Source organism: Puma concolor, chromosome C1 (assembly GCF_028749965.1).
Source record: "Puma concolor isolate L17-30 chromosome C1, mPumCon1.1.hap2, whole genome shotgun sequence".
NCBI classification, from domain to species: Eukaryota; Metazoa; Chordata; class Mammalia; order Carnivora; family Felidae; genus Puma; species Puma concolor.
The window spans coordinates 20,987,175-21,275,532 of NC_141674.1; the positions used below are offsets into that span (position 1 = coordinate 20,987,175).

At 43.6% G+C, this 288,358-nt stretch overlaps 7 protein-coding genes and 1 pseudogene across 12 annotated transcripts in view; 4 read left to right on the forward strand and 4 right to left on the reverse strand.

Moving 5' to 3' along the window:
• The first annotated feature begins 8,413 nt into the window (after positions 1-8,413).
• Positions 8,414-31,993, forward strand: SMPDL3B (sphingomyelin phosphodiesterase acid like 3B). Its single transcript, XM_025925949.2, has 8 exons — positions 8,414-8,828; positions 17,072-17,285; positions 22,230-22,327; positions 26,499-26,642; positions 27,608-27,780; positions 28,611-28,791; positions 28,877-29,010; positions 31,438-31,993. The coding sequence occupies exons 1-8, from the start codon at positions 8,768-8,770 to the stop codon at positions 31,801-31,803; spliced, it is 1,371 nt and encodes a 456-aa protein (XP_025781734.2). The 5' UTR covers positions 8,414-8,767; the 3' UTR covers positions 31,804-31,993.
• A 286-nt stretch (positions 31,994-32,279) lies between these two features.
• Positions 32,280-38,549, forward strand: XKR8 (XK related 8). Its single transcript, XM_086716178.1, has 3 exons — positions 32,280-32,969; positions 35,184-35,380; positions 36,966-38,549. The coding sequence occupies exons 1-3, from the start codon at positions 32,677-32,679 to the stop codon at positions 37,673-37,675; spliced, it is 1,200 nt and encodes a 399-aa protein (XP_086572304.1). The 5' UTR covers positions 32,280-32,676; the 3' UTR covers positions 37,676-38,549.
• A 2,582-nt stretch (positions 38,550-41,131) lies between these two features.
• On the reverse strand, positions 41,132-147,392 carry EYA3 (EYA transcriptional coactivator and phosphatase 3). Of its 3 annotated transcripts, none has more exons than XM_086716177.1 (18): positions 147,323-147,392; positions 113,446-113,547; positions 107,070-107,113; positions 102,893-102,972; positions 96,591-96,657; positions 93,735-93,871; positions 86,174-86,311; positions 78,521-78,606; positions 75,042-75,225; positions 72,963-73,102; positions 67,396-67,479; positions 65,651-65,740; positions 63,319-63,377; positions 60,794-60,954; positions 57,881-57,995; positions 56,731-56,852; positions 48,441-48,541; positions 41,132-44,803 (listed from the first exon to the last, which is right to left on the reverse strand). In XM_086716177.1, the coding sequence occupies exons 2-18, from the start codon at positions 113,476-113,478 to the stop codon at positions 44,723-44,725; spliced, it is 1,722 nt and encodes a 573-aa protein (XP_086572303.1). In that variant the 5' UTR covers positions 113,479-113,547; positions 147,323-147,392; the 3' UTR covers positions 41,132-44,722. The 3 variants fall into 3 exon arrangements, with proteins under 3 accessions (XP_086572303.1, XP_025787695.2, XP_025787701.2); XM_025931910.2 differs by lacking the exon at positions 147,323-147,392 and adding an exon at positions 139,666-139,823; XM_025931916.2 differs by lacking the exons at positions 86,174-86,311; positions 147,323-147,392 and adding an exon at positions 139,666-139,823.
• Positions 147,393-196,040: 48,648 nt separating this feature from the next.
• Positions 196,041-221,537, reverse strand: PTAFR (platelet activating factor receptor). 2 transcript variants are annotated; one of them, XM_086716180.1, is made up of 2 exons: positions 221,213-221,537; positions 196,041-199,294 (listed from the first exon to the last, which is right to left on the reverse strand). In XM_086716180.1, exon 2 carries the CDS (start codon positions 199,247-199,249, stop codon positions 198,221-198,223), a length of 1,029 nt encoding a protein of 342 aa, XP_086572306.1. In that variant the 5' UTR covers positions 199,250-199,294; positions 221,213-221,537; the 3' UTR covers positions 196,041-198,220. The 2 variants fall into 2 exon arrangements, with proteins under 2 accessions (XP_086572306.1, XP_086572305.1); XM_086716179.1 differs by lacking the exon at positions 221,213-221,537 and adding an exon at positions 213,487-214,102.
• Positions 221,538-226,797: 5,260 nt separating this feature from the next.
• DNAJC8 (DnaJ heat shock protein family (Hsp40) member C8) lies at positions 226,798-254,799 on the reverse strand. The gene is made up of 9 exons (XM_086716181.1): positions 254,673-254,799; positions 252,311-252,412; positions 240,669-240,725; positions 236,955-237,021; positions 236,338-236,432; positions 234,688-234,759; positions 229,634-229,725; positions 228,693-228,768; positions 226,798-227,625 (listed from the first exon to the last, which is right to left on the reverse strand). Exons 1-9 carry the CDS (start codon positions 254,748-254,750, stop codon positions 227,503-227,505), a joined length of 762 nt encoding a protein of 253 aa, XP_086572307.1. The 5' UTR covers positions 254,751-254,799; the 3' UTR covers positions 226,798-227,502.
• Positions 254,800-256,830: 2,031 nt separating this feature from the next.
• Positions 256,831-259,323, forward strand: ATP5IF1 (ATP synthase inhibitory factor subunit 1). Of its 2 annotated transcripts, XM_025934997.2 has the most exons (3): positions 256,836-256,994; positions 257,084-257,169; positions 259,051-259,323. In XM_025934997.2, the coding sequence occupies exons 1-3, from the start codon at positions 256,908-256,910 to the stop codon at positions 259,202-259,204; spliced, it is 327 nt and encodes a 108-aa protein (XP_025790782.1). In that variant the 5' UTR covers positions 256,836-256,907; the 3' UTR covers positions 259,205-259,323. The 2 variants fall into 2 exon arrangements, with proteins under 2 accessions (XP_086572308.1, XP_025790782.1); XM_086716182.1 differs by lacking the exon at positions 259,051-259,323 and having other exon boundaries at positions 256,831-256,994; positions 257,084-257,173.
• A 3,042-nt stretch (positions 259,324-262,365) lies between these two features.
• LOC112848534 (homeobox protein OTX2 pseudogene) lies at positions 262,366-265,794 on the reverse strand (annotated as a pseudogene). The gene is made up of 2 exons (XR_015254569.1): positions 265,711-265,794; positions 262,366-263,302 (listed from the first exon to the last, which is right to left on the reverse strand). The product of XR_015254569.1 is annotated as a homeobox protein OTX2 pseudogene (transcript).
• A 13,494-nt stretch (positions 265,795-279,288) lies between these two features.
• Positions 279,289-288,358, forward strand: part of SESN2 (sestrin 2) — a 16,400-nt gene continuing 7,330 nt past the window's right edge. The window contains exons 1-3 of the mRNA XM_025934977.2: positions 279,289-279,780; positions 286,009-286,074; positions 287,675-287,872. Coding sequence (XP_025790762.1) covers positions 279,685-279,780; positions 286,009-286,074; positions 287,675-287,872 — 360 coding nt within the window. The 5' untranslated portion in view covers positions 279,289-279,684. The remainder of the gene's footprint in view (positions 279,781-286,008; positions 286,075-287,674; positions 287,873-288,358) is intronic.

A 288,358-nucleotide genomic window follows, 5' to 3' on the forward strand; every position in this document is an offset into this window, starting at 1 on the left:
TGCACTCGCTCTCTCTCTCTCAACAATAAATAAACACTAAAAAAAAAAAAAAAAAATTTAAATTCTGTAAGCCTCCAAATCAACACCAAGGAATAAACAAGATACAGCCAAGGACAAAAACTTGAGGCATACCATGAGGACATTGTTATATTAAGCCCAAGGTGATTGAAATTTACATAATCTGGCAAATAAGAGTATATTTGATATATAGGGCAACATGTTTGGAATTAAGAGTATTCTGGGAAATTTTAAGATGTGGGTTCACTTGAGGTAATTGTCCTCATGTGGGTTCTACTAGTTATAAATTCAGCTGAGAAGATCATACGTTTAAAAATAAATGAAATGAAAGTGTCTTAATTAAAATACTGCACAAGGCAAAACATCAAAATAAGATTTTCTTCACACCTTTTCAAGAGCTTGACGACCTAATGAATTGAACAGAGGGCTCAGTTCTCAATCAGCACTAAAATAATTCTGTGACTTAATGTGTGTGTGTATTTGTGTGCATGTTCGTGATTTCATCTCTCAAGGTTTGCTCTTGTCAAGTTGAAGTCTTCCTTTTCCCTCTCCAGGTATGGTAGTTCCTCAAAAATGAAAAGTAAAATTACCATATGATCCAGCAGCTCTATTTCCGGGTATATACCCCAGAAATTGTAAGAGACCCCCAAAGAACCAAAAGAGACTCAGATACTTGTACACCCACATTCATAGTAGCATATTTCACGGCAACCCAAGTATCCACTGACAGATGAATGGAAAATGAAATGTGGTATGGGCATAGAATCGAATATTTTTCATCCTTAAAAAGGAAGGAAATTCTGCTAAATTACCAGATGCTATTTTGGTAGCATGCACTAATTTACCACATGCTAAAATACCAGTGAACATAGTGCGAATGCCACCGAACTGTACATTTTAAATGGTTAGGGGTGCCTGGATGGCTCAGTGGGTTAAACCTCAGATCATGATCTCATGGCTCTTTATTCAAGCCCCACATTGGGCTCTGCACTGACAGCTCAGAGCCTGGAGCCTGCTTCAGATTCTGTGTCCCTCTCTCGCTGCCCTCTCTTCCTCTCTCTCTGTCTTCCTCTCTCTCTCTCTCTGCAAAATAAATAAGCATTACAAAAAAAATTTTTTTTTTAATGGTTAAAATGGGGCACCTGGATGGCTCCGTTGGTTAAGCATCCGACTTTGGCTCAGGTCATGATCTCACAGTTCACGAGTTCGAGCTCCACATCGGGCTCTGTGCTGACAGCTGGGAGCCTGGAGCCTGCTTCAGATTCTGGGTCTCCCTCTCTCTCTGCCCCTCCCCTGCTCACGTCTGTCTCTCTCTCTCTCTCTCAAAAATTAAAATAATACAAACATTTAATAAGTAAAATGGTTAAAATGATGAATATTATTTTATGTATATTTGGCCACAATTAAAAAAAAAAGCCATTTCAACTTCTCATGTCATTTTGCCTCTACTTTATAAATGCACATATTTTAATCAGAACTGTCCCTACATTGATGAATTTTCATTAGACTTAATTTCCTGCTCAATTTTCTCTACAGTGAGATTTTTTCATTTCTAATTTTTTCCATTTTTAATTTTACTAAAATAATTTTTATGTGAATCAGTTCTTTCCTGGACAAATTTTATACTGAGTGCTTAATTCATCATTCAAGTTTGATCCAAACCAAATTTTACTAATTTTTCACATCTGCCACTGTAGTTTTATGGGTGCTTATTATTTCTATCAAGTACAATTTGATTCAGGGGACTTTTTGAAGTTGTCAATGTTATACACAACATGTGATTCTCCAACTTTTACTGGGTAACAATTTTCAGTTTTATATTGTACTGATTCTTTCTACCAGTAATAATAGATATGAATTGGATAATACTGATAGCAATTCTTTTTTTCATGAGATTTTATTTTTTTAAGTTTTTTTTCCTGTTTTTTTTTTTTTTTTTTTTTTTTTAATTTGCTTTTAATAGAGAGAGAGACAGAGTGTGAGCAGGGGAGGAGCAGAGAGATGGAAACACAGAATCTGAAGCAGGCTCCAGGCTCTGAGCTGTCAGCACAGAGCCTGATGCGGGGCTCGAACTTGTGAACGGCGAGATCATGACCTGAGCCAAAGTCAGGACACTTAACCGACTGAGCCACCCAGGCACCCCTATGAGATTTTATTTTTAAGTAATCTGTACACCCAATGTGGGGCTCAAACCCACAACCCTGAGGTCAAGATTCATATGGTCTACCGACTGAGCCAGCCAGGCGCTCCCTACAGAATTATCTCAGTACCAGAGAGGCTTTTATATGTGGCAGAACCCCCACAACTACTTAATGCTCACTCTATTCAAGTCTTACAGCTAATAAAACTTGAAATCACTCTTTTGAGTATTTAAACATTGTTGACCAACTTAAGTAAATATCTTTAAATTTTTAAACTGAAATTAAAGTTTTGGTATGGCTCTTTTTCTTTTTTTAACGTTTATTTATTTTTGAGACAGAGACACAGCATGAACGGGAGAGGGGCAGAGAGAGAGGGAGACACAGAATCTGAAGCAGGCTCCAGGCTCTGAGCTCTGAGCCATCAGCCCAGAGCCCGACGCGGGGCTCGAACTCACAGACTGCGAGATCGTGACCTGAGCTGAAGTCGGACGCTTAACTGACTGAGCCACCCAGGTGCCCCCGGTATGGCTCTTTCTTAAAAGTACTTCAAATATCTTAGGGAACAGACAAAACACACAAAAATGATGTTTTCTTTTTGTTGTGTCTGTAAGACTTTTTAAGTCATGCCTTCTATATAGGTGTTAGTTTTTTGCAAGCTGATGTCTTCCCTCAAACGATAGGCTTTCAGTCTCACATGGGCCACATTACATAACTTGTCCGTTTGTTAACACCGATGGGCACTTTTGCATTTTTGAAAATTCATGTATTCCTATTAAGATGTTATTTTGTTATGTTCATAGGGCCACCTGAAGGCTTCATTTCCTAGAAGAGGGATTGAATCTGTCGAGTTAGCAGGACTCGAGGCTGATTGGTTCTTAGAGTACTCTGTTGTCCTCACCAATTTCGTCTTTGTGTGTGAGCAACCCAGCCCAACCACCTGTGTTCCGCCCACAGTTCCCTTTGTGTAGAACTCGTTGAGTCCTTCCTTTTTTTTTTTATTTTTTTTATTTTTTAGAATGTTTATTTATTTTTGGGAGAGAGAGAGAAGCAGAGAATGAACAGGGGAGGGGTGGAGAGAGAGGGGGACACAGAATCTGAAGCAGGCTCCAGGCTCTGAGCTGTCAGCACAGAGCCCGGCCCAAGGCTTGAACCCACAAACTCTGGGATCATGACCTCAGCTGAAGTCAGCCGCTTAACCAACAGAGCCACCCAAGCACCCTGGAACTCTTGACTTCTCACAGACCTGTGAGCTGCTTTCCTTATCCTGGTGGGAACAGTACATATGTATACTTTATAAACAGACATCTCATTAATAAAATAAGCAACTAAGTAATCTTTTTTTTTCTAAATTTTTTTAATGTTTATTTATTTTTGAGACAGAGAGAGACAGAGCATGAACGAGGGAGAGTCAGAGAGAGTGGGAGACACAGAATCTGAAGCAGGCTCCAGGCTCTGAGCTATCAGCACAGAGCCCGATGCGGGGCTCGAACTCACGGACTGTGAGATCATGACCTGAGCCAAAATCGGTCGCTTAACCGACTGAGCCACCCAGGCACCCCAGTCTTTTTAAGATTAAAAAGTTATGGGACCTGGCTGGCTTAGTTGGTAGAGCATGTGACTCTTGATCTCGGGGTTGTGAGTTCAAGTTCCATGTTGGACACAGAGCTTCCTTGAAAAAGAAAAAAAAAAAAAAACGTTAAACATATCATATGACAGTCCCCATTCTTACGCGTTTCAACCAGTTTTTGTGTCCTTTCTCTATTTGGAACTTTCCTATTTCGGTTGTCATCATGGACTCATGGCCTTTCACAGATTCAACTTTTCCAATAACTTTGACAGCAACAATAATACAATAACCATCAGGTTGATATAGATGCCACAGTGGTCACATCGTGGCCCGTGAGAGGTTGGTTCCTTTGTCCTATCAGTGCCGCTAATGTTATTTACAGCCTGCTGGCTTTCTGGCAACAGGAGGATGTTCCAGTTTTCTCTTTCCCCAAGCCATGGACTCATTGCCCCTCCTCTGGAGGAGAACAGCACACATGAGCCTTCTGAGAGTTGTCTCTGGGCAGGGGGCTGCTGCCCTTGGATCCCTCTTAGTAATCAGCAATGACAATAGTTATTAGTAATCGGCACTGACAATAATTATTTTTTTAAGGTGAGGAGTTTGCATTTATTTTTCCAATTTAACGTAGTGTGCTACTGTACCTCACATTTGTAACACTGGCAGATAAACTGTGGATAGTTTTGTTGTTTTTTTTTTTAAATCTTGGAGCAAGGGGCCCTTGGTTGGCAAAGACATAGAATCTGGCTGTGCCTCTGGGTCAAAAGCGCAGGATCAAAAGGTCCTGCTTTATTCACTTAATCTTCACGACAACCAAATGAGGTAAGCACTCTTAGCACCCCCACTTTACAGATGAAGAAACTGAGCTTCCCAACCTTTTCCAATCCCCACTTTACAGAATTCCCAACCTTTTCCATATCGTAGACACGTGTACAAAATAACATACGCCAGATTAAACACACGAGGTTGGCAGGGGCCCGGGTATAGGGTGACCACTCATCCCAGTCTGCCCAGGACTTTCCCAGTTTTACAACTGAAAGTACCTGGTCCTGGGAACGCCTCCAGTCCCCATCTGACCAAGATGGCTAATCCACCTTGCAGAGGTGTCCGGCCAGGGGTCCCTAGCTGCCTGCCTGGCTGACCTACGGATGAATAACATCTCCTTGCTCCTGTGACCTTTTAATGGTACACCGGGGTGCCTGACCATTGTGGGTGAGACTGAGCAATCGACCTGAGGTCACAGAGCTATTAAAGAGAAGAGCCAGCGTCGAGCCTAGCGCTCTGTGCTCCTGACCCTCTTAACCACGATGCTCGGTCCCTCCGTGTCTCCTTTACGCCCATCCCCTCAGCCTCATCAGCATGGCTTCATCCTCAGACACTCAGCCCTTGGATGCTGTTGTCTTATCAAACCAACACAAGTAAAAGGGGCTTTTCTCAAAACTGTGTGCAACTTTGAAGAGTGCCTCCAGAAGAGGAAGTGTGCCCAAGAGGACAGATGGTAAGAGGGGGACCTCCAAAGGGGTGACAGTGCTCAATCCGGACGTCATGCTAAGAACCTAACTTTTCCCCCCGAAGCCGCTGAAGGTTTTGGAGCGGAGGAGTTACATGATGACTTCCGGGTTGTGAGATGATCTCCCTGGCAGAGTGAGGGAGCAAGGACAGGCCAGGGAAGGCCCAAGACTACAGGCGGGGTGATCTGTTAGGAAGCTGGGGAAAAAAAAAAAACAAGGTAGCAATGCTGTGGGCCTGCCCCAGGCCAGAGGGAGTGAGAGAGGCAGTGATAAAGCAAAAGCCACAGGAAAGGAAAGAATTTAAGAGGTCTGCAACTTATTTTTTTTTTCTTGTGGAAGTAATCATATAACCTTTTTTTAAAATGTATTTATTGTTGGGGCACCTGGGTGGCTCAGTCGGTTAAGTGTCCGACTTCAGCTCAGGTCATGATCTCACAGTCTGTGAGTTCGAGCCCCGCGTCCGGCTCTGTGCTGACAGCTCAGGGCCTGGAACCTGCTTCGGATTCTGTGTCTCCCTCTCTCTCTCTGCCCCTCCCCTGCTCATGCTCTGTCTCTCTCTGTCTCAAAAATGAATTAAAAAATTAAAAAAAATTTATTTATTGTTTAATTTACATCAAGAGGTCTGCAACTTATTAATTTGTTCTTCATTCAGTCTTAATTTCTCCATCATCCACTTATTCACCAAATACTTATTTAGTGCCTGTGAAGTGCCAAGAGCTATGCTAACCCTGAATGGAGTCTAGTTGTGAATCTGGGTAACAAGGAGAAACAGATCAGGAATTCAAGAACAGAAGCAAGCCTCTTCAGTGAAGATTTGGCCATGCTGAGTTTGTTAAGTATGGTCAGCTTCAGAATTTCTCTCTGGGATCTTTTTTTCCCCTGAATGTTCATTTATTTATTTTGAGAGAGAGAGAGAGAGAGAGAGAGAGAGAGTGTGTGTGTGTGTGTGTGTGTGTGTGTGTGTGTGTTCAAGCAGTGGAGGGACAGAGAGAGAGAGAGAGAGAGAGAGAGAGAGAGAGTATTCCAAGCAGCTTCCTTGCTGTCAGCACGGAACCTGACACAGGGCTCGATCCCATGAACCATGAGATCATAACGTGAGCTGAAATCTAGAGTCGGATGCTTAACCAACTGAGCCACCCAGGCGCCCCTCTCTCTGGGATCTTTAAGAATCAACCATCACAAAAAGCCCAGCTTAGAGCAGACACAAATTATAAAGTATACTTTGAGGCATGCCACGTTTTGTTATTAGATACTCATTCTTTTGAGTCAGTCACTGCTGCTGCAAAGGGAAAATTCACAAGGAATTCTTCTACGATCCTTTCACGTACCTGCTCCAAGACCTTCCGTGATCGCCCATGACCCGTAGGAAAAAGCTTGAGGTCTTTCGGATGGCATCCAAACTGGGCACCATCAGAGTTATAATTTGACATTAATCTATATGAATTTTACTAAAGCCTATTTCAGTAAACTGTAAACTATTTTTGTCCATCACTATATCACCAGCATCTGGCACACAGAGGGTATTTAATGAATACATGTTAAATACAAGAGTAAATGAAGGAATACACGAGAGCAATGTATGTTTGCTCTAGAAAAACTGGACTAGATGTCAACATTCATGGATTCTATCATGGCCTCATTCTTGACCTTCCTGGACTCTGTGGACTTGAACCCCAAGACAACCATAGATACAGCCTGGCTTCCCAGAGGCTCTGAGGCCCGGACAAAGGTCAGTAGTCACCTGAGGGCTGCCTCCACACCCCGAGGGCTCTGCTACCAGGGTTTTTTTGTTTGTTTTTGTTTGTTTTTTAAGTTTATTTATTTTTGAGAGAGACAGAGACAGAGAGAGTGAGCAGGGGAGGGGCAGAGAGAGGAAGAGAAAGAATCCCAAGCAGGTGTCACAGTGCCAGAGTGGAGAACGATGTTGGGGCTCAATCTCACGAACTGTGAGATCATGACCTGAGCTGAAATCCAGGCGTCCCTGGAATGACATCACTTGTTCACCTGACACTCGCCTAGGATTGGACTTTACCCTGGATTCCTGGAGGAATGCATACCTTAGATCCTTTTCTAATATAAACCCCGAGCCCCAAGCAACAAGACTTATTCTATTTTCCTTTCTCAGTCTCCAAGACACCCCATCTGTTATTCTCTACCCATCACTTACACTATTCAATAAACTCCGTTTTTACTTTCTCTGGCTTGCATTTGATTTCTATGCTGCATGAAGTCAAGGACCCTCTTGGCTGGTCTGGTGGGACCCTCCTCTGGGTTCTCAGACTCAGCCTGCCCGCATCAGACCTGGTTTGGATCCTGATTTGTATGAACCAACTGTAAGAAAATATTATGAGACAGTCGGGAATTTAAACATTGACCAAGTATTTTATTTTTTATTTTATCATTTTGTTAGAAAAAAAAAAAAGAAGCCTTATCTTTTAGAGTATTTATGGGCAAAACAATATGATCTCTGGAATCTGCTATAGAATAATCCAGTAGGTTAGGGTGGGGGTACAAATGAAGTAAGATTGGCCATAAATTCCTAATTGTTGTAACTGGAGGATGGATGCTGAGGGTTCATGATGCTGTTCTCTCTACCTGTTTCTGTTTGGTAATTTCCATAATAAAAGAAGATATGAGCCCCATCACCTCCCTTTCCTCAAGGGTTTGATTCCTCCTCTGGGTTTGTCGAGCCACCTAACGGGCTAAACTGCATCTCGGGGCACCTGGGTGGCTCAGTTGGTTAAGTGTCTGACTTCAGCTCAGGTCACGATCTCACCGTCTGTGAGTTCGAGCCCCACGTCGGGCTCTGTGCTGACAGCTCGGAGCCTGGAGCCTGCTTCGGATCCTGTGTCTCCCTCTCTCTCTGCCCCTCCCTTTGCTCACACTCTGTGTGTGTCTGTCTCTCTCAAAATTAAACATTAAAAAAATATTTTTAATAAATAAATAAACTACAGTCCACTGGTTTCCCTCTCCCTGTTGAAGGCAGGGGCTGTCCTGGGTCCCTTCTGTCTCCTAGGGACATGGGTTCCTGGTATAAATGAACGGATGACTCAGTCTTGGTTCTCTTGTGCTAGGGCATCTGGAGCTCCAGCTAGCAGTAAGTTTCTTTGATGGCAAAGGCCAGCCGTTTCATCCAGCTTTGTTTGTTCTGCTGAGGGTGGGGCAACGTAAAACCTCTGAAAGTAGGTGATATTTGCTGCTCAGTGGCTGGTGCCGAGTGAGTTTCCCGGAGAATCCAGTTACTGGCTGGACTGACAGGCAGGACAGGTGTGGCTTTCTACCCCTCAGAGTTCAAAGGCCTGGCTGGTGCATCTTCCTGGGCAAGCCCTGCTCACGCCCTTCGAGGCAAAGGCAGAAAAGCCAGAGGAGGCAGGGCCTCGGATGACTAGGCACACAGGGAAACAGGACGGGAACTGCTGCTCAGGCCCATGGCCAACAACATCTAGTTAGGAAGCCTGCAGTTTCAGTCACAGATTCGGGGGAGTCCTGTGGCTCCCGTGAAGTGAGCCCTAAAGACGAGGCGAGTCCCAAAGATGAGGCTGTTCAAGCTGCTGATTTTCTTGGCCCACTGGGGAGTCACCAGGGCTGAACCAGGTAGGTGCTGCAAATGCCTTTGATGCCTTTGTTTTGTACTATGAACTCGATCCTGGCTGCTGGGGACTGCTCACAGAAAGCTGAAAATGTTGCTAAAAATAGCAAGGCAGGAAGCTAGGGCAGGGAGGCCTGGGAGAGAGTCAGTGGGGGTGGGAAGGGGCTGCTCTTTGGGCCTGAAGATTTGAAGTGGAGGCCAGGGCTGGCCAGGGGAGGGACACTGGCTTCACTAAGAGATGTGGGCACATAAGAGCCAGCCATCTGGTAGAGGCAGAAGGTGGCGGGCAGATTCATGAATTCATTCGGCAAACGTTGGTTAAGGGCCATTTGCATATCATGCACTATTCTAGGAACCAGGAATGGGACAGAAAGGAAAAGGAACAAAGCGGAGCCCTAGTGAAGCAGCCCTTCACCTGGGGAGAAACAGACCAAAAGACACACGAACAAGTAAATGCATGGTCTTCTAGGAGATAATAAGTGTTATGGTGAATAATAAAGCAGAATAAAGGGGTGGGAGTGGGGGATGGGGGTACTTACGAGTGGCCAGGAAGTGACATTTGGGTAGAGACCTGAAGCAGTGAGGGAGAGAGCCATATGGACATCCAGGAGAACATTCCAGTAAGGGAGCTCACAAAGCACACAGGCCCTGAGCCTGATGCTCAGGTGATGCATATGAGGACGAGCATGGGGCCAGAGTGGCTGGGGCAGAGTAGGCAAGGTGAGTGGGAGAGATGAAGTTGGGGGCATGATGGGGGGAGGGAGGGCGCTGGGGGCTGGCGTCAGCTCACATATAAGCATGTAGACAATGTGAGGACTCAGGGTAGAATGGGACATCATTAGAGGGTTTGGGGAGAGCTGTGGGGTGACCTGACTTGTGTAGGTTTAAAAGAAAATTTTTTAATGTTTATATTTATTTTTGAGACAGAGAGAGACAGAGCATGAGTGGGGGAGGGGCAGAGAGAGAGGGAGACACAGAATCCAAAGCAGCCTCCAGGCTCTGAGCCGTCAGCACAGAGCCTGACATGGGGCTCGAACCCATGAACCATGAGATCATGAGCTGAGCTGAAGTCGGATGCTCAACCGACTGAGCCACCCAGGTGTCCCTGTCTTGTGTAAGTTTAAAAGGCTCCCTGGGCTGCATGTTGAGAGGAGACAGCAGTGGGGTGAAGGCAGGGTCTCAGTGTGCCCGAGACTTGCCTAGTTTTAGCACCGGAAGTTCAGTGACCTGGACGCTCCCTCAGTCCTGGGCTCCCTGGTAAAAGAGAAGCAGCCAAACCCATGGGGGGCTGTTGCCATCGTCCCGTGAGAGGAGGTGGAGGCTCCCCGGGGGGTAGGAGCAGGGGTGGTTGGAGACGGTGTGATTCTGAACAAAACTTGCTGGCAGATGGTGGGGGTGACAGAAGGACTCTGGGGTGACTCCAAGATTTTTGTCTCAGCAGCTGTGAGGACCGAGTTGTCATTGGCTGAGGTGCAGCAGGAGGGGGTGGCAGGTTGATTAGGGATGTGTCCAGTTGGGGATGCCCGTTAAGGATTTCCAAGCGGTGGAAGAGGAGTCAGTGGGCCGGCTGGACTTGGAATTTTCCTTAGGATCCTAGATTGCCCTTTCCGGGAGTCCTCGGATGGGACCTTAGAGGTGACCCTCCACCCTTTCTGTAGCTGCAGAAGCTGAGGCTGAAAGGGGTCAGGCTCTGCTGGTGGCTTGCTCGGCGGAGCTCAGTTCTCCCAGGCTGGAGCTGCTAGGTGCTCCCCTGGTCGGTGCATGTCCCCAGACACTACCCAGGAGCAGCTGGGAGCCCTGGCAAAGCACTCTGCCGGTGTGGCCGCATCCCAGAGGCCAGCGAGGAGGAGCACGGGGCCTGGGGCCGGAGACCAGAGCGAAACGCCTGAGAGGGACTTGGCTCTAAAAGCTCTGACCTCGGGGCGCCTGGGTGGCGCAGTCGGTTAAGCGTCCGACTTCAGCCAGGTCACGATCTCGCGGTACGTGAGTTCGAGCCCCGCGTCGGGCTCTGGGCTGATGGCTCGGAGCCTGGAGCCTGTTTCCGAGTCTGTGTCTCCCTCTCTCTCTGCCCCTCCCCCGTTCATGCTCTGTCTCTCTCTGTCCCAAAAATAAATAAATAAAAAAAAAAAGTTGAAAAAAAAATTAAAAAAATAAATAAATAAAAATAAAAGCTCTGACCTCAAGGAGGAAGTGTCGCTGGGATGAGGGCTGACAGTGTGTCATTCCCTGTGAGGGCAACGTGTCCAGGAGACGCTGAGTGGCAGTCCTCCTTCGACCCTGCTGGGGGACTCCGGGCCCTGCCAGTCTGACTGGAGGGCGGGAATGGTTGCAAGGATCTCTCACTCTCTCGCTCTTTCACTTTTCTTTTCTTTTCTTTTTGAAAGTGTTTTAATGTTTATTTTTGAGAGAGAGAGAGAGAGAGAGGGAGAAGGAGAGGGAAAGAGAGAGAGAGAACGAATGGGGGAGCGGCTGAGAGAGAAGGAGACACGGAACTGGAAGCAGGCTCCAGGCTCTGAGCTGTCAGCACAGAGCCCAACACCGGGCTCGAACCCATGAATGGTGAGATCGTGACCTGAGCTGAAGTCAGACGCTCAAGCACCTGACTGAGCCACCCAGGCGCCCCTCTTTCGCTTTTAAATATGCTTTCTTGGGAATCCAAATGCCAGTGGGCACCCCACAGCCCAGCGTCCTAGTGGCTAAAATGGATCTCCCCGCCCCACAAAGGCACTAAGATGTTCATTGCAGCGTTGTTTATGGTAATGGAAAATGCTGACAGCAGTAATGGAATAGCTGAAGAGATTGTGGAAAAAACCACCCGGTGGAAGAGTTTTAAGGCGTCACAGCAAAACTGAGAACAATAGGGATATTTATCAAGTACTTGTATGCCGGGCACTGCTGAAATTTTTACATAATATCCTCACAGCAGCCTTGTCAGGTAGGGATTATCAAGGTCACGGAGCCTCAGAGAAGTTAAATGACCAACCCAAGGTTACACGTGTAGTAAGTGTCCGAGTCGGGACATGAACCCAAGCAGTACAACGTCACTCTGTTTATAAAATAATGCTATGTCAAAACAAAGAGACACTAAAGCAAAGAGCCAAGAAGAGCTAACATTTATTTTCTGAGACTTAGGAGGGGCCAGGCTGATGTTAGTGGCTTATCAGCTGTCCTTTCAAAACCCACTTGAAAAATGAGAGAAGAAAAACCTCATTTGGTTTTTATAGACCCTATAAAGCAGGTACTATTACCATTATGCCCATTTTGTGGATGAGGAAAATGAGACTCAGAGGAGGCTCCACACTTGCCCAAGGTCCCACAGCTAGGAAGTAGCAAGACCAAGTCCGTACTCAGCTGCCTTCCACAGTATGCCCTTGGAAGGGTCCTCTTGGGATGGTGGGTTTTATAGGTACTATTCTTTTCTCTTTTCTCCAAACTTTCTGGAATGTATACATCTATACTTTAAAAACAAAATTACATTTTATTTTATTTTTTAAGCGTATTTATTTATTTTGAGAGACAGAGACAGCACAAATGGGGGAGGGGCAGAGGGGGGGGTGGGGACAGAGAATCCCAAGCAGACTCCACACTGCCAGAGCGGGGCCGGAAGCAGGTCTTGAACCCACGAAACTGTGAGATCATGACGTGAGCTGATACAAAGAGTCAGACGCTTAAGTGACTGAGCCACCCAGGTGTCCCCAAAATGAAATTTTAAAAGAATTCCACAGTACCGCTAGGTTTTTTCAGAGTCCAAATCTTTCCTCAAGTGCAGAGAAGTTTGAGACACCCAATCGGAGAGCAATCATACCTGCTCTGTCTTGAACTGTGGGGTTCCTGCTTGCAACTTCCTTAGCGAAGAGCTTGGGAGGGGTGCCTGCTCCCTGGCTCTGTCTCCTCCCGTGTAGCCCCTGTGCAGCACAGCCTTGTCTTTCAGCTTCATTTTTAAAAAAATAAATGGTAGAGACACACTCTTTTATTTTTATTTTAGAGAGTGAGAGAGTGCATGAGCCGGGGAGAGGGGCAGAGGCAGAGACGGGGAGAGAATCCTAAACAGGTTCCATGCTCAGCACAGAGCCCCATGCGGGACTTGATCCCATGACCCTGGGATCATGACCTGAGCTGAAATCAAGAGTCGGATGCTCAACCCACTGAGCCACCCAGGCGCCCCTATCCTTTAGTTTCTAATTGCAGAGAAACAGTCTCTTTCAGTGTGGGTTAGCAAGGTAGGAAAACATTTCCTTCAAGAGTAGGCCTAGGGGGCTGTCATGAAGAGAGAGCAATTTATGTACTTACCACAAGGGGTCCTAAATGTTGGATTTAACAAGGGAACCCTCTGTGTTTTGGAGGGCCTCGGTTTCCAGAGGAGGAATTATAATGGAAATGTTTGGGGTCGATGCTTAGGGTCAAAAACAAAGGACTAAAATAGGGACCACGATCATCTTGTGGTGTGGGTTATACACAATAATAATAGCATTAGAACTGGCAGGGCCTTCGGATAACCTTTGTGCAATATTCTCATCTTATGTATGAGGAAACAGAGGTTCCAGAAGAGAAGAAAAACTGAGGCCTGAGGGGCAGAGTGGCCCAGGGAATGAGCACAGGCTGGCTTGTCCACCACATGGCCAGGTGCCATCCGAGCATCAAGAGTTGGATGCTTAACCGCCTGAGACACCCAGGCGCCCCTCCATGACGTTTTAATTAGAGCTTAATTTCTCACAGTCTGTGGCTAATTCCATAGAAGCCTGTGGTTTCCACCCTTTTGTGGCAACATACATGTTTTATAAAAGCCATCTGTTGGAGGCTCCGAGTCAACATTGTGCCTCAGCTTTGGAGTCAGAGAGGGCTGGGTTTGAGCCTCAGCTTCCTCATCTGTGAAACGGGCATAAGAATCCCACCTCACAGAATGGCGGCAAGGATGAAACGAGATGAGCATGTAAAGGGCACCTGGCTAACATTCTTTGAGTCTCACTAGTCCCGTCATCTTCCTCGCAGCCTTGCTCACTGATTGAACATCTATTCAGGCATCTTCCACATCCCAGGCACTGCTCGAGGTGCTGAGGACGCAGAGATGAACAAGACAGGCTGCATCTCTCACGGAACTGACAGAGTAGACGGGGAAGGTGGGTGATACACAAGTCGATAAGCTCATTTCATTATGTGAGAATGTTCTGAAGAAAATAAAACTGAGGGAGGCGATAACTAGTGACCAGACGGGTGGTGGGGGATGGAACTTGAGAAAAGGTAGTCAAGGAAGGCTTCTTTGAGGTGGTGACCCTTGGGCTGAGGCCTGAATGAGGAGGACAAAGCAGCCATGCGGGCAATGACCTGGGGAAGACTGGGGAAGGCCGCAGAGAAGCCAGAAAGAGGCCCTACGAGGAGAAGGAGTGGGGTGAGTTCTTTTGAGGTGGAGCCCCCTGCCCTCTACGTGATTCCTTCCACCATCCTGGCCTCTCCTGGAGTCAGGCCTCCGGGGCATGTGCATGTACACACACACACACACACACACACACACCACGAGGAATGCCAGGGAGGCTGGAAGGAGTTTCAGTTCTACACTCTGACTAGACCAGAGCTCATGGGAAGGGAGCTTGTGGGAAGAGAGAAACCAACAGCTGACCCGTGAGCCTGTCAGCAGAATGGAGTTTCTGAAGTGAAGCAACTTTCACGGAGTTCTTTGAGGGATGACGTCAAAAGGGCAGATCTGCTCCCTGTTGATGGTTAGCGGAAAAGAGCCGGCTTGAGGCAGGGGAATGGTCTCTGCATGGTCTTGGGCGGGGCGGGGCGGGGCGGGGGTGGGTGGGTGTGGGGGGGGGATCACGCTCCAGAGAGAAGGGCAAAGGGCCTCTCACTGCATCCGACCCGGTCAGCCCCGTCTCCGGCTTGGAAGCGGATGCGACCCCCCCTTTCAGTCTCTGTGCAGGGGCTCAGGAAAGCCTACCAACTCTGCCCATTTACTAGTTGAAACGGGGCAGTTTCTTTCCTCTGGCTTGGGATTTTGTCTCTGTAGGAGTAATTTCACATGCAGTCATGGCCTGTGTAACAAGTTTAAATTGCCCCCATTAGAAACAAAGACTCTCAGTTTGGGTAAAGAATAAACATGCAGGCATAGACTGCAAAAGACTACAAGAAGACATATCTAAAATAAAAAGGCATCGGTTTTACCCTGTTAGCGATCACATCTTCCTGGGAGAGAATCAAGAGACGCAGGACCTCCACCACTTAACTGTGTGATCTCAGGCAGGTTGACCTCTGAGCCTTAGTTTCCTTATCTGCAAAATGGGGGTGGTGATCAATATAGGTGACCCTTGAAGAACACAAGTGCGAACTGTAGGTCCACTTACATACAGATTTTTTGATACAGTATTTCCTCTTCCTTATGATTTTCTTAATAACACTTTTTCTCTAGCTTACTTTATTGTACCAATACAGTATATCATATATATATGTAACATACAAAATAAGTGTTTATAAACTGTTTATGTTATCAGTAAGGCTTCTGGGGTCAACAGTAGGCTATTAGTAGTTAAGTTTTGAGGGAGTCATAGTTATGCACAGATTTGTGACTGAGGGAGGGTCGGTGCCCCTAACCTGCACTGTCCAAGGGTCAACTGTACCTGCAGGGCTCTGGTGACTATGTAATGACCTTGGGAGGGATCAAGATTTAATCAGTCATTTGCACCTTAGTATAAGTAAGCTTCTGATCCTTTCCTGGGACCAGGTTTAGATAAGGAGAGGTGAGAAGTCATTGAGAGAGAGGATCAGGGGCTGGACTTGACCTTCGGACCTCTCCTAGAGCCACACTGAATGCCCTGTGGCTTGGGTGGTGCCCCGGCCATCCAACCATGAAAGCTGCAGAAGCTGGGGCTCCCAGGCTGACCCAATTTCCTGGGCTGGGGGCAGGGCGGGGGTGGGGGGTGGGTACGACTATTGGCATTAAATGACACAGGAAATGGAGGAGGAAGCGACAGCAATGGTGGAGAGTGAGGAAATTCCAGGCTTTAGGGCAGAGGCCAAACCTGTTCCATAAGCCTCCTCGAAACTACTTATCCATTGTGCTGTGCTGGGTACAGATGACAAATCCGCCCCGTGTAGCTCGTTTTCTTTGTTGGGACTCCTTTCTCTCGATCGCACCGAGAGATTTTTTTTTTTTTTTTTTTTTTGAGGCTTTATTTTTAAGGAATCTGTGTACCCAACATGGGACTCATTTAGAACCTCAAGATCAAGAGTATCTCTACCACCTGAGCCAGCCAGGCTCCCCTCACACCAAGAGGTTTTCTGGCATCTCAGCTGCCCTTAGTTGGCTGAGACCAGGTTTCAGTTGACCACTTCAGGGCCACTCCCAGCTGCATCCAGAGCCACTAAGTACACACACCAGAAACTCTGCCCAATCTGAAGGAACATTCCTTCTTTTCTCGCCCGGCACTGCTGAGCTGCATCTCCACACATGTCCCCCAGGCTTTCGCTAATTAGCAAGATCTTACAAGGCAATTGGTGTGTAGACTTTCTCCCAGCTCAGATTTTCGTCTGTATTTCTCTGGAGCATGAGAAGATCTGCCTCTGGTTCTGGGCTCAGAAAGGTGAAGCAACTCACCCAAGGTCACACAGCTTTTATGTGGCTCCAGAGCCTGAGTGCTTATCCATGACACTCCCCAAAGTTTGCTCTTTTTTTTTTTTAAATATTTTTATTTATTTTTGAAGGAGAGAGAGAGAGAGAGAGAGAGAGAGACAGCGCATGAGTGGGGGAGGGGCAGAGAGAGAGGGAGACACAGGATCCGAAGCAGGCTCCAAGGCTCTGAGCTGGCAGCACAGAGCCCGATGCGGGGCTCGAACTCACAAACCGCGAGATCATGACCTGAGCTGACACTGGACGCTCAACCGACTGAGCCACCCAGGTGCCCCTCCCCAAACTTTGCTTTAAAACAGGCACTCTGCTTAGAACTAACTCCCAAAGGATTCTTTGAGGGTCACGAAGCCCAATCCTTCATGCTGCTGCTGGGTCCCCTGAGGTGGGGAGATGGGGAAGGTCAAAGGTCACAGGGCAGGGACAGAGCCAGTCTTTTTCTCTCCTACTCTCAGTGCCTCCCTGGGCAAAGTCAGACCTGTGGCTCTTTTTCTCTGAACGCTGGCTTCAGAGGAAACTTCATTTCACATTTACAGCTTGCTCTCTCCCAGCCCAGGGTACCCCTGGGCGTCTTCGCCATCCAGGCTCAGGGAGGGACCAGCATTGAAGAGGGTCTCCTTTCCTCTGCAGGGAAGTTCTGGCACATCTCGGACCTGCACCTTGACCCTGACTACAAGGTATCTGAAGACCCCCTCCAGGTGTGCCCATCAGCTGGCTCCCAGCCGGTGCCCAATGCAGGCCCCTGGGGTGACTACCTCTGCGACTCTCCCTGGGTCCTCATCAACTCCTCCATCTATGCCATGAAGGAGATCGAGCCCAAGCCAGACTTCATCCTCTGGACCGGGTGAGAGCAGTCACAAGAGCTAGCCTTCACCTGCCGGCCTGGCACCCTCCCCACACTGTCTCCATTTGTCCTCTCACCAGCCCTGATTCAGAGTCTACGAACCTAAAGCTCAAAGTTACGCAACTTGCTCAAAGGACTGTTGGCCTGGCTGATCCCAAAATTTGTGCCCTTGACTCTGTGTCTCCCAGACTTAGCAGAACGTAGAACGCAGCTCACTTTGAGGCTGGGGACAGTCATGGCCCATCTGGGTATGTGGACAGCTATTGGATTTTTTTTTTTTTTAATTTTTTATTTGAGAGAGAGGGAGAGAGAGAGAGAGAATCCCTGTACTCATGTGAGTGGGGGAGAGGGACAGACAAGGAGAGAGAGAGAGAGAATCCCAATCAGGCTCCACACTCCGTGCAGAGTGCTGGGGCTTGATCCCACAACTCTGGGATCATGACCTGAGCCAATATCAAGAGTTGGATGCTCAACGGACTGAGCCACCCAGGCACCCCAAGAGTTCCTGGATTTTAAGTCAGGTGGACAAACACCGGGGCCACTCCCGCCGGTGTTTAGGGACTCCAAGCCCTAGAGATCCAAATGCAGGGAGGGAAGAAGGTAGAGGTGAGGAGGGAGCAAAAGGCAAGCTGAGGACAAAGCGCAAGGTAACACCCCAGAACCCTATTCCTGCCCCCAGGTGGGATATGTGTGACATTCTCAGGCTCCTGGCTGTCCAAGAATGAAGGAAAGGGAAAGGAAAAAACAAGTGGTTAACTGATAGAGATCACAGTCATGCGGGACATGGGTCTCCATCGGTTTGCAACTGTTTTAATGATTTATTGTGTTTTTTAATTTTTTAAAAATCTTTAATGTTTATTTATTTTTGAGAGAGACAGAGAGAGACAGAGTGCGAGCAGGGGAGGGGCAGAGAGAGAGAGGGAGACACAGAATCCGAAGCAGGCTCCGAGCTCCAAGCTATCGGCACAGAGCCCAATGCGGCGCTCGAACTCACGAACCGTGAGACTGTGATCTGAGCCGAAGTCGGACACTTAACCGACTGAGTCAGCCAGGAGCCCCTGGCTTTATGTTTTGTAAGAAAAAAGCAATCTTATCAATAATCAGACCCCACTTCCCCCCAGAAACCTATAACTCAATTTCCTGGAGCCCTAACATCACCCTCTCCTCCATAGGATAGAAAATCTTATATAACCAGTCGCTCCTCACAACCCCAGTGCAGCTGTTTTTGCCCACAGGTCCCGTCCCTGTACCCTAATAAAACCACCCTCTTTGCACCGAAGATGTCTCAAGAATTCTTTCTTGGCCATGGGCTCCGAACCCTGCTCCTTCCAACCACATCAGAGAGCCTGAGAGTGGTCTGGCATTGGGACCAAGTGTCCTGGCCGCCCTGGCCCTGGAGGGTTCTCACTGGTCAGACTGTTCCGCCCGAAGATAGCGCGTGGGGTGATTTCTGCTCAGCCAGACTCCATTTCTGCTTCTTATCCAAGGACGCTGCTGTGAGTCCTCCAACTTCCCTTAGCACTGGCGGTCCTTGTCACTCGAGGTCCACCCTTCGCTCACCGGCTCTTTCTCCCTCCCTTGGTAGGTCAGCCTGACTTGTGTTCAGCCCCCGGGGTAGACACTTGGGGAGCTGAGATGATAAGACCTGGACTGGCCTTCAAGGAGCTCACGGTCTTGGGGCGATGCAGACGAGTCCACTGAACCACTGTATCCCAGCAAGGAGAGAGGGTCACTGGGGGATGTGGGAGCTTCGCAGGGCACCTGATTCCATCTGGCAGGATCGGGGAGGACTTCTCACAGGAAGTGGTATCCAGGGAGCTGGTGAAGAAGGCTGGCAGGAGCTCTGACCTCTTGCTCCCTCTTTCAGCCTCAATGGACACTTCTACAGGGCAGGATCAAACCCATGATGCCTCAGCTGTCCTTTAGTGTGGCATGGGAGTGACCAGGAATGACCCTCAGATGGACCCTGTGGTTGGTGGGGGGGGGGGGCGGCAAAGCTAGACACTTAAGAAATGTGACAGGGTCGTGGCGTCTGGGTGGCTCAGTCGGGTAAGCGTCCAACTCTTCGTATCGGTTCAGGTGGTGATCTTGTGGTCGTGAGATCAAGCCCCATGTCAGGCTCCACACTGAGCATGGAGCCTACTTGGGATTCTCTCTCTCCCTTTCTCTCTGCCCCTCCCCTGCTTGCACACTCTCTCTCAACATAAATAAATAAATAAACTTAAAAAACAACAAAAAAGAAACGTGGCAGTGTCTCAGGGCAGTCCTGGGCAGCTCAGGAATCAGTCTAAGAAGAGAGTGAGCTTTAAGCCATGACCTTGAACTCTTGTTCCCAAGAGGCATCTGGCTCCGGGAGCCTCTGCTCTGAATTCTCTGAAGAGGAGCTGTGGGAGGGACGTGCAACATTCTGAAAGACGTGAGCCCTCTGGGAAAGGTGACTACTTTGGGAAATTCTGACCCTTTAACAGAAACAGGATGTTTCCGGGAAACCTCTGGGACCTTTTACAATTCAATTTCTAAAAAGTTTGACTTCCCTGGGCAAGTTGCCATCCCTTAGGGGTAATCTGTAGAAACTGGAAGTGTTTTCTTTCTTTCTTTTTTTTTTTTTTTTTTTAATTTTTTTTTTTCAACGTTTATTTATTTTTTTGGGACAGAGAGAGACAGAGCATGAATGGGGGAGGGGCAGAGAGAGAGGGAGACACAGAATCGGAAACAGGCTCCAGGCTCTGAGCCATCAGCCCAGAGCCTGACGCGGGGCTCGAACTCACGGACCGTGAGATCATGACCTGGCTGAAGTCGGACGCTTAACCGACTGCGCCACCCAGGCGCCCCTCTTTTTTTTTTTTAATGTTTATTTAGTTTTGTTTTCTTTTTAATTGTTTTTTTAATGTTTATTTATTTTTGAGAGAGAGAGACAGAGTGTGAGTGGGGGAGTAGCAGAGAGGGAGACACAGAATCCAAAGCAGGCTCCAGGCTCTGAGTGGTCAGCAGAGATCCCGATGCGGGGCTCGAACCCAGGAACCGTGAGATCATGACCTGAGCCGAAGTCAAACGCTCAACCGACTGAGCCACCCAGGCGCCCCTGTTTATTTAGTTTTGAGAGGGAGAAAGGCAGAACATGAGTGGAGGAGGGGCAGAGAGAGAAGGAGACGCAGAAATCCGAAGCAGGCTTCAGGCTCTGAGCTGCCAGCACAGAGCCCTACTCGGGGCTCGAACCCCTGAGCCGTGAGTGAGATCATGACCTGAGCCGGAAGTCGGACGCTTAACGGCCTGAGCCACCCAGGCGCCCCAAGAAACTGCAAGTGTTTTCTAAAAGAAAGAATTAGATCCTCCAAACTAGGGACAAATAAAAAAGGAACTTTGTTCTGATGACTCTGGACCCCTGGCCTGTCCCTGGGGAAGACAGGGCCGAGAGGTTCCTCTTGCAGCCCTGAGGAGGGTGTCAGGAATGCAGCAGGGTGTGATGAGTGTAAGCGTGGACCCTGGAGCCAGTCTGACTAAACTCAGACCCTGGGTCCACCACTTTCTCGCTCTACACACTTGGGCAGGATTCTCCACCTCTCTGTGCCTGGATTCTTTATCTGTCAAACAGGACTAACAACAGAACTCACATTGTAGGATTATCGATGGGAAGCCCACGGGGATGTGGGTGTCACACACAGAAAGCCCCTGGCACAAAGTAAGCCACGGTGAGCTGTTAGCAATGGTAGCAGTACTATTCATTAAGCTACTTAACTTCTCCGGGGATGGGGCGAGGTGGGGAGGGGGCGGAGGGCACCTGGGCAGCGGCTGCCTCACCCTGTCAGGTCCAGCAGGGTCCTCAGGCTTTAGATTGTGGGGGCTCCGACCCATCCCCTAACCCGCCTTTCCCCATTCTCCTCCCTGCTCCCTGGCCTTGCTGTGTATTTCTAACTTGGATCCAGGAATTTAGGTCAGCCGAACGAGGGGCAGAACGGTCCTGGGGCAGGTCCTGGATCTGCCCTAGAGTAGATTTGAACTCTGAAGCCAGCTCCAAACTCCTGAGAACCCTTTAGGGAACAGGGCAGGACTCAGAGATGATTTTTCCACCCCGAGCTTCCTGGGGGCCTGCAAGATGGGACTGGAACTCTCAAGCTTCCCTCTTTAAATAATAATTACAACTGAGCAGCTACTATTCTACATTTTATTTTGTATTTATTATTATTTTTTTTTTTTTTAAGAGAAAGGAAAACAAGGGCGCCTGGGTGGCTCAGTAGGTTGAGTGACCGACTCTTTGATTTCAGCTCAGGTCATGATTCCAGGGTCGTGGGATGGAGCCCTGTGTTGGGCTCTGCACTGAGCATGAAACCTGCTTGGGATTCTCATTCTCTCTCTCTCTCTCTTTCTCTCTGTTCCTTCCTTGCTTATGCACGCACGCACATTCTCTCTCTCTCTAAAAATAAATAAGCTTAAAAAAAAAACCCCAAAAAGCAGAAGTTTAAAAAAAAAAGAAGATAAAGGAAAAGACTTTCCAAGTTAGGAGAGCTGCCCAGGAAATATGCCCTTTATAAGGTAGAAAGTGGTCCCACCAGTCTACATTTTATATATATATATATATATATATATATATATATATATATATACACACACACACACACACACACACACACACACAATTTTTCCCCCTTTAATAAAGTCTCATGAAAATCTAGGAGTAGGTACCATTATCTTCCCTATTTTACAGACGACATAATGGAGGCTCAGAGAGGTTAAGCAACCAGCCCAGGGACCCACAGCAGGTCAACGGCAGAGCCCAGGTTTGAGCTCCGTCTTGCGTGACCCCCAGCTCCAGCCTGGCCCTTCCCTCTCAGGGGATGCCTGAGGGCCAGTTCCACAGCCTCTTTTCTCACGGCTGGGCTGTCCCTTCCTTTTCTCGTGCCCCTTCCTGAGCTGCCCACACCAAACCGGCTCGATGGTGTTTTCCAGTGACGACACGCCTCATGTGCCCAATGAGAGGCTGGGAGAGGCAGCCGTGCTGGCAATTGTGGACCGCCTGACCAGGCTCATCAGAGAGGTCTTTCCAGGTAAGACTCTGTCATTGGTTCCCCTGAAGCAGTTCCGGAACCCCAGGCGGTGTCCGGCACGGTGGGAGAGCAACAGCAGCAAGATGTGGAGGAGCGACCTTCAACCACGGGCAGCACTGGCTGCTGGCCAAGTCCCCGGCGGGGCACTTCACGGCGATTGATTGTTTCTTCCCTTCCAGCAACGCTGCAAAGAATGTGAGACATCACCGGCCTGTGTTTACATGCAGCATCCCATTAACAGAAATGCCTGACATTTCGCTGCCTTCTGCCCTTGCCTGTTTAACACAGACTCACGGCCCCTTCTCAGGGCATCTACGGTTACATACAGGCACGGTTCCCAGGAAGTCTCACGGGGACTCGCAGAGAGCCCCATGTCCTGCGGTGGCCCCAGGGCTGCCATCCACTGCCCTGAAACCATCCTGGCTACAGGGGCCTCCGGGAGATGCTGGGCTCCAGCTAAGGTGCTGTCCTTGCGCTTCTAGGGCTTTCAGAGCCTAGGAGGGCAGGCAGAGCTGTGAGTGATGATGGCAGCAGTCCCATGGAACATGACAAGGAGAATGATATCCGCATCCCTCACCTAACGGACCCTGAAAATGTTTTTAAGCAGCCTGTGCCAAACACGAGGCCCTGGGGGCTGAATCGGGCTCCTGGGCTGCCAGCTGGGGACCCGTGAGAGCAGCCCACTAGCCCCCCACTCCCTTCCTTCGGGTTCTGGTACAGCTGCATCCTCTAAAGGCCTTAGTCATGGGTCCCCAGGACCCAGATATGGGCTAATGATGATACAAATAAATATGGCAGCAGCAGTGACTACACGCATCTATGCATCCAGTGCTACATGTCAGGCACTGTTCTTTTTTTTTTTTTTTTTTTTTTTAAATTTTTTTTTTTTCAACGTTTATTTATTTCTGGGACAGAGAGAGACAGAGCATGAACGGGGGAGGGGCAGAGAGAGAGGGAGACACAGAATCGGAAACAGGCTCCAGGCTCCGAGCCATCAGCCCAGAGCCCGACGCGGGGCTCGAACTCACGGACCGCGAGATCGTGACCTGGCTGAAGTCGGACGCTCAACCGACTGCGCCACCCAGGCGCCCCAGTCAGGCACTGTTCTAAGAACATTACATGCTTTAGCTCCTTGCGATAATCCTGGAGGGACGTGCTATTACTGTTTCAACTTTCCCGGTGAGAAATGTGAGCCTCCGAGTCAAGTAAACTGGTCAAGGTCACGTGGCAAGGGGGAGGACACAAATCCAGCTCTGAGCGCCACTCTTATCCACCACTGCCACTGCCACTCCAGGAGGGGCCCTGTGCTGTCACCACCCCACATCTGTCCTCCAGGCAACCTTTCTGCCACCTTCTTCCCTCGATGGGAATCATTTTATGCAGCATGGTCTAGTTGTCTGGACACATAGATGAGGAACCTATGGCTCAGAGCCAGTCAGTTCCCAGGGAGGGACTCAAACTCATCCAACCCTGAGCCCTCTTTCCTTGGCTCCCCACGCACTTCGGGAATAAAAGCGGAACGATGGCTGAGAAAATGCTTTCTAAGTATTAGTTAACACACAAACATAAGTTAGAAGATCCTCTAGCTTATAACACACTTGCACAGTTACTGAATTTCCTAATATTCCAGACGCTATCAACTGTAAGTCGCATCATATTTTATGTATTGCTAAGGACAAAAACGCTGTTAATTCAAGTACGACAGTGCTTCCTCATGGCCTCAGTAAGTTACACTCCGCCTGTAGAGATGTTAAAATAGAACATACTAGAAGAGTTCAAATCGAATGGGTCCCGCGACCCCTGGGATCGGGACCTGAGTCAAAATCAAGAGTCAGATGCTTAACCGACTGAGCCACCCAGGCACCCCGAGGCATTATCTGAGAATTACAGCAACACAGGTCAAGCAAGCACTCTCCGTTTTATTGATAAATAAAGCCGGAGCATTGAGAAGTCAAGCAAATTGCTGCAGGGGAGGAAGGGACCGCAACTCCGGATTTCGGATCCACATCGTGTGTCATGCGTTCTTCCGGCCACGTGCCACCTGTGTTCCCCATCAGAGTCACTGTGAACCCCGACCCCTCTCCTCCAGCATGGCTGAGTGGTGAATGCAGGTGTGCTGGGCAAACAGATCTCAGTCCCGATTCAGTCTCTGCCAGTTCCCACAGGGCAATGCCCTGGAGACTCAGTTTCCTCTCTGTGCAAAAAGAGGAGAAGAACGGTACCTGCCCAGAAGGTGGTTGTCAGGATTAAGCAATCCACTCACTCATTTAGTGAGTCAACAAATATTTATTGAGCGTCTTATTCTTACTGTGAGTGAGATACCATTCTAGGGGGGAGGGAACTTGGCCAGGTTGTGCCCTCATGGAGCTTGTGCTTGTCAGAAGCTTCTAACCGTGCCTGGTACAAAGAAGCAGCGAAGGAAGGAGAGAGTTCCTCCCTTCTCATCTGTTCTTAGAATTCCAGGGATTGTGGGGTTTGGGGCATTTTTTTTTTAAACGGCTTCTTTTTCTTTTTCTTCTTCTTTTCTGAGAGAGCACGAGAGAGTGTGCATGAGGGAGGGGCAGAGAGAGGGGTGGGGGGGAAAGAGAGAAACTTAAGCAGGCTCCGTGCCCAGTGCAGGGCCCGACTTGGGGCTTGATCTCATGACCGTTAGACCACGATCTGAAGCCTAAACCAAGAGTCGGATGCTCAACTGACCGAGCCACCCAGGTGCCCCTGAAATGGATTCTTAAAGGCTGGTGGCATTTGTGTTAAAGAGGCGAGGGTTTTCCAGGCAGGTACAGTGAGGGCTTCTGCCTTTGCAAACAATTCTTGATGGGAATTTTACAACCTCCTCCTTCAGCAGACCTTTTAGCACTTTCAGATCTTGTAGGCTCTACAGCGCAAAAAGTCTCTGTGAAAATATCTCTCCAAGTGGGAACTGGAGGCTCCATCCTCCCTCATTGGTTCAAGGTCAGTCCCTGGGGAACGCCAGGCTAAGGGCAAAACCCTGCCCTGAGCTCAGAGGGGTTTTTATTCATTGTCAAACTTTTTTTTGTAATGTTTATTTATTCTAGAGAGAGACAGAGACAGAGCATGAGCGAGAGAGGGGCACAGAATCTGAAGCAGGCTCCAGGCTCCGAGCTGGGGCTCAAACTCAACAGCCATGAGATCATGACCTGAGCTGAAGACAGGTGCCCCGTGTTTATTGTGAAACTTTTTTTTTTTTAAAGTTTTATTTTTATTTTTGAGACAGAGAGAGACAGAGCATGAACAGGGGAGGGGCAGAGAGAGAGGGAGACACAGAATCTGAAACAGGCTCCAGGCTCTGAGCTGTCAGCACAGAGCCCGACGCGGGGCTCGAACTCACGGACCGCGAGATCGTGACCTGAGCCGAAGTCGGATGCTTAACCGACCGAGCCACCCAGGCGCCCCTATTGTGAAACTTTTATTGAGAAACTACTACTTGCCAGACACAGAAGTAAAATACAAGCAAGAATGAGGCTACTTCTGGGGAGGAAATGAGTCTGATGGGCTCCCTCCCCACAGGAGTCATTCACAAGCCACTTCCTTTCCTTCCTTTCCTTCCATCCCCCACCCTGTTGTAGGCTTCTATTGCAAGTGGCTCTTCCCTTTTTTGTGACACCCTCACACCTCTAATTACTCAATACCTGTCAACCCCACTGCACTGCAAGACCCCTGGGACGGGGACTGGGTGCCTGGTTCCCAGATCTACATGAGGTGCTTGATAAACACCCCTTGACTCACGAATGAGTGAAACTCCTAAGGCTCCCCGAGTGAACCAAACCCTTTCTCTAAAAGTCAGTGGACCTGGAATCGACAAGAAACAAGGAGCACTAAATTGCCAAGGGGCTGATAATGGATGTGAAGATTATTTAGGTCTTCTAGCCTTCTTCTTCTCAACCTCTGACGCTTCCTTCCGACCAGGGAACTTTATGCTGGGAATGGGGTTCGGAACTGGGATCAGAGAACTCACGGCTCTTCCTTCCCAGGTCTGAGCAACGTTCAGCCAGATTCTACTGAATGTGGTTTTCTGCTTATCTCTGTATTTTCCTCATTTGTGCTACGGCGTTTCTCCATTAGCGCGGACGGCTCCTAGCGGGCCGAAAATGACTAACTCCACCAAGCGCTTTCACATAAATATGTTTACATTTCTCTTTTTCCCGCCCAGGTACTAAAGTCTACGCTGCTTTGGGGAATCATGACTTTCACCCCAAGAACCAGCTCCCAGCAGGGAGCAACAGCATCTATGATCAGGTAGCAGAACTGTGGAGGCCCTGGCTCAGTAACGAATCCATCGCTCTCTTCAAAGAAGGTACTAGCACCATCTGCAGCTATAAGCACTTACTTGTATGCCAAGGTCTGATTGAATTTTGTCTTCAACACGACCCCGTGAAACAGGTACTGATTTTATCCCCATTTTACGGATAAGGAGCCAGAGGTTTGAAGATGTCGAGTCACTTGGCCAAGATCAGCCAGCTTAGAGATGGCCGACTCCAGTGCCCATACACTCCACCCCATGGCACTAGCGAGGATCATAAATGAATGTTTATTGAGCATATACTGTGTGCCAGGCACTTACTCTCAGCACATGCCGAGACCCCTCCCAAAAACCCTAGGAAGGCGCAGTGACCTCCGGTTGAGGCCGGGTTTCCCATCCTTGGCACTGTTCACACCTCAGGCCGGATAATTCACCGTGGGGGCCGTCCTGTGTGTTGTAGGGTGCATAGCAGCATCCAAGCCCTCTAACCACCGGATACCAGTAACACCCTCCACTGTGATAACCAAACATGTCTCCAGCCCCTGCCACATGGTTCCTGGGGGACAAAATCAGTGGCTGAGAGCCACCGATCCAGAGACACAGCCAGCACAAGGTGACCCTGGCTTACTCTCTTCCCTGTCCTCAGTTCCAAATGGTGAAAACCCAACCAGAAGCCCGCGGGTTTAGTCCACAGAGATCAGCTTCTGGGACAGAGTGTTGAGTGAATGGGGCTGACAGCGGATCTGGAGGGACAAATGCTTCTTGCTGTTATGCACATTAGAGAGAGGAGGAAACCGAAGCACGGGGAGGTGAAGTAAACACTTTCTCACGCTGCACAGCTACTAACTGCTAGAGCCAGGACTTGAACCTAGGCTGGGTGCCTCCAGAGCCTCTAGTTTTACTCACCGTGCCCCTCCTATGGGAAAGATGGGAAGGGAGGACACAAGGGCAGCAGACGGTGGGCATGGAGTGGAGGGCACAGAGGTCCCTTCAGATCCTCTCTGGCTGTGACGTCTTAGGTGCCTTCTATGCCGAGAAGCTGCCTGGACTGAGTGGGGCTGGGCGAGTCGTGGTCCTCAACACCAACCTGTACTACGGCAACAATGAGCAAACAGCGGGCATGGCCGACCCCGCTCGGCAGTTCCAGTGGTTGGAAGACGTGCTGACCAATGCATCCCGAGCTAAGGAAATGGTAACGGCTCCTGCCTCCACCTCCCACCTCTCTGGGGTCACTTCCTGAAGGAGTCTCCTGCCTCCACACAAACTCACCCAACCACTCAAGATGCCCCCATCACAGAGGGGTCCTTCATCAGCCTGGTACCAGGAGGCAGCTTTTTCCATCCACACAACAGCCTGTGAAAAAGAGAAGAGTATTCTAGGGGCCACCTGGGTGGCTCGGTTGGTTAGCGTCTGACTTTTTTGTTTTTTTGGTGTTTATTTTTGAGAGAGAGGGAGAAAAAGACAGAGCATGGGCAGGGGAGGGGCAGAGAGAGAGGGAGACACAGAATCTGAGGCAGGCTCCAGGCTCTGAGCTGTCAGCACAGAGCCCGACGCGGGGCTGGAACCCATGGACTGTGAGATCATGACCTGAGCAGAAGTTGGACGCTCAACCGACTGAGTCACCCAGGCTCCCCAAGCGTCTGAGTCTTGATTTTGGCTCGGGTCATGATCTCATGATTTGTGGGATCGAGCCCGTCATCGGGCTCCACGCTGACAGGGTAGAGCCTGCTTGGGATTCTCTCTCTCTCTACTTCTCGCTCTGCCCCTCCCTGGCTTACACTCTGTCTCTCTCTCTCTCTCTCAAAATACATAAATAGAAAAATAGAAAAGTGTACCCCAGGTGGCAGGCTTAGCACAAGCAAAGGCACACAGTGGAAAACACCAGGTGAAATCTTTGCTGGGGACCCAGAGTACCGGAATCTGCTTTGCAAAAGTCTGCCTGCCTTTTGGGAAGTGGGCGGGCAGGCGTGAGGGGTCGGGGAGGGAATCCTTGAGCCCCTCCTGGGTACCCCTTCCGTGCAGGTGTACATTATTGGCCACGTGCCCCCAGGGTTCTTTGAGAAGACTCGGAACAAAGCTTGGTTCCGGGAGGGCTTCAATGAGGAGTACTTGAAGGTGGTCCGGAAGCACCATCATGTCATCGCGGGGCAGTTCTTCGGTCACCACCACACTGACAGCTTCCGGATGTTTTATGATGATACAGGTACTCGGCGAGGAGGGCAACTGCCAGCCCAGCCCCCTCCTCCTCTTGCCAGCCTCTCTCAGTCCCACTGTCTCTCTCCTGAAAGGTGCCCCCATCAGCGTCATGTTCCTTACACCGGGGGTCACCCCATGGAAAACCACCTTACCTGGAGTGGTCAACGGGGCCAACAATCCAGGCATCCGGGTATTTGAATATGACCGAACCACACTGAGCCTGCAGGTCAGGAGCCCTGCCTGGGTCTGTTGGGGCCAGAGGAGGAGGGTGGGGAGGGACCTGAATGTATCACTGCCTTGCCTAAGTCCTTCCAGGGAATCCACCTTCTTCTAGAGCTCAGGTTCAGAACCCCTGAGCCACCTCCAAATCCTGCAACCAAATCAGGTCAGTTTTTTGTCCCCAAATCTCCCTTCACCCTAGATCACATTCTCCAACTTGGCCTCCCTGCCTTTAGCCCTGCCCTGCTGTAGCTCGTCTGCTATATACTACAGAAGGAACTAATTTTTTTTTAAGTCCTTCTTGTCTCTCTCCTGCTCAAAAACCTTCAGTGGCTCCCCAGTGCCCAGAAGATAATAAGCTGGATCTCCCTGGCTTGGTATTCAAGGCTTCCGACAGTCGTGACCTCGTGCCCATTGCCCACCTCGTGCCTATACCAACTAGGTCCCAGCCAAAGCAGGCCCCTAACTCATCAAGCAACCCCTCATCTCCTGGGATGTGCTTGCGATTGTTGAAACAGCAAAGAAATATTATTCCTTAATCTATTCAACAAAATATACCAAGCATCGACCGTGTTCCCTGGTTCCCAGGCCCTGAGTTCAGGAGATACATAAGTGAACAATAATAAAGTCACCACTCTCCTGGAGCTGACGTTCTTACAGGAGACACACAATAAATAAATCAGGAAAGTTAAGCGAGGCATGGAGAGAAGCGCTAAGGAGAAAACAGAGTGAGGAGGCCAGTGTGCCGGCGGTAGGGTATGTATGTATGCTGTGAGATGGGTGAGGCAGGGAAGTGTCACTGATAGGGTGACATTTGAATTCTGAGTAAATCGAGGGAGGGAACCACGTGAGCATGGGTGGGGGGGGGGGGGAAGGCGAGGAAAGAGCAAGTTCAGGGGCCCTGGGGTGGGAGTGTGCTCGGTGTGTTAGGGAAGAGCAAGGAGGTCTGTGGCTGCAGAGGAAGGCACAAAGGGAGAGTGGGAAGAATGAGGTCAGATCATGTCAGCCATGAGTGGGACTCTGGATGTGAAGGGTTTGGAGCGGAAGAACTAAATACTCTGACTTGTAATTTTACAAAACCGCCACGTCTGCTATTCAGAGAACAGGCTTAAAGGGCAAGCAAGGGCAGAAATGGCGGTGGGGAGGGGGGGGATCAGTTAGGAGGTGGCAACAATAATCACTGAGAGGTGACGGTGCCGCGGGCCAGGGTGTGGCAGTGGGGCGGTGAGATGCCCCAGATCCTGGATGTGTGCCGAAGCCAGAGAAGACAGGATTTGCCGGTGGACTGGATAACAGTGTGAGAGACAGGAGTCCCGGCTCTGGCCTCAGCGCCCGGAAGGGTGAAGCTGTCCTTCACTGAAATGGGATCACTGCACGAGGAACAGGTTTCAGAGGGAAGATCAGAAGTCTGGTTGGGGACCTGTTAACTTTGGGAGGTCTAGATGCTATCCAGGCAAAAGTGCCCAGGGAAGAGGCAGCAGGGTATTCAAGGAGCAGGCCCAGGAAGAGGTGGATATAGAGATTTAATCTGGGTGTTGAGAGAGGACATTTATAGCCAGGGGCTGGATGAGATAACGTAGGTCCTTGATTCCAGAGCAAATGTGTATGGAAAAGAGGTCTGAGGGCTTTTTTTTTTTTTTTTTTTTTTTTTTTTTGAGGACTTTCAAGAGTATGGCCTGTTGTCCACATGGGCACTCAGAGGGCCTTAGCAGAGGAATCACAGCCTGGTTCTTTGTCCCCCCTGCCCCCAACATACTCTACATCCTTCTCAGGGAGGGAGTCAGAGAGGCCTGGGTTTTCCACCACTCATGAAATTTTTTTTTACCTCTTTGGCCTCCGTTTATGGGAGTAACGGTACCTCACAGGGTTTGGAGAGGACCAAACGAAAGAATGTAATGTGCCCAGGGGGAAGTTACCATCTATTCATAGCAGCTCCTCTTACCCCACTTCTAGTGACTTGAGGCAGGCCCACAAAGTTAAGTGGAAAGCACTGGACAGATAAACCTTTCCAGATTCTAGTTCTGAAGATGCACTGGAGACCTAGGGGTCTTGAGTGTATCCCAAGCCCTCGGCAGCCACAATCCCATAACCTCGTTCAGCCAGGCACCCCATCCTACTTTTTAAAGTTGCTTTTTATCCATTAATTCTATAAACATTTCCCGTGTATCTGGGACAGAAAACGCGTAGGCCGCAGGGTTAACAACCTGGATTCCAAACCTGCTACTGCTACTAAATACCCGTAGGACCCTGCCCAAATTAATTAAACTCTTTAGGACTCAGTTTCCTCATTTGTGAAATCGGGTATTAAGTGCAGGTACCTCGTCAGCAACAGCAGTCATAGTTACAAAGAGTCTGGGGGCAAATGCAAGGTGCAGGATCGGGGGGTGGAAGCTGACGGCTGCTCATGGCCTACCCTCCTCCCTCCCTCCACCAGGACATGGTGACCTACTTCGTGAACCTGAGCCAGGCGAACGAAAAGGGGATCCCGCTCTGGGAGCTTGAGTACCGGTTGACCGAGGCCTACGGGGTGCCCGATGCAGGCTCCCGCTCCATGCACGCGGCGCTGGGCCGCATCGCCAGCGACCCCGGCACGTTGCAGCGCTACTACGTCTACAACTCGGTCAGCTACGACAGGGAAGCCTGCGACCCGGCCTGCAGCGCCGAGCATGTGTGCGCGATGCGCGAGGTGGCATTCGACGCTTACGCCGCCTGCCTGCGCGCCCCCGGCGCCGCGCCCGCGCCCCGGCTCGCGCTCCTGCTCGCGGCGCTGCTGGGCCTGCGCGCGCTGCTAGCGCCGTGACCTCGGGCGCCCGGCCGCCTGGCTCGCCCGTCCCCGGGGAGCACGCGGCCACACCTGCCCGGCGTCGGCAGAGTGAACTGGGATGGGGCAGCCGGATTGGGAAATGAACCTCCAAAGACTCCCGCGCAACCAGCCCCGCCCCCCTCCAGGACATTTTTCATCCAAAAAACAATGCTCATCGAGCATCTTACTCTGTGCGTTTCTCTTAATATGTAAATAAGGTTTAATACAACTCCCTTGCACAGTTACCGCACGTCCTCCCCCCGCCCCTTGTATTTGGATAATCAGAGCAAAACCGAGCCTCCTGGAAGCCGAGTATTGACCCCGTGCCCTCGTTCTCTCCCGCGCTCGTCCGAAGTCGAGGCCTCCTCAGTTCGCGAAGTCCCGCAATCGGGGATCGGAACAGGCGTTTATGTTTTGCAACTATGCGGAAGCGAGGGATCCCAGTTGTTGCTCGGGCGCTACTCTCCCGGCCATTTTTGTCATCTCGGGCCTCCTTTCGCCTGTTGCAACTGCAAAACGAGGCAATCAGAAGTTTGCTGAGCTAAGTTAAGGGCAGTGTGCCTGGGCCGGTCCTAGCGGTCCTCGGGGCCCAGCGGGGCTGGGTGCGGGTACCCCTACGCCGGTTGGGGGAACGCAGCCGCGGGCGTCCGTCTGGGGCGCAGACGGAAACAGGTGGGGTCGGAGGACGCCCCACCGCGGGGTCCCGGGGCCTTGCTCCTCCCCGGACAGGGCGGGACGGGGAAGTCCCGCCCAGAAGGCCCGGGCCCTGGAGCTGGGCGGCCCCTGGAGCTGCGCCCGCCTCCTTCCTGCCGCGGCGACCCCGGGCTCAGAGGGCGGGTCTGAGCCCAGAGGGGGAGAGGCTGGCGGGTCATGCCCTGGTTGCCCCGCGCCGCGCTCCTTTGGGACCTGGTCCTGGGCTTTTTGGGCACCGCCGCCTTCCTGGTCGACCTGGGCGCCGACCTCTGGGCCGCCGTCCAGTATGTGCTCAGCGGCCGCTACCTGTGGGCCGCGCTGGTGCTGGCGCTGCTGGGCCTCGCGTCTGTGGCGCTGCAGCTCTTCAGCTGGGTCTGGTTGCGCGCCGACCCCGTCGGCTTGCACGCGTCCCAGCCCCCAGGCCGCTGCCTGGCACTGCTGCATCTCTTGCAGCTGGGCTACCTGTACAGGTGAGCGCCCCGCCCTCGGGGGGAGGGAAGAGGGACGGAGCCCAGCGGCACCTGCAGCTGGGCTGGTAGCACAGGGGAGAGCACGGACACCGGGGAGGGGCTGGGAAGGAGAGGATGGGGACCCGGGGGGGAAGCCAAGCCCTTGTGGGCACCTCTGCCTACAGGTGAGCTCCCCGCCCCTAAAGAAAGAGAACACCCGTTGACAGCCGTCAGAGCCCAGCTAGTCCTACCCTCTGGCACGGGGGAAGAAACTGAAGCCCAGAGAAGAAAAGGAGGCACATGATTTGGAGCCCGACCTCTCTGGGATCCAGTCCTAGCTAATCTACCATCTGTGGCGTCATTCCTGCCGTTCTCTGAGCCTCGGTTTCCTCCTGTGTTAAAAGGCGGCAGTAATCGAGAGACATCTCTGGCAGGGGCGGGGGCGGGGGGGCTATTGTGAGGAGCGAAGGCAAGAGTGGGAACGTGACTAGCATGGTGCCGGGGGTCTTGGCAGAATCTAGGGTAATGGCAGACCCAGGTGTTCCTTTTGGCTGTGGATGGGGCCTTGGGCGACTCACTTGAGCCCTCTGGGTCCCAGTTTACTCTTTGTTCCAGTGGGGATGGTTATAGTGCCTGCCTCAGTTTGGGAGGGATTAAACGAACTAAGACCTGTAAGTTGCTTTGATGCAGGGTAAGCATTCGACAAATGTCAGCCAGCTTGATTACTTGGGTCCCTGGGGAGCTTCAGCAGCCGGGACCCCCCAGAGCAGAGCCCCGTTCTCTCAGCCCTTCTTTCCCACTTTTGTTCTCCCTGCCCCACCCCCGCACCCCCAGCGCCGGCAAGAGGGCAGAGATGGGGTCTGACTCATCCATGCCCCTTGAGCCAGCCAGGGCCGGGCACAGGCTGGGGCCCAGCAAATCTGTGTGGACTGTACTCCTTTTCAGCACTGGCAGGGCCCCCTCCAGTTGAGGAAACTGAAACCAAGGGATCAGAGCCGTGTGATGAAGTCAGGACGTGATGTGATCTGGGTAGGGATGAGGTGGCTGGAGGCGGGATCTGCTCTCGAATCCATTTCACAGATGCTCTCCACATCTTGCTCTGACGAAGCTGCGTTGAGTCTCCGGGGGTGGACAAGAGGAGCTTGGAATCTTGGAGTTTTGCCTGAGGGACTGCACAGGCATCAGTTACGTGCCAGCCGGGCATGAAGGGGTGCAGCTACCCCGTCCCAGTGGGCCTCAGTGAGCCCTGAATCCATAACTGTATCATGTGTCTTCCCTTCTGTTTCTGCTGAGCACGAGGCAGACGGACTATACTGAACTTTGGTTTTGAAAATGGGGTCTCTACCTGTCTGTGACTAGACTGAGGCGGGGCCCTTGGGGACCAGAGGCAGAGGCTCCTGCTGAGGGAGAGCCCCAACCTGGGCCTGCCCCCCTGCTCCCTTAGTGTATTGTCAAGTCTGTCCAGGAAAAGTGACAGTAAATGTCTGATGAATGAATTCACAGTGAGTGAATGGGCTCACCTCCCAGTGGACAACCGAGGTCAGTTCTGGGTGGGGGAGATCTTGGGGCACCTTCCACTACCTCCCTCATGCCAATGGGTCGGTCACCCATGCCTATCTCTCCAGCCTCTGGGCTCGCTTTTAACTCTGCCTTGGACTCCATGCCCATCACTCTGGGCAGTCCTCTTAAATGGATCTGTGCTTCCATTCTAACCCCTCCATCCCTCCCACATCTCCACAGCCAGGGTGATCTTTCCATAGCACAGTCTGACCTATCTTGCCCGGGCTCAGAAGCTCTCAGTGGCCCCCCCTTCCCCACAGGATCCTAAGAAATTCTTATGCTTGCTAACATTTGAGAACTATCACCTGAGGCAATTTCATAGTATGCCTTTGAAATTCAGACAGCTTTGGGTTCAAATCCTGTTTCCACCATTTATTAGCGCTTTCGTCCTGTTTCCCTATCTGTCAAATGGGGATGTTGTAAGGAGTACATGGGACAAGGTTTGTGATGACCTTGGGACGTGCTGGCCAGCTGGAGCGGCGGTAGTTGTATTGATCCCCACTTTACGATGGGAAACAAGTTCAGTGAGGTTAAGTCACTGGTGCCCAAGGCCCCACGGCATGTAAGTGACAGACTAGGATCAGAGCCCGTCCGCATCTACCCAGCGGGGGAGGGAAGGTGGAACATCGCAGGACACTAACCTGGCCCCTTGGGGCATCCGTATGTGCTGCCTAGGTGCGTGCAGGGGCTGCAGCAGGGGCTGCTGGTGTGGCAGCAGGAGGCGCCCTCTGACTTTGACCTGGCTTATGCCGACTTCCTGACTCTGGACATCAGCATGCTGCGGCTCTTTGAGACCTTCTTGGAGACGACTCCACAGCTCACGCTGGTGCTGGCCATTGTGTTGCAGAGCGGCCGGGCCGAGTCCTACCAGTGTGAGTGATGGGGCCAGTGGCCAGCCCCCCTTTTCATGGCTTGGGAAAGCTTCCGACAAATGTCAGGAGTGTTTTCACTCTTTTATAAAAGCTGCTTAGAAAACAGGAGAATACCCTTTAGCCCGGCAGGTCTGCGTTCAACCCTTTAGCCTTCTGAGTCAGGATGAATGACAGTAACAGCGGCCATGACGATCGAGGGCCAGCTATCAGCCGGGCCCCCTGTAAAGTGCTGTATGGTCGGCATTACTCCCACGCACAGCAGCCCTACAGGTTGTGCTACGTTTCTCTCCATTTTACCTGAGAGGGAAGAGGTGCAGAAAGGTGAAGTAATCTGCCCGGGGCACATAGCATCCACTGGGCACGTATTTTTGTCCGTTTGAGGGATGTGGGTGTCTAGGATCAGGGCTACATGGAGCCAGTCTACACTCTATGTGCATGGGAGGCAGGGAGTGAGGGAAGACACAGCTTTCCCTAACTTTATTTAGTGAACATTTATGTAGCTGCTATTATGTGCCAGGTACTGGGCTCCAGGGGTCCCAGCGGAGCAGAATGTTTCGTCCCCTCAAGGAGCTCGGAGACAAGGAGATTGATAATTACCGTGTGCTAAGACTCCAGACAGAAGTGGCTGAGATGTTACAGGTCACCGGTAACCTGTAAGAGCGGGGTGGGGTGGAGTAGGGTCAGGATAAGTGTCCTCAGGGGCCATTCAGGCTGGAACTCGCAGGGCACGTGCTCCTGGTCTACCTAACATTGTGGGCTAAGCTTGTCCAGGTCAGAGAATGCGGTGTGCTGGGCAAACTGGAAGGATATCAGCCAGGTAGTTTGAAAGGGACGTGGGCCACAGATCTGCTTCCAGGGTGGGGGCGGGCTTCCTAGTCCATAACAGTTTCCCAGTAAACACCTGTTGACTGACCACCGTGGGAAAGGGCAGGGGAGGAAGCATTCTAGAGACATTCCAGCGCTGCCTCTATCCCTCCCTGGAGGTCCAGTGCTTCTAGTCCAGGGTGGGCGACCAGGAGGTGGGATAGAATCTCCACCGTAACCTTGGAGTGTCGAGAAATCAAGCAAGACGAAGGCCCAGCCTGAGCTGAGACATCCTATCTGTGTGGCAGAGACATCCCTCCTGGCCCGGAGTGCGGCTTCACGCAGGAAACCCTGGGATTTCCTGCTTCCATTTCTGGGACCACAGAAGGGGAACTGGGATTGCTGATTTTCAGTCCCAAGAAAGCCTTGGGCTCTTCCGGGAAAGGAAGGGGTTACAGGGCCCCAGAAGATGCTCAGGGTGTGGCCAGGGCCCGGGGTCCTGGATGCTGGGTGACAGGGTGCAGATGAGGGTAAGTCACACCCCCTTCATCCGTGAAGAATATCACCATGGTAGTACCTGAAAAGTAAAGCTTTGTGGTGCAGGGCAGACTCCATATTTGAACCCCAGCTCGGTGTTTGGTTGCCTGAATGGATGTTTTCCAGGTGTAGTTTCCCTTCAGCTATCAGGGGCTGCCACACCCACCTCTGGGGGGCTGTGACCTCTAGGGAGCGCCAGGAAGGCTGCCCACAGGGCTCACCTGTTTCCACTTGCTCTCTGTAGGGGTCGGCATCTGCACATCCTTCGTGGGTATCTCGTGGGCTCTGCTTGACTACCACCGGGCCTTGCGCACCTGCCTCCCCTCCAAGCCGCCCCTGGGGCCAGGCTCCTCTGTGGTCTACTTCCTGTGGAACCTGCTGCTGCTGTGGCCCCGAGTCTTCGTCGTGGCCCTCTTCTCAGCTCTCTTCCCCCACTATGTGGCTCTGCACTTCTTGGGCCTGTGGCTGGTGCTGCTCTTCTGGGTCTGGCTTCAGGGCACGGACTTCATGCCAGATTCCTGCTCCGAGTGGCTGTACCGGGCAACCGTGGCCACCATTCTTTATTTCTCCTGGTTCAACGTGGCCGAGGGCCGTACCCGAGGCCGCGCCGCCATCCACCTGGTGTTCCTCCTGAGTGACAGTGTTCTCATGGCGGTCACTTGGCTGACTCACATCGCCTGGCTGCCCAGTGGGATCCCACTGCAGACGTTGCTGCCTGTGGGCGGCGTCTGCGTCCTCCTGGGCCTGGCTCTGCGGCTTGTCTACTACCGCTGGCTGCACCCTAGCTGCCGCTGGGAGCCTGACCGCGTGGATGGGACCCGAGGCCTCGGCTCCCTCGAGTGGCGTCGGCTGCCTCAGAACAGGCGCATGGCCCAGTTGGCTCAGACCTTTTTCCCCAGGGTTAGGGATGAGGCTGCTTTGCCACAGAAGGGAGAGGTGAACGGGGTCCTTTGAGGCAGGGTCAGACCCAGCAGGGGACAGAACAGATGGCATCAGTTGGTGGAACCGATTCACTCTTGATTCACTCAAGAAGCACTTAATGCCTGATGTGCCGGGCACCGGAGACCAGAGCTGAATAAGGCAGAGGCCTGATTTCAAGGACAAGAACGAGATGAGAAAGGCTGGGCCCTGGAGGATCAAGGGCCCTAGTTATGTACAAGGCACTTTGGGAGGAAAGAAGAGACCCCCCCCCTTCCCCTGCCAACCAGTATAGCTGGTGCCCCAAAGTTCCTAGTGCTGGCATTTTCACCTCCCTGGCCACCTCTAAAATTGGTAGAGGTGCTGTCCTACCCCTTGGTTTCCGTGTCCTGGGCTAGAAGGTCCAGGACCTGCAGGATGTGTTCTCCAGAATTCTTCCTCCCTGCCCCACCCGTCATTCAGTTCATTCAACAAATGTTTACTGGGAGCAATTTCTGTGCCAGGAACATTCTATCCTTGGGACCTGAGCAGGATCAGCTGCCACCCGAGCTTCATCTCTTACCCTCTCCAGCTACTCCTGAGTAAGCTGTCACGGTGGAAGCCGGGGATGTCCAACTAGTGGCCCCTGTCAACCTTCCCAAGAGCTCTGTGCCGCTGGCCCCGACTCTGGTCCTGCTCTCTAGGGGCCACCTTTCAACCAAGTGCTTCTGAATCTGTGGTCTGGGCCAGGGCTCAGCCCAGAATGTTTCTTATACTTTAGGCAGTACACTTTCTACCTCAGAGTTGATGTGGAGAGGAAGAGGTGTGTGCGCATATGTGTCTCTGCAAGTGGACACGTGTGTGTTGTTTTTGTTCAGTATTATTAAACAGTATTATTACAGTATTATTAAAACCTCATGGAACCCTCCAACCTGGTCGTGTCACTGAACTAAATCTAGAGTTCAAAGCCACCTGGAAAGAAGGGCCAGGGACATGAAGTTCACCCCTTAAAATCGATAAAGGTCCTGGGACCAGAGAAGACAGCTGGCACAGGCTGGACTTCTCAAGCTTGTTCTCCAAGTTTCGGAGATGGTAAGCCACTGCGGGTTGATGGTCGCCAGGTGGGCATCAGAACCCAGATCTGGAGCGACGCTAGCGTGTGCTGTTAACCTGCTGTGCTGCTAGGCTGGCAGGAGTAGCCACAAACGCCTTTAGTATCAGGAAGTGAGTACCTGAGCCTGGGTGAAGAAAGGTCTTTTTGCTGGGGGCTCAGGGAGCAGGTCAGTGAAGAGGCAGCTTAGGGGATGTGGGTGGTCAGTGATGCCAGGGAAGTGCAACTTTAGTTGCTCTGGAAGGTTTGGGGTTTGGGGAAACAAAGGAAAAGGGCACTGGCGAGAAGAAAAGGTGCAGTCATCCCCTTGAGGGGACCCAGGATCGTCTCAGTTCTATTATTCATTTTAGTGCAGACACAATAAACAGGATAAATAAAACTGTATGAGAGAGTGTAAAAGAAGGAAAGGGCACAGGGAGAGGTGAATGCATGCTGTGGGTGGGAGTTAGAATTTTATATAATGGCCAGGGGATGCGTCCCTGAGAAATGGATTCAGCCCTGAAGGAGATGAGGGTCAGAACCACACAGGTGCACTGTATCCCAGAGACCAAATCAGCAGCGACTGGTGGGGGAGGCTTGTGCGGCTACACTGGCCTAGAGCCAAGGATGCCGGAGATAATGGTTGGGGCGGGGGGAGGGCGCGGGGAGGCCCTGCTTCCTGACATACATAGAAAGGTAAGGCTGAAAGGATCTCTAGGATCAATCCGCCCAGCGATTCCCAGATTTGAATTTCACGGATCCGTAAAATGGCCCACATGGCTACCAACTTAATTTTAACAGAAGGCAGTAAAAACTACCAACCAATATTTTCATCATCTCAGGATAGGATATTAACAGCCTCAGAAAAATGACCATTCTTTTGACTACATTTAAATACACAGAAACACATCCATAAGTAAAATCACTGTGATTTTTTTCAACTCACTGGGAATATCAAGGGTTGAGACCGCAGTGGGTGGGCTTAACGCCCAAACTAGTCTCCGACATTTCCTAATGGTTTCACTAACACAAATATTGTGCTATTTACTTTTCCATGCTTCTTCCTGTCATACATGGAGATTGGGTTCAGGGGAGAGGCCATATATACTCAAAGAGAAGACAGTGTTTTAGGCAATTCCCCACTTTCCCCTGAGAAAAATCCAAAAAATGTGTTTTTACCGTTTTGGCTAAATCTATAATCACTGAATGAAATTATCAAATGATGGTAATATGTAATTAAATTGAAACAACATAGTGTACTACCTAAAACCTGTGGAACGAAGCAGTCACTTCTTCATTTGTATATAGTTTACAGTTTTTTGTTTTTTTTTTAACATTTATTTATTTTTGAGACAGAGAGAGAGCATGAACAGGGGAGGGTCAGAGGAAGAGGGAGACATAGAATCTGAAACAGGCTCCAGGCTCTGAGCTGTCAGCACAGAGCCCGATATGCGGGGCTCGAACCCACAGACCGTGAGATCATGACCTGAGCCGAAGTCGGACACTTAACCAACTGAGCCAGCCAGGCGCCCCTATAGTTTACAGTTTTAAAAAGATGACAGTGACATTATTTACAATTAGAAATTTCAAGATTCCTATTAAGATTTTTTTTTTTTTTTTTTGGTAGAGACAGAGAGCCCATGTGAGGGGCAGAGAGAGAGAATCCCAAGTAGGCTCCACGCCCAGTGCAGAGCTCAACCCGGGGCCTGATCTCATGACTGTGAGATCATGACTTAAGCTGAAATCCAGTTGGGACGCTTAACTGACTGAGCCACCCAGGGCCCCAAGGCAATGCCCTTTTCTAAGGGGGAATTGATCTGGGAAAAAATACATCTTACAGTCTGACATGTGTGGTACTTGGAAGCTATACCCAAATTCTGGCCTCCTTCACTGGAATAAAAGGCAAATAGATTCTCAACTGTTTTCCAAACCAGTGAGGGACAGTCAGACTCGAATCTGAAGAAATGAAATGAGAAAAAATAGTTGATGTGACATGAAATCAGGCCAAATCAAGCAAGGTTTGGTACCAGTTTGTCAGTTTTATTGCTTTTGCATTTTCAGCTCATCACAGCAAGGTATTGATTTCTCTTTAAGTTTTAGCACATTTGACAGCAAATGAAAGCTCTGATCATTCCAGTCCTAAACTTTAAAAAGCAATAGATTTTAGAAACAATTAAGAAATAAACTTTCCATTGCAAGTTATTTTAAAATATTTCTGTTATTTCCCCCATGTACATTTATTTATACCAAAATTTTTTTGTTTTTTTGTTTTACTTTTTTGATGAAATTAATGACTGAATTATTGAAAGGGTGCCATCATTCTAACGAGCTCTTCAGATTTTCTTCTAATGAAGGCCTATTTAGAGCCTACTTTGCTGGGCAACTGGGCTGATCCTACTCAGAAAAGACACAGGAGCAAACTGTATAGAAAATAAAAACTTTATTCTTTCAAGTTTATAAGATAGTTCCCATTACATATAACATTATGGTCAAGGACTCTACACAGCCACGAATGCCCGCAGTCACATAAATATATCCAATCCACTCAATGCCTTCTTCTGCTAAGTGAGGCATCAGAAGTCCAGAGGGTCATGTTTTGAATAGAAGTTATCCTTAATGAGATGGCTCCTGTCAGTGCATCAGGAACTAGCCAAGGAGCCTTGCTTGTTGGAGCTGACTCAGAGAGGAAGGGACAGAGGGCCTGCTAATCAGGGATGGGACAGAACTAGATTTTCCCTCATAGTTTAAGATATTTTAGAATCCCAGAATTCAGATTTGGCTTCTTTGTAAGTGTGAACATCTGGAGAGTTCCAACTTTTGGATGAAAACGGAAACCAATTTAGTGGTAAGAAGTAGAAGCCTCCTCAAGAAGGCCCCTAACTGCCCCCCTTCTACAGGAGTTAGGAGAGGAAGACCCAAACTCACCACCGTTGGCTTAGACCAGGAAGGGGAAGAATGTGGCTCTGCCTCTATACTCCTCTCCCCCATGGTTCAGTGGCACTGACACCCATTCAAAGCAGTGAACATCTTGGTGCTCCACATGCTGCAGCTAGAGTTTGCCAATCAGGTTCTACCTGGAGCTTTAAAGGTGAGTTTGTGTAAACTGCGAACAAGCTGTGGCACAAGTCTCCTGGGACACTAGCTTTGCCCCCCACCCCCAACTTGCAGAAGACAGGAACACCCCAAACCGAATAAAAGCCCAAATAGGCATCTAAATCTGGAACAGGCATCTATTCTCCTGGACACCAGCAGCCGCCCCAGGGGCATTGGGACAGAGTGATGCTAAGGCACAGTCAGTTTTACATTCGAAAGTCAAGCCACCTCTTAAACCCAGGACACATCTGACAACTTCAGATCCCGTACTAGAGACAGTCCTCACCGTGAAATGTGCAGACCCATCTTATAGAACCCACAGTGCCCAGCTGGGGGACAGACTCATCACGTGGCTAATTTCCTGGGGACACTTTCACATAAAGAGGCTTCCCTCTTGAAGAAATGACCCACTGTATCCTTTGGCCCTCAGCTTCCAAGAGCTCTTGGTGCTACCCACTTACTCTCCTTTCCAGATCTTTGTGCTGGGGAGGAAGAAAACACAGGGTAAAAGAAGAACACTGCATTCTCTGGACAACTCACTTTGGCAAAGAGGAATCAGGAAGCTCCCACCTTCTGTCTGCCTTATAAGGAGGGCAGCAATAACCAGAAAAATGCAGAGGTTGTTCTGCTCAACAGAGCTTCCTCACCTCTTTTAGCCAATTTCAAGTTCCTTTTGCAAAGACTGAAGCTGGGCAGTCACGGCGGGGAGGAGGAAATGCCATTGAAAGAGGGGTCCAAGTCATATTACAGGGATAAAGAGCTTCTCCCAAGGGGCAGGGAGAGGGAAGTGTTTGCGTGTGGACCTATGTGCACGATGGGGGTACCCACATCCACAGCCTCACGAGCCTGAAGTATAGTGCCAACCAGATGGCCTATGTCCAGTGCAAGAAACCAACAGTTATACTGCCAGTATGGGGAGAGCTTGGGCCCTGGAAGAAAGACCCATCATGGAGATTTCTAGGATCAATTATCAAGCAAGGCAGAGCAGCATCTGGACAGCTATGCTGAACATAGACCATGGCAAGTTGGCCTCAGAGTACATGCCCCGTCTCTTCCCCCACCTGCCAATGGAGACAAGGCCAAAGAGGCAGCTGAGTCATGAGCACTGACTTCAACTCCTCCCCCAAAACTGTTCCCCTAAAATTGTAATGAAGCACTTTCTCAATCAGTTCTGAAGGAATGTGTATATCAGCCTTTCTCTGCTGCTATTTGGGTGGCCTGGCATTGGAAGGAGTCTGGCCTCTTTATGCTGCAACATCTCTGGAAATGGATATGCAGTATCTTGGAGGGCAGGCAATTATAGCTGGGGTTGGTCAAGGGATGCCTCCTACTGAGGACCCAGACTGCATACCTGAGGTGCTTAGATGATTACCTTTCTCCATGCAGCCTGGGAGACGCTGAACTTCCTCAGCTCTAGGGAGTTGATCGTGCCTGAGCAGATGCCCTGGTTGGTCTTGGAGGGATGAAGCACCCACAAACACAGCTGGGCTGTAAGGCTGGGATTAGTTGTCCGGCACCCACCGATCTTCCCAGAGGTCAGGGTGAGAGATGTTCCTCCATTTGGCCCAGGAGTAAATGTTCAGGCATAGAATGCCTGAGGGTGCTCCAGCACCCTCATTTAAATCAGGAAAGTCTTTCTGGCCTTCTGTTTTCCCATTTTATAATGGGATTTGAGAAGCAGGGAGAGATCTGGGTAAATATATGCCCAGAATACCTTTCTTGGCTTAAGGGCTTCAAAGGAAGTCAAATGTAGTTAGGAGTCTATTCTTAGACTTGATTTAACTTCTTGGGTCCAAAGCCGAAGGATTGGCCAGAGCTGCATGGAGGTGGATGTGAGGTACAGAAGGCAGGAAAGGGGCAAGAATCTAGTACTGATGACTAAGAAGGAAGAGAAGGCTGTAGGGGTGAGCATCTGTTGGGGAAGGGTGCTTCTCTGCAGGAGGAAAAGATGGAATCTTCTTGTTCCAAGAGCCAAAGCAGCAGAAATTCATACGAAGCCTTAGTCCTTTTCCTCCAGTTTGGAGGTAAGCCCACTGGGACACAGCCTTTGGATAGAGGCAAGCTGAAGGCTTAGAATTTACTGTCTTAAGAGGGGGAACTTCTAGGGTTGTGCCATTTGGTTAAAGGGGGACAGGGATTGGAAAAGCGACTAAGGCTTCTAGGATGGGAAACACCAAAGTCTAAAGTTAATCAGTGTCCAGTGCCCCACAGTTCAGCAAACTAGGAGATGGAAGAACAGGAAGGAAACCACCCTAGAGAGCAGACCACTGGAGCAGCTAAAGAGGTGCTACTGTCACAGAGAGGTATTTTAGATATTTCAATCGCTATTTTCCAAGGAAACTTTACACACCCCTTTCTTGCTAGAAAAAGAAAGGAGGGAAAACCTGCTTCAGAGACCAGACCCTTAACTATAAAAATAACATGTACATTCCCTGGGAATATGTTCTACAGCTAAGGAGATTACAAAGACTGCGAGAGATGGTGTCACAAAAGTCTGCCACATTTATCCTGTTAACTGCAAGTTCAGAGCAGTTCTCAAACTGGTCATGAACTAAGAGCGCAACTCTGCCCCAAGAATTTCCTTTTCTTTTCTTCATTTTTTGAAACAAAATCAAACAAAACAAAAACCAGAAGAATTAAAAGCACTGTAGCTGCGGTGAGTCTATTGTTCTCTCAATCCAACTGTCTCCTGCCTCTACACGAGGATGAACACGGGGCTGCAGCTCACTCTTAGCAAAAATAAGCTTCATCCCTTGCAGCTGTTGGTTCTGTGTTCTCACCAGTGTTCCGTGGAGAAAGAGAGAGAGACACGCACACACAGAGACAGAGACAGAGACAGAGAGAGTTCCCAGACAGTTTCAGTCTCCAGCTCCCTTCAGGAGTGAAAAGGAGCTCATGGGGAAGGGTCTTCATTCCAGTTCTTAGAGAAAATCAAGCTCCAAAGCCTGGTGGAGGGACACTAGGTCTCCATGGTTTGTGATTCTCCAGAAAGGCATGTTGTGCTGGAAGAGAGGGGACAGTTGATAGTTGATTAACCCAACTTCTTTTGGGAGCTCATATTTATCCATATACCCATTCCTCTCACCAAGATACTTGGTACTCCTCTCTACTTCTGCCCACCTTCTAGGGCTATTATAAGGATCAAGTGAGTCATATGCGTAAGGACTTTGTACACTACAGGACACTTTACAAAAGTGAGAGATTTTTTATTAGGTCTTTAGCGGTAACTGTGCATTTATGATATATGCTCATTCTAGCTACTACATAGGGTCTTTAGGATCAAATAAAATGACCCACATAAGAAATCAGTATTAATATTACATTGCTTTTTTATAGATGGTTAGTAAGTTTCAGAGCTACAAAGCCCATATCTTGTTTACGGCTAAGATGCAGAATACATACATCTGAGAAATAATAATCCCATTTACTATGTTGTCAGAATCCTGTGCAGAATACTGTGTGTTCTGGAAGCCACTTAAAAAAAATTATTCAGCAAAACTAAAAGGCAACCAACAAAATGGGAGAAGATATTTGCAAACGACATATCAGATAAAGGGTTACTATCAAAATCTATAAAGAACTTATCAAAGTCAACACCCAAAAAACAAATAATCCAGAAGAAGAAATGGGCAAAAGACATGAATAGACACTTCTCCAAAGAAGACATCCAGATAGCCAACCGACACATGAAAAAATGCTCAACATCACTCATCATCAGGGAAATAGAAATCAAAACCACAGTGAGATACCACCTCAAAACAGTCAGAATGGCTAACATGAACAGCTCAGGCAACAAGAGATGTTTGCAAGGATGTGGAGAAAGAGTATCTCTTTTGCACTACTGGTGGGAATGCAAACTGGTGCAGACACTCTGGAAAACAGTATGGAGGTTCCTCAAAAAACTAAAAATAGAACTACCCTACAACCCAGCAATTGCACTACTAGGTATTTATCCAAGGGATACGGGTGTGCTGTTTCAAAGGGGCACATGCACCCCCATGTTTATAGCAGCACTATCAACAATAGCCAAAGTATGGAAAGAGCCCAAATGTCCATCGATGGATGAATGGATAAAGAAGATGTGTGTGTGTGTGTGTGTGTGTGTATACACACACACACACACACACACACACACACACAATGGAGTATTACTCAGCAATCAAAACTAGAGAAGACAAATATCATATGACTTCACTCATATGAGGACTTTAAGATACAAAACAGATGAACATAAGGGAAGGGAAGCAAAAACAATATAAAAACAGGGAGGGGGACAAAACAAGACACTCCTAAATATGGAGGAGGGGCTAAATGGGGAAGGGGCATTAAGGAACCTACTCCTGAAATCACTGTTGCCCTATATGCTAACTTGGATACAAATTAAAAAAAAAATTAAACTAAAAAAAATTTTTTGTTCCTGGAAGCCACATTTTTTTTTTTTTTAATTTTTTTTTTAACCTTTATTTATTTTTGAGACAGAGGGAGACAGAGCATGAATGGGGGAGGGTCAGAGAGAGGGAGACACAGAATCGGAAACAGGCTCGAAGCTCCGAGCCATCAGCCCAGAGCCCGACGCAGGGCTCGAACTCACGGACCGCGAGATCGTGACCTGGCTGAAGTCGGACACTTAACCGACTGCGCCACCCAGGCGCCCCGGAAGCCACATTTTAAAGAAGGGATCTGAAAAATCCAAGTGTTGGAAACCATGTTTTATGAAGCTGAAGGGGATTAGCTCTACTGACTGTTTTGCTCAAATTGGTTGCAAATTACCTGGAACGCTGAAGTCCTACAACAGTTATTTTGGCATGCAGCTCAGGGTTTTTTCGAGCATGCTGCTCACACATAATATTTAAAGGGCTTTTAATATGCAGAAGAGGAAACAGACGTGTTATGCTGTGCTCAGGACTAGGACCAGGATGTGAAAGTTAGAGACATGAGTTTTAGTTCTGTGGAAGGAGGAACATCCTAACAGCTTGGGTGGCCCCATGGTAGAACAGGACACCTAGGAAGCGGACTCCCCATTCTTGGGTTTATTCAAGCAAGAATCAGAACGTCTTCTGTCAAAGTGGCTGCAGAAAAGGTCCCTCACAGGGTAGAGGTTGAACTGGATGGAACTCTAAAGGCATTTTCCAGTGGGTATATCAATAATAGATGATTTTTTTTTTTTTTAAAGAAGCCAGTTGGACATCACTTTGGCTTCTGCAGTTAATATTCTTTTTTGTTTTAATTGTTTACTTATCTATTTTTAAATTCATTCATTTATTTTGAGACAGACAGAGAGCGCGCTTGCAGGGGAGGGGTAGAGAGAATCCCAAGCAGGCTCCGCACTGTCAGCGCAGAGCCTGACATGGGGCTCAGACTCACAAACTGTGAGATCATAACCTGAGCAGAAATCAAGAGTCAGGCGCTTAACCAACTGAGCCACCCAGGTGCCCCTCAATGGTAGATGATTACAGGCATCAGCTTAGAGGCACCAACTCTGCTAATGACTGAAGTTGTTCTTTATCTCCCCCACTCCCTTCTTCAAACCAAGAAGCACTGATGCCTCCATCTACTAGTTTCTAGTGTCTTTCCCAGAGGGCAACAAGTACTTTAGAATCAAAGCCTCAGAGATAACACATGAGAAAAAAAGAAAAAGAAAAAGAAAGAAATGCTACATAAAATGGTAAATGAAAACATTATGAGGTAATCATGCCACCAGATTACCAATCACACAGTTTATTAATAGTGGAAGTTTTTACATTAACTGGGTGAAGAAATCAGGACAGCTGGTCCTAGTTGGCAACCTACCACCTCCAAGTCTAAGAAACAGAGTTGCTGGAAAGAAACTAGGGTAGGGGAAAAGAACTTCTGCAGATCCATTTAATAAATGCAGAGGAGGATAAGTAAACTGTCCAAAGTCACATAGCTAAATAAACAGATGAGATCTGAACCAATCTACTGTTAGATTACAGAGCCAAGACTCTTTCATCTACTGTTTCCTGTATTAAGATGAGGTGACCTGGAGTTGGGACCTGCATAGTGAGGAGGTTAATGTCAGAAGAATCCTTCCTGGGCTTGGAAGCAGAAAGGATTTTATCTAAATTTCTACTTGATTGTAGTGGCTTTTTGAAGATCTAAAGCCTGGAAAAGTCAGAGTGATTTGCTTTCTTTTTTTTTTTTTTTTTTTAAGAGAGAGAGAGAGAGAGCAAGCATGAGTGGGAGGGAGGGGCAGAGGGAGAGGGGGAGAGAGAAAGAGAATCCCTCTGAGAGGGGCTCAATCCCATGACCCTGGGATCGTGACCTGAGCCGAAATCAAGAGTCAGATGCTCAGCTGACTGAGCCACCCAGGCGCCCCTTTTTGTAGTGAAGTCTCATAGTCTTGGGAAGGCACTGCCCTCTAAGATGAAGATGGAAGATGGGGGTCCCTACAGCAGGGATCAAAGATTTTAAAATTTGAGTGGCAAACAGAAGGGGGATAAGAAGGATCTAACAACTTATAGGGAAAGCTCTATTTGGGGAAACAAACGAACCTCTTTGAAGAAAAACGGGAGAGAAAGAGAAGGGAAAACACTAAAGACACAGCCGATTGCTAAGATTTCTGACCTTTACCATCTTTCTAATTGCTTCATGCATTCCCACACGCACTGTTCTCTTTACCTGTTTGGCTGCAATTTCTTCGTCTCGCCCATCTCCAATCACTACATACGTGACTTTCTTTCCAAACCTAGACACGATTCTCTCGAAGCAGCTCTCCTTACCTGATGAGAAAAAGAAATTTCCCATTAGGACATTCTCCCTACCTTTTTTCAACACCAAAGAGAAGGGCTGCTGCTGGTTCACCTGCCTATGCTTGGACAGAACAAGTAGCAGCCCATGTGGGTAGTTTGGTGGGGAGTAAGCGTGACAGCTAGAGAGCCAGCAGGCCCGCTACCCAAAGAATGGCAAATTGGGCTATTTAGACAACAATGAAGACATCAGGCTTTCTAGGTATTGTGCTTTCTAGGTTCTTATTTTAATCTTCATATTTAGGGTAAAGCCCCTAAGATCTTAGTGTGGGGAATTTTTATAAATGGGAAGCAAAGGAGCCTAAAAAGTGTGACAGCTGGGATACCACTTCTCTTCTCCCTATCTCCTGTACTTTATAGCTTACAAAGCAGCTTTCAAGGGTACTCCTTTAATGAATTCTCAAAATAATCAGTGAGATAACTACCATTTCATATTTACAGATGAAAATGAGACTGAAAAGATTAGAAACTTGTTCTAGATCACAAACAAGCTAGTAGCTACACTTTGGACTCCTGGTTCCAAGTCTAGGTTCTGGCTATTATGCCATGATGAAAGGATGATTTTGGAGGGAAACGTTTTAGTATAGGGAAAAAAAAAAAGTGGAAGCATAAGGTCCTGATTTGTTTGTAACAAGAAATGGGCTAACGGCCATTTTCCTCCCATTCTTCATTTTCCAGAAACAGTCCTAGGCATGAGTCTTATGTCTTTTAGTGGGGTAGAGCCCCAGAGTGCCAATGGATATGGCAGTAAATCTGTCACATCCAGAATATCCTATTATATGTTGTAACTGCAAGCAACTGAGATAGTGTATCTCTGAAACTGACCTTGGGAAAGGGTGATTTAAATCCATGCAGACAGTTGAAAGACACTGGCAATGTATCGAAATTCAAATCCCATGTGAAACACACCAGAAAGATGCACAGATGATACTGGTGTAGGAAAGATACTTTAGTTGCATAAGTAAACAAAAAGGCAATTATCTCCCTTGCTCTTTTCACCATCTTAGACTTTATTTCCCTGTTTCTGTTAGGCAAAGTCCTAACTCTGCTTTCTTCTTCATCCTGCTCCATTAACCTCATCCTTTCTTCTTACCAGACCAGTGACTTAGCACCAAGGTTCCTGAGTGAGGAAGAAAAAAGTGCCTCTTCCTCAAGGCACTTGACTGCCATCTGCTGGAAAACTGTTGCAATACGTATATAAATACATGAACTGGAGAAGACTAGATCGTAATTGACAAGAAAACCTATACACCTTTACTCAGAAGTCCTGCTTGGCACATCTAAGCAACTGCAAGTCTTTGAAATCTCTAGCCCAACTGGCACCTCAAACCAGGTGAACTAGTCACCTGGACCAAACACTAGTCCACTTTGGGCTTCAGTCTCCCACTTGTAATAAAAAGCTTGGCTCAGGTGCCCTCAGGTCCCTTTCAGTGCTAACACTTTGCAATAGCATTGTGATGTTGGACATTCGAATCAGGCAATTCAATGTTTGCAGAGTAAATGCATATTAATCTCATAAATGATTCAGTAGATGACTATAATCCATGTTTTGAGCCCCGATTCAAATATTAAATATTTCCACTAATAATAAATTTTTATTATGTTCAAAGAGCTGTCTTAATTCCATTCCAAATATTACATCCTTATGACCTAAGCCAACCACTGCCAGACCCAGTCTACTTTATGATCTGTCTACAGAAAAAAACCTTAAATCAGATTTTAGACTTTTTTCCCAAGACCCAACAAAGGAAATGTCTCCTATTTAGAGGACAAGGACACAAGAGATGTTTTCATTGTTCTGGCATGTAATGATCAAGGATGAAATACATTTAGGAATGTCTCCTCTAAAAGGATTAAGAGATGGAGAGAGTTATTAACAGCTCAAAGTGAAGAAGTAGCTACATGAAAAAATGACTCCCAATACCATTGGTAAATATACCTCCTCCATTTTACTCTCTCAAAAAAATTCTGGAGATGAGCTTTCCATTCAGGAGGGTATGGGCAATGGCCACTCAGCTTACCAAATGTCAAACAACTGCAAGACTTTAAACAAGCCTTTGGAGAATATTAGGTTTCTGGGCTTCCCCTATCAAAAACACTTATGACATTTTCAGAGATGATTTTGAGAAGTCTTGTTAACGTCCAAGATAACAGAGTGGCAATTAACAGAACCAAAGCTCTGAAATCATTTCAGAGGAAGGAGACAAATATTTCGTCTCCTTGCTCCCCATTTCACAGTTCTGTCAAGGAAAGCCTTAAGCCTCTCACTGTGGTTACCAAGGCACCAGGTACCACTATAGCTTCGCAAATCAGCTCTGGGTGAAATGAGATTGAGAAAAATTACCAAATAAGCACATGTACTGTCAAAGGGAATACAATCATTCCCACTCAATGGGTGTCAGGACTCAGTATAAAAAGCACTGCAGAAGATCTACCTTTCAAGTATGAAAGGCTTTAGCGAGTGCTCTGGGTTCTTATGAAATGCATAGTGAAGCAGTGGCAGCAACAGCAAAATATGAAGGGGGGCTGGATTTCCCCTAATCTATTGTAAATGAAATCAACATACACACTCAAAAAAGAATAAAATAAATTCCTGTATACCTTCCACCAACCCACTTTTGTCAAATCTTAAACACTTTATCTTTGCTTTAGATAAAAAAATAAGAATAATGAGATATTAGATTTTTTTTTTGAAGTTTCCTGTGTATCCCCACCTGATGACCCTTCCTTTCTGCATATGTATCCATTAACAATATATGGTATATGGCTGTGAACATTTTTGACCTCTAGATAAACGATACATGCTGTACTTACCTATCTGCAATGTGTTTTTTGTGTTGAACATTGTTTTTCATATTAATCCTTGCAGATGTATGTAGGTTAGTTCATTCGCTTTTAACTGCCATATAGCATTCCATTGTTTGGATATATCTATTTATCCATTTTCTTTTCATGGACAGGTTCACAGATAGGCTGTCTCTAATTAGTTTCTATTATGAACAATGTGGCATCAAAAAAAAAAAATTCTCACACATGTCTCCTTGTGGATGTGGGAATTACTTAAGGGCAGGGGTTGGCAAACTACCTGTATAGAGTCAGGTAGTAAATAGTTCAGGCTTTGCAGGTCATATGATCTCTGCTGTAACAACTGAATTCTGCTACTGTAGAGTGAAGCAGCTATTGAAATGATCCGACACTGCTATGTTTCAATACAACTTTATAGAAACAGGCATTGGGCAGAATCTGGCACATGAGTTAGAGTCTGCAGACCCCTGTACTAAAGTGTATCTATCTAAAAGTGGAGTTGCTTAGGGGTGCGTGGGTGGCTCAGTCGGTTAAGCGTCTCAGATCATGATCTCATGATAACTTCGGCTCAAGTCGTGATCTCACGGTTTGTGAGTTTAGGCCTCACATTGGGCTCTGTGCTGACAGTTCAGAGCCTGGAACCTGCTTCAGATTCTGTGTCTCCTTCTCTCTCTGCCCCTTCCCCACTCATGCTCTCTCTCAAAAATAAATAAATGTTAAAAAAAAATTATAAAAGTGGAGTTGCTTGATCACAGGGTTATGCACATCTCCAACTTTACAAGACATTGACAAACTGTTCTCCAAGAAGGGCTATATCCATTTTCAGTCCCACAGATAGAGTGTTTCCATTTTCTTGACAAAATTGGGCACTGTCAGACTAAGTCTCTATCAATCTGATGAACAGGAAATGTATCAGATTTTAATTTGCATTTCTTTAATCTGAATATCCTTAATTGGTGAGGTTAAGGAACTCTTCATCTGCTTACTGGCAAACTGATTTTCCTTTTCTGCAAACTGGCTGTTCCAAGGTTTCTGTCCACTTTTCTAATATGTTGTTTGTTGCTTAATGATTTATAGTTCTTTACAGATTTTGTATACCAATTAACAAGTAAAAGGGTTGCAAATATCTTTTCCCAGTCTGGTTTGTTTTGTCACTTTATACTATCTTTCACTGGATATAAAATTAAAAGCTTCATCTAATCAAAACAATAATTTTTTGTTTTTTAGAACTATTTTTGGGGTCTATTTTTTTTAAGTTTATTTATTTTGAAAGAGAGAGAAAGAGAGAGAGACAGCGAGCAGGGGAGGGGCAGAGAGAGAGAATCCCAAGCAGGCTCTGCACCATCAGCATGGAGCCCTATGTGGGGCTTGAACTCACTAACTGTGAGATCATCACTGAGCTGAAACCAAGAGTCAGTGCTCAAGCCATGGAGCCACCCAGGCACCCCTAATTTTGGGGTCTTTTAAATGAGATCCTTTTCTACTCTTCTGTACTTTCTTCTAAAAGTTAAACTTCTGCTTACCATGTTTTTTTTTTTTTTTTTTTAATCCATTTGGGATTTATTTTTTCTTTTTTCTTTTTTTTTTTTTTCAACGTTTATTTATTTTTGGGACAGAGAGAGACAGAGCATGAACGGGGGAGGGGCAGAGAGAGAGGGAGACACAGAATCGGAAACAGGCTCCAGGCTCCGAGCCATCAGCCCAGAGCCCGACGCGGGGCTCGAACTCACGGACCGCGAGATCGTGACCTGGCTGAAGTCGGACGCTTAACCGACTGCGCCACCCAGGCGCCCCAGGGATTTATTTTTTCAAATAGCATAAAGAAGGAATATAATTCTGCTTTTCTCTTCATATGGATAGATAACCCAATTAGCACCAGCAAGTGAAGATAAGTGCCACGAGTACAGAGGATTTTGTAACTGCTGTATTCCTAGCGCCTTGGCAATACCTGACACACAGGAGGCATCGCTATTGTCCTTCCTCATGTGTGAATCATTTCCACCTGCATATCAACTTGGTAGAATTTCTCTTATGTTCGAAAATCTTCTTGAACCCATATACTTCTCCAATTACTGCCTCATTTCTTTGTTATTCTTTACAACTGATCTAAAGTGTTGTCACATGGTTGACTTCTCCAGCTCTTCCCATTCTCTCTTAAGTCCATTCCAATTAGGATTTCACCCCCATCATTTTGCTCAAACTGCACGTCAAGATTATTAATGACTTCCTCCATGTAGCTAAAAGCAACCTTATTTGATCCATCAGGAACATCTGACTGGAGCCTGGAACCTGCTTTGGATTCTGTGTTTCCCTCTCTCTCTCTCTGCTCCTCCCCTGCGCGTGCTCTCGCTCTCTCACTCAAAAATAAAAAAATTGGGGGCGCCTGGGTGGCTCAGTCAGTTAAGCGTCTGACTTTGGCTCAGGTCATGATCTGATGGTTCATGGGTTCGAGCCCTGCATCGGGCTGTGTGCTGATAGCTCGGAGCCTGGAGCCTGCTTCTGATTCTGTGTTTCCCTCTCTCTCTGTCCCTCCCCCGCTCATACTCCGTCTCTCTCTCTCTCAAAAATAAATAAAACATTAAAAAAAATTTTTTAAAAATTAAAAAAAAGAAACATGACTTTCTTTTCCTGATTGTCAGCCATAGTACTTATGACCATATGACATATGTAGTTTACTTACTTACTTATTTACTGACCGACCATTTCTTCCCACTAGGGGCAAGGATTTTTGTCTTTTTGGATCACTGCTGTATCCCCAACGCCTAGCAAAATGCCTTGCATATAAAGGTGACCAAGAAATATTTGGTGAATGAAGGAAGAAAAATAAATGTCAAAACGGTTTGGTGGGCTTATAACCTCCACAGGTCCTGGGATATAAAAAAAAAAAAAAAAATCAGACCTACTTTTTATGGAGAAAGCTGATCAGTAGGCATGAAGAAGATTAAAAAAATGAATAACCACAGATCAGCTTCAAACTCTAGGAAGTACAATGGTACAAAGTGGAAGTAGAAACTGTAAGCAGAAAGAGTCTGAACAGGCGAAGAGAGGGTTGTCATGTTCCTCTTTCCCTGACCGTGTGTAGCACACAAGAAGCAGAGTGAGAATTCTGCTGCCTTTTTTTTTATTAAAAAAAATATTTTTTTACATTTATTTATTTTTGAGAAACAGAGTGAGACAAAGCGCGAGCAGGGGAGGGGCAGAGAGAGAAGGAGACACCGAACCTGAAGCAGGCTCCAGGCTCTGAGCAAGCAGTCAGCACGCAGCCTGATGCGGAGCTCGAACCCACAAACTGTGAGATCATGACCTGAGCCGGAGTCAGACGCTTAACCCACTGAGCCACCCAGGTGCCCCTCTGCTGCCTTCTTAATAGAACAAGTTGGTCTTGTATAAACCTGGCACCAATTAATTAATTCAGCAGATGTTTACTGAGTACCCACTGTCTCACATATTTGGTACTGAATACATTTTTAGGGGTTAAAAAGTACCTTCATATAGTCTCATTTGATTTCACAACCTATCTGGAAGTTTCTCATTTTATATAAGAAAACTGAGGCTCAGGAGATAAAGTTATTTGCCTAAGGTAAGAACTAGTAACTGGGAGAGATAGGACTTGAATTCTAGTCCTTATTACTATTTTTTTCCTTTTCAAAAAACTGTGGTAAGAAACACATAACAGAATATTTGCCATCTTCACCATTTCTAAATGTACACTTCAGTAGCGTAAAGTATACTCACATTGTTGCGCAACATATATCTCTAGAAATTTTCATGGTGCAAAGCTGAAATTCTATACCCATTAAACAGCCAATTCCCCATTTCCCTCCCCTCCAAGCCCCTGTTCATCACCATTCTACTTTCTATTTCTATGAATCTGACTACTCTAAGAAGTATTTGTCTGTGACTGGCTTACCCCATTAGCAGAGTGCCTTCAAGGCTGATACGTGTGGCTGTATGTGACAAGAGTTTCTTCCCTTTTATGACTGAATAAAACCCCACTGTACGTGTACACCACATCTTGTCGAGCCAATCATTTGATGGACATCTGGGCTGCTTCCATCTCTTGGCTACTATGAACACAGGTGTGCAAATATTTTTTTGAGAACCTGCATTCAATCCTTTTGGATATATACCCAGAAGTGGGATTGCTGATCATATGATAGTTCTATCTTTAATTTTTTTGAGGAACTGCTGTATGGTTTTCCATAGCAGTTTCAACATTTTATGTTCCCACCAAAAGGGCAGAAGGTTCCAATTTACCCACATCTTTGTCAACACTTCTTATTCTTTTTCTTTTTAATTTTATTTTTAAGTAAACTCTATGCCCAATGTGGGGCTTGAAGTCATGACCCCGAGATCAAGAGTTACGTGCTCCACTGACTGAGCTAGCCAGGCACCCTTATTTGTCTTTTCTTTCTTTTTTCTTTTAAAGTGTATTATTTTGAGAGACACTGGAGAGAGGGAGAGAGAGAATCCCAAGCAGGCTCTGTGCTGTCAGAGTGGAGCCCAATGTGGGGCTCAATCCCACAAACCATGAGATCGTGACCTGAGCCAAAATCAAGAGTTGGACACTCAACCGACTGAACCACATGGGCTCCCTTATTTTTCTTTTTTTGACAGCAGCCATCCTAATGGGTGTGAGAGATTTAACCATTTTTAAGTATGCAGCTTAGCCTTTGATTTTTAATCTAGTGCTTTTTCTATTATACTCTACCGCAGCACTCTCTCTGTGAAAAAGAAAAAGAAACTTGGAATGAGGCAAAGGAGATTTGTAGGGGCACCTGGATGCCTCAGTCAGTTTAGCATCTGACTCTTGATTTTGGCTCAGATCATCTCAGTGAGATGAGCCCTGCATCAGGTTCCACACTGGGCATGGAGGCTGCTTAAGATATTCTCTCTCTCTCTCTCTCTCTCTCTCTCTCTCTCTCTCTCTCTCTCCCTCCCTCCCTCCCTCCCTCCCTCCCTCTCCCTCTGCCCCTTCTACCCTCCATGGCAGCATGCACTCATGTGCTCTCTCCCCCTCTCACAAAAAAAGGTAGATTTCTAAGCTACCTGTATGTTCTTCCAATTATTATAAAAGGGAAGAACATGATAAATTTTAAGTTCTACAAACCTGGATTTGAATCCTGCTTATGCAACTTACTAGCTATGAAGGCTTGAGCAAGCTTACAGAGCTGTTAAGCCTGAACTGGCCCATCACTAGTATTAGGAAGACTGCTGTGAGGGTTACAGATCTCTCTCTCTCTCTCTCTCTCTCTCTCTCTAAAATGCCTAATTAAGGGGTTAGTAAAGAATTAAGTGCATCATAAGTAGGTAGTATTATGTAAAGCAAGTGACAAGAAACAAAATAGAAACCATACCAATTTTGGTAGCACTATAGATGTTCTCAATAGGAAATATTTCTCCTAGCCCATATAGGAGAACTTTGGCCAGAGCTGGAACCAGCTGGGTTGTAGTGATCAGAACATTCACACAATTCTTTCTAGAAGGGAGAAAAAATAAAAAGAAAAAGGTGAAACCAAACTAACCTGGGAGCAAGAATTTGAACGGGCCTTCTCTTTGGGAACTAATTATTAAAAACTAACCTCAAAGGGCCTGATATTTGTTCAGGGCCATGTTCAGTTACTGGTCTAATTATCTCAGGTTTATTTATTTCCTATATTAAAGGACAGTGATTCTATATATATAGTGGGCACAGAGTAGCAACTTGATTCTTGCTTCATTTCCCTTCTAACCATTCTAGCTCACTGCACTCGTTAGCAAATAAACCACCAATCCATGTCACTGACCCTACACGCTAGGAAACCAGCAAAAAGGCTTATAGTCACAGTGCTATTTCATCTGAATGCAACTCAGCCCTTAATAAGATATGACTTAAGTCCTCTTTGCCTTTTACACAATAGCAGCACCAATTCCAGAATACATGTTAATTTCACATGTACTTTACCTTCAGGAATACCCACCCTTCAGTGTCAGTTTTACTGTTTGCTCTACTAAGTTGTAGATCTGGAATTCCTGCTTTGAGGGAGGGAGCAACAGGGTATTAGTGCAGACTGTATTTGACTGTATTTATTTCCCATTCTGAGCTTCAAGCTGAAATATCCCTAAACTGCTTAATATATTCCTTTTGAATCCTGCCTTCCTAAGTGGGTTTTGGTACATTTCTTCAGAGTGTCCTGTACCTAGAATATGTGATGTGTCTCCTACATGGATTCTTTGATGTGACTGGGCCATCTCCTGGCTGGAGATTATTGGTCACTGAGGCTTTAATTCTGTGAGAAAAAAGTAAGGAGAAAGAAAAAGGCTTTCATGTATAAATATTCTCTTAAAATTCGAAGGTGTGCTGTTAGCGCAGAATGACCTTACCTCCTACCTACCCTACATGTTTTCCTGCATCCTTTAAACTCCTCTTACCACGAGCCCAAACCTATGTTAGAGAGTGGCCTATCACGGACTGGGGTAGTAAAGAGTGTTTCTTAGAGAGGGTGAGAACTAAAAGAAGTACCATACCTGGACTGGATGAGAAGTAAGGACTTTAATGCAGTTCCTAACCAGGAATCTGTTAAAACTTCAATTTCTGCTCTCAGTCTCTGCAGTGCTTCCTTTCTCTGGGGACTGAGCAGGCCTTTCAGAATAAAAGCAGACACATTTATCATTTGACAACATATCCTTGCTGACACCGAGGAAGCAACTTCTAAATTCAATTTAGAAACACTGTGGGTCACTGAAATATTCTACCGAGCTAACAGGTTTCTCTTCCTGGTAAAACCCTAGAGTAGCCTACTTAATTAAGAGGTCTTTTTGACTTTATCAGAATGTTTTGCTAGGGGGTGGGGGGCAACCACCACAACAAAATCAGCTGAAAGAAACACTGTGATTAAATTCTGCAACAAGCTCCCTCTTTTATCACCACCCAATAACATAATTTGCAGACTAGAGGACCATCCTTTGAGGAGCACTGCTTAAGACGTGATATCAAGAATCAAAGGGGGCAAAATGAAGGTTATAGTTGGGAGCGTCTGCAGCATTTCCAATCTCTCTAAAGAAACCAAAGCCCGGGGAGGAAAAGGAGGTTGCCTAAGATCACAAAGCAGGTCAGTGGCTTTGGTTTCAGAAGTCTTTGCACTGCCTTGCACTGCTCCCGTGGGACTGTGCTTTCACAGCCCTGAGATTCCAGGTTCAACAACCAACTCTATGAACATCATTTATTTGTACATACTTACTTGTGAAACAACTCCAGATAAGAAGAGACTAAAACAGTGCTTAACATCAGACAATTAAACACAGAACAAAACAGAACTGATCTGATGGGAGCATGTTATCAGACACTTGAATTACAATATTCAAATAATCAATCTGGCCCTGTATTTTCTTATAGTGAAGGTAGAAAGAGAAATCCTATACTCTACTACAAATATTCCATAAAAATAGAAGGCATTTCTGTGAGAACTGTGCATAATATGTTTTCAGATTGATGGTTTCACAATGCAAGCGTAGAATCACAGGACTTTCAACATCTCTGATAAAACAACAAAACCAGTATGTGACCCACACATAAGTGTATATGTCACACTCATAACTAATAATATGATGTGGCACTTTTGTTAATTCTTATTTTATAAAATACAGGTAGACATTAGTTTTAATACGTTCCCCAGGGTAGGCTCAGGGGATTCTCACAGAGCATCATATCACTTTCTTCAGAAAACCAGGTCCTGGCACTCACTGGGCAAAAAAAGGATCAGATACTTAGGTTGTATATGAAAACTAACAAAAGAAAGGCTAATGTCTGCAGAGAGTAAAAGCAAAAAGACGGAGGTGTCAAAATAAAAAGTACTGACTCTGAATCATTATAAAAAAATAGGCCATAAGAAGGGGAATCTAAAAAAAGCAAATTAGATTTTCCCAAAGCCCAGATGCCTGTGATTTTTATCTGGTACCGGAGGGCTCGAAAAGAAATGAAACAAATCATCTTTGAAGTCCTATTTTTACTTTCTGCACCAAAATGTAAAGCAGCATGGTGTGGCAGGAGGACTCTCTTGATCCGGGGTAATATACCACTAGACAGTGCATGGAATCCCCGAAACTTCATGCAACGTTTTGTGTATATGCAGATCTTTGAGGGTAATGGTTCACAGTTTAATTTTTTTTTCTTATAAGGGTACATCACTAAAGAAGGAACTGCATGAGGGTGCCTGGCTGCCTCAGTCATTAAGCATGCGACTCTTGATCTTGAGGTCGTGAGTTCAAGCCCCATACTGGGTGTAGAGCTTGCTTAAAAAAAATAAAAATAAAAATAAAGAATAAAAAAAATAGATAAATCTCTTACACTTAAAAAAAAGGGGGGGGGGGAACTGCATGAATGTAAAGGGCACTGGACCAAGAGTTAGGAGATTGGATTCCAGCTGTGACTATGGGTAAGCTGCCCTCAGTACTCTCATAATAAACATGTTTTCTCAAATGCAAAATGAGAAATGTCTCTTCTAATTTGAACAACCTATGGTTAATTAATTAATTATAAATAATGGAATTTTAGGGGGCGCCTGGGTGGCGCAGTCGGTTAAGCGTCCGACTTCAGCCAGGTCACGATCTCGCGGTCCGTGAGTTCGAGCCCCGCGTCAGGCTCTGGGCTGATGGCTCAGAGCCTGGAGCCTGTTTCCGATTCTCTCTCTCCCTCTCTCTCTGCCCCTCCCCCGTTCATGCTCTGTCTCTCTCTGTCCCAAAAATAAATAAACGTTGAAAAAAATTTTTAAAAAAAAAAAAAAAAAAAAAATAATGGAATTTTAGGCATAGTGACAGCCGATATTTGAGGTATTTCTGGGCAGAAAGGATTTCCAAGGTCCAACACCTGGCCACTGCCAACTATAATTCTGGACCTAGTTTTCCATCCACTAGAAACCTAGTCACTAGTTCTACCTGACAGAGGGAGACACAGAATCCAAAGCTCCGAGCTGTCAGCAAAGAGCCCGACGTGGGGCTCAAACTCCTGAACCGTGAGATCATGACCTGAGCCAAAGTTGGTTGTTTAACTGACTGAGCCACCCAGGAGCCCCTCTACCTGACTTGTTCTGATGGTTAAATAAATCAGTCAAAAAATATGGCAACCTATTAGTACTGACAGTAGTTGTAAGTCCAGAATAAAACAAGTCATCAAACATAATCTCTGGAACACATTTCCTTTAAAAAGGTATTTGTCTAATAAACAGGAGAACTTTGCAAAGCAATGCTAAGAGAAGTGCGTGAGAAATGTAAAGCTTCCTCTTCAAAGGGTTTCAACCAAACCTCAATTTTTTTAATACAAAATTAAAATGTTATTGCGGCCCCAATTCCTAAGCAGTTGCTAGGGAGTTCTAAGGGATGCCTGGAAAAGAATGCAAGAAGTCAGAAGGAAACAGTATCAGACTGGTCGTATGCCACACTTACCACCCACATTGCTTTTGTGCTTATCGTAGATTTCTCTCACTTTTCGGTAGCGGAAAGCCAGTTTTCTCATCCAGTCCACACCTCCTTGGACACCCACAGAGGAACCATGGCTGCCACCGCCTCCTGATCCACTGAAACCATCTGTTGAGAAACTGTAGTTGCTGCAGAGAGAGAGGATGATGAAAATTAATACTGCTATTGTCTGAGGTTTTTGGCTGAATGCCACTTGGGATTCTCAGTCCTATTCCTGGCATCTGACATCAAGTCTAAAGGCTTTAAGAACTTTTTCCCTTAATCTCTGTGTGTCAGAATCTATCTTCCATTAGTCATCTCCCTCACCCCTATTACTGCTATCAAAGAAAGGGGGAGAGAGAGGGAACAAGAGGTAGGAACCATTCAAGCACCAACTTCCCCTAGAGGTGGTCTTGGTTTAGAGTGTCTTTTCATGAATGACAGCATATCTTACAGTGAAAAAAAAAAAAAAACCGGGGCGCCTGGGTGGCGCAGTCGGTTAAGTGTCCGACTTCAGCCAGGTCACGATCTCGCAGTCCGGGAGTTCGAGCCCCGCGTCAGGCTCTGGGCTGATGGCTCGGAGCCTGGAGCCTGTTTCCGATTCTGTATCTCCCTCTCTCTCTGCCCCTCCCCCGTTCGTGCTCTGTCTCTCTCTGTCCCAAAAATAAATAAACGTTGAAAAAAAAAAATTAAAAAAAAAAAAAAAAAAAAACCAAAACCCCGGAATATAACATTTTTGTGCACACACACAGACATACACACAAATGATGGCAACTATGGAAAGTGGAGAAACATGTGAAGAAATAATGGAAGGAAATAACCCCCAATACTAGTAATTGCAAGATATAATGGAGATATTCTTCAGAAATGTTAGCTGGTTTATTAAGTTCATGGGTCATAGTGGTGACTTTAAAATGTCCTCAAATTCTTTAATACTGCTCTCTTCTAATTCTTCTCTCTATAGGTATGGACTGCATTTAAATATAAACAGGATGCGGTCGAAGCCTCAGAGACTAGGCTTCTCTTGCTCTCTCTTGGATCACTTGCTCTGAAAGACATCAGCTGTCACATGAGAACACTCAGACTGCCCTATGGAGAGGCGTACAGATAGTGAGGAAAAGGGGTCTCCCGCTCCCAGCCGCAGGTGAGAGGTTGCGAGCAGCTCCTCCAGTTCTAATCAAGCCTTCAGATGATTGATTTTAGCTCCAGCCAATATCCTGATTTTAGTTTCAGAGACCCTGATTCAAAAGTACCCAGATAAGTCACTTTCAAGTTCCTGTCTTATAAAAACTATGAGATGATAATGTTTATAACTTTAGGTTACTAGTTTTGGGGTCATGTTACACAGCAACAGTTAAGTAATACAGTGAAACAGGCTGGGAGAGATGAACACTTCCTAAGTAGAGATTGACAAAATGACCGACAGAATTAGGGACAACCTGGTTCAACTGAAAGTCAAAACTGAGTTCAATAGGTGTTAAGATTCTATATCTAAGGAAATAAAGTTGCCAAGACATTTCGGTAAGTACTGGTTAGCCATGTGTATAAAAGGAAAAAAAACCACCAGGGTTTAGGTGGATCACAAGTGCTTCAGACCAGGCTCTTTCCTAAAAAGTCCAGTGAAATCTTGCAGGAACGGTATGCTCCATGGCTGTGCAAGCACAACACGCGTGACTGGATGCTGTTCTTGATGTGGAACCTTCACCTCGTTCTCAGCCCTACGGGATTAGGCCCTCAGGGAGAGGCATACCCAGCTCTGCTCTATGTTTGAAAATTCATGGATGAAACAATTTTACAGGAGACACAGGAAAGAACTTTTTGCCTACTGAAAAGGGACAAACACCAAAACAAATGAACATGAAAAATGGGACGGTCTTTTTTTCTTAAAGTCTTCAACTATAAGCTAGATAAATTGTTGGATTATTCTTAGCCAAGACTGCTAGGCCAGGAGACAGCAGCCAAGAGAGATATGAGGAGGCTGAGCAAGCATTTTGGCACTGAGACCCGCTTGGTTTAGTGTTCCCTGATAGAACATTTTAAGATCGCCTCCCATAGGGTTAGTCCTGACACCAGCAGACCCCCACAATTAGGTTCCTTGGTAAAACTCCTGATGCTTATTTGTATCTAAAACTAACCAGTGTGGAAGCACACTCCTCCTGACTGAAAATCTAACCAAAGAGAAATGAGTGTACCCTTTACTTTGAAATGCTTTTTCCTCATCCTGTCATTGCTCCCCATTCAAGGCCATACTCAAATTCTGCACTGAGAAGGCCGCTCCAATGTTGGCAACCAGCTGCTCCCCGCAGACACCAGAATTACTTTCTTTTCTGTGCTCCATCACATTTTCTACTGTCACCTCTGCACACTGCCATCGTTAACTGTTTGTCTCTGTCTCCTCTACCAGACCGTGAGAACTTTTAGGGCCATGTCTTACTCATCTTTGTTTTCCTCTGAACCTAGACAGTGATTGTGTACAGGCATTCTGATGTTTAAGACATCACTGTTTCTATCACCTCAAGTCTTGGCCATTGTCATCAGAAGCCACATCTTCCACATGCACCTGGTCACACTCCTGTTAAAAGATAAAACCACACACTATTTCAGTCCACGGAGTAGAAGCGCTATCACCACCATGACATATTGTAAAAAGACCACAAATTACGGCAGATGATGAAATACCTCATAGTCTCTCTTGTGTGTGGAGGATCACTCTCACCCCCCTGCTGTCCAACTTCTTTTAAGGCCTAATTCATATCCCACAGTCCACGAAATTTTCCTTAACCATCCCAACCTTCAGGTATGCTCTTATCTCAACAGTCATGGAGATAACACAATAGCTCATGGGAATAAACACAAGCTCCCTTACACTGTCAGGTAGGTCTATGTCCTATGCTAGACTACAGTGTAAGTTCTATTACACTGTAGCCCTCTGTTGGCACAACCCATATCTTACACCTCCTTTGTACCCTTCTAGTCTGGTCCTATGTAGCATGTGCTCTTACATGGTATGTACCCAACAAATTTTTGCAGATGAAAGAGATACTGGTAGAGTATGGTATCAAAACAGAATGACTGAAACAGAAACTTGTACATCCAAACATAGGAATTAGAAGTGGTCACCTAAGTTAATCTCCTCATGTTCTAAAAGTGAGGCGACATGAATGATCCAAGGTCACAGAACCAGTGATAGAAAGAAACTAAAAAGAGCCTCAGCCTTCTAATTTGAATCCAAGGTTCTTTCCACCACACCCGTGCTACTACTGACATAAAATGCCACCCCCTGCCTAACTCGGAGAGATTCACTCCTCTGACACCACCTAGGGCAATGTGGTGATGTCCACCTGCATCAGAATCCCCTGGGGAAGTTTTTAAAAAATGCATATTCTTGGGTCCACCCCAGACCTACTTGAATCAGAATTTCTGGGAGTGAAATCCTAGAATTTTCATTTTTAACAAGCTCCCCAGGTGATTCTTATGCCCCCTGAAGTTGAGAACCACTGACCTGGGGGGGCAGGAACACATTCAGGTCAAATTCTTCACAGAACTTTCAGTCCTGAGTGAGGACTATGTCTAGAAAATCATTACAAATACAATTTGGCAATAATTATTGGCACAAAGTAGGTTTTCAATAAATGTTTGCTGAATAAAAACTATGATGTCCTAACGTATCAACATGTGAAGTTGAGGAAGATTAAGCATTGTGGAGCTTAGACAAAAGTACTGGAGTTTAGAGCTCTGGTAATACAATTTGTTGGAGAACTGTCCACTGGGTAGAACTAGATTGTATTTAAAAAGAAACAGGATTACTTTGTGTTTATAAAATGCTATCTTATTCTTTATTTTTTCAGTTTCTTTTTAATTGTATTGAAGTAATCTCTACACCCCATATGGGGCTCAAAGTCACAACCCTGAGATCAAGAGTTTCATGCTCTTCTGACTGAGCCAGCCAGGTGCCCCACTATCTTATTTTTAATTAAAAATTTTCACTGTTTTTAAAAACTAGGTTATATAAATAGTACACTGTTTGAAACTCAAAAGAACATAAAGTGACAAGTCTGCTCCTTCCAACCTCTGTGTCCCAGCAACACATCTTCTTCCCCAGGTAGAACAGCTGTTATTAGTTTCTGGTGTAGGATCACTGTTTAACTGAAGCCCAGAATGCGGAGATAACTTTCCTAACCTGGAACTCACTCTCTGGTCTTCTGACTTCCCAGTCTTGTGCTGTTTCTACTACACCATGGTTACCTCAAAGGTGAACTTAAATGTCAAAGCCAAAAATATTCACCAAGAAGCTCTCAGTGTTACTGGTTTTCCTTGCATCTAACTATAAAATGATTCTGGACATCAAGGTTAATGTACACATGGATAATAAGCATGTATAAATTATAATGAGTTAGTAGAGCAGCCATTCACAGATCTGACAAATCAAGAGATTTTATTTTAAGAAGGTAAAACCAAAAAATAGTCAAAATATAATTAAGAGTACAAAGAATCAAACCCACCTTGTATACATTATTTAAGATAGATGAATAAGTAGGAACGTTGGTTTACATTTCACTGTTTTTGCCTGATGGCCTGACATTTCCCCTAGATCTAGATCACTTCCAAATAGGCTAACAAAAATCAAATTTTTGAGCCAATAAAATTGAGGGCCAGTACCAAGACTGGTGACATAGCCAAGGCACTGTTCTTATAAGACTATGTATGCCTAAGTGGTCAGCTGACCTCTCCACAACCACCCTGTCTCACCACATTTCCTCTAAAAACAATAAGCTTGGCTCAATAAATAGCTATGGAACAAACAAAATGTTTTACTGAAGTACAGAAACAATTTAAAATGCTTACCTCTAAGTCATTGAAAAATAGATGTGTATCAGCCACTTCAAAAATCATTTCCTCCATTGTTAAACCTGAGCCAATCACTACTGTTGGGTCCTGTAAGTGAAAAATTTGTTTGACTTGGTACTAACAGCACTGGTTCCAATCTTTAAATATTTCAGTTATTCTGGGTCAAGGCCAAAACAACACAGGCCCACTAGCTATTACTGATGCAATTCCATTCACAGTTACAAGAATCTGGGATTGTGGAAAGTTAAAAATTTCAGGACTTCATTTTTAGAAAACTAAACCCACTTAAAAAAAACAACAACAATCTGTGTAGAAATTTCCTATTTTGTGAGAAATGCTATCTATTGCTAAAATATTACTATTGCAACACCCACTATCTCTCTTCTGCCTCCCCACCACACACATGCCTATACAGTATAATACCAGAAGTCAGTTTTCTGACAATCTCAATAGCCAGGAAATAAGAAAGCCTGAGAAGCCAAAATATTTGTAGGAAAACCAATATATTTAGCTTTAAAGTGCACCATCAAGAACTGGAAGGTATTATGTTAAGTGAACTAAATCAGTCAGAGAAAGACAGATATCACATGTTTTCACTCATATGTGGACCTTGAGAAACTTAACAGAAGACCACGGAGGGAGGGAAGGAGAAAAAAATAGTTACAAACAGACAGGGAGGGAGGCAAACCATAAGAGACTCTTAAATACAGAGAACAAATTGAGGGTTGATGGAGTGGGGGGGGGAGTGGGGGAGAGGGGAAAATGGGTGATGGGCATTGAGGAGGGCACTTGTTGGGATGAGCACTGGGTCTTGTATGTAAACGATGAACCATGGGAATCTACCCCAAAAACCAAGAGCACACTTTACGCACTGTATGTTAGCCAATCTGACAACAAATTCTATTAAAAAAAAAAAAAAATTAAAGTGAACCATCAGGTTTTCACTTAGAGGCTGTAAGTGAAAGGCTTTCACTTAGAGGCTCTTATTTTACATATTTTTATAACCACAGTGTATGAGTTCATATTAGCTAACTAGCCTAGATAATAAAAGCCTGTGGAAGGTACTTCTAACAGAAACATTAATGACAATAAGATAAATGGGAATAGTAAGAGAGCAAAGGAAGCAAATATTTTCGTAAAATTTATTCATAGAAACTGAAAAACAGAAGCCTGGAGATAATTCAGTGTAGAAATACACAGTTTATCCCTCTATTAAAACTGATGTTTAAAAACAAAACAAAACAAAACCCTGATGTTTATACTGATGACTAAGTAAGTTAACTTCTGCTTGATATATTTAGTTTAAGAAGGCACGTAATCTATTTTAGAAAAATATTTTATACTTTTATATATTTTAAATTTACATATCTGGCTTACACTCAGCTAAATAAAATGCTTAGTTTGGGCTGTTAAAAGTGATGTAAAGGTTAAAAGATCAGACTTTAGAATATATAATCCTGAGACTCCACTCTGTTTTGAGCTTCATTCCCATAACTTAGTCTTTATAAAATAGTACTCTTGAACAATGTCAGCTTTCAGCACTGGTTCTAGGTCTAGTCTCCAGCTTTATCAACTCTGCCTGACCATGTAGCCTGCCTGGTACAAGCCATCAGGAAAAGTTTTACATGGAAAGTGAAAGGTGAACAGGGTAAGTTGGGGGTGGCAGAGAAAGTGACTTTGGTTATCTGCCCATATAGTGAGGGGAAGGACAATTACAACAAATGAAGAAAGACTTAAATTACCTTTCCATACTTCTGGGCATAGGATCCAGTAAGAAGAGAGTGAAATATGATGATGGTTTCATCCAAGTCCCACAGAAATACCCGCTGAGGAAGGAAAACATAAAAAATAATGAGTGAGCATCTTTTCTAATCACAATGGAATGAGACAAGAAATCCCTAACAAAAAGCTAAAAAAATTTACAAATATGTGAAAATTAAACAACACAATCTTAAACAACCAATGGATCAAAGAAAAAATTCCCAGTGAAATTATGCTGAGATGAATGAAAATTAAAACACAACATACCAAAATTTATAAGCTGCAGTGAAAGCAGTGTGGAGAGGGGAATTCACAGCTGTAAATGCATGCCTTAAAAAAGAAGTAAGATCTCATTCAATAACATAACTGTACAATTTAAGAGCCAGCAGAAGGAAGGAAATACTAAAGGTTAGAATGGAGATAAATAAATCAGAAAGCAGAATAATAACAGAGAAAAACCAATAAAACCAAAAGTCGTTTCTTTGAAAAGATCTATAAAATTGATAACTTTTAGTTAGATTAACAAAGAAAAAAAAAGAAGACTCAAATTAGTAAAATCAGAAATGAAAGTAGGGATGTTAATATCAACTTTACAGAAATAAAAAGAAATATGAGAATATGATGAACAGTTGTACACCAACAAATAACCTAGATAGAAATGGACAACTTACTAGAAATACACAAAATGCCAAAACTGACTCAAGAAGAAATGGAAAATCTGAATAGACCCTTAACTTACTGGTAAGGAGGTTGAAATCAGTAATCAAAAAGATACCAAGAAAGAAAAGCCCAAGACCAGATAGTTTCACTGGTAAAGTCTACCAAATATTTAAAGAATATTTAACACCAATCCTTCTTTAACTCTTCCAAAAAGTCAAAGAGGAAGGAACACTTCCTAAATCATTCTATGAAGCCAGCATTACCCTGATACTGAAGTCAGATAAAGATACTGTAAGAAAACTGCAGACCAATATTTCTTACAAACATTGATGCAAAAATTCTCCACAAAATACTAACAAAATTCAGCAGCATACTGAAAGCATTATACATCATGACCATGTGGGATTTGTTCTTAGAATGCATGGATGGATCAACATAAAAAAATTAATTAATGTAATATGCTACCTTAAGAAAACAGAGGAAAAAGAACTCCAATGGTCATCTCAACTGATGCAGGAAAAGCATCTGACAAAATTCAACACTTCCATGATAAAAAAAAAAAAAAACATCGAATAAACTAGGAATAGAAGTGAATTTTTCACATAATAAAGACTGTATATGAAAAACACAGAACTAATATCTTACTCAATGGTTGAAGACTGGAAGCATTACCCCTGAGATCAGGAATAGGACAAGTATGCCTGTTTTCACCACTTCTATTCAACATAGTACTAGAAATCCTAGCCAGAATAATTTGGCAAGAAATGGGGAAAAAAGGAACCCAAATTGGAAAGGAAAAAGTAAAATGATCTCTGTTCACAAATGACACAATCTTATAGGCAGAAAACCCTAAAGAACCCATAAAAAATTGAAAGAGCTAAAAAATGAACTCAGCAATGAGGTGTACTTCTATATACATGCAATGCATAATTCTCAAAGAAATTTAAAAAACAATTCCATTTACAATAGCATCAAAAATAATAAAATCCTTAAGAATAAATTTAACTGAGGAGGTGAAAGACTTGTACACTGAAAATTATAAAACACTGCTAAAGGAAATTAGACCTAAATAAATTGAAAGACAACTCATGTTCATGGATGAAAGACTTAACAATGTTAAAATAACATTCCTACCCAAAGTGATTTACAAATTCAACACAATCCCTATCAAAATCCCAACAGTGCTTTTTACAATTTCTTTTCATGTTTGAGAGTGTGTGCATGTGTGTGCATGTGCACACATGTGCACGAGAGCAAGAAAAGGGCAGAGAAAGAGGGAGATGCAGAATCCTAAGCCCTAAGCAGGGCTCGAGCCCATGAACCACAAGATCATGACCTGAGCCAAATTCAAGAGTGAGACACTCAACTGACTGAGCCACCCAGGTGCCCCCTGCCAACAGTGCTTTTTAAAGAAATAGAAAAACTCATCCAAAAATTCATATGGAATCTCAAGGTACCCTAAATAGCCAAAATAATCTTGAAAAAGAACAAAGTTGGAAGATTCACACTTCCTGATTTCAAAACTTATTATAAAGCTACAGTAACCAACAATTGCATAAGGATAGACACATAGATCATTCAAACAGACAAGATAGCTTAGAAATAAAGCCTTATATATATGGTCAATTTTTGACAAGGATACTAAAACCATTCAACGGGGACAGGAAAGTATTTCCAACAACAGGTGCTAGGAAAATTGGCTATCCATATGCAAAAGAATGAAATTAGACCCTTACTTTACACCATACACAAAAATTAACTCAATATGAAGAAAAACTTAACTCAGTATGAATTCAAGACCTAAATTTATGAAACTTACAAACTAAAACAAAGAAATTCTTAGAAGAAAACATAGGTAAATATCTTCATAACCTTGCATTTTTAACATTAAAAGCACAAACAAACAAACAAAAATATATAGGACTTAGCTGCACCTGGGTGGCTCAGTCAGTTGAGTCTGACCTCAGCTCAGGTCATGATCTCACGGTTCATGTGTTCAAGCCCCACCGGGCTGTGTGCTGACAGCTCAGAGCCTGGAGCCTGCTTCAGATTCTATGTCTTTCTCTCTCTGCCCCTCCCCTGCTCGCACTCTGTCTCTCTCTCTCTCTCTCAAAAATAAACATTAAAAAACATTAAAAAAAAATAGGACTTCATCAAAATGTAAAACTTTTATGCATCAAAGAATACTATCAGATAGAGAGTAAAAAGAACCCACAGAATAGAAGAAAATATTTCGCAGATCATATATTTGATAAGTGATTAGTATCTAGAACATATAAAGAATTCCTAAAAGCCAACAACAAAATACCAAACACCCTAAATTAAAAACTGGGCAAAGGATTTGAACAGTTATTTCTCCAAAGAAAATAATACAAATAGCCAATAAACACATATAGATGTTCAACATTATTAGTCGTTAAGGAAATGAAAAAAAAAAAAAACAAACCACAATGAGTTACTACTTCATATTCATTAGGATCACTATTATTTAAAAAAAATTTTTTTTAATGTTTGTTTATTTTTGAGACAATGCAAGAGACAGAGTGCAAGCAGTGGAGGGGCAGACAGAGGGAGACACAGAATCTGAAGCAGGCTCCAAGCTCTGAGCTGTCAGCACAGAGCCCAACACGGGGCTCGAACTCACGAACCGTGAGATTCAGGGGCCCCAGGATCGCTATTATTAACCAAAAAAAAAAAAAAAAAAAAAAAAAAGGAAATAACAGGTGTTGGTGAGGATATGGAAAAATAACTGAAAAGAAAGACTTAGAGATATCTGGATGGCAACCTTCATAGCAGCATTATTCACAATAACTCAAAGATGAAAAACTACTAGTGTCCATCAACAAATGAATGGGTAAACAAAATATGGTATATACATACAATGGAATATTATTCAGCCATAAAAAGAAATCAAGCTCTTTTTTTTCTGTTTTAAGATTTTTTTTTAACTTTATTTATTTTTGAGAGAGAGAGCGAGAACGAGCAGGGGAGGGGCAGAGAGAGGAGGGGAGAGAGAATTCCAAGGAGACTCCACACTGTCAGCACAGAGCCCAATGAGGGGCTTGAACTCATGAACCCTGAGGTCATGACCTGAGCTGAAACCAAGAGTCGGACACTTAACCGACTGAGCTACCCAGGCACTCCCAAAATGAAGTTCTAATACATGCTATAACATAGATGAACCTTGAAAACATTATGCTAAGTAAAGTAAGCCTGACACAAAAGGGTAGATACTGCTATCATTCCATTTATATGAGATATCTAGAATATGCAAATTCATAGAAACGGAAAGTAAAACAGAAGTTACTAGGAACTAGTTAGTGGGAGGAGAGAACGATTAATGTGTGCAGAGTTTTTGATTGGAATTATGAAAAAGTTCTGAAAATAGATAGTGGTAACAAACAACATTGTGAATGTACTTAATGTCACTGAGTTGTACACTTAAAAGTGGTTAAAATGGTAACTTTTATATTATGTACATTTTTACCACAGTTAAAAAAACTAAGTGAGTTCTCAGTTTTCCCCAATAAGTGTATAGGACTTTAGATTTTCTTTCTTACTTTTCTTTTTAGGAACAAAGGGAAAGAGAGTCCCCAAACATAGCCTCAATTTAGTTATGTCTTAACACCTATCAATGATCTCATTTTTTTTTAATGTTTATTTATTTTGAGAGAGAGAGAGTGAGTGCACAAGTGGGGGTGGGGTGACAGAGGGGAAAAGAGAGAATCCCAAGCAGGTTCTGAGCTGTCAGCACAGAGCCCAACGTGGGGCTTGATGTCATGGATCTCGAGATCATGACCTGAGCCAAAATCAAAAGTTGGATGCTTAACCAACTGAGTCACCCAGGCACCCCAATAATCTTTTAAGATTTTTTTTTTAAAGTAATCTCTACACCCAATGTGGGGCTTGAACTCACAATCCTGAGATCAAGAGTCCAATGCTTTTCCTACTGAGCCAGTCAGGCACCCCAATGAACTCATTTTTAAATACAGCAACCCCTGCCCCATTAAATGATCATATTACAGATAAATCTAAAATGAAAACAGAAGAACATAAAAAATCCACTATTATCAGTGTTTTGTATGATGTTCTAATCTTTTTTTTTTTTTTTTTTAATTTTTTTTTTCAACGTTTATTTATTTTTTTTGGGACAGAGCGAGACAGAGCATGAACGGGGGAGGGGCAGAGAGAGAGGGAGACACAGAATCGGAAACAGGCTCCAGGCTCTGAGCCATCAGCCCAGAGCCCGACGCGGGGCTCGAACTCACGGACCGCGAGATCGTGACCTGGCTGAAGTCGGACGCTTAACCGACTGCGCCACCCAGGCGCCCCTGATGTTCTAATCTTTTAAATAATGAAATCAAATGTATGCCCATAATAAATTCTTATTTATTATGTGTGCTTAACCACAAAATACATGAGTGCCAGTCTCATTAATAAGTTAGGAGATCTGGTCGCATGTCTCACAGAGGCTTGGCCTAAAGCACTCTCATCCTCTCATTTTACTTTCAGATTTTTAAATGGAGAACGGTATGAGATTATTTGTGGCACCCTCTGCTTTCTGAATATGATGGAACTGTTCCTTCTATTCTCTGGAACACAGAGAAGAGTTTGTTCTTTCTCTTAAAAAGTTACCCAGCTACCTAAATTCTAAAAAGCTTTTTTGACGCTTTGGTGAAATGCATCTGAAAGTAATACAGTGAGTTATGGGCACAAAGAAATGTTTTTACATTTCTCTTTTCACTTGGCCAATTTCGTTTCTTTTGCCCGGGAATCAAGGGCCATACAACAAAGAACTACAGTACCTCCACGAGTTTCAGATATGTATGTTTGATAAACTTAAAAAATGAGAAAAAAGTAGGTAACTCAAATGAATTTCTTCCCATACTTCCAATTCACTGTCCTGGGAAGAGCTGGCATCAGCTTTCCTTTTGCCCCGGTTCTTGCCAGTCATGTTTTTTCTGGACTGATCATCAGCGTCTTTATTTGGTGTAGTCTGGGACAAAGCCGGGCTTGTCGAAGGGTCTCCTGGAAAGGAAATCCGAGACATATGGCCAGTAGTCACAGGCTATAAGAACCAGAACAGGAAGATAGATAGTCAGCATGTTTTCTGTCCTTAAGAATCATATTGCAGGGATAAAAGGTTGGAAAACCAAACTTTACCTAAGTGATTTAGGAATGTAGACCTAAATCAACATGGAACATCAACAGCTTCTAACATCACAGAGGGAGTTATAATTAGTATACCTGTCTCTCAATGGAAGAACACAGTTATAAAGCTGTTTTGCCAAAAAAATTGAACCTGTTTCTCAAGTTTTTTTAAATCAGAGTTTCTCAAGTTGGCACAACTGACATTTTGGGCCAGATAATTTTTGTTGAGTAGATGTCCTGTGCCTTGTAGGATGCGTGGTTAAGCAGTACCTTTGTCCTCTATCCACGAGATGCCAGTAGCACTCCCCACCCACAAGACCACCAAAAATGTTTCCACACATTGCCAAATGTCTTAGGTGAATGGGGGAGGGGAGCGTGGCACAAAAAAAATCCCCTTTAGTTGAAAACTGGGACTCCAGATCTGTTTACCAATTTAAAATAAAATACAGAAGGCAGCAGGACATGTTGAACTACCTTATACAGATATAATCAGTAAAATTTAGACTGGGAAATGGTATGAGATAAACAGTCCAGTTTCTTCACAAATACAGTATATCGGGGAACAAAAAAAGGGGAATTTGTAAGTTAAAAGAGACATAAAATATACATCGACCAATCCCAATGTATGGGACTTACTTTGATCCTAATTTAAATAAACTGTAAAGGAAAAATAAAACCCCTAACATTTATGAAAACACTAGAAATAATACCTTTTAGGATTTTATGATACTAAGGAATTACTATTGAATTACTTTAGATGGGATAATTGGCATTGTGGTTATGCTAACAAATATTTATTTATCTTTTAGACATAGGATGCCCGGAGTTTGGGGAGAGAACTGGATGTAGCTGAAATATGAGTTGTTAATGTTGAAGATGGATGATGGATACATAAAGGATTCATTATACTATTCTGACAACTTCTAGGGTTTGAAATTCTCCATTATTAAAAAGTTAAAATCATTATGAAGAACAAAGATATTTAGAGATATGAATTCAAAACTAAGGCATCAACACATGTAATTATTTCAGTCATTAAGTCTGAAGCAGTGACCATCTGTACGTCTATTTAGTTAGAAGACTGGTGAATTCAAGGTGCACAGAAAACTGCTTTAGCTGATATAGAGCCCTGTTTTTCAAAATGCATCAGTGTTAACAAAACAATAAACAGTCCTTCCTCCTGTTATGTGATGTGACAGCCAACCACCAAATTTTCCTGAAAGATAGAGACAAATAAGAAGCATACACATATGTTTACTAATGTGCTTAGTATAAAGCCTTTATGTCAGGGTTTTTTGTTTTAACCTGGACATCATAATTCATTGATACATTTCAAACCTAAATGTAAAGGTTTAAATTTGTAGGTTAAATTTTATGTATTTCTCTGAGGGGGAAAAGACCATAGCTTTCTTTAGAATCTTGGAGATCTATGACACAGAAAAAGTTAAGAACTACTGCTCTGAGGCCTCGGCAGGTGTCCAAAATATGCATAGAGTAAAACTGGAGTCCTCCACCTTTTACAAAATGTGCCAAGATTCTGAAGTTCCTGGTCACAAGCACATTAAAGCTAAAGGGTGGAGTGGGAGTCACAAATAGTCTTTTCATTCCTGGTACTTTTCTATTCATAGCATCAGGTATTACATCAGCCTGCCAATGACTCATCACACGGTCGGGTTCCAATGTTTAAATACTCCTCACCGGAGAGAGAAAGCCAAAAGCACAATAACAGTGACTTAGACCACAACAAAATGAACTTCACTATCATCTCCTGAATGAAGTGCCCTTAAGCCAAAGTTTTTAGAGTGATGGCGCTTACCAGAAGAAAGTCTCTGTGCTGTAGGTGCGGGTACCATGACACTAGGCTTCTCGGTCTGGTATGTGGCTGCCGCTATTGTGGTACTCTCAGCATCACTGTTAGTCTGGCCTGTGACTCCAAAGCTGGAGCTGGGGTAGCACGTCTGGTACTGACTCTGACCAAGGATAGTATAGGTAGGATAGTCCTGTAGACCAAAGGGAGTAAGGGAGGAAGACAAGACTCTTAAAGCAAAAGCTGATTTCAACACAAGAGACTTTCATGATCCTTTTCTTCATAATCATTTTCCTAAAACAATTAATTTGACATCTCATTTACCCATCTATAGCTTCCATCTAAATCACTGATTTCCAAAATGCATTCTGTGGAAACCTAAGAGTCAAGAGGAGATACTTCAGGGGCTGTCTTTGGAATGACCAAAAGGATGAAAGTGAAGGGTCCCATGAACTCTACACACAGTCTTTTTTTCTACTTCAACAGCTTTTTTTTTTTTTTTTTCTATTTTAGGTACCGAATTTCTGTGTAAATTTTTTCACAGAATTTTGGAAGATTCTACTCTTTAGGAAGTTTATAAACAACTCCGCTAGATGCTAGTGCTTTCTAAGAACGGATGAGCTTAAACAAAAAAGTACATTATCCCACATAACTCTCATTAAGGTTTCCTAGTTTAAAATTGAGTATCTCTTTTTCTTTTTAAAATAATCAAGTTTTCTTTAAATATGAAGTTTCTTTAAAATATTTGGAGGGGGGCGCCTGGGTGGCGCAGTCGGTTAAGCGTCTGACTTCAGCCAGGTCACGATCTTGTGGTCCGTGAGTTCGAGCCCCGCGTCAGGCTCTGGGCTGTTGGCTCAGAGCCTGGAGCCTGTTTCCGATTCTGTGTCTCCCTCTCTCTCTGCCCCTCCCCGTTCATGCTCTGTCTCTCTCTATCCCAAAAATAAATAAACGTTGAAAAAAAAAATTTTAAAAAAAATAAAATAAAATATTTGGAGGGAATTTTTTATTGTTTAATGAGCACATACATGTCAAAATTTATCAAACTATAAATTTAAATCCATGCAGATTATTATATATCGATTATACCTTAATAAAACTGTACAAAAAAATGCATATGATGTTTAGCTCAAATATATACCTTAAAAAATTTCCACTGATACTGATGTTAGTAATAAGTAGGAAGAAGCTAATCAACCAAACCAATTATAAGTAGTACTGAGCATCTATCATAAACCAAATACAACTCAGTATGTGTGTCCATGTATGAGCAGGAGAATGCAACATTAAAGAAAAGAATAAGTTGGGGGCACCTGGGTGGCTCAGTCAGTTAAGCATCTGACTCTTGATTTCGGCTCAGGTCATGATCTCACAATTTGTGAGATTGAGCCCCACGTCAGGCTCTGTGCTGACAACGTGCAGCTTGCTTGGGATTCTCTCTCTGCTCCTCCCCACAGTGTGCACTCTCTCTCTCAAAATAAATAAATAAATATGCTTAAAAAAAAAAAAAAGGAAAAAGTAAGTTGTACTGGCTGAACTCAAGGGAGTTAAAAATCTAGCAGGAGAAGAGAAAAAAAAATTCCAACAAATTGGCAATAAATTATATGTCAAAGGAGTGAAATACAGAGGAAGACAACTATCACTGCAGACTGGTAGTCAGACAGCCTTTTTGAAATAAACAGATGGAGGGAATAAGAGGATGAATAAGCCCTGAAAAGGTTTAAGGGACCAGAGTTGCTGAGTCTGGTTGAAACAAAGGATCTTGCAGGTTTGAATGAATTATGCAAGGCCACGAATGTGACTTGGATTCTTTAGGCGATGGTGTATAGTCTGTGTGGGGGCAGGAGATAGGGACTATCAAAATCAAACCAACAAATAAAAATACAAAAAGATTCTGGGGTGGGGGTTGCCTGGGTGGCTCAGTCAGTTAAGCATCTGACTTCTGCCCAGCTCGTGATCTTGTGGTTCACAAGTTCGAGCCCCACATCCAGCTCTGTGCTGACAGCTCAGAGCCTGGAGCCTGCTTCAGATTCTGTGTCTCTCCCTCTCTCTGCCCTTCCCCTGCTCTGCTGTCTCTTTCAAAAATAAATAAACATTAAAAAAATTTTTTTAATAAAAAAAAAAGATTCTGGGCAGGTGACTGATGGGATAAAAGTGGACTTTTGAGAAAATTAATCAGATTGTGTTTTAAAATCTTTTTTTAAAAAATTTTTTTAGTAACATGGGGGCTCGAACTTATGATCCTGAGAACAAGAGTTGCACGCTCCACCAACTGAGCCAGCCAATTAGTATTTTAGAAAATGGATAGGTAGAGGGAAAAACTGGAGATTAGATGAAAAATTAGGTCTGGTAATTCAGGATTAAAGGGGAAAAACTAAAATGAAATGGTTGGATTGGGAATTGGTGAGGGGAAAAAAAACTGAAAACTGGTCTGGTTTGAGGTCTAGGTTTATTTAAAAATGGTCTCATTGATAATTGAGAAGTCATAGGGAAAAGTGGTTTTACTTTTTTAGAGGACAAGGAGACAAAAAACGGTAGAATGAAAGTCTGGTTTTTGCTATGACGAAGTTAGGGAAATAGCAGGACATTAAAGAAAAAAATGTCCATCAATCAGCAGGAAGCTTGTAGATATCATGAGGTCAGTACTAGAATGTTCATTTCAGAAATAGTAAATGGACATTGTGAATGTGGTAAAACATTTCTGGGGATGGAATAATAAGCATGTGGAAAACTACATAGACTGTCTACAGTCTATGTAGACTGTAGACATAGACTACATAGACTGTCTACAGTCTATGTAGAGAAAACAAGATCAAAAAGAAAACCTATGAAAGAAAGAGAGATAAATGGTACACTGATGTATAGCAGAAACTCAATAATTTGTGAACTATAAGAATGAACAAATGCAGGAACAGTCAAATGTAGAAAGATGAACCAGAATAGTCATGTTAATTACAGCCAGAAAAAGAGATTCATGGAGAAAAGATTCATTGCTACAGAGAAAAATAAAAATGTAACAAAAACAAAAAACCCTAAAACACTGAAAACATTGGCAGTGATCTAAACATAAAGAGTTAATAGAACAGTGACTGAGACCAGACCATAAGGAATTCACAAAGGAATGCATGGCTAAATAAAAATGTAGAAGGAACATGCATTTCATAAATATTTATTATGTGTCTTTAATGTGAGTACCAGGCATTTTTCTGAACTTTGGGTATGTATGAGTGAACAAAACTGAAAAATAAATCCCTATCCCTATGAAGCTTCCATTCTAGTAGGAATTGGGTAGGAGGCAGACACATGTAGTAGGTAAAGGAGTAGATAGAACCATATCATTCAGAGGCTTAGCACAGTAATGAGAGAAACGGATGGCAGTCTGAGAAACCATCCAGTGTCCTAGTTCTGGTTGTTTCTTAGGTTGGCAAATTGACCATGGAGAGAAGAGCAAGCTTAAAGAACCATATCAAACAGGATGATTAGCACAGTACCTGGTTTGAGATGCTGGAAACTGCTGCTGTTGGAATATTAGCCATTGTAGATGAAGTGGATATCAGGCTGGCATTTGTGCTTGAAGCTATAGGATTGAGAATGTTAAAAGATATTAAAGATACCATGTAAAAGGCTAGAAGAAATGGAAAGTATATTGTGTTTTAAGATCTACAAGGAGATAAAGAACATTGGCAAAGGAACAAATACTAATTTTACTCTTTTGGATGCCACACCTTACTCTAGTCTTGACTAGTCTTGTTTTTAGAAATAAAACAATTCAAACATTTTTCTGTTTCAGCTTGAGTCTTTAATTCTTCCTATTAAAGGCCTAGAAGGATTCACATATAATGTACTGGTTCATACTAATGATATCAATAGAATCAGAAGCTAAACCAAATCATTCCAGTCTATTTCCTGAAATAGCCATTGAAAAATGACTCACTGGCAATGTGACTTACTGACAGCCAACAGAAACAAGAGCTCTGGTAAATCCACAGGTAAGTCCTACACTGTGATATTTCTTATCACTTGCCCCAAATTATGCCTTTCCTAATGCAACATAATTATTTTGAGAAATAGAGCTGATCCCCCAAATTCTAACATGCCTGGAGTTGCTTCTTGGGCTCTACTCAAATAATGGATTACTAATGTGGATCAACAAACACAATGATTTGGCATTTAATGATTTTACCAATGAGCCTGGAAAAACTTGGAAAATATTGCATATTATTCTCTCCAGGTAAAAATGTACCCTGTAAGCTATTTAGGCTGCCTGTCTTGGGACAGGAATCTGAGTTAGGTTTTTCATACTCTTCTATCACAGATCCCACCAGGGTTTTAATCAAATCTTCAGTGATTAGTATTTGTTACAGTGACTTTTTTCAGGGGGACAGTGAAAATGAGACTGTGAGGTACTGGTCTTGAACTCCTCTCCCTCACTTACCATAAGCACTCTTAGACACGGTTCCCCTGCAGCCACACACACCATAAAGGTTTACCATCAGGTAGACCTGACTATCTGACTCCCCATCCCATTAGCAACAAAGTCCTTTGGAGGTAAAGTTAACAGGAAAACCTCCATAAGGAACAGGGCAGGTGAACAAATGAAGCAGTAACTTGAGAGTATTCATCAAAATCAGAGTACCTTTTCCTAAGGGTACTCTGCTTAGAAGAAAACCTAGAAGAGATTAGAAGAGAAAGTCTAAGGAACAACTACTGCTACAACTCAGCTTTCAGATAAAGACCTGGGACCAAGAAGAGTTAAGATAATTTGTCTACTGTCATGGGAACTAGTGGTAGTCATGATGGCAACTGTGATCTCCCAACTGGATGAGCTAGGGATCAAATTTCCTGATTATCCAGGGAGATTTTCTTTTCTACACTACATCTTCCCCCAGGGGAACTAAAGGACTCTTAAGAGTTTACCTTCTTAAACCCAACAAGTAAATGATTTTATAACCTCATAGATGGTATTTTCTTCTCACCAATATTCACTTTCTTCTCTACTATGGTCTGACCCATTTTTCCCCACTAAGGGCAAGTACAAGGAATTACTGTCCAATACACAGGCTAGATGACTCTGTAAGTAGATTTTAATCACTACGGTGGGTAGAGAATTTTGAGTGGATCTGAGGTTCTATTACCAGTACGTTATGCTAGGCAGCCCTGCAATAAAACAGACAGAAGGACATGAGGTGATTTAAGGTGGGAAAGAAAATCAGTAATTTACTTAATCTATTAAGTCAAACTCTCCCAGCAAAGTCCATTTCTAGCTCAATTTTTCTTTGGTCCTCCTTTTAGCATATACTCCTCTTTTCCTCCTATTTACCTTTATTTTAATTCTGTTCTACCTTCTTACTAACTTAAAAATGGTTAGTAGTACAACTCATTCATGTCTGATCTCTACATACATGGGGGAAATACTCTGACTCACAAAGTGGTTTTATAAATTTAACAATTTTCAGACCACTTACTGAATTGGGCTAGAGGTAAAAAGGTAGACCTTACAAACAACAGTCACATACTCTTACTATCTCTGCTAGGAAGTTTAATGACTTGATTAGCTGGTTGCTGATACTAAGTTATTAAAAGGTATCTTACTAAAAATCATAAACTACTTTCAGCAATAGTGACTTCTATTATAGGAAATGTTGGCCTGCTGACCTAAAAGTTTATAGGACTCAGTAACTTCTTTCGCCAAATCAATCAAATCATTCCTAACATGTGCCATTAGTTCATTCATTCAGCAAACCACAGTTTACTATGTACCCATAAAGTTGTTCCAGTCACTGAGAAATAGAGTAGTGAACAAGGCAAAGTCCCCGCCCTCACCAAGTTTAGATTCTATTGACAGAGTTAGATGATACTTAAATAAACAATAAATACTTTTTAGGCTCTTGTTTAGCTTGAACCCAAGCTAAACTCACCCAAAAAATGTACACAATCACTGTAAACCCTACCCTACACATAACTATGATTAAAAAGCCACAGATTTCAAAAAAAGTACTTATCACTTTGCACATATATAGATGTCTCAACAAATAATATTCAACTGCATATTTAAAAAACAAAGCAGCAATAGAAATTGCAACAAAAAGCACAAAACTCAAGTAGTAACTCCTATTGACATATATCTGAAGGCTATTAGCTCTCCAAATGCCAACAGCATGGCCAACTGTTTTTTGGATAGTCTCCACTCCTGTTCCAACAATGGAGCTGTGAAATCATTGAGAGATAAGCTTCTGAGAACGATGCCCCACTAGTGGTCCAATTAATACAGTCAATATACAGAAAGAGCTTTAATCAGAAGACAGTGGTTACAGAACTGTGAGAGGCACAGCTAAATTAAACAATGCTGCTCCAAAGCCAGAGGGTTAATCTAAGGGTTAATCGTACATAAAAGTTGGCACAAGACTTGCTTTCTACCCATTTCTAATTTTATATATCTCTCTCTCCCACCCTTGCTCACTTGGCTTTCAAGTTACTCAGAGTAAGACAAGCTCTTTCTCAATTGAGCACCTTTGCAATGTTACTCACTCTGCCTGGACTGTGCTCCCCGGCCTGTCCCTCTCACCTTCCCAGCATGATGGCTCCTCCCCAGCATGTCTACTTCCTCAGAGACACTCTCTGACCGCTATATTAAAAAACTAACTCCTTATTTTCCCAATCACAGCAATCTATTCTTTTTTTCTTTCAGAGAACTTTTCAAAATCTATTTAATTATTTACTTGCTTATTTCTGTTTCCCCCACACGTCTGTAAGCTCCATGAAGGCAGAATCTTACTATCTTATTCATGATCTCCAATATCTAGCAAAGCATCTGGCACAGAGTAGGTGATGCTCAATAAATACTTGCGGGATTCATGTATATCTTGTAGACATGTATATTCCCATATAATTTGTGGGATTCAAGTATAGCATGTCAAGGTCATCAAAAACAAGAAAAGCCTGCAAAACTGTATGTATAGTCAAGAGGAGCCTAAGTAGACACGACAATTAAATGAAATGTGGTATTCTGGATGGGACTCTGGAACAAAAAAGGGACTTAGTTAATAATAATGCACCAATATGGGGTCATGAATTGTAATAAATGGTCCATTCTAATGTAAGATGTCAATAATAGGGGAAATTATGTGCAAGATAGAGGGGTACATAACTCTGTATATCATCTGCTCAATTTTTCTATAAATCTAAAACTACTCTAGGGGCGCCTGGGTGGCCCAGTTGGTTAAGCGTCCAACTCTTGATTTTGGCTCAGGTCATGATCTCACACTTCATGAGACCAAGCACCATGTCAGGCTCTGCACTGACAGCATGAAGCCTACTTGGGATTCTCTCTCCCCCTCTCTCTGCCCCTCCCCTACTCGCTTGCCCTCTCTCAAAAACAAATAAATAAACTTAAAATAAAACAAAACAAAACTATTCTAGGGGCACCTGGGTGGCTCAGTGGGTTGAGCGTCCAACTCTTTTTTTCTTTTTGTTTCTTTATCTTCGAGAGACAGACAGAGTGTGAGCAGGGGAGGGGCAGAGAGTGAGGGAGACACAGAATCTGAAGCAGGCTCCAGGCTCTGAGCTGTCAGCACAGAGCCCAACTCGGGTCTCAAACTCACAAACTGAGATCATGACCTGAGCTGAAGTCGGATGCTTGACCAACTGAGACACCAGGTGCCCTTGAGTGTCTAACTCTTGATTTTGGCTCAGGTCATGATCCCAGCGTGGGATCTGTGCTGAGTATACAGCCTGCCTGAGATTCTCTGTCTCTCTCTCTCTTTCCCTCCCTCTGCCCCTCTCTCCTGCTTCTGTGCACTCTCTCTTAAAAAAAAAAAAAAAGTCTTAAAAATAAAACTATTCTAAAAATTAAAGTTTCGGGTGTCTGCTGGCTCAGTGGGTAAAGCATGCAACTCTTGATCTCAGGGTTGTGACTTTGAGCCCCACACTGGGTGTGGAGATTACTTAAAAATAAAATCTTAGAAAAAATAATTATAAAATAAAAACTAAAGTCCATTCAAAAACAAATCTCCTGGTCAATGAGAGACTATTGGAAAGAAGTAAGGAAGGAAGGGAGGAAAAAATAAAAACTATCATATGCTACCAACAATATTAGAAGCCAAACACATTCATTAAAAGTCAAGATTCAGTTAAAATTAATTTTGAAATTTCTGAAATTAATCTTAACACCTGAATACTAATCATTTAAACCATCTCAACTGAAGAAAAGAATCAGAGATTGGGTTACATAGTCACACCCTAGGAAAGAAACTGATATAAATAAGTTAGATCTACCTAACAAAGGGGTTTCATGAGCATTGTTGTATAAACTGAAGAAAGGTTTTGATCAGAGTTGATCAAGCCAGAAGTAGATTTTATTTTAGGCTGAAATAATACATTTTAAAAGAAATTTCAGTATGTTGACACACAATGTTACATTAGCTTCAGGTGTACAATATCGTGATTTGACAATTCTATATGTTATGTCAATTGTAGAATGCTTTGCGGTATGATGACGAGATACTGCTGTTTTGACTATTAAAAAAAATCTACAGAATGCTGTTTTTTTGGTGTGTGTGTGTGTGTGTGTGTGTGTGTGTGTGTGTGTAAGGATGGGGTGATTACATAGTGTAAGTGAAGCAGCCCTGGATAGCTAACATTCACTATTCATGATATGTGACATTAAAATTGGGGGGGGGGGGGGCGCCTGGGTGGCTCAGTCGGTTAACCGTCCGACTTCAGCTCAGGTCATGATCTCGCGGTCCGTGAGTTCGAGCCCCGCGTCGGGCTCTGTGCTGACGGCTCAGAGCCTGGAGCCTGCTTCAGATTCTGTGTCTCCCTCTCTCTCTGACCCTCTCCCATTCATGCTCTGTCTCTCTCTGTCTCAAAAATAAATAAACATTAAAAAAAAGTTAAAAAAAAAGTGGGAGGGGGTACCTGGGGGGGCTCAGTCACGTAAGTGGCCTACTTTGGCTCAGCTCATGGTCTCATGGTTCGTGAGTTTGAGCCCTGTGTCAGGCTTGATAGCAGAAAACCCAGGTAATTCAACTCTGCCAATACTTGTATTTCATTTCAGCTAGTTGTTTCAACTTGTATTACACCAAGTTTTTCTTCAGAACAAATGGCAAAACTTGGTAACTTGATGGTAACCCTTCTGCCTTAAATTCTACCCTGTGCCAAAGTTCTAATGAACAACAAAATGGGCCAAGAGGTTAACCAGAAAAAGGGAGGAAGAATGAATTAGATACCTGTCAGTAAAGGTTCTTAATGAACAGAGTTGAAACTGATACCATGACTTCAACACTGAAAATCAAAAATACAGCACTCATGCTTTGGGGTCAGACTGCTTAGCTTACATGCTGACTTAATTATTTACTAATTCTGTGACCGTGGACAAATTACTTTGCTTTTCTTTATCTTATCTTTCCCATCTGTAGAACTGGATTAATAACAGTAGTTTCCTCATAGGTGTGTTGTGAAGATTACCTGAGTAGCACCTATCTGTTGCTTACACTGCTAAGTACATAGTAAGCACTTAATACCAACAATGATCATCACTAGCAAACAGGGGAAACCAAGAGTCCTAAGAGACCCTAAAAAGGTAGTTACTCTTATTTTACAAGGAGGAAGAAGTAAGCAAAACTATTAGGTTTCTCAAATTCAAGAGGAGTGGTGATTTTACAACTAGGAAGAGGGTTATTAATAAAAAACAAGAGAACTCCTTGCTTTTCTTTCATGACTTAGGTGCAGTCATCAGGAATGTATCTGTTTAGGAGGGACATGGCTAGTAGATTTGTCTGTAGATGGATCTAAAAGCCCTGTCACCTAGAAAAACACTTCATAAAAATGAAAGGGGATAGAGGAGAAGACAGACAAAGTCATACTCTTTAGTTTTTCCCCTCCTGCTTTATTCCCATTTGAGAAAGAAAGATAGGGCAGAGGCAAAGAAAGAAAGAAGGGAAAATAAATAAGAAAAGAGGAGACTCAGTAACCACTAGGAGGTATTCTTACTTAGAGCAAGATCTCAAGATGTAGTGACCAGTTTGTTCTCAATGGATCAAGCAGAAGTAGTTCTCAATCATTTAACTGAAAACAATTAAAACTAAGCATCAAAATATTTTATTTAATATAATCTACATCGGGGCTCCTGGGTGGCTCAGTTGGTTAAGCGTCTGACTTCAGCTCAGGTCATGAACTCGTGGTTTGTGAGCTCGAGCCCCACGTCGGGCTCTCTGCTGTCAGCACAGAGCCCACTTCAGATCCTCTGTCTCCCTCTCTCTGACCCTCCCCCACTTGCTTGTGCACGCTCTCTCTCTAAAGTACATGAACAAATAAAATAATCTACATCACCATCACTTTCTCATCAAGACTACCTCAGACTAGTTTTTGCTGTCCCACCCATACTCCTCTAGCACCCATTTTAAAAAGAATAAAATTTAAAAGCTGGGAGACATCAGGAGAAAGGAGGCAGATGAGAAGCCAGGTACATGGACATTAACTCCCACTGTCGTGCAATAACATATTGCCTGTGTTGGATCTGGAAGGGTAGGGAATTCATTCCATAGCACCTTCTGCGTTTCTGTCTTCGTTCCTAATAGTCCTGTCCTAATTCTAACCCTTTAGAAGAACAACTCAGGAAGGCAAAGGTGTTTAGAGTTGAAGCTTTAATGCTACACTTTCCATCATGAAAAAGAAACAAGACTGAACTTTTTGAGCAAGAAAAATGCTCTCACCACGAAGCAGCAGGTGGGGGCGGAGGTATGGCAGCACTGCAGGAGAAAAGCAGCACATACCTCGTGTTTGGCGCCATGTGGACTCCATGTAAGAGAAGTCAGCAAGGTTCTAACCCATGGAGTCTTCTGCTCATTTATAGGACAAAATGCCACTGAGAACAGACTAAAACAAAATCTGACAGGTTTTTGGGACACCAACGTACAAAAGGGAAGGCTTCAATTCTACCAAGTAGTTCACATTTAAAGGCTAAACTACTTATGAACCACAGTTCTGGGTTCTGGTCTACCTAACACAAAAAGCATGCACAAATGCAAACACCACCCCCTTCTATTTTATAGAACTCCTGTATTACCCAGTTAATTTGAAGATACAGGAAGACTGAAAACAACAAAAACAACAATAATAAAACACACACAACCATGCCTATTTACCTTGAATGGGATAAGAATAATGTGCTGGGCTTGGCTGGCTTGTGGTTAACCCTGTAGTGCAGGTAAGAACACTGTGTTGACTTGGAGATGGAGTCTGAATTAAACCACTTTCAGGTTTCATACCTGGCCACAATGCACCTGAATCAGATAAATTGGACCAATTACAAACAATACACTGGGACTGAGGAGCATGGTCATGCTTTCAAATATCCGCCAGTAGGTTTAAAACCTCAATCTTAAAAACAAAAGTAAATTTGCTTGTAAGAGAAAGTTACTGATTCTCCCACTCATAATATACCACAAGCAAATACAATTTCAAAGACTGGGGAGGGGAGCTATAGAAACAAAAATCTTGCCAAAATCCCAATAATGATATGTATATAAGTTCATTTCAATGGCTGGGGAAGACTGACCAGGGTTCAGAAAAAAAAGCTACTGACACTCAACTGGAGAATTTGTTGTAGAGAGTGCCTGATGATCATGAACAGTGGTAAATCATTTATCCATTGTCAAGGTGGGAGACATTTCATATAAGTTTAAAATTCACTTACCCTTTAAATAAGCACCAAATTTCTTAAAAATGTATTAAGTAGTACTTTTCTGCCTTCTTTAAGTTGGTTATTTTGTTACCTTCTGATTAGGAAAGACATACCTGCTTATTTTTATAAATTAAAACCATGACAGAAATATGTCAATTGGAAAAAATAAAGTCATATATAATCCCAGAACCCATACTTAACCACTATTACACTGTGCATAAGAGTGACTTAGATTTCTTTTATGTATTTTCTAATCTTTTTCTTTTAATAAAAATGGGATGTTACACAGTTCATAATTTGCTTTTCCACATAATATCTATGAAAGACATTTTTCCACGTCAGAACATATAAATCTCTCATACCGATAGACATCATAGCTGTTCACTTTTATTTTTATCACAATGCTCCTGAATGACAATCTTTCTAAAACATATTTATATCCTTTCCTGCCTTCTCAGCAGGGAGGAAATAGTGAACATACCTTTACATTTTCTCAGTATTGTCACAAAGATGAATAGTGTGCTGTGCTATATATATATTACAGAGACACCGCCAGAGGCTATGGGGATTTGTGAAGATGGGACTAAACAGAACTCAATTACAGTTCTGTATCACTTTGTTTCTTTCTGTGATCTGTACTTGACAATCTCTTGTCTCTCGCTTTATCTCCTTTGTCATCTGCAGTAACCTGGGAAACCATAAATGAAGCTTTGCTTCTACATGACAGCCTAAGGATGCCCTTTATGGTGAATAGTGTTGGTGATAATTTTGGCTATGCAAAAGTCTATTTAGAAAAAAAGCTTACTGTCTGGTTGTGCACTGTGTTCTGAACAGCTATGGTTGCTGGATCAGTGTTGTTGAAGGTAATAATTAGGTCCAAGAAGGTTCATCAATCACATTTCAGGTAAGAAATTAATACCATGGTCAGCCACAGCTTCAAATTCAACAGTAACTCATTTCATTTACTCCTAATCTGATACTGAATTTATAAAAATATAATGCATTGATAATAAGGCCCTCTGCTCACCAGGGCACTGAGATGTCTAGGTGCAACTCAGACCAGTAAAATTTGTTGATAAGTAAATGTAAGAGAGATGTGAAAATTTCAAATTTCCAAATTTCAAGGCAATTGCCTTGCCCCAAACTCTTAAAGCATAAAAAACAAAAGGGGTTTTCTTACCTATCAAACACATGAAATAACTTATCTGAGAAGAACGAAGAATACCATTGTCTTTAGCATGCATTAGGAGGGTCGGCGCCCATTCCACGCTCAGTTTATGATCATTTAAAAAGTCTTGTCCAGGTTAGCCACAGTTAAACTCCTAACTATATCTAAATTTCAACACTAAAAATACTTGAATATGTTATTTTTTAAACATTTATAATGTGAAATTTGAATATCAGTGCCATGATTCTTGGTGGTTGAGTATCACATTTTTTAGCAAACAAATTGCCATTTCAATGTCATGGTAACTTTCAGGTTTATTGCAATCAAGGTGATATTTTTTTTCTAAATAGGTTCTGAATCTTAGGTGTTGGATTTGTGAACATGTTTATATTACACTATATTAAAATACTATCTTATTGAGAATAGTATTACCTGAAAATGTTTTGCTAGTCTCATTATTTAGTATATATAAATTTAAATAATTTTAAATATAGTTTTAAGTTTTAAATAATTTTAAATAGAATTTTTTTTTCTGGAAGTAAATTGACTTTATTTGGCAACCTTCAACAAATGGAAGCTTTTTCTGCCGGTTTTCTTGTGTGCAACTGACCAATGCTAAATAAGAAACAAACCTCAAACTCCTTTGCTTTCATTTTTTTGTCTGACCAGCAAACCAACCTAATGAATTATTTTATTTTTATAGAAGAGATTTGCAAAATAGATTGTCATCTGTAATTTTTTTTTTTTAACCCAGCACTCAGTAGTATAATTGGCTAAAATTTTGTTGTTGATGGAATCCTAATGGTAATTACAAACGGAATAGAAAAACTGGGAGATTGAAATCTGAGTAATTTGAAGCAGCATTTTTATTTTATTTTTTTTTTAATTTTTATTTTTTTTAAGCATCAAAATATTTCATTTTATTTTATTTTTTTTTAATATATGAAGTTTATTGTCAAATTGGTTTCCATACAACACCCAGTGCTCATCCCAAAAGGTGCCCTCCTCAATACCCATCACCCACCCTCCCCTCCCTCCCACCCCCCATCAGCCCTCAGTTTGTTCTCAGTTTTTAAGAGTCTCTTATGCTTTGGCTCTCTTCCACTCTAACCTCTTTTTTTTTTTTTCCTTCCCCTCCCCCATGGGTTCCTGTTAAGTTTCTCAGGATCCACATAAGAGTGAAACCATATGGTATCTGTCTTTCTCTGTATGGCTTATTTCACTTAGCATCACACTCTCCAGTTCCATCCACATTGCTACAAAGGGCCATATTTCGTTCTTTCTCATTGCCACGTAGTACTCCATTGTGTATATAAACCACAATTTCTTTATCCATTCATCAGTTGATGGACATTTAGGCTCTTTCCATAATTTGGCTATTGTTGAGAGTGCTGCTATAAACATTGGGGTACAAGTGCCCCTATGCATCAGTACTCCTGTGTCCCTTGGGTAAATTCCTAGCAGTGCTATTGCTGGGTCATAGGGTAGGTTTAAATAGAATTTTAAATAAACTTTAAATAAAATTTCAAAGTATAAAATGTCTATAAACTGGCTCCTTTATAAAGTCAAAAACCAGGGCAAAAAGTCCAAGAAAAGTAGTGGAAGAGCTACTTACAGTAGTTTTCAATGTTTTTGACCAGAAACATGAAGTTGATATTTAATATATAATTATTTTATGAAGAACAGAAGAATAAAAGACCATATGAACACCGCCTCCAGCATCACAGTAGCCTGGCTCTTTAAGCATATAAATATCTTCCTTTAAAAGCACCCTTCCCAGAATTCCAAGTAATAGGGAACATGACCAAATGGTCTGACTATACAGCAATACTACCCACAGAGAAGAGGAAACCAAATCCTGGCTTCCTGACTCCTAGTCCACTGCTCTATGTCTACAACTACAAAGCTTATCAATTTGTTTTAAGCACCAAGATCCTGATGTGGAAGAACAGCTGGTCTAACAGTGGCAAATGAAGTCGAGTGCTATCCTTTTGCTGCCCCACACTGGGGTCTTATCACAAACTATACCCAAGTTTTCTCACCACAAACATTTCACTATTGGTTAGTCACTAACCAAACTAATTTGAGCAGCTCAGTTTATAGTAATACGTATCAGACTAGTAGATCTTTAGAGAAAGTTAGTTTGGTTAGGAACTGAAGTATATGCCAATGGTTAGGGGAAAAAACACATGAAAGAATATCTTGGTTTGTTGATATGACCGCTCATTGGAATGACTTACTATAAATACTAAGTAATTTAATCTGAATACTTTTCCTAATTATAAAGCGAGTAGATGTATATTATAGAGAATTAAGAAAACATAGAAAGTATAAATAAAAAAAATTGCACAGTCTCACTACACAGGAAAAAACTACAGGCAGTTCTTGCTTTTGTACGGGACTGTGTTAACTGAAACCTGTACACGCTGGAGCAGTGGCCTCACTTGGTATGGCGCCATGGTAATGGAGATCAAATCTGTAGTGCCTACACTGTGAACATTCACATTTTTTCTTCCAAATTATTCTTTATGTATACATTTTTAAAAATACTAACTTGGCATATTATATTGCTTTTAGTTTTACATGTTGCTTTTTAAAATTAATAAGAAACTTTTCTCAAGATGCTGAATATTCTTTAAGAATGTGAATTTATTAGGGGCGCCTCGGTGGCTCATTAGGTTAGGCATCTGACTCTTGATTTCAGCTCAGGTCATGATCTTGCAGCTCATGAGTTCAAGCCTCACATGGGGCTCTATGCTGACAGCTCAAAACCTGGTTGGGATTCTCTTCCTGCCTCTCCCCTGCTTTCTCCCTCTCGCTCTCTCAAAAATAAACTTTAAAAAAAAGAATGTAAATTTATTAGAATATGGTTAATAGTTTTCCATTCTATAAATTGCAATGTAACATACACATTTCAATTCAATGTGTAGGCTGTTTCCAATCTTTTGCTGTTATAAATGCTATGGTAAATATCTTAGTAAAATTTTTGTGGTATCTCTAATTAGTTCCATGGGCTGAATCCCTAGAAGTGAAATTACTGAGGGAAATAGCAAAAATTTAATCCTTAAGGCTATTAATACATATTATCAAATCTCCATCTCACATAGAGTTCTTTTAAATGAAGCTGCAACAGTGGCAGCTAAGGCAATCTTTTATGAGCCCCTAAAAATAAATGCGTGTCCCTTTCCTCCACTGAGATCACTGGAAGTTAACTGTCTAATCCTTTCTGCTGTCCTACAACATTTCTATGTAGCTCTTAAAAAGAATATGACCACTATTCCTTTATTTTTACAGACTGTTTACAATATAAGCTTCCTAGATTTCCCTTAGTCTTCTCCTTTCATTAAGAGAAGGAACATTTTTGGGGCGCCTAGGTGGCTCAGTTGGTTAAGCGTCCGACTTCAGCTCAGGTCATGATCTCGTGGTCCATGGGTTCGAACCCTGTGTCGGGCTCTGTGTTGACAGCTCAGAGCCTGGAGCCTGCTTTAGATTCTGTGTCTCCTTCTCTCTCTGCCCCTTCCCCACTCATACTCTCTTTCTCTCTAAAAAAGGAATAAACATTAAAAAAAAATTTTTTTTTTAAAGAGAAGGAAAATTTTTAACTGCAAACTCAACTCTCAGACACAGACCAAATTTATGAGCACTTCTGAATTAAAAAGACCTGGGTTCAATTCTAACCCCAAGCATTTACTTAATTCTATGACCCCAGGCTAGTCACTTGATCCTTCTAACAAGCCTGTTTCCTCATCTATAAAAAGGGATAATGCTACTACTTACTCCCTAGGACTGTTTTAAAGATTAAATAAGACAATAATGTAAAGTGTGAGGTACTTATTCTCAGCATACTGCACGGTATATAAGGCACTTCAAAAACATTAGATAACGTTACTACAATGAGATTTTCTGAAGCTCACTGCATCTGAAATAACAGACTACCAAATCTAGTTTTGGTGCAAATAGGCAGCACTACGATAAAATTGCCAAATCTTCATTAGAAAAAATAGTGTTTTATATTTGAGTGAACACATTTATAAAAAGAAAAAAAAAGCCATATCTGTAATTTCCTTAATAAATTCTGAGAATATGCCATATCTATCATTCACATTACCCCAACCTAAATCTCTCTCCAGTAAGTTTCATATATTACTTAAGTCAATTTAGCTGATTCTCTTCTCTTAGAAATACTGATGGAAGAATTTATGAAACAAGTCTCCCTCATTCCCAAATATAAAACAAAACCAAATTAACAGAAGAGCCTATTTATAAATACTTCTTTACAATATAAAGTTTCCTTCAAGTTTTTAACAAGGATCTATCATACAATTTTCTTTTTTTCTTTAATACAAGGGAAATACAGCGATCATAAAAGATACTACAATATGCACATAGCATTATGTTAGGTATTCCATAATCTGAGTTCAGAGATACAATAGGAGTTTTATTTAATACTGAACGGCAGGAATGACCAACTGTTCAACAATGTCATAGGGCTCTGGAATTGGTGATAATGAATTTAAATCAAAACAGAAGGTAAAAAACCAATATAAATATACTTACTTTATACTTGCTAGTTGTTACTAGTTAGCTGTTGAAAAATTAGCTTTCACATACCCACAAAGATATAAGCACAAACATATACTGAGAGTTCTGTTTCCAAAAGGACTGCTCAGTTTTGGCTGGTTACATATATAACAAATTTAAGATTTTAGTAAACTGGCTGATACTGACATGCGTGGAGGCATAGACTTACAAACAGGGAAACAAGAGCTGTTTGTCTTCTCTCATGAAGTTATCAACTACCACTATCATTAAACATAACCCCCATTGTTTCTAGTAGTTTTCAGAAGCCAAGGAGTGCTAACAAGCCTAAAACTAAGAAAGCTGTCACTATCATAAAGACTAGCCAAATGGGCCAGGAAAAGTAGGAATGTAGAAACCAAAGGCAGGCAGCACTAATACATCCAGAATCTGTGGCAATCTGTTTAGATGATTTTTTTAATTTCCAACTAGTTTCGGTAAAGGTTACAGAGATATAATTTTAACACGCTGCACATGTGAAAATAATATAGGATTCTCTCAATTTTCTAAAACTAGTTTCTAGGAAACCAGGGAATGGGCAATAAAGCACCCTACACATATCAATTTACACACACAAAGAAAAATCAGCGCAGATATTAAGCGCTCAAAGAGTTTCAAACTGGCTTCGAGTAAAGCATTCTAATTCGCAGTTCATGTCCAAGATGCCTAAAACCAAAGAACAAACTACGCACAAAATAAGGCTATGCAATATTGGGGGTTCTCCTCATTCTAAGATGACTTTTTGGTTCAGCAGAGTAACAATTGATCAGTTTGGGGCAGAGGGAGGAAAGAGGGAGAAACTGACAAAAAGAAAAAAAAGAGAGAGAGTAAACTAGAAGGCATATTCTATCTGGATAGTTAGATTACCTGGTTTTAGCAAGAAACGGAATCACCTTAAAATGTATTAATTATGCTTACCTAACCATGGTAACATGTTTTATAATAAAGAAACTAATAGTAATTCTTCAAAGAGTTTCCCAAACACTTAAAGATTCCAAGCTTTACAGTCAAGGTTTAGTACCTTGGAAATAGCTAAATGTTAATAGATAAACAAGTGAGTACTGAAAGTTTTAATTTTATTTACCATGCATCAAATATACCGTTGGAAAAGTTGCACACCCAACTTCTATCACACTTGTAACTGAGTAGGTACTCTGTAAAGAATAACCCATCTTTCAGCATCCTGATGAGCCATTCTTGACTTTTGGGGAAAGATCGACGTTTTGGGGGGATAAAATCAATAGTCTTAGAAACTGCTTATAATAAGATGCCTTACCAAAAGGAGGTAGTCCATACGTTTGGGTTGCCTGAGGGTAGACAGCATAGGGTTGAGACTGCTGTAGTGTCTGGTACTGAGTCTGCCCAGGGTAAGCAGTTTCCGAAACAGGAACTGAGAGGATATGTGCATAAGGTCTAGAAAAGTTCAAGAAAACAAAAACTTTCATGTGTGATTTATTTTTAATGAATAACAGAGGAAATAGCTAATACCACTAAAAGCAAAGAATCAGCAATGAGGAAACTAACCTTCCACATAAAATGTCTCTTACTATGGCCAGAAAAAACTAATTTTTCCTTTCCAAGTTCTACAATCACCTAAGAAACAATTTTATGGAAAATGTAATATCCTCCCAAGGTCCAATCACCATGCTGTGACCATTTTTGATATACTATATGCCAGGCCCCTTGTGAGATACAAAGACAGATAAACTTATCTACATAGAGAATAAACCCCAACATAACAGAAGACTGGACAGAATGGGATTCACAAATGGCTCTTATTCTCCACCCAGCCCTCTGGGCCAAACTAAGAGGGAAAGTAGGACTTGAAAAAGAGGGTTAGGCTGGTAAAGAAAAAGCAAGCGACCACTACACATCAAAGAACAGGGAGCAGAGGTGGGCCCCAATATCCCCAGATCAAGTCTACAAAATAGAAGCCAGGTAACTAATAAAATGTGACAAGTCCCAGACAGGACTCGGAATCTCCCCACAGACATTCAAGCCAGAATACACCTGCCACTAGTTGCAGCCAACCACATCAGGTTTAGCAGGAATTTGAATTCAGCAGTGGAACTTCTGGGACTTTTAGCTAGATGACCTGGTCATTTCGTCCATGCAATAAAATGGCCCCACATTTTATGCACTGAATTTTTAGATACAAGTTATTTTATTTGGTGAGTTATACTGTACTTATAATGTAATCAAGTGTTTTATGTATCACATAAGTCTTAACAATAAAATACTGTAAGGAAGGGGTGTTTCAGAACAGGAAAGATTTTTTCCAACTTTGGGGGAAAGCAAAATGAAGAAAGGCTGTGTGAGCTGAGCAGATAAAACGTGCAGAAATGGGACAGAATGGGTATTTAAGGAAAAGAGAAAAACTCTGGCAAAGGTATAGAGGAAGGAAAACAAGGGTTTAAGCTTGCAAAGACAAGAGATTATATTAAAGCATGTACGTAAAGGGGCGCAGCAAGAAAAAGAAAGACAGCAAAGACCTCGAACACCAGGCTAAAAGAGTTCAGACCAGGGGCGCCTGGGTGGCGCAGTCGGTTAAGCGTCCGACTTCAGCCAGGTCACGATCTCGCGGTCCGTGAGTTCGAGCCCCGCGTCGGGCTCTGGGCTGATGGCTCGGAGCCTGGAGCCTGTTTCCGATTCTGTGTCTCCCTCTCTCTCTGACCCTCCCCCGTTCATGCTCTGTCTCTCTCTGTCCCAAAAATAAATAAACGTTGAAAAAAAAAAAAAAAAATTTTAAAAAAAAAGAGTTCAGACCAATCGGAAACAGCTAGGAGTCACTGAAATTGTTGAGCAAAGAATGACAAGATCAGAGCTGTTCTTTAATAAAGATTAATTTGACATTGCTTTGTAACATGGATTAGAAGGGGGAGAAAGTCAAAATAGAGGTTTGGTTAAAAAATAGCTATAATGCAATGGTTCATGTAAGTGCTAAAGATGTCTGAATTAAGATAGAAGGCATAGCAAATAAGGTGTTCTGAACGCAACAGGTATGTAAATATTTTTTGAGTAGGCAAATGAATTTGGAATATGCAACATATTCACATCTATTCTTCCTAGTCAGATATGAGACCAAGAAATAGCTCAGGTTGTAGTTGTGAATCAAGTCACATGGGAAAAATTTTAAATCTTGGTGACTTCAAATGACTGATCTCCAGATATGCTAAATATCACAATATCCTTTTTTCGTATAGTGTCTTTATAGCTCAAAGTATTTTCTTATCTCCTTCATAATGATCTCAGAGAATAATAAGTTCAGTCATTTCACAGAAGAAAATCACATGAAAATGACTGGCCCAAAGGTGCTCTTAGTATTCCAGATCAGATTAAAATTTGAAGAACTCATTGAGTTGACCTTTTAGTTATTTCTTAACTGATTAAAAATTCAAAAGGTAAAAATGGGCACAAAAAGGAAAAAAAAATTATCAGTTTTCTTTTTTTAACAGTCCCATGGGTATCACACACCTCTGTTACCAATTTCTTTGTGTTCTGCCTATGTAAGCACCTGGGAATTCATCCTACTTTAATAACACACCCATGTATATCAATTTATGTGCAGGCTCACCCTTTATTAACACACAATTGGTAGTCTGGCATATGCACAGTTCTGCACCTACTCATGCCGGAGATGACTAACTTATGGATCTTAAATGCTGATCTTACCTGTTGAAGGCCCAAAATGTTGCCTCTTAGTGACTGCAACCCACTAAGCCTAACTTCAAGCCTAGTTCTACTTTCAGGACATTCCTAAAACAATTAAGCTGAGAAGTCCCGCTAGAAGACTGGCTTGAGCTGTGTTTATTGATTTATCAAGGTAGACAAAAGCGAGAATGATCAGAGGTCAATCAGCATTATGCTTTGATAACTAACAGTATTTTCATTTTCAGTGACTATTCACTTAGAGCAAGCTCCTGGGCAACAGTGATCTATTCCAGGCAACTATCTACTTTTTCCAAGTATGTTACAGAGACTCTACATTTAGAGGGAATAAAAAAATTGGTGTAGGAACAGAAACAAGAGAGGTGAAATTAAGTTAAATGTCAACTTAATAAGCTAAGTATCAAATTAAATTTTGAAATGAACCTAAAGGCATATAGATTTTTGAAATAATTATTGAACTTACTTTGCAGAATACATTTGTGAGGTATAATCATTGGATGAGCGAGGGATGTAATCGGTGCATGTCATAACTGAAAGAAAGATATCACCAGGTAAAAAGTTAGAACATTCCAAAAATGAAATGAGAAAACCACATATCTCACTGTATAGTCTTTCAAATAACAGAATACAGCTTGGACATCAGAAACTGAGGAAGACTATGCAATAGAAAATACTTCTCTCTTACAGTAATGGGTTTAGAGACTTTTAGAGACAGTGAAAGAAGCCAGAATGTGGGGGGTATGGAAAAGAGCTGAAGGTTAGTTCCAGCTCATCTCTAGCTTCATCCATCACCATAGATGAAGCAACCTCCTAAGTGTTCACTGTATTCACAGGCAAACTTCAAAAGTAAGATCCAGATCTAAGAAACCACAATGTATTTCTTCAGCTTGTTCATTCTCTGGGTGCTTCCACTATTCTGAGTAAAAGGCCCTAAGAATGACTTGCAGGAAGACAGATTTGGGGGGAAGTACCCAGTTTTATTAGAAAACTGTTGCTAGTGCTGTGTATAATGCAGCAAAAGATGCAAGTATGCTTCTATACCACTATTTTTTCAGCTTGTAGTTAAGGTTTTAAGTTTGGCAAAGCAAAGACAGATCCGAGGAACTGATGTGATTCTCTGATGAACCATCAAGTAAAGAGACTTTCACAGCTAGTGTCCTCTTTGACCCCCATGACTTCATCTAAAATAGCTTCTGTGAAGGCTGGACCCTCATGATTTCATCTGTAAATATTCAGCTCAAGTCTGACAGGTAGGCACTATTTCAGGCCATGTTGTAGACAGAATTATATGATAAAGAACTTGTACCAGGCCCCTGAACTGTCCAAGAACTTCCTTTAACATCTATAAAGGAGGTTGCTCTATTATAGGGATTAAGAGTAAACCAACTAACTTTACATCTAGCTGGGTTTCCCGAATGTCTGAAGTAAAAAGGGAACTCTGGTCATGATGAGGGGCCAATTCATGCCCAACAGTGAGACAAATCGACATCTGTGAGTTAGGCATAAAAGATCTTATCCACTGTCATTGTTCAAGGTCTTTAAAAATACTGGAAATTAGGGGTGCCTGGGTGGCTCAGTTGGTTGGGCATCCGACTTCAGCTCAGGTCATGATCTCGCGGTTCGTGAGTGCGAGCCCGCGTCGGACTCTGTGCTGACAGCTCAGAGCGTGGAGCCTGCTTCAGATTCTGTGTCTCCCCCTCTCTCTGCCCCTCCCCTGCTCGCACTGTTTCTGTCTCTCAAAGATGAACAAATGTTAAAAATTTTTTTTAAAAGTAGTTACTGTTGTAGATCACATTCATCCATAATCATTTTGACAAAAATGAAGGAGATCTCAATTAGGTCTAAAGTTCTTACCATCCATCACATAAAACATAATTTCATTTGAATTCTGCATAATGGTTCCTTCTCTGCTGACAAGTACTTTCAAAACCCCAACCCCTCTCCTCCTCTAATTTAATTTAATTCTCGAAGAGACTGACAAAACATCCTGGGAGATTTAGGTTCAATATTAACTTCTCTATAGAATGAATGAGGCTTTATCTTTGCTGGACTTAAGAACCATGAAAGGATTATAAACAGTCAAGGCATAAGCTGCTATAATACTAGAATAGCAGCAGTGAAGATGAGGCACAACCTTGAAACATATTCTGAAGGTAAAACTAACAGGACATTCTGATGGATTTGTATATAAGGAATGAGGAAAACAGGGGAATACAGGATAATTCCTATGTCTTCAACTTGAACAACTAGAGGGACGATTAAACCACTTCCTAAAATGGGGAAGTTTGGGACAAGAGGTTTGATAGGGGCTAAGGGAATAAAATACTTTCACACATTTTAAGTACAAATTTCCTTTCAGATATCTAAGTGGAAATGTCAAATAGGCAGTTAAATCAGGGGAGAGGTCAGACTGGAAATAAAAATTTGGAATTCATTAACAATGTATACAATATTTGTTTTATTTTTTAATGTTTATTTATTTTTGAGAGAAAGCGCAAATGAGTAGAGGAGGGACAGAGAGAGGGAGACATAAGGTCCAAAGTGGGCTCTATGCTGTCAGTGCAGAGCCCGATGTGGGGCTCAAACTCATGAACCGTCAGATCACGACCTGAGCTGAAGTCGGATGCTTAACCAACAGAGCCACCCAGGCACCCCAACAATGTATACAATATAATAATGTAATGGATGAGAGGATGCAGAAAGAGAAAAGATGGTGGACTCAAAATAAATCCTGAAGCCCACCTACATTCGGAGTTCAGACAGAGGAAGAAGGGCCAAGAAAGGAGAAAGGCGGGAGGAAAAATGGTGAGGCAGAATATGAGAAGAGAGAAACATGCACTAGAACTAGTACTCTCACAGTAACTGAAAATAACTGATGACCTTGACAAGAGCAATTTCATTGGAAGAGTGGTGACAGGAGCAAAATTTGAGAGGGCTGAAGAATTAATGGGAGACAAGAAAACAAAAGGGCAACTCTAGGGGCTCCTGGGTGGCTCAGTCGGTAGAACGTCCGACTTCGGCTCAGGTCATGATCTCACGGTTTGTGAGTTCAAGCCCTGCGACGGGCTCTGTGCTGACAGCTCAGAGCCTGGAGCCTGCTTCGGATTCTGTGTCTCCCTCTCTCTCTGCTCCTTTCTCTCTCTCTCTCTCTCTCTCACTCTCTCTCTCTCTCTCTCAAAAATAAACATTAAAAAAAAAATTAAAAATAAAAAAAAAAAAGAAAAAAGAAAAGAAAAGGGCAACTCTTTCCAGAGGTTCCAATGGGTCATGGGACAAAGAAAAGGCATGAAACTAGTGGGGAATGCAGAACCAAAGGAAGATTTTGTTTGTGTTTTAAGACCACAGATACTGGGTCATGTCTCTTTACTGAGAGGAAGAATTAAGAAGAGAAGAAGAATGTGGGGCACCTGGGTGGCTCAGTCAGTTAACCATCCAACTCTTGATTTCGGCTCAGATCATGATCTCACAGTTCATGGGACCAAGCCCTGTACTGGGCTGTGTGCTGACAGCGTAGAGCCTGCTTGGGATTCTCTCTCTGCCCCTCCCCCACTTACGTGCACATTTTCTCTCTCAAAATAAATAAACTTAAAAAAAATGTTTAAGAGAAGAGAAGAAGAATGTGATGATACAGGAGTGGTCTTAGGGGAGGATAAGAAGGGATTGGACACAGAGCACAAAAGGTCTTACCTCTGGAGCAAGAATACTATTTCCATTCTGATGAGAATGAAGCAAGAAAACACGGGTACAAACACAGGTAGGCTTGAAGATTTGGTGGTAGAGGGATGATAAGGGAGTTTCTTGTCTGACAACTGCTATTTGCAAAGGAGCCATCAATTAAGGATGAGGAAGGTGAGTGAGGGTATAGGTACTTTAAGAGGAAAAGAGGTGGGGCGCCTGGGTGGCTCAGTTGGTCAAGCGTCTGACTTCAGCTCGGGTCACGATCTCGCGGTCCGTGGGTTCGAGCCCCGCGTCAGGCTCTGGGCTGATGGCTCAGAGCCTGAAGCCTGCTTCCGATTCTGTGTCTCCCTCTCTCTCTGCCCCTCCCCCATTCATGCTCTGTCTCTCTCTGTCCCAAAAATAAATAAACATTTAAAAAAAAAAAATTAAAAAAAAAAAAAAAAAAGAGGAAAAGAGGTGTGAATTACCAAAAGGTAAAACTCATTAGGGAAATGGGGAAATGCAATAGGATTTCTAAGCATGATGGGTGCCTACTTGAGGCGTTGTAATAAGTCAACTAGGTATATAATTTAGCCAATATTTAGCTATTTGAATACACTATGGAGAAAATGGGGAGTTATATTAAATTAGCAAGAAGAGGGGCGCCTGGGTGGCGCAGTCGGTTGAGCGTCCGACTTCAGCCAGGTCACGATCTCGCGATCTGGGAGTTCGAGCCCCGCGTCAGGCTCTGGGCTGATGACTCAGAGCCTGGAGCCTGTTTCCGATTCTGTGTCTCCCTCTCTCTCTGCCCCTCCCCCGTTCATGCTCTGTCTCTCTCTGTCCCAAAAATAAATAAACGTTGAAAAAAAAAATAAAAAAAAAATAATAAATTAGCAAGAAGGGTTAGCAAGGAGAGGCTTTGCAAGAAGGCTTAGCAAGAATAGCTCAAGAGGCAAAGTTACTGAAGGTATCTGTAATAGAGTTATTATAATAAAGAGCCACAGAATATCTGCTGAGTAAAATGGGACATCAAGGCAGGCAGATGTGATGATGGGTACTGACTGGATAAGTCATCTACATGGATTTTGAAATCACTAAGAACAGTAAGGGTTTGGATGGAGAAGAAAACAAAGATCTAGTTTTTAAAGAGCAAAATGACTAGGAGTTCAGTCTAGGGTAAAAAGAAAGGTAGGGGGAGGCATAAATATAGACTTCAAAGGAACTAGAGTTTTTGAAGGAAAAAAGAGAAAAATCATTTAGAAGCAGCAAGAGATTCAACTTAATTCCTGGCCTTCGAATATAAAAGGAACAGGTTTATTTCTTGGGGATGAGTGGGACATTAAAAAAATTAGAGAGACTTTTCACTGATTAGAGCAGTTTCCCACAGAATGAACAGTTTCTCACATGCATCAGAATCACCTAGCTATCTTCTTGAAAATATAGATTCCCATCCACATCAGATCTATTGAATGTGATAATCTATGAAAATGAGGCTGGAATTCTACACTACAAATAAGCACTCCAGATGATTCTTAAGTATGCTAAAAGTTTGAGAACTACTAGAATAATATATACAACTCAAGACATATCATTTTCTAATATATGGAAGTATATAAGGTTAAGCATAACCTGTTAAGAGAAGAAACATCCCCTAAACAAGTATCTTGTTAAAGAATACAATAAAGAATACAAATTTAGGGGCGCCTGGGTGGCGCAGTCGGTTAAGCATCCGACTTCAGCCAGGTCACGATCTCGCGGTCTGGGGGTTCGAGCCCCGTGTCAGGCTCTGGGCTGATGGCTCGGAGCCTGGAGCCTGTTTCCGATTCTGTGTCTCCCTCTCTCTCTGCCCCTCCCCCGTTCATGCTCTGTCTCTCTGTCCCAAAAATAAATAAAAAACGTTGAAAAAAAATTAAAAAAAAAAAAAAGAATACAAATTTATTCTTTTAAAGTGTGTGGTAAAATATGGAGGGGCAATGAGATTTAATTTCAGGGAGCACTATTTGCCCTATGGAGGCAATCTGGAGGAGTATGTGGGTATGCCAGAGAAACTTACATCTCTGCAAGAATAAATCAGAACACTCTACAAGCTTTTGTCCATGCATGAATGCATCTGTTCTATCAGAGAAAGTAGGCTGGTAAGTGGAGGATGTATCTTATTGAGCTGGATCTCCCTTAGGGCCCACTATTAATCTCGGGTTCTGAGGGGATTACTTTTCTTTTTTGGCATAAATTGACAGGTAGAATCATTTGGTTATTAGAAAGGTGGAAAAACATGAAAACCTCCAGAAGAGCAGTCAGAGGTTGGCCTACAAACTTTTCTGATGGTAAGGCATATTACCTATAGAACATCCAACTTCTTTTTTTTTTTTTTAATTTTTTTTTAATGTTTATTTTTTTTTTTTTAATTTTTTTTTTCAACGTTTTTTTTATTTATTTTTGGGACAGAGAGAGACAGAGCATGAATGGGGGAGGGGCAGAGAGAGAGGGAGACACAGAATCGGAAACAGGCTCCAGGCTCCGAGCCATCAGCCCAGAGCCTGACGCGGGGCTCGAACTCACGGACCGCGAGATCGTGACCTGGCTGAAGTTGGACGCTTAACCGACTGCGCCACTCAGGCGCCCCTGTTTATTTATTTTTGAGACAGAGAGAGACAGAGCATGAACGGGGGACGGGCAGAGAGAGAGGGAGACACAGAATCCGAAGCAGGCTCCAGACTCTGAGCTGTCAGCACAGAGCCCAACGCGGGGCTTGAACTCACAGACTGTGAGATCATGACCTGAGCCGAAGTTGGAGGCTCAACCGACTGAGCCACCCAGGCGCCCCAAGAACATCCAACTTCAAAACAAAAATAAAGTCAAGTGTGACTCCTCAGGTAAGTGGATTCCATGCAATTTTGTCCCTCAGCTGGTATGTCAATAAAGTTTATATGGGAGCACGGGGATGAACACACACACACACACACACACACACACACACACACACACACACGGAAAGGAAAGGCTTCTGTACATATGGGACAAAAAAGGCAGTCAGTGAAAACCAATTATAAAAGAACAGCATTACCTATAGGAATACCTCTTCCATCATGCACAGAATATAGTACTTACTTTCCTCTGACATGGTAAGGTTTGAAGCAAGGCTTGAAGTTTCAGGTTTCTGATCACTGACTTCAGGGCTGCTCACTTGACTGAGAGAACCAAAATGAATACATTAGTCCCTCATGGACTTGCTGCATTGCTTAAAGTGATTACATCAAACCCATTTCTTCCTAGGCTATACAAGTAGGAGGCAAAGTAAGTCTTCCTCATGGTATTATTATTATTGGTTTTAGCAGCTACCTGAAGAGCTAGGGTCAAGGGTAGTGTACCCTCAGCATGTGACTGTTCTTTCTCATATCACTAGACCCCTTCCGCTTTCATATCATTCAGAAATTCTAGCTAAGTTATAGGCAAGTCAGAGTTTTTCTAAAGACCATGTGGTAGGGAAAAAAAAAAAAACACCTCCACAACACTTAAAACTGCACTGTTGCTTTGTTTCCAAAGTTCCACAGGGAAGTAGAGAGATGTCTGATTTCAGAAAGTGATTCTCATAATCACTTGAAAAGTTTTTTCAAATTACATATGCTTGCTTCCCAGAAGGGGATTCTGAACCTTAAAATGGCTCATTCTGCTATATTTTTCTTCTCTAATTAAAAAATGTTTTTCTAAATTTGTTATCATATCCCACATGGAACAATACCTTTTTTTTTTTTTTAAGTTATAAGGGAAATTCAGAGAAATTGCAAAAGGTAAATCACATAAACTGGAAGAACAAGTCATTATGTCACACACTTTAATGTTGGCAAGATTCTCACTGAAATTCTGGAATGGAGATTTTACTAACTAACTCCCTCTTCCTTCTACTTTACTTTCCACTCTTTAGTTATTCCCTCAAATACCAGGTTAGCATAATGATTAAGACTACAGATTCTAGAGCCAGACTGCTTGCGTTCATATTCCACTCTGCCAAAACTAGCTTAATGACTTTGGGTACTTCTTTGCACTCCAGTTTCAACTGTCAAAGAGGGATAATAATAGAGCCTAACTCATAGGGTAGTTGTAGGGATTAGTTAATATATAAAAAGTACTGAGAGACTAGAACACAGACAATTTAACTGTAGCCATTATTATTATATTACAACTTCTCCCCAGCCCAGGCATCCTTTCCATATTCGTGTTTCCTAGAAAGAAATCCACTTTGCTATTCTACACTCTAGGGAGAAGTAGAGGACACTGTACGAGAGGCTCCATATATCTGGAAAGGTAAGACTGACTAATAAAAAACAAGAATAGTTTCTACGCAGCAAAACTTTTAAAATAAATGTTATTTATATTAAAAATACACAGCATCAAAATTTTTAATGTTTATTTATTTTTGAGAGAGAGAGAGAGAGAGAGAGAGAGAGAGAGAATGAGTGGGGAAGGGGCAGAGAGAGAGGGAGACAGAGAATCCAAAGCAGGTTCTGCACTGTCAGCAGAGAGCCCAGTGCAGGGCCTGAACTCACAAACCATGAGATCATGATTTGGGCTGAAGTCAGATGCTCTACCGACTGAGCCACATGGACACCACCACAGCATCAAAATTCTTAAGGCTCTCATATCTTTTCTGAATGGACCACTAATATTCAAGTGTAATATCAATATAGTTTTTTTTTCCTGGTATATTCTGAATGTTCAAACAACTTTTCCTCAAATGTAATTAACTTTTTATTTATTTTTAAAAATTTTTAAATGTTTATTTATATTTGAGAGAGAGAGAGAGAGAGACAGAGAGCAAGCAGGGGAGGGGCAGAGAGAGGGGGAGACAGAATCCAAAGCAGGCTCCAAGCTCTGAGCTGTCAGCAGGGATGAAACCAAGAGTCGGATGCCCAATTGGACTGAACCACCCAGGTGCCCCTAGTACTTTGTTAAACATTTAAAATTTTAGATCTAGGGGCGCCTGGGTGGTTCAGTAGGTTAAGTATCCGACTTTGGCCCAGGTCATGATCTTGCAGTCTGTGAGTTTGAGCCCCACATGGGGCTCTGTGCTGACAGCTTGGAGCCTGGAGCCTGCTTCTGATTCTGTATCTCCCTCCACTTGCACTCTGTCCCTCTCAAAAATAAACATTAAAAATTTTTTAAAAAATAAATAAAATTATTAAATCTAGAAAAATTATGTACTATCTCAACATTTATTTTCACAGTTATATAAACATAAATTTTGCTTAACAGTTGTGCATGGGGAAAAAAAAAAAGATGTTCTCAAATAAAAGGACTTCTCCTTCTAAAAAGCAAAAACACCCAAACTCTTCAAAAAGTGAGGAGCATCACAAATGCTTGATTCTTATTCAGTAGAACTCTTGTCAATAATCAACACAGGGGCACTTGGATGGCTCAGTTGGTTAAGCATCCGACTCTGGTTTTGGCTCAGGCCATGATCTCATGGTTCATGGGTTCGAGCCCCATGTCAGGTTCCATGCTGTCTCTCCCTCTCTCTCTGCTCATTCCCTTCTCTCTCTCGCTCTCTCTGATAAATAATCAACACAATCAACCAATAATGAATAAACAAAATTAGGTTTGGACGTACAATGGAATATTATTCAGCCTTAAAAAGGAAGGAAATCCTGACACATGCTATGACATAAATGAACCCTGAAGACACTGCACTAAATAAAACAAGCCAGTCACATAAAGACAAATACTGTCTGATTCCACTAAAAGGAGATACTCAGAGTAGTCAAAATCACAGAGACAAAGTAGAACAGTGGTTGCCAGCAGTTAGGAGAACAGGGAAATGGGGAACTATTATTTAATGAATACAGAGTTTCAGTTTAGGAAGATGAAAAAAGTTCTAGAGATGGATGGTGGTGATGGTTGCACAACAATGTGAATATAATAATGCCGCTGATTTATACACTTAAAAATGAATGAATGAAGTTTATGTTATATATATTTTATCATAATAAAGAAACTGAAGGAGAGAGAAGGGATAATTATAGGAAAAGACAAAGGTGGTAGGTTCCATAATATAACTGGAAGGATCAGCCTTAGATATAAGCAGAGGAATTAACTTCAGAGGATAGGGTAAAAGAGAATATTGTAGAGAAGCAGATAAATGGGTAGATGTGGTGACAGACAAATGAGATAGTTTCTATCTAAATGTTTCTAAGTTCTCTTTGAATTAGGGAGCAAGATCCCCAGCTGGGTAAATGGGAGCAAAGTAAAGGGCAAGAAAGATGAAAGGAAGGGGAGGAGGCAGGAGGCAAGGAGGAAGGGAGGGAGGGAAAGAAAGATGATTTTACAGCCTAGGATAAAACACACTAGGAAGGGTGGCTGGACCACCAGGAGTGCTTAAGTGCCTGTTTGTGATGTAATCATAAATGAAAACAGTTTTGTGTTTTTCTCTGACAATGTTCAGGTGACTGGAAGTAAGAATGGAATAGGTGAACAGGTGGTCTACCCAGGGTTGTGGTTTTGCTAAGGAAGCATGACACAGGGGAAAAGGAGAACAAGGTAGAAATGTTTGCAAGGGACTGATTAATAGATCTTATAATTTAAAAAGCATAAGAAAAATATTGAAATCTTTGTGGGAAGCGTCAATGGGTAAGAGTGAAAATATGATAGCTCATTTAACGGAAAATGTACAGGAGGATATCACATGGCTAGTGTGGCAGTAGTATAAATGAGCTGGAATGGAGTGTGTGGTACTAAAAGAGTAGGATTCTGGAAGTTCAGATGTTAGAGGTGGTGCAGTTACTGGTTCATAGACAAACAGAAGTAAGGACTGTGGAAAACTGAAAACTATGGTGTTGTGGAAGCCGGAGTATGAGGGGCAAAGAAGCTGTCTCTTATCTACAGGGAGTAGAGCTAATGATTAAGGCATCCCATGTCCATTTGGTGATTAATGCCAAATCCTTTGGATTTCCCTTATTTCTGCTTCTTTTTCCCATTTTGTACCCTCTACATCTGACTGAAGAATGTTCACCATCATGTCTCTTCCGTATATTGCAGGACCTGATAGATAATATGAGTTCAGTACAAATTCCTAAACAAATAATGAATTAATAAGACAAAAATCAGCACTTATTTGTTTCAAGGACAAACCAGTGGAAGGATATTTTCACCTTAAACTAAATAATTTCAAAACCTAAAGACTGATGCTAAAATTCAAACTAGAGTAGTCAACCCAAAATGTACCCATATACTTATAAATAGCAGGTGAAAAAAAACTAAGTAGATCATTAAAAAGAAATTCAACTTTTCATACCTTAAAGTTTGCTCTCCTGATTCCTGCATCTTGGCTTTTTTCACCTGCAAAAATAAATATACAAAGGCATCAATATAGTGCTCTGTTTCTGAAATCATCTACCTATTCAAATGGCAGGCTGATATTAACTAATAATTTACAGGGTAACTATTCCATTTTGTTTTGTTTACATTTATTTAATTAACCTTTGTTATATTTTAGAGTTAGAGATGGGCTTCTTTGTTTTTCACATGAGCTCTTTCTTTTCAATGAAAAAATTGTTTTTCAGATTCAAGGTAAAATGTTTACCAGGATTTTTACTCAAGATACAATGTTTACCAGAGTAAAGTATCCAAACTTGGGTACAAATTAGTTGGTTTTAAATTTTAACAGACTCATAATTATATTATCAAACAGTAAGTATGGCATATTCAACAACATCAACTCATTTATTACTTTATGAAACAGAAATGTCTTTATACTTAAATTACATGCCAAAAATAAAGATAAATTCTTATCAGGTTATGAGTAATTTAAAAAATATTCTTTATGCTATTCTGTTTTATTCCAGATTTTCATCTTTTTCTAATTCATTCTGAGGTAAAAGCATTTCCACTGAAACAGTTTAAGAATCCCAAACAGAAGATCAACAACATTTAACAGTACCAGTGGATTTCCTTGCTTTCATATATATTACAAAGATCTGATTTTAGAGTTCTCTGATTAGAATAACTAGTCACAGTAGAAACATGCTTAGTATGCTTAGCCATACAAAATTACAAAATTATGGATTGAGAGTATCTCAAGCTAATAAAAAGCTGAAAATCTACTAAATAATCTTAAACAAAAATATCAGGTGGGAATATAGCTATTTAATATGATTAAATTTAACATTTCAGACATTGTTTGCCTTGATTTGGGCAATTATGTCCCCCTGTAAACCAGAGATAGGAAGCATCCGCTGCCTGGCATTCCAAGCAGGTAAACTAACTAAAAAAGATACAGACAGATATTACAAAAGTACAGGTTGAAACAGTACAATCCAGAAACCGAATGTAAAATAGTGTATCTACTTTGGAAAAGTTTAGTAGTTCCTCAAGGGATTAAATACAGAGTTACCATATAATCCAGCAATTTGACTCCTAGCTATATAACCAAAAACCAAAAAAACAAACAAAAAAAAAAAGGAAGAAGAAAAAAAAAGAAAGAAAACATATGTCCAGGAATGTTCCTAACAACATTATTCAAAATAGCCAAAAAGTGAAAACAACCCCAATGCTCATGAATAAACAGATAAATGGATAAATAAAATGTTAAAATAATGATAAATAAAACAATGAATGATAAATAAAATAAATTCATACAGTATTATTCAGCAATAAAAGGGAATGAAGTACTGGTACATAATATATGCTGCAATGTAAATGAACCCTGAAAAGATTATGCTAAGTGGAGAACGCCAGTCACAAAGAACCACATAATGTATGATTCCATTTACATGAAATGTCTACAAACAGGCAAATTTTTAGACAGAAGTTAGATCAGTAGTTACCTAGGGCTGCAGGGGATGAAGGAGTTGGGGGGTGGCTGCCAATGGGTATGGAGTTTCTTTTTGGAATGATGAAAATGTTTTAAAATTGATTCTAGTGATCACTAAAAAACATTGCGAATATATTAAAAACCACTACTTTACGGGGCGCCTGGATGGCTCAGTCGGTTAAGCGTCCGACTTCAGCTCAGGTAACGATCTCGCGGTCCGTGAGTTCGAGCCCCGTGTCGGGCTCTGTGCTGACAGCTCAGAGCCTGGAGCCTGCTTCTGATTCTGTGTCTCCCTCTCTCTCTGACCCTCCCCCGTTCATGCTCTGTCTCTCTCTGTCTCAAAAATAAATAAACGTTAAAAAAAAAAAATTAAAAAAAAAATAAAAACACTACTTTAAAATGGATATGTCGGGGCGCCTGGGTGGTGCAGTCGGTTAAGCGTCCGACTTCAACCAGGTCACGATCTCGCCGTCTGTGAGTTCGAGCCCCGCGTCAGGCTCTGGGCTGATGGCTCGGAGCCTGGAGCCTGTTTCCGATTCTGTGTCTCCCTCTCTCTCTGCCCCTCCCCCGTTCATGCTCTGTCTCTCTCTGTCCCAAAAATAAATAAACGTTGAAAAAAAAATTTAAAAAAAAAATAATAAAAAATAAAATGGATATGTCAATTTTTTCTCAAAGCTTTTATTTTAAAAAAACGATATAGGGGCGCCTGGGTGGCGCAGTCGGTTAAGCCTCCGACTTCAGCCAGGTCACGATCTCACGGTCAGTGGGTTCGAGCCCCGCGTCAGGCTCTGGGCTGATGGCTCAGAGCCTGGAGCCTGTTTCCAATTCTGTGTCTCCCTCTCTCTCTGCTCCTCCCCCGTTCATGCTCTGTCTCTCTCTGTCCCTAAAATAAATAAATGTTGAAAAAAAAAATAAAAAAAAAAAAATAAAAAAAAAAAATAAAAAAACGATATAATCTTACGGGCATGTTATAACTGAACATAAAAAAAAAAAAGAACCAATGGCAAATTTGTGAAATCGGGGTTCTATTTGTACCTCTGCTAAAAAAAAAAAAAATCATGCCTTAAAGGAAAGGAAATATCCATGTTTTGTTTCAAGCATTTCCTTACTCTGATTTTTCAGATGATCAAGGCTGGCTTTGCACTGATGTCTCTAAGTTTTAGGCTTATGGTATAAAACTGCTATTAGTCTGGAGGAACAGAACTCATTTGAAAGAAGTTAGGTACTTGCTTATAAATATGGGAATAAAAACATTTTTAAACTTTGAGGTATGCTATCCTTTACCTAAGTTTATCCTCCTTGATAAAGAAGACACAAAAGAAATCAGGGTGTTGAGTCAAGAAGTTGTCTCTTCACCACCTGTTCTACCTCTTCTTCTCCTTCCCCTCCAAGTCCAAAACACAATTTTAAAGTCCTTTTTATGGTTCTCAAAAATGGTTCCCAAGCTACACTCCTGTTCTACATCCTAGCCTGGAGAGTATACTATGGTTATAAAGCATTTGCCACTTGTGTTGTCTACAGTAAGCATTAGTAATTTCTTTTTAACATTTTAATACAAAAGGCATACATGCTCTTATTTTTAAAAATTCAAACCATTCAGGTATGTATAAAATAGAAAAGACTTCATTCTGCCTCATTCCTCCATGAAATAATCAGTATTAAGTTTGCTGTATATTCTTCTAAAATTTTTCCTATGCATGTAGGTCCTTTCAAAACTTGAATTCAGAGAGCACCCCTGATAGCCATAAAAGCAGGTATTTTTATGTGCTTCCAGCTTAGCAGGGACAATCTTGGTTTATACCTCTTATTCCGGAACCAAGTCTGTTTAATGTCCCCTTTTACTCTTCAAAAGAGTTCCAGTTTGGACAATAATACAACTGTTTCAGAGTATTTGAAAAAGATAAAGACTGGGGGTCAAGGAAGGGGAAAGACAATAATTTCAAAGTAACTGGTGAACACAGAGTGAACCATTTCCAAATGCAGAAGACTGAGGATTGATCGGCAATAATCAATTGACAGAAAACCCAAAGCTAAAATTTATGTTGCACGTCAACAATGACCTGAATAAAGCTTAAGACAGGGCAAGTAATTAGTAAAGAAATAAGAAAGGGATAATTCAGCAGGAAAGAGACAAGAAGAGATAGTGAGATTAAAATAATTCTTGTAATAATGTCACTAGTAACATCTATATATACAAGTAACAGTAGGGTTAAAACTCTTGGTTTTATTTATCATCATTAACTTGGAATAGAATCATTCTTTCTACTCAAATTTTAGACCTCTACTACAGCCTGTGAAGACTTGTTTTTCTCTTCAAAGTAGAACATTTACTCTTTCCATTCTAATTATTTTGAACAGTTCTTAAATATTCTGTTTTGTCAGATTCTGTATTTGTCCATTTGGCAGCCATTAGTCACAGGGCCAAACTAAGGACCAAGCTGTGTACATCTTCCCTGTGATCCAGAGCCCATACTCTGATCCATCTCCTTTATCCAACTTACACACCAAGCCAATACTTCCCCTGCTCTGAGTCACCCCAGAGCCAGACACCAGCACCCAGTAACATCCTTGATACCCCAAAAGCCCTTGGAATTATTCAGACTACACAAACCTAAATCGTTTACCCTGCCTTGCCTTGCCTCTGGAAACTCCAATAATGGCTATGGCCTATGCTTTCCCCTAGCTCCTTTTTGCCTCCTGACATTGGTGCCTCCCCCTGTGGCCCTGTGTGACGTGCCATGCCTTTCACTTTTAAGGACATTAAGCTTTTCCTTCAATGGCACTGACTTCCCTGTGTTATCACTCAGTTACCTTTAAAAATTAAGACCCAAGGGGCGCCTGGGTGGCTTAGTCAGTTAAGCCATCGACTTTGGCTCGGGCCATGATCTCATGGTTTGTGTGTTCAAGCCTTGCGTCGGGCTCTGCGATGACACTGCAGAGCCTGCTTGGGATTTTCTCTCTCTCCCTCTCTCTATCCCTCTCCCACTTGTTCTCTCTCTCTCTCTACAGATAAGATAAGATAAGATAAGATAAGATAAGATAAGATAAGATAAGATAAGATAAGATAAAAATAAAAATTAAGGCCCAGGAACAAATCAATAAAAAAATGATGCTCTGTGACAATCACCATTTATAGTCAGCAGAAAATGTTTTTAAAATGGTTTCATTTCTCACCTTCTTAAGTAACAAACAGGTTTTGGACATCATGTTATAGAAACTGAATAGAAGAGCAAGGAAATAAAGCAGAGTAGAAAAGACAACTCACCAGCAGGTCAGCCTCACAATTCTACTTTAAATACATAAGGAGTTACTAACAACAATACCCATTTCAACAGTATGTCAACACATAAGTCTTTTGAAACTAGACCTCTTGACCAGACTTCTGTCTTACTACATTAAAAACTCAATGCCATCATTTTCTTTGGTACATTTAATGTCTCTAACCCAGCTATTTGTTCTCACAGTACATATCCTAGGACCACTGCTGAGGATGATTTTTAATTCTACCATTTCCTTGATTATCGATGTCCCAACAGGGATAAGGGATGACATTTCAAATGTCTCAAGGTCATTTTACCAATTGCTGTATCTTTCTGGTTTTATACTTGCCTTAAGTGAGAGGGCTAAAAGAAAAATGGCAAAGTAATCATCAGTATGTACTTCTCAACATAAAGAAAATATTAAAAATGTATTAAAGGACTTCTTGTGAGCACATGTCCATCTTTCTGTGATATAAAGAATACATCTGGAACATGAAAAGCATACCCTATTACCTGCTTTCAAAATTCAAATTTTTCTAAGCTGGATTTTCATAAAGGTAAACATGTATCATTCTGCATTCTTCCTTCATATAAAATGCAAGAGGCTCATTCTGGATAGTAAACTGACTCAGTATTTATCTAACTTCAGAAAAATCTCAACACAAAAGAAAAACATCCTTTAATACAAAAGTATCTACGAGAATGATTACTATTGCCTTTCCTTATTTATTATTTATTTATTTTTTTTTTATTTTGCTTTTTTAAATGCTAAGGGTCAAAACACAGAAAGACCAAAATATACAACCAAATAAAAGGCCACAACGAGGCAATAAATCTGTATCACCTGAGGACATTTAAAATTATTTTATTTATTTATGTTAAATATTTAAATTTTTTTTTTTTTTCAACGTTTATTTATTTTTGGGACAGAGAGAGACAGAGCATGAACGGGGGAGGGGCAGAGAGAGAGGGAGACACAGAATCGGAAACAGGCTCCAGGCTCTGAGCCATCAGCCCAGAGCCCGACGCGGGGCTCGAACTCACGGACTGCGAGATCCTGACCTGGCTGAAGTCGGACGCTTAACCGACTGCGCCACCCAGGCGCCCCAATTGTTGGGTTTTTTTAATGGCATTTGCAAATACAGTACTTTTTTTATTTTTATTTTTTAATGTTTATTCTTTTTTGAAAGACAGAGAGAGAGAGAGCACAAGTAGGGGTGGGGTGGAGAGAGAGGGGGACACAGAATCTGAAGCAGGCTCCAGGTTCTGAGCTGTCAGCACAGAGCCGAACGCAGGGCTCGAACTCATGTACCACAAGATCATAACCTGAGCCAGAGTCAGACGCTTAACCGACTGAGCCATCCAGGCGCCCATGCAATACTCAGTTTGTAATACTGAATTTTCTAAGCAGACTCCCAGGTATTAACAAAATGTGAATTAAAGGACATGAAATTGTTTTCTTAGAAGGAAAGTATTAAGAAGGCTCTTCCTTATTTTTATTTCTAATTTGGAATCTGCAGTATAACTGAGTGATCTTTAAAATCTCTTAAGATTAGCTTTTCTATAAAGAACTTTAAATTGTTAAAGGAAATACTTACTGGTTGTTCTGGTAAATCTTGCTCTTCTTCCATGAGGACCAATATTTCTTTCTTACACTTATGTGACTGGATTGCAAGTGTCTGTCAAGCAGTCTTCACAGTCTGTTTAAAAAAGAGGGGGGATCCAAAGCTTTATGTCCTCTTTTATCATTGAGGCCATCAGATAATAGTTTTTTTTAATTTTTGTTACCTCAAGCTTTCTACGTGAGTCCCAATCTCAAAATCTCAAACCTGCACGTGGCTTTTCCAAACTGACATGCTGTACCAAGTCAAGACAGGTATACCCAATGACCTTTATACTACATCGCAAAAGCCAACACGTGGAAGCCTTTCTGGTTTACTTAAAACGTGGTTACTATAGTGCCCAATGCATTAAATATTTTATAATGACAGCTGTGTGCAGATAACTAAAACATTATTTTTGAGGATTATTGTTACATTAAAAAATGATAAAAACTAGCCTAGCAAGTCAGTATGTTATGATAACATCTAACCTGCTTGAATCTGGAACATTTACATAATTGTTAACACAGACACACCAAATCACTTTAAATAGGACAAAATGGAATATCAATTAAATACTTTCACAACCAACTATCTATATATATGTTATTAATTTAAAGGAAAGTTCTTCTGGATTTATTTTAATAATGCAAATAAATAAGTAAAGCAAAACCTTGAATTATAGAATTAAGGAAAAATAATCACGTAAAGCCAAGACCCAATTTTATTCTGAAATAACAAGCTCCACTAAATATCCTACTGTGCCAATTTTGTTTTTAATTTTTTCAATGTTTATTTATTTTTGAGAGAGAGAGTTTGAGCAGGGGAAGGGCAGAGAGAGAGGGAGACACAGAATTCTAAGCAGGCCCCAGGCTCTGAGCTATCAGCACAGAGCTCGATATGGAGCTCAAACTCATGGACTGTGAGATCATGTTCTGAGCCAAAGTTGGACACTTAACCAACTGAGTCACCCAGGTGCCCCAAAGCAAACTCTTTACCTTCTCAGACCCTGCTTCTGGTTTTAATTAAGGTCACTCCTGTTTTCACTTCTACCAACCACTGCACCTAACTTAACCTATAAAGCTAAAGCAAGTATAGAATCTTATGGGCAAGGTAATGGAAACAGATAAAAAACATGAAAAAAGAAATGAAAAACTTCAGTAGTGCCAATAACACCACCCCTTCACTTCTACTGCTCCATCTCGATGCAATACAGCATGCTTTATTTTAGAGCCACACTCCAGAATGGGAAAAAGAGAGAAAACGTGTCTTTTTAGATGCAAAATTGTCCCACTCTACCACAGCTTTAATCCCTTCCCGGACCTAGAATGTCGTAAGAAAAAAAGTTTAAAGGTCAGAAGCATGTGATCATCAATACTCACGTGGAGTCGTACACAGAGCCTCAAAAGCTAAGTTCTCAAACTACATGACGTAGATAACTAGTGCTGCAGAATTACGGAGCACAATAACTAAAGCCCACAGGGGCTATCTTGCCTGAACTTGTTTTGCTCTACTCGGAAGAGTATAATCAATGTGACGTGAAACTGATTACAATTGTGAAAGATGAAACATTTTTATGTTTTACCAGCTCCTACCCATCTTAGTTTTAAATTGAAATGTCTTTATTTTATGGGATTTTAATAACATCTGAATGTACATAATATACATACATAATTTCATCCCAAAACAGGAGCAAAATCTGGCCAAATCATGAGGCAAATGTAATGCCTTTAATACCTCATTTGTTGAATTTTCGTGTGACCAGCTCTCACCTAAACAAAAAGTGTTTACTTAAGTAAAACAAAAGTGTTTTACTTAATTGAAGGGCACACTGTAATAACTGTAATCTCTAATTTGTAGATTCTCAGCACGGGAGAGGGAAGGGATATTCCTTCTCATGGGGGAAGGGTTATAAAATCTACTTCTGGGCAAGACAGAAGGTAAGAAAAATTATTTTAAGAAAAGGATACTCATAACGTGCTTTAATTTTAAACATAAGAACTAATTGATTTAAAAAATATGAACATCAAAGGAGAACAGACATTTTTTATTGATTAAAAGGGATCATGGGTTTTAGAAAGTAAGAAATACTACTCTTAATTGTGGGGAAATAAATTCTCAAGCCAGACAAAACTAAATGTTCAATCTTGAATTTTGTTTTTTAGAAATATAGCAATATTATGGTGATCTTATTATGAAAAGGAACAAATTTTTTTATTTTTCTTAGGATAAAATCTATGGTGAGTTGCAAAAAAACCTGAAGGGAAAAATTGGAAGACATTCTACCTCCTCTATTTTTCTTTGAAAATAAGCACCCTTTGTTATTTCCATCTTAAAAATCCCTTTTAGTTTCTCAGCTTTTCAATTTAGGGAAATAAAAGGGGCATAATTTTTATAGTTAGAAAATATTTTTTTACATCAAGTAATTGATCAATGATCACCAATAATTTTGATCATTTTAGAACAAACAAACAAACAAACAAAAAAAACGATCTACAAGGAAAGCACATGATTTGTTACAGAATCTTCTGGGATTCTACTGGCAACGTGTAACATGTATAAAGTTGCAAACATTCATTCTGGTACATTTGTGTATACAATATATTAATTATATTAATAATGGCTGTAAATTATGTATTTTCCTCACAACATGCATCTAAGACACTACTTTCTATCAATACAGTAGTCTTCTATCCAATAATTTATAACTTGAATAACATGAAAAATATAAGGATATACTAAATACAAGAATGCAAGTATTTGTCACATTCCTAGCACTTCTCAATGTGCTAAAACCTTAATATTAAGACCTCACACCATTTTCTGTAATTGGCACATGCTTACAATCAAGTCACGTTTACTAGCAACAGACGGAAGTGCTGTATAACACAGATACAGTGCTCTGATACTTAATATCAAAAAAAGTACAGAATTACTATACTAATCTTAATATTCTCATTTCCATGTATGAGTTCTAGCATTTAATCGAATTGTGGGTTTTTAATGTAACCTGATATTATTCTACACTTAATGAAATTCATCTTTTAAAATATCCAAAAATAGGACTTGACAAGGACTTGACATAGAAATGGAAAGCGGATCCTTATTGCAATTTAAATGAATACAATTACTTACAACTTAGTCAAACGGCCAGTGAAATTACAAAACATGCTCTGAGTTAATCTTTTAAGTACCTTCGAGCATTTGGACAGTAATGTCTTCTCATAATTTTCCAGTTTCAATTCTTACTATTGATTTCTAAAAACAGCTTTTTAATCACCTTTTTGGGTGAGAGTTTGTCAGTATCTATATATCATCATGGACAGAAATCTGGGAAAATCTACATTTGAGAACAGAAATAGTATTATTTCCTAAGACTTTCCCTACCTGTAAACGCTGACAACGAAAAAATAGGGAATTCTGTCTGGATTTGAAAGGTCAATTTTAAATACTGTGATTTCACATGTTTATAAATAAAGCAGGATACTTTTGTAACATGGCAGCCATAATTTTAAAAAAAATTGTTTTTTAATGTTTACTTATTTTTGAGAGAGAGTCAGAGCATGAGCAGGGAAGGAGCATTGAAGAGAGGGAGACACAGAATCTGAAGCAAGCTCCAGGCTTTGAGCTGTCAGTGGAGAGCCAATGCGGGGCTCGAACCCACCAAGTGCAAGATCATGACCTAAGCTGAAGTCAGATGCTTAACTGGCTGAGCACCGAGGCCCCCCAGCAGCCATAATTTTTATTTTTAATCTTTAGAAATTAGAAGGGAAATTATTAGTAAATATTTTATTTCAAAATTCTAATTAAGATTCCTATGTCATAATTTCTGTTTTGCACCAAGTTAAACATTCTATTCACCCTGTAACTATAAATGGCTACAGGTAAGAACTTACGTTACTGCAATGTTATTATAGCTCTTAAGTATAGGAAGGGAAACACACACACACACACACACACACACACACACACACACACAGCACAGAATAAAGGTCAAACTGCTTTCAATGAAAATAAAGTATATGTTACTCTTGATTATGTGTCTAAATAGAGCACAACATTCTGATTATAAGTCCTAGAAGGGGAACTTGCATGTGGCTACGTGTGCACAGATTAAGTGAGTATCTTTGACACAGTTCTAAAGAGAAAACAGGTAGCTCATAAATTTAATCACTGACTACACTGTATTTTAGAAGTCTACTTACTATTTCTTCCAAAGCCTTATAGATAAATTTTGAGAACACACCAAACAAAAGGCTACAGTTTTCCTGGGGAAAACTAACAGCATCATTCCCCAAATTAAATATATCTCAGCAAGGGGCGCCTGGGTGGCTTAGTCAGTTAAGTGTCAGCTCAGGTCGTGATCTTGCGGTCTGGGAGTTCGAGCCCCTCGTTGGGCTTTGCGCTGACTGCTTGGAGCCTGGACCCTGCTTCGGATTCTGTCTCTCTCTCTCTCTCTCAAAAAAAAAACATTAAAAAAACTAAAAAAAAAAAATCTGTATCTCAGCAATAGTTATAAACAACAGTAATCTAAAGAAGTGTCAAAAAAGTGGTACATCATTACTTAAGATTATTAACATGTGGATTACTTTAGGATTTAAAAGTACATAATTAGCAAAAAAAGAGTACATAATTAGCAAATGTCTATCATGGTATCCTCAAATATAATTATGTGTATGCCTTGAAGAATGAAAACAGTAAGCAAAATACTGTCTTTTAATGGCTTTAAGATAACTGCTTCAAGTATTGTTATTCCATAATAACTTATCTATTTAAAGGAGATCATAAATGAATTAAGAAACTAGGGTCCTAACACCCAAAGTACCAAACATAAAATCTAAAGACACCTCTTCCAAATAAACTCTAATTTATCAAGTAGGAGGCCTTACAAGGCAAAATCAGAAAAGGTGTCAGGAGAAATGGTTTCAAAACATAAGAATGCATTTCTGTGGTCTCTTGTGAAACATTGCTTAGTAGTAAGCGGCAGAGGGCAAGTAGTAATTTGGGATTCCTAATCCACAAAACATACACATTAGTTTCAAATATAAAGTGAACAAACGTTTATTCTAATACTTACAAATATCTTACTGAAATTAGGCAAAAATAACAATGAGTATCTTGGAGGAGAAGAGAATAATTGAGGGAATTAAGAAAGATGTACCCTACACCAACCAGTCTTTAAAACCAATTATAGCGGGAAGGACAAGAGAGCAATCATTTACTAAGCATATATAATCCCCAATTATTTTTAAGTTTATTGTCTTACCTAGTTTTATCTCCACAACTATCCTCATACAGGACAACTATCCTATCCACGGACAGGGCAACTAGGACTGAGAGATTTAAACAATCTGCCTGAGAATAACAACAATAATGTTTCAGGTTAAGGTAGAAATACATCAAATAAAGATATTACCACCAGAGGATGGTGGTAATAGTTGCACAACACCATGAATGTACTTAATGACACTGAATGCTGTATTTAAAAGTGGGTAGGGGAGCCTGGGTGACTCAGTCGGTTAAGTTTCTGACTTTGACTCAGGCCATAATCTCATTGTTCCCAAGTCTGAGCCCTGTGTCGGGCTCTGTGCTGACAGCTCAGAGCCTGGAGCCTGCTTGGGATTCTATGTCTCCTTCTCTCTCTCTGTCCTCTCTCTTCCCTGCTCGTGCTCTCTCACTCTCAAAATTAACATTAAAAATTTTGTTTAAATAAAAGTGGGTAAAATAGTTCATTCTGCTATGTGTACTTACCACAATAAAAAAATACTAAAAGACCCACGAGGGGTGCCTGGGTGGCTTAGTCAGTTAAGCATCTGACTTGGGCTCAGGTCATGATCTCACAGTCTGGGAGTTTGAGCCCCACGTCGGGCTCTGTGCTGACAACTCAGAGCCTGGAGCCTGCTTCAGATTCTGTGTCTCCCTCTCTCTCTGCCCCTACTCTGCACTCTCTCTCTCTCTCTCTCAAAAATAAATAAACATAAAAAAATTTTTTTAATAAACAAAAAGACCCATAAGACAAGAAATCCCAAAGCAATGATCAAATCTAAAAAGTGCTTATAAGTGGAGAAAAATCAATATTTAAAAACTATTGCCAGGGCACCTGGCTGGCTCAGTTGGAACCACATGTGACTCTTGATCTTGGGGTTGTGAATTTGAGCCTTACAGTGGGTATAGATTACTTAAAACAATTTTTTTTGATGTTTATTTATTTTTGAGAGAGACAGAGACGGAATGCGAGTGGGTTGGGGCAGACAGAGAGGGAGGCACAGAACCTGAAGCAGGCTGCAGGCTCCGAGCTGTCAGCACAGAGTCCGACGCGGGGCTCGAACTCACGAGCTGTGAGATTGTGACCTGAGCCGAAGTCGGATGCTCAACCGACTGAGCCACCCAGGCACCCCTACTTTAAAAAAATAAAATCTTAAAAAAATACTGCCAGAAAAACGGTATCAATGTGGAGAAAAACATGACTAATTCTAAATATATGAAGAACTAAGCATTCAGGAAATTTTGGAGAAAGTAGATTAGCATACTTATCTGTAGAAAAGAGATAAAAATTTTGTGCAACAGAAGAAAGCATAAGCAACAAATCAACAGAGCCAGTTATTAAAATGCACTTTCATGCAATGAGAAAAAACAAATCTAAGATTAAAAGGATATAACAAATATAATTATGATAAACCTTAATGTCTATAAAACAAACCCAACAATTCAACAATATGATCATTTGTTATGTGGCAAACCATGACTAACATCCATCAAGGATGAATGCCTCTGTATCCATCAAAGGATACAGACAGTTTAAGTAACCACCAAGACCAAATCAGCACTTGGGAAAAAAGATTCTCACCACTAACTGAATAAACTGTAATATTTTTAAGATACTACTTTGTACCAGTGAAATACCAAAAATATATATATAAGCAACAAAACCGAGTGTTCTCTGAACTATAAGAAAATAAGAAATATTCAGGGGTGCCTGGGTGGCTCAGTCAGTTGAGCATCCAACTTGGGCTCAGGTCACGATCTCACAGTTCGTGAGTTCAAGCTCTGCATTGGGCTCTGTGCTGATGGCTCGGAGCCTGGAGCCTGCTTCAGATTTTGTCTCCCTCTCTCTCTGCCCCTCCACAGCTCACACTCTGACTCTCTCTCTCTCAAAAGTAAACAAACATTAAAAAAGATTTAAAAAAATATTCGGGCACAGCTGTAAAATCATATTATCTTCAGACTATCCTCTGGTTAGAGTCAGGTCATAAAATTGCCCATGGCCTGATTCATTTCCTAATTTTTCCCCCCAAATTAAGTAGAGGGGTAAAAAGTCAACTCTATTCCACTATTTCAAAAAATAAAGTAAGTTTGTTCAGAGAAATGAAAAATCAGAAACAACCAACTTGTGGAGAATGGTTTACCTATGCTCCAATTGCACTAATGAACATTCTTTATTCTTTTTAATTGTTTTCAATGTTTGTTTATTTTTGAGAAAGAGCGAGAGAGACAGAGCGTGAGCAGGGGTGGGGGAGGGCAGAGTGGGAGGCAGACACAGAATCTGAAGCAGGCTCCAGGCTGTGAGCTGTCAGCACAGAGCCCAACATGGGGCTCGAACTCACAAAACCGTGAGATCATGACCTGAGCCGAAGTCGGAGGCTTAACCGACTGAGCCACCCAGGTGCCACTAAAATATTACTCTGCATATATACAGGAAAGATGTTGTATTAGTACTTTTGTAAACTGCCACTTTACCAGAATCTCATTCTTTCTAATAATGAGAACAGTAAGAAAATTGATTGTTGAGTTTCAGCTATATATTTTCCCTTGCTGCATAAAAATAGTTTCCTTCCTCTTTCCCAATATTAATCTCTTTATTTCTTCTTACTACCTAATGATATTGGTTTACACCTCCACTATAATATTAAGTAACAATACTAAATGTTGGGCATCCATTTCTTGTTCCTCACATTAATGAGAATACTTCTACCATACCACTATTAAGTGTGATATTGGTTTTGGTCTGAAATAAATTTGGGGTGTCTGCCTGGCTTAGTTTATAAAGCATGCGACACTTGATCTTGGGGTCATGAGTTCAAGCCCCACATTGGGCACAGAGGTTACTTAAAAAAAAAAAAGAAAAAAAAGGAAAGGAAAAGAAAAATGAAATAAGTTCTCTTTAATCGTGTCAAATAAGAATTCATCAATTTTAATTAAATGAAGAACATTTATCAGGAAAAGATATTAATTCGGTCAATGCTTTTTTGGCATCCAAAATGATGATGACCATACGGTTTTTCTTTCATCTATTAAAACAACATGTTAACAGATCTAATATTGAACCATATGTACATTTATTTCAGAAACTAAACTCTTGGGTTGTAGAATATTATTTTAACATACTGTTGAATTCTATTTTCTAGTACTGAATGTAAGATTTTTACATTAATAATTGGAAGATTCTTCCATGGTTTCCTATTTTGTGTTGTCCACGAAGTTTTAGAATCAACATTTCATTGGCTTCCTTAAAAGAGCTATAAACTCTCTCTTATCCATGCTCTGGTTCAGCTATCTATTCCTTGGCTATTTGAAATAACATACCTATGAAAACACCTAGGTCTAAAAGTTTTTATGGAGCAGTCCTTTGATAACTTTACGGATTCCCTTTATTGTTATTGGTCTACTGAATTTCATTCTTCTGGGGTCAAATTTGGCAACATTTTCTAAAAATATCCATTTCATCCAGATTGTCAAGTTTATTTGCATAAGGTTTTACACCATAATGCATGTGTGTAGTCTTTTCATTCTCTTTAGAATGAATTCTACCATAAAACCTCCCAAACTTCGGGGCGCCTGGGTGGCTCAGTGGGTTAAACAACACCCAACTTCGGCTCAGGTCATGATCTCGCGGTTTGTGGGTTTGAGCTCCGCATCAAGCTCTGTGCTGACAACTCAGAAGAGCCTGGAGCCTGCTTCGGATTCTGTGTCTCCCTCTCTCTCTGTGCCCCTCCTTTGCTCATGTTCTATCTCCCTCCCTCTCAAAAAATAAATAAACATTAAAAATTTTAGAAGAAAAAAAAACCTCCCAAACTTCATCCAAATCAGTTTACTCTCAGTGAACTTCCTATTGATCAAAATCAGTAATCAGAACATTCTGATTCAAGAGAGCTGAAGAAGCACACCCATTTATGTCATCTCTCCAGAGATCCACTTCATAAAAATAATAGCAAAGGAATGAAAGAGATAAAAGACACAACAACAAAATAAAAACAGTGGGGCGTCTGACTGGCTCAGTCAGAAGAGCATGTGGCTCTTAATGTCAGGGTCATGTTTGAGCCTCACATGGGGTGTAGAGATTACTTAAATAAATAAAACTTGAATAAAATTTTAAAAAAGAAAAGAAAAACAGTGATTTCAAGAGGCAAAAGATTCAACAAATTTCTAGAAGACAAAGTATATAGAGAATTGATATCGGAGTCATCCATTTTCTCATCATTTCAAGAAATATTTTAGGGGCACCTGGCTGGCTCAGTTGGTAGAATATGTGACTCTTGATCTAGGAGTTGCAAGTTCAAACCCCACAATAGGTGCAGGGCTTACTTTAAAAAAATAAGTATTTTATGTACTAGGCATTATTCTAGGCACTGGAGATAAAGAACTGTGCACAAAGACTCCCTGCTCTTAGTATGTTTATATTCTAACTGGTAAGAGACAGATAAAAAGTAAATTATTATTCAAGCAGTGGTAAGAAATATAAAATAGGACAAGGAAATAGAGAAACTAATTTCACAGAGTCTGGATTCTTTGTCCCATGTGGCCACTGAAGTCTCTGATGTTAGTTTAATGGTCAGCTAATGATTAGACAGAGATTTCCTTAGACTCCTGGAACCAGTAAATCTCCCAGTCTTCATGGATGGGCTCTGTATATGTATTAGGGCACACTTTTAACACTAAACCAGTTTACAATTTTTCCTTAGCCTTCACTATCCGTTGGCACAGAGCCTCAACATGAACTAGAACTAAGAACTTAGGGCCTTCTCAGGTCCTTTCTAAAGATGCACACAGCTCAACATATGGGCACAGCCTTCTAGATTCCCAGGAATATATCAAAGCTTTACAAATCCCCTATGGACATCTACTCCCCAGCTTTTCCTTTTAAGCTTTTTGGTTAGTCTGTTTGCCCCAACCGTTACTCACTACCACAGGCAGCTGAGACGTTCAATTGCCTCTAATTGTTTTCAATGAATACCCTGGGCAGAAAAGGCTCCAAGTCTGGTCAAATATATGCAAGTTTGCAAATGAGGTCTTTTAAGGAACCACCAGACAGGTCAATTAATAACAAATAATAACAAGTCAAATAATGACAATTCTCTGGAACAGGGCTTTGAAAAAGCTCCAGTCTTGGTCTGTAGCTTCCAGTTGGCTTCTGGGCTGCTAGTTTTCACCATGATTAGGGACTGTTGGTTTTCAAAGCTACTGTGGAACTGGAGAGAGGACAGCACCTGGGCAAGTTAAAACATTACAAAGTTCACGGTGTTCTTGAGATTTGGCCATTTTTCTTAAATAAATGTTCCTAGTTTGCTACAAGCCTATGGTTAATGTTCAGAGTTCTGAAACAGTTGATTTTGACTATGTCTGCCAGTGTCCTCATTGTTTTTATAAAGTATTTCCAAAGGTTCTTCCTCTGCCATGACTGCCGACATCCTGCATTTTAATTGAGAAACTCCTTTTTTTTTAAAAATGTTTATTTTATTTCTGTGAAAGAGACAGAGCATGAGCAGGGAAGGGGCAGAGAGACAGGAGACACAGAATCTGAAGCAGGCTCCAGGCTGTAAGCTGTCAGCACAGAGCCTGACACGGGGCTCGAACTCACAAACTGTGAGATCATGACCTGAACCAAAGTTGGACGCTTAACCGACTGAATCATCCAGGTGCCCCAAGGAACTTATATTCTAATAGAAAGATGAACAAATAATAAGGTAATATGATTTCACAAAGCAATAAGTACTATGGAAAATAACACAAAGAATAGAGAGTGACTACAGGGGAGCTATTTCAGATAGGGTGATAATTTCTGTGAGATGGTAACATTTCAGCAGAAATGTTAATAATGAAAAGGATGGAGTTATAAGAAGATGCAAAGGAAGAGGTTTCAGAAGGAAAACAAGTGTAAAGAAACTGAAAGGATGACATCTGGGCATGTTGAGAAATGGCAAAAAGGCCAATGTTAGCAAGTGAATGAGTGGTTGGAAAAGAAGACTCAGATGCAGGCAAGGGCCAGATGACACACAGCTTTGTAACACATGATACGGAGTTTGGGAACGCAATGAGTGCTTCAAGCAAAACAATGACATAATTTGAGGGGTACCTGGTGGTGGCTCAGTCGGTTAAGCATCCCCGACTTCGGCTCAGGCCACGAACTCGTGTTTCGTGAGTTTGAGCCCGGCCTCAGGCTCTGTGCTGACAGCTTGGAGCCTGCAGCCTGCTTCATATTGTGTCTCCCTCTCTCTCTGCCTCTCCCCTGCTCGCACTCTCTCTCCCCCTCCCTCTCTCTCAAAAATAAAGATTTTTTGAAAATTAAAAAGAAAAAAGAATTACATAATTTGATTAATAAACACTAAACACCATGGGGAGAATAGACCATATGGATATACTTGCCCTCCTCAGGCAGACCATTCAATGTGTCTGGAAAGCATTTCTCCAGGCTTTATCCAGGGGACAAACACCAGATGCTCAAAATCAAGAGCAAGGGCCAGAACACTGATTTAAGCTCCAGGCACCCTTCATTTCTTCATAATTGTTTACTTGAATCTGGTACATTTCTAAAACTTCTACATATACTTTCATCTGTGATTTCTTCTCCTAGTCTCTATTGATCCAATCTCCTTGTTTCTCATCTTTCAGAAATTTGAAAGTCTCATAAACTGATGGTAACCTTTCTTGATATACTAAAACATCTAACATATCTAACATATTACTCAGAGTCCTTCATACTCAAGAGTCCTCCTTTGTGTAGACACAAATATCCAGCAGACCTATACTCAGTGATCTCCCTTAAAGCTCTATTTATTTATTTTAGAGACAGCAATAGAGTACACACGAGCTGGGGAGAGGGGCAGAGGGAGAGACAGAATCTCAAGAAGGCTCCACACTCAGTGCAGAGCCCAACGTGGGGCTCCATCCCACGACTCTGTGATCATGACCTGAGACAAAATCAAGAGTCAGACACTCAACCAACTGAGCCACTCAGGAGCCCCAGGCTCTCTCTCTTCTAAGTGACCCTAAGAGAGCCCTTTAGCTCTCACAATTCAGGCATCAGCACAAATTACATTTCTGTGGCCAAAAAAATTGCAACCAACTACATCTTCCAGGCTGAACTGTCTGTGGATAGACAAAAGCCATCACCATGCTGGTGAACTCCCTCCATAAATAAACAGCCCAGCCAAGTGACTGTGGTAAAATCGGGAATTCTTCTGGTTACTTTATTTGGGAGGTATGCCTGACCAACATATCATGGTATTGTCAGCTGTAGGAATATTTATAGTAACTTTACACTTAATAGAATACTTATCTGAACTTACTGAGAATTTTTTTTTAATTCATTTAGTCTGTACCAAATTCTTAATAGAAACAAAACACTTTATTGGGAAGAGATTCTCTAAGAAGAATTGTTCTTATAATTTCTAATATTATTTCTTAGAAAATCATCCTTTGAAGTTGTCTATAAAACAATCTTTGGGGCATCAGGGTGGCTCAGCCGGTTGAGCATCTACCTCTTGGTTTTGGCTTGGGTCATGATCCCAAGGTCACTGAGCTCTGCACTGAGCATAGAGCCTGCTTAACAATTCTCTCTCAGGGCATGTGGGTGGCTCAGTCAGCTGAGCATCCGTCCAACTTTGGCTCAGGTCATGATCTCACGGTTCGTGGGTTCGAGCCCCGTGTCGGGCTCTGTGCTGACAGCTCAGAGCCTGGAGCCTGCTTCGGATTCTGTGTCTCCTTCTCTCTGCCCCTCCCCACCCCACCCCTCTCAAAAATAAATAAACATTAAAAAAAAAAAAAAAAAGATTCTCTGGGGCACCTGGGTGGCTCAGTTGGTTAAGCACCTGACTTCGGCTCAGGTCATGATCTCACAGTTCATGAGTTCGAGCTCCACATCAGGCTCTGTGCTGACAGCTCGGAGCCTGGAGCCTGCTTTGGATTCTGTGTCTGTCTCCCTCTCTCTCTCTCTCTCTCTCTCTCTCTCTCTCTCTCTGTGCCCCTCCCCACTTGTGTTGTGTCTCTCTTAAAAATAAACAGTAAAAAAAAAAAAAAGATTCTCTTTCTCTCCCTCTCTAAACAATAAAAACTAAAATATTAAAATCAAATATTATTTAATAAAAATTAACAAAAACTTTTCCCCATAAGCTTCCAATAAAATAGGGAGATGTGTTCTATAGGAAAAATTCCAAAACCAGGGTAAAAAGTATTGAAAAGGAATGAGTTCATCTGAATTAGATTTGTCAAAGTGAGTTTAATAATAATCCAAAGTTCTACTACGTTCCTTCCAACTCTCCTACATTTTAGTAACTTGTCAGTCACAAGCCTAAGAATTTAATGTATAGAGAACCAGACTCCATGGACCTCAAAACCCCAAAATTTTATCTTCATCCTCTCTTAAATCTGTGAAGTTAACTAAGAGAATCACAACTTTTTTCTGCAGGTGCTACAGACTGATACATGGTTTATACCAACATGAATATCCTATGTATTGCTTCCACTTACATAGAAAAATTTGTACCCTACTTCATCAAAATTCACAAGTCAAAACTCTATATATCATTCTATAAATCTGTATACCATGTTTATACATCAATTAGTTAGTTCTCCATTATTCAGATAAAATTTATCTTACACCATACCAACAGAACTAAGTCTTTTGAAATGTATGTCCTTACCTGTAAGAACTATAAAATCTAAGTTAGGTTCTTTGATCAATGTTTTATTTCTCCAAACTTATTTACTCCTTCAAGAATCCATGAGCCAAAAATTCAGTGCTGTCATTTCAGCACAGAATGAGGAATAGTAAAGGTTTCTTTTTTCATATTAAAAATTTTTTAATTCCAGTGTAGTTAACATACAGTGTTGTATTAGTTTCAGAATGACAGTGAAGTTTTAACACTTGTTATTTTACAATTTTCAACCTAATTCACCTCTGTCGGAGGCAAGTTTGGCAAGCTTAGAGCACTGACTCTGGAGCCAGACTACTTAGGTTCAAATACCAGCTCTGCACTGATGAGTGCTGTGGGAGTTTAATTATTCAACTTTCCTGAGCCTCAGTTACCTCATCTGTAAAATGGGAATAATAATAATAATAATATATTATCTTTGTCATAAGGTTTAAATGAGTTAATAGTTGTGAAGCTCTCAGAATAGTGCCTGGCACCATAGTAAACATGACAAAGCTGTTTGCTGAAGAAAAATTAAATAAATAAATATCTTAGACATAAGACAAATTCAGGAGGGAAATCTGGTCTTGAGTGAAAGTCAACTCATTAACTAGTTGCTCTTAGTTTTTCAAAGGGAAAAATATTAAAATTATTAAGGATAAGGCCCAAATAGCAAGAGATTCCTATGAGAGATTAACAAGTTGGACCTGTAGTTTTGCTTTTGTCACTTGGCTTGATTCCACACACCCTACACGAGAACTTTCCCTATAAGTCCTTTGCAAGGAAAGTGGTTTTTAAGCTCCTGGACAATAAAACATTGAATGTCAATCACATCCTGTTACTTAGCAAATACACAGAACTCATCATGGTCACAAATACTTTCAGGAGATCCAACTGTGAGTTGTGAGTTATTAATAGCTAACATTTATGGAATGTTTTTTATGGGTCAGACACTGTTCTAAGTACGTTACATGTATAATTCATTTAGTCCTCTCAGTAAGTCTGTAAGATAGGTGCTATTGATTATTATTACCATTTTAGAGATAAGAAAAAGTACAGAGAGTAACTTGGCCAGGGTATTTACCAACCAAGTCACCAACCTGGAATTCAAGCCCATGCAGCCAAGCTTCAAAGCCTGAGGTTTCAAACCACAGCTATGTGCCATTCAATACGAAACATCACAGACAGGACTGATGACTTTAAAAAGCTGACCAAGCTAAAAATCTATGCTGTGTCATGCTATTCACAAGCCAGATAATGAGAAGATACTAAGGCAAGTTTCCTTCTTTATCCTCTCTCATTTTTGTTCTCCCAGGCCTCCCAAGTGAATATGAGTTAATAAAGTGAAGTGCTTTACACAGTGCCTGGAACATAGTAAGTGTTCATTAAGTGTTAGGAGGAGGTGATGATAAAAACAGTAGAGTATGTTGCTGACCCTGCTGGCTATGATATGCTAGGAACTGCTGATATCTCTACTACCTTTCCCCCTTTATGATTACAGAAAAGGAGTCGGGACAATACATACATGCAGTCCACTCTTCAACCGTGTTACTTTCACCTGACCATATACACAAGAGACACTGCTTCACTGCTCAGTTCTCTTTTCTGGTTTACAAAGACCGGACTGGGGCCAGAAGAAAGTAGAATAAAACAGCTTTGTAACCTTTGGACTAGTTGCTAAGAGCAGAAACAAAGTTCGCAAAACGCAACTTCATCAACTTCAACTTTTGACTATAAGATGGAACCTAGCAAATGATTCTCATGATGGAAGCTCTGCATGTGACCAAGTGTTTTCAACCTCATGATTCTATATTATTGCAGTCTTTAAAATGATGTGCCTAACTACAGTAAAGAACAGAGATGACAGCAATGACAATCAGGGCAATAGGGTCTCCCTCTCAAATGTTCTGCAGTTATTTAGATTAAAAGCTTAACAGAATCAAGATACATTTCAGAGAGAAAAAAACTAACAAACCCAAACATTTTCAATTCCGAAAAACAGTATTAGAAAAAAATCTAGCAGTCATTCGAATTTTTCAAACTCCAGGTATAATGCATTAATGTTGTCTTATTAACTTAGTGAAGACTAACAGTTTTTAATGAAATACAATAAAGCAAAATAGAACAGAAAATATTACAATGTATCACCAGTAGTAAAGATAATATTGTTCCACAAAACTTCTGTTTCAATTTTAAACATTAATATGTACATATACATGTATAAGTACTGGATAATGTATACATACGTGTGTAAGTACTGGGTAACAATGAAAAAATGCATCTTATAGTGGGTCATGATAAAAAAAAAATTGAAAGCCACTTTATCAGAATATAAAAAACTGACCAGTCAAGGAGGAAAATATCCACTTCAAACTACACAGGAAATAACATTCAGAGTTCTGGTGGTTCTCTTAGTTAAAAAAAAAAAAATTTTTCATTTTGTTTATTTTAGAGAGAGAAAAAGAGAGCTGGAAGGGGCAGAGGGAGAAAAAGAAAATCTTAAGCATGGTCCACACTCAGTGCAGAACCGCAGAGCCAAACTCAAGGCTGGATCCCACAACCCTGGGATCATGACCACAGTCTAAAGCAAGAGCCGGAGTCTAAACCAAAAGTTGGTTGGGATGTGCAACCAACTCTTAATTAGGTTTTTAAAGGCAACCCTTTACTCTGAAAAAGAATTTAAAAAGGAGAAGAAAACCATCTATAAGAATCAATAGTTTAACAGTTACTCCAAATAAACAAGTTTCACAGAATGTGAGGTGCCAACACTAAATAAATATATACTAACAGGAGATACACAGGAATGAGAGAAAGCAAACATTTTCAGTTCATCTAGCTATTAAATGCCACACCAATATTAGAGATGGCTTATACTCTTTGCAAAAGCTCTCATTCCCAATCTCAAGAACACTTATTCATCAGTTATCTGATAGCTGGTTCCCAACCTACAGCAAAGATTTGGTAAAAGGGAAAAGTAGATTTGAAAAGTTCAGTGAAGTAATAACACAATGATTCCTAGAGAATGTTTTTTTTTTTTTTTAAACATTTATTTTTTGAGAGACAGAGAGAAACAGAGCGTGAGCAAGGGAAGGGCAGAGAGAGAGAGGGAGACACAAAATCTGAAGCAGGATCCAGGTCTGAGCTGTCAGCACAGAGCCTCACACAGGCCTCGAACCCAAGAACCTTGAGATCATGACCTGAGCTCAAGTCGGACATTCAATCGACTAAGCTACCCAGACGCGTCCTGGAGAATGTTTTTTTTTTTTTTTAATTTTTTTTTTCAACGTTTATTTATTTTTGGGACAGAGAGAGACAGAGCATGAACGGGGGAGGGGCAGAGAGAGAGGGAGACACAGAATCGGAAACAGGCTCCAGGCTCCAAGCCATCAGCCCAGAGCCTGACGCGGGGCTCGAACTCGCGGACCGCGAGATTGTGACCTGGCTGAAGTCGGACGCTTAACCGACTGCGCCACCCAGGCGCCCCGAGAATGTTTTTTAATAAGACAGTTATATACTACTTTTTACCCTAAAATGTTCTCTAAATTCTGAAATTTTCTAAAAAAACAAATCATATACACATTTTGGATTATGCTGTCGACAAAGAGTGAAACTGCCATATTAATATTATCAATCTAGTAGGAAAAAATTAACATTATTGTGTTAAATTAAAATTCCCTCTTACTTTAGGGGCGCCTGGGTAGCTCAGTCGGTTAAGCGTCCGATTTCAGCTCAGGTCATGATCTCATGGCTTGTGAGTTCGAGCCCCGCATCGGGCTCTGGGCTGACAGCTCAGAGCCTGGAGCCTGTTTCAGATTCTGTGTCTCCCTCTCTCTGGCCCTCCCCTGTCCACACTCTGTCTCTGTCTCTCTCAAAAATAAATAAACATTAAAAAAATTTTTTTTAATAAAAAATAAAATTCCCTCTTATTTTGAAAAAAGGAGGAACAACAGGTGAAACTGACCTAAATCTTTTTCAACTACTATGGAAACTTAAGAATAAAGTTCAATTCTACCTAAGAGCTAATCATTCTAATTTATTCCCATAGTAACAGTGCTGCTAGCAGAAACAATTTTCCTAAATTCAGTAATTGCTACATTATTAAATTTCAGGTGAAAAAAAAAACTATTGAAATTTTAGGAGATAAACTAATTATCAAACCCATATATAAAAAAGAATTGTTTCTGAAACAAAAATTAAATGTTTAAACCAAAATAAGGAATATTCTAAATCATCATAGCAAAGCTTCTCAGATCCATATTTTTCCCACCAAAAAGAAAAAAAATCAAGACAAAAGCTACTATGAAAAATGGTGTACTGAATTAATGTCTGAATTAATAAAAGGAGTTAATATATAAGAAATAAAATTAGTATCCCTAACCAAGTGTCCCTTCTTACCAGAAAATAACTATAGTTTTCTTCTGCTAACCAGATTCCATGATTCTCAATTGTTTCAAAAACTCAGAAAAATAACTTCTCATATCTCAGTCCCAGACTCCTACATTAATTAAACTACACTTCAAATGATATAAAATCATCTCCTTCCCTTAGAGATGCAACAAGAATTTTTACATTTGGGAATAATAAAAGCACAAAAGAAGTAATATTAATATAATTAGTAATATTCTAAATGACTACATGCATTTTTTAATTTATAAAGGAAATGGTTTGTGAAAGTTCTCCTTGTTTCTAAGTCAAACTAAAAACACTCCTCTTTTCTAAGAAAAACTAAAAACGCTAATTTAAATATATTAATCTCAACATAACAGTCCTAAGGAAATGGAAGTACTTAATTTTGCACAAATTTCCAACTTTTCCAAATTTACTACAGGTAAATCAGAAATCTCAGTTTGTTTTCTATTTCATATTTCGAAGTTGTTAAATTCATAGTGGACACATTAAGATTTCAGAGTTTAAGACTATTACATAAATTTAATACTCTCCAGATCAAAGAAAGGAAGTATAATAAGATCAAGAGGTAGGACATTTTAGGGGCGCCTGGGTGGTTCAGTCAGTTAAGCATCGTACTTCAGCTCAACTCATCATCTCATGGCTTGTGTGCTCGAACCCCACTGACAGCTCAGCCTGGAACCTGTTTCTGATTCTGTGTCTCCGTCTTTCTCTGCCCCTCTCCCGCTCACGCTCTGTCTCTCTCACTCTCTCTCTCAAAAATAATAAACATTAAAAAAATAAATAGAGGAAGACATTTTAGTAATATAGAATACATTTTATTAAATATGCTACCTTTTCTCCAAATAACTCAAAAGTAACCAACTTCCACACAATAACTTTTTAAAGAGGGAAAGATATGGTCCTGCTTTCCTTTTTTAATACATGATTTTTGCCATCTAAGAAACACAGGTGGTAAAAGGGTTTGCAATTTGCCTTAGGCCAGCCCATGTAAAACCCCTCTCTAAGGTTCCCAAGCCCAAAGTGGTCCTCTGATAACAGTTTCCGGCAAACTGGATTTTTAACCTTAACCTATAAAGGAAGAAATCACTAAATTAGTAAAATGCTGTACAAAAAGGTCATGAACTCTAAAGCCAGAAAAACTAAGTTCAAATCCAGCTCTCTGGCTAACTAGCTGTGTTACTTTGGGCAAGTTATGTAACTTCCATGCCGTGGTTTCCTCATTGGTAAAATGGAGATAAGAACAGTATTTACTTCACAGTGTTGTACAGCTTAAGGAGTTCATACATGTAAACCACTCAGAGTAGTTCCTGGCACATAGTAAGAGCTATATAAAGCTGCTTTTATTTTTTACTGTTTTACCAATACAGATTTTTACAGTTCAGTTACGAAAGTTTCCCAAATGAAATTTATTTAATTGTACCTCTAAAAAAACAATAACTTTATATTAAACAGTGATGCAAATTAATGTAAGAACCTTAAAATCAAATAATGATGAGAAATCACTGTTTTGAAAACAACAGAAAATCACAAAATCTAGCTTAAAAAAATCATATACAATTGTCACTGAGAAGTGACATTTTCTTAGGATTAAGCTTATTTTAATTCTAATTATATTTTCTTCTTTTTTTTCTACACCCTGGTGATACAGGTTATGTTAAATCTTATGGTTTAATTCAAATATGTACAAAGAAAACCAAATTCAGGATTTAAGTGTAAACGCCAGCCTTATGTATAATGCTACCTAGTTCACATGAACAGCCTATATACATATTACTAAAATTGTACATAGTAGGTACCCAAAAGAAACTTGCTAAAAGAAATATATTCATTTTGCCCTATTTTCTAGGGCAAATAAAAGTAAATCTACCTAGTACAAATATTAACCAAGCTGATAAGTTAAAGTGCATCCAACACAATCGGTAGTAAGATCTGTAAGATATTAAGTACGATTTTTTTATTTTTCTTTTTGTTTTGTTTTTTTAATTTTTCCACCCAAATTTTGGAATCATTTGTTCCAGTTCTATGAAAAATGCCACTGGAATCTGTAGATTACTTTGGGTAGTATGGACATTGTAACAATATCAGTTCTTCCAGTATATGAGCATGGACTATCTTTCCATTTATTTATGACATCTTCAGTTTTTTTATTTTTTATTAAAAAAAATTTTTTTAAATCTTTATTTATTTTTTAAGAGACAGAAAGAGACAGAGCATAAGTGGGGAAGGGGCAGAGAGAGAGAGGGAGACACAGAATCCAAAGCAGGCTCCAGGCTCTGAGCTGTCAGCACAGAGCCCGACACATCTTCAGTTTTTTAATCAATGTCTTACAGTTTTCTGTGTACAGGTATTTCACCTCCTTGGTTAAATTTACTCCTAGACATTTTATTCTTTTTGATGCCATTGTAAATGGGATTGTTTTCTCAGTTCTTCTTCTTTTTTTTTAATCTTTATTTTTGAGAGACAGAGAGAGAGACAGAGTGTGAGCAGGGGAGGGGCAGAGAAAGAGGGAGACACAGAATCTGAAGCAGACTCTAGGCTCTGAGCTGTCAACACAGAGCCCGATGCCGGGCTCGAACTCATGGACTGCAAGATCATGACCTGAGCCAAAGTCAGACGCCCAACCAACTGAGCCACCCAGGAGCCCCTCAGTTACTCTTTTTTGATAGTTCATTATCATTGTGTAGAAATGCAACAGATTTTTGTATACTGATATTTTATCTTGCAAATTTACTGAATCCATTAATTGTAACAGTTTTTTGTGGAGACTTTAGGTTTTCTACAGGTAGAATTAGGTCACTTGCAAACAGTAACAGTTTAACTTATTCCCTTACTAACTTGGATACATTTTCTTTTCCTTTTTCTGCCTAATTGCTGTGGCTAGGACTTCAAAACTATGTTGAATAAAAATGGTGAGAATGGACATCCTTGTCTTGTTCCTGATTTTAAAGAAAACGCAGTTGACTATGTTTGTGATGGGTTTGTCACATATGGTCTTTGTTATATTGAGGTATGTTTCCTCTATTCCTATTTTGTTAAAAGTTTTAAATCATGAGTTTTACAATTTCAATGGATGTTGAAAGGTTAGGACTACTTATACATTTCCTTTTTTGATTTAAAATACTACTATGGGGCACCTGGCCAGCTCAGTCGGTGGAGTATATGATTCTTGATAATCTCAGGGTTATGAGTTCAAGCCCTATACTGAGCATAGAAATTACTTAAAAAAAAAAAAAAAAAAAAAAAGGTAAAATACAACTACATATTTAAAAGAAGAAAACAGTAAAGTTTTCTTAAAAACATAAAATTTTATGAAGTCCATATTTCAAATGTGTTTTTTTTTTTTTAATTTTTTTTTTTTCAATGTTTATTTATTTTTGGGACAGGGAGAGACAGAGCATGAACGGGGGAGGGGCAGAGAGAGAGGGAGACACAGAATCGGAAACAGGCTCCAGGCTCTGAGCCATCAGCCCAGAGCCCGACGCGGGGCTCGAACTCACGGACCGCGAGATCGTGACCTGGCTGAAGTCGGACGCTTAACCGACTGCGCCACCCAGGCGCCCCTCAAATATGTTTTTAAATATACTACAAATAAAGAAGATAGTCTAATTATTTTTACATTTAATAATTAGATACCTTAGGACTTAGGTTGATGGGACCAAATAAAAATATTGAGATGATGATGTGGTTGCTGCTCCATTATCTATGTTCTCTGTCAATAAGACATGTTAATAAGGCAGTTTGTAGCTTAAGCCATATATTCTGTATAAGAACATACACCTGTATTTTTAAGTTAATCGGCAGAAAGTCCACCTATTTTCAACTTTATTACAAATATAATAATTAACCCCCTAATATAAATGAATGTAGGGGAAGAATAAGCTTTTCCTAATATTCTTAAATGCATTTTGAACTTTTAAAAAAATGTTTATTTATTTTGAGAGAGAGAGAAAAAGAGCATGCACAGGAGAGCAAGGGGAGGGGAAGAGAGGGAGGAGAGAATCCCAAGCAGGCTCTGTGCTGTCAGCATGAAGCCTAAAGCCGGGCTCAATCTCACAAACCATGAGATCATGACCTGAGCTGAAATCAAGAGTCCAACGCTTAACCATCTGAGCCACCCAGGCGCCCCACTTTGAATTATTTCTATGTTGAACTATTCTACGTTAACTATTTTGAACTAGTCTTCCTCCATTTAAAATACACATAAGTTAAGATATCTTCTTGTTATATGTAGAACACAAAAATCTCTTAGACAACTACCGAAAAAGAAGTTCTATCAGCCTTTTATCTGAAAGCAAAACAAAAAGAACGAAGTTATGAAGTGGTTTAGTCAGATCATAGAAACCATCACACCACAAGGTAAGGATGTGGTGTGGGTGTACTTTGTTTCTTATATTTTTAATATATTTTTTTTAATGTTTATTTATTTTTGAGACAGAGAGAGACAGAGCATGAACGGGGAGGGGCAGAGAGAGAGGGAGACACAGAACCGGAAGCAGGCTCCAGGCTCTGAGCCATCAGCCCAGAGCCCGATGCGGGGCTCGAACTCACAGACCGCGAGATCCTGACCTGAGCTGAAGTCGGCGCTTAACCGACTGAGCCATCCAGGCGCCCCAGTTTCTTATATTTTTAAAGCTGCATTTTCCTTAAAACATATCCTAGGGTTCAAGAATAAAAGTTTAAATATGTAAAACAACATACAGTAACAAGTAAAATGACAAAAAATAATCAAAAATAATTGAACCAAATAAAAACAGAAAACCTGGTATGCATAAACTAATATGAGAAATTTATTTTAAATGAAGTCCTCAGGGTTACAAAATAAGACTGCCAAACTAAAGGAGAAATTTCTACGGAAAACTGACATCGATTCCTCTCCTGAGCTTTACAAACACATACACTGAGCTGTCTCTAATGATAATTTTTGTTGTTGTTTGGAAGCTGGGTAGGACATGCACACTTTTCAGAAATTAGAAAGTCTATTAGTGTTTGGTAGGAAGACAGGAGCACGAACACAAATGCTCCAATGAGACCACAGGATGTTCATGTAAAGGCTTTTAGGCAGCATTCATATCATAATGGGCTAAAATGATTTTAGAAGAAAAGAGAGAAAGAGACTCCCTAAGACTTTTCAACTTTTACTTCTGCACAACAGTTTCTTTCTAGGGGCCATCTTTGAAGGCAGCCTTGAATTTAAAAATCTGTCATAAATTCCTTCTCCTAGAATTCATTCCTATGGCACAAATGTGTTGAAATGAACCACTAGGGGCGCCTGGGTGGCTCAGTAGGTTAAGCTTCCAACTGACTTTGGATCAGGTCATGATCTCACAGTTTGTGAGTTCGAGCCCCACTCTGTGCTGACAGTACAGTGCCTACTTGAGATTCTCTCCCTCCTTCTCTCTCTGCCCCTCCCCTGTACTCTCTCTCTCTCAAAAACAAATAAATAAACTTAAAAAAAAAAAAAAAAGAAGAAGAAGAAATGAACCACTAAATACTACACTGTGCTCTCTGGCCTACAACTCTGAGAGAACTAAAACCCACTTCTCTGAGTGCATGACTCTGAGTACAAGACTTCTGTATTTGTAAAAACTGACCTTGGAAAAATCACCAATTCTTTAAGTCTTGATTTCCTTATTTGTAAAATAAAAGGGTAAGTTTGAGCTCTACAGAACCCTCCAGCTGTAACCTGTAGAAATCCATCTACGTTTAGACTTAGACATGCTCAAGAAATAGAAAGTTCAGAAGAATGTGGAAAGATGGTCTTGCATGAATCCAAATATAAATCTATCTATGGAGTGCTCATGGCTAAAAAAAAAAAAAAAAAAGTCCACAAACTTAGAGGTAAAGAAGCAGTTAGAGGGAGTCAGCCCATACTCACTGGGGTTAGTTTTTAAGGATGTGACATGAGGAGACCCAGGTTGAACAGAAGCTGGAGTTTCCAAGGTAGGTGCTGGGGAGAAGGTATGGGTAAAGAGCTTTCCAAAGGGCTTCCCTCAGCAGTTAGATAAGGACTGAAAACCACCCAAAGGGTCCTTCTCTGTGGCTTCTAGGACTAATATGGCCAAGCTCCAAAGTCCCTTGCTAAAAATAGCTGAAGGGAGCAGCCCCATTCTGGAATGAGCAAGGTCTATGCCCTGCTTGTGTATGTATATGCATCATATAATGAGAGAAACTCTTCTCTAACTCACCAGTCAAACGTGAAGCAGACACTTCACTTAAATACTAAATCTCAGAGCACAATTTATATTTCAAAAGCAGATCACAGAAAAGTATTTGCAATCAAATGCCAGACATACACCACAAACACTGGAAAAACAGAAATAAAAATTATCCAACGCTGTGTCTCAAAATATACCTCGGATCACAAAACTTGAGACACTAACCCCTATTAAGTCCAATCTCTTCATCTTGGAGGTGACTAAAAGCCATCAGAGAAACTTTAAAAGTTTAAGAGAAACCTAACTCTCAAATGAGAAAACGATGGCTTTTAAGACTAAGGTGGAGGGGCGCCCGGATGGCTCAGCTGGTTAAGCGTCAGACTCCGCTCAGGCCTTGATCTGGCAGTGGTGAGTTCGAGCCCCCGTCGGCATCTGCGCTGACAGCTCAGAGCCTGGAGCCTGCTTGGGATTGTGTCTCCCTCCCTCTCTCTGCCCCTCCCCCGCTCGCACTCTACCAATCTCTCAAAAATAAACATTAAAAAAAAAAAAAAGACTAAGGTGGAAACAGTAAGGAAAAAATAAAAGAACAGTCGAAGTAATAAAGTAGTGTAATGGCTGGCTTATGAAGAAACAGGAAGAAAAACAGAAAGCTTGTCAATACGGTAAAAACGAAGAAACCCATCTGTAAGAGGTTAAAGATAAAGGTACATTTGCACCCGGAGTTCAATTAATGAAAACGTACTCTGAAACTACTAGAGTGCACTCTTTGGCAGAAAACGTTTCAGTAACTCTAAAATTTCTGGCAAGGAGCTTGTAAATCTGGGGCTAAAAATCTCCCAAGAAACTCTTGTCTTCTGTCATAGCACCTGTCCTGTAAGTAAAGCCCATGCAGAACACAGAGCTGATCGTCCGCATTTTTGCCTCAGCTGTGCACATCCACTCTCATGGGGCAGAAAACACAAAAATGACAGCACGTCCTCATGGCCTGTCAGTTAACAAGACCACACAAGCCCAATCGCTAGCTGTTCCGTGTGCCTGCCACCTGTTAGCCTGCTCCAGAGAGAGCCCCCAAAACTGTGGTCCAGCAAAGAAAAAGGGAACGCCTTTGTTGTTCCCTAACTACGGAAGCTACCAGAGTCTAACCCTACGCCTCAAGGCAAAACTTCCCCCAAGCCGGATGAATCGGCCGACACTGGGGCTTTGGCTAAGCCCTTCTCTAGCTAAGAAAAGGCGGGAGAACCCCAGGCGAAGCACAGATGTCACCTACTAGTCCCGGGAGGGGACAGGGATCGAAGGTGACGGAAGTTGGGGGGCCGGACCTAGGACCCTAGAGAGACCAGCTCAGTTTCGCAGTGGAGGAGGGGAAGCACAATGAGGAGGTGGGCCGTCCTGCTGCGGGAAAGAACAGCGAGAACCCCGGGAGGTGCTAACGTGAGAAGCAAGGGAAAAAGCCAGAGGCAGTGGTGAGGGAAGCGCTGAGGCGAAAGGCAAGAAACCCGGGCTTGTAACGGGGGGGATGAGGAAAACAGCGAGGCGAGAGGTGCGCGGAGGCCAGCAAAGCTAAAGGGGAGGTGAAAGAGTCGAGGCCGGCGAGGGAAAGGGCTGGAGTGAGGGAAGCACTGCAGGGACAAGGGACAGGCAAAGAAAACCCCCACCCACAGGGACCGGGACAGAACTCTTGACCCGTCCCCGTACGGGCTGTACTCTACCGGCCGCACTCTGACCCTGTCGCGGCGGTGACTCACCCTAAGGTTGCAGAGGCCCCAGAGCAGGACATGGGTACTGGTCCAGACCCACAGCAGAACCCAGCGGATGGAGGAAACCGCGGCGTTAGCGTGACCCGGATGCGCATCCCTAGGAACCGGAAGTCAGCGGCCAGGGTCACCTCACAATCCCCACCTCTTTCCACCAGAAGCCTCTGGGCGCATGTGTCAGGCCTCGCGGGGCGGGGCAGGGAGGCGCCTAGATCCCGCCTACTCCGCCGTTCCGGGAGCTCCGCCCCTGGTTACGCCCCACCGCGCGCCTCGGAGCGGCTTAGTGCTGAGGGGCTGATTTCTTGCTTCGCCCAGGAACTGGTGGTGCTTCTGCGGCACAAGCAGCCACGACAAAAACAAACAAAAAAACCAAAAACTTAACGCTTTCATATTTTTAGAAAGGCTTTTAGAATGCATGTAATGCTTGCCACCGTAAAGCGATCGTGAGAAGAAATGCTGGTTGTATCTGGTAGTTTTAGAAAAAGTGCGGGAGGAAGAATGGGTGGGAAGTTTTGGAAGACGCTGGTGGAGAGGCGAACCCAATATTGGCTTATTCCCAACGTCTATTGGTCTTACAGTACCTTCTATTGCGTGCACGCTATTTTATGTGATAATTTTATCAGAAACAAAATTTATAGATGCTTCACTAACTTTAAGTTACTACCCAAATAGGAGCAGGGCTGAATTCAGGCATGTGGAGACCTGAAATTTATTCAATTTGAGGGCCCTGTTAGAGAAAATCCAAAATTACAAATACAATATTAGGTATAAAAATGAGTCTTTGGAGTGAGAAAAGAAATTACAAATTACAAATTTTAAAACTTCACAAATAACACAAAATCCAGAAAAATTACACACTGTTTTTAAGCTGATAACACCTCTAAAATACTTCTTTTCTACACTTTTTGGGCTGTATACTCTTTGATCACCTCTTCCTATGACCACTTATTAAGTAATATCACTTATTGAGATCCTTGACTCCTCTCTTTCACACCCTTCATCTAACTCATCAGTGAGTTCTGCATAATCTGCCTTTAAAATTTGTTCAGAATCTGACCATTTACTGCCTCTACTGGTACAAGCCACAGTCGATGTGCGACTGCTCTTTTTATACGCTTCCTTTTCCACAATCTGTTAATACCACATCAACAGGTTTCTGTTAACACCCTAAGCAGATCCTGTCCCCGCTCCAGTGGATTCCTGTTTCCAAGTGAAAACAAAAAATCCTTGTACTGCCCTAGAGGACCCTCAAGACGTGACACCACCTACCCACCCCCAAGTACAACTAACCTTATCTCCTACTCTCCATTATACCACCACGTCAAGGCACATTGGGCTCTTTGCTATTCCTCAAACCTGCACGTGAACTCAGGACCTTCATGCTTGCTGATCTCTGCCTGGAATCTCTTCCCCCAAACACCTGCATCATTCACCAGGTCACCTCCTTTACATCTTTGTTCATATGTTACCCTCTCAATGAGAACTTCCTTGCCACTGTATTTGTATTATTTATTTGTCTGTTTGTTTTATTTTGAGAGAGAGTGAGAGGCAGAGAGAGAGGGAGAGAGAGAGAATCTCAAGCAGGCTCCACACTGTCAGCATGGAGCCTGATGTGGGACTTGAACTCACGAATAACAAGATCATGACCCGAGCTGAAACCAAGAGTTCAACGCCTAAACCAACTGAGCCACCCAGGCATCCCCCTGCCACTGTATTTAAAACTGAAGCACCATCACCCTCCCCAAAATTTTTAGCCCAGTTTCCTACTTATTTTTTCTCAAATAACATTTATCCCATCTAACAATTTGCTGATGAATTTGGTTAAATGTCTTTCTCCCGCATATACACACCAAAATGTAAGCCCCAGGAGATGTCTGTGTTTGTTCACGGATGTATTTCAGCACCAGAGCCTAGCACATTGTAGGTGCCCAATATGTTTGTTGAGTGAAGGGATAAATTGCCCATTTATTTGCTTTTGCTCATCTGAAACCATGCAAACTGAGCCACCATTTCCACCAGGGGGAGCCCGTGAATAACCAATGTGGTATCCCCAGAAAAGTTACTCTGAAAGCGTGTAGTATGCATAATTCTAGAACAGAGTCACAGGAAAGCGCATAAATTCCTCCCCAGAGTAAAGACTGCTGTATCTACTAACAATAAAAACCCTCCGATGTCTTCACAATCCTTTAAGAATAAAATCTAGGTGTGCCTGGGTGGCTTATTCGGTTGAGCGTCTGACTTTGGTTCAGGTCACAATCTCACGGTTTGTGAGTTGGAGCCCCGCATCGAGCTCCATGCTGACTGCGTGAAGCCTGCTTGGGATTCTCTCTCTCTCTTTCTCTCTCTCTCTCTCTCTCTTTCTCTGCCCATCCTCACTTGTGTTTCTCTTGTTTCTCTCTCTCTCAAAATAAATAAACTTTAATAAAATAAAATAAAATAGGGGCGCCTGGGTGGCTCAGTCGGTTAAACGTCGGACTTCGGCTCAGGTCATGATCTCCCGATTCGTGAGTTCGAGCCCCACATTGGGCTCTCTGCTGACAGCCCCAATCCTGGAGCCTGCTTCAGATTCTGTGTGTGTCTCTCTCTGGCCCTCCCCCACTCTCTCAAAAATAAACATTAAAAAAAATTTTTTTAATAAAAATAAAATAAGATAAAATCTAAAAAAAAGAAAAGAAAAGAATAAAATCTAAACTCTATACTATGATCCACAAGGCCCTTCTTGACCTGTTCTCCCCCTCAGATGTTATGCTCAGCCTCCCTTCCCCCCACATACAGTTCCAGTCTCCCTGTCCTTTTTTCCTATACAAATTTCTTAGCTCAGAGCCTAAGCACGTACTGTTCTTCTCTTGAACACTCTTCCCCAAACTTTCCAATGATTGGTTCCTTCTGCTACTCTCATTTTTACAAAAAAAAATTTTAATGTTTATTTATTTTTGAGAGAGAGAGAGAGAGAGAGAGCATGAGCAGGGGAGGGCCAGAGAGAAAGAGACTGAGACACAGAACTTGAAGCAGGCTCCAGGCTCCACGCTGTCAGTACAGAGCCTGATACAGGGCTCGAACTCAACATCAGTGAGATCATGACCTGAGCAGAAGTTGGACGCTCAACCGACTGAGCCACCCAGGCACCCCTCTGCTACTCTCAGTTGAATTTCACCTTTGAAGTTTTCCCACAGGCCTCCCATGGCCTCCTGGCTGCTGTCTAAAGTAGCTCCTGTCTCCCCTTCACATGCTTTTTCTTCATGATCCCTCTCACTATCTGAAATTACCTCGTTTGTTTATTGTCCATCACTAGAGAGTAAGCACCATGGGGGTCTTTATCTCTCTTGTTCCCTGCTGACGTCTCAGTACTAGAAGAGTGATTGGCATACAGTAGGTGCTCAATACATAAAATCAGTAATTACTAATATTTATTGAAGATTTGCTGTGTGTTGCTTACTGTACATGGTAGATATATAAGTGCTCATGTTTCTTTTTCAATCCTCCCAACAAACTCAGGGAGTACTATGACTAGCTCCATTTTACAGATTAAAAACCTGAGGCACAGATAGGTTAAGGAACTTGCTCAAGGCCACACAACTGGCAAGAAGCAAACCCAAGGCTTGAACCCAGATCTGTGTGACTTCAGAGTCCATGATTTCTCTCAAACTACAGGAAGAGAAACGGGTAGCCACGTATGAATTCGTTTTACTTACTAGTTTCCTTTCTCTGATTTCAGTAAGTGCATCTTCACTTACTATCATAGTCAGTAGAAGTGGAAATGTTTATTGTTTTTGTTTTTGTTTTTTCCTAACCTATGTACCAGTCTTGGGGACAGATATAAAGAAATATGCCAAAAAATATGGTTTTGTTCAAGTTGAGTTTAAATACTTAAATTCTTGTTATTTTCTGTAGATTTGAAATATTTCAAATATTACATTCAAAATTCAATACGTAAGAAAGGCTATTAAAATCGTCTAAAATGGGGCGCCTGGGTGGCTCGGTTGAGTGTTCGACTTTGGCTCAGGTCATGATCTCACAGCTTGTGAGTTCGAGTCCTGTGTTGGGCTCTGTGCTGACAGCTCAGAGCCTGGAGCCTGCTTCGGATTCTGTCTCCCTCTCTCTCTCTGCCCCTCCCCTGCTCACACTCTGTCTCTCTCTCTCAAAAATAAACATTAAAAAAATTTTTTAAATAGTCTAAAATATTATAGCCAGATCTTTTTTTTTTTTTATTTTATTTATTTATTTTTAAGTAACCTCTACACCCAACTTGGGCCTCGAATTCATGACCTGAGATCAAGAGTTGTGTGCTTTTCCAGTTGAGCCAGCCAGGTGCTCCTATAGCCAGGTCTTTCCAAACACATCCGAAATGTAAATCAAGGGGTGCCTGGGTGGCTCAATCAGTTAAGCATCTGACTCTCGATTTCAGCTCAGGTCATGATCTCACAGTCATGAGATTGAGCCCCAGGTCCACTGAGTGTAGAGCCTCACCATGTCCATTGAACCCCATGTCCACTGAGTGTGGAGACTGCTTGGGATTCTCTCTCCCCCTCTCTCTGCCCCTCTCCTGCTCTCGCTCGCGTGCTCTCTCTCTCAAAGTAAATAGATAAGTATTTAAAAAATAAAACAAGACATAAGGAATGTATGACCAGTGTTTTGTTAACGGTTATCCATTTGAACTCTCCTGACTAATACATCTGAAGCAGAGCGGTCTCGGTTTTGTTTCTGTTCACTTCTCTATCGCACTTAAGGCAATATCTTATTATACACATGACAGTTGAACCTCTAAAAGCAATGTATAATTGGTGGGATAAATATAGGATTACTGTATGATCTAGCACTCCCACTTCTGTGTATATATCCAAAAGAATTGAAAGCCGAGTGTCAAAGAGATATTTGCACACCTGTGTTCATGGTAGCATTTTTCACATAGCCAAGAGGTGGGAGTAACCCAAGTGTGCATCAGCAGATGAATGTATAAACAAGATATGGTACGTAGGTACCACAGAACACCATGGATCCTTAGAACGGGGGGGAATCCTGTCACCTTCTACGATAGGGATGCAACTTGAGGACATGCTAAGTGAAATAAGCCAGTCACAAAAGAACAAATACTGTATGGTTCCACTTACATGACGTATGTAAAGTAGTCAAATGTATAAATATAGAAAGGAGTAGTGGTTGCCAGGGGCTAGAGGGAGGGGACAGAGGGAAATCGTTGTTTGGCATACGCTGAACTACACAATTAAAATGACAAAAATAGGGGCGCCTGGGTGGCTCAGTCGGTTGGGCGTCCGGCTTCGGTTCAGGTCACGATCTCGCGGTCCGTGGGTTCGAGCCCCGCGTCGGGCTCTGTGCTGACAGCTCAGAGCCTGGAGCCTGTTTCAGATTCTGTGCCTCCCTCTCTCTGACCCTCCCCCGTTCATGCTCTGTCTCTCTCTGTCTCAAAAATAAATAAACGTTAAAAAAAATTATAAAAAAAATAAAATGACAAAGATAGTAAATTTTGTGATATGTGTTGTTTACCACAGTAATTAATTTTTTAAAAAGCAACATAAAATAGACTACCCTACAATCCAGCAATCGCACTATGAGGTGTTTATCCAAAGGATACAAAAATACTGATTCAAAGGGATACACGTACCCCAGTGTTTGTAGCAACATGATCTACAATAACCAGATTATGGAAACGGTTCATGTGTCCATCGACTGATGAATGGATAAAGAGGATCCATATAGATACAATGGAATATTCCTCGGTCATAAAAAGAATCAAATCATGCCCTTTGCAATGACATGGATGGAGCTAGAGAGTATTATGCTAAGTGAAATAACTCAGTCAGAGAAAGACAAATACCAAGTGATTTCATTCAGATGTGAAATTTAAGAAACAAAACAAATGTGCCAAGGGGGGGAAAGGAGAGAGAGGCAAACCAAGAAACAGACTCTTAACTACAGGGAACAAACTGATGGTTGCCAGAAGGGAGGAGGATGGGGTTAAAATGTGACGGGGATTAAGGAGTGCACTTGTGGTAAGTACCAGGTGTTGTACAGAAGTGTTGAATCACTATATTGTATACCTAAAACCAATATTACAACTCTATGTTAACTAACTGGAATTTCAATAAAAACTCTTTTTAAAAAAGCAATCTAAGGGGGGCCTGGGTGGCTTGGTCGGTTAAGCGTCCGACTTCGGCTCAGGTCATGATCTCACGGTCCGTGAGTTCGAGCCCCATGTCGGGCTCCGTGCTGACAGCTCAGAACCTGGAGCCTGTTTCCGATTCTGTGTCTCCCTCTCTCTCTGCCCCTCCCCTGTTCATGCTCTGTCTCTCTCTGTCTCAAAAATAAATAAACGTTAAAAAAAAAATTTTTGTTTTTAAAAAAGAAAAAAATAAAATAAAATAAAAAAGCAATCTATAACAATCTAATCATTGCCGTAACAAGAATGTGGGTCACTTTATGCCTACTTGGCCCTACATGGTATTAGAGTCATTTTCACAGTTTGGTCCAAATTTCCACCAGTAAGAAGACTTTGAAGTGGAATAAACTCACATTTTTTTTTTTAATTTTTTTTTTCAACGTTTTTTATTTATTTTTGGAACAGAGAGAGACAAAGCATGAACGGGGGAGGGGCAGAGAGAGAGGGAGACACAGAATCGGAAACAGGCTCCAGGCTCCGAGCCATCAGCCCAGAGCCCGACGCCGCGGGGCTCGAACTCATGGACCGCGAGATCGTGACCTGGCTGAAGTCGGACGCTTAACCGACTGCGCCACCCAGGCGCCCCTAAACTCACATTTTTTAAAATTTAAAAAAAAAAATTTTTTTTAACGTTTTATTCATTTTTGAGACAGAGAGAGACAGAGCATGAACGGGGGAGGGGCAGAGAGAGAGGGAGACACAGAATTGGAAGCAGGCTCCAGGCTCTGAGCCATCAGCCCAGAGCCCGACGCGGGGCTTGAACTCACGGACCGCGAGATCATGACCTGAGCCGAAGTCGGCCGCCCAACCGACTGAGCCACCCAGGCGCCCCTAAACTCACATTTTTAAGATAAGCAGTAACCATTACTGTCTTCAGAGCAAAGCATTTCCAGGCTTCTGAGTATATTATCTTCGTTTTACCCACAGGCATCTTAACCCACATGGTTACTGTTATTGTGCATATTTTCCCCCTGACAAACCAGTATCGTTTGGAAACATCCAAGATCTCTTGCTTTACGGAGGATGATTCTTGTACAAAACTCAGGTTGTTGTTTTTTTTTTTTTTTAATGTTTATTCATTTTTGAAAGAGAAAGCGCGAGAGCGGGATAGGGCAGATTGAGAGGTCAGAGGATCCAAAGCAGGCTCTGCGCTGACAGCAGAGAGCCCAAGGTGGGGCTCAAACTCACAAAGTGTGAGATCATGACCTGAGCCAAAGTCAGAGGCTTAACTGACTGAGCCACCCAGGCACTCGCAAAACTCAGGTGTTTTAGGAACACCTCACAACAATGCATACGGGATTAAAATTATAGCCCTGGAAATCTACCTGGGATATAAATGGAACATTTTCTGCATTCCTACTACGGTCAGCTTTGTATTCACTAAGATCACACTTGAAGTGTATTCTGATTATCTATTGGTATGTAACAAACTATCCCCCAAATCAATGGTTTTAAACAACTGCTGTATCTCACGAGTTTTGAGTCAGAAGTTTGGACGGGGTTGACTCCTCTCTTCTGCATGACATCAGTTGGAGTCAGCTGGAAGTATTCTAACTGGCAGCTAGGCAGCTAGACTGGTCTGACAGGTCCAACATGGCCTCAGTCATGTGCCTGACACTTGATGGATTGGCTGAAAGGCTGGCTTCAGCTAGCCTCCTGGCCACATAGTCTCAGAGCCTCTCCACATAGTCTCTCCACGAGGGTAGTTGAACATGGCAGTTGAGGTCTCCATAGAGACAGGTCTTGGAAGCTGCCATTCTTAAGGCCAGCCTTAACTGACACAGCAACACTTCCATCCTGGTCTATGGTCAAAGCAGCCATAGAGGTCACCCAGATTCAATGGGGGCAACACAGACCCAGCCATTGTCAGAGTCACAGACCTATTGCCACTACTGTAGTCTGCCTGATGTTGACCAGAAGAGCTCCTGGGGAAACATTCAGTTTGATGTGGCTCTACCTGTTTAGTTAGCAGGTACTTTGTGATAGTCTAGGCTCTCAGGACACAGCAGAAAACCAATCAGCCCAGACTCCTGCCCTCATGGAGTTCACATTCCCATCAATCTGTGGTCAGAAATGTTGTGTATTGCATTTGTTCAGCTCAACATCCATTCCCACATCCTTCTCATGAGACTTACTCCCCTACACTGCAAAAGTGGGAAGGTTAAAGATGGGTACTTCTCAGGATCCCTTACAGCTAGGGTTCTGGATGAAAACTAGGTATTGAGAGGCACTTGGGTCAGATTTAAGAGAAATGAGAAAGAAGCCATGTTCCTGCACCTTGGCTGTTTCTACTGGCCAATAGGATCATCGTTGGAGACGTGGGTTTTTCCTGTAGCATTCTTTCCATTTCTATCTCCAGCTTTACAAGTTGGAAAGGTAGTTGTAGGAACAGCAACCAGGAAGGCAGTTCCCCCATCCTAGTTTTCTGATTCCTGACCCTTAGTTATAGAGATAAGATCTTGAAACCAGCAATCCCTGAGTTGGCCTCCTGAGTCTCTCTCCTTTAGATTTTCCAATGATTCCGTAATCATCTAATTTCCTAAAACAATTGCTTTCTGCTTCAAACACCTAGAATGATTTCTTTCCTGTGCAGAAACCTGAGAAGGTATAACACTAAAGTCGAAAATACTTGGTTCCCATTATCTCTGCCTTCTAGGTACACTCTTCCATGTTTACCTCATGATTACATTGGAATTCTTCACGTGGAAATCTGAGCATCTGACGCCCTTGCCTTTAACTCCTCCCAGACAGTCTGTAGTCCCAGACAGTTCTACAGCTTTCCTGGGGCTGGGTGAACATGACCAGCACCCCCCGCCCCGCCCCCCCCAGCAGAGAGAAAGCCAAGAGCAGGATGCCAAATGTTACAGTAGACAGCTACAGGAATCCCAGGAAGTCCCAGGAATCACTGAAAGCTTGGCAAGTGCAGTCGCCCGCAGTGAAGGGGCCCAGGGCACCATGTCAACGTGAGCTCTTCAGAGGCAGGGTCCCTTCCCTGCTGGGTCGCTCCCCTGCTCCACAGCAGTGTGCTTTTCAGCTACACAATGGTAATAAGAATATTTATCCTGATTCAAGGAGCTTTGTAAACTATACAGTACTGCCTAAATATAAGATGCTACGTATTATCTAGACCAACAGTTCTTAAACTCTCCAAAGCACTATCAGGGAGTACGTGAAATAAAAACTATTATTTTAAAATAACTAACTCATGGGGCCCCTGGGAGGCTCAGCTGGTTGAGCGTTCTACTTCGGCTCAGGTCATGATCTCACGGTTCGTGAGTTCGAGCCCCGCATCGGGCTCTGTGCTGACAGCTTAGAGCCTGGAGCCTGCTTCGAATTCTGTGTCTCCCTCTCTCTCTGCTCCTCCCCCACTCATGCTCTGTATCTCTCTCCTTCAAAAATAAATTCTAAAAAAAAATAAAATAATACTAACTCAGTATTTCACTTTTCACTCTCTTTTTTTTTTTTTTCGAGAGAGAGAGAGAGAGAGAGAGTGCACTACTAGTGGGGGAGAGGCAGAGGGAGCGAGAATCCCAAGCAGTCTCCACACAGATCTCACCTGAGGCAAAAATCAAGAGTTGGATGCTTAACCAACCGAGCCACCCAGGCACCCCTTCACTTTTTCACTGTTATTCTCCCAAAAGTGTGGCGGAGTTTTTCAGAGATTATGCGATGATGTCATTGCTCTGATAGCTAAGGAATATGTGTTCAAATATGCACTTCGCTTTTTTGTAAGTTTTTAAAAAAGTGTTGATTTATTTATTTTGAGGGAGGGAGAGAGAGAGAGAGACAGCAGGGGAGGGGCAGAGAGAGAGATAGAGAATCCCAAGCAGGTTTGTGCTGTCATCGCAGAGCCCAACCCGGGGCTCAATTTCACAGTCTGTGAGAGTATGACCTAAGCCGAGATCAAGAGTTGGATGTTTAACCGATTGAGCCACCCAGGCGCCCCTAAAACAGAAATTTTAATTTTTTAAAGATGTTTATTTATTTTTGAGAGAGAGAGAGAGAGAGAGAGAGAGAGAATGAGTGGGGGAGGGGCAGAGAAAGAGGGAGGCACAGAATCAGAAGCGGGCTCCAGGCTCTCAGCTGTCAGCACAGAGCCCAACGAGGGGCTCAAACTCAAGAGCCGTGAGATCATGACCTGAGCCAAAGTCAGACACTCAACCAACTGAGCCACCAAGGCGCCCCCAGAAATTTTAAAAGTAAAGCACAAAGGGGGCACCTGGGTGGCTCAGCCGGTTGAGCGTCTGACTTCGGCTGGGGTCATGATCTCACAGTCCATGAGTTCAAGCCTGGCATCAGAGTCTGTGCTGACAGCTCAGAGCCTGGAGCCTAGTTCAGATTCTGTGTCTCCCTCTCTCTCTGCCCCTCCCCTGCTTGCACTCTGTCTATCTCTCTATGTCTCAAAAATAAATAAACATTAAAAAAAATTTTTTTTTAAAGTAAAGCACAGGAGTGCCTGGGTGGCTCAGTCAGTTAAGCGTCTGACTCTTGATCTCGGCTCAGGTCTCGTTCTCAGGGTCCTAAGTCCAAGCCCCACGTTGGACTCCACCCTGCACGTGGTGCCTACTTAAATTTTTTTTAATTTCTGTTTTAATTTGTGAAAGAGCAAAAATTAATACCTGTAACCTATTTAAACAAAAGCTCTTTGGGGTTCTCAATAATTTTTAGGAGTGTTAAGGGATCCTAAGATCAAAACATTTGAAAACTGCTGACTTAGGCAATTGTAACACCCATCTTGTATTATCTATAGCGGCCTCCACTTTAACCACTTCCGGATGCCTGCTTCTCACTCATGGCCATATCGTTGCTGCATCCAACACCCTTCTACTAGGATGCCTTTCTATTTTGATTAACACACTTGAGATAGTATCTTTTTGCACAGATGTCCAATAGCAGCTGTCTTGGCACAGCCTTGAAAGTCCACATAACTGTGAGCTGTCTTTCTGGGCAACACGATGCCCACCGACCAACTCCTTCCCTTACCAGCACTGGGTCATCCTTTCTGGCTGGATTCATCTGGGATACCTGGTCTCTGACCCTCCTTTCACCCTATTTAACATTAGTCTGACCCCCTTCGGCCTCCTGTTCCCACTTTTGGTTCCCCTCTTGTTCAGGTGATCCCTTGCCAGGGGGATCCTGGCTACCTGCCCACAAGTCAGTTGATCCCCACCCCTTATCGCTGTCCCATTCCAGTCATCCCCAACCCGTCCTCATTCCTGACTAGAGATGGGTCAAACTGAAGCTCTTGGAAGTTTCCTGCTGACCAGATAATAGATTAACATTTGCTTTTAATTATGGCTGTATCTTCCCGCAAGAATGCTGTTATCTGTGTATTTATAGTCTGTTAGATTTAAAATGAAAACATAAGGGCACCTGGCTGGCTCACTCAGAAGGGCATCCATCTCTTGATCTCAGAGTTGTGAGTTCAAGCCCCATGTTGCGTGTAGGGATTACTTAAATAAATAAAACTTTAAAACAAAACAAAACAATAAAAAAATGAAAATAAACAGCAATGGATAATTCTTGTGGATAAGGATGAAAGAGACTATGCGTTTCCATGTTATATTTATCAGGCAAATTTTCTGGTTGTTTGGGGTTTTGTTTGTTTGTTTGTTTTTTGGTCTGTTTCTTTTTTCCTAGAGTGAGAATGTATAGAGATTAAGAACAGGGCTCTGGAGAGATTGTGTCTGTGTCTGCTCTCCCAGAATTTGCTGGCTCTCTCACTGATAACCTCTCAGTACCTCATATTTCTCACTTCCAAAATGGAGATTTGAAAAAGAATCTATTGAAGAAGAAGGAGGAGGAGGAAGAGGAGGGGAAAAGTCTTTATCTCATAGAGTTGTATGAGAGTTAAAAATATGTAAAGTGTTTGGAATTACACAGATACATTCCTGTATAAGTGATTAAAATTCAAAAGAATGGAGATATGGAAGCTAGGCTATGGAGCTTTCATGAGTTTAGAGATACAGAAAAAAAAAAATTGTAATGGGCCCTAAAGTCTGGATCTTTATAAGGAAACTTGAGAAGTAAGAAACCATTCATCCAAGTGCCTTGGAGAATGCCAAATACGGGATGATCCATTCTACTTTGTTTAGAAAGATAAGAAGGCTAGTGAATTTTTACATAGGAGTTACTGTAAAATTTAAGACAGATCTAGGGGCACCTGGGTGGCTCAGTGCGTTGAGCATCTGACTTCAGTTCAGGTCATGATCTCACGTTCTGTGAAAGCCCCAGCATCAGGCTCTGTCCTGACAGCTCAGAGCCTGGAGCCTGCGTCCGATTCTGTGTCTCCTTCTCTCTTTGCCTCTCCCCCGCTTGTGCCCTCTCTCTCTCTCAAAAACAAATAAGCATTTTTTAAAATTTTTTTTTAATGTTTATTTATTTTTGAGACAGAGAGAGACAAAACATGAACGGGGGAGGGTCAGAGAGAGGGAGACACAGAATCTGAAACAGGCTCCAGGCTCTGAGCTGCCAGCACAGAGCCCGACGCGGGGCTCGAACTCACAGACCGCGAAATCGTGACCTGAGCCGAAGTCGGCTGCTTAACGGACTGAGCCACCCAGGCGCCCCTACAAATAAGCATTTTAAAAAATTAAAAAAAAAAAAAAAAAAACAAATCTAAATGAATTCTGAATCATGTCGTTATAAAAATAGACTAAGTCTTTTAATTAAAAAGACAAAGAGATTCTCTGTAATATTGGAATCTTTGTTTTAATTAGTCTAGGAAGCATTTACTTATAATCCTGAGGCTAATAATGTTTATAATAGGAAGCCACATTTTTAAAAAAATTTTCCTGTAGAAAACAATGATTATTCGCTTAAAGCTGTAAACTATGTTTGTTGTAGAAGATTAATTTTATTCTAATTTAGTGATAAAGTAAGCCACTGACTATGACCTTGCTGATCTACACCTAATTAACCCGACCAGTATAAAAGTCTGGGCAGATTTTTTTACATTTAGAAATACATACTTTGTGTGAAAAAAGTTATCTTATAAGAAAATAAATATAAGACTCTAATAGATTACAGAGTTTCTGTTTGGGATGATAAAAACGTTCTAAAAATAGATAGTGGTGATGATTGTACAACATTGCCAATGTACTTAATGCCACTGACTTGTACACTTAAAAATGGCTAAAATGAAGTGAAGCCTGGGTGGATCAGTTGGTTAAGCATCCAACTTCGGCTCAGGTCATGATCTCACAGTTCGTGAGTTCAAGCCACATGTCGGGCTCTGTGCTGACAGCTCAGAGCCTGAAGCCTGCTTCAGATTCTGTGCCTCCCTCTCACTCTGCCCCTCCCCTGGCTCATGCTCTGTCTCTCTCTCAAAAATAAATAAAACATTAAAAAAATTTTAATGGCTAAAATGGCAAATGTTATCTTATGTATATATTACCAAATAAAATACATGCCAAAAAAAAATCAATGCAAGGGAAACAGTGTAATTTTTTTTTTTGCAAGACAACTAGTCTCAGCTCTTCAAAATGTCTGTCATGAAAAGTCCAAAAATGTAGAGGAATTGCTCTACATTAAAATAGAACAAAGAGACCCAGCAACCAAGTGCAATGAGTGAACTTTGATTGGATCTTTGACTTGAAAAAAAAAAAATCTATAAAATGCATTCTTGTATCAATTGAGGAAATTTGAACATGGACTTTTTGTGAGAACATACTATAGAATATTTATGAACTTGTTTAGGTGTGGTAATGGTATTGCATTTATGTAGGAGAGTGGTGTTATCCTCAGGAGATACATGAAGTAGTTAAAGGGTAGAGGGCCATAATGTCTGCAGTTGTCAAATAGTTCACCAAATTTAAACATGCAGAGCAAAATTAAAGCAAATGTAGCAAAATGTTAGCATTGTCGAATTTAGATGAAGGACATATAAGTGTTCATTGTTTTAGTCTTCCGACAAGTCAGCATATTTGAGAACACTTGAAAAATTCTGAATCTTGGTATGTCAACAAAGAAAGAACAATATTTGTAGAGGACACCTGCTATATGTGTTCACTCAGCATACACACCTCTCTTCTGGTAACAGCACCTCCACCTACCTTCTGGTACTCTCCCCCAGGGTATGCTCACTTATTGTGAATTTCAATCAAGGTGGCCTCTCCTGCCTTCCCTGGACAAGGGGGTAGATACCCAACACAAGTCAGGTCAATCAGATGCTCTCTTATAAGAAATAAACCTTGGATAGATCAACACAAGGCACATCTGATAGTTCCTGGAGAAATTGCTCATCACTTCCTGCTACCTAGATTCCTAGGGCCACCCTGTGTGCTTTTGCTGAGGCTTGGAGTCCAGCTTTTTCTTCAGTAAGTTATTCCATATCTTCCAAATAACATATTCTTGTTGTTCTTGTTGTCTTTAAGGCCAGCATTGGCCACTGATGTTTTTAACCAATGAACCATAGCTGATCCTATGTTTTGTCTACAAAAGCATAGAAACATGGTATAGAGAAAATTCCTAGCATGAAAAATCTCTTGCTTTTATGTGACAGTTAAAATCATCCAGGCAAGTGACCAATCACCATTGGGAAATGAGCTGTGAACCATAAAACCAATAAAAAGCTTTGTGTGAACAAAGAAAAAGGGGAAAGAGGCATTAAATTTAGTCCTTAATTGAAACAGTCTCACTTACCTACCAAAGTAGGCAATGAAAGCGAAAGTGAGTGGAAAGTAGAAAAAGGCTCACCTGCTCCACTGAGGATGGGATCTCAAAGTAATACGGCTGCCATTTACCAAGAGCTTGGGGTCCCTGCCACTGGGTTAGTCCTTCATGTCCATCACCTTACTGAATTCTCCCAATGGCACAATGACCATTTATTATTTGACTATATATACTCGGATTATCTCCACTTTACAGAAAACTGGGGCTTAAGTTTGTTAAATCACTAAGCCAAAGTCCCAGAACGAGGAGAGGCAGGATTCCAACACAGGTGTGTGACTCCATCGCTCCGGGGCAGTAGCACCTGGAGGGCCAGTGAGCTCCAGCTTCCTGGTCCAGCCTCATCACAGCGTCCCTGAAGGCTGAGCCCCTCCTTGTCAAGTTCCTGAGCCATTCTGGAGAGAAGTCAATGGACACTGACAGAGGCTCTTCTTCTCTCCACCCCCTCTGGTCCTCAGACTTCTTCTACAGCACTCCACTGCTGGCTCCCAAGAGTCCCCTGAGTCACCTCTGCTGCCCAAAAGAACCGAGTCTGAGGGAGCCCTAGCCCCCTCTATGCCACACCCTCTCAAGTTACGGCACTTGCTAACCCCCACTTTGCCATGTGAACTTCATCCACAGGCAGTAGATTTCTCCCACTCCTACTCTCCTGGAATGAGTAAAGCCTAATGGTTAAAAGCGATGGCTTTGGAGCCAAACACACCCAGGATTCAAGTCTCTGCATCACTACTGCCTCCCTGTATGTAGGTTTCTTTATCTGCAGGCTCCCAACTTAAAATAGGAATGCTAATGCTATCTTTTTAGTAGAGTTGTTAGGAGATTAAGATGCATTAACCTACAGAAAGCATTACGGTCCTTTGTAAGCACTCGATACATAGTCCTTGTTATTTTCATTGCTTTCATTGTTCTCCTTACGATGTACTTTGCCCAGCCTCTCAACCCCAATTTTCTAGTTTGGGGCCTAGATCTCCTGCTTTCTCTTGTCGTTTCTCTCTCTCTCTCTCTCTCTCTCTCTCTCTCTCTCTCTCAGTGAATCCCAACCCTGGGAGGGCTCTCAGCTCACTGGTGGGTCTTCTTCATTTAGACATATCTTCCAGAAATAAGTCTTTAGCCTGCCTGACGTTTTCATTTATTAAAGTAATTTCCAGGTGGAATTTTACTGTGATGCCCACCAATTTTCATCTAGAACTTCAATGTAGGTGACATGCCCCTTGAGAGAACCAATAAAGGATGGGGTACCCTGAGATGAGTTAGAGCGTGGGTCTCAAGTCAGCTGGGCCTAGACCTGCATGCTCACTGCCTTTCATTTCTGAACCTCAGTTTCTCCAGTTTTTAAATTTTTTTTTCATGTTTATTATTTATTTTTGAGAGGCAGGGGGCAGAGTGAGAGAGAGACAAAGAATCCAAAGCAGGCTCCTGGCTCTGAGCTGTCAGCACAGAGCCCAATGCAGGGCTTGAACCCATGAGCCGTGAGATCATCTCCTGAGCTGAAGTCAGACGCTTAACTGACTGAGCCACCCAGGCACCTGTCCTCAGTTTTATGTAAAGTGGGGCGGTCTGGCTTTTAACCTGAAGAGATGTAGTGAGGATTCCATGAGATAACGGCCAGAAAGCCCACATGCCTGACACAGAGTAGGCATGCATAGGCATGCATTTCCTTCCCTCTGGGAGACCATCACCGTCTTGAAATACAGTAGAACCTTGGATTGCAAGTAACTTGTTCTGTGAGTGTTCCGCGAGATGAGCAAACATTTCTAATAAATTTTAACTTGATAAACGAGCGATGTCTTGCTATACAAGTAGTATGTGATGCCAAATGTCTTATGATCACAACTGAGCCAATGATCCTCCCTCTCTCTCTCTCTCTGCGGGATTGTGGGTGATCGTCTCCCATGCTTGGATGCTCCGTCTCAGGCCACAGTGTTTGGCAGAAATCAGTGATTTTTTAGAACGTTGGAAGGTGCCCACACTGCCACTAGTATAGTTTTTTGTCACTTCAAAGCACCTATAGACAGACCTTTGCTTTTCGGTACACGAGTAAGCTTAGGAATGTTTTGCTTCATTCCAGGTCAGGCTGCCTGCAGATATAGACCCTTTCCTCTGCTGCCTTATCGTCACTTACATTAAATACAGTCGATGACAAGAGTTTATTTTATTTTATTTTTTAAATTTTTTTTAACGTTTATTTATTTTTGAGACAGAGAGAGACAGAGCATGAACAGGGGAGGGTCAGAGAGAGGGAGACACGGAATCTGAAACAGGCTCCAGGCTCTGAGCTGTCAGCACAGAGCCCGATGCGGGGCTTGAACTCACTGACCGCGAGATCATGACCTGAGCCGAAGTCGGCCGCTTAACCGACTGAGCCACCCAGGCGCCCCATAATACTATACTATAGTCAACATCCATGCGAGCGTACACAATGGCCCCCGTGCAGAAAAAGAGTCCAATGAGTCAATAGAAAGCAGTGATTCCATTAGTCATAGTGAAAGTCATCCGACACAATAACCCTCCTTTCTTGTTTCCCTCACACCAGGCACAAAGGTTTTCAAAGGGTAAGTGCAGGTCATTTTTCTTTATGTTTGTATTTGCTTTATTATTTTGTATTATGTTACAGTATTATAATCATTTTTATCTGAATATTTTTGGGTTGTGGAATGAATTATCTGAGTTTCCATTATTTCTTATGGGAAATTCGCTTTGATGTACAAGTGCTTTAGATTGCAAGCATGTTTCCAGAACGAATTACACTCCCAAACCAAGGTTTTACCGTATTGCATCCGCATCCTAACAGACAGGTCCCATCCCTAGGGAAATAGCAAGGCCCCCTCTCTCCTGTTGCCCCTCTCCCTTCTTTCTAGTCACTCCTTTTATTTCTCCAAACCTTTGTCATTCTGAAGTTGGGGTGGAGTGAAACAGTGCAGAGAAGCTGTCCCTGGAGTTTAGCCAGCTCTGAAGTGACCCTGTTCTGATGCCATTTGGTCAGGAGCCAGATTTGCTTCTTAGAAAAACACATCCGTCCTGGATACCACTACTGAAGGGAAAACTCTGAGAAATGTCAAAAACAGCAGTTAAGATGATTAAAGAGTTCGAGAATAGAACCTTCGGGTTAAGGAAGTGAAGGCAGGATGGGAAGGGTAGGCTGCTAAGATACAGAGCCAAATAAAGTACAAAAAAATATGCTGGTGCGTCTATGCTGTTGATGGCAGGGGTGAGTGAGGGGCTGTGAAAAGGTCTTGGCAGGTCATTGAGAAGTCTTGGCAGGTCCGTTGAGAAGTCTAAGGACCTCTTTAAGAAAAAGAACATAAGGGGCACCTGGGACTGGGTAGTTCAGTCCGTTCAGTGTCTGACTTCAGATCAGGTCATGAGTTTGTGAGTTCTAGCCCCACATCGGGCTCTGTGCTGACAGCTCAGAGCCTGCAACCTGCTTCAGATTCTGTGTCTCCCTCTCTCTCTGCCCCTCCCCCGCTCTTACTCTGTCTCTCTCCCTCTCAAAAATAAACGAACATTAAAACAATTTTTTAGGGGGGCCTGGGTGGTTCAGTCAGTTAAGCATCTGACTATGGCTCAGGTCATGATCTCACCGTTGGAAGGTTCGAGCCCCACGTTGGGCTCTGTGCTAACTCAGAGCCTGGAGCCTGCTTCGGATTCTGTCTCCCTCCCTCTCTGCCCCTCCCCATGCTCGTGCTGTCTCTCTCTCTCTCAACAATAAATAAACATTAAAAACAATGTTTTAAATAAAAATTCTCCTCTAATCAAGGGTGTGGCAAGCGAGCTGGTAACGGGTTTGAGAAATGGTCATAAAGCCCTATTGTTCTACAAACTTTGCCTGGAAATGCCTTCTCTCCCTTCTTCCCCACACTAAGGCCCTCTTAGTCTGTTAACTGCAATGCAAGCCTGCCCTCTTCTTAGAAGGCTTAGTAGGTGCAGCCCTTCCGGTCACAGTGGATCAGCACCTCACCTTCATGTGCATTTCTCACACTGTGAGCGTTTCTGACACTCCCCTTGGGTATTAGGTATCTGTCGTACATTTCCCCAAAAGGTACCGGCTTAAAACAACACGTATTCATTAGCGCACAGTTCCTGTGGATCAGGCAATCATGTTTAGCTGAGTCATTGGTCATCTTCAGGCTCAATCAGAAAAGATCTGTTTCCTAGCTCACATGACTGTTGGCAGGATTCGGTTCCTCACAGGCTGCTGGACTGAGGCCTCAGTTCCTCAAGAGCTGCTGGTCAGAGGCCTCCCTCAGTTCCTTGCCACGTAGACCTTCAAGTAAGCATGGCAGCTGGCCTTATTAGAGCGAGCAAACGAGAGGGAAAGAGAGAGTGCCAGCAAGGTGGAAGTCACAGTCCTTTGTAACCTGATCACAGAAGTGACATTTGTCGATTTGCCACATCCCATTCACTAGAAGCAACTCACTAGGTCCAGCCCATACCCATGGGGAGGGACTTACACATGGGCATGAACACCAAGAGGGGGGATCGTTTGGAACCTTGTCCGAAGCTGCATACCACAACTGTCACTCCTTCCACTCTAGCTTGTCATTGCTGGTTGTCCTGCTGGTCTCTGTCCTTCCACCAGGAGCTCCTTGAAGACAGGGACTACATTTTACTCACAATTTAGTGCCTCTTGGTGCCTAGCACTGGCTTCTTCGGCTTGTTAAGTGAATAAATGAACGGCTGGTTACCAGCCAAACCAAATGGTACCAAAACAAACAAACAAAAACAACCAGGGGGCACCTGGGTGGCTCAGTCAGTTAAGCGTCCCACTCTTGATTTCAGCTCAGGTCATGGTCCTCAGGTTGTGGGATCAAGTCCCACGTAGGGCTCTGCGTTGAGCATGGAACCTGCTTAAGATTCTCTCTGTCTTCCTCTGCCCTTCTCCCCTGCTCACACACACACACACACACACACACACACACATTCTCTCTCTAAGAAAAAAAACAACACATAAACTACCTGAATGTCCAATGATAAGAAGAAATTGATTAAATGCATTAGGCTACAGTCATACAATGGATATGCTGCAGTCATTAAAATGAAAATTGTTAAACAATAGGAACTGTGAGGGAAGAGATGCTTACAATATTGCACATTATGTTAATATTGTACAATATTGCATGATATTTTTTGCACATCAGTAAAGCAGATTGTCACAAAGCAGTGTGTGTATTTTATACCTTTTTTTTTTTTTCAACGTTTATTTATTTTTGGGACAGAGAGAGACAGAGCATGAACGGGGGAGGGGCAGAGAGAGAGGGAGACACAGAATCGGAAACAGGCTCCAGGCTCTGAGCCATCAGCCCAGAGCCCGACGCGGGGCTCGAACTCACGGACCGCGAGATCGTGACCTGGCTGAAGTCGGACGCTTAACCGACTGCGCCACCCAGGCGCCCCATGTATTTTATACCTTTAAAAGTAAATACACACATAGAAAAAGATGTAATCAGTTTTGAATGGCCATGAAGTTATGATGATAAGCCAGTTTTAAACTGCTTAAACAAACAGGTGTTTTTGGGTTTTGTTTTTTCCATGTAGCAGAATGTCTGGATGTAGGCAGCCTCTGGTCTTGGTTCTCTCTGGCTCAGTATCACCACAGCTCTTCAGGCCTTCCCCTCATGCTCTCCTCCGGCCTCCCAATCCTAAGATGGCTGCTCCGGCTCCAGGCAGCACACCCACACTCCAAAGTAGGAAGAACAAGTAAGGGGAGGTCCCAGTCATGGCTAACTTATTACTGGGAAAGTAAAAGCTTTCTCAGAAGTCCCCCACTAGATTTCCCTAACACTCTCATTGGTTGAGTCACATGGATACTCCCAGCTCGGGAGCCTGGGGACTCTAGAAACAGAAATTTCAGGATTAGCTTAGAAAATCATAATTTATCCCCTAGTTACACTACCACCCAAACACACTCGGAGGTCTGTGGGCAAAGAAGGAGAGAGAAAGGATACTGGGTAAGCAACTTGCCCCCTTTAGACTGGACATTGTCCTGCCCACTTTGTCCCAAGCACCTCACTCCTTGGACTCTTACATCCGAATTGCTTTGTTCAGTTAATCACCTGTTAATCCCTGAAGGCATTGGAGATTTCAACACATGAATATAAGACTTGGGGTTAGAAAATATGAAAAAATTGCTAGCTGTCCTCCTTTCTCCGTTATTTCCTTCTTTCTTCTAGTAACAAAGTAGCCCTCACCCCAAGAGGTAGCGGGACATATGGCTGCCCAGCTCCAGATTGTATTTCCCAGGCTCCCTTGCAGCCAAGTGGGTGTGACCGTGCAAGTGCTCACCCCTGGAAAGTGAATAGAATTGATATGTACATCGCTTCTTCTACATCATTTCTTAAAAGGAAATGGTTTCCTCCTTTCTCAAAAGCTGGGAATGCAAGTGTAGTTAGTGGTGGAGAGCTGGTTTCAACAACGTCCTAGGAAATGGCAGCGAAACAAGAATAGAAGGAACATGTGTCCTTAAATGTCTACCTGGAGCAGAGCCGCTTACTCACTTGTGGACTCACTCTGAGCCACTCATATGGTTAAAGAAATAAAACGGGGGGGGGGGGGGGGCACCTGGGTGGCTCAGTCAGCTGAGCGTCCGACTCTTGATTTCAGCTCAGGTCATGATCTCATGGTTTGTGCGATTGAGCCCCATGTGGGGCTCTGTACTGACAGCAAGGAGCCTGCTTGGGTTTCTCTCTCTTTCCCTCTCTCTCTGCCCCTCCCCCACTCTCTGTCTTCTGTCCAAAGCAAACTTCCAGGGACTGTGGGAATTTTTTCCCCTTCTAGCTACACTGTGACTGGTTGCCTCTGTGTAAATATACATTTTTAATAATTTTATTTGAGGGACGCCTGGGTGGCTCAGTCAGTTAAGCTTCCAGCTTCAGCTCAGGTCATGGTCTCATGATTCCTGAGTTCGAGTCCCACATTGGGCTCTGTGCTGACAGCTCAGAGACTGGAGCCTGCTTCAGATTCTGTCTCTCTCTCTCTCTCTCTCTCTGCCCCTCTCCTGCTTGCTCTCTCTCTCTCTTCCAAAAATACACATTAAAAATTTTTTAAAATAATTTTATTTGAAATATAATTCACCTACCACAAAACACACCATTTTAAAGCACACAACTCAATGGCTTTTAGTATATTCACTCACAAGGTTGTACAACCATTGCTCTGTCTAATTTCAGAACATTTTCATCATCCCCTAAAGAAAGTCCGGACTGATTAGTAGTCACTTCCTATTTCCCCCTCCCCCAGCTCCTGGCAAGCACTTAACTGATCTTAAGGGCAAATAGTCTTTCACTATTATTATGTTAGCTATGGGTTTTCTGTAGACGTCCCTTTATCAGGTTGAGAAAGTTCCTTTCTACGTTGTTGAGGGATTTTATCATGGAGTGTTGGATTCTGTCAAATGTTTTCATTCATCTACAGGCATACCTCAGAGACAATGGCTTTGGTTCCAGACCACTGCAAATAAGCAACTACCTCAATAGAGTCAAGTGAATTTTTGGGTATCCCAGTGCAGATAAAAGTCATGTTCACACTATATTGCAGGCTATTAAGTGCGCAATAGCATTATATCTTTAAAAAGTACATACCTCAATTAAAAAAAGACTTTCTTGTTAAAAAATGCTAACCATCATCTGAGCTCTGAGTCCTAATTTTTTATATAACAACTATAATAATAATGACAAAGTTTGAAATAATGCGAGAATTGCCAAAATGTGACACAGAGACATGAAGCGAGTAGATGCTGTTGGGAAAACGGGGCCGAAGGACTTGCTTGACACAGGCTTGCCATAAGCCTTCAATTTATCTGTGAAGCACAATGAAGTGAAGAGAATTAAGTGAAATAAGCCTGTATTGAGACAATCATGTTTTTGTCCTTTATCCTATTAGTATCGTGTGTTCCACTGATTGCTGCATAAATATTAATGGGGTGTTTTTAACACGCTTCATGTTGCCAAAATCATCATCTCGGTTTATAAGCTCAGGTGGGCCTCATTTTAAGAAAATTTAATAGGTAAGAATCTAGCCTTACACAGTTATAGGCTTGGTTACTTAGGTTACACAGATATCCACCCCCCCCCCCCGAGTTTTCGGGAAGGAGAAAATTCATTGTGAGCATATAAAATATGAGGCAAAAATGAGATGCTTAGACTTTTTAGAAACTACCCTTAGTGTCCATCCCTCTGAGTCTGAGAAAAGCTATCGTACGCATGATGGCACGTTGTCTTGGGCGGTGGCTTCATTGGTCAAAATGGGCCTCTTTGCAAAGTCTAAAACCTCCTCAGGGCTCCTGTAAGTCACCACAGCCGTGGTAGAATTGATCACTGGCCTCCAGGGGACAGGAGTCTCCTCTCTTAGCAGGAAAAATAGAATGAGGTTTGAATAGAGATAATGGTCCACAGGAGTCTACCTTCTCCCTCCTGTTATTATTATTTAATTATCTCTTCTGGAACTTGAGAGGAGAAGTTGCTACAGCACATCTCGCTCTGGATGGAAAGGGTTGTGCATTCCGCTTGGCCAATTACCACTTTGAAGACATCTATTTTTGTGTGTCAAGCATTTTTTCCTTTGGAGAACTTCCCTCCCACCCACCCCATCCTGCCCTGTGATATTCACAGTGCTGTCAATCACGGAATTCTACCTCTCTGACCACAGGCATGACTCAACTCTAAGTCAGCTAGACTTTCTCAGGACTTTGGAAACTTGAATGGAGACATGCAGGGATAGAAGGTGGTTGGAGGTTGGAGTTGAGTCATTTGATGTGTTGACCCTAGAGCAGTCATTCTCATATGTGGTCCCTGATCAGCAGCATCAGCACCTGGGAACTTGTTAGAAATACAAATTCCCGGGCCTACACCATACCTACTGAATTAGAAATTCTAGGGTAGGCTCCAGCAATCTGTGTTTTTTTTTTTAATGTTTATTTGTTTTTGAGACAGAGAGAGACAGAGCATGAATGGGGGAGGATCAGAGAGAGAGGGGGAGACACAGAATCTGAAGCAGGCTCCAGGCTCTGAGCTGTCAGCACAGAGCCCGACACGGGGCCCGAACTCACAGACCATGAGATCATGACCTGAGCCAAAGTCGGAGGCTCAACCAACTGAGCCACCCAGGTGCCCCAATCTGTGTTTTTTTTTTTTTTTTTTTAATTTTTTTTCAACGTTTTTTATTTATTTTTGGGACAGAGAGAGGCAGAGCATGAACGGGGGAGGGGCAGAGAGAGAGGGAGACACAGAATCGGAAACAGGCTCCAGGCTCCGAGCTATCAGCCCAGAGCCTGATGCGGGGCTCGAACTCACGGACCGCGAGATCGTGACCTGGCTGAAGTCGGACGCTTAACCGACTGCGCCACCCAGGCGCCCCTTGTGTTTTTTTTAATTAATTAATTTGCTAGTAACCTCTACACCCAACGTGGGGATCAAACCTACAACCCAAAGATCAAGAGTCACATGCTCTTCCAACTGAGCCAACCAGGCACCCCAGCAATCTGTGTTTTAACAAACCCTCTAGATGATTTTGCCCTAGAAAAACTAGACATTTCTGCTAATGGGGTCCAGCTTAGCTGGATCTTGTCCTTTTTTTTTTTTTAATTTTTTTTTTTTTTTTGAGAGAGAGCAAGAGAGAGACAGAGTGTAAGTGACAGAGAGGCAGAGAGAGGGGGAGACACAGAATCTGAAGCAGGTTCCAGGCTCTGAGCTGTCAGCACAGAGCCTGATGTGGGGCTTGAACTTGTGAACTGTGAGATCATGACCTGAGCCGAACTCAAGAGTCAGACACTTAATCGTCTGAGACACCCCGATACCCCAACAGGAGAATTATTTCTCATAATATTGTCTTTAGCTTCCCCAAAACAGGTGGGGGATGGACCCCAGGCTAAGAATTTAATTTTGTTGGAGAAAAGGCGTGCCTGGGTGGCTCAGTTGGTTAAGCGTCCGACTTGGGCTCAGGTCATGATCTCACGGTTTGTGAGTTCAAGCGCTGTGTCAGGTTCTGTGCTGACAGCTCAGAGCCTGGAGCCCGCTTCAGATTGCAGGTCTGCCTCTCTCTCCCCTCCTCCCCTGCTAATGCTCTATTTCTCTCTCTCTCAAAAATGAATAAACACTTAAAAAAATAATAACAATTTTGTTAGAGAAAAAAGCCCTGTAATTTTCAAGTGTACTTGGTCCTTTGTTTTAAAGGGCACATTAATGAGTGTTCAGTGGGTCAGCTTCAGCCTGACCTTTAGCCTGGGGTCTGGTACCAAAAAAAAAAAATCCTTCGTGTCATGGAGTACGACAGGAGCAGACTGTGGGAAACTGGATTGGAGCTAGGGAGAAGCTGGAGGAGATAGTAACAAGCTGACTCCCAAGGAGAGATACAGCCAGAAAGAAATTCCTCTTGGCAGTATTGGCCCATGAAATTTTCGGACAGTGATGTCGTATAGGTCATTTTAAGTTGGTGTGCATACTATGCTGAACTGATCCCCCTGTTTCCCCAAAACCTCAGTAGGACCTGCTAAGTGCTAGTGATACTTGGAGGAGTGGAAGAATCAGGAATGTGTCCAGAAGTGTCTGAGATGGCCTGCGAGAAAAAAATAGCATCGAAGGAGAAAGAGGAACTGTGGGCCAAGAGGTCGTCACCCCACATCCATGCCATCCCTTGCCCAAATCACAGGAATTAGGGGGAGAGGGCTGGAGACCAACTTAAGGATTGTTCTGGGGGTGTCTGGCTGGCTCAGTCAGTGGAGGATGCCACTCTTGATCTTGGGGTCTTGAGTTTGAGCCCCATGTTAAAAAAAGGCGGGGAGGGGGTGGCTTTGGCTACATGTCATACAAAAATCAAACTTCAAAAATGATTAACCAATAAGGACATTTTATTTTTTCACATAACAAGAAGGCCTAAATTAGATGCGTCCCGGGGTTAGTTAATCCAGCAGCTTAATGATGTCATCAAGGGCTCAATGTTCTTTGCCTCTTGCTGCTCCGTTATCCACAGCTTGTTGGCTCGTCTTCAGGCCACTAGCAATCCAGTTACCCTGTTTGCATATTAAAGTGAACTCATGTTTCCACGATCAGAATTCTTTTGGTTGCAAATGTCAGAAATCCAATCCAACTTAAGGAAAATCGGAATCCAATGGGACTTCAGGCATGTCTGGATCCAGGAGGGCATCAGCACTCTCTTTTATTCCATCTTCCAGATGTATCTGATTCTGTTTCGCTTCATCTCAAACAGGCAGCAAAATGGCCGTTGGCATGCCAAGTCTTCAATGCCATGTATCTCGCTTTGGGGACAGTGGGGGTAAGGAAGAGAGAAAGATTTTCTTTCTTCTCATGTCCAGATGACAGATTTCGTGAAGGGATCCTTCTGCAGTCACAAGCCTAACCCCGGACCAATTACTGGGAACAAAAGACCTAGACACAAAGAACAGCTTTGTGTCTACTGCCACTCCTGGGACTTAGGGTCAGGACCACAAAGACTGAGCTGAATTGGGGGAAGGAAGAATGATTTCTCACAGGAAGACAGACTGAACAACAAAAATGTGTCTGCCGCATCCCAGAAGGCTGCAGGTCATAAGGACACCAGGGTTCCGATCAAACTGAGGCTTGACAGTCACTTTGCAAGAAGCCAGAGAGAAAGAGGGAAAGAAAGTGGAATTTTTGGAGGGCCTACTGTGTGCTTTCCCAAGGTTACAGAGCTAGGATATGACAGAGGCTGGATTTAAACCTATGCCTTTTTAGTTCCAAAATTCATGCACTTAGCATTGGGGGCACTGAACAAAAGCAGAGGAGTCAAGATGGAGAGGAGCTTTCCTATTGTGAGGAAAAGATGTCCAGAAGGCACCATGGCGGGGCATTTAGTCCACCCTGGGAGCATGAATCAGGGAAGCCTTTCTGGAGGAGGAGATATTTGAACAGAGGCTGGAAGGACTCTGGGTGTTTGTCCAAAGAGTAAAGGAGATAAGCAAGAAAAGAGATTGTCTAGGTATGCAGGGGAAGTCCCCAAACCCAAACTTTCAGCTTTGGACAGTCACTGTCTCTGTGGGGTAGGGGCTTCCTTGTTCTGTCTCCTCCCAGCTCTGTCCACACCATTGCACCATCATTTTTCTGACACACACAGTTATTCACACGGGGGTTTCCAGAAGTATTCTCACAGCAACTGGGGCAATGGCGTGCATTCTGCGAACTACTCTCTGTATGACTATGGGGTAATTACTTCCCCCTCTTTGGGATGGTGTTATCCATAAGAGTGTAGTTGGCAAATTGTGTACATATCCGTGACTATACTAGAAACCACTGAATTATACACTTGAGATAGGTGAAATGTGGGGTATGTGAATTCTATCTCAATAAAGCTGTTTCTTAAAAAAAACCGTAGCGGGCTAGGTGAGGGGCAAGTTTGGCCTAGGGGCTGTAGACCTACTGCAATCAAGGCTTTGCTACTTTGCATCCAAGGGACCCTCAGTACTTTGATTTACTTTATTTCCCTGAACCTCATTTTCTTCATTGTGAGAAGGGAATTATATCCTTATCTTGGTTAGGTAGGTAAGGAACAGGTACAGTATGGTGTTGGAATGTTTGGTTAGAATTCTGTCACTACCATCTCCCTGTGCCTCCACTTCTCGATCTGTTGAATGGGGATAAGAAGACCTAGTTCATGGAATTGTTGGGAAGATTGAGTAGATACCTATACAGTTCTTGGAACTATGCCTAGCCCATGGTTCAATAGTTGAATAAAAATAGTAGCTCATGGGGTACCTGGATGGCTCAGTCAGTTGAGCGTCCGACTCTCGATTTTGGCTCAGGTCACGATCCCAGGGTCGTGGAATGGAGTCCAGTGTTGGGCTCCACACTGAGCGTGGAGCCTGCTTGAGATTCTCGTTCTCTTTCCCTCTGTCCCTCCCCTGCATGTGCACATGCTCTCTCTCTCTCTCTCTCAAAAACAAACATTAAAATTAAAAAAAAATTTTTTTTAATGTTTGTTTTTGAGAGACAGAATGAGTGGGGCAGGGTCAGAGAGAGAGAGAGAGAGAGAGAGAGAGGGAGACACCGAATCCAAAGCAGGCTCCAGACTCTGAGCTGTTAGCACAGAGCCTGAGGCGGGGCTCGAACTCACAGACCACGGGATCATGACCTGAGCCGAAGTCAGCCGCTTAACTGACTGAGCCATCCAGGTGCCTCCCCCCACCCAATTTTTTTAATTAAAACATTTAAAAAAGTGTTTTTTGGGGCGCCTGGGTGGCGCAGTCGGTTAAGCGTCCGACTTCAGCCAGGTCACGATCTCGCGGTCCGTGAGTTCGAGCCCCGCGTCGGGCTCTGGGCTGATGGCTCAGAGCCTGGAGCCTGTTTCCGATTCTGTGTCTCCCTCTCTCTCTGCCCCTCCCCTGTTCATGCTCTGTCTCTCTCTGTCCCAAAAAATAAATAAATGTTGAAAAAAAAAAAAATTAAAAAAAGTGTTTTTTATATTTTATTTATTTTTGATAGAGACAGAGCACAAGTGGGGGAGGGGCGGAGAGAGAAGGAGACACAGAATCCAAAGCAGGCTCCAGGCTCCGAGCTGTCAGCAGAGAGCCCGACACGGGGCTCGAACCCACGGACCGTGAGATCATGACCTGAGCCGAAGTCAGACGCTTAGCCGACTGAGCCACCCAGGCGCCCCTTAATTAAACATTTTTTAAAGGCGGTGTCTCATTTGTTATATCTACTTCATATCCTGGATTCTATTTGGGGTCTTCTTGATGAGGTGAAATTTCCCACCCAATCTAGTACTGGATTCCCTGAGAACTGAGGATTCCCCACACCCGAGTCCTGCCCTCAGAGTAATACACAATGTGGGGGGTAGGTCTGCCAGTCCATGCTCCTCTTCCCTGAAAATGCCTCTTCCATATGAGCGGGCTTCAGCAGTTCCCAACCATGACTGAATGGACAGAGGCAGATCCCTTCCCCAAGCTGGAACAGTCAACGACTCTCTCCTGGAAATTTGGAATTAAGACATTGGGATGTGTGAGAGCTGGAGCTGAGAGGTGACACAGCTCCAGGCTAGGGCAGCCATTTTGTGCCCCATCTTGTGTGGGAGAAGCCACGGAGGAGCCATGGAAGAGAGTCGCAAAGAATACAAGAAATCCCTAACCCAGAGGGAGGAGGACAGAGTGCTTCTGCCTTGAATCCTGGTACATTTCCATTCAGTCATGTCACACATTTATTGAGTATCTACTATGTTCCATGCCCAGGGGTATGGTAATGAACAAGAAGGACCAATTCCTGCCCTCCGGCATAATGGGAAACCACTGAAAAGTTTTGTACAGGGAAACAACAAAATCTTACTACATTTGTAAAAGATGGCTCTGGCTGCTGTGTGAAGAATGGGTTGTAGGGGAGCAAGGGGAAACATGGAGAAAATGTCGCAACAGTCCAGGCGAGAGAGGTGATGATGGCTCAGACTGGGGCAGTAGCAGAGGGAGTGGTGAGCAGGAGGGGAGTCTGGATCTATTTTGAAGTTTCCAGTTCCTGGTTCTAGTTCCTCATGAGACCTGCTTACTTCCTGCCTGTGAGTTCATCCAGATATCCACCCCCCCCAACCCGCCCCGCCACTCTTGCTGTCCCCCAACGTGTTTTTCTGGCTTAGGCTAGCGTGTGCAATGGATTCTGTTGTTTGCAGTTGAAACATCCCTGACTAAGACACCTTGGCTCTTCAGACTGGTTTAATTCACCACCAGCTAGGACATGACCAATTTCCTTTCCTTTCCCTGCATTGAGGAAAGTGTTTTCTCTTGTGAGTCACACATATAGGGATTAACAATCTCCCAAAGGAAACTTTTCTTCTGGAGAAATTTCAGAGGAAACAAAGAAGGTTTATTTTATGATGCGGGAAATATGCTTATGATATATCATCCTGTTATGCCTACAACACCAGATAAGGGGGACAGATAATAGTAACAGTTGCTATAGGGGCGCCTGGGTGGCTCAGTCCGTTAAGTGTCCAACTTCGGCTCAGGTCATGATCTCACGGTTTGTGAGTTCAAGCCCTGCGTTGGGCTCTGTGCTGACAGCTCGGAGCCTGGAGCCTGCGTCAGATTCTGTGTCTCCCTTTCTCTCTGCCCCTTCCCCACTCGTGCTCTGTGTTTCTCTCTTTCTCTCAAGCAGTAGATCTGTGATTGAGCCCAGGCATTCGGACTTCATGCTCTCAGCCAGTGTTTCTCAAGTAGGAGCTCTGATGGCATTTTGGGTGGGATGATTTTTTGTTGTACGGGACTGTCCATCCAACTCATTGTGGTTAATTTATTTTTTTAACGTTTTATTCATTTTTGAGAGAGAGTGTGTGGGCAGGGGAGGGGCAGAAAGAGAGGGAGACAGAGGATTTGAAGCCGGCTCGGAGCTGACAGCAGGGAGCCTGAGTTCACGGGCTGAAACTGACAAACTGTGAGAGCATGACCTGAGCCAAAGTTGGACACTTAACGGACTGAGCCACCCAGGTGCCCCTCGTTGTGGTTAATTTAGTATCCCTGGCTGTATATACATTAATTTAGTTGCATCTTTCCCACAACCCTATGAGTCAGGTGTTATTCCTTTATCCCCGTTTTACAGAAGAGGAAACTGAGGCGCAAGGAGTTTAAATAGCTTGCCCTGAGTTTTCCAGCTGACAACAGGGGAGGGGAGTGGTGTCAACGTTTAAACCCAAGCAGGCTAGCTCCGGCTCCTGCTTTTAACCACTCTGTCATCCTGCCTCACTTAGAGGAAGAGAATAAATGAAGGCATGGAGTGGCCTGGCCAGACAGCACCTTTAAGTAGAGTCCAGCAGGCCTTTCAGAGTGGGCTCAGGAGCGCAAGGGAGCCATTCCAGGCTGGAAAGGTATAGACTGGCAGGAACCAGGGACCCTTTCCTTATGCAGGACTAGCCAGCAGGTAAAGGGGAAGGGTGATGTGGTTAGAAAAAGTCTAACCTGCAAAGCACCTAGCCCAGGAACTGGGGAGAATCAAGAAGTGGGAGTCAGGAATCCACAGCAGAGTAAAGCCAAAGGAATGTCCGGAACACTGCCCTGCTTGGTGGGTGCCTCGTCTTCCCCAACTTGTTTTTTCTCCCCTCCTCCTCCTGCAGCTGTTCCTTCCCTGAAAGGTATCGCGTTGCCCAGGACGTCCTGGGCACTCCGTTGTAATGCACTTTTATACTCCAAGATATGCTCACACATGGCTAGTGGCAGGGCTAAATGGCACCATTTGGAGCAAAGCTGATACCAGACCGAATCTCTGACTCTATAATTTCACTCCAAAAATAATTCAGCAAAAGCCGAAGCCCAGAGGCGTGGAGATATTGGTAGCTGCCCTCCCCGACCTTGTGCCTTTAAGCTGCAGAGTTTAAAAGGTAAACTCCAGAAAAGGAGGAGTGGGCCACTGCCTACGATTCCACTTCACTTCGAATTCAACCTACTCCTTTTCGATTGCAGTTTGGCTCTGGGGCCCTGGCCTGGACCCTTAACTTCCTCTTCCTTTTCTGACCCATTTAGACCTTTGAACTTGTGGGGGATTTGGACACAGACTCTCTGCTCTGATTCCTCTTACTCCCGCCTGCTTCGGGAGGAGCACCTCATCCCAGCTGAGGTCACTAGGACCTGTGCCTTGGTCCTGTTTGCCAGTAGCAGAAACCCACTCACACCACCAAAAGGGAAGGATTTATTATAAGAACCCAGGGGTCTTACAGAACCCAAGGCAATAATTGCAGCCAAGTAATAAGATGTTGAAATGGAACCTTTTCCTGCCTCTGTTTCTACAGAGGTGCCAGGACATAGATGTCATACCCCAAAGTGAATGTGATGTCACTTACGCAGAAGTTTCAAAAGAAAGTCTAGAACCTGTTTTTACCACTCTTGGACCTCTTGGCCAGATCAATGATATTAAAAGGTGGTCAGAATGTAGAAAGAGGAAGGGTTTGATGAAGAGATATCTTTGGAGAGAGCTTTGTCTGTTGTTCCCCAGATGGGAAGGGAGAGAGGTGGAGAACACAGTATTTCAAGCCCAGGGAGGCAGGTCTTCAACGACAGTAGAGGGGCGCCTGGGTGGCTCAGTGGGTTGAGCATCCAGACTCCTGATTTCGGCTCATGTCATGATCTCACGGTTTGTGGGTTCGAGCCCTGCACTGGGCTCTGACCAGACAGCACGATGCCTGCTTGGGATTCTGTGTCTCCCTCTCCCTGCCCTTCCCCTGTTGATGTGCTCTCTCTCGCTCTCTCTCTCAAAATAAATAAATAAATAAAACTTTAAAAACTTTTTAATTTTAATTTTTTTAATTTTTTTTTTTTTTTTTTTTTGGTGTTTTTTAAGGAGAGAGAGACAGAGTACGAGCAGAGGAGGGGCAGAGAGAAGGGAGACACAGAATCTGAAGCAGGCTCCAGGCTCTGAGCTATCAGCATAGAGCCTGACATGGGGCTTGAACTCACGAGCCATGAGATCATGACCTGAGCTGAAGTTGGAAACTTTGACTGAGCCACCCAGGTGCCCCCCACAAATTACTTAAATGACAGGGGAGCCTCTCCACTCTGTGGCCCAGGGGCTGACTTCCCCTAAGAAATCCTGCAGATGAGAGATGGCTCACCAAATACTTTGACAACTCATCAAGAATTTCATGTGGGGCGCCTGGGTGGCTCAAGTCGGTTAAGCGTCCAACTTCAGGTCATGATCTTGCGGTTTGTAAGTTCGAGCCCTGCATCTGGTTCTGTGCTGACAGCTCGGAGCCTGGAGCCTGCTTCCGATTCTGTGTCTCCCTCTCTCTCTGCCCCTCCCCTGTTCATGCTCTGTCTCTTGATAATAAATAAACATTAAAAAAAATTAAAAAAAAAAGAATTTCAGGGGCGCCTGGGTGGCTCAGTCGGTTGAGCGTCCGACTTCAACTCAGGTCACGATCTCACGGTCCGTGAGTTCGAGCCCCGTGTCGGGCTCTGGGCTGATGGCTCGGAGCCTGGAGCCTGCTTCCGATTCTGTCTCTCCCTCTCTCTCTGCCCCTCCCCCGTTCATGCTCTGTCTCTCTCTGTCTCAAAAATAAATAAATGTTAAAAAAAAAAATTAAAAAAAAAGAATTTCATGTGTTAGATATTGTTCTATGTGCTTTACATGTATTAACACATTTAATCCTCCAGATAACTCTGCGAGGTAAGTGCTGTGTATTGAAGCCTGATGCTTTCCCTCACCAATATACTGTAAATATTTCCGCATGGCAAATGGCCTTTCCCACATCAATAAATATCCACATGGATTTAATGGCTGCACAGTCTTTCTTTGCAAAACTGCAAAGCATCATGGTTAAGCACATGGACTCTGGAGTCAGATTGCCTGGTTCAAATACCATCTCTACCAATTATATATGGTTTGGGACCATTTTTATAAAGGAAAAGAATGCATGGAACCCAAGGTTGGCAACCTGCATGACCCCCACATGTCCAGCCCACTAGGGTCACCTTCCACTCCGTTAATATTTCTCAGACACCTAGCATCTCCCAGAAACTGGAGATACATCAGTGAATGAGACAGAAGTATTCCTTGCTTTCATGGAGTTTGTATTCTAGTAAGGGAGACGTTAGCAAACAAACATGCCAAAGAAGATGAGTGAGAAATAATATAAATGATTAATTCAATAAAGAAAAAAAGCAAGAGGCTGCTGAGATGGACAAAACAGTCATTTTGGGGAAGTTAAATGAAATTGGCTTGAACCCCTAGAGCCTGGAGAGGGATGTATGTCTAGGGCTGTATGTGATTGGGGGTGGAGGACAGTGAACCTTCAGCTTCTGGTCTGCCTCGACTCCAGTACCCTTCTCTTGCATTCTTAACTCCCTGCCATTCTACAGGTTCCTGGGATGAACAAGCAGGACATTGAGAACCACAATGCTACCTGGTCTTGGCCCATTTCCTCCTCCCCCAAGACCTGTTGTACCAGGCAAGTCCTTGCAGGCCTTGGCAGCCCCATGAAATGGCTCCCTTTCAAAACTTTATTTATTTTTTTTTCAACGTTTTTTATTTATTTTTGGGACAGAGAGAGACAGAGCATGCACGGGGGAGGGGCAGAGAGAGAGGGAGACACAGAATCGGAAACAGGCTCCAGGCTCCGAGCCATCAGCCCAGAGCCCGACGCGGGGCTCGAACTCACAGACCGCGAGATCGTGACCTGGCTGAAGTCGGACGCTTCACCGACTGCGCCACCCAGGCGCCCCATAATGGCTCCCTTTCAGATGTAGGGCCCTTTGGAGACTACCTCATCCCAACCCTCCTCCCATTTCACAGATGGAAACACCGACACAGATCACCTTCACAAATTTTCTAGAGAAATTTAAGTTTCTCCTGAATTGGAAAGGTGCCATGATAAAATGCATGTTGAAGGGGACATAGAAACTGATCTGAACTTTCATCAAAAACTATTAAATCGGGGCGCCTGGGTGGCGTAGTCGGTTAAGCGTCCGACTTCAGCCGGGTCATGATCTCGCGGTCCGTGAGTTCGAGCCCCGCGTCAGGCTCTGGGCTGATGGCTCGGAGCCTGGAGCCTGTTTCCGATTCTGTGTCTCCCTCTCTCTGCCCCTCCCCCGTTCATGCTCTGTCTCTCTCTGTCCCAAAAAAAATAAAATAAACATTGAAAAAAAAAAATTAAAAAAAAAAAACTATTAAATCATCATCATCATCATCATCATTCAGGGCATTTCCACATTCCAGATCTGTAAGTGTCAAAGCTGAGGGAACAGAGCACGAGGTATAGAAATGGGCATCTCAGAAAAGAGAAGTAGCAGCAGTTGACAGGAAGAACAACATCCTCAATTTTCAAGATATTTACAAAGTCTGTCTGTGTGTTTTTTTCCTAAGTTCCTTCTTCAAAGAAAAAGTATCCCACCTCCGTTCTAATAATTTTACTTAATTGGCACACCCTGTCCACCTTTGCTAGTAAAGGGACAAAAAACTGAGTTAACTATATGAAACCTTACAGAAAACTTTAAAGATGATAATGGTCCGTGCTGGCAGAGACATAACAAAACCAGTATTTACACAATTTTCTGGTGACATTGGAACTGGAATAACCCTTTTGAAAGCAATTTGGCAATGTAGTTTAGGAGGCAGTAATTCCTCTCCTGGAGCTTTCTCCTAATTAAGTCAAATAAAGAGGAAATGAAGTAGCAAAAACTTGGAAATGACCTATGTCTGAAAGGTGTTTTGAGTGCTTGCTTTGTAGCAAGTCCCATCTTGTACACTTGACACAGATTATGTCATTTAATCCTTCAAACAGTTCTAGGCAGTATATGCTAATTTACCCCTCATATAACAAATGGGGAAACTGAGGCCATAGGCAATGTTGTGGTTTGCCAATGGCTCAACAGAGTTAAAGCTGGGATATGAAAGAGAAACACACACACACACACACATACGCGCGCGCGCGCGCACACACACACAAAGCTGGGATTTGAACCCAAGCAGTCAGCTTCCACATGCTCCACCACTGTCTTCTGTCTCTACCTGGTCTCAGACCTCAGTGACCTATGGCTCCAGTGCAGTTTCCTGTCCCCAGACCAGGCCCCCAGCACAATGCTGATATCTTGATCTGATAATAAGCTTATATAAAGCTTCGGGCAAAGGATGACTTCGTTAGTTAAGAAGTAATGGTGATCCAGAACTCCTTTCTCTTCTACGGTGGTATATGAAAGAGGGACAGTGGACAGCCATTTCTCAAGCCTCCACAATGTGCTAGGGACTATGGACAGGTCATTTCATGAAATCCTCCTGACTCAAAGTAGGGGATCATTAGCCTCCTTGACAGGTATAGAAGTTGAGACTCAGAGATGGGAGGTGACCTGCTCAAGGTAATACAAGTAAGTGAAAATTGTCCCTGGTCGGCTGGGTAGTTCAGTCGATTGAGTGTCTGACTCTTGATTTCGGCTCAGGTCATGATCTCACAAATCATGAGTTTGAGCCCTGCATCAGGCTCCGCACTGACGATGCGGAACCTGCTTGGGATTCTCCTTCTCTCCCTCTCTCTCTCTGCCCTTCCCCCACTTATGTTCTCTCTCTCTCTCTCTCTCTCTCTCTCTCTCAAAATAAATAAATAACCTTTAAAATGAATGAATGAATGAATGAATGAATGAATAAATAAATAAATAAATAAATAAAAATGGTCCCAGAACGCTAGCCCAGAGTCTCTGATTCTGGAACCCATGCTCCTTCCCCAGATTGTTTCTTTTTTTTCTTTCTTTTTTTTTTTTTTAACGTTTATTTATTTTTGAGACAGAGAGAGACAGAGCATGAACGGGGGAGGGGCAGAGAGAGAGGGAGACACAGAACTGGAAGCAGGCTCCAGGCTCTGAGCCATCAGCCCAGAGCCCGACGCGGGGCTCGAACTTACGGTCCGTGAGATCGTGACCTGAGCTGAAGTCGGACGCTCAACCGACTGAGCCACCCAGGCGCCCCCCAGATTGTTTCTTTGACAAAGACTCAAAATATAATTACTGCAGCCAACTTACGCATGGGGAATGTTGACCTGGTGAACGTGGGGAGGATGTTGGTTGATGGGTCTAGGGGTTACCAACATAGTTCCAGTGACACATGCTAGATAGGAAGTCAGCTGTCCCAGGCTTGGGATCTGGGAAACTAGACGCAGACTTGGCAGATGCTTGACTGCTATGGCTAAGAAGAAGGTAATAGGCAAAGTCTGAAGCTATTTTCATGTGCAACTGGAGAACTAGGTAGGGAAACTGAGGCAGAATCCCACTCAAGGACTGGGCCAACATGGCAATATCTGGGAACCGTAGATTTATGGGTTCTCAGAATCATCTGCCAATACTTTTCCGAGTCTGTAACTGTTTTCCTCACAGGAGAGACTGGGCAGGGTCGGAGACAATGAAAACGGCTAAGTCATCTCTCAGGATCACTCTCCTGACTGTCCAGAGGAAAATGGATGCAGGAGATAAAACTGGTTCTAGAACTTTCCACCCCACTTACCCATACTTCCTGCCCTTGCTGGACTTGGCCCAGGGGCTGGGCTGGGCTGGGTGGACTTAGAAAAGGGGTCTCAAAGGAAGGAGCCAGGAAGGCTGAGAAAGCCAATCCAGAGGAAGAAAATCTCCCCATCATGGACTTGTTCTCCACCCTGGAATATTATTATACCAATCAAGAATTTTCTGTCTACATTCCAAGCCCCTTGCCTCTGTCCTCCTAAGCCAGTGGCATACATTTCTTCCTTCCTGTGTAGCTTTCAAGGACCAGGAAAGAGATTGTACCAGCAGGGGACAAACGAGGAAAACTGGGTTCAGCTCTCTGTCCTCTCTTCCTCAAGGGCTGTTGTGCCTTGCACCACTTCCCTAGCAGTGACAAAATCTAAAGTGCATCCAGATATGAAGGCTTCCTGAGGGAAGGCACCTCAGGATCAACAATTCACTCCTCTGAGTGCAGAATGAGGGAGAGAAATGTGTGGCCCTAAGACCTTTGTCAGAACAGATCGGATTGACCTTGGAAAGAGGCCGAACCAAGCTGTGAGCAAGACCACCCACACCGGAAGCACCGTCTCCCACACTTGGCCCCTGTCTGGCCAACGTGAGTGAACACGGCTGAAGTCTGAGATCGGAAGGATGAGAAGTGTGCACACTGAGTACCTACAATGCACCAGGAGTTTTGCTCACCTAATTTATCCTCACTACCCCTCTGAGTACTCAAATTCTTACTCTCCCCATGTCACAGGTGAAAAAAAGGTATTCGTTCAGATTCTTTGCATTGGAACCAACAAGCCACCAAAGTGAGATTTTCCTGAAAAGGCAGGGGATTCATTTTAAGGATCAAAGGGTGTGACCCGAAATCCACAGACACGCATATTAATAACAAGTAGCCCTCGTTACTCACCATATAGTAGACCTTGTTCTATGCACTTTTATTTAATCATTATGGCAATCCCATAAAGTAGGTACTACTGTCATTCCCACTTTACAGACGAGAACCAGGGCACAGAGAAGTTAAATAATTCGGCCAGGGTCACACAGATAGTAAGCGATAAAGCCAGAATCTGAACCACAGAGTCTCTGAAACAAGAGACCATGCCTTCAACCATTACACCAATGGTTACCTAGCTACCTACCTAGCCGTCTAACAGGTGGCTGGGTCTGGGAAATAATCTGGAATGAGGGCTTTCTTCCTCTCTCCTGCCAGCTCTCTCTAGTGGAAAATGGCCACAGCCACCCCCTGAGTCCCCATCCCTTCCATTAAAGAGGCCAACCAGACTAAAGCTGGAATTCTAAATTCCTGAAGAAGAGACTCGGATTGGTACATTTTGGGTCAGATTCATACCCCTGGTCCAATCAGTTGACTGGGAGGGGGATAGGGTCACGTAATACTAGAAGCCCCATCACATTACACGTGCGAAGATAGGAAGAGCAATAACCAGCAAATAGGAAGATTGCACTGGAAAGTCACCCCAAAATGTTCCCACGGCAGAAAACTGAGGCTCAGGAAGGCTGGGTACCACCTGTAAACAATGAAGCCCAGATTCTAACCCAGGTTGGTTTGTCTCCAAATCTAAGTCCTTTTCTCCATAGCATACAGGCTTCTTGCAAAAGTAACAAACCTTGGTTAGATGCCTGAGGTAAGTTCACAATGGAATTTTCATTCAACCATTATTTGCTGGTAACCTGCTACGTATCAAGTGCTATTCTAGGCAATGAGATTACATGGTGAACAAACCAGGCAAAAACTCCTACTCTTCTGGATCTGACACGCTAGTGATACCATTGAATGAGAGCAGAGGCCCACCTTACAGAAAAGCATTTTTGGCTGAGGCCCCAGGTGGTGTGGAACATGAGGAGAACTTGGGATTTGATGCCTGCCGTCGACAATGACACACATCATTCTCTCCACAGATTGCAAAAATGGCACAATTTTTCACCTTTCCCTGTATCGACACGCTTTGTCACAAAATTTTGCAGTGCTCTCGTACTCTGATGCTGGCCTTGGTCACGTGACTCGCTTTGGCCAAAGAATATGAACAGATGTGATACGAGCTGGGGCTTCAAAGGCGCTATGTGATAGGGTTTGCCCCTCTTGTGCCTCTGCCATTACCCACGAAAACATGCCAGAACTAGCCTACTGGAGGAGCAGAGCCAGAGGTCCTTATCTTCCCAGCCAAGGTCCGATTAGATCAGCCAACAGCAAACCAACCTCCAGACATGTGAGCAAGTCCAACCAAGAGCAGCAGAGCTGCGTGGCTGACCACCAGATGTATAACCTTTTTGCTTCATGCTTCTGAAGCATGTGATTGCTATGTGCCATTATTGCAGTGACAAATAACTGACAAACCACCCTCCCTCCAATGTATTAATTTCCTTTGTAGCCTTGATAGAAACGGAACTCCAAACGATCCATTTCCCTAAAAGAGCCAAATGCTTCTTCTCGCCCTGGAGGACAGGGCCATAATGGAAACTAATTTCATCAAACACCTTCTGAGAGTTTGAATTTTGAGACAGTGTGGCCAAGCTAGAAGATATTGTTGAAGGTACGTGGCGGTATAGCAGCCCTTGTGCATAAACGAATCTACAACCTAATCCTGAGCCCTCCACCTCTCCTTTGGTTCCTGTATGTCTCCAAACTTGCTTCTCCAGCTACTCATAAGTTCTTTGAGCCCTATCCACATCTTTCCAATAAATTCCCTTTAGTTGACAATTGGTAGAGGGGGTTTCTGTTGCTTGCAACAAAGAACCTTAACTACTACTCCACCATCTAGATTCAGATTCAAGTCACAGTCTTGCTACTTAGCAGCTGATCATCGTCAAGGGACTTGCTGGATAGATGACCTCCCAAGAGGTCATTTGGCCCTTGTGCCACCCAAGAACCATAGGGAAATGAGGGCAACAGTGTCAGGGGCTCTGACTGCCAACTCCCATTCTTCCCTGAAAGGGAGCAATTATCTCTTCTCCCTGCATCCGGGTGGCTGGAGTCTGGCCGGGCGACCAACCAATGCTTGGTTCATGGGATGCTCCCACTCGGGTCTTTGAATCTTGAAGGACAGGCTCAAAGAGAGAGGGACAGTAATTACAGTAGGGACAGCGGAAGTGCCAGTGCCCACGGCATTGATCTCACAAGCTAGTTCCTAGAGTGTGGACTTGGCTCCATTAGTGCCTGCACTCCTGTTTCCTGAGGCTGGTTGTCCTGGTTTCCTTTCAATCCTAGGATCCATCTGATGTTCTTTCAGTAAATTCCATTCTACAGTCAGTGTCAGTTACTTTGCATTCAAAAAGTCTGAATGGTGTAGTAAGGATAATGCCCATTTTACTGAGGAGGAAAGCATACTTGGTTAAAATTTATTGACTTGACCTAGAACTCTAACAGACTAGATCTGGAGCTGTTTGAGAGCAGAGACTGTGGCTGATTCATCTTTCAGAACATCTTTCCACCATCTTTCAGAACAGGGTCTGGCAACAGGCAGGAACTTTGGGCATATTTTGGAAAGTAGGAAGGAAAAAAAGAAAAGAGGGAAGGAGGAAAATGCGAGGGAGGGTGGGAGGAAAGAAAGGGAGATATAAATGGAAGAAAAGGAGAAGGAGAACTTCCTCCCATGCCTGAAAGGTCAAGCAAACTGTCAGTCTTTTCATATCCCTCTCCAAAGACTTCAGGAATCAGATAAGGTTTCTTGAGCTACACACCCAGAAATGGTACAATACCATCCCTTCTCTATGTCAGAGGACAGTGGAGTGGAAAAAAGAAAGGTAGGTTTTGGAGGAAGATTTGGGGTCTAGCCCCTACTGCTTGTATGACCTTGAAGCAAGCCTCAGTGTCCTGATCCAAAAACGAGCCTGTGCGTCCATGTTTTTAAGAGACATTAAATGCCTACAGAATAAGGTGCTGGGGGGTTAATGGTCAACAGACACAGACAAAACCTTTGCTCCCCTGGAGCTTACAGACTAGTAGTGGTTGTGTTGGGGAGAAGAAGTATTAATCAAATGAGTACACACACAAATGGAAAATTAGAATTGTGTGGACACTGTCAAGGTGAAATATACCACCCGTAATGTTTATAACAAAATACAATGAAAGTATATAATGGGAGAATATGACCTAGTCCAGGAGGTTGAAAAAGGGTCCATGGGAGCTACGAGGGTTGAGTTACAGGTAATCCAGGAGACTCCACAGAATATTCATGATTAAACGATGAGAGAACGTGGCAAGTTTGAGGTAAAGAAAAAAGGTGGAAAGTTGATGAAAAGCAAGACTAGAGAAATAGGGAGCAGACCCTGTAAAGATTTAGATACCATGGAAGGGCGTTGATCTCTGTCCTAAGAGCAGTGGGAAGCCAGCGAAGTGTTCTGAGTGTGGGAGCTAGATGATCAGATTTGCATTTGGGAAAACTAACCCTGGCAGTGGTATGATGAACAAAATGCAGGTGAGTCAGAATGGACCCAACTGACCAGTTGAGATGGCCAATGCAAAAGTCCAGGCAAGAAGAGTTAACAGTTGAGACAAAAGTGGTGGCTTAGAGTGAGTGTGAGTAGACTGAGAGAAATAACTTGACTTAAAATCAAGGAGGTAAAATTGAAAAGACTCGGTTGAGGATTGGATTGGGAGGAGGGAAAGAATAGGTATTGAGGATGATTGTCTGGGTGTCTGACATCAATAACCAGAGGGATGGTGGTGCCATTTATTGAGTTAGGGCTGGGATTAGAGAAAAGATTTTAGACATTTTAAATTTAGAGAGCCACTGAGATAGGCATTTAGATAAACTGGTCTGGATTCAGAGATGTCTGGGTTGACGATGCGGATATGGGACCATAGTTGGTAAGTATGCCTTGAACTCAATAAGCTTGCCTGAAGACAGAATACAGTGAGTGAGTATAGAAGAGGTCTAGAGCTCTTGAGAGCTTGAGAAACCCACTATTTAAAAAAAAAATTGTTGAGGAGAAAGCAGGAAAAGACCTCTCTGACCTCAGCCGTAGCAATCTCTTACTCGACACATCCCCAAAGGCAAGGGAATTAAAAGCAAAAATGAATTACTGGGACCTTATGAAGATAAAAAGCTTCTGCACAGCAAAGGAAACAACCAACAAAACTAAAAGGCAACCAACGGAATGGGAAAAGATATTTGCAAATGACATATCGGACAAAGGGCTAGTATTCAAAATCTATAAAGAGCTCACCAAACTCCACACCCGAAAAACAAATAACCCAGTGAAGAAATGGGCAGAAAACATGAATAGACACTTCTCTAAAGAAGACATCCGGATGGCCAACAGGCACATGAAAAGATGCTCAACGTCGCTCCTTATCAGGGAAATACAAATCAAAACCACACTCAGATATCACCTCATGCCAGTCAGAGTGGCCAAAATGAACAAATCAGGAGACTATAGATGCTGGCGAGGTTGCGGAGAAACGGGAACCCTCTTGCACTATTGGTGAGAATGCAAATTGGTGCAGCCACTCTGGAAAGCAGTGTGGAGGTTCCTCAGAAAATTAAAAATAGACCTACCCTATGACCCAGCAATAGCACTGCTAGGAATTTACCCAAGGGATACAGGAGTACTGATGCATAGGGGCACTTGTACCCCAATGTTTATAGCAGCACTCTCAACAATAGCCAAATTATGGAAAGAGCCTAAATGTCCATCAACTGATGATTGGATAAAGAAATTATGGTTTATATACACAATGGAGTACTACGTGGCAATGAGAAAGAACGAAATATGGCCCTTTGTAGCAACGTGGATGGAACTGGAGAGTGTGATGCTAAGTGAAATAAGCCATACAGAGAAAGACAGATACCATATGGTTTCACTCTTATGTGGATCCTGAGAAACTTAACAGAAACCCATGGAGGAGTGGAAGGAAAAAAAAAAAAAAAGAGGTTAGAGTGGGAGAGAGCCAAAGCATAAGAGACTCTTAAAAACTGAGAACAAACTGAGGGTTGATGGGGGGTGGGAGGGAGGGGAGGGTGGGTGATGGGTATTGAGGAGGGCACCTTTTGGGATGAGCACTGGGTGTTGTATGGAAACCAATTTGACAATAAATTTCATATATTGAAAATAAATAAATAAATAATAAAAATAAAAATAAATTGTTTAATGTTTATTTATTTTTGAGGGGGGTGCAGAGAGAGGGAGACACAGAATCTGAAGCAGGCTTCAGGCCCTGAGTTGTCAGCACAGAGCCCGACGCGGGGCTTGAACTCAAACTCATGAACCGCAAAATCGTGACCTGAACCAAAGCCAGAAGCTTAACCAACTGAGCCACCCAGGCACCCCTTGAGCAACCCACTGTTTAAAGTCAGGTAAAAGAGGATGAACCCGCAAAAGATACCAAAAAAGTAGCCAAAGAGATAGGAGGCAAAGCAGAGATAATAGCCACCTGTTGATTTTGCATTTAGGATCTGCTCTGAGGTAGGCAGAATAATGCCCCCCGCTCACAAAGATATCCATGTTCTAACCTCTGAACTCTGTACTATGTTACCTGATCTGGTAAGAGGGACTTTGCACGTACAATTAGGTCAAAAATCTTAAGATGGGGAGATTACCCTGCATCATCCAGGTTGGCCCAATGTAACCCTTCTCTTATGAAAGAGAAGGATCAGAAGGATTAGATTTATGTGACCATGAACCAAGGAATGTAGGTAGCTTCTGGAAGCTGGAAAAAAGGAAGGGAAAAGATTCTTCCCCAGAACCTCCTAAAAGAACACAACTCTGCCAACACCTTGATTTTACCCCCGTAAGACCAATTTCAGACATCCAACCTCCACAACTGTGAGGGAATAAATTGTGTTGTTTGAGGCTACCATTTTTGTGAGAATTTGTTACAGCAGCAACAGGAAACTAATACATGCCTTCTCTTCTTTTGACACGAGTACTCCCAGTTTTGCTTTGGGGAGAGCAGCCCTATTCTAGATCTATATACTCCAATGAAACGAACTCTCTAACAGGAGACTCCCATGCTATGATAGGTGACCTAGCCTAAGCCAGTCTTCCCATTACATCCACCAGCCACATTGATCAATCAGGATCGGGCATATGATCTCAGCCAGCCTAATCAGGGCAAATCATAGGATTTATGCTAGGACTTCTGGTAAAAGAGCCTCACTCCTCTTTGCTAAAGAATATAGTCCTGGGAGTCACTGGCAACCATCTTGTAACCATGAGAGAGAGAGAGATTCTGAAAATGGAGTCCACATGGAAAAGCACAACTGAGAGGCAGAAAAGGCGTAACCAGATCCTAACGCAGGGTGGTCATTCATCTGACACACGCTGGAGTGGCCAATTATTATTGAAATATTTTTGTTGGTAAATAAATACTGCCCAGAATAGGGATCTGGGAATAGGAATGATTCCCTTACTGCCTCCCATCCACCCTTCTTCAGGAATCCCTGGACCTCCCCATCATCCGGTAACTAAAGAGTTAATGCTGGGATCTTCAGGGGACTTCCAGGACACCCCTTCTGACATCTACTCTGATGGGTCAGTGACAGTTCAGTGTCAGTTGTTGAATACTTTTAATGGTACTCCTGTCCTAATACTGTCGTTTGAACCCTTTTATTCAGCTGGGTGTAAACATCTACACGCGGACTATTATTGACAATACATTCTTTTGTTGTTGCTTAAGCCAGCAAAAGTCAAGATTCCTGTCACTTGATAATCATATATAAAATATTCATATACTATAAATATATATCATATATATAGTACGCATATATGCATATAGATATAAATATAATGGAATATTACACAGTCATAATAACAGATGAGATTGTGCCATTTGAGACAACATGGATGGACCTAGAGGGTGTTATGCAAAGTGAAATAAGTCAGATTGATAAAGACAGATACCATATGATTCCACACATAGTGGGATCTAAAAAAAATAATAATAATAACAAATGAATACACAAAAAGCAGAATCAGACCTATAAATACAGAGAACAAACTGATGGTTGCCAGAGAGGTGGGGGTTGGGAGTGGGCAAAACAGGTGAAGGGTAGAAGGAGATACAAGCTTCCAGTTATGGAATGAATAAATCACAGGAATAAAAGGCACAGCATAAGGAATACAATGATACTGTAATAGCGATGTAACAGGGTAGACAGGTAGCTACCCTTGTGGTGAACATAACATAATATGTAAACTTGTCAAATCACTAAGTTGTACACTTGAAACTAATGCAATATTGTGTGTCAACTACACTCAAATTTAAAAAAAATTAAAAAGAGACCCACAAACCCCAGGAAAATGTGAGGTCACAGAAGCCAGGGGATGAGAGAGTTTTGAGAAGATGGGAATGGTCAACAGAGTCCAATGGTTCTGAGAAGTCGAGGAAGAAGACTGAAGGGAAGTAAAAGCGTAAATCATATGCACCCATAGCAGGTGCTCAATAAAGGTGGTTCCTCTCCATTTATGTCTCCCAGGCTCCATCCAGCGGTATTAGTATAGGTTAGATTTAGCTGCATATCAAGAAAACCCAAAATCATGGAGACTTAAACAAGAGAGAATTTTATTTCTTTCTCACATAAAAGTGGTCCAGAGGTGGGCATTGGGCAGGAGCAGTATCCCACCAATACCATGGCCCCAGGCTCCTTATATCATTCTTGCTACCATCGCAGCAAACACTTTCTATATTTAAAGTCCCTTCAAGGCCACAGATCGCTGCTGGAGCACCAAATTCCTGGCAAGAAGGAAAAAGGAAGGGAAAGGCAGAAGGGGATCACTCAGCTGAGTCAACTGTCTTGAAACAGCATTTCCAGGTCTATCAACTCTTTCACTCAACATCTCATTGGCCAGATCTTGGTCACATGGCTACCCCTAGCTGTAAGGAAATGTAATCTTTAAGCTAAACTCATTGTTACTTCTATTTTGGAAGAGGGATGTTAGGCAATGGGCAATGCTGTTACAGTTAGCTGCTCATATATGATGACACATGTAATGGGCTTTGACAGATTACACATGGTTTTCTCTCCATGACCTTCCTTGAAACTTCTAACACGTCTGTGCCGTACTTGTCATTATCTCCATTTTCTTTTTAAAATTTTTAACGTTTATTTATTTTTGAGAGACTGAGAGACAGAACGAGAGCGGGGGAGGGGCAGAAAATGAGGAAGACACAGAAAGGGAAGCAGGCTCCAGGCTCTGAGCTGTCAGCACAGAGCCCGACGGGGCAAATTGAGGCTCAGAGATAGGCATTCAGTTACCTAACACCACACAACTAGTGAGGGCAGCACTGGGAGACAAATCTAGATCTAACTCCGAGGCCCACGTTCTTCCGCATCCCCCATCTGTCCTTCCTGAATGAATTTTGGCTGCTGCTGTAGTTAAAATTAATTTTTTGTGGGGCGCCTGGGTGGCTCCGTCAGTTAAGCATCTGACTTCGGCTCAGGTCATGACTTCGCGGTTTGTGGGTTTGAGCCCTGCGAGGGGATCTGCGCTGACAGCTCAGAGCCTGGAGTCTGCTTCCCATTCTGTGTCTCCCTCTCTCTCTGCCCCTCCCCCGCTCTTGTTCTGCCTCTCTCTGTCTCTCAAAAATAAATAAACATTTAAAAAAATTCATTTGTTATAAAACATCCGTAATGTGAGGAGCCACCATCAGGCCACAAGGTCAAGTATAAACAATGAAACAATAAACTGTAGAGAGCAACAATTACCTCCTTCCTTTCCAGTCTTCCCCTCCCTCTTCCCAGCGTACATGATAAGCGCCGGTGGAGTTATTCCTGGACTGTTGCCCTCTCTGGACAACACTCAGCCTGGGGCAACATTGGTGCCAACTGAGGGGATAGGGTAGGGGTATCGACAGTTATATGAGGCTAGACAGGCTCCCTGTCATCCAAGAACAGCCAATGCCCCATCCCAAGTGGCAAATTATCCTCTTCCAAGGAAAGGGAAGAGAAAGGAACTGGTATTTATTATATTCATTTTACAGATAAACCGAGGCTGGGGAGGTGAAGTGACCCGCCCAGGATCATAGAGCCAGTGAGAGAGCTGAGGGTCAAAAGATTTGTGGCGTTTGTTAACTTCTGTGGTATAAATACTCCCAACATGGCTGATTTCAAGCTACCAACGTGACATCTCTGAACAGGGAGTTGAGAAGAGGTGCTCACAGTGGACTCTCACAAGCCAGTATGAAGTGGTGGTCGGCCACTGAATAGCAGACACAATGCTCTATTGCATTGTTTTAAATGTTTATTTATTTTTGAGAGAGAGAGAGACAGAATCCAAAGCAGACTCCAGGCTCTGAGCTGTCAGCCCAGAGCCCAACACGGGGCTCGAACCCACGGACCGTGAGATCATGACCTGAGCCAAAATCGGACGCTCAACCGACTGAGCAACCCAGGTGTCCCTCTATTGCATTTTTAACACATCTGCCACTTGCTAAAGTGTGAAGAAAGAAATTTCTTTTTTTTTTTTTTTTTTTTTTGACTTGTTCTCACAGCACATGGCAGAGGGCTACCTATGACAGGCACTCATTAAACGTTGGTAAAATGACCGAAAAGGCACCCATTCTCTTTTCACTAGGCCTTGCTGCCTCAGGCAGCCACACATACCAAAACTATCACATGCACATAGAGTTTTACTGACCCTCTCACACACAGCAACTCAAATAGTTTGTTGAAGCAATAGCAGGCAACTCTCCCTTGAACACGATGGGCTCACCATGAAAAAGATCCTTTGGGAAGATTTCTCCCTTCTCACCTTATTTCTTCCTACCCTGTCCTCTCTTTTTCCCAAAAGCCTTTTTGTGTGGGGTAACGTGAAAGTTACCATTTTAGCCATTTTTAACTGTGTAGGTCAGTGATATCAGGTATATCCATATTGTTCTAAACCATCACCACCATCCGTCTCTAGAACTTTCTCACCTTCCCAAACTGAAACGCCATACCTATTAAACAATAACTTCTCATTCCTCTCCTCCCCAGGCTTGGCTCTCACCATGCTACTTTCTGTCCCTATGAATTTACTCTGGGCACCTCCCATAAGTGGAATCACACAAATATCTTTCCTTCATGTCGGGCTTATCTCTATCATAATGTCTTCAAGGTTCATCCATGCTGGGGGCACCCGGGTGGCTCAGTCGGTTAAGCAGCCAACTTTGACTCAAGTCATGATCTCACGGTTCATGAGTTCAAGCCCCACGTTGGGCTCTGGGCTGACAGCTTGGAGCCTGGAGTCGGCTTTGAATTCTGTGTTTCTCTCTCTCTCTATTCCTCCCTGGCTCATGCTCTGTCTCTCTGTCTCTGTCTCTCAAAAATAAATAAACATTTTTAAAAATGTTTTTAAGGGTAATTCATGCTGCAGCACATGTAAGAATTTCCTTCCTTCTTAAGGCTGGATGATATTATAATGCATGAACACCCACACTTCATTTACCCATTCATCCTTCATGGATACTTGGGTTCCTCACACCTTTGGCTATTGTGAATATTGCTGCCGTGAACCTTGGTGTTAGAGTCCCTACTTTCAATTCTTTTGCGTAGAATTGGGTAGAACCAGAATTACTGGGCCATGCAGTAATTCCACAGTTGAGTTTTTGAGGAATCGCATGCTTTTATCCACAGAAGCTGCACCATTTTACATTCCCACCAGCAACGTGCCTGAGTTCCATGTCTCCACAGCCTTGCCAGCTCTTATGATTTTCTGTGTTCACCTCATTGTGGTTTTGATTTGCTTTACCCTAATGACGAGTGACACTGCGTGTCTTTTCATGGGCTTGCTGGCCGTTTGTACGTCTTCTTGGGGAAAATGTCTATTCATTTTTAAATTGCCCATTTTTAAATTGAGTTTTAGTTTTTTCTTGTTGAGTTGTTGGAGCTCTTGGTATATTTTGTTTTTGTTTTTGTTTTGTTTTTTAAAAATTTTTTTTTCAACGTTTATTTATTTTTGGGACAGAGAGAGACAGAGCATGAATGGGGGAGGGGCAGAGAGAGAGGGAGACACAGAATCGGAAACAGGCTCCAGGCTCTGAGCAATCAGCCCAGAGCCCGACGTGGGGCTCGAACCCACGGACCGCGAGATCGTGACCTGGCTGAAGTCGGACGCTCAACCGACTGCACCACCCAGGCGCCCCTGAGCTCTTGGTATATTTTGTATATCAATCCCTTATCAGCTATGCAGATCATTCCTCTCATTCGGTGGGTTGCCTTTTTACTCTATTGATCGTGTGCTTTGATGCCCCATCCTTTCTTTTAAGGAACTGATTCATCATTTCTTTCCAAACGCCAAAATTCCCTGACTCATGCATGTGACCGTTCTCAAAATGTTCTCTGAATGTACTTTAGAATCACTCAGGAAGTTAAACAAGAAAGCGAGGCCAGTCATGCTTTGTTTTCTTTTTTATGGTTTCACATTTCTAAGGAAAATTCAGGGTTACATAATATGAGCTTCGTGAGCGGGGGCAGGGAAGCAGGTTTGTGGGCCTGTATGGAGGATGCTACAATCTATCCGGACAGGTCATGACATTTGCCGGTACTTATTCCGTGCTAGATGCTCTTCTAAGCGATTTTAAATCCTCAAAACCACCCTATTATGTCAACCGTGTATTATGTCATCCTATTATTCTCATTTTACAGATGAGGAAACAAAGGGCCAGAGAAGTGAAAATCACAGACCAGGTGAAGCCAGAAATTGAACCTTGGCAATGCAGCCCGAGACCACTTTAATTTTTTTAATGTTTTTTTTTTTTTTTTAATTTTTGAGAGAGAGAGAGACAGAGAGACAGAGAGAGCCAGCTGGAGAGGGGCAGAGAGAGAGAGAGAGAGAGAGGGAGACACAGAACCAGAGGACTTTAATGATCAGAATGTGATACTGTGCAGACCTTGGAGTCAGAATGGTATAAAGTCTAACCCACGTGGCTAATGAGTACGTGATTCTGAACCCATTAGTAATCTCAGACAAATTCAAACCAAAAACAATATTTTACTTGACACCTACCAGCAATTTGAAAGTTGGACCTGCCAAGTATGGGTGGGCACTTGGAGACATAGAAACTCTCGAGTAACTCTGGGTGCGAGTGTAGACTGGTACAGCCATTCCGGAAGTGATTTGGCAGTTCTAAGTCCAATTACATAGGAGTGTAGCCTCTGACCTAGCAATGTCACACCTGGGTATACGTCCCGGAGAAATTCTCACACTGGTCCACAGGGGAGCATCTGGAAGGGTCTCCTCACATTGTTTACAGAAAAGGGAGAGGAAGACAACCCGTGTCCATCGCCGGTGGAACAGGGAAGTAAAATGTAGGCGCACATGATGGAGGGCCAGGCAGATGTTTGCAAGAGTGAGCCAGACCTGCTCACTTCAATATGGTTCAGTCGTAAAAACAATGCTGAGTGGGAGAACAATGGGACCGCAGAAGAAGGTCCCTAGCCTAATTTATGTAAATCATGCCTTTAATGTAAATTTGAAATGAACACCCGCAGAAAATGACACTACATTTTCCAAGGATACCTACAAAGTCGAAGATTCTTCTTGAGCCCTCTAGAGCTGTTATGGGGGGTGAGACTGGAGAAAGGTGATAACAGAAAATAACAGGCATTCAAACAGAAAAATGCACAAGGGAAGCGTCTTGCCAAATGCAGGTGAAAAAAAGGGTCTATGCTTCCACAGCCATAAAAAGGATGAGATTGTGGGGCGCCTGGGTGGCTCAGTCAGTTGAGCGTCCGACTTCGGCTCAGGTCGTGATCTCACGGTTCGGGAGTTTGAGCCCCGCGTCGGGCTCCATGTTGACAGCTCAGAACCTGGAGCCTGCTTTGGATTCTCTCCCTCTCACTCTCTGCCCCTCCCCCGCTTGTGCTCTGTCTCTCTCTCTCTCTCTCTCTCTCAAAAATAAAGATTAAAAAAAATAATTTGTAAAATCAAACATATATATATTAAAAAAAAAAAAGGATGAGATCGTGCTATTTGAGACAACATGGATGGACCTAGAGGGTATTATGTGAAATGAAACAGGTCGGACTGAGAAAGACAAATACCATATGATTCCACTCACAAATGGAATCTTAATAAAATGAACAAACAAAAAACAGAATGAGACCTGTGAATCCAGAGAACAAACGGATGGTTGCCAGACGGGTGGGTGGAGGGTGGGGTGTTGGGCAAAACGGATGAAGGGGAGAGGGAGATACAGACCTCCAGTTATGGAATGAGTTAAGTCAGGGGAGTAAAAAGCACAGCATAAGGAATACAGTCACGGATATTGTAATAATGGGGCGCCTGGGTGGCTCAGTCGGTTGAGTGACCGACTTCAGCTCAGGTCATGATGTCATGGTTTGTGAGTTCGAGCCCCACGTCGGGCTCTGTGCTGACAGCTCAGAGCCTGGAGCCTGCTTCAGATTCTGTGTCTCCCTCTCTCTCTGCCCCTCCCCCACTCATGCTCTGTCTCTCTCTGTTTCAGAAATGAATAAACATTAAAAAAAAAAAAGAGGATACTATAATAGCAATGTAATGGGACAGACAGCAGCTATACTCGTGGTGAGCATAGCATAATGTGTAACCTTCTCAAATCACTAAGTTGATCGGCTGAAACTAATGTGACGTTGTGTGTGAGACTCAATTTTTTTTCTTTTTTTTATTAAATTTTTTTTAACGTTTTTTATTTATTTTTGAGACAGAGAGAGACAGAGCATGAAAGGGGGAGGGGCAGAGAGAGAGGAAGACACAGAATCGGAAGCAGGCTCCAGGCTCTGAGCCATCAGCCCAGAGCCCGACGCGGGGCTCGAACTCACGGACCGCGAGATCGTGACCTGAGCTGAAGTCAGCCACTTAACCGACTGAGCCACCCAGGCGCCCCCTCAATTTTTTCTAAGAAATGGTCCATACATTCCAGTTCTACCAAGGCATTGCTCTGTGACCTTGATTCAGTCATTTCCCTCCTCGATACTTTTTTTCTCATCTGGAGCATGGAAGATACAAGCTTTCGCTTGCCCTGAAAGCGGTCTACAGAGTCAGTGTGCTTAGAATGAAAAGTACATGGCCTTTGGAGCCAGGCCGACCCAGCTGTTTACTGCGTGGCCTTGAGAATCACTTCACTCTTTAAGCTCCTGCTTTAAATAAAGTGGTCAGGGCAGGCGTCACTGTGAAGGGGACATCTGAACTCTCTTGATGGAGACGAGGGAGTGAGTCATACAGATAGATACCTGGAGGGGGGCGGGGGGGTGGGCAGAGAAGTAATTCAGGCAGAGGGAAGAGTCAGTTTTATCCATAGGTAACGATGCGAAGTCCCCCTCACAGTGCCTGGCACGCAGTCATGGTCAGCCGCTGCTGAGCCTTCCCCCCTTTCGCTCCTCTGATGAAGATGTCAGGATCCACGTGACCACTTAATGCACCCCCTAGCTTTAGCGACCGTGACACTCTGGCTTCGGAAGTTCTTTGAAACGCTGCGTTCACGTACGCCATCTACCTGCGGGACCACTCCTAAATGACCACAGGAGTCTCAGCCCAGAAAAAAGTCATTGCTTCCGGGGCTTGAGCCTGCACGGAGAGCACAAGAGCCCTCAAAGAGGAAATTAGAAACAGCAAGGCGGGGCCCTCGCCAGCTGCTGTTCCCCTCAAGAGATACACCAGCACGCACCAAAGCCAGGACAGTGCCTGAAGGGGCTCGAGCAAGGGTACGGTCACATGGAGGGGGTGAGAGAGGGAAGGGACCCATATTTACTAAGGCAGATCTGGGTTTTGAGTATTATTCCGCCACTTGCTAGCTCTTCCCTGAAGCCCTCCGAGCCTCAATTTCCCCATTTGCAAAATGGGCACAAAGAGACCAACTCTGTCCAGAGGTGATAAGGACTCAGTGAGATAAGACTTGTGAAAGCGGCAAGCAAATATCTGGGCTCAACAGAAAGTATGTCCTTTTCCTTCAGTCAGTCTTTATTTTATTCAGCTTAGCATAGTGACTGGACCAAAATAGGTGCTCTATAGGTGTATTTTTGGATAGCTGGATGAACGGATACATGGATGAATGCGATGTGGAGAACAAAGGCAAAAGAAATAGAGGGGAAAAGCTAAATTTCCTTACAACTTACAGCCCACCGACAAGTGCTTGAGACAGGCAGAGTGACCTTCCTCCAGGAACTCAACTGCCTCGATGCTAATACTTTGCTGGAGGCAAAAGGCACAGTAGCCTGCCCACCAGATCCTGTAAATTTTCTTTAGCATATAAAAATCCCTTTGGAGGGGCACCTGGGTGGCTCCGTGCATTAAGCAGCCAACTCTTGATTTCGGCTCAGGTCGTGATCACGTGGTGGTGAGATCGAGCCCTGCTTTGGGCTGAGTGTGGAGCCTGCTTGGGATTCTCAATCCCTCTCTTCCTCTGCCCCTCACCTGCTCGTTCATCCTCTCTCTCTCTCTCTCTCTCTCAATCTAAATAAATAAATAAATAAATAAATAAATAAATAAATAAATAAATCATGAATAAAAACAAAAATCCCTTTGGACACTTCCTTTGTCTCTACCCTCCCCCACCACGACGTATGTTAGCAAATCATCCTCCAAGCATATGGTCCACTGATATACATCTGAAGGGTCTCAGGACTAAGATTTTACTAGACAGTTGTACACGACTTTGTCCTAACAACAGCTAGCGCCTCAAGGTCCTGGAAACCTTGCTTCCAAATTCCTTAGAGACTCACACTATCCCCAACCCCCTCCCAAAGTGGAAGCATATAATCAGTCACTCCCCATAACCCCAGGGCCGCTCTTTCTGCCCACAGGTCCTATCCCCGTGCTTTAATAAAGCCATCTTTTTTGCACTGAAAATGTCTCAAGAATTCTTTCCTAACCATTCGCTCCCGGACCCCACATTTCACATCAGATGGATGGGTGACTGGGTCGGGAGGAGGATGGCTTGCTAGCAGGATATCAAGGCAAACATGGTTTGTATTACAGCAACACTAAGTCTGCACAAAAAACAAGCGTTTTACAAGAGGGTTTTGTTATATCTGTTTGTAGCGTTAGGTCTCAAGCACAAATATAACATAGATAAGTAAAAACCAGCTTAAACAAGCCCTGTTCTGGTCAACTGTGCCCTTCGCTTATCACTCTTGTGTCTATGACTCATCATGATGAGGTGAGGGACCACTCCTTGCCTATACCAGCATTCTCCAGCTGAGATCACTGGTGCGAAGCTGAGGTCAGGGCAGGATGGGGCCTTCCGGATATGCCAGATGGCTTGGGAATCCTGGTTGGTGATGTTTTAGCAAAAGAATTACAATTCAACTTTTCCCAGAATCCCGTTACCAAGAAGGGAAAGACACAGGCAAGCAGCCAGCTCTGTGTTCACTGCAGCTTTGTGTTGTGTAATTTCTGCAACCACTGTAGCCCCTCGGAGCCTCATGTTTCCCTCAGTGAGATGAAGGGATGGGACCCTCCTAGCTCCAAAATGTTCTAATGTTCTGATCGTCTGAAAATCCCTGACATTTCTTTTAAAATATGGACATGGAACTTTGAAAGGATATGTACTAAATTCCTTCCCCATCTCTCTCTCAAGAGTCTCCTTAAACCCTTTCTTTCTTTCTTTCTTTCTTTCTTTCTTTCTTTCTTTCCCTTTTATTCTTAAGCAAGTATTTAATGGTGGTCAAAACAAAAGCATACTTTCAAGGTGGGAGAGTGTACAGGCCGAGAAGTGGCAACCGCCTCCTTAAACCCTTTCCAAACAAGTGTATGTACATGTCAAAATGTCTGCCAATGCTCCAACCTGGGGAAGCAAGCTTTGGAGACAGACAGACAGACCTCAATCCTAGACCTTGTGTGAGAAATTGTGATTACATATATGGTTAAGATTCAGATACTGCCCCCAGGATCAGAAAGACAGACCTTGAAACAGATAAACTTCAAAAATCATAGTAATTAAGACATAAATGGGGCACTTGGGTGGCTCAGTCGATAGAGCATCCGACTTCAGCTCAGGTCATGATCTTGCGGTTCATGAGTTCGAGCCCCACATTGGGCTCTGTGCTGAGAGCTCAGAGCCAGGAGCCTGCTTCGGATTCTGTGTCTCCCTTTCTCTCTACCCGTCCCCCACTCACATTCTTTCTCGCTCTCAAAAATAAATAAACATTAAAAAAAGAAAAAAAAGACATACAAAAGTTAGACCCTCCCAGCCCTAATGCAGGAAGAAGGAAGCCAATTACCTTCCCTGAGGGAATTCAGGAAGGCTACCTGTAGGAGGTGTTCTGGGCGTGGCCAAGAAGAGAAAGCATCTGAGAAGGTCACAACCAGGCAGAGGTCACAGGGGAGTGAAGATGGCTGTGTTCCCAGTGGTGAGGAGATCAGCAGGGCTGGGGCAGGGGCTACACCCTAAAATACTCCTCCCGCGCTCCTGGGCCCTGGCTGGGAGCCAGACCCTGGCCTCTGTGTCGGGGCAACATTCTGAGAGAAGCAAAAGGGCAGTCACAAATTGCCATGTCAGAACTATCTGACTTACTCTTTATTGAGCACTTACTGAATGCAGACTCTGTGCACTTTGTACACATCACAGCCGTGTTTGCTAAAGTGTGCCAGGCCAGCCAGCAGGGCATAGGAGGGGACTGGAGGCAGGACACCAAGAACATTTTTATCTTAATAGTTACATTTTGGGGCGCCTGGGTGGCTCAGTCGGTTAGGTGTCCGACTTCGGCTCAGGTCATGATCTCATGGTTCATGAGTTCGAGCCCCGCGTCGGGTTCTGTGCTGACAGCTTGGAGCCTGGAGCCTGCTTCAGATTCTGTCTCCCTCTCTCTCTACCCCTCCCCTGCTTGCGCTGTGTCTCCCTCTCAAAAATAAACAAACATTTAAAAAAGTTTTTTTAATAGTTATGTTTTAAAGGGCGCCTGGGTGGCTCAGTCGGTTGAGCGTCCAACTTTGGCTCAGGTCATGATCTCACGCTCATGAGTTCGAGCCCCGCGTCAAGCTGTGTGCTGACAGCTTGGAGCCTAGAGGCTGCTTCAGTTTCTGTGTTTCTCTCTCTCTCTCTCTCTGCCCCTCTCCCACTCGCTCTGTCTCTCTCTCTCAAAAATAAATTAAAAAAAAAAACATTTTAAATAAATAAATAAATAAATAAATAAAATAGTTACGTTTTAAGGGGCGCCTGGGTGGCTCAGTCGGTTAAGCGTCTGACTTTGGTTCAGGTCATGACCTCACGGTTCATGAGTTCGAGCCCCGCGTCGGGCTCTATGCTGACAGCTCGGAGCCTGGAGCCTGCTTCAGATTCTGTGTCTCCCTCTCTCTCTGTCCCTCTCCCACTCGTACTCTGTCTCTCTCTCAAAAATAATAAATAAACATTAAAAACAATTTAAGATAAATAAATAAATGGTTATGTTTTATGTTCATCTTCTATGTGTGGCAGGTGGCATTCATTCTCACATAATTTAGTTATAAAACATGCTTTTCAATAGATTTAAGTTTTAAAAAGTGACTCAATTCAGGAGCGCCTGGGTGGCTCAGTCGGTTGAGTGTCTGACTCTTGATTTTGGCTCAGGTCATGATCCCAGGTCCTGGGATCGAGCCTGCTGGGCTCTGCACTGAGGGTGAAGCCCACTTAGGATTCTCTCTCCTTCTCCGTCTGCCCCTCCCCTGTGCCCGAGCGCACTCTCTCTCTCTTAAAAAAAAAAAAATCAAAAAGCAACTCAATGCAGAGAAAACTATTTATGAAGCAAACATACAGACGGATGGTACACGGATATTGAAAAGTTGTGAGGCGGGTACACAAATGACTGAAACGCAAGAAACACGGTGCTTTAACATCCAAGCATTTATCTCTCTCAGAGAGGAGTTGCAAGTCGCAGACACCCATTCAAATAGGCTTGAGCAAAATAAAAGAATGTGTCCTGACAAGGGTCTCTCATGGGACCCAGAAGAAGGAATGCAGATGTTGTTGGGCCTGGAGAAGGGCCTGGCCTGGAGGAAGAGGGCAGCAGGCCGAGAGGCACCGGCCCCTCCTCGCTCTAGGCTTCTGGGCTCCCTCTGGTCTCCGCTTTGCTCTGTGCGTTTCCATCTTCATGCGGGGTCGGTTTGTCCATTATGTTCCAGCCGTCACCCACCCTCCCCCGCCCCACCTCATACCCACAGACACACGCGTGTAGACACGCACGCACATGCACTGCTCCAGACTTGTATGTCTTCAGGTAAGTGGCCCGAACTAGCACCCCTGAAGCTGACTGCCTATTCCTGGGAGAGAACCTGACTGGCCCCCTGGAGCCAGACGCCCACGTCTCATCCATTCAGCTCCTATCAGAGGATCAAGGGGAACACTGTCTCAGAAAAAGGAGGCATCTGGGATGAGCAATCATCCTGACCAAGAGGTATCCGCCTCGGGATCCGTGGTTCAGAACAACCCTATGAGGTAGGAAATGTAGCTTACAGTTCCGCGGCAGGAAGTGACAGAGCCAAGACTTGAAACTGGGTCTGTGTGACACAGAGCTCGACTCTGGGGCGCTACCCACCTCGTCACCATCAGCGAAGTTCAGCCCACAGCTACCATCCCAGACCCCAGCAGGTTACTGGCCCAGTGTGAGGCATTTATCACACTCAGCCCGATAGACAGGAAATAAGGATTTCACTTTATGAGAGGACTATGGCTGGAAGGGAGGAAGACGTCTCAGGAGAATCACTGAGCTCTGGAGACCAGGGGAGGCTCTCCCAAGCCTCTGGGTCTGTGGCTGCCATATTCACACCACAGGTGCTCAGGCTGTGAGAAGAGACTCATTTGAAACTATTCACCGAAAATCATGAGCAGGCATCTAGAGACCTTCAAGAGAAGCTGACACCTCTCTTCTGCACCCAGAATACAAAGTGCCTGCTGGCCTTTGGGACTATAGCTGCTCCTCTCACCTTCTGGAAGCTAAATTAGGAGGCGGGCCCCCCCCTCAGAAAGCAAGGTGGTGGAGGAGACCCGACAGGCCTCTCCCACTGTGGAGGCCTCACCCGCACACAGGTACTTCTCAGCCTAAGTCCCCTTTCTCGTGGGAGCCTCTGAGCAGCACGGTGCCCTGGATGCCCCAAACTTGGCTTTGAGGGGTCTTTGCCCACCCCCAGTGGGTAGCTGCCCCACGGGAGGTACTTCATCAAGGTTCACTGTTGAGACAGAGAGATGGATGCGGCTCTCGTGTCTCTCGCACTCCCACAGAGCCGACCCAAGCCTGAAGTGAGGCCCGTACAGAGGAGGCGAGCTCCCCACCTTAGCCTTTGATCTATGCACGTCTTATCATCTCTGGCACCTTTCAGGATGGGTCGTTGGATGAGTTGGAAAAGGTGCCACTGTGCCATTTCCCCTAAGAAGCGTCCCAAAGACCTTGTGCCTCTGAATGAGACAAGGTGGCAGTCTCCTGGCTCCAAGTTTTCCCCAGAGATACTGCCACACGGCCAGGGGAGTACCCCCTTTCCCCAACCACCCCCCCTTCTCTGCCATTATAGTGGTAAAGGATGCGGTTGCCAAAAAGTTCAGGTCACACTGGCTCGGGGCTGCTGCCCTGGTAGGGTGAACAGGGTGGCTCAGAGTCTGCCCCCAAGGTCTGCCTCTGGCCCTGACTCTCCCCACAGAGCTATCAGACTCAGGTACTCAAGGTGAGGTCATCAGCCAAGGTGATTATGGCACGTGCCCAAAGGTGGCTGGCGGGGCACATTGAAATTCTGGATTTCCCAGCAGTCTGGGCCTGCCATCACCCCCACCTTGGTGAGGTAGCCTCCACACTTAAAGGGTCGCTAGTGCCCAGAGAGGAGGTGCCCAGACCACGGCAGAGACCCTTTTGTCCCCCGGGTCAGTTGATGTCCGTGGAAGATAAGCCTCTGGGCCTGGCCCCAACAATCAGGGACTAATTTTTGAGACAATTGGCAGGGTTCTGGCTGAGCGGCATGACCACTTCGGTGCCGGTCTCCGAGGTAGCCCGGGAGCACTTCCGGGTGCTGCGCATGTTGTAGAACTTCTCAGTGAGGTGCTTGCGAAACTTCTTGGTGAGGAAACAGTAGATGATGGGGTCTAAGACGCAGTTGGTGCTAAGAAGGCAGAGGGTGACCTGATGGGCATCGTTAACAGACTGGTGGAAGTCGCCCCTCCGGATGTCCAGCTCAGCCAGGGTCCAGGGCAGCTGCACGATGTGGTGGGGCACGAAGCAGATGATGAACACGGCCAAGACCGTGCAGACCATCCACAGAGCCCGGCGCTTGACTTCCGCGTTACTCTGCGGCTGCACCGGCTGCGTGAGCAGCCTGCGGATGATGACCAGGTTGCAGAAGAGGATGAGGAGGAAGACGAGGAAGAAGCTGATCACGAGGAAGATGTGAACGACGAGGACAGGCACGCTGCCCTTCTCATAATGCTCAAAGCAGCGCGTGATGTTGCCCGAGCCGGTCTGGTTCGGCACCACGTTGGTGGAATCCAGGACGAAGAAGTAGGAGGCGGCGGCCACGATGGCCACCCAGATAACCAGGGACACGGAGAAGCCACGCTTGCGGGTGGTGGCCTGGGCGGTCTTGATGGGCCGTGTCACCGCCTGGAAACGGTTGTACGTGATGACAGCCAGGAAGGCCACGGAGCAGTAGGTGTTGATGAAGAAGAAGCAGCCGGCCAGGTTGCACAGGAATCTGGGGAGAATCCAGTTGCCCTGGTTGTAGTAGTAGATGATCCACAGGGGCAGAGTGACCAAGAAAAGCAGGTCAGCCATGGTGAGGTTCACCATGAAGATCTTTATCTCGTTGAGTTTCTTAGAAGGGTACAGGCAGGCAAAGACCCACAGCACATAGCTGTTGGCAATCACCCCCAGCACAAAGATGATGCTGTAAACAATCGGGAAGAGGGTGTATCGAAACTCAGAGTCCACACGAGAAGAATCGCTTGGCTCCATCACTATGTGTGGAAGGGACAGCTGGTCATAGAATCCTGCCCTGGCCTGGAAGATCACACAGGAATTTTGGTTAATGAAGGATCAAAAGGGAACTTTCTCATTTAATCAGTTCCAACACTCTTACTTTGCACATTTAAAAAGCTCTAAGATCGGCGGTATCTTCTAATTAATTGTCAGTTTTTGTTTTTTTTTTCTGAAGCAAATAATGGTGTGTTTTTAAAATGAACAGCATCTGAGGGGTGCCTGGGTGGCTCAGTTGGTTGAGCAACCGACTTTGGCTCGGGTCATGATCTAGCGGTTGGTGAGTTCAAGCCCCGCGTCGGGCTCTGTGCCAACAGCTCGGAGCCTGGAGCCTGCTTCAGATTCTGTGTCTCCTTCTCTCTCTGTCCCTCCCCGACTCATGCTCTGTCTCTCTCTGTCTCAGAAACAAATAAACATTAAAAAAATTTTTTAAATAAATAAAATAAAATAAAATAAAATAAAATAAAATAAACAGCATCTGAGATTCAATGAAATCAATGGCAATTAATGGCAAGAATGGCAACAATTCATGCTCCATTTTATTTATTTATTTATTTTTAATTTTTTTTTTTTCAACGTTTATTTATTTTTGGGACAGAGAGAGACAGAGCATGAACGGGGGAGGGGCAGAGAGAGAGGGAGACACAGAATCGGAAACAGGCTCCAGGCTCTGAGCCATCAGCCCAGAGCCTGACGCGGGGCTCGAACTCACGGACCGCGAGATCGTGCCCTGGCTGAAGTCGGACGCTTAACTGACTGCGCCACCCAGGCGCCCCTCACGCTCCATTTTAAAGCATACCTTCTTATTCTTTGACTTATTTTGACTTAAAGTTTTGGATCATCTATTTCTGATGATAAACTATATGAAAATGTATATTATAAAATGTTTATTTTTCTAACAGCTTCTGAATATTTTCTCTTGATGAAATTTGAAACACAAAATTGGGTGGTAAATGTTCTCTGTATTAAAAAATAATCTAGGGGCGCCTGGGTGGCGCAGTCGGTTAAGCGTCCGACTTCAACCAGGTCACGATCTCACGGTCCGTGAGTTCGAGCCCCGCGTCGGGCTCTGGGCTGATGGCTCAGAGCCTGGAGCCTGTTTCCGATTCTGTGTCTCCCTCTCTCTCTGCCCCTCGCCCGTTCATGCTCTGTCTCTCTCTGTCCCAAAAATGAATAAACGTTGAAAAAAAATTAAAAAAAAAAAATAATAATCTATGGGGTCGCCTGGCTGGCTCGGTCGATAAAACATGTGACTCTTGATCTCGAGATCAGTGAGTCTGATCCCCATGTTAGGGGTAGAGTTTCCATAAAAAATCACAATGATGGGGGCACCTAGGTGGCTCAGCAGTTAAGCATCGGGCTCTTGGTTTCAGCTAAGGTCATGATCTCACGGTTTGTGAGTTCTAGCGGAGCCTGCTTAAGATTCATTCTCTCTGTCTCTCTCTCTCTCTCTCCCCCTCTCTCTGCCCCTCCCACACACACTCTCTCTCTCTCAAAATAAATACCTTTTAAAAATCATAATGATAATAATAATTTATGTGTTCATACAAAATCTGGAAAGTACAGAGAATTCTATTTGGGTGACTCAAAGATGAAATATTAGCCAGTCATTAGAAAGAATGAGTTATATCTAATTGTACTGGCATGGAAAGTTGTCCCTGGATAATATTAAGTAAAAAAAAATTTTAAAAATTAGTGTGGCCCCATTATATATATGTATATGACAGCTAGGAAATGATCTAGAAGGATATACCTTTAGGAGTTGACAGTGGTTAAATAACCTTTGGGAAGATGAGATGGGCTTGGTGCAAAGTTTATTTTATGCTTCTTCTGTTTGAACTTTTTAGGAGCATTTATTGCCATAGTAATTTTAAAAAACGTTTAATGAAAAAGAAAAGTGGGGGAGCCTGGGTGACTCAGTTGGTTACGCATCCAAATTTGGCTCAGGTCATGATCTCACGGTTCGTGAGTTCAAGCCCACATTGGGCTCTGTTCTGACAGCTCAGAGCCTGGAGCCTGCCTTGGATTCTGTGTCTCCCTCTCTGTCTGCCCCTCCCCTGCTTGTGCTCTGTCTCTGTCTCTCAAAAATAAATAAACGTTGAAAAAAAGAATTTTTTTTTTTTTTAAAGAAAACTATAGGAGTGCCTGGCTAGCCCAGTCAGTGGAGCATGCAACTCTTGATATCAGGGTTGTAAGTTTGAGTCCCATGTTGGATGCAGAGAATGCATAAAAATAAAATCTTAAAAAAAAAAAAAAGATAACTATATAGTGGAGAAACCCAGTAGACAATACTTCAATGAAATGATTAAGATTAACTCATCATTAGTAAGACACATCAACATCAAGTACCCTTGATATGATAAAAGATATAACATCATTTCTGTGGTTTTCTTCTCAAAACGGCATAATCTCAACCTAGTCATGAGAAAACTACAGACAGACGCCAATTGTGACACATTGTATAAAATGATCAGAAGGGTGAAGGTCATGAGAGATAAGGAAAGACTATGGAGCTGCCATAGGACAGAGGTTACTAAGGAGACATATGATAACTAAGGACACTGTGGGATCGTGTATTGTATCCAAGAACAGAAAAAGATCATTAGTGGAAAAACTGGTGTGACTCAAATAAGGTCTGTAATTTAGTTAATATCATATCAATGCTCATTTCCTGGTTTTGATGATTGTATCATGGTTTTATAAATTGTTAACATTAGGGAATGTTGAGCAAAGGGCACACATGCATTCTTTGTACTATTTTGCAACTTTTTTGAAGGCCTAGAATTATTTCAAAACAGAAAGTCTTTTTTTTTTTTTTTTTTGATGTTTGATTTATCTTAGAGAGAGAGAGACAGAGCATGAGCGGGGGAGGGGCAGAAGGAAAGAGAGACACAGAATCTGAAGCAGGCTCCAGGCTCTGAGCTGTCAGCACAGAGCCCGATGCGGGGCTTGAACCCACGAACCGTGAGATCGTGACCTGAGCCGATCGTGACCTGAGCTGAAGTTGGACGCTGAACCGACTGAGCCACCCAGGCGCCCCAAAACACAAAGCCTTTAAAAGTAGAAGGTTTGGGGTGCCTGGGTGGCTCAGTCGGTTAAGCGTCCGACTCTTGATTTTGGCTCAGGTCACGATCTCGCGGTCCGTGAGTTCGAGCCCCGCGTCAGGCTCTGGGCTGATGGCTCGGAGCCTGGAGCCTGCTTCTGATTCTGTGTCCCCTCTCTCTCTGCCCCTCCCCCATTCATGCTCTGTCTCTCTCTGTCTCAAAAATAAATAAATGTTAAAAAAAAGATTAAAAAAAGAAAGAAAGAAACAACTAGCTCTAAAAGCAGAAACAGACCCATAAATAGAGAGAACAAGCCATGATTGCCAGTGGGGTGGGGGGTGGAGGGATGGGCAAAATAGGTGAAGGGGAGTGGGGGAATGCAGGCTTCCAGCTACGGAATGAACAAGTCACAGGAAGAAAAGGTACAGTATAGGGAATATAGTCAATGGTACTTTAATAGTGTTGCATGGTGACTGATGGTGGCTACCCTTGTGGTGAGCATAGCATAACCTTAGTTGTCAAATCACTGTGTTGGATGCCCAAAACTAGTGGAACATTGTGTATCAACTATACTTCAATTTAAAAAAGAAAAAAAGAGGGGCGCCTGGGTGGCTCAGTCAGTTGAACGTCCAACTTCAGCTCAGGTCATGATTTCACGGTTCGTGAGTTCAAGCCCCGCATCGATCAGGCTCTGTGCTGACAGCTCGGAGCCTGGAGCCTGCTTCAGATTCTGTGTCTCCCTCTCTTTCTCTGCCCCTCCCCTGCTTGTGCTCTGTCTCTCTAAATAGATGATAGATGTTAGATAGATAGATAGATAGATAGATGAAATATCCCCTTGGGGGCACCTGGGTGGCTCAGTTAGGCATCGGACTCTTCAGCTCAGGTCATGATCTTACGGTTTGTAAGTTCAAGCCCCGCATTGGACTCTACACTGACAGCTCGAGGCCTGCTTGGGATTCTCTCTCTCCCTCTCTTTCTGCCCCTTCCCCGCTGGTGCGCACACACTTGTGCATGCGTGCTCTCTCTCTCAAAATAAATAAATAAACTTTAAAATAAATAAATAAATAATGGGACACCTGGGTGGCTCCGTTGGTTAAGCGTCCGGCTTCAGCTCAGGTCATGATCTCGCGGTTCATGAGTTCGAGCCCCACGTCAGGCTCTGTGCTGACAGCTCAGAGCCTGGAGCCTGCTTCCGATTCTGTGTCTCTCTCTTTCTCTACCCCTCCCCTGCTCACGCTCTCTCTCTCTCTGCCACAGACTGAAGTTGGTGGTTGTCTTCAGGAAAAGCACTTCAGCAATTGAGTCATAAGCTGAACTTTGTTTTGGATCATCATTACCACTTGAAAAAATGACTGACAAACTATGGTTTTTCAAACTTGAGTATCATACTTTCTCAAATATGAACAAAGTGAACCCACCACCTCACGGAAAACAAATGACAGTATGTGTTGCCAATGAGAAAATTCGAATTTTCGAGAAAACTGGTATCTTGGGAAAATTGTATTTGTCAGTATGAGTTTGACAGCTTCTTAATGCTTAAAGAATTTTCTGATGAGATTGGTGGTGATATGAACGAATGCAATTGTAAAAAATCCTTTAATGAAAGATCTGTATTTGGAAGACCTGCATAACTTAGCGAACGGATATTTTCCAAATGAGGAAGACAGGTTTCAAAATTATGCCTAGGTAAAAGAATCAAAGGCTGATGGGTGCCTGTGTGGCTCAGTCGGTTCAGCATCCGACTTGGGTTCAGGTCACGATCTCACGGTTCGTGGGTTCAAGCCCTGTATCAGTCTCTGTGCTGACAGCTCAAATCCTGGAGCCTGCCTCAGATTCTGTCTCTCTCTCTCTCTCTCTCTCTCTCTGCCCTTTCCCCACTTGTGCTCTGTCTCACTCTCAAAAATAAATAAAAATTTAAAAAAATTAAGAAAAAAAAGAATCAAAGGCCAAAACAAATCAATACACTGCTGTATAACAGATTACAGAAAGTTCATTGATATGATTCGGGGCTTCCATATTGCAACTAACTTTTAAGAAACTACCATTTGTGGAGCTTTGATGTAGTATCAAGATATCATCAATTATCTGAAAAAGACATCAAAATATCCCTCCCTGTACAAACACATATCTGTGCAAGGGCAGATTTTCTTACACATACCATGCTGGACTGAATGCAGAAGCAGACAGGACAATCCAGCTGTCTTCTAGTAAATCCATGCTTAAAGAGATTTGCAAAGAAATTTAAATCAAGGCTACTTTAAATTATTTATGTTTTGAAATTGTTGCTATTTTTTGCTACAAATGTTATTTGTGCTAACATGGAATGAGTTCGTTATTGGCTTTTATACCTAAAAACAAAAACTTTTCCAATGTCTTAGTTTTAATTTTGAATATGGGAAATATTGATGGATACGGTCCATGTAAACAAAAGCTCTCTGGGGCTCTCAATAATTTTTAAAGATAGAAAGAGATCCTGAGACTGGAAGATTTTAAATTTTTTTAAATGTTTTAATTATTTTTGAGAGAGAGAGAGAGAGAGAGAATGTGAATGGGGGAGGGGCAGAGAGAGAGGGAGACACAGAATCGGAAACAGGCTCCAGGCTCCGAGCCATCAGCCCAGAGCCTGACGCAGGGCTCGAACTCACGGACCGCGAGATCGTGACCTGGCTGAAGTCAGACGCTTAACCGACTGTGCCACCCAGGCGCCCCAACCCACCAGTATTTTTTTACAACTTGCCCTGTATTCTAGCCACACTGAACGCTTTGCTGCTTCTCTAAAAACTCCATTTCTTCTCAGACGTTGGTGCCTTTGCACATGCTGTTGGGCCCCTGTTGAGAGTGTCTTTTGCCTATTGGTTTACCTAGCAGAATCTTGCTTATCTTTTAAGACCCAATCTAAAGAGTGCTTCCTCTAAGACACCCTCCCTGACTGCCCCGGGCAAAATAAGTAGGCTTCTTCTCCAGGTCACCATGGTCCTGGGCAATGTTCCTTAGTACAGCACCTGGCACAATGAGTTGTTACATATTAATTTCTATGGCCATTTCCTCATCAGTCTGGACCTTCTGGAGGGCAAGGACTAGGTCTTTTTCATCTCTTTATTTTCAATGTCAGACACCGGGGACTGACTGAATGAATGGCTACGCCCCTGATGATTATACAGAGGAAACCGGCAGGAAGGAAATGTGTCCAGTCTCTCTGGGGAAGTCATCGTAGGATAGGGAGAACAACCCCTTTCTAGAGTCAGAAAGACCTGGGTTCTTATACATGCTCTGCCATTTGCGTGCTGTGTGACCTTGGGCAAGTGACTTCACCTCTCTGAGCCTCAGTTTCTTCAACTGCAAAATTTTGCAATTTTAACAATGGTTCCAAAACTGAGCATGCAAAGTGGTCACAATGACCAGCAGGCCCCCCCTCCCCATTGGCTCAGCCGCATGAAGCCAGGGAAGGGGACTACAGTCACCACTGTCCCAGGGGCTCTAACCCACATACTGGCTTTCCTGTCTCCTCTAGACAGGTCCTTAGGCTAATGCCAGCAAAGCTTTCAACAGGTCAGGAAGGGAAGGAGCATTTAGAGGGAAAGAAGGCTGCAGACCAATCAATTTTACACGCAGGCACAGCTCCCTGATGGCTGAAGTCTGGCAGCAGCCGAGGCCCAGCTCTCAGCTGGGGGTAGGCGAGGGGAGCCATAAATACTCATGGAGACAGAAGAATTCTGCCATCTGAATCTCCCACCCTCTACCTTACAGAGCATTCAGCCCCAACACCCTACCATTCCCCTTCTGTCTGGGAACATCACCAGCCCCCCGGGAACCTGGAGAAAGGACTCCCATCCTCAGCTGAACAAACAGAGGGGAGGGACCACCCAGATCTGGGCAGAAGAAAGTATGTGCTAATTACTTCCCCAGTAACTGGGCTCGGAAGCTGGGTTTACCAGCCAGACTGGCTCCTAACATTTTGGGGTCATTTGGGGTCAAAAGTACAAAAGTCTAAATATTTATAAGCTATAAATCACTCATATCCAAGTTCACGCACATCTCATGCATCAGCAGCTCCTCACAGCACTGCAAGCCTGGGGGAAGTGGGGTGTGGGAGGGACACAGGCTCCAACTGGGCATTTACACATGAATCCAAAAACTCCTTGCCTTGTGAGGAGGGCCTGACAGGAGGGGATCTGCAGTCGGCCTGCCCTGCGTCGACTTGGGCTCAGGTCATGATCTCGCGGTTTGTGAGTTCGAGCCCCGCATCGGGCTCTGGGTTGACAGCTCAGAGCCTGGAGCCTGCTTCCGATTCTGTGTCTCCCCCTGCTCTCTGCAACCCGCCCCCCCCCTCCGTCCGCTCGCGCTCTGTGTCTCTCTGTCTCTCAATAACAAATAAACATTTAAAAAATTTTAATAAAAGAAAGCAAATAAACGTTAAAAATATATATATTAAATGCAAAACTCCTAGAAGAAAACGTAAGGAGAAATCTTCATAACACTGGAATGAGCACCAATTACTTGCATATGGCACCAGGACCACAAGAAACAAAAGCAAAAATAGACACATGGGGCTACATCAAACTTGCAAAATGTCTACAGCAAAGGAAACAGTCAACAAAGAAAAAGGCAGCCTACAGAATGGGAGGAAATATTTGCAAACCTTACATTGGATAAGGGGTTAATATTCAGAATATAGAAAGAACTCTTACAACTCAATAACAACAACAAAATAATAATAACTGATTTTATTATTTTTTTTAATTTTTTTTTCTTAACGTTTATTTATTTTTGAGACAGAGAGAGACAGAGCATGAACAGGGGAGGGGCAGAGAGAGAGAGGGAGACACAGAATCTGAAACAGGCTCCAGGCTCTGAGCTGTCAGCACAGAGCCTGATGCGGGGCTCGAACTCACGGACTGTGAGATCATGACCCGAGCCGAAGTCAGACACTCAACTGACCAAGCCACCCAGGCGCCCCAATAATAACTGATTTTAAAATGGAGCCAAGGACTTCAGTAGAGTTTCTCCAAATATGCAAACGGCAAACAAGCACATGAAAATATGCTCAACGCCACTAATCATCAGGGAAACGCAAACGAGAACCTCAACAACATTATCACCTCACACTTGGCAGATGGCCACTATCAAAACGGCAGAAAATAACAAGTGTTAGTAAGGATTTGGAGACGTTGGAATTCTTGCGTACTGTTGGTGGGAATATAGAATGATACAACCGCTATGGAAAACGGTACAAGTTTCCTCAGAAAATTAAAAATAGAACTACCATATGACTCAGAAATCTCACTTGGGTATACTTCCAAAAGAACTGAAAACAAGATCTTGGGCTCAGTCAAGTGTCCAACACTTGATTTCAGCTCAGGTCGTGATCTTACGGTTGTGAGATCGAGCCCCACATTGTGAGCCTGCTTAAGATTCTCTCTCTCTCTCTCTCTCTCTCTCTCTGTCCCTCTCCTCCAAGCTCTCACTCTTTCTCTCAAAAATAAAAAACAAAGGGGCGCCTGGGTGGCTCAGTTTGTTAAGCGTCCAACTTTGGCTCAGGTCATGATCTCGTGGTTTGCGAGTTTGAGCCCCGCGTCAGGCTCTGTGCTGACAGCTCAGAGCCTGGAACCTGCTTCGGATACTGTGTCTCCAGCTCTCTCTGCCCCTTCCCTGCTCATACTCTGTCTGTCTGTCTGTCTCTCTCAAAAACAAATAGACATTAAAAAAAATTTTAATAAAAAATAAAATTAAAAACAAAATTAAAACACTTAAAAAAAAGAAAAGAAGAAAACAAGATCTTGAAGAAATATTTGCACACCCACGTTCATAGCAGTACTACTCACAATACCAACAGGTGGAAGCCACCCGAATGTTCATCGACAGATGAATGGGTAAACAAAATGTAATCTGTATGTACAATGTACTACTATACAGCCTAAATCCTAAGGCGTCTGAGCGTCAGTTGGTTAAGCGTCCGACTTTGGCTCAGGTCATGATCCCATGATTCATGGGTTCAAGCCCTGTGTCGGGCTCTGTGCTGACGGCTCAGAGTCTGGAGGCTGCTTTGGATTCTGTGTCCCCACCCCCCCCCCCCGCCTCTCCCCCACTCACTCTCTCTCTCCCTCAAAAATAAAAATTTAAAAAAAAATTTTAAATGGCAGATACTGAATGATTCCACTTATATGTAGTATCTAAAGTAATCAAACTCATAGGAACGGAAAACAGAATGGTGGTTGCCAGGGACTGAGGAAGGAGAAACAGGGAACTGTTTCTCAATGGGTGTAGAGTTTCAGTCAGGCAAGATAGAAAAGTTCTAGAGACCTGTTGTACAATAACGTACATATAGTTAATAACATTGTAATGTGTACTCAAAAATTATTAAGAAGGGAAGTTTATGTTATGTGTTTTTTACCACAATAAAAAAAAACAATTTTAATGGGCCCAAGCAATGGCAGATTTGAAAGTACATTGTATATTCTTAACTTGGAATCATAGGGCCCAGCTTTATGACCTACTGCTATATAACTTTGGCAAAACTGTTGACCATCTCTGGGCCTCATCTGTGGAATGGGACAATAACATATCTGCCTTATGGAGCTGTTGTAAGCATCCAGTGGGATAAAGGATACAAAGTGGAAAGAACAGTGATTAAGACTACAGACTCTGGGGGCGCCTGGGTGGCGACTTCGGCTCAGGTCATGATCTCTCGGCCCATGAGTTCGAGCCCCGCGTCGGGCTCTGTGCCAACAGCTCAGAGCCCGGAGCCTGTTTCAGATTCTGTGTCTCCATCTCTCTCTGCCCCTCCCCTGTTCATGCTCTGTCTCTCTCTGTCTCAAAAATAAATAAACATTAAAAAAAAAAAATTAAAAAAAAAAAAGACTACAGACTCTGATCAGACAATCCTGGGTTCGAATTCTGCCTGTGTCTTGTCTCAGCTTGTGACCATCGTCAAGCACATCACCCTCTGAGCCTCAGGTCCTTCCCCTGTAAATGGAGCTGACGATATTCCAAGCACATATCTTCCCAGAGTGGTGTGAATATTCAATGAATAATATGTGTAACGTGCTTGGCACCATTCACGGTATTCACTGTCAACGGCTTTTCTGTTGTGACTGGGAACCAGACACATCTCGTTAAGGCAGCTGGTGGCAGTTGGCAAAATGCTGTCAGCTGATTCTTAAGATAATTAATTTAACCTCCAATGGGCCTCTCGTTACTCATCTGTCAAAATAAAAATAAGAAGTAGCAGAAGAAGAATGCCTAGTTCATAGTGTTGTTATAAGGATTGAATAGAAAATACCTGATTCATGATAAAAGCTCAAGGAATGTTGGCTATTGTCAGTCTTACTTCTCGACCCGCTCCCTCCCCCCTCCCCACAGAGTTAGAGGTTCCATAGAGGTTCCATGACACAACACATCAGACTGCATTATAATGGATGTTGGTTTCTTTTTCCTTTGGGTTGGGAATTCCCTGGGTTCAAGACTTCTGACATTTCACCAGTATGTACGGTAGGGTCTCCTCCACAGCAAACATTCAAGGAACATCTGCTAATACACACACACACACACACACACACACAGAGTCACATTTTGTCCTTCACCTTTCCCTTCCAAAACCTCACCTACCAGCCTCAATCACTACCAGCCCTTAGATTCCCTGGGGTCTCTAAAACAAGATAGTTTAATCATTTCCCTTCTGTGAGTCCTACTTTTCTCATGTAGAAAATGACAATGATACCAGCACTGACCTCACAGGATAGCCCTGAGGTTGAAGGCAGATAAACCTCTAACGTGCTTGGCATATAGTAAGTGCTCAGTAAGTAACTTACTTCTATTCTGACCTCCCCTGTTGCTTGACATTTGGGCCCTGGCCTGGCCATGCTGCCATACTCTTTAAAGAGTCCCCTTGTGGAGTGGTTTCACTACCATTTCTCCAAGAAGCAGAGGATTTGAAGAGGGAAATTAAGGGAGCAAGTGTCCTGACCTCTCGTGAATTCTGCGCTGGGCTCCCCACAGTTTTTAATTCAAGGAGTCCAGCACCATGCTGGGTACATTTATGGATGAATGAATGGAATTCTTGTCCAGAAGAGGTCAGGGACAGGGTATAGGGCCCTAGAGGCGGGGCTGGTCTGGGTGCCAGATTTTCCCAATTTCCCTTCTCACAGAGGGCCCTTCCCTGACCCCAGGAATATATATTGTGCTGGTGAGACTCAGTCTCTGCTCAGCTGGTCTAAGACATCCTTGTGGAGTTGAGGGACCCTGAACCTGGCCTGGTTCTTTCTTTCTGACTCCCAAATGCCCAGAGGGTATATGTGAGTCCCCCTCCTTCCTCCTCGCTTCTGGGAAGTAGGCCAGGGCAGGGAGGAGGGAGTGAGATGTACTTCTCCTGTGGGCTTCCCCAGTGCTTCCGTTATACCAGGAATCCCACCAAAGGACTATGCCTCCCAGCCTGGGCGCTCCTGAGTCCTGCTGGTGCCCTCGTGGGTACCCGGGGCCTGGCCCAAGGGAAAACATAGGGTACAGGGCATAGGCCTCAAGGTCACACAGACCAGGATCGTCATCGGGTCTGTTCTTTCCTAGTTGTGGTTTGGCTCTCAGGGCCTCCTCCCTTTCTTCATTTGCAAAAGGGTGATAATAAAGCCTTCCTCAGCAGGTCGTTGTAAGAACAGAATGAAGCAATCTACACAAGTGGTGATTGCTCAGTAACTGTGAGCTCCTCCCCAGCCCTCAGAAAATGCTTATTGAATGAATGAATGAATGAATGAACAAATCAGCCATGCACCAAACCGGCAGCAACCAGGGGTAGCTGAAGAGAGATCGCAGGACTTGGATCTGGACCCTGGACTCTGGCCTCAGCCACGCCTCCCACCACCTTGAGCGAGTGAGTCTCTTCCCTGCTCTGAGCCTTGTGATATGTATCTAAAAAGTGGTGGGGGCAGGGGCAACCTCAAGCATTGTTGTAAAAAGAAAGTAAGATGGTTAGGAGTGATAAAGGGTTCAGAAACAGTAAAGCACTTGATAAATTAAAATGGACTTTATGAACTATAAAGGGGCCCGCACAGATGTTTGATGTGCTTCTCCCATCAGCCAACTGAGCTTAGCACCAAAAGCAGGCCCTAAGTAAGGGCCCCCCTCCTGCAGAACTGAGGTGGGGAGGGATTGCGAATGGTAGTCTTCCCCTCATATAGTCTCTCTCTCTCTCTCTCTCTCTCTCTCTCTCTCTGGATCCTCTTTGGCTGAAGACACAAAGGAAGAAAGGTACACCAACCTTGCCGCTGGTTTGCTTAGCGATTCTGCTTCTGGGAACTGCTGGGTTGTACCAGACCCCCCTGCAGGTTGCTCATGCCACAGACACATGCGACTGTAGCCAGAGCCAACTCCCCAGGCCACATCACACAACCACAGGCACACGTGCACACACAAAGATTCACCAGAGACTTCTCTCCCCTCCCACCAATGCTGCCAAGGAACCCAGTGGTGACTGGTCAGAGAGGTGGCTGGGCTGCGGACCCAGCATTTGCCCTTCTGGGAATGGGCTCCATCCCTACCCCCGACACACTGCCACGGGACCAGTCAGGGAGTGCTCCCATGGCATGGCTCAGCTGGTGGCCCCTCCTGAGCCAACCCTCACGGGGCTGGGGGAGATAGGGAGTAGGAGGGGCTGCTACGGACAAAGAGGAGAACCCCCTTCTCCTCACAGGCCTAGGGTGCAGAGTTGGGAGTCTGACTGTAAAAGGACAGTCAGACAGGATCCCAGACTTTCATCACACCCCTTCCCACCCCAATACCAATCAGGAGCAGAAACTCCATCCTGGAGGCTCATTTTGTCACTAATGCCATAGGCTATATAATTCCTTGCCCAAACCTTCATTGGACAGATGGGAAAACTGAGGCCCCAAGAAGAGAAAAGATTTGCCCTAGGTGACAACAGGATCGGGGGCAGAACTGGGGCCAGATGCTGGGCCTCCGGCTTGCTGTCCTTCCTAAGTACGACATGGTACTTTATCACTCATCTATTCATTCATATTCTAAGATTATACTACTCACCAAACTCTGGGCGAAGGGTAAGGATAAGACAATGAACAAAAATTCCTCATCTGTAAGGCATTTAGAGTAAGGATTATGGTGTCGGCAGTAACACACTGGTTCATTTTTGTGCAGCATGTTACGACTGACAAAGCATTTTCCCACCCAGCCTCTTACTTTATCCTCCTCCACAAACCCAAAGGTCAGTACTCTGAACCCCAATCTACAAAGGAGGAAAGTGACGCTCCTGAGTTGCCCAAGGTCCCAATCTGTAAACAACAGCTAAAGTCAAAATCCTGGCTGCCCACCCCAGGCCCAGGGCCATTTTCTTCATGGCCAGAGCAGACTTCTTTCTTTGGCTGGGCACCTAAAGGCAGGGACATCTTTCTCTTTACACACACACACACACACACACACACGCGCCAAGTATCTGGAACACAGCTGCATATTCAATCAGAGCAAATTCAGAGCTGCCTGAATGCTTACAGAGAGATTCTACTGGTTCCCTCATCCTTTACAGATGAGCAAGTGTCTGGACAACAACCCCAGTTCTACCAAGCCCATCTCTGGACCTCCTGCCAGCAAAGGACAAGGGGAGACCGGCTTGTGCCCTGTCCCTACCACCTGGGACCTGTTGCGGGAAACCGGTTGTGAGCCAGGCCCTCTGTACAAATAACCTGGGTCTCTTCATCATCCCCTAGGAATGCCTAGAAGCTCGTGAGTTCTTAAATGCCCAGCCCTGTAACATGCCCTCTACGTCTCCAGACATTCCCACTGGGGAGACAGCATCGTCCCCATTCGACAAGGCAGGAAAATGCAGGGAGGCAGCACCACTTGCCCAAGGTCACACAGCTAGTCAAGTAGATGGCATCTGGTTCTCTGAGACCTAGACAGCTCCCTGTCATCACCATTATCAGCTCCCAGTGAGGTCTCTGAGGTCACTTCAGCACTGCCTTGGCCTCAGACAACCAAAGAAGGGACCTGGATCTCCTGGCAAGTTTGGTCACGAAGAATCCTTTCTAAACACGACCAAGACTCTGGGCCCGAGGAAGATGCCGAAACACCCGTTTGCTTAGGCGCAGGCCAGGGGCAGGACCTCAGTCTCCCGAGTACATTTTCACATGCCTCCCCCTTGCTCAGCCACAGCGGGGACCCCACCCCCCTTACCTGTATCAGGAACAGTGGCTGCAGCAGCGGAATCTGAGCGTCTGTCTGTAGACCCAGCCTCTGTGCTATCTGGAAATTGCAGAAGTGAGGAAACAGAACACACCATTGCCAAGTCACCCCCCTGGAGGAAATACTGTGACCCTGGGGCTCCTCCAACAGATGGTATGGGAACCTCCACGCGGGGTCACTGGGCCCCGGCCACTGCTCAGAGGGTTGTCACAGAGCCAGGGGCAGGGTGGGGCATGGGCAGTGACCAGCATGCCAGGCAGCTGGGATAAGAGAGAGGAAACAGAAAGTGAGAGAGCATACTCTTAGGAGAGAGAGAAACAGCATGAGAGCGAGGAAGAGAGAAGTGAGTGACCGAGCAAACGGGAGAGGGAGAGAGGGGGGACAATCAGGAAAGAAGTTAGAGATGGGAGGAGAGAGGCACACAGAGAAAGGCAGACGGATGTAAACACAGACAGAGAGTGTGAGAGGAATGAGGAGACACGAGGGCAGGAACCAAGGGAATTAAAGGAGAACGTGATGAGACAGACGGTGAGCGTGTTCTTGGTGCCCATGCGTGTACATCTGCGTGTCTGTGGATGGGTGTGAGGGGAAAAAATGAAAGAAAGGCGGAGAGGGAGAGACAGCTAGAACACGAAGAGGGAGAAGGGAGGAGCTCATGAGCGCTGCCGTGGTCAGTGGCGTGACTGGGCTGGGCATCGCTGGTCACCAAGAAGCACCAAGCCCGAGGAACCCATGGGGACAGCGTGCTGAGGGGCTGTAGGAGGGAGCGGGCGCCCCAAGACCCTGAGCAGGAGTTTGGCACCGTGCCAGGTCATGGGAGTGAGTGAGGGTGAATAGGTGTGGGCAACAGACTGGGGGAACGCAGATGAGTTTGTGAATGTGAGTGCGTGCGTGCTCGTGTACCTGTGTGCGTGAGAAAGTCAGTTGGGTGGAAGCTTTGTGTGGACGTAAGTGAGAGATGAGCCAGCGCTCCCTGCCTCAGTTTCCAGTCCATTTACCCACTCATTCATTCAATCAGGAAATTACTAAGTACGCCCAGGCACCAGGCACTGTAGAAGACCCTACCTACAAAAGCAAGGTGCTCACGTATCAGCCAAACCCAACACCCTCCTACACAGAGAGGGAAGCAGGCCTAGACGGGACGAGGGTCTCAAAGCGAGGCAGGTGCAAAGCAGAGCCAGCAGAGGCTCCTGCCTCGCCATTCAGGATCCAGCCTCAGCTCCGCACTGCGTGACTGGGCTGGCTTCCTCCTGCCGACTGGGACCCTGCAACTGTACCTTATCAAAGCCACAAATGCATCTCAAAGGACAAATCCCTTTTAACGTATGCCTCAGCCCTGAAGAACTAGAGCCAAAAGTCTGCCCCTGCCCCAACTCCACCCCCATCACACACAGGCAGACACGTTCACACCTCTCCCATATATAAGCCTTGCACGCTCACGTACCCTCAATGCACACTATCGTGCAGACGCCAACTTACAATCGCATCCCTCCACTCCCATGTGCACTCAGACACTCAGGTGCCTAGGTCTGTCACCCCTCACTCATACCTGCCCGGTTACGTCTTTCCTCATGCCCATTCACATACGCTTCACATTCACCCGCCACACTCACTCGCCTCACATCCCAGCATGCGGTCCGGGCCTCCTGTTAGGAACTTTGAAGAGGCCCCGTTTGGCCATCCCTCCCCAGCTCCCATAGAGGCATCTTGAGTCTTGAGTGCCCTGAGACACAAGAGACCATGGTCTGCTCACTGCATTGCCAAGGCCCTAGCTCTGCTCCCCAACTCAGATCCTCTTTCCCTGAAGTGGCTTCACCTTCTCAGCCATCCTCCATCCCCCACACGCCATGAGAGACATCAGCCCGGAAGGACCTCCAGGATCAACCAGCCCCACCCCTCCCACCATCTGACCACAGACTCTAATTTGTGTCAAATTGGATTTGACTCTGGATTTGTGTCAAATCCAGAACTATTTGGCTCGGCCGTGTTTTTCAACAGTCCTTTATTCGTCTTCTTGTGATAGATGTTTCAGGACCTCTTTTGACATGATCAATAAGCAGGGTAGGTAGGCAGGTAGGTAGGTAACATTTTATTCCTCATTTTTTCTCACACCCACATCCATTATGTTAGCAAATTTGGTCGGTTCTACATATAAACCTGAATCTAATCAAGCCTCGGGGAACACTAGGTAAGTGTATTTGGGACCTGTGTGTACTATCGTTTTTTGGGTTTTTTTAAGTAATCTCTACACCCAACGTGGGGCTCAAACTCACAACCCCGAGAGCAATAGCCGCACACTCCACCGACCGAGCCAGCCTTATACCCCCTCTGTGTACTATCTTTGCAACTTCCCATGAATCTACGATTATTTCAAAATTTTTTTTTAATGTTTATTTATTTTGAGGGAGAGAGAGACAGAGTGTGAGAAAGGGAGGGTCAGAGAGAGAGGGAGACACAGAATCCGAAGAAGGCTCCAGGCTCTGAGCTGTTAGCATGGAGCCCGACGCGGGGCTCGAACTCATGAACCATGAGATCGTGACCTGAGCCAAAGCTGGACGCTCAACCGACTGAGCCACCCAGGCACCCCAAATCTACGATTATTTCCAAATAAAGGGTTAAAAATAATAACTAAAAATCCACACAAAAGAACACAGTGGAAAGGGACTCAAGAGGAGCGTGCTTAAGGAATAATAAAAGTGCTAATGGGGCACCTGGGTGGCGCAGTCGGTTAAGCGTCCGACTTCAGCCAGGTCACGATCTCGCGGTCCGTGGGTTCGAGCCCCGCATCGGGCTCTGGGCTGATGGCTCGGAGCCTGGAGCCTGTTTCCGATTCTGTGTCTCCCTCTCTCTCTGCCCCTCCCCCGTTCATGCTCTGTCTCTCTCTGTCCCCAAAATAAATAAACGTTGAAAAAAAAATTAAAAAAAAAAAAAGTGCTAACAATAATAATCCAATGCTATTTAACACATGGTGGGCATTTACTGTGTTTCAGGCAGTTGTACCCTATGTAATTGCTTTATACATGTTATTGTGTATGTCCTTACCATATTCCTCTGAAGTAGGTGCATTCATCATTATCTCCAATTTAGAGACAAGGAAATTGAGGCAAACAGAAGCTGAGTAGCTTGCCAAAGTCACCCAGCTTGTGTGTGGCAGAACTAGAATTTGAACCTAGATAATCTGGCCTCGGAGTCCATTCTAGATCTTAACCACCATGCTGGAGTGTGAATAAATGGGGACCAGAAAAAAAATGTTAAGAATAAAATAAAAACATATATCAGGGTACTGAAAAGAGATGCACACTCAAATGGGCAATCTGAGGGAAAAGGGACCACTTAAAGAGGTGAGGGCAGGGCTAGAGAACCAAAAGGAACCCTGTAGTCCTCCAAGGCTCCCAAGAGTGGGTGCCTTCACCATCCGAAAGGCTGGAGAGGGAGAAGTTCTGGAACCCAAGGGTAGCTATTTGGAGAGGGCTGCCAGGCAGGAGCTGTGGCCTTGGGTAAGAAGTTGCGGTAATCCCCCAATGACTGATCTCTTGCTAGTGCCTCCCCTTGGACTCCCCCGGAGTCCAACCAGAAGCAAGGGATAAGGGTAATGTAGTCCACACAAATCAGCCTCCGGAGGCACAGAGTGGGGTGGAGAAGCAAGATCTAGAGGGCAAAACAGAAGATATCCAGGACAGACAGATTTGAGAAAATCAGGGAGAATTTAACATGGACAGGATTTTAGATGATTCTAACGAATTATTGTTAATTTTATTAAGTGATAATAGTGGTGTGGTTATATAAGAAACTATTCATATATGTGGAAATATTTGGAAATGAAGTTACAGGGAATTGCTTTAAAATATTACAGCAAAATAAGGAGAAGAGAGGAAGGAAGGGGAATGGGAAGGATGGAATGGGGGAAAGAGAGAGGAGAAGGAAGGATGGAAAAAGGGAAGGAAGGAAGGAAGGAAGGAAGGAAGGAAGGAAGGGAAGGAGGGAGGGAGGGAGGGAGGAAAATAATGCGGCAAAATATTGAATCTAGGTAATGGGTGTTGAAGCGGGCTGAATAATGACCCTCAAAGGTATCAGGTCCTAATCCTTGGAACATGTAACTGTTACCTTATATGCCAAAGATTTTTCAGGTGTTGTTAAATTAATTTTCCTGAGATGGGGAGATCATCCTGAATAATCCAAATGAGCCTTAATACAATCACAAGTATCTGTATAAGAAAGAAGCTAAGGGAAATTTGATTACAGACTGAAGAGAAGGCAATGCGGCCACAGAGGTGGGGTGACATGGCCACAAGCCAGGAATGCTGGTAGCCACCAGGCACTGGAAAACAGACTCAGTCCTAGAGCCTCTGCAGGGAACACACAGCCCTGCTGACTCCCTACCCACTGATACTGATTTTGGACTTCTGGCCTCTAGAACTGTTAAGAGAATAAACGTGTGTTTATTGCGGTCATTTGTGACAGCAGCTACAGGAAATGAATACAGGTATATAGAGACTTATTTTACTCTTCCCTCTCTTTTTGTGTCTGTTTAAAAACCTTTCTAATAAAGTTGGTGGGGCACACAGCCAAATCATAACGCTACCTACGAAGTAGTGTTGCCAAGGAAATAGAATCAGCAAGTTCAACCACCAGTTTACTGGAAACACAGAAAAGGACCAGATCATAGGGATACACTCAGCAAACTCAGACAAGAGAAAATGTAAACGACCTGGCCTCCTCAACAAATACATATTTTTAATTTTATTTATTTATTTTGAGAGAGAGAATGATCAGGGGAGGGGCAGAGAGAAAGGGAGAGAGAGGATCCCAAGCAGGCTCCGCACTGTCAGCAACGCCCAATGCGGGGCTCAAACTCACGAACTGTGAGATCATGACCTGAGCTGAAATCAAGAGTCAGACACCTAACCGACTAAGCCACCCAGGCAGCCCTAAATACATTTAACTTAAACTTTAAATGATAAATAGATAGATAGATGATAGATGATAGATGATAGATAGATAGATAGATAGATAGATAGATAGATAGATAAATGATAAATAGACAGACGTATATAGATGGATGGATGGATCCAAAACCTGACCACTTTGAGCCATCTCCAGTGCTTTGGCCCTGGTCCAAGCCACCATCATCCCTCACTAGATGTAGCCCCTCACTGGTCTCCCTTCCACCCTTGCACCCCCTTTAATCTGTTCTCAATACAGCTGTGCAGTTGAACCTTTATACATCAGTCAGATCACATCCTTTCTCCGCTCAAGGAGGAAGGACCCTGTAAGGCTTGACCTCATCTCCTACTTCTTTCTCCCCACCTTTTAGTCACACTGGCCCTTCTCCTCCACCTCAACACACTGGGCACATTCCTGCTTGGAGCTTTTGCACCTCCTGTGCTCTCTGCCTAGAACATTCTTCCCCAGACACTCAGAGTTATTCAAATGCCACTTTCTCAGTGAGGACTTTCCTGATAACCCCAATAAATTGCAGCCATCCCCCAGCATGCCCTAGGCCCCTACCCTGCTTTCTTTTCCTCCACAGCACTTATCTAACACACCATATATATTAGTTGTTTACTTTGCTCATTATCTGACTCTCGACTAAATTGTAAGTTCCTTGAGAGCAGGAATTTATTTGTAGATACTGATGCAAATCATCGGCAATTCATTAGGGGAAAAATAATAATAAAATTAGATCCTTATCTCACACTATGTCCAGAATTAAATTCCAACTGGCATAAAGACCTAATTATGAAAAGCAAAATACGAAGAGTTTGGGGGGGAAAAAGTAGAGGAAAATATCTTTATGATATAAGGGTCAAGGAAAAATTTTTTTAATTAAGACATAGAAATTATAAATAACAAAGAAAAGTTGGATAAATCTGACCACATAAAGTTTAAAACTGTGTACATCAAAACAAAACAAAACTGTGTACATCAAAAGATATGATAAAAAGAGGAAGACACAAGTCACAGACCAGTAGAAAATATTTGCAATACATGTAACAAAGGATTTTCAAGCATAATATAATATAAATTCCTTCAAATCAGTAACTTAGAGACAAGACCAATAGAAAAATGGGTCAAGAAAGGAGGAGGCAATTGACAGAAGAAAAAGCCTGAATGGCTACGAAACATAAAATATAACCAGCAGGAGTAACTGGGTGGCTCAGTCAATTAAGCGTCTGACTTCGGCTCCGCTCATGATCGCATAGTTCATGACTTTGGGCCCTGCATCGGGCTCTGCACTGAGAGTGAGGAGCCCACGTGGGATTCTCTCTCTCTCTCTCTCTCCCTCTCTCTGACTGTCCCCCATGCACGTGGGCATGCATGTGAGTGTCCCCCCCCCTCTCTCTCTCTCTAAATAGATGAAAAAACTTAAAAAAATATATATGATCAGCATTTCAGGCAATCAGGAGTTCAGATTAAAACAACCAACCACCGGATTGGAAAAAATTAAAGTCTGCCAATTCCAAGTATCAGGGAGGATGTAGAACAACGGAAACTCTGATTGTGCTGCTAAAAAGATAGTACAAAAGGCACTACATCTTGGAAATTGACTTTATAATAAAGTTGAAAATATGCACATCCTTCCTAGGTATACACCAGAAATATTAATATTTCCTGTATACAAGGAAACGTATATTTGCACGTTTTCGCGATACAATCCTGTGCATATGTTGAAGTGAACAGAGCCACATATAACAACATGAACAATAAACGAATAAAGCGAGGATAAATACAGCATGATACCATTTCTTAAAACTATGACTGCCGGTGGACACAATACATATGCATTGATATAGAAAAACAAATTCAGGATATGATTATCTCTGGGGAGGGAGGGAGAGAGCAGGACCGGTGAGGTACACAGGGGGCTATTACACCTGTATGTTCTGTTTAATTGGTGGCAGGTGCAAAGGTGTTTGTCATATTTATGCATACAAGTCAAGAAACATGCCCCATCATATATGGAGATTTACCGGAAGGTTACAGCGATTAAGACAGATGTTATAAGCACACAGGCAGATAATTAGTGCCAATGAACAGACTAGAGAAAGAGTCTCTGGAGGCAGGGATTACCACAAAACCAGAGACCTCTGGGAGCCAAAAAGTAACTTGGGCAGTATGTTCCTGCTGAGACCCCTTTCTGGGATGCCAGCCCTAATGCCCGGCGGCCCTGAATTCTCCTTCCTCCTCACTATAACCTCAGTTTCTCTCTCTGCTTCTCTCTGGCTCTCCTGAGCAAGTGCGCCATCTCTTATTCTCCCTCAGACTTTGGGAGGTGGAGTCCCACCCTGCCATTCAACAACTTGGCCGCCCGAGCCTCAGATTCTTCATCTATAAAGTGAGGATGGCACCACTAGGCTCACACAGGGATCAGGTCTGCTAAGGACAGACATGTATGGGCAGCTGGTCCCCATTCTCCTCTTTCCTCTTCCTCCTCTTCCCCCATGTCCTCTCCTTCCCTGGTCAGGCTGAGTCCCACCTGCTCTCACTCTCCAGCCTGGGCCTACCTGCAACAGCACACCCGCTCCCCTCCCCCGGACGGCCTCACCGCCTCACCACACACCTTGCACTGGATCTGAAAGGAAGCCTCAGGCGGGGTGGCCAGGGCCCTCAAGGGTTCAATCTATTGAATCTTGAACTTGCTTATTTGCTACCTCTTTAAAATATAGAAAAAAATTCATTAAAAATAAAAAGAAGTAGACTCTGGGGTCAGACTTACCTATGTCTAAATTCCGTTGTTTTCTCCTGGCTGTGGGATATTGGGCAAGTTTCTTAACCTCTCTGAGCCTATTTGTATCAAAACATAGCTTTAAAACAAGAATAATAGTATATACTTCATAAAGGAAGTGCATAATGAAATAATGCTTGTAAAAGCATTGGGTATGATCTTTGACCCACAGTGGTCATGTGATGAATGCTAGCTAGCTTTTTTTTTTTTTTTTTTTTTTTTTTTTTTTTTTTTTAATACCAGCTTCTGCGGAGTCCCAGGGTCATCAGGAAGCAGCACTCAGACAGCTAGGACAGTGGCCTCTCCCATCATGCTCCATGATGTGGCCAGGACCCCTAGCATTTTTTTCCCACCCCACTCATCCCCTCCACGATGCACAAGCAGGACCCATGGTAGAAAGTTAAAAGTGGGGACGGTCCCAGCCCCTGTTCCAGCTAAGCAGCAGCACCCAAACGTCCTGGGGACCTGTCTGGGGATGACGAGAGTTTCTGTGATATGTACATGTGGTTGCATTGATGTGTGTGTTCGTGTGTGTAGGAGGGATGTTTGTGTGTCTGTGTGGAGTAGGTTTCTTTGTAGCAAGGGAGCAGGGGGTCTTTCGCCTCTGGGCTTGTTGTGTCCTGCAAGGATTCACGTGTCGTGTCTGCCAGTGCTGACGTCCCTGTTGTGTGTCTGCAAAGATGTGTGTTGCATCCTGTGGGCAACAATATACATCATATGAGGGGCAACTGTCAATTGTGACACTTTGCATATTGTGCGTAGTGAAGGGTCATGGGTTCTATCAGTAGCTGTGTGTTACATTATTTGTGAAGGGCCATGAACTAGGTCTGTGGGTGATGAGGGTCTGTTCTGTGTGATATGTGTGAATGCTACATCTGCTGACGATTGGGTGTTAAATGTCTACGAGGAGTGAAACGATGTGTGCTGTGTGGTGACAAAAGAAAGTTGTGTGTTTATTGGGGATGTGCCGGTGGGAGAAAAGTCAGGCATAACCAAGCTCTGCGGACCCCTCCAGAGCCTGAACACCCTCACAGATTCCACGGGGCAGCCAGACAAAGCAGGCAAACCTGGCCCTCTCACCCAGGTCACCAGACTCTTACCTGAGAAACAGCAGAAACGGTGGTCTAGGGGGTGACAACAAAGCTGAGGAAAAGATGGAGGGCACTGAAAGCATGTTTCCTGGTCGGTTTCTCGGAGAACCCAGGAAGTGGGGTAGAGAGTAGGGAGGAAGCAGAAGGCAGGCCTAGACCTAAGTACGTGACTCACTTTACGCTCCAATCCCCATTCAACAGCTGAATAAAGAATTAGGGGAGACCTGCCTGCAGGCTCCGCTGGGCAGGGCATAATGCAAGGAAGACAACTCCTTGGGTGGGGCCCCAACCCCAAAGACACTGGGAATACCCACGTCTAGCCAGGGAATCTTTCTGTATGTCAGCTCAGCCAACAACATGGGGCTGGTCCATCCGATGTGGAGCGCCTCTGGGAGTAAGGGTTGGGCTTGGGCTGGCAGAGAAGGAATTGGGTCCCTTGACTGTCCCCTGACCTCCATGCCTTTATTCATGCTTCCCTCGCTCTCTCTGCCTGGCTGCCTCCTGATCACTCTTTAAGACTGCTCTGGGGGCACCTGGGTGGCTCAGTGGGTTGAGCATCCATCTCTGGCTCAGGTCATGATCTCATGGTTTGTGAGTTTGAGCCCCACATCAGGCTCACTGCTGTCAGTGCAGGGCCCGCTTCTGATCCTCTGTCCCCCTCTCTCTCTGCTCCTCCCCCACCACTCCCCGACTCGTGCCCTCTCTCAAAAATAAGTAAACCTTAAAAGGAAAAAAAAAAAAAAGATCCAGCTGCCTCTCCTCAACCTGAATCCATCATAGTTTTCAGGGAGACCAGAGACTGTCTTTTCACCAAGCTTCCCAGGTGTTCTCAATTCTCTGCTCTTTCACTGAATGGCTTAGAGCAGTCACACCGGACAAGAGGGCCAAGGATCACTACCCACTGTGCACAGCCCTGTGCCAGGCATCTGTTTTCCCTGATCTCCTTAACCCTCAGGGCAACAAGTTTAAGAGAAGAGGAAGCAGAGGCTCGGAGAAGGTTCAAGGCAACAGTCTCTGATGCCAAATATGGGCCTGTTGCCTCCACTTACAAGGTTGGTTCTTTTTTTTTTTTTTTTTTTAATGTTTATTTATTTTTGAGACAGGAGTGACACAGCACGAGCAGGCGAGGGGCAGAGAGAGAGGGAGACACAGAATCCGAAGTGGGCTCCAGGCTCTGAGCAGTCAGCACAGGGCCCGACTCGGGGCTCGAACTCACAAGCTGTGAGATCATGACCTGAGCTGAAGTCGGATGCCCAACCCACTGAGCCACCCAGGCACCTCAGTTCTTTTTACAATAAACAGAATCTCACTAGAATTCATAGGACAGGAATGAAGAAAGTATTTTTACCCTCCTTTTACCAAAGAGGAGGAAGCTAAAGCCCAGAAGGGGGAAGTGGGGTGCCAGGATTTACAAAGCTTAGTGGAAGAGCAGACACTTGATAAGGTGGCTCCAAGCCCTTTCTGTGCTCATGCCTCATCACTCAGGGTCAGACGTCGCCATGTTTCTCAGGTGCATGAGAAGCACGGACAACTTCAGCAAGGGGGTAGATGAACCAGATTGCGCCAGGATGGATGGGGGAGGGGGTGGGGGGAGGGAGGGACCAGAGAGGCAAATCCTGCTTCACTGAACTTCCACCCTCAGTGCAGGCCCGGACTCATCCTCAGCCTCCCACGTTCTTACTCCTCCCTCCACTGAGGCCCTAGGGAAGCGAGAGGGGCCAGGAGGCGGGGCCTGGCTGAGGCCACAGTCACTGGGGTGAGGTGCGGTGGGGTGGGATGGGATGGGATGGGAGCGTTTAGGTGACTGTACCACCAAAGGCAATGATTGACGCCTTAGGTGGTCACACTTCCTCTTAAAAGGGACTATTCCCAGTCTACACATCCGGAAGCTGAGGCTCAGAGTTGAACCCCAAATGCCAGATTTCTAGCCGTGCCTGTCTGGCTCCTCCGTTTCCCCTCTGCCCTAGGTGGTCCCACAGGCAGCAGTGACCTGCACAGTGGGGGAGGTGGGGGCAGTGGCTCTTTGTTCCCTTTTTCACAGCAAACCACAGGAGCGAAGTGCCTCAGCCAGTCTTTCATTCTCTCCGGGCCCTGCCGCTCCTCCAGTGAGCCTTTCCTGCCCAAAGACGCTCTTGACCTGCTCACAGATGAAGAGGCTGGAGAAGCTGTCACAGCCACAGCCCTGCCCTGGAGGCATCTTGGCTAACACTGTCTCTATCCAATGCCCAAAGCACTCCCCTCTGGGTGGGTGGGGGGTCATTACTGAAACAATTGCTCTGAACATGCTTATGGGAATGGGCTGGGATCTTGGCAGATCTTCCAGTGGGTCTGTGGCTACAATATGCCAGAAAGGAAATGGGAAGGCTTTAGTCCATCTGGGAAAATAGGATGTCATGGCTGAAACCCAAATTTCTTAATATGACTTTCTGATGTCCCTGGTCTCACTTCACCTCACTTCTGTTTCCAAGCATGGCATCAGTTACCTCTGGGTCTTTGCACACACCGTTCCCTCCAACTGAAACATCTTTCAAGTCCCACCCGACCTGTGACGGAAACTTAGTGGTCCCTCACAGTCAATCTCCCTTACTTCCTTCCTTGCCAACAAAACTTTCCTAGAAATAGTAGGTGTTCAGCCCCAAGGGACAAGACCTGGTCTGTGGCCTGCCCATTCTCCCTTGCTGTTTTCCCACATTTACAGTTAGAGGCGGCCACGTGGCCCATCTTCTAGAAAACGACATCTTTTAGGGAGATTTTTGCTTCCTGGATGACTTCTTTCTGCTTGGCAACTGGAATGAGGCGTGGAGCTACATATTCTTCTATGAAGATTCTGCGACAATAAGATGACAAGCCCTGCTGAGAGGATGGAGGGGAAGTGTAGTAAGAGCCTGGTTCCTTGGTAGCACTCTTGAGCCCGGTACTGAAACTGCCGGCCGTCAGACTTCCGTGAGCAAAATATACCCCTATTTGTTTATGCTAGTTATTCTTTTCAGCTGAAAACATTCCTGACGCATCAGCCTCTGGGTTCCAACTTTAAAACATCACTTCCTCTAGGAAACATGCCTTTGCTCAAGCACAGGATCAAGGGACCCCTCCTGCGTCCTTGAGCAGTGGACGCATCGTACCTCTCATGATCTTTGCGGTCGCCCGCTCATCCATGTGCCCCAGCAGACTGTGGTAGGCAGCAGGGCCCCATGGTGTTCACCATTTTATTCCTAAGCCAGCATATCTGTCGAATGCGTAAGACTGGGCCTGGCCCTCACAAGCCTGCAAAAACAGTTGAAGTATGACAACGGCATAACCTCTAAGGCAGGCGTGGGAATTTACACACACATCCTGGAAAGAGACGGGTAGCACTTTGCCTGTAGAAGAGATGGCTGCTGTCCCCTGCACAGGACAGTCTGCATCACCTCATGACATGTATCACTCTGCAGCATGATGGAACATCTCTCCCTCTCTGCCTTGGCCCACTTTCAGCCAGAGCCACATCCACCCACATCCTGTGCACAGATTCGTCCGTGGTTTGGACTGCTCAGCCGCACTTGGAAGGGCAGCGAGACACCCAGGCTTTTGTCCCCTCCCACAGGGAAGTAAATCTAACGTGCGGTATCTCTTTATATTACAAGACAGTGTGCCTTTGTGTTTATTGTACCTCTTTCCTTGTCTATAAAACATTGCTCAGGCGTACCTGGCTGTTTCAGTCGGAAGAGGATGAGGCTCTTGATCTCAGGGTTTAGAGTTCAAGTCCCGTGTGGGATGCATAAATTACTCAAAATAGGGGCGCCTGGGTGGCTCAGTCGGTTAAGCGTCCAACTTTGGCTCAGGTCATGATCTCACAGTTTGTGGGTTCAAGCCCCGCGTCGGGCTCTGTGCTGACAGCTCGGACCCTGCAGCCTGCTTCAGATTCTGTGTCTCCCTCTCTCTCTGCCCTTCCCTCATTCACACTCTGTCTCTCTCTTTCCAAAATAAATAAACATTAAAAAATTCAAAAGAAATTACTTAAATAAAACTTAAATTTTCAAAATAAAATTTAAAAATAAAACACTGTGCGAAATCTAGTTAAAAGTCACCCAGTTTCTCCTATCTTCACATTTTAGGTGCCCTCTATTTCCTACCTCACATCCCTCCCAAGGGCTGATCCTGTCTCTCATAACCTGCAGGACGTTTGAGTATACACTGTAAGCTGGGTGCTTTCACACGTTATTTCACTCAATCCTTAAAATATCAGTATCTTCATTTTACACACAATAGTAATACTGGCAACACCCTATGAGCACTGTGGTAGCTACCTTATATGTGCCACGGCAAAGCCTCGTAAAGGCTGACACGGCTATTCTATATTCCCATTCTGTACATGAACAAACTAAGGTTCAGCAATTAAGTGGTAGGGAGCAGGTGAGGAGCAGGTCTGCCGAACTCCAAAGCATTTCAGAGTTGGGCCAACGGACCCACCCCTGGAATAATACCTAAGGAAGAGTACATCGATGGTTAGGGTATAAAAATTTATTACATATACAGAATATTACCACTAACGAATGCAGACAGGCTAGGACAGAATGGTGGTGGGTGGAAGATGGCTAGCTCTTTGGAAAGTGAACAGGTTTGGGTGGCTCGGAGCCTCATGCCACACGGAAAGATCAGTCAGAAGGGAGAGCACATGCCACACACTGTCGGGAGGTCAGGGCATCGAGTGACTGTTCTGTGTGCCCACCGCCTTCCCTGTCTGATCTGGGGCTTCGAAGGACGCCACGCCCAGAAGCAAGCAACTGAAGCAGAGGGGATTCCTAAGGTGGCCCAGGCTTGTCTCTGAAGTCACGGCAACACCATTTTAAGCAATATGTTTAATTGGATGATTTCCACAAACTATACACGAGGTTTCTAACCATCACAATTCAGTGAAGTACAAAACATTAAGTTACGGGCTGTGGGAAGAGAAGGCGGCACCCATGGTGGCCCCTTCCAATCCTGGTTGGTCTAGGGGTGGGGGTGGGGTAAGGTTTCATTTTAAACTGAGCCCCTCATTTCAATGTACAAAAGAATTACTCTGATCGATATTAAATTGTATTGAAAACAAAATGGACTAAAAAGCAACTACTACTCTATGTTGGGGTGGAAATGGGAAGAGAGAATGAGTCCTTCGAAGCAGGAGGGGAGACAGTCGGGGGAAGGTTCTGTGGCCGTGACCCTAGGTGGTCACTCACGCTGCTCCATTTTTACTTTCGGTGGTCTCAGGAAGGTCCGATTTTTCTTCTCTTTCTTCCCCTTTGTATTTGCTTGGAAGTTCCGCCAGCTGTCCACACGACCATCTCGACTTTCCTAAGCACAAAAGAGGTTTGGGGCGAGGAAACTAGCTGACGAAAAGGGCCTGAACCTGCTCTGCCATCCCTGCAGCCCAGCCCTGCTCAGCCCTCTGGAATAATCCAAAAATAGAACAGAGCAGAGCCTTTCTTCACGCTTCCATGAGCCCACGGAAAGTGGCATCCCATCCCCAGAAGGCACGATCAGCTATAGGCAGGAAGAGGAGGGCAAAATGTGTAATACTCATCACAACATTTGCTGGAGATCGCAGGGCTAGATACTTAGCATGTGCTATTTCTAACCCTCACAAAAAGCTGCCCATAGTCTGCAAAGTGCCACCACCATTTCACATCTGAACACACCAAGGCTCAGGGGTTAGATCACTTTCTCAAAGCCGTATGGACAGCCAGCAGCAGAGCTGCTCTTTCCACTGAACCTTCCTTCTGCCCCGCAAAACTTGGATGGAGGCTCAAAGCCAGCACAAGGCCTAGCCAGTGATGCCGGGAGGGCCTCCAGGGTCTCTCTCCTGCGTATCAAGAGCCCTATTCATTTCCTCTCTCTGCATATATGCAGGGAGACAGAAACAAAGTCATCAACTCTGGTTAGCCAATCCCTAGCCTAAGAGCTAAATGTTACAGAAGAAAAGACATCAGATGTTGCTCAATTGAGGAAATCGGCTGAGCACCTGAAGAATGTAACTAGGGTGTTAAAGAGGAATCAAGTTTAAAAGCCAGGACATCAGGGTCACAAGAACCTCAGATTTTGCTAGCAGACCTCTAAGAACGGGGCTACTCCATGATTACCCCTAAACTAAACGTGCAAAGCATTTTTCTTGAGCCCACTTGGCAGCAGTGCCTTCCATAATCTCTAACCGTTCAGGGATCCTCCTTGCTCCCGCCAAGGCTACAGAGCATACAGGCAGCTGAGCTAGGACTCATTCTCCAAAGCTCCTGCTCTTCCCCACGAATTCCCTTTCCCTGACTGTCTGCCCCAGTCAGTTCTGGCAATGCCCCAGGAACCAAGTTTCCACACGGGGAAGTTTTCTTACTCTGGAATGAGAATCCCTGGCCACCTTGGAAACTTACCTCAAAGTTTTTCTGCCACTCCCTTTCTCGTTTGGCTTTTTCTTGAGCTTCAATCTCTTCTTCCCTTTGTCGCTTCCTAGGAAGAAAACCAGACCAGAGTATTGATATGATACCTAGAGACTCTATTAACCATAAAAGTCATCTCCCCACAGAAACAAGTATATCAAGCAAATCAATTCCAAGCATATCAAGTAAACCTAATTGTAGATTAGAACATGGGCAAGAGCTACAGGGCAAGATACAAACATCCCTGTTACACAGACGGACATATATGGTTACCAAGGCCCAGCCAACAATAATCGTAAGTTACGGGCTCAGTCCAAAAGTTCCAGGCTCAGTCCGTGACAAAGCTATCTCAAGAACCCAGGTGACCCTACTTCAGTAGAACGACCATTATAATAGCAGAGGTTCTTACAAGAGGATCTCCGGACAAAACCCAATCCCAAAACAAGAACATTTCACACAGCCTCAACTACCAAAATGGAGTTACTGCTAAACACTAATAAACACTACAAAATACATAAATTCACCTCAAGATTTCTGAAAAGCCAGGGAAATCATACTTTGGGACAATAAGTATTTTGTAAGTGATTACACTGTTCAATAAATACTACATACTCACCAAAGCTGCAGCCACTAGTCACACAAACGGTTCTGGCCTCTGCCTATTTAACCCCAAGAAATCAGGAAGAAAACATATAGCACTCTTGATTAACAACTCCCTGAGGATAGGCCTATTCAATTTCCCAAAAGTCAGAGAGAATTTCTTACCCTAAAGATTCAAAAGTTTGGCTGTTTCAGATAACTATTTTAGACAGTCTCTTAAACGATACACTACATCATTCCTTGATTCGATAAACTCTTCATGAGGAAAATCCCCACAGACCAATTTTGGTTAATCTAGGTATTTAGATGGATTAAACGAATATTCTGATGTATACCTTTCGTGCATCTCTTTGGCTTCTCTCTCTTTCCTTTTAATTTCCAGCTCAGCAAAGAGTTTCATGGTCTGTTTATATACTGCTTGTTTGAACTACAAGAAAATTAAGAAAAAAAGAAAATAAAAGCATTTTACCAGCAACTTGAATCAAGCACTTTTAGATGGCGTCAAGATAAAAGCAGATGTGAACCAGCAAGGAAGAAAGATTTCAGAGAGAACTACTTAATGATGCTCTCTCCTGAGAGATAAATAACATAACCACCCATGAAAATTTTCCACTTTCACCATGCAGATGATACACAGGAAACTTGCTCTGCTAAAAAGCACGAAAAAGAAAAAAATTCGACTTGTTTATCATAACCATGTTGGAGGGCCCTTTCCTCCAAAGAACTCTGAAAAAATAACTTTCTTTCTTTTCACGAATATTTCATCATTACTCTGTGCTAGGCACCCAGCCAGGTACTATTAGTTGCTATCAAGCAGACCAGTCTCAGGAGTCTACTAACTATGGCAGGGCCACTGACGCTATTAGCTGTGTGTCCTCCACCACCCCATTATCTGTTCTCCTTCCACGTAAAGCCCCTTATCTTTAGGTATCTGGTCACCCACTGTAAAAGCCCATCTTTCCTAGGCTTCCTTGAAGCTGGTGTGGCCATGGAGCTTAGCCTCCAGCCAACAGAACGTAAGGAGAAACGATGCAGCAATTTCCCGGAATGTTCTTACAGGGAGTACGCTTATCCCTCCTTGCCACCTTCCTCTATTCTATTTGGTACTTGGGTGAGGTGATGACACACCCAGGACTGTGAGGATGGGGGCAACATCCTTGTTAGCAGAGCCAGAGAGGAAATGAGTCCTTGGATAACACATGGTCCAGGGCTGCCATACCAGGAGCCATCTTCCCAAAGACTATATTATACACGACAGAAAACAAATCACGGTCTTGTTCAAACCACCATCGTTTTGGGTCTCAGTTGTACACAGCTAAACTTACATTCTACTTAATATGCAGACAGAAAAAAATGACACAACGTGAAACAGAAAACAGAACTCGATCTTTAAAATGTTTTTTCTTCAAAATATAAAGTATTTTAAATATACAAAGAAAAATAGAAAGTAACCCATCATGCAGATTTCATAGAACCTATATCCTAAAATCAGAGACACTGGAGCAAAGAGTAATGTGCAGAGAAAAAGGGAGGTAAAGGAATCCCAAAATCTGTCACTTCTTTTTAATACTGTTATCTGCCAGGCACTGCTCAATAAAAGCAATACTGACAACTCCAGTCCCTGATAAGGACAAACCTCAAATGAGTGAAGGAGTCAGTCAGTCAATCAGAATGAATATTTCAGTATCTTAAAAAGTCCAAACTTTCTTGGATGGACAGTTACTGATTTTGAATATTTTATATTCTTTTGCTTTTTCCAAATTTTTTATCATTAGTATGTGTTCTTATATAATCAGGAAAAAAACAAGACAACTTAAAAAAGTTATTAGGGTTCCTTGGGGCAGCTGGGTGGCTCAGTCGGTTAAGCGTCTGACTCTTGATTTCAGCTCAGGTCATAATCTCATGGCTCATGAGGTAAGAGCCCCAAGTTGGGCCCTGTGCTGACAGTGCAGAGCCTGATTGGGATTCTCTCTCTCTCCCTCTCTCTGCCCGCACCCCCCCAAAAATAAACATTTAAAAAAAAAAAAAAAAAAACATCCTCAGGGTGCCTGGGTAGCTCAGTTGGTTAAGCATCTGACTCTTGGTTTCCTTGGTTTCCGCTCAGGCCATGATGTCGCAGTTTGTAAGGTCGAGCCCTGCACTGGGCTCTGTCCTGGCAGAACAGAGCCTGCTTGGGATTCTCTCTCTCCCCTTCTCTCTCTGCCTCTCCCCCCTGCTTGTGCTCTCTCTCTCTCAAAATAAATAAATAAAACTTAATAATAAAACAAAAAAAAACCCCTTGCTTTAAAAAAAATCCTTTAAATAAATAAAATTTATTTTAGAAAATGTCAGCATTCTTTATTTTTTTTAATGTTTATTTATTTTCAAGAGAGAGAGCGCAAGCGGGGAAGGAGCAGAGAGGGAGACACAGAATCCAAAGTAGGCTCTAGGCTCTGAGCTGTCAGCACAAAGCCCGATGTGGGGCCCAAACTCACGAAATGCGAGATCACGAACTGAGCTGAACTTGGACGCTTGACCGACTTGCCACCCAGGTACCCCTTTTAATTTTTTTTTTTAATGTTTTATTTATTTTCTGAGAGGAAGAACATAAGCAGGGTAGGAGCAGAGAGAGGGGGTACAAAGGATCTGAAGCAGGCTTTGTGCTGACAGGCTGACAGCAGCGAGCCTGATGTGGGGCTTGAACTCACCAACAATGAGATCATGACATGAGCTGAAATTGGATGCTCAACCAACTGAGCTACCCGGGTGCCCCGAAAATTAGGGTTCTTAACAACTTAAAGGACCAAGGAGTATTTTTTTTTTTTTTTAATTTTTTTTTTCAACGTTTATTTATTTTTGGGACAGAGAGAGACAGAGCGTGAACAGGGGAGGGGCAGAGAGAGAGGGAGACACAGAATCAGAAACAGGCTCCAGGCTCTGAGCCATCAGCCCAGAGCCCGACGCGGGGCACGAACCCACGGACCGCGAGATCGTGACCTGGCTGAAGTCGGACGCTCAACCGACTGCGCCACCCAGGCGCCCCACCAAGGAGTATTTTTAAGAGAGTCTTCAGAAAAGACCAAAGAGGGGCACCTGGGTGGCTCAGTTGGTTAAGCACTGGACTCTGGATTTTGGCTCAGGTCATGATCTCACAGCTGTGAGAGAGCCCCGAGTTGAGTTCCATATAGGGTGTGGAGACTGCTTAAGATTCTCTCTCCGCCCCCACCCCCGCATGCACGTTTCCTCTCTCTCTAAAAAAAAAAAAAAAAAAAAAAAAAAAAAAAAAAAAAAGGGGGGGGGGTGGGCACCTGGGTGGCTCAGTCGGTTAAGCGTCCGACTTCAGCTCAGGTCACGATCTCACGGTCCGTGAGTTCGAGCCCCGCGTCGGGCTCTGGGCTGATGGCTTGGAGCCTGGAGCCTGCTTCCGATTCTGTGTCTCCCTCTCTCTCTGCCCCTCCCCCATTCATGCTCTGTCTCTCTCTGTCTCAAAAATAAATAAACGTTAAAAAAAAATTTTTTTAATAAAAATAAATTAAAAAAAAAAAAAAGAAGGAGGAAAGGAAAGGAAAAAGAAAAAAAGAAAAGACCAAAGAGGATAACTGTAGAGAAACGAAGAGAAAGGAAGATTGAGGAAATGAAGAGAAAAAACTAAAATACAGGGACAGAGTACACCCAAAACAGATGGCTAGTGCAAAAGGTGACCGACTTAACAATTCTCAAGCAGAAGATGGAGCCAGTCACTGTCAGGAAAATCACTGAAGCAAGAACTGTAAGCAAGTTTCCGTAGCAAGACATCTTCTCTTGTATAAATCTTTTTTTTTTTAAGCTTATTTATTTATTTTGAGAGAGAGAGAGAATGAGGTAGGGGCAGAGAGAGAGTGAGAGAATCCCAAGCAGGCTCTACACTGTCAGTACAGAGCCCCATGTGGGACTGAAACTCACGAACCATGAGATCATGACCTGAGCCAAAATCAAGAATCAGATGCTTAACCTACTGAGCCACCCAGAAGCCCCTATAAATCTTTAAAAACAAGATAAGTACATGGTGACTTACTTACTGACCTAAATTGAAGCAAGATTAAGATGACTTTGAATTTTTCAGGCTAGGAAGGCAATCAGACACAAATATCTAAGTAGAATCTCTCACTCAACTAATCTCCACTAATGAACTCAATGGATGAAGCAATGCTGTTTCTCTGCAAATTATTACCTGAAGCACAATGAGCACTCATAGCTGGTGGAAAGCCGTTTACTAGCTGTTTAGAGTCACTTGTGGTTGCTCCCAAAGTGGTTTATGACATTTGCAATTACTACCATACTTATGAGATTTAAATATCACAGAAAATTTTTTTAATGTTTTTTTATTATTTTAAGAGAGAGAGAGACAGAGGTGAGTGGGGGATGGGCCGAGAGAGAGGGAGACACAGAATCTGAAGCAGGCTCCAGACTCTGAGCTTTCAGCACAGAGCCCACTGCGGGGCTTGAACTCACGGATCACGAGATCATGACCTGAGCAAAAGTCCAATGCTTAACCAACTGAACCACCCCGGCGCCCCTACCACAGAAACTGATGAATGTGGTTATACAAATAAATGCTTGTGGTATCTTTTTAAACTCAGTGAAATGCTTTAGAAAGATTCAATAAAAATAAGTCCCTAAAAATATTGCTGTTGAATTAGGTACAGGAGAGACATCTGGAAAAGACTGAAAAATGAATCCTCTGGGTGGGCTTGCAGTTTTGAAGGCCTTAGCCTGCTGCGGCCTCTCTTACCCAGCAAAGCAATAAAGCTATTATTCTTCTTTATCCCGTCCAAAAAACCCAAAGTCCCAAAAATCAAAAAACAATAAATCATATATAGCTAGGATTTTCCTCTTGGTTTGTTTCACAAATACCTAAGTTTTCAACGTACTTCAAAAAACATTAAAAGTAGAAACTATATGTGTGAGCCACATCGGGCTTTCTGCTGACAGCTCAGAGCCTGGAGCCTGCTTCAGATTCTGTGTCTCCCTCTCTGCTCCTCCCCTGCTCGTGCACGCACATGTGCATGCACGTTCTCTCTCTCTCTCTCTCTCTCTCTCTCTCTCTCTCTCAAAAACAAATAAAACATTTAAAAAAAAAAGTAGAAACTACGGATAATGCTTGGTATGTATGTTTTATACAGTGAAGTCAACTGCAAACTCCAATCAGCAGACACACACTCAAAGAAAAAACCATAGTCCTATGGTTTAAAAAAAAAAAAAAAAAAGTGAAGCTTAAAGAAAGGTGAATGGACATACATTTAAATACTTTAAATTAAAACCAAATGTTTCTAGCATGTATGCACCATTTTTTAGGCTTCCTTCTCTTTAACCCACCAATCAGTGAGCTCAATCACATGAGATAAGGTGGTTTTTCACATATTTCACTCACCAGCTCAGGATCATCCTCCTCCACATTTGTAGGTTTTCCTTCCTTCTTTAATTGCTTTTTTCGCTCTTTCACCTAAAAAAAATTTTTTCATCAGTTGAGAATATCCATTAAGCTGCACACATATAACATGTGCACTTTTCAATGGATATAGATACAATAAAAGGTTTGCATGGAAAAAAAAAAAAAAATGAGCCTCTTCCCCTCCCCTCCAAAACAGCAATGCAGTTAAAGGAGAACTAGGAATCAGGGGTCCTTCCTCTAACCTCATCTAAAATCCAATCCACCAGGAAGGATGCAAGAGGACCAGCAAGGAAGTTGTCCCCAACTCATCCGATCCTAGGCCAGATCCACAGAACCTTTGATACATTGAACAGATTACCCATTAATCTTTTGTGGTTTGTAGTTATGTGTTTATAGCAAAGAAACTACATTTGTCAAGTTTTATAAGAAGCTACAGAATTTGTGGCATTAAGTGTAACTGTTTCCAGGTATTTCAAAAACTGCATTATTGATAATTCTCACTGTGAAACCCCCTTAAACCAGTAATTTTCAGACCACATTAACTGTTTGTTTGTTTGTGTTTGTTTTATCACTCTGGCCACCATTTAGAGCTAAAAAAAAATAAACATACCCATTCACATAAGAATGTCATTTCTCTATTAAATAACCATTTACTACTGCTCCAGCAAAAAGCCAGTGTCTTCCAAGCTCAGAATGGCCCTACTGCCACCTTGTGGCCAGAAAGCCTGAGGATGGCTCCTTTATAGGCCAAAATAAGAGGAAAAGTAAATATACCACAATGATTTAAGGAGAACTTGTCAGGTCCTTTCCTGATTTCTACCAAAATTTTGCCTACAGGTACCACTTCCAACACATGACCAGCAAGATAGACTTATGGCCATCTGTCTCTTTTTTACCCATTTTCTTCATCTAAATTGGACTCATTATTACTATTACTGGTTATACAGTTCTATTTCAGATTCCAAAGCTCTTCAAAGAAAAGGTCACACCCATATTCACTCCCAATTGAAACAGCTCTTACAAATGGCCTCACAATTCTTGCCCCAGCAAGTAAAAAATAAAAACAAAAACCTTTCTTACCTCAAGCAAGCCATCTTAACCCTTCCCACCACTCAGGAGATTTAGGTAATGCAAAAAAATAAAGCCAGCTATAACTCAATTTATTTTAGTTGATCCTTCCCAACCCTGTTATTAATACAGATATACACCTCCTCCTATTAAAAAAAAAAAATTACTCATATCCCCTTGCCAGTCTTTCCTCAAGCCCATGTTCCAACCCCTTCACTGAGACAAGAATAAAAATCCAGGGTCAAGGATCACCATGGCTGCTCCACTCTTCCACTCTCAGAAGTGGGTAACGTGACAACACGTGACGAGAGGGAAAGAAAAGCCCTCTCTCCACAGCATGCAGCTGGTAAGGGAAAGAGGTGGGAGCAGCCTCCTAGCCACTCCACACCCTGAGCTCTAAGGCACAACACTATTCATGAGCACCACAGCGAAGTTACAGAGACCACATAAATGGTCACAAATTGCACCAGTAGGTATTGCCAGGTTAACATCTACCCTCCTGCAAGGTGCCCAAGGCTTGCTAATACTTCCTGTAAACACAGCAGCACTATAAATACTTACAGTGTGTTCCACGTATTCTTTTCCTGCCTGAATTACATCCAGGGCCCTCTTCTTTTGCTCCTGATCCAGTAGCAACTTGTAAGCTTTGTCCACAGCTAATGCAAAACATTGAAATTAACTGTTTCTGCAAACACCCTCTGAAAGTCTGAACTATACTCAGGCAGCGTAAATGGACTTGTGCCATCTAAAAGCATTCCCTATTTTGTTAAATTATTTATTGTTGTTAAGCTAATTTTAAAACATACAACTACAGCAATGACTTTCCTTGAGAGCCTTGGAAAAAATTAAATATACCCTCAAGACTATATACACCACAACTAGATTTAATTCAGTGACAAAATACTTCCAATTATTTTTGTTGTTGTTCAAAGAAGAAAAATGATCCTATGCAGTAACAGTCTTTGTTGGCACATAAAAGTTTTAACAAGGCAAAGTTAAGATCTATTTCTTAAACAGCAACATTCTGCTTTGCAATGACAACTGTTCTACTGAAAACCACAGCTTCTTCATCACCAGAAGACAAAACTGTAACATTCCTTCCTTGATCCAGGACAAGGAACAGTTAGTCTCTAGCACTGATAAAAGTTTTAGTCAGGAGCAGGTAAATTTACAAATACCTTCAAAAGCCTTTTGTGCTCTGTCAGCATCATCTTGGTTTTTGTCAGGATGCACCAATATGGATAACTACAACAAGGGGAAAGTTAGGTTTGTCAATACGAGGAACATTTAGTAACTCTTCACCTACATCATGCTTCCTTCCAACCAAAAGCTCTAAGGTATTATAGCAAAAAAGACTGTCAGCCAGAAACATTTTTTACAAATTAGTAAGTATCATAAAATGTGCAGAAACACTGGTCCTTAGAATTCAAGCACCAAAAGGTAAAATGCTGGGAAACATTTAGGATTTTAATCACAAAGTCGAGAAGAAATATAAGCCAAGCATTACAAGGATGCTGTGAGGATGAAGAAGACAGACTGAAAAGCACCCCGTTCCTATTATGTTCCTTATACTGATAAGCACTAAGAAGGCTAAAGCACGTATGAGACATCATCTCTTTCCTAAAAGAACTTTTAAAGTTGTGGTTCTCTAAGGAGGGGGGCGGGGGATAGGTTAAATAGGTGATGGGGACTGAGGAGTGTACTTGTTGTGATGAGCACCGGCTGATGTACGGAATTGCTGAATCACTATATTGTATGCCTGAAACTAATATTACATTGTATGTTAACTAGAACTAAAATCAAAACTTAAAAAAAAAAAAAAAACATTAAGTAGTAGTTCTTAGTTCTGGCTATGCTCCAACCCTGTAAAGCTTTTTAAAATATAGGTCTACTTGCTACTCTCAGACCCTCTGAATCAGTCTCTGACATCTGTACTTTTTTTTGAGAGAGATAGCACACGTGTGCACAGGAGCAAGGGAGGGGCAGAAAGAAAGGGAGAGAGAGAATCCCAAGTAGGCTCCTCACTGTCAGTGCAGAGCCCAACATGGGGCTCAATCCCACAAACCATAAGATTATGACCTGAGCCCACATCAAGATTCAGACATTTAACCGACTGAGACACCCAGGCACCCCTGGAATCTGTACTTTTTTAAGCCTCTACTGGATTAACCTCTACTCGGTAACAGGTGACAGTAAGGAATTAGTGTCAATTTTGTTAGGTCTGACAAGTAGTTATGCAAGAAAATGTCCTTTTTTTTTTTCTTGGGGGGATACATGATGAAATATTGGGGGTAAAGTACCATGATATCTATAATTTACTTCACAACTCGGCCAAAAACATAGTTAATGAAGCAAACTGTTGCCTACAGATGGTGAGTATATGAGTACTCACTGCTCTATTCTTTCTTTTTAAAATATAATTAAAAATTTTTATAACAGGGGCACACCTGGGTGGCTCAGTCAGTTAAGCTCAGGTCATCTCACGATTTGAGCCCCACATTGGGCTCTGTGCTGACAGCTCAGAGCACGGAGCCTGCTTCAGATTCTGTGTCTCCCTCTCCCTCTGCCCTTCCCCTGCTCACGCTCTGTCTCTTTTAGTCTCTCAAAAAGAAACATATAATAAAAAAGTTAAAGTGAAAAGCAAATATCTCCATAGGTGATTCTTTCAGACAGCCAGGGTTAAGAACCACTGACCTACTGTCATTGACAGACCAAAACCAACTAATTGGAACAGTGGGACTTTTGGGGGATAATAACAGCAAGTGGGAATGAAATGCTAAATCCAGCATTACTGGAGTCAGAATCCTGGGCTCTAATTCCAACTTTAATCACCTACCAGCTGTGAGACCTTGAGCAATTCACTTAACCTATCTCTGTTCCAGTGTCCTCCTCTGTAAATACAATACTAGGTACCTCTAGCTCATTGGAATAATGCAAGAAACAGCATAGTGTCTAACACACATTGATAGCACAGAAAGAGAACATACTGCATGCCAAGGAAAAGACATACTTCTCTAAGTGCATTGTTCGATTACCTCATTTAAATCCTCATAACAATCTTGCTGGGTAGACACATTACGGGCATTTTATAAATGAGGTAACAGGCACAGAAAGGTTGAAAGGGACTTGCCCAACTTCAAACTGCTCATAAGAGGTACAGCTGAGATTGAAACTCAAGTCATATAGCTCTAAGGCCCATACTCTTAACTATTAGATCATATTAATAAAGAACTCTCACTGAGTTCTTCATACAGCTTACATAAAAAAGTTTTGACTGTGGATTTGAATGCTTCCTTATTAAATTGGGAAAGACTGCTAATGCATTACATTAGGAAACTTGACATTTTAAGGGGATAAAAGCTGAATATAAGTGCAGAGTAGAACTCAAGAAGAAAAAGTTATAAGATAGGGTGGAGCGCCTGGGTGCCTCTGTTGGTTAAGCATCTGACTTTGGCTCAGGTCATGATCTCACAGTTCACAAGTTCAAGCCCTGTGTCAGGCTCTCTGCTGACAGCTCAGAGCCTGAAGCCTACTTCGGATTCTGTGTCTCCCTCTCTCTCTGCCCCTCCCCAACTCATGCTCTATCTCTCTCTCAAAAATAAACATAAACAAAAAAAATGTTTTAATGTTATATAATGGGAAATGACTTAGTAGGCAAAAATAAAAAACATCTTGGCTTAATAGTAAATCAGAACATGATTATGAGTCAGCAATGTGGGGGCAGTTACTGTATTGAGGAAGCAGGCATAATATTGGATATTAACAAGTATGGAAGGCAGGAGATGACAATTATATTCTGCACTGGTCAGATCCTATTACAATATGAAGTACAAAGAGATATATAAAAGTTGGGGAAATTTTAAAAAACAAACCAACAAAAAAGACATTAGGTATACAGAAAATCCAATTTGCAAAGACAGATGGCAGGGAGTGTGTTTATTCAACTCCTAGAAAGAAAGGCTGGGGGTTACTCAGCTATCAAAATTGGAAGGGTTTTTTAAAAAGGCTACTATAAACCTTTGTAGCTCAAGGTTATTAAACAACAGACTGGACAATAAAGCACTATTTACATGAAACCAGGTATCTCTTGGGTGTTTAAGTTTGCACAAGATAAAATTATTGAGGAAGGGGGTCTTAAAAATAAAAAAACTGTTACAAATCATTTAACATGTTTTCTCCAGGAAGGCAGGGAATTTAATAAGCATGACTCCATGTAAGTTCCACTATTCTACCTTGTACTTCTCCCGCTTACTTAAGGGCCTGGAAAGGTTCTATTTGGATATAAAATTCATTCTATTCAGAGGTCAAATTCATCCTATTCTTCCTTCTCCCTCACTCCCAACTGTATGCCTAAATTATGCTCCTGTAATAACCTTCAAAAGCCTGCTGAATGCAGTGGTCATTCAGCTCCATAGCTTACCAATAACTACTGCTGCAGGTGGGCTGTGTGAATAAGAGGTAAGCCATGGTCAATAAATTATTTAAGATTTTATGTCACTATGAGGTTTGTTTTTAAAGAGTTACATAATCTTGGGGCGTCTGGGTGGCTCAATGGGTTGAGCGTCCAACTTCAGCTCAGGTCATGATCCAGCGGTTTGTGAGTTCGAGCCCCACGTCAGGCTCTGTGCTGACAGCTCAGAGCCTGGAGCCTGCTTCCGATTCTGTGTCTCCCTCTCTCTCTGACTCTCCCCCACTTGTGCTCTGTCTCTGTCTCTCTCAAAAATAAATAAAATGTAAAAAAAAAAAAAAAAAAGTTACATAATCTTAAGCTTAAAAAAAAAAATTAAATTTTGGCCCAATAGTCATAACAGCAAATCCTAAGAGAATCATGTGCTACTACTATATTTCCAAAAGGTTCAGACTCCATCTATTACAGGGAAATAATACTGTACCTGTCGAAACCTCTTTTTTATTTCTTCATCTGTCACTTCAGGATCTATCTGAAGAACCTGGAAGAATCAAAATCAAAACTGTAAAAGAGATTAGAAGAATTTATGAATTTAACAGGTGCCCAATAATTCTAAATGTTAAAATCAACATCTAGAGCAGTACTCAGTATTCTAGAACAGTACCTGGCACACAGTTCTAAAAAATGCTCAAGGTACATAAATGAGGGGCACCTGTCTGGCTTAGTTGGTAAAGCTCGTGACTCCTGGTCTTGGGGTTTTAAGTTTGAGTCCCACACTGGGTATGTGTGAAGATTACTTAAAAAATAAAAAAAGAAACATGGGGTGCCTGGGTGACTCAGTTGGTTAAGCATCTGACTCTTGGTTTCGGCTCAGGTCATGATCTCACAGTTTCATGAGTTCGAGCCCCCAATGGGCTCTGTGCTGACAGTGTAAAGCCTGCTTGGGATTCTCTCTCTCAGCCTCTCTCTTGGCTCCTCCCCCACTTGCATTGTCTCTGTCTCTCTCAAAATAAATAAACTTTAAAAAAGGAAGGAAAGAAGGAAGGAAGGAAGGAAAGAAGGAAGGAAGGAAGGAAGGAAGGAAGGAAGGAAGGAAGGAAGGAAGGAAGGGAGGGAGGGAGGGAGGGAGGGAGGGAGGAAGGAAGGGAGGAAGGAAAATGAGGGGCACCTGACTGACTCAGTCGGGAGAGTGTGCAACTCTTGATCTTGGAGTTGTAAATTCAAACCTCAGGTTGGGTGTAGAGATTACTTTAAAAAAATAAAATAAAATATTTTAAAAAAGGAAAAAAAGAAACATAAATGAGAAAACCAGTAACAGAATAACAGTTATACCATTTTATGTTTCTCAATATGTATTTCTCAATACAAAATACATTTATGTTTAACTCCATCAGAAAGACAATTTATCTTATATCCAGAGACAGGTTTCTGGACCATGTTGCATTTCTCCTTCATTCATTAAAAAAAGCACCCCCCTACACACCCCTACTTACCTTTGCAAATGTGGAGAAAGTACAAATACGCAATAAGGAAAATACGAGGCTGGATCCCTGATTTTCAATCCAGAAAGGCCCACGGGGCTCCCCTTTATATCTGTAATTCACATGGGCCAATGGTTCTCAGCCCAGAGTGAACATCAGAATTGCCTGTGAAGACCTGTGAGTGAAGACCTGTGAGCGATGGGCCTACTATAGAAAAGTCTGGTTCCAACTCAGTAGAACTGAGGTACAGCCAAATGGAAGGATCAGCTGTATTTTTAGAGCAATTTGTTTTTTAAAGAATAAATTTAATCATTCTCCACGCCTAGGTAAGCTGGTGTTGACAGTCTTCACCATGGATCCTGAGCCCATCGCCACAAATATATATATTCACTCAGACATTTATAGAGTAGCTACTACCTGCTGAACACACTGCTATGTACCAGAAATGCAAAGATAAATAAGCAGGGAAAACGTATTTTTTAATTACCATATAATAAGTGCTTTGGGGGGAAGATTTCACAGTGTAGTCCATGGATTCAACACAGCATTACTATTTATTTACTTGATATTCAAGGCCAGAGGGCGACAGGAGTTTGTTAGAAATCCAGAAGAGAAAGCCTCACTTAAGTGCAACAGAATCAGAATCAAAACTTAACAAAATCCCCAAGTAATCTGAATCATATTAAAGTCTGAGAAACAGTGGTAAGAAATGATGTAGGTTAGGAAAAAGTGTGCTCAACGTTAGCAGAACTAAGGACGGGGCAGGTAGGCGGGTGGTGGGGAGATGCACAGCAAAGAGAAAAAAAATGAAAATAAACCTTGAAAAGAAAAACATATACCAGAATTTAAAAACGCAAAGTAACCTACCAAGCTTAGTCAGATGCTTGCAGTGTTTTTAAAAAAAAACCTGACGTGGCGCCTGGGTGGCGCAGTCGGTTAAGCGTCCAACTTCAGCCAGGTCACGATCTCGCGGTCCGTGAGTTCGAGCCCCGCGTCGGACTCTGGGCTGATGGCTCAGAGCCTGGAGCCTGTTTCCGGTTCTGTGTCTCCCTCTCTCTCTGCCCCTCCCCCGTTCATGCTCTGTCTCTCTCTGTCCCAAAAATAAATAAAAAACGTTGAAAAAAAAAATTTAAAAAAAAAAAAAAAAACCTGGCAACAAGTAATATCAAGATTTATTGCAAGCTTTCAAAACATTCCAACAGCCCACCTATAGTAATAAAGTTAGTGGTAGGCAACGGAGCTGAATGACCACTGCATTCAGCAGACTTTGGAAGGTTATGACAAGAACACGCCCACTCTCCAATGCTAGGCATACAATAAGGGTGAAGGAACAGAAGAACTTTAAAGCAACACATTTTCAAGATTCATTGTGTCCCCTCTACCTTCCCAAGGGAGAAAGGAATTGGGAAAAAGTCACTCAAGAAAAGTATGCAGCTATATAAGATTTATAGATAAAGGAAGGTAACTGTACATACACAAATATTCAGAAGAGAATTTTACCTTACCTTGGTTCTGGGGAAAAGAAACGTATTGGAGCAAACCAAAGTCCAACCAACCCCAGAAGGTGTACAAAATGAATGAGAAAGAATGGAAAACCTCCCACCCTCACATATAAAAAAAGCCTCCAATAAAGCTATAGCCTAGAACCAATACCAAATGTAATTCATAAACCTTGACTGATTCCCAATTTAAATAAAATAGCTATAATTAAGATTTGGGGGACAACTGGGGCCACTTGAGTGTAGACTACATTAGATGATGTTATTGAATTAATGTTGTTTTTCCTAGGTGCAATAATGGTGTTGTGGTTATATGGCTATATATTCTTATTCTGAGGAGATGCCTGGTAAATTATTTAAGCATGAAGCATCACAATGTCTACAGCTTACTTTCAGATAATCGGGCAAAAATGAAGGTATGTATATATACACACACACCAGCCTTGTTTTTCCAAGAATAACTTAATCACATGTGTACTGATCACTGGCAACAAAAATTCACTGAGTGCCTTCAAAGCTAATCAACTCCTTTTCTATCCTTAATAGATGGAGGTACCGTATGTGGCCATGAAATACAATGAATACAGTGGGCCTATACCTGCGGCCCAAACCTCTTTAAAGCCAGCTTCACACTCAGTACAAACTTATGGAGCACCTATGATTCCTACTGTGCTCACTACTATTTTCACGGAATTGAAGGTCCATCAGGGGAGGAACAGACAAGAAACAATTCTTACAAACGTGACAAATGCCATATTACCAACATGGCTCTTAGGAAGCACACAGATCTGTTCAGATTCTTGGAAGGTTTTTCTGAACTCCTACTGTGTCTCAGGCTTTGGGGATACTGCAATCAAAAATCCAGTCTTAGACCTCAAAGAGTTCATTAACCATCACACACGAACAAAAATGCCTGACACTGATACAAGTTTCTGAACTCAAATTGTAACAGCCTCCTTTGGAATCTTTCACTTGAAAAAGGAATCCAGTCTTAAGTCATATGTGAACTCTATGAGCTGATAATTATGTACAAGTTCCAGAGTTCTACTAAGATAAACACCTTTCCTTCCAAAGTACTTAATAAGAAATACAAAAAAATAAAGTTGGTAGAGCTCCTTGCTGGGGCCTTGAAGTTAAATCAAAAGAAGGAACATGAAAAGGACAGGACTGAGCAGGGGCACAGGTTCCTCTACGCTTATGGAAGAAGTAGAGAAGGGCCTTCAACTGAAGAATAATTGCAGAATGCGTAAGATCCTTGCATAATAGCTGAAGGTTAGACGCATGGCCAAATAGGGAGCTAGAGAGAGGGCAGGAAGAGAAAAGAAAAATGCGCCCTGGATAACGATTCCCATAATAAGGTCCCTCAGATTCCCAGTCTTACTCCTTCCTTTTCTACCTGCTACTCAGTGAGTTGGTGTCTAGGCAGACCACTCACATTTCAGTTGACACCTGGCATGACAGCTATCACTGCATTACTCTCCTTACTAGAAAAAGACCAGGGGTCCCTGGGTGGCTCAGTCTCTTGATTTCAGCTCAAATCATAATCTGGCGGTTTGTTAGATTGAGCCCCGCGTCCAACTCTGCACTGAGTGCGAAGTCTGCTTGGGATTCTCTCTCTCCCTCTCCTGCTTACCTCTGTAGAAAACTCAGATTCATTTAGATGTCTCAATAGCTGCTACGTGAAAAACAAAAGTCACTCATTTCCTATATCACCAGGAACACCTAATTCTGACTCAAGGTTCAAAAAGCAACTTCATAAGGAGACAATGACAATAACACCCACCCTATATAGTGGCCACCACATCTGTAGAAAATAGAAAAGACAAAAGTTCGGGGCGCCTGGGTGGCGCAGTCGGTTAAGCGTCCGACTTCAGCCAGGTCACGATCTCGCGGTCCGTGAGTTTGAGCCCCGCGTCAGGCTCTGGGCTGATGGCTCGGAGCCTGGAGCCTGTTTCCGATTCTGTGTCTCCCTCTCTCTCTGCCCCTCCCCCGTTCATGCTCTGTCTCTCTCTGTCCCAAAAATAAATAAAAAACGTTGGAAAAAAAAAAAAAAAATTTAAAAAAAAAAAATTTAAAAAAAAAAAAAAAAAAGAAAAGACAAAAGTTCTAATGGATGGTCATCGAGTCCTGCCCATTCAAACACAATCTCTCATCTTCCCAAGTGTCAACCTCACCGTATCTTTGTGTAAATATATTCACACATACATTCACACACACTGTCAACTCTTGAACACAGGTTTGAACTGCACGGGTCAACTTACATATGAATTTTTTTTCAATAAATATAGTATACTACTATAAATGTATTTTCTCTTATGACTTTTTAATATTTTCTAGCTTACTTTACTGTAAAAATACAGTATGTAATACATATACAAAACGTGTTAATTGATGGTTTGGTCTCAGTAAGGCTTCTATCAATAGTAGTTTATTAGTAGTTAAATTTGGGGGTGAGTCAAAGTCATACACAGATTTTTAACTGCATGAGGGTTTGTATGACTGACTAATCCCTGCATTGTTTAACGGTCAATTGTGAGTGTGTATATACGTATATACACATATATACATATGCATAATGTGTACATATACTCCAACATTTTTTTTTTAGTTTATTTTGAGAGAGAGAGAGATAGAGAGAGAGAGGGAGAAAATCTCAAGCAGGTTCCACGCCCCAACACAGGGCTCGAACCCATGAACCACAAGATCATGACCTGAGCTAAAGTCAGACGCTTACCCAACTGAGCCACCAGAGCCCCTCAAACATACTTTATACAGTCAGGACAGGAACTATAGGGCAGTGACTTCAGAACCACATTAACTAGTAGGGTGTTAAAATTCTAGCCTTCATAGTAGTCCCAACAATCTGTCATTTCTTTTCAATCGGATAACCACAGGAAACACAAATTACCCTAACAAATAAATGGGTAAGTTATATGATCACATGTCCCCTTTTCATGGTACTCTGCACAATTTAAAAGTATGGTTAAATAGTGGGACGCCTGGGTGGGTTAGTCAGTTGAGCGTCTGACTTCAGCTGTCAGATCATGATCTCCAGGCTCATGGGTTTGAGCCCCATGTCTGGTTCTGTGCTGATAGCTTAGAGCCTAGAGCCTGCTTCAGATTCTGTGTCTCCCTCTCTCAAAGATAAGTAAACATTAAAAAAAAAAAAAAAAAAAAGTATGGTTAAATACAAAGAACATATCATCAAATTCTTTATCCTTCTCAAAAAAATTATCTTCTCCATTCCCTCCCCCAAATTGTATCAAGAATACTCTTGGGGAAAAACAATCAGGGGCTCCTGGCTGGCTCAATCGGAAGAGCATGCGACTTTTGATCTTAGGGTCATGAGTTCAAGTCCCTTAACTCATGACCCCAAGACCAAGGGTCACATGCTCTTCCAACTGACCCAACCAGATGCCCCTCAAAAGTACTCTTTAAGTTTTCTGTCTTACCCTTCCCTTTCTGAGCAATACAATCCAAACACATTAAGTGGAGCCAGGCAAAGTAGACACCTATCCTGGGTAGGACATCAAGATAGCCCAGTGCAGGGTCAGAGCCCATCTGGGATGAAGATGGTGGTGACCACACAGGAAGCAGTGGCCAGTCACACCATGGTGGAACACAAATGGGGTGAGAAGAGCATCCACATAGAAAGGTACCCTGACATGGAGGTACAAAGTGGGTTGAGAAGGGCATCTCAGTGGGCAGGCAGCCAGGCATAGGGTGTTAAAACCTAAGCAGGGTAAGACTGTGAACATGGGAGGGTAGCCAAGTGCAGGGTATCAGAGCCCAAGAGGGCTAAGGAAAGCATCCACATGAAAGCAGAGTTGAGGGGCGCCTGGGTGGTTCAGTTGGTTAAGCGTCTGACTCCGGCTCAGGTCATGATCTCACAGTATGTGAGTTCAAGCCCCACGTCAGGCTTTCTGCTGTCAGTACAGAACCTGCTTTGGATCCTCTGTCTCCCTCTCTCTCTGCCCCTACCCTGCAAACATGCATACCCTCTCTCGCAAAAATAAATAAACATTTTAAAAATTTCTTTTAAAAAAAGGAAATAGAATGTAACTGGGGTATTTGAGAGTGGGCAAGGTAAGAAAAGTGTCTACAAGGGAAGTGGCTTGGCACAGAGTATAGGAGCCCAAACAAAAATATCTCCACAAAGGAATGGCCTAGCATGGGAAACTTGTACTTGGTGAGGTGGGCGCCCATGTAGGAGGGCATCCAACATAGGAAGGCAATCCAACAAGAAGTGTCAGAACCCAGGCAGAATGTAGACAGCACTTGGATGGAAGTATGACAAGCACAGAAGTTGGAGCCTGATCAGGGTGAAGAGAGCCTCCATGCAAGGGTGGGGGGTAGATGGAATGGAATTAGAGCCCAAGTAAGATGAGGAGGATGTCTTCAGAGGAAGGTAGCCTGACGTAAGGGTCAAAGCCAGAGCAGGGTAGAAACGTGCCTGTTTGATGGGGAGGATGCTGGAGTCCAAAAGGGATGAAGAGAGGTCCCAGGGAGCCAGAGGTGGGTGAGGAATGCACCCACCTGGAAGGGTAACCTGGCATGGGAGTTTTAAGCTCAGGTACGGTGAGGAATGGCAGCTGGGAGATCACATGTAAACAGGACGACCAATTAAGTAAATATACACATATTTAAAATGGTGGGAGCCTGATTTCTCACTATGAGAGAAGGGAACTACAAACATGTAAAGAAAAAAAAAAAACTAGAATAAACCCTGTAGTGTTGGATTGAAATTGGATGTAAATACATGTATGTACACATGCAAACACACATATGCATGCATACACATACACTCACTTCTTAGCCCTATCTACCAATAGGGTCTGGAGTAGTGACATTCCCAACAGCAATGAATACACCTAGCACCCAAATCTTTATCTCTAAATACCATTCTTCACTAAAAGGAATCGGAGCTCCTCACTGAAATGACTTTAGGCTGGGTCAGGAAAAGTACAAGAGTGTCTAGTAATCAAAGAATGATGAAAACATATCGAAAGATAGGGCCTTGCTTGAAAGATAACCTACTGGCCCAATTTGGGACAACTTGAGCAACAAAATAAATAATATCAAAATACAACACACTGGATAAAATAGGAAACCCTAAGTCTATACTGACTAATAAATGAATAAACTGTAACTTTGATAAGAGAATATTTACACTGTCTCAAAGTGCCTCCCCATAAAATACTTACTAATTACAAAAGGGAAAAAAAGTAACTTATGAACACAGCAGGCACCTCTCCAAGTGATCAAGTTAGCATCATTAGAAATGGGATAAACCTGGGATATTGGAAATATCATGTACTTTATAAGTTGCCAAGAGAAGAATGCAGTATCACTTCTGTGATATTCCTGCATTCCAACATTGCATAAACTGAATCCAACTGAAGAAATATCAAACAACCTCAAATTGAGAGAGATGCTACAATATAACTGGCCTGGGTGCGCCTGGGTGGCTCAGTCAATTGAGCGTCCAACTTCGGCTCAGGTCATGATCTCACAGATCGTGGGTTCAAGCCCTCACAGATCGTGGGTTCAAGCCCCAACAGCTCAGAGCCTGGAGCCTGCTTCAGATTCTGTGTCCCCCTCTTTCTCCGCCCAACCCCTGCTTGTGCTCTGTCTCTGTCTTTCAAAAAAGAATAAACATTTAAAAAAAATTTTTTTTAATAAATAACTGGCCCGTAATCTTCAGAAATGGTAAGGTCGTCAAAGTCAAGGAAAGGCTGAGAAACTGTTCCAGACTAAAGACTAAACAGACACAACAACTAAATATAACAGTTGATTCTTGACTGGATCCTTTTGCTGTAGAGGACATTATTGAGACAACTGGCAAATTTGAATGGGGTCTGAGAACTACATGGTAACAGTGTACCAATGTTTCTTTCTTGATTTTGATGGTTATATTGTGCTTCAGTAGGAAAGTGTCATTTGTAGGAAAAACACACTGAAGTATTCTAGAGCAAAGAACATCATACTAACAACTTGGTATCAAACAGTCCAAGAAAGTCGTCATAATGTACTTGTAACCTTTCTACAAATCTGAAATTGTTTTAAAATGAAACAGTTCTTGGGATGCCTGGGTGGCTTAGTCCTTAAGCATCCAACTTCATCTGGCTCAGCTCATGATCTCATGGTTCCTGAGTTTGAGTCCTACATCAGGGTCTCTGTTGTCAGTACAAAGCCTACTTTGGATCCTCTGCTTCTCTCTCTGCCCCTCCCTTCCTCTCTCCGCACCCCCCCCCCTCAAAAATAAACATTAAAAAAAAAGATAAATAAAATGAAACAATTCTTTAAAAATTACTCTTCAGGAGCACCTAGGTGGCTCAGTCAGTTAAGCATCTGACTCTTGATTTCAGTCCACGTCATGAGCTCACCATTCATGAGATTAAGCCCCAAGTCAGGCTCTGCACTGACAGTGAGGAACTTGCTTGGGATTCTCTCTCTCCCTCTCTCTCTGCCCCTCCCCACACACTCTGCACACACGCACACCCTCTCTCTCATATCAATAAACTTAAAAAAATTTTGTTACTCTTCAAAAAAACAGAAGCAATGGACGAGCCTTGAAAGCATTATGCTAAATGAAATAAGTCAGACACAAAAGTACAAATACTATACAATTCGACCTATGTGAGGCACTTAGAATAGGCAAATTGATAGATAGAAAATAGAATAGAAATCACCAGAGACTGGGAGTAGGAGGAATGGGGAGTTATTGTTTAATGGGTTTGGAGTTTCTGTTTAGAATGATGAAAAAGTTCTAGAGATGACAATGATGATGGGTGCACAACACTGAATGTACTTACTGCCCCTGAAATGTACACCTAAAAACTGTTAAATGGTTAATTAGATGTTATGTATATTTTACCACAATAAAAAAAAAAGTAGGAACAAAAAAAGTTTACAGGTGCTCAATAAGTGTTATTTTTATAAGATGTAACAATATTCATGTCAAAGTTATTTATAATTGTGAATAACTAGAAACTAGTTTAAATATCCTATAATAAAGAAAAATAAAGGAATTATTAAATAATTTTTTTAATTTTCAGAGACAGAGAATATGAGCAGGGGAAAAGGGCACCAGGGGGAGAGAGACAGAATCCTAAGCAGGCTCCACACTCAGTATGGGGCCTAACACGGGGCTTGACCCACGATCCTGAGATTACATACTAAGCTGAAATCAAGAGTTAGATGCTCAACTAACTGAGCCACCCAAACATCCCAGTAAAGGAATTCTTTAAATAAAAACTGTGGAGACTTTTAAAAATGTGTACACCAGGGTGCCTGTGTGGCTCAGTCAGTTAAGCATCCGACTTCGGCTCAGGTCACGATCTCAGTTAGTGACTTCGAGCCCTGAGTTGGGCTGTCTGCTGTCAGCACAGAGCCCACTTCAGATCTTGTCTCCTTCCCTCTGCTCGTTCCACCCTCAAAAATAAATAAACTTTAAAAAAACAGTAGAAGTTTCTTTTTAAAAAATGTATACACAGGGGCACCTGAGTGGCTCAGTCAGTTAAGCATCTGACTCCGGCTCAGGTTGTGATCTCATGGTCCATGGGTTCGAGCCCCACGTCGGGCTCTGTACTGACAGCTCAGAGCCTAGAGCCTGCTTCGGATTCTATGTCTCCCTCTCCCTCTGCCCCACCCCTGCTGATGCTCTGTCTCTGTCTCTGTCTCTCTCAAGAAATAAACAAACATTAAAATTAAAAAAAAAAAATGTATACACATATTTTGTATAACAATATAGCATTTATTTTATTTATTTATTTCAATCTAATTTAGTTAACATATAGTGTAATAATGATTTCAGGAGTACAATTTAGTGATTCATCACTTACACATAATACCCAGTACTCATCCCAAGTGCCCTCCTTAACGCCCATCACCCATTTAGCCCATCCTCCCCACCCCTCCAGCAACCCTCAGTTTGTTTTCCATATTTGGGTCTCTTATGGCCTGCCTGCCCCTCTGTTTTTATCTTTTTTTGCTTCCCATTGTTCAACTGTTTTGTTTCTTAAATTCCACATATGAGGGAAATCATATGACATTTGTCTTTCTCTGATGGACTTATTTCACTTAGCATAATATAATCTAGTTCTGTCCACGTTGTTGCACAGTACAGCATTTAAAATAGCATGAAGTAGGGGGTGCATGGGTGGCTCAGTCGGTTAAGCATCCGACTTTGGCTCAGGTCATGATCTCCAGTTCATGAGTTCGAGCCCCATGTCAGGCTTTGTGCTGACAGCTCAGAGCCTTGGGCCTGCTTCGGATTCTGTGTCTCCCTCTCTTTCTGCCCCTCCCCACCACTTGCACACACTCTCTCTCTCTCAAAAATAAAATTAAAAATTTTTTAAAAATAAAATAGCATGAAGTACATTATCCTCCTTGTTTCAAAACAGAACTTTTAAAACAGTTCAAGTATAAACAATTAAGATGGAGCTATTTCTCTTAGGTGGGATTATACTTGATTATTCTTGCTTTTATTATATTTCAAATCTTTGTAAGAAATATGACTTACTTTCATATTTAGGAAAAGTTTAAAATTATAAAACAAAGGAGACCCAGAAAGTATATTTGCTTGTCTATAACCCTGTGGTCATTTTTTGGTTGCTGGATATTTGATATGTTTTTTTAAGTTTACTTATTTTTGGAAGAGAGAGAGAGACAGCAGGGGAAGGGCAGAGACAGGGAGACAGAGAATACCAAGCAGGCCAACATGGCAACATGGGGCTCAAACTCAGGAACCATGAGATCATAACCTGAGCCAAAACCAAGTGAGTCAGATGATTAACCAAGTGAGCCACCCAGGCACCCTGGGTTTTCCATATTTTTTACTGCAGTACAAAAGAAAAGTTGTAACAAGCAAACTAAATCAAAGATCCTAAGTTTATCAAGGGTAGCTAGCCCTTCACATCTGAAAATAAAGCCCTGTATATTAGGGTTGGTAAAAGATGGAGAATATTTGACAGGTCACAGACCATCTCATTTTTCCTAACATGCTGCCTTCGCATGCTTTGCTCACAATAAAACCAGCCAATCTCAGTTCCAACTATAAGACAAAGGTGTATGTTCTGATGTAAGTCTGCCTGCAGCTATGAAAAGCTCCCATCACAAGGCCATAGCAACATCAAACAGCTCACCTCAAATGGGTTCAAATTGAAGTAGGAGGAACCAGGACGGGTCAATCTTTCAATCTGATTTTTGGATGTTAGAACTGAATCTCTCTTCTCTATTTGTTTGACCTAAAATGAAGGAAGATAAAAACTTCATTACTAAAGTTCAGTAATAAACTCTGAATTGTCATTTTAACAAGCTACTGACATGTTGAGCAAAATCTGTCTACATGTGAACATATGAAGAATAATTACAACAGGTATCATTCACTGAATACTAACAATGTAAAAACTTTACATATATTTATTCCTCTCAACCATCCTATACAGTAGATACTACTATTATTCCCATTTTACAGATAGGAAAACTGAGACTTAGAGAGGTTAACTGATCTGTTCCTGGCTACCCAACTTGTAAACTAGAATTTTAATTCCAACAGTCTGACTCCAAGATAAGAATCACAAATAAACATAAATAAGTCACAGCCACCACCTTCAAAGAGCTTCCACTTTATGACAGAAGATGTACTAGTGTTGTTCATACTTAATTTACAATTTTTTATTTAAGAAAAATACAATTACACTGAAATATACTATACACTAAAAACAGCATTAAAAAAGTATCTGGGAGGGACAAGTAATTCTGCCTACCTATCATGCGAATAGAGTTAGAAAAATCCCGGACCCAAAACACCACCAAGGAGAACAGGCACTAGGTAGTGCCAGGAAAACACCCTTGGTACCACTGTCAGAATTGGAATGCTAGCTGAAATGAATCAGGTTATGTTTATATGTTATATACCATCATTATTCCTATGGCCAAAAGGAGTTTGGAAATAATTTCGGTAGCATAAAAAGCCATCCCTTCTCAGTATCTTTCCTCTTCACTTTCTTGAAAATAGCATGTCACTCCTCACCCCATCTTCTTTCCTAGACTTATGTTTCCTCGTAGCACATATCACTACCTGACACTATATTTTACATGTTTGTTTATTGCTTATCTTTCTCTATAGAATGCAAGCTCTAAGACAGGATTTTTCTATTGTTCACTACCATACCTCCAGCACCTAAACAGTACATTTGTACGTGTCAGGTGCTCAAGAAACACTGGTTGAATGATGACTGAAGGGTCCTCCTTTATGTACTTTCCCTCGTTCAATTCAGAGAAGCCAGAATTGTTCTTAGTTTATTTTTATTTCTAACTAAGAGATGGTAAGTGAAAGAATTTCCAGTGTAACTGATGAGTAGTCATTAGAGGTCAATAAACTTTGCTACCAGCATATCAACATTTTCACGTGAATTAGGCATTTCAAAAGGACAGACTATAAAGGATATGCTAATTCCGTTTTCAAATTTAATACTGTGGAGAATCTACTATGTAACAAGCACTGTTACAAATACCAAAGATAAAAAATGAATGTGACACGGTGAACTCTGAGCAGCTCACAGCCTAGACAGGAGCAACTCCATTCCTCAAATCCATGCCATTCAGCTTTAACTCTGAGAAAGATGCTTCTTTCTGCTTTATATGTTATGACACCTTTTCTTATACCTTAACTCCTTTAACGTTCATAAAAACTCTTGTTTTAATATTAACTCTGGCTTTACAGAGGTAAAAACCTAAGATCTGCAAAATCAATGTCTTGAAAGAATTAAAACACAGTCCAACTGCCTTGCAAAAATCCAATCCAAGGTCCTCTGACTCCAAATGGCATGCTTTTCATTTATTCATTCATTTATTCAACAAATATTTACCAAGCAATTACTATGACGTACGTGCTGGAAATGCGACAATAAGTGAGGCTCACACCAAACTGACCCCCCAATCCTAACATGATACCAAGCTGATATCTGCTGTAAGACCCAGAACAAATTATTTCGCTTCCCTAAACCTCAGGTTTGTCATCTGTAAAACAAAGATAATGCCTCCCTGGCATGATGCATAGTGCCTGGCGCCCACGAATGGCAGAAATAACCAGTAATACAACTCATTACAAAGGACTAAGGGTAGCCAGTGCTTCCGTTCAGAATAAAAATGAGGCCCAGCAAAGTTAAGTCGCCCCCAAGAAGGCCGGACTCTGCCAGCCCCTGCCAGCCTCGGACTCCGCGGACTTGGGGCCCTCTGCACGCGCCCAGGCACTTCGTTGGCCACAATCGTCGTCTACCCGCAGACGTCGGACCCTGGCCCCTTTTTCGATGCCCAAGGGATTCCCCCAGCAGCTACGAGGCAGAGATGCGCACACACACCCCGAGCCCCCCTGCCTGCCCGAAGGCCAGACAGGAGGAACCGCCCAACGGTCCAGGCCAGGAAGACCACTGCCTTTGCCCGCTGGGAAAGTAGGACCGAGTGGGGTCGCCCCGGTGCCACTACTCCTCACTCGGTGTTCACCTCACTGTAGAAGGTCATAAATGCTTCCTCAGTGCTCCCTCCGCCAGCCGAAGCCCCGCTCTCTCCTGGAGCCGCCATTTCCCCGGCCCAGCAACCACGTGACTCTCCCGCGCAGGCGCAGCCTCCTGTGATTCTTACAGGCCCGCCTCCCTAGCTCCGCCCCCTTCCTTGTGACTGTTAAAGGGCTGGCTCCCAAGACAGAAACCTCTAACCTAAATACTCTTTTTAATTGAGGTGAGATACACATAACATATAATCAAAATGAACAGTTCAGTGCCTCTTTACACTCACAGTGTTGTGCAACCACCAACCTCTATCTACTCCCAAAACACTTTCATCACCCCAGAAGGATACTTAGCACCTATCAAGCAGTTCCTCCCCATTCCCTTTTCTATTCAACCCCTTACATCAACCAGTCTGTGTTCTGACTCTATGGATTTACCTATCCTGGACATCTTATATAAATGCAATCATACAATGTGTGACCTTTTGTATCTGCCTTCTTCACTTAGCATGATGTTCCCAAGATTCATCCAAGGTATAGCATGAGTCATTATTTCATTACTTTTTATGGTTGAATGATATTCTGCTGTGTAAATATACCAATTTATTTTCACTCATCAAGGGATAAACATTTGGATTGTTTCCATCTTCTAGCTATACTGAAATGGTGCTTCTATGAATATGTGTGTACATGTATTTGAATACTAGTTTTCAGTTTCAACGGGGGAGGGTACACACCTAGAAATGAAATTGCTGAGTCTTATGGTAATTCTGTATTTAACTTTTTGAGCAACTGCCAAGCTATTTCCCCCAGTGGCTGAACCCACCAGCAATGTACAAGCATTACTCTTCCTCCACATCCTCACCAACACTTGTTATTTTCCTTTTTTTTTTTAATTACAGCCATCATAGTACCTAGACTATCCTTTGCACAAGTTCAGTAAGACCCTCCGTTGGATGCCCAGCCTAGGACATAATCAAGAAACAACAGTATCTGAGAACTAGAAACAGAGTTTCTGAAACTAGAATGGCACTTAAATATCATCTAGAAACACAACAAATTATTACCACTACATAGTGATCTTATAAGTGATTATTATTTCTATCCTTCTGCTTTTGTGTTTTTCCAAGTTTTATGCTATCAACATTTGAAAATGTGCCCTGCAGGTTATTTCCTCTCATTTAAGTCATACAAACCAGGGTTGGTATTTCTCCAACCAAAAGATGATCAATAAAACTGTTCCACAACTTCATGGAAAGTAATGAAGGTATTTTTATAATTACGAACAAGATAATCTGGCCCAACCCTCTCCTCTAAAAGGAGGAAAAAAACTGAACTCAGAGAGAGAAAATGACTTCGGAAAAGGCTATAACTACTACGGTCTTGTTCACACTTGTTAGATGGCTTTAGGAAGGTCAAGGCAAAGCCTTCCCTAGACTCCTACTTATGGTCTTTTCCACTTCATTACTTCACATTACCAAAAGTCCAGCTATCAAGCCTATTTGATTGCATATTAATGCATTTTACAAATATTAAATTCAGTGCCTACTTGATCAGGACCTGATAACTTCAAATGGTGAAAAGTGCAAAGACAGAGAGAGAAAGAACAAAACAGAGCTATAAAAAAGTGACTAATGAGGTCAGGGAAGGTTTCTGAGAAGGTGACATTTAAGCTGCAACTTGAGTGAAATGTCAATACAAGAAAAGAACACTGGCACCTCTTAAGAGACTACATATATATATATATATACACACATATACATATACTTATAAAATTTTTTTCCCCACAACCCTAAGTCGGAGCATCCTGGACATAGCCCCCCAACCCCTACATTAGCCATCTTTTTGATGCTAGTAGCCCAGGAAAGGGAAGGCTTTCTTTGTATGTTTAATAACTTCAGGATTGGAATCGCGGTATGGGGTGGATGCCACAACTCAGTCTGATAGGTCCAAGAGCTCAAAATCCGACTTCTGACTGAGTTCCTCCTCCATTATTATTCTTGTCCTTTGGCCCCAAAGCCCTTGCCAGAGATTGGCTAAGAATAGGCCCGCCTCTCACTCAGGATTCGCCGCGAACTGCAGGAACCCCTCCCCCTCCACCTCATTATTTGCTACTCCTAGGTAAGTCCCGCCTCTCCATGGAAAAGATTGGCTGCGTGGCTCCCAGCGTCGTTAGTGCCTGCTGAGAGTCTGCGCCGCCAGGGACTGGGAGAGGTGCGGTTCTGACAACAATGGCTGTCACGGCGTTTGCTGCGCGAGTGCGGCTAGGCGTGTTAGGCGTTAGGGCCATGCAGGCCCGAGGCTTCAGCTCCGAACGGGTACGCTGGCAGGAGTATCCGTTGTCCCATCCCTGAGCGCGGATCCCATCTCTTCGCACCTTTACCGATGTTCTCGTCTCTCTCCGCAGTCAGAGGACTCCCGCGCGGGTTCGATCCGGGAGGCCGGTGGGGCCTTCGGAAAGAGAGAACAAGCTGAAGAGGAACGATACTTCCGGTGAGGCCCACGGAACCCCGAATCCAGTCCGAGATCTCTCAGAGCCTTCGGATCCTACTTAGACTTCCAGTCCCCCTACCCTTCCCTCCCTGGTGCCCTAGGGGCGCCCATCCCCCAATGGAACTCGCAGGACCTGTACTTAGTTACCCCTCACACTTGAGGTCACGACTGTCGCCACTTATAGGACGCTCCCCTGCCAAATAGTCCAGAGGCCCTTTTGGGGGCCTAATGCCATTTCCATCCGCGTGTCTCCAGAATTCTCAAACCGTGGCTCAACTCTTCCTGAATCATTTACCATGCCCACCCAGGGAATTCTCCCCTGGTCGTAAGAAGTGGCTTCCAGATTCTTCCAAGAGTGTCTAGATCCCACTGCCCAATATTTGCAGACCTTCTGAGCCTGCTTTCCGTGGCCCTCACCCACTCCTTAACCCCTCTAAATTCATTTTTCTCCTCCACATGGATGAACTCCCTGACTCTTCAGACCCTCAGCCATTTCTAGACCCTCATTCGTCTCCATTTCGGCCAGAGTGAGTGGGTCACAGGAGCTGGTGGCAGCTGCTTTTGGTTGGAATCCTCCTCCCGCACTTCTTGGAGACTTTTGCCCTGCCTAGCCCAGCCCAGCCCAGCCCAGCGTCTGGGCTGGATAGATTTCTCTCCTGCAGAAGAGTGGAGAACAGGCTGAACCTAGCAAGTCTTTCCCACCCCTTAGTTATCCTTTTCTGACTTCTACCCCCAGTGGGGAGCAGCTTGGAACTAATCTTCTGTTTGTCCTTTGGTCTATCTTTTCACTTCTGCCCTTTCTTACTCAATCTTAAGAATTATCACCATGGGCGCACTTGGGTGGCTCAGTTAAGCATCAGACTCTTGGTTTTTGGCTCAGGTCATGATCCCCCAGTTTGTGGGTTCAAGCCTGGCATCCGGCTGCGCACTGACAGTGTGGAGCCTGCTTGGGATCCTATCTCTCTCTCTCTCTCAAAATAAATAAACTTAGAAAAAAAATTATCACCGGGGCACCTGGGTGGCTCAGTCGGTTAAGCGTCCAACTTCGGCTCAGGTCATGATCTCACAGCTTGTAAGTTTAAGCCCCGCGTCAGGCTCTGTGCTGACAGCTCGGAGCTTGGAGCCTGCTTCAATTCTGTATCTCCCTCTCTCTCTCTCTCTGTCCTTACCCTGCTTGTGCTCTCTGTGTCTCATAAATGAATAAATGTTAAAAAAAAAAAAAAATTATCACCATGCCAAACCAGAGAGCCAAGGCAGAGCCCTTAGGGACCATCTAATTGGGCCTCCACATTTTACGTGAAGGAAAACCGAGGCCCAAATGTAGCCAAAGCAACATTTGAATGTCCCTTCTTGAGACCTAAATTGAACTGCCAATACTTTTTTTTCTTTACCCTTCATTTTGGCCTTTTCAGTGAGCCATGCATTTCCCTATGCAAAGAAAGCCCCCTAGATAAATTGAGATAGGACATGGGTATTTGTCCTTTAACAATACCCCTTTGTCCATACATCCCTCCTTTTGCTCTTTTTTTCCACAAAAAAGGGATTCTGGTCTCTGGGTGGTTCCTGTCGTAAGGTGTCGGGGACTTAATGTCACACCACTCTGGAGTTTTCTAAAGAGAAATCTGAAAGGAATAACTCACAAACGATGGAATTTCAGGCACTGGTATCAGGATAATGGAATCATTTGGTCATCTCCTAAAGATGGATATATCCCGAGATGGAGTATTCTATCACTGGTGGGGTTTAGGATAGAAGAGGGTGACCAGCCAGACTCCCATGGGATTGGGACTGCTGTTCTTTGCCTTAGGTATTGTGGGTTATGCTTAGAGATCTCTGCGGGATGAAGGATTGGGATTAAACACAGCCACTGTGTCCTTGTAGAGCGCGCACTAGAGAACAACTAGCAGCCTTGAAGAAACACCATGAAGATGAGATCAGTCATCATATAAAGGAGATTGAGCGTCTGCAGAAAGAAATTGAGCGGCACAAGAAGAAGATTAAACATCTGAAACGTGATGAGGAGGAAGATGATTAAATGCACACAGTTCCCATAGAATGGCTATGTATTGTTGCTCACTTCTATGTAAACATAGTCCTGGTTTTATTAAATATCTGTGTGCTGCCAACAGATTACAATAAATTATCATCAGTGAATTGTGTCGAATGCCTTCTTCCACTGTCTGGAAAGGGGTAAGAGGGACATACTACTGGACTGCTAAAATGAATCAGACAGGGTACCTGCAATAGGGAACTCAAAGAGCACAGTGTGATAAGTGCTATGCAATTTATGGGGCAGGGGGCTGTGACACAAGGAAATTCCCTCTTCCTTTCTGGTACTAGTCAGAGGTGTTCAAAGAAAGCCTCTTGAAAAACAAACCCTAATCCAAAACCTGAGGTTAAGAGCAGCCTGGAAAACAGGAATGATAGGATATCATTCAAGGCACCATCAGTCCATTTTGCATTTATAAAATGATTAGAAAGGGGTACCTCGCTGGCTCAGTCGGTAGAATGTGCTATTCTTGATCTCAGGGTCATATGTTCAACCCCCATGTTGGGTGTAGAGCTTACTAAAAATAAAAATTAGGGGCGCCTGGGTGGCGCAGTCGGTTAAGCGTCCGACTTCAGCCGGGTCACGATCTCGCGGTCCGTGAGTTTGAGCCCCGCGTCGGACTCTGGGCTGATGGCTCGGAGCCTGGAGCCTGCTTCCGATTCTGTGTCTCCCTCTCTCTCTGCCCCTCCCCCGTTCATGCTCTGTCTCTCTGTCCCAAAATTAAAAAAAAAAAAAAAAAAAAAAAAAAAAATTAGAAGGCACCTGAGTGGGTCGGTTGGTTAAGCATCTGACTTCAGCTCAGGTCATGATCTCATGTGAGTTCGAGTCCTGCATCAGGTGAGTTCAAGCCCCGCTTCAGGTGAGCCCCACTTCTCTCTCTTTCCCTTCCTCCCTCCCCCTCTCTGCCCCTCACTCACTTGCACTGTCTCTCAAAAAAAAATGAAAATTAGAGAACTCTTCATATGAGCTAGTTACCTCTTGTTCTAATTAGCCTTGTACAAATTGAAAGAACTGGAATTAGAAATTATGTTTTGCCTACGGTCGCTCAGTATTGTGGAGTTGAGGTTTCCAAGTTAGTTAATAGCAGAGAAGCAGAATTATTTCTTAGGTTATATTTTGCTTTGCTGAGTGGGCTCTTGATTCAGATTTGACTGTAAGGCTTGTTTAAATTATTATACAAACGAGTGGTGCGACTCCTCCAGGCCAGAAGAATAACATTTGGGGCCAACATCAACACCTTTCCAATTCGCCAGTTTAATAGATCATTTGCCCCAGAATTGTGATGAGTCTTTTGTTGCAAGACTCTATTACAAAAAAGGCTTTAAAGCCATTGAATGGTAAGTTTGGACTAGTCATTGACCCTGCCCTTGAAGAAAAGTCACTAGATGTCTGTTTCCAAAACGCATGTCCATTGCTACTGCTGGTGAAAAGTTTATGGACACTCCTGAGATGTGAATGCTGAGATTCAAGTGGCCAGCAATAAAATTACCTCAAAGAAACAGTGCAAAAAATGATCATAAGTCACATGCCTTTTTTTTTTAACTTTACAACACTACAAAATTTGAAAAGTTAAAAAAAATTAGTTGAGGAAAAAGTAACATCTTCCATTTTGCACTTTATGACCCTCTTCCCCAGCCCAGGCTTACGAAATCCCCTAAGTTCATAGATGATAGTGCTTTTGTGACTTCTGATCAATAATTGCCTTATTGGGAGTGATGTTCCATCTACACTCACTTAGTGAGTGTACCATCTGCTCTTGACATTTATTTTTATTTATTTTTGAGAGAGTGGGAGACAGAGAATCCCAAGCAGGCTCTGCGCCATCAGCTCAGAGCCCGACATGGGGCTCGAACCCACAAACCGTGAGATCATCACCTGAGCTAAAATTAAGAGTCAGATGCTTAACCAAATGAGCCACCCAGGTGCCTCCACATTTATTTCTATTTTAAATTAAAGTCACTCTAATGATTGGATAAAACAAGCAAAAAGTTGAAACTTTGAAGTGAAGATGAAAAGCAAGCTCGAATTCTTAGAAAGATAAAATGAATAATTTTTGGAGCAGCTTAATTTAAAAGTACCTGAACTGTATGAAAATGGTAACTCATGGTCTTTTTGTTGCGACGTATCTTTGGTTAATTTTTCTATCATGCTATAATAAAAGTAAGATAAATACTGTTTAAAATACACTTAAAAAATACATTTTGAATACATTTATTTTTTTGTGCTAGAACCATTTTAATGTAATTATATATCTCTGCCAAATCCAGGAAGAAAAAGTTTATGCATATATAACTTTTCCAGTTAACATCTGCAAGCATAAATGACAATGATCACAGTCTATAAATTCATCAGGGTCAGAGCAATTGACCAATGTCTCCATACTGCTAGACTTACCAACAGTAAATTACAGATGAATTAATGTCCTGTTTCTCTTCTCTCACTCTCCTTGTCCAGAGATATTTTGTTGTAAAGTTTCAGTGCAGCTCACCTCCAGCCAAAGGCAATCTTTTTAGGTAAGTACTCAGTTGCTCTGAATTTGCTTATAATTATAACCTACTTAATCACAGAGGAACATCTGTAGAGGTGGAGTTCAAGGTTGCATACAATAACAGGAGATCCCAGTTTTGAAGTTTAGCACAGATTAAAAACCACAGATGCACCATTTATATAAGACACACACTGATTGTCTCCTAAACTACATATTGACTCCTTATGAACATTATTTTTAAAACAAAGTAGTGCATCTGGGACAATCAATCGCACAATTCACACAGCCCTGAAAAGTTTTTCAGTGCCAACTACCAATTGGTCATGAAACGTGAGTGAGCTTGAGACACTTCATTCCTAAGATTCAACCACGGATTGGCTAAAACATTGGAACCCTTCTGCTTAAGAAGGCTATGTCCTTCCCTCCTTTCCCTCACAATTTAGTTTTGTTTATTTTTGGTGGTGTTTGGTTGCACATGGCTAGAATGCTTTTGGTCACTTTGCAAATCAGGAAAACAAATGACCTAAAACTATGACAGGATCTTAAGTAGACTGGTTTGTCCATTTCAGGTTGCTGGTTGCTGGTGGCCCCTCTAAGGCCCTTCACTTTTCCTTCTATGCCTCCTGGAACATTGATTAGAAGATGAGTCTGAGCATCATCCCATCTAACTCTTTTAACCAATGCCTGGCTAAACCTGGAATGTCCAGCCCAGTATATTTAAAAATCGCCCACAAAAAGGTTCTACGGATCTTCACAAAACCTGGTATTTCCACGGGGATGTCTGATCTTTATATTCCAAGCAGTCAGCATTGAAGTTAAGCTTCCAGGAGGCAGTTTGGTCCTTATGATCCAAACAATCAGTGGTTGAGTTAAAATCCAAGCTTGAAGCTCCATATTCCTGGGTGGAAAGAGAAGCTGGGGACTGATTGAGACGGCTGTTGACCGCATTGGTACCAGGGGCTGAGTGTGGCCCCTGGTCCAGGAAGCTGGTGATGTATATAGGGGTCAAATAAGATCCACAGTCCATGTCCCCAAAGTAGGAAGCTGAGCCAGCATATCCTTGACTATAACCCGAAGCCTGAGTATAGGTCATGGGACAGGACCTCTGCATGCAGGAAGAGGAAGTGGACAAGGGATCTGACAGTGGGGAGATGGAAGCTGGGCTTCAGATAGACACAGGAGCACTGCTGCTGTAAATGGCCGGGACTGAGGTGCTAGAGGGGGGAGCAAATTGGCCACTCGTTCCACTCTCTGAACTCACCTCCCGAGCTGGAGAGGTCTTCTTTTTGGCAGGTGTCACTTTGTTTTGACCTCCATTCTGTTGCTGCTGCTGCTGCTACTGTTGGCGGCACTTAGCTCTTCGATTCGTAAGCCATACCCGGGTAGCTCACCGAGGGGCGCAGCAAGAACATGCCCAAAGTGATCAGACTCAGTCCGTTGACTGCGTAAGGCGGTTGCTTAAGATAAGACATCATGCCAAGGTTGTTTGGAGGCGCGAAATCGGCCCAAATCGGGGGGGACCCAGTCAGAAGGTCTCGCTTCGCTGGGGGTGGACAGATTCAGGGTCCTTAGTGTGTGGGTTTGGAGCGGTTGAACTATGGGCAAAGCAAACAAACAAACAGAGGTGCTGGTTTACTGCTTCACAGGCACAGCTTTTCCACGTTCCACCACTAACTTAGAAAGCTTAAATATACTTGTTTAAATATATCTTTGTTGGGGCGCCTGGGTGGCTCAGTCGGTTAAGTGGCCGACTTCAGCTCCGGTCATGATCTCACCTCTGACGAGTTCGAGCCCCACGTCAGGCTCTGTGCTGACAGCTCAGAGCCTGGAGCCTGCTTCAGATTTTGTGTCTCCCTCTCTCTCTGCCCCTCCCCTGCTTGTACCCTGTCTCTCTCTCTCTCTCTCTCAAAAATAAATAAATGTTAAAAAAATTAAATATATCTTTGTTAAAATCCTCAGATAATTTATATGATATGAACCAGTAACCATAGACACGTAGCACAGGTCATAAGATTCCCCAGAAGTACCCCAGATGTTTCTTAGAATTTGGAAAATACTCCAGCAGGGGTTCTTAAAGTGCTTGCAGGCCAGCATCAGCATCACCTGGGAGCTTGTAAGAAATGCAAGTTCTCAGGCCCCTTCACAGACCTGCTACACTGAGGGTAGGACCTAGAAATCTGTTCAACAAGCTTCCCAAGTGATTGTAATGTCCATTGAAGTTTAAGGGCCACTGTACAAGTAGCTTCTCATGATATTTGCTGGCATTCTTGGGCATAGGACATTTTTATAAAGGCAGATTACTAAGTATAACTACATATATCGAATACAGATCTTCATATGAATCCTGTTTCAGGATAAAAATAAAGATATGTTAAAATTATTCTTGTACAAAACATGTTGACATTTTTAGAGCATAGCATTCCCTGGAATAAAATCACTTTTGTTTACAAGTAACAGAAAACCAACACAGGCTGGCTTAAGGAGGAGAAAAAAAGTGATTTTTTTTTTTTTTTTAAAGAACAGGGGCTATTGTCTCAGAATCACAACAAACCTTAAACAAACGAAACTCAGGAAAGGCAAGGACCAGAGAAACTCAGAACTGCAGGAGCAGATCTATCGAAGCAGCTTCCTCACCATCTGTGTCAGTGCCTTTTTTTCTTTTTGAGATTTCTATGGAATTTTGTACAATGAAGTTCTTTAACAATAGCACAACAGTTTATATTTATGAGAACTTCACAATTATTTGTTCATTAAATCTTGTGATATTTCTGGGAAATAGACCCACGCCATTAGTTTACTTTTATAAGCAAAGTAACCAAAGCAGGGAATCGTGAAGTTTCTCCAAGCCACACAGCCAGGTTTCTGCTGAGCAAGGACTTTCCTTCAGAGCACCTGCTCCCACGAACTTAAGCTGTAGTCCCAGTGCAGTGGTTCAACTGCCTATTAAGTTAGTTCCCCCCTCAATGTGGGACAGGTTGGGGAGTGCCTGGATATCTGGGAATGGTTGGTTAAGGTGAAGGCTCCTGAAAGTAAATGTAGAAGTGCCAGTGGTTGGCGTTGGCATTGACATTAACATTTGGGCTGTATCATGAATCCCATCAGTATGTCAGTGCGTGCCTATATGACACAAACACACGTTTGCAATAGAGTCTAGTTTGACATTTTCACATCAGTAAGTCTAAAGTTGTAATTCCCAACCTGGGCAGCACATTGAAATACCTGAGAGCTTTAAAATTAAGTCAAAGTCTCAGAACCAATTAAATCCAAATATCTGAGATGGGGGTGTGAGCTTGGATATTTTCAAAATTCCCCTTTTTTCCAATATGTGGCCACAGTTAAGAACCACTGGTATAAGGGATCCTGCAGATCTGGTGGTATGGTTGGGCAGATTGTTCACTGGATAAGGACACCTAACTGAAGGGACCAAGGAAGACTAAAATTCAGCCCACACCCTGCTCACCAAGCAGTGTCCTCTCGGTTAGGGGTGGCATCTATTCTAAAAGAGTCACCTTTTAACTAATTCCCACAAAGAGGACCCTGGGTCATTCCACTATTCTTGAATGTGCATTGCTGTATATTCTACATATGCCATTTTCAGATTTTAAAAAGTGTATTCAGGAGTGTCTGGGTGGCTCAGTCAGTTGAGCATCCAACTTCAGCTCAGGTCATGATCTCATGGGTTGTGAGTTCAAGCCCTGTCTCATTGTCTGTGCTGACAGCTCGGAGCCTGGAGCCTGCTTCAGATTCTGTGTCTCCCTCTCCTCCCCTCCCATGCTCACACACACTCTCTCTCTCTCTTCCTCTCAAAAATAAATAAAACATTAAAAAAAAAAAGTACCCCTTTGAAAAATGTATTCATTAAAAATTATATTTAGCATCTGCTACATGGTGGACACTTGGCATACATGGGGTACACAACTACAAAATAATCACAGCTCCTGTCCTTTTTTTTTTTTTTTTTTTGGATAAGCTGTATGCCCAACATAGCACTCAATTCACTGACCTGGAGATCAAGTGCCACATGTTGTGCTGACTGAGCCAGGCAGACACCCCACAGCTCCTGTCTTTATGGAACCCACAGCCTGTTGGGAAAAACAAGTGGCTAAACAATATGAGAAGTGTTCTAATGGGAGTGTGTGCAGAATGCTGGAGGAATGACACTGGTCAGGACACTTTGACAAGACTCCAAACAGCCTCCCATATGCCACTGGCCCGGGCACCATTGAATCTGCCAGATCATATGACCCAAGTGGCAGAGCAGCCTGCATGGCAGCCTGGCCTTCTCTCTTGCTCTTATCCCCACGCATAAGTAGCAGCTTTTCAGGTTTTTCAATAAATGGGTTGGAGTAACACACTCAAATGGGGAATGTTGCCTCCAAACTCCAGAGTTCCACTAGGTGTTACGCCTCTTTCCTCATTGTAGGAGGGGACAGATGAAACAACTTATCCTTCATCTTAGAAGGGATAGCACAACATGCCACACATCATTGGATCCCTAGAGATTTCACAAAGATAGAAGGCCCCAGAATTTTTGTCAGATTTATTTTCCACCCTCTGACACACAGATGTCTTACCAATAAGTCTAGAGTAGTTGCTACTTCTTGCTCACTAGGGCCCATTAGCATGATGTCATCAATGTCATGGACCAGGGTGATGTCCTGTGGAAGGGAAAGGTGATCGTAATGGCCTGAATGTCTGTGTCCCCCAAAATTCATATGTTGAAATCAGACCCCCCTAATGTGATGGTATTAGGAGGTGGGGCCTTTGGGACATGATTAGGTCATGAGGATGGAGCCCTCATGAATGGGATTAGTGCCCTTATAAAAGTGACCCCAGATGTGAGCTCAAGCCCCACATTGGGCTCTGCACTGGGCATGAAGCCTATTAAAAAACAAAACAAAACAAAACAAAAAAAAAAAAACTTACCGGATCTTTCACTCTCTGCCATGTGAGGATACTATGAGAAGTCTGCCAGTCAGCAACCCAGAAGAGGGATCTCATCAGAACCTATTCATGCTGGCAATCTGATCTTGGACTTCTAGCCCCCAGAACTGTGAGAAATAAATTTCTGTTTTTTATAAGCCACCCATTTATGGTACTTTGTTACAGCAGCCTGAATGGGCTAAGACAGTGATCACTTGCCCTGTGAACCAAATTTTGACATAGAGCTGAAGAATGGATATATTCCTGAGGCAGAACAGTGAGGGTATATTGCTGGTCTCAGAATTCTCCAGAGAAACAGAATCGACAGCATGTATAGGCTATATAGAAGTGATTCAGAGATTATGATGGCTGAGAAGTCCCATCATCTGCCATCTGCAAACTGGAGACCCAGAAAAGCCAGTGGTATATTCTAGTCCAAGATCAAAGACCTGAGAATCAAGAAAACCAACAGAGTAAGTTTTAGTGCAAGGGCAGAAGACCTATGTCCCACCTCAAGTAGTCAGGACAATGAGAAAAAATTCTCCTTTCCTCTGCCTTTTTGTTTTATTTGGGACCTCAGTGGATTAGATGGTGTCCATCCACATGGGGAAGGGCAATCTGCTTGACTCAGTCTACTGAGTAAAAGCTAATCTCCTCTGTAAAATACCCTTACAGACTCACCTAGAAATAACATTTAGCCAAATATCTGGGTGCCCTATGGTCCAGTCCAATTGACCCGCTAAATTAGCCACCACACCAGCTGAAAGCAAACTGTTTCTTGTGGTCCTTATCGACAGGTATGAAGAGAAAAGCATTTGCCAGCTCCATAGCTCCATACCAGATACCAGGGAATGTGTTCATTTGTAACCCCATGTTCATCCTTTTCTTACCCCACATTGTAGGGAAAGTGACCTTAGAAGCAATTAGCCAAAGAAGAAGAAGAAGAAGAAGAAGAAGAAGAAGAAGAAGAAGAAGAAGCAGCAGCAGCAATTAGCCAAGCTCACTACATTTCTTAGTTTGACAAGAATGTTCAAAAGTATCATACATACTGTCACTAGATCATTGCTTCTTACAAGTAGTTGATTAAGAATATCTGATGGTGAGAGCACCTGGCTGGAGCACACAGCTCTTGATCTCAGGGTTGTGGGTTCAAGCCCCATGTTGAGTGTAGAGAATACTTAAAATCTTGGGGTGCCTGGGTGGTTCAGTCAGTTAAGTGTCCAACTCTTGATTTGGGCTCAGGTCATGATCTCACAGTTTGAGTTCAATCCCCACGTTGGGCTCCATGCTGTCAGTGTAGAGCCTGCTTGGGATTCTCTCTGTCTCCTTCTCTCTCTGCCTCTCTCCTGTTTGCATGCATGCACACACTCTCTCCCTCTCTCAAAATAAATAAACTTAAAAAAAATAACATAAAATATTTTAAAAAGTACTGATACTGGCATTTTTAATATCTTTATTGCGAGATCATACCATAGACTATCAGTGCTATCTTTACTACCAGAAATAGAGCCATTAGTGTCTTTTAAGTCTAATAAGAGTAGAAGAGCCAATTCCAGAGCCCCCAGAATCAATTCTGAAACTCCTCCTTACATTTCTGTTCTTCTAGAACCACTCTCAGTACCAAAATCTGTATCAGTCAGGGTTCTCCAAAGGAACAGAACCAATAGGATCAATTATGGAGGCTGGCAAGCCCCAGTGTCTGCAGTCGCAAGCTGGAGACCCGAGATGGTATAGTTTCAGTCCAAGTCCAAAGGCAGGAAAAACTGCTATTCCAGCTCAAGGCACCTAGGCAGGAGAAAATGCCCTCTTATTTGTGGGAAGATCAACTATTTTGTTTTATTCAGGCCCTCAACAATACTACTCTACCTATTCAATATTAATCTTATCCAGAAACACCTTCACAGACACATCCAGAATAATGTTTCACCAAACGTCCAGCCACCCGGACAAGTTGAAACCTAAAATTAACCATCACACCTCCCTTGCTAAGCTATAATTGCCTGTGCGGCCTGTAGTGCTCTGCTTGTTTGGTGACTTCTCCAAGCTGTCTTTGCAATAACTACATTCCTTGTCATGGTGGTCCCTGACATCTCTATTCCGTTATCTCAGCAATCAGCCAGTGACCTAACAAAGATTTCTCTTTCTTTTACTTTTTAAATGTTTATTTATTTTTGAGAGGAGGAGAAGGGGCAGAGAGAGGTGGGGACAGAGGATCTGAAGCAGGCTCTGTGCTGACAGCAGGGAGCCTGATATGGGGCTTAAACCCATGAACCATGAGATCATGACCTGAGCCAAAGTCAGACGCTTAACTAAGCCATCCAGGTGCCCCAAGATTTCTTTTTTTTTTTAATGTTTATTTATTTATTGGGGGGGGGAGGGGCATCAAGAGGGGAAGAGAGAATCCCAAGTAGGCTCTATGCTGTCAATGCAGAGCCCAACATGGGGCTCAATCCCACAAACTGTGAGAACGCGCGACCTGAGCCCAAATCAAGAGTTGGACACTTAACCAACTGAGCCACGCAGGTGCCCCAAAGATTTCTTTAAACACTGAAATTTTTTTTTTTAATTTTTTTTTCAACGTTTATTTATTTTTGGGACAGAGAGAGACAGAGCATGAACGGCGGAGGGGCAGAGAGAGAGGGAGACACAGAATCGGAAACAGGCTCCAGGCTCTGAGCCATCAGCCCAGAGCCCGATGCGGGGCTCGAACTCCCGGACCGCGAGATCGTGACCTGGCTGAAGTCGGACGCTTAACCGACTATGCCACCCAGGCGCCCCTAAACACTGAAATTTAAACAGCCTCTTTCTTTGGTAAGCAGTCCCCTGATTATTGTATATGGCTTGTTAGATTCCAGCATTCCAAAAAAGTTTATTCTGACCATCTCTGCCAGCTTAGTGGCTGTTTCAGTGGACAGAACAATTCCTCTTGCTCCCAACTCTACCATTTTTGATCATTGAGATGCTTTTTAAAAATGGATAATTCTGGGGTATCTTGGTGGCTCAGGTTGTGATTTCATGGTTTGTGAGTTCAAGCCCCCCATCGCGCTCTGTGCTAACAGTGTGGAGGAGCCTGCCTGGGACTCTCTCTCCCCCTCTCTCTGTCCCTCCCCTGCTCATGCTCTCTCTCTCTCTCTCAAAATAAATAAACTTTTTTAAAAAATGGAAAAATTCTAACTTCTACCCTAGACATCATGAATTAGAATATTGAGGAAAGGTCCAGTAATATGCATATTTTATTTCAAAGTTTATTTATTTATTTTGAGAGAGAGCAAGCACATGAACAGGGGAGGGGCAGAGAGAGAGAGAGGGAGAGAGAGAATCCCAAGCAGGCTCCGTGCTGTCAGGGCTCAAACTCATGAAACGTGAGGATCATGACCTGAGCCAAAACCAAGAGATGCTTAACCAACTGAGCCACCTGGGCGCCCCCAGTAATCTGCATTTTAACACAGCTATTGATCTGGGCTATGACTCAGATCTAACAAGAGTCTACTTTGCAAATTTCCAATTCTTGGAAAACACTCAGACCCAGCTTGAGTCAGACAATCCCATTTAGTCTAAAAGGCCAAGGCCAGGAGAGTATGATTATGGCCCACTGTTGTGTGTATGGGATAGTTGCCATAGGTGGAATTGCGAGCCAGGCAGATATCTCAAGAGTTGTCTGCTTCAGTCATTAACTCAAAGACCCTGATGAAATCTACTCTGAATGTTTCTTTGTCAACTTAATCACTATGCTCTTATGCCTAGTGTATCTTTCTCCAGAAGATTCTGGCATTGTCAACAGTTTTCTTTTCTTTTTTTAATGTTTATTTTTGAGAGAGAGACAGAGAGTGAGTGGGGAGGGGCAGAGAGAGGGAGATACAGAATCCGAAGCAGGCTCCAGGCTCTGAGCTGTCAGCACAGAGCCCGATGCAGGGCTTGAACTCATGAACCACAAGATCATGACCTGAGCCAAAGTCAGATGCTTAACCGACTGAGCCACCCAGGCACTCCTCTTTTTTTCTTTTTTAGAGAGAGAGAGAGAGCACAAGCAAGGGAGAGGGGCAGAGGGAGAGAGAGAGAGAAAGGGTGAGAGAGAGAATCTCAAGCAGGCTCCATCCTCAGGATGGAGCTCAACACAGGGCTCAATCCCACAGCTTGGGATCATGACCTGAGCCAAAATCAAGAGTTGGACGCTCAACTGACTGAGCCACCCATGTGCCCCACCATCATTTTTCTGATTTCGGAAATGTTCCTCTGGTTGATGCCTCCAAGCTTCTCATTCCATTCTCCACATCTGTCACCCAAAAAACAAAAGTTATTTAGTTCTTGGGAGACGGATGTAATGAATTGAAAATCACCTGCTCTGTGAAACAATAAGATTCTTCTAGGAGTATGCAAATTATTTACTGAATGTTTACTATGTTCCAGGCACTGTGCTAGGTGCCAAAATACAACAGAAAACCAGACAAGGTCTGCCTTCATGGAGTTGCCATAATGTAAGAAAGGCAAAAGTTAAACAAGTTCATACCTTAAGTGGAAGAAAAGTAAAGCAGGGTAAAGGGATATAAAATGGCTGAAATTTAATTATTTTATATAGTGCGATCAGATAAGTTTGTCACCTTATGGAGTCACCTGTGACCTGATAAGAGATAGGACTAAAGAAGAATAGAAAAACAGGGGCACCTAGCTGGCTTAGTTGGTAGAGCCTGCAACTCTTGATCTCACAATGATTTCAAGCCCCATACTGGGCATGGAAATTACTTAAAAAAATAAATAGGGGTGCCTGGGTGGCTCAGTTGGTTGAGCATCTGACTTTGGCTCAGGTCATGATCTTACAGTTCATGGGTTCAAGCCCCGCATCAGGCTCTCTCCTGTCAGCACGGAGCCTGCTCCTGATCATCTGTCTCCCTCTCTCTCTGCTCCTCCCCCACTCATTCTCTCCCTCTCTCTCTCTCTCAAAAATAAACATTTAAAAAATGTTTAAAAAAATAAATAATTTATGAAAAAAATAACTTAAGCTATGAAGATACAGAGCAAAGCTGAAGTCTAACAGCAAAGGCAAAGGCTTTGAGACAATAGTGGTTTAACATGGTCAAAGCAGGGACCCCTGGGTGGCTCAGTCGGTTGAACGTCCAACTTTGGCTCAGGTCATGATCTCACAGTTCGTGGGTTCGAGCCCCGCATCAGGCTCTGTGCTGACCTCTTGCTCAGAGCCTGGAGCCTGCTTCAGATTCTGTGTCTTCTTCTCTCTCTGCCCCTCCCCCATTCACGCTTTGTCTCACTCTGTTTCTCAAAAATAAATAAATGTAAAAAAACAAACAAACAAACAAACCATGGTCAAAGCAAAGTAGCCAGTACAGCTGGAGCAGATTAAGTGAGGGGAGTGAGAAACTGGTGATATTGCACATCTGGTATCAAAATTTCCACCTCTGAACATAGCATTTGTTGTTGTTGTTGTTGTTTCTTACATTCCATTTGGTTTTATAAAAATGGGCTCACTTTGGCCTGGTCTTATTAAAAAAACCAAACACCCAAAGTTAATGGGCACAGAACTAAATGAGGTAGTTACAAGAGCCTGGAGAGTAAGACGAGAAACCCTGGCTCTAATTCCCACTCTGCCACTACCTTACACTTTGACCTTGAGCAAGGGTGTGTTTGAGCAAGAGTGAACAAGAATAGAAGCAAGTAAAGGTGAAAGGGAAGGCATAGGGCTTTGAATACCATGTTAAAGAATCTTGACCTTGTCCAGAGGTTTCAAAGGCAGGTTCCTACAGAGGCTAGACCTCTAATGTGAGTCAAGTGGTCTATGTGTTATTATTATGGAAACTGAGAACTGGAGGAGACATGCCCAGCTACTTAGACCTGCTGATAGCGCCAGGAATGCAGGCCCAGTGTTAACACATCTTACATGTTTTCGAAGATAATTCACAAATTGGGAGATTTTACATAAAATCTCCTACTTTTTATTTTTATTCTGAAATTTTAGAATTATTTTTAAATCTCCTAATTTTTATTTTTTTTAATGTTTATTTATTTTGAGAGAGAGAGAGTGAGCACACAAGTGGCGAAGGGGGAAGGAGACAGGGAAAAAGAATGCCAAGCAGAGTCCACAGTCAGTGCAGAGCCTGATGTAGGACTCGAACTCATGAACCATGAGATCATGACCTGAGCGGAAATCAAGAGTCAGATGCTTAACCAACAGAGCCACCCAGTCGCACCTCCCCTCTCTAAGGGATTTTTTTTTAGTTACAAACATAATACATCTTGTCATTATTAAAAAAAATTTAAAGAACTGTATAAAGAATCTTATAATTTCTCTATCCTGCCTCCACGCCAGAGGTAACTGGATGCTAACAGTTTGTTTCAAACTGTTTATCTTTCCAGACAGTTGTTGCCTCTGTGTAATCATATGATATCTATGAGTTTATTCTATATATATCATTTGCAACTTGTTTTTTGTTTTAACATTAAAACCTGCACACCTTTTCATTTCACACAGAGCTGCCTCCTTCTGTTTCTTTGCAGCAAGATGTTCCATTGTGTGGGTGAATCTGTTTCTTACTTTAACCAATCCCCTTTGATGGGTATTTTGAGCGCTTCCACTTTGACACTTTTGCAACAACAGAACACCTAACAGGAGGAATACCAGCTTAGGGCAGAAAGCCTGAAAAACATTAGAAAACACAAAATGGGATAGATATCATTTCGTGTTATTTCTTTTTACCTTTGTACTTCCCTGTATTTTCTAAATTTTCTCCAATAATATATGTCATTAATAACTTGGACGGGAAACACATAAACCAAAATCAATATGTTCATTAAAAAGAAGAAAAGAATAAGGAAAGAAACGGAAAGCCAACAGAGTAGTCCCCGCCCTTCCGCGAAGGCGGAGCCAGGCGGAGGGAGGGGCGGGCAGGCAGGGCCTGCACCAATCAGAGCTCGGTTGATAGGTAGAGTCAGGAGATTTGGAGCTACTCCCCGCCCCACAAACCGCCTCCGGGCTTGATTTCCTCCTAAACCAGCCTGGAAACCCGCCTGGGCCTAACCAGTGCGCAGTTGCGCAGCTGGTATTGGCTGCCATATAACCGCGCCCATCTTCCTGCTCATTGGCTGCCGCGGTTTACGAAAGAGGAGCCTGTTGCTGAGTGAAAAGAAGTGCTGTAGCTTTTTCTAGGGTGAGACGTTAGGACTGTAACCGTCTTGGGTGCCTTTGGGTCAAAAAAGCAATGATACTAACCACATTTATTCACTTCCTGCTAAGTGCCAGTCTCCGTGCTCCAAAATTCTAAATGTTAATGGTTAAACCTCCTTTCTTGAACACCATCTGTCAGTCACAGAGTCAGATATGTTAAAATAAGAACAGTAACAAAATAAATAATAATTACAGTTTGTTGAGGGCTTGGTCCGCATCAAGCCTTGTTAAGGAATTTGTATGCATTAGCTCACGTCCCCACAGCAGCCCCTGTGGAGGTAAACTTGATTGCCCCATTTTACACAGCAGGAAACTGAGTTTCAGAGAAGTGACGTGACTTGCCTAGGTTCACACAGCTGGAAAGGGTTAGAACTGGAAACTTGAACTCCGATATCCTGAGTCCACGTCCAACTGATTTTGGGGACGGAGTGGGTACAGACTCTTTCAGTAGGAAGAGATGGGACGGGATGGTGGCAAGATGCTGGAAACATTACTCCAAGCACAGGCCTCGGGGTGACTGAAAATGGACAATGGGATGTGTAGAGCTTCTAGGAGTGGAGAGAGGGAGGGGAAAGAGAACAGAGAAAAGCCAGTTATTTTCCTGGAAATGTGAGGCTCCCGGGGCAGCCTACAATATGCAAGTGACCCTGCAGTGGGGGCCTGAACTAAGGTTGTAGTCTCTGCTCTGTGACCAACTTTCTGTGGGCCCGCAGGCTTCCTGTCTGTAAGATGAGAGTAAGCCAAAACAGGGGGAAGTACATTCAGGTAGGGAGTCTTTGGGAGTATGGTCCATGCTGGCATCGGAGAATCCTCAGCAACCACACAATCTTTAGCTGTTGCCTGGACTCTTTTCGGGACCTTCAGGCGGTGACATGGGACTGGACAATCCTGTAAACTCAAAATGGTTTAGAGGTGGCCCTCAATCCACTCTTTCTTCCCTCCGTCCTTTCTGAACTGTAGCAGAGTCTTGCCTGCAGGGGGCGCTGAGGGCTCGCTCAGCCGACAAAACCAAACTGAAATTCTTAATGAATTATCCAAAAGAACCCAGCTGGTCAGTTTTTGTATTTTATTTACTAAGAGGGGTGAGGCTTTTGAAACCTGGACGTTTCTGTCCGCAGTATACAATTGACGAAACTGAATTATACGCCTTGCCCAAATCCCTATACGGCGGCTCTGAAGGTTTAGAGCTCATTTCAGTTCCTTTGTTTTACAGATAAAGAAACAAATCCTAAAAGCTAAAAAAAAAAAAAAATCACTTTGGGTCACATGGCTAAAAGCTAGCATCCAGGTGCCTGACTCCTGGGCAGTGGTCTTAGGAGATAGTTGGCTTTGTTTCTTAGAGTCTATGGTTGTCCTACCCCTAAAGCACAACTCCAGGGCACAACTTCAATTTTGCTGTAAGGCTTGGCAGCTCACGACCTGTGAGCCAGAAGGTTCTTCCTGGGCACCTAGCACAATGCCTGCTTAATGAGTAATTAAATGGACGAATGTGTGAATAAGCCTTGGAGGGTGGGTCTGCTTTTGGTTTTATCAAATCGGTTAGAGTTAGGTTTCTTCCCTAAAAGCTCCCCCAAGGCAGGAATTGTATTCTGAGCTGGGAGGGGGTGTGCATGAAAATAATAAAAAGAGCACAGAAAAGTCCCTCTGGGGTGATAAATCACAGCCCCAGATAATGGTCAGGGTACAAGGTTATTATAGCAGAGTGATTCCAGAATTTGGGATTAGAAAATTAATTCAGAAAGAATGAATACAGAACAGAAGAGAATCCCATTAGGGTTAAAATCTGTGAGAGGGTCTGAAGCTAAAGAAACCTCAAAAACATTTCAAATCCAATCTAGATGTATCTTCAGGGCTGGAACGTGATTGAAGAATAAAAAAAGCTTTGGCCAATCAGTGGCCTCAACATAGCTGATGCAAGAGTCGAGTGAGTATGGCAACAGGAGGTGGAGATCTTTACCGAACCGAAAATACAAGGTGTGGGGGTGGGGAGGAATAAGCCCAGCCTGTGTCACCAGGCCATGCCGTGCTGGGCAAGAAGCTTCACTGCTGGATTTTTCAGAGCCCAGGATAGTGCTTGGTACACACTAAATGGTTAATAAATATTTACTAAATAAAAGAGAGAGGGAAGAAGTGGGAGCCCTGACCAGCAGGTTTGATCTGAGTGGAGCTGGTTCAACAATTCATCTTTCACTGGTTTCTTTTGCTTAGACTTCAACTGCCCTAGCCACCTTCAAATGACAACTTGGCTTTTCACGGAGACTGTCCTATAAAGAGGGATGTGCTGGCCCACCAATTACAGGCCACTTGACAATTATATTCCTCACTCCCAATTAATATATTATAATTCTACTCTACGCATTACTTCCTTATGCCAGACTGCTTCTTACAATTCATGTCCTTCTCTCATCCATGGTGTATGTAGTTTCTGCTTTGGAGTCATTCCTGCCTGGGTTTGAAATCCTTACTCAACACATTACTAAGCTATCTTGGCCAACAAACCTCTTGACCCTCAGTTACCTCATCTGCCAAATGGGGGCATAATCCATACCTCACCAGGTTGTAGTCAGAGTTACATGAAATAATAGACGTATCCTGGACTATTGTTTGAGCTCAGTAAATGGTAGTAGCTGTGTCTCTCCTCAGCTTTCCTTCCTCAGAGACTGAGTCACAAAAGCTCATCAAATTGAGAATATTTGTATCTTTTGCTTTTTCTTTTCACAAAATTACCAACTTTGCAAGTGAAGCCTTGCGAATAATTTAGTCGTTTCCTTGAAGATCCTAAGGGATTATTTTACAGAGGAGGGTAACTCATATTTATTCATTCAAAAACGTTTGCTGAGGACCTACTACATGTTGGTGGGGGATACAAAGGCAATTAGACACTGCCTCAAAGGAGCTCTTCAACAGCCTGGTGCAGTCAAAAGAAGATACTGTATGACCTTGACATGAAATTTTACCTTCTGAGCTCAAGTTTCCTCACTTTGCAGAAGTGATCAATCACATATTCCATTGTTAGCTGAAAGGAATGGGTAAGATAAGCAGAGATGATAACAAGGCTGCATCACATTTAAAGATCAGTGGTATAAAGAGGTAGAAACAATGTGTTGAGGAGTGGAGGAGTGGAAGAGATTATTTTCAGCTGAGCTGAAAAAGCAACCCTTTCTGTAGGAAGTGGCATTTTTGAAGGCTTCATTCAGGCCACAAACACGCATGAAAGCATTGCATGTTGGGTAGGATTTCAGTGGGCAGAGATTTGCAGACAGAACCACTGGAAGAAAGGTTTGAAAGCCAAACAAGAAACATGGATGTGGTAGGTGATAAGACTGGAAAGGTAGAATGAGGCAGATCTTGGCAGATACTGTCAGTCTAGAGGTTTGACCTTTATTCTTAGTTGATGACATACCAGTAACATTTTTTGATCTAAACACTGACACTAACTACAGAGTAGATTTTAAAAATGAAAGCTGAGGGGCACCTGGGTGGCTCAGTTGGTTGAGTGCAGGACTCTTGATTTGGGGCAGGTCATGATCTCATGGTTTGTGAGATCGAACCCTGCATTGGGTCCGCAAGCTGAGCGTGAAGCCTGCTTGGGATTCTTTCTCTCCCTCTCTCTCTGCCTCTCTCTCTCTCTCTCTCTCTCAAAATAAATAAACAAACAAACAAACATTAAAAAAATAAAAATGAGGGGCGCCTGGGTGGCGCAGTCGGTTAAGCGTCCGACTTCAGCCAGGTCACGATCTCGCGGTCTGTGAGTTCGAGCCCCGCATCGGGCTCTGGGCTGATGGCTCAGAGCCTGGAGCCTGTTTCTGATTCTGTGTCTCCCTCTCTCTCTGCCCCTCCCCCGTTCATGCTCGGTCTCTCTCTGTCCCAAAAAAATAAATAAACGTTAAAAAATAAATAAATAAATAAATAAAAATGAAACTGAATCTGACATATGGGAATTTACAGGGGAATTCAATTCAAAGAAAGATTCAGTCACCAAGGGCATATTATTGGCAGGACAGGTGGCACAAGGCAGAGACAAAGATTTCAAGACATGGGCCCTGCCCTCAAAGAGTTTATAATCAAAAAGGTCAGATAAGACATGCATGTAGTGGTGCCTGGGTGGCTCAGTCCTTAAACCTCCATCTCTAGATTTCAGCTCAGATCATGATCTCAGGGTTCGTGAGTTGGAGTCCTTCATGGGGCTCTTCACTGACAGCGTGGAGCCTGCTTGGGATTCTCTCTCTTCCTCTATCTCTGCCTGTCCCTCTCCTCTTTCTCTGTCTCAAAAATAAATAAACATTAATAAAAAGACACGTACACAGAAAATTACAATACAAGGTAGAGTGGGGTAAGTGTTATAATAGAGCCCCGGTCCAAGTGCCTCCTTGGTTGCTCAGCAGAGGGTGAAATTCATTTCCTTCTTCCAAGAGGCTGGAGGCAGGAGACCAAATTAGAGAGTCATCCTTGGAGTGGTAAGCCTACTCTCATAAGGTCTCAGAGGGGACCTTGGAGGTCATCTAGTCCACCCTCGCTCCTGCTCCTGCCAGGATTCTCTATCCAGAGTAAACAATGACTTCAAGATGGAAACAAAAAATGGAGTTCTAAAGAAAAACTGTCAAGGAAGAGGCTGTGGGAAGGAACAGGAGATGAATTCACCTTTGAGGTGCTGAAGTGCTGGTAGAAGCAACTTATTCCCAAATGGAGCATTGCAGTCCAGGAAATGGATGAGATCAGAAAGAGTGTGTCTGGAGAGAGGAGGGATAAAAACAGAAACCGGGGAACACCCACGTTCCAGGGGGTGGAAGGAAAAAGAGGAGTCAGAGAAGGAGTGGCCAGAGAGAGAGATGTGAGAAGAGACCCAGTAGAACACCTTACCTCAAAGTTTCTAGAAAGGGAGTGGCCGGAATGGAAGACAGGACTGGAGGCCCCGAGGAAGCAGAAGAGAGGAAACTGCAGCAATAGGGACTGAGGTTAGACATGAGGTTACCAAGGACCTTTCAATGAATGAAGGCTTTTCCAGGGACCCCACAAATACGATGCATTCCCGTGCCTGGTACATTTTACGGTGGAGCTCTCCCGGAGGCCAGGGGGACAGGGCTCTGTTCTAATCTCCAAAGATTTGGGGTTTGGCTCTGTAATTAGCACCACCTCTCCTAACCGTAACCAGTCCCTGCAGGAACTGAAAAACTAAGGAACATACTTGGGAGGGACTTCACACCCGACTCTCCGGCCCAGCCCGGTGAAGTCCCGTTTCATCACACAGCTCTAATGACTCTCTTGGCAGTCACTCTCGTCTGAAATTGCCAACGATCTGATTAAACCCTTTTGCGAAAGTTTGCAGCATTCATCCCGGGTTGACTACAGCTCCCAGAGTTCCCCGGCGCTTCCCGGTGCCGATTGGCCGAGCAGTAGGCTCCAAGGGGAGGTGTCGTCCCCGCCTCCCCGGGAAACAGGCATCTGATTGGCCGCGGCGCGGGCTTTTGTGTCCCCGCCCTCCCCCGAGGACCGCAGCGGGCTGAGCGGCGCTGCTGGTATCAGAGCCCGGCGAGCGTTGGCAGTTCCGCGGCGGGGATGCGCTGAGGAGCGCTGGGCTGGCGAGCAGCCGTGGCCACTGCGGACTTCCGAGGTACTCCGGGCCGTAAAAACCCCTGGGCCGCTGCCAATCCCAGGTTCCTGAGGCCATTCACCGCTCCTGAAGCCGGCCGGGGCGAGAGTCCAGCGGAGCAGCGGCTGTTCCCTGATTCTGGGCTTTCGGAGCGTTCTGGAACCCCGAGAGACATCCCGGGGCTCTAGAACCTCCCCAGCGGCCCCCAGTCCCAGCTTCCTGCGTGCGTCTGTACAAAACCCCCTCGGGTGCACCGGTCGCCGGCGAGCCGTGGCCGGATCCTGGCACACAGCATGATCGTTGCAGACTCCGAGTGCGGCGCGCAGCTGAAGGGCTACCTGCCATTCTCCCCCGGCGGCGGCGGCGGCGGCGGCCCCGGGGCCGGAGAGGTAAGCAGCGCTCGAGCGACGCCACTCTTCCCTTGAGCCCCGAGCCGCGGCCGGGCTTCGGGCTGTCCCGGGCTGAGTCTGTGCTTGCCCCCCTCCCCCCGCCCCGGCTCGGGGAGGGGGAGTGGAGGCGCGTAAACTAGGAATGGGGTTGCATCAACTGGCAGTCTCGGCCCCCTCCGCTCCCTCCCCCCGGGTTGTGGAACCTTCCCTGGCTCCCTAGGACTCCTGGCCAATGAGAGGGGAGCCTTCTCGAGGTTATCTCGGGTTTGGGCTCTCGACCGGAGAATCTTCAAGTCCAGGCAAATCCCGGCAGCCGCGGCTCGACCGACCACTCCTCCTCCCCGCCCCCTTCCGCAGATTCCCTTCCTCTGGGCTGGGGCTGGCGGGCGGAGGACTCTTTCTAGGATACGTCCCAGTGCCAGTCTCCCAGTGCGGGGATTGGGGCACCTGGGACTTGCCAACGGAGGTCGACCTCGTCCCCCGCCCACACCTGCACCCCCGATAGGAAGCGGGGGAGAGCGGGCGCTCCAGGGCCTTGGCCAGCTGCCGGGTACGCGGCGGCGGCGGCCGAAGCTGGGGGAGAAGGGGAGAAATCCTGGACGCGGCTCCCGAAGGCGGGCGGCGATTAGCCTGCGCCCTGCTGACTGGTCTCGGGTCCCAGAAGTTTGCTTGGCCGGGACTCTTTGCGGTGAAGCTAGGAATAGCCTGGGCCTACCCTGACACACCTCCTGCTCCCTCCCCACACCCATCACCACCACCCCCGACGACAATGGACATCTAATCATTTCTTAAACCCCTACTAGATTCTGGTCTCCAGGTTTTGCCTTTTCTCCGAGTCCTCAGGACTAAACTAGCAAAATATGAGCTACACTGTAGCCCCATTTTCCAGGATGAGGAAATTGAGGCCCAGGAAGGGCTACGGAGAGACTTCCCTTCACTCACCGCCACCAAGTAGCTCATTCTTTGGCCTGGGTGCCTCTAGGATTCCCTAGTGTGCTTGCCACTACATAGTTTTGCTTGTTTTTATTTCCAGGCCTGGAGTGTGGTGCAAGTGTATTGCTGGGGCTGGGAGTCTTGACAAGTGCCAGTCCTGTGTGACCCTGGAGAAATCGTTGCCCTTCTCTGAGCAGCATGGTTTCTAGGGGTCCCACCTCCAGCAGTGGATGGTTTGCGTCCTGGGTCTTCTGTGGGCTTGTTTATCCTTCCCCACCAGAGTTTAGGAGCCCCAATGTGGAGGAATGAAACGCACGCCTGTCACTTCTCTGCTGAGTGGCTTTGGCCAAGTTACTTTACCCTCGGTCCATTTCTTTCTTGGAGGGTGGGAGCTGGATTTCTTGTTATTATTGAGAGCATCTAGCCACTAGAGGGGTGCTGGGTTCCAGTCCCAGCGTTCCCATTGCTGGCTGTGTGACCATAGCCAAGTGATCACAACTCTGATCTGCCACTTCTTCCCATGGAAATTTGATAGTATCCCTGAGGATTGTTGGGAGAAATGACAGAATACAAGCAAAGGCTGAAGCACAGTGCCTGGAACTGAGTCAGATATGCTTGGTATTGTTAGAATGTGGTCATTTCCCTTTCCCCAGAGTGTGTCACAATGGGGTGCCTGAACCTGTCCCTCCTGCCTGAGGTGAGAGCCGGCCCATCCCTCTCTGAGTGCCTGGGAAGTGGCCTGGGGAGAAGAGAGTGCCTCGGGTGGTCTGGGCAGGCTCTGAGGGAGTGGCCTTTAGATGGAAGCCACTGTCAGCAGCAGGAGAAAGATGTTGATATCTGAACCCTTTCCACACACTTTTTGTCTCTCTCTCAAGAAAAGAAGACCTTGGGAAGATGTCTACTTTAAGCAGAATCCTTAGAAGACAGCAGGGCGGCTGGACTTACAGAGCCTGGTGCCCTGGGCCCAAGGGAAGACCCACATGTACAGTCCCCTCGACTCTCATCTTTTCACCACATGCCCTTAACCTAAAGGGGTCAAGGTCTACAGACTCTAGGACTTCACTCTAGGACTGGTAGTGTGTTTTCAGAGCCCTCTTGGGCTCTAGAATCACTTCCTCAAACATCACTTCCTCTGGGAAGCTTTCCCTCCCCCCACCCCCCATAAGTCCCTTCTGCATGCCCTCCTTCAGGCCTGCTTCTCTGTTGTTGGAGCTTTAATGCTATCCATAATGTAACAGTCCTGTAATCGGGCGTTTTGTGTGTCAACTTTGCTGGACTAGAGACACTCTGGGGTCAAATCCCTAGCACTGTTCTTAGCACCTGAGAAGCGCTTGTAACTCTTGGCCCCTTGTTGGCTCAGCTGACACTTGAGAGCTGTGCATGCTTTGAAGCCAGATCTGAACCCGTCTGGAACAGGACTCCGAAAGAGCCTCAATGAGCTGTCTCTGAAGAAGGAATAATAAGACCTATTTCCCTCAGGGTAGTTGTGAGAAATCAGCCAGATCAGATGTATAAAGCACTTAGCCTAGTGCCCAGCCCATGGCGCCACTCACACCAGCCTCCTTCCAAGGCTGGAGGGAAGAAGCTGCTTGAGCTCTTGGTCTCCCTCCCATGTGTAAACCCAGACAAGGATCCGAGTTCTGCAGGCAGCTGCCCATGGGGTGTTGTTGGGGGCGAATCTCTTCCTTTCCCAGCTGGTAGAGTGACTTCATAGGTATCTGTAGCTGAGTCCTGGGGGTTGCCGGCTCTGGATAGAAGACCAAGAATAAGGCTGGGCCTACTCCAAGAGGCTGATGTGGGTGATGGACAGAACCCTTAGAAGCCAAAGTGAACTGAGCACACATCCTAGGCTGGCCACTCGTCAGCCGGTGCTTAACCTTTGGAACCTTGATCTTTCTTTGTGGGCAACGTAGAGACCTCCACCCCCAAAACTGATGAAGATTATATAGTACCTGTGTGCAAATGCCTGAGCTACTAAATTAACATTTAGTGAGTGCTTAAATTAGGAGCCAGGCATTGAGCTGGGCGGGGTGATCCTCTTCACAATTTGCCTGCCTGTTCAGGGCCCACCCAGAGGGACTTCAGTGTCACTGGGGTAACAGGGAGCCGGATCTAGTGTGTGCCCTCAAAGTAAGAAACAACACAGTATGACAGGTGCTGTGACTGGGAAAAGTGGATCCCTCGGAATGTGGGCAGGGAGGAGAAGCTTCTGGTGAACCCCGGGTGCAAACCCTGACTTGACCTCTCTGAGCCTTATTCTGTGTCTGTAAAATGCGAACCCTCAGAGTAGTAGTAGATCCTACCCTAAATGCATGTAAAATGCTTAGCTGATGGTAATCAGTGTTGTTACTACCATCCTTATTGATTTCCTACCCCAGGAAATAGGGGAGGGCTGATTTGGAGGCATCATCTCTTGGCAGGAGGACCCTGCCCTGTCTGCTTCCCCTGAAGTTCTGGGTGTCAAGGTCAGAGAAACTTTCAGGGTATTGGAGCTCTGGACTGGAATCTACTTGGTCTTGCCTTCAGGACTTTGTATTTTCTGTTCCCTTTGGCTGGAATGCTGATCCCCTAGATCTTTATGGGCCCTGCTGCTTTCTCATCAACTCATTTAGATATTTGATATTTAGATAGCAACTCAAAGGTTCCCTCTTCAGTAGCTCTCCCTGTCTCCTTAAACTAATATATTGCATACTCCCACCCCATCATACACTCCCTCATTGATCTTTTTCATTTACTTTGTATAATCTGCGATTTGAAAGCCTGTTCACTGTTTGTCATTCTCCTTTAGATCATGAATTCTGTGAAGGCTGAGACTGTCTTTTCACCCCTGTTCTCTTGTTGCCTGCATTGTAGTCATCAGAAATATTTGTCGAGTGAACAGATTAACTCTGATTCCACCTGGGAAGCATTTAGCACAGTGCCTTATACTTGAGAAAATGATCAATAAATGGTGTGAACCAATGGCCTTCCACCCCAGCTGTAAATTATGCTGGGCCCCACCCAATTAAATTAGAATCGGAGGTGGGACCTTGATATTGGCATCTTTTTAAACGGGATTTTATACTGCTTGGGTTGAGAAGCCCTTGCTTGAAATTACAATGAGATTAACGGTAGCTGACTTTTATTAAGTGTTTAGTGCCATAGAGGTACTTCCTGAGGTAAGGGGTAAGGGCTGTAGAGGTATTATCTCATTAAATCCTCATGACTACCCAGTGAAAGTGGGTACTATTATCTCCATTATTTGGTGAGGAAACTGAGGCTCACACTGCTAGCAGATAGATAATAGGTGGTGGAGTTGTCATATGATCCCAGGCAGTTTGGGTCAAGAGCCCCTATCGTTTAACTGTACTCTATAATTATCATCATGGTGTCACCATCATCATAATTAGGAATGAAAATATTGGTGGGTCCAGACCTATCACCTAAAGGTATCAGTTCCTTCCCTTGACAGCTCCTGGGGCAGATTTTGGAGAGAGAAAGGGTTCCTAAGGCTGTTCCTCCCCAGGGGAGGGGGGGGAAGCCCTCCAGGTCCCCCCACCTATGGTTTTCTATCTGCCCTCTGGTCCCCTGAGGGGGAGGCCCAGATTGTGGAGTCAGCAGTCCTTATCTCCTAGACCTAGCTGTTAGGCTTTTTTCCTTTGGTGAGGGAGGAGGGAGATTAAAAGTGAGTGCTTGGAGATTGTGGTAATTTTCTGTACTGGACTTGGACCAGCCTCGCCTGGTATCTCCCAGAAGTGTGGGCTGCAAGGGCCCCGAGACATTAGCCCAACTACCTTTTTTGTCCAAGATTAAGGCCCAGAGAGTCTAAGTCACCTTCTCAGAGTCACACAGCAAGTTAGTAACAGAACTGGTACTCAGACCTGGGACTTCCAGATCCCACTGTTCTTTCTGTGTGGGCTTTCAGAGCCCCAGAGTTCTGCTTCCCTCAAGAGGCTTTTGACCATCTGAGGAGGAAGTTTCAATTATAATCTTTACTCCCTGGACACCTGGGGATTGATATTAAGTCCGGTTTCCAATGAGGAGGGAGAGTTAGGGGGACGCCCTCTCTGTCCAGTGAGGGCATGACTCTGGTTTGGGTAAACTGTTTCCAAGGCCGGCACCGAGAAGAGCCTCCCTCCCAGTTATCAAAACAAATGAGTAAATAAAACATCCTCTCTGAACCCCACCTCTCAGACTAGGAGCAGATTTAGTGAGTATATGACTCCTATGGTTTCTAAAGAGTCTCCAGTACATGAGGTCAGAATAGCTGCTACCGTCAGCTTTCTATGCCCTGCCTGGATTCCCTCCATGCCTCTCTGCTTTCTCTGTTTTCTTCCTTCACAGATTAGTATGAATGACCTGGCCCTGCCTTCCGCAGAATGTGATCTGGTATCAGGGAGACCTGAATCAGACAATTAGAAGACAATGGTTTCAGAACCAAAAGCACTAGGAACGGTGGGGTCACAGATAAGGGTCATCAGAAGGTTCCCAGACCTGGAAGACTCTTAGTTGTGCAAAAGGAGTGACCAGTGGGAGAGCAGGGGACCTAAACCACTAATTTATCCGGAAGGCTAATGGGAGCTGGAGTCAGGGTTTTAAGCCAGCTGATGAGATTTGCACTTAGGGAAATTTCCTTTGGCTGCGGAAGGTTCGCCCTCCTGGAAACCACCATGTCGTGGACTCGTTCAATGTGCTCCTAGTTCCAGAGGTATAGTTCAGGGAAGATGTTTTCTTTATTCGTTCCCTTTGTTAATTTGGTAGAGGATGGGTAGGAGAGGGCAGGGCCACAGGGGCAGGGAGACCATCGGCGAGGCTGTGGGTGGTGATCCAGACAAGGGATGGTTGTAGTCTATGAAGTGGTGATGGTGGGAAGGATGAGAAGGGAGCATTTGAGAATAACTGAGTCTGCATCATAGGGAATCTAAGGTACTTGGTAACCTGGCTTCAGGATGCAAATGAGGGGGTTTCTTGTATAGAATCTCCAAGGCTGCTAAAAAGGTGGCCTCCTAGAGATGTGCACCATGGTGGCTATATATCTCCATTCCCCACGCACCTCCCACCCAATACTGGGGCTCCTGGGTCCCTGCCCAGTTCCTGAAGAAGTCACCCTGTGGGGCGAGCCCTCTTTTTTGCTTACCCTTTCTCCACCTGCCAACAGGTGTGCGTCTCCCACCTGAGTCCTCTGTGTAGGGTGCACCAAAAGGGTGGTTTGAAAAGCTCAGTGTGGCTTCTTGGGTAGGAAGAAAAAGATGGAGAGTGAACTATGCTCCTAGTCCTCTCTTTTACCTCCAACAGCCATGATGTATTTCCTTCTAGGAGCAGAGGGGAAGTCGGACTCGGCGAGGTCCCCGAGGGCCCAGTGCCTTCATCCCAGTGGAGGAGGTAAGTTTGGAAGGGGTTAGGAATTCTTGATCCCTGGGAAGAATGGACATGGGACCTTGTGTGTGGGGGTGGGGAGTAGGGGGGTATCTTTGCCCAGCTCTTGAAATAGCAGCTTTGAAACTACCCTTTCAGGTTCCTGACTCATTTAACCCACAAAGAACTCTATGGAGCATGCATATCACAACCCCATGTTGCTAGGAAGAAACAGGCTCAAAGAGATAAAGTGATAATGACACTGCTAGGTAATAAACTTTTGATTCCCAGAAAAAGGACTTTTTGCCTTAAGAAGCTAGAACTGTCTATGCTAACTGCTCTTCCTTGACTATACATATATTGCTTTTTTTTCAACTTCAAAAGTATTATTTTGTTCCTTACAGAAAGCCTTTTTATGTTTCAGAAAGCTTTGGTCTCCCGTAATCCCATCTCCCAAAGAGATAATCACTGTTACTTAACCATTTATCACTGTTTTCTGGGCCTTTTTTTTTTTCCATATAGAACCAAGGTCATACTTTACATCCTTTGGTGTGGGGGCAAGGTTATTGTCACGTTCCTTATTTTTTTCACTTACTACAACAGAGACTTCTTTAATCCACAGAGTCAGATCGCTCATTAATTTTTTTTATTTTTAAAAACTGATTTATTTATATTGAGAAAGAGAGCATGTGCGTGAGCAGGTGGGGAGCAGAGAGAGGATCCAAGCAGGTTCCATCCACACTGCCAGTGCAGGGCCAGACGAGGGTCTCAAATTCACAAACCTTGAGATTATGACCTGAGCCGAAACCAAGAGTTGGACACTTAACTGACTGACCCACCCAGGTGCTCCTCATTCATTCATTTATTTAACAGATGTCTATTGAATGACTAAATGTCAGGCACTGTTGTAGGTGCTGAGGGTACAGCAGAGGCCAAGACAGACAAAAATCCTTGCCATCTTGTAGCTGACATTCTGGTGTGGGGCTGCTGGTGGCAGTGGGGTTATCCTCAAAACACTTGCGCAGCAAAATGTAAAAATAAGTTTCCTCCTATTTCTTTGGTCTTCGGTGAACAAAACAAATGTTTTCTTTTGTCGTCCTCTTTGCTTTCCTAAGCTGGCAAATATCTAACCACCCCCCCTTCCCTCTCCACCCTTTGTAAATGGAAAGCAAACAGCCACCTGCTGATTATTTATGTCTAGCCCAGAATTTTAAACTCAAGTATTGTTCTTGTGTTTTCTTTTTTCATCTGTAAATAACCAGTCCTCTTTCATTTTTTTAAGTTTTATTTACGTAAGTAATCTCTACACTCCACGTGGGGCTTGAACCCCAACCCCAAGAGCTGCACTCTCCCCCCGACTGAGCCAGCCAGGTGCCCCAATAACCAGTCCTGAGAAAAGAAATAGGTTTTGTTGCTAATCTGGATTTCAGTCCACGTTCTGTCATTTACTAGATCTGTAACCTTGAGAAAGGAAATCACTTAGTGAATTATCTCTTCCTCCCCTGTGTTCCTTTTTTTGGACATGGTCATTTTTAGTTTTCTCAGTCCCAACGCAGTGAATGTGTTCGGTCTCTTCGGTGTTGAGGGCAGGAGGGGAACCCACCCTCTGGTCACCTTTGCTTGGCAGGTCCTTCGGGAGGGAGCAGAGAGCCTGGAGCAACATCTGAGGCTGGAGGCATTGATGTCCTTGGGGCGAGTGGACAACCTGGCGGTGGTGATGGGCCTGCACCCTGACTACCTTAGCAGCTTTTGGCGTCTACACTACCTCCTGCTGCACACAGATGGGCCCCTGGCCAGCTCGTGGCGCCACTACATTGCCATCATGGTGAGCCTGTCTGAGCCCAACTCTTGTACGGGTGGCCACGTGGGGGGACTTGGTCTTTCGATTTCTTTGCTGGGTGCTTCCTGAACTCATTTCATGGGACAGGAGAGAGGCAGCCCTGAGCAGAGGAAAGCCCTAGTTTTATCTGATTATCCACACAATTTTGGATTTTGAAGACAGGCATTTTTATTTATTTTTTAATTTTTTTTTATTCATTTATTTTGAAAGAGAGAGAAAGCACGAGTGGGGCAGGGTCTGAGAGACAGAGGAGAGAGCAAGAATCCTAAGTAGGTTCCGCACCAACAGTGCGGGGCTCGAGCCCACAGGCCGTGAGATCGTGACCTGAGCCAAAGTTGGATGCTCAACCAACTAAGCCACCCAGGTGCCCCGAAGAGAGGCATTTTTAGTGCCTGCTTTACGAACTAGCAAACTGAGGCACAAAGGAGTCAGGTGACCTGCCTAAGGTAGGACAGCAAACTAGTGGAACTG

Excerpts from the sequence above, each read along its gene's own strand:
- SMPDL3B (XM_025925949.2), top strand. The coding sequence starts at position 8,768 with ATGAGGCTGTTCAAGCTGCTGATTTTCTTGGCCCACTGGGGAGTCACC. Across the intron at positions 26,643-27,607 it reads CATCGCTCTCTTCAAAGAAG|GTGCCTTCTATGCCGAGAAG; the intron begins GTACTAGCACCA and ends GTGACGTCTTAG. Across the intron at positions 27,781-28,610 it reads CATCCCGAGCTAAGGAAATG|GTGTACATTATTGGCCACGT; the intron begins GTAACGGCTCCT and ends CCTTCCGTGCAG.
- XKR8 (XM_086716178.1), top strand. The coding sequence starts at position 32,677 with ATGCCCTGGTTGCCCCGCGCCGCGCTCCTTTGGGACCTGGTCCTGGGC. Across the intron at positions 32,970-35,183 it reads CAGCTGGGCTACCTGTACAG|GTGCGTGCAGGGGCTGCAGC; the intron begins GTGAGCGCCCCG and ends TGTGCTGCCTAG. Across the intron at positions 35,381-36,965 it reads CCGGGCCGAGTCCTACCAGT|GGGTCGGCATCTGCACATCC; the intron begins GTGAGTGATGGG and ends TGCTCTCTGTAG.
- EYA3 (XM_086716177.1), bottom strand. The coding sequence starts at position 113,478 with ATGGAAGAAGAGCAAGATTTACCAGAACAACCA. Across the intron at positions 107,114-113,445 it reads AAGATTTACCAGAACAACCA|GTGAAAAAAGCCAAGATGCA; the intron begins GTAAGTATTTCC and ends TTATTTTTGCAG. Across the intron at positions 73,103-75,041 it reads AGCACAGAGACTTTCTTCTG|GAGACCCTTCGACAAGCCCG; the intron begins GTAAGCGCCATC and ends TTTCCTTTCCAG.
- PTAFR (XM_086716180.1), bottom strand. The coding sequence starts at position 199,249 with ATGGAGCCAAGCGATTCTTCTCGTGTGGACTCTGAGTTTCGATACACC.
- DNAJC8 (XM_086716181.1), bottom strand. The coding sequence starts at position 254,750 with ATGGCGGCTCCAGGAGAGAGCGGGGCTTCGGCTGGCGGAGGGAGCACT. Across the intron at positions 252,413-254,672 it reads TTATGACCTTCTACAGTGAG|GTCAAACAAATAGAGAAGAG; the intron begins GTGAACACCGAG and ends CCTTCATTTTAG. Across the intron at positions 229,726-234,687 it reads AGGAGGATGATCCTGAGCTG|TTCAAACAAGCAGTATATAA; the intron begins GTGAGTGAAATA and ends ATTTTCTTGTAG.
- ATP5IF1 (XM_025934997.2), top strand. The coding sequence starts at position 256,908 with ATGGCTGTCACGGCGTTTGCTGCGCGAGTGCGGCTAGGCGTGTTAGGC. Across the intron at positions 256,995-257,083 it reads GAGGCTTCAGCTCCGAACGG|TCAGAGGACTCCCGCGCGGG; the intron begins GTACGCTGGCAG and ends CTCTCTCCGCAG. Across the intron at positions 257,170-259,050 it reads GAAGAGGAACGATACTTCCG|AGCGCGCACTAGAGAACAAC; the intron begins GTGAGGCCCACG and ends GTGTCCTTGTAG.